The following is a 288,358-nucleotide window of genomic DNA, read 5'->3' as shown; positions in this document are numbered from 1 at the left end:
TGATGCTCACGAATTACATGAAACTTGCGGAATTTTACTCGATAGATTTTCATCAAACTATACTTCCGACGTGACTCATATCGACGATATTATTTATTTGCATACACAATACGTATATTTTCCGATTTTATAACAACGTAGATAAAATCTATTATGCTATACAGGTAATATCACTGGATAGAAAACTATGAAAAGTCGCCAATAGCTATTTTTGTCACAACATAAATATCTGTGCCCATTCAAAGGGAGACAGAGAAAGCTGGAGGGTGAAGTAATAACCGAATTGCGTTATTCGTAACATTTTATACGTATCCTACCGACTAAAAACAATTATAAATATTTTACTAATGATTGTTTTCATTATTAATAATTTACCGTCAGTTCTACACATACAAATGTACGCGTATAGGGATAATGAGCTGAAAGCAATATTGTGTACAGTGTTATATTCCTAATATTATAATAGATATTATAGGGAAGAATGATACTCATCGACATATCTGATGGTACGTGTGAAGATCTGCATGAGTCGTACACGTTGAAAGCGTATGTTTTGACTGTTGTTGTTAAGATTGAATTAATTTTACGTGGAAATTAGATGTTAGTGTAGTTAGCTGCAGCTTTAGTATATCGCCAAGTTGTATAGGAGAAATTTATTGTGTTTGTTGATTTCACTTCTTTTTTGTACTTTGTTTCCTGTGCAACCGTATTCTGTACACTTTGCGTTGTGAGAAATATATCGTAAACTTGATAATCATTTGAATCCGCTGACCTGCTGCGATATTTTTACATTATATAAACATAAATTGATCACAAATATTTTCAAAATAATCGCAAGAGCCTGCTAGTCGCAAACCAAGTTGCGAAAGCGTTTCAATTTTTATTAGTACAAGAAAAAAAAAAATTAATTGCCATTTCCGTAGAATGCGAAGCAGTTGACCGCTTTATTGTGGACTGTTATTTTTTTTTGTAAATGGTAATCGCACTGTATATTCTTCGAGCAGCATTTGTTTGATAAAGTGAGAAATTTACCTACAGCTTGATTCATATTTTTCACCGTAACTATTTTCTCTAATTAAATTCGAGCAATTAATGGAGTATTATAATCATTTTCGTAATATGCTATTTCATATGTTAGAAAAAATATTTTATTAAAACTAAACAAAGAATAGCTCAAGCCTATTTCCGCTTGTGTACGAGATTGTATCAGTGTGACCAATCGGCAGCTCTGGTATATAGTTTTTTTTAAATCGAAGATAAATAATCGGCAATGCGTGTATTTAATAATCTGTAATTTTTATAATAACTTTTTAAATATGACTCTTGAACGGCAAAATTGTCCTCTAAGAAAATTGAGTACGCGGTAAAAGACACATAATACATTATAATAAACAAAAAATATATCTTCAAGCTTGAAACAGTGCGATGGCAATGTTCTCTGTGATTGTTACATACATGCAAATCTAGGCGTACACGTTATAAATATGCTTTTTCTACTCCGCAGCTTTTACTTCACTATGAATCTATATTGTATATTGATTTGTATTATACATATATGTTATACAACATAGGTATTTTAACAAAAATGTACAGCCTGGTGACAGATGTTGCAGGTGACCTTGCCCAAAAAACTAACATGACACATAGAGTTATCGTTTATTATTACTACATAATTATACTATTATTATTATTATTATTATTATTGTTACTATTAGTATATTATGAAAAGTTTTGCGATTTTATTCACATTATCATTGTAAGTTGCGTACCTATTCTATCATGACATGCGTATATTCAATGTTGTTCCATTTATGTATATTTGTAAAGGCTTACTGTGTGAAATGGAATAAGGAAGAAAAAAAATCAAATCCAAAACGGAACTGAAAGGGGAAAAACATATCTGTTAGCGGATTGAAATGTTTAAAAGTTAGATGAGGCCGATTAGTGTCTTGAGACTGTCTTTGATACAAATCACTGTGTGTGCTACATATCACGTTACGTTATCACATAATCCTTAACATTTATTGCTACGATTAATTGTTTGTTGTAGTTGTTTATATGTATACATACTATATATATATATATATTATTTTCAATGGGTTTGAACAGTTTACATACCTACATACATAAATATGAACCATGTAGTATATAGTTGACATTGTAGAAGACTGATTCAATAAACGACGAGGGAACAGGTGAGATAAAATTTCAACGAAAATATAGATACAATTTTTCCACTATATCAAAAAGCAAAATAATTATGAATGGTGAATGGTAAAGGAACTTGAGAAAACAGGCAACCGAATTGTCTTCGTTTTTCTTCCAGGTCTAGTATCATTTTGTTAATTTTCCCCGCTCGTTTATAAGTAAGGAAAAGTATATATATTTATAAAATGAGGTATGTGTACGTATAAATATAATATCGTTTATTGTTTAGATGATTAATTTAATCTTAATTAAAGGCATTTAATTCCAGTACAAGCGTAAACTCTAGCTCATAAATCATTGTTATACTGTGAAATAATTCGATCTTAAATTATATGTACGAATACATTTGATCAATTTTATGACTTTAGTATTGGGATCCAACATATCGGAATATGCCATATGATAGCAGCACATGCATTGCTGTGAAGTAATCTTATTCAATGATAAAATTAGCTTTTCTTTGGATCTTCTGCCTTTTATTAATTAACTTGATTTGACGTAACACTGTGATCATATTTCAGCATAAACGTATCATATGGTCGCACCTTTTTCTCATTGCCACATTACTCATTGTTGGATCCCATTTGAAGCGTCTTTTTTCGCGGTGGAATGCATTGATCCAACTAGGAAACGTAATCGTAATTGTATATAATAAATACTCGATGTATTATAAGTGAATTGTCACCGAGGTTCTAAGGAAGACTTAATACAACGATATCATTGGTCAGCATTAATCAAAATCAAAATCAAAATGGGCAACACAACGCACCTATGTCGTCGAGATCGATGCATACCCCGTTCACCAAACACACACTACGGGACAGAATCAAAGTACGGATTCTCGGTTCGTCGAGATCGAACTCCGTTTTAACCAGGTCGTACAAATTTTCCGTGAAATTCTGCGGTACCTCCAGAGCCTGGAATATGATTGAAGGTAGTTTATTATTATGAAGCAGAACCTTGTACTTGCTTGCTGTGCATGAGATGGAAATATTCAACTATATTGTTATTTGAAAAAAAAAACCAACTCACTGTGGGCTGAATAAATATAAAAAAAAAAACAAGTTGAAAAGGAAGTCAATTTTTCTTTCAATGGATAAAAATCCCCCTAAATCTGTATACCGCCTTGATTTAATTTTTTTTTAATTTTATTCTGAGACGGGTAATCATAGGTAGACGTATGTCGGTGCAGTTCGGATTGTCTGATTTATCTTTCTCGTCTACGGCCAAAATTATTCTTAATGAAATATAATATACAATAATTAAGCTGTCTAATCACGTCTTATCTCGACTTTTATCTGCGTCACGGAAGATTCATTAGGCTTTAGTCTCGTGATACTAATTCGGATTGACATGACAACGATGTGCAACGTAAAGGGGTTGTGTGTTGGTCGATGAGAAACTTAGTACTTTTATAGCACCAGCTGTTACTATTACTGGGATTAGATGATGGATCAAGCTATGCAGTTTATAATTTTATTCCGCACGGGTCAAGATCAGAAGCAATGAGAATAAGATGACATCAGGCATATCCACTCGCCAATAACTTATTGAAAAATTCAACTAGTAAACGTTTAATTGACAAATCACATTGATTTACAATTTTGTATACGTGCAGTAAATTACGGGATACATGAACCTTTACACTGCCGGGATTTGAGTTGTAATTAACTTAGAAAGTCTCTTTGCATAAGACCTGGATGTGCGGTTTTTGGGTTCGCTGATAACGAATCTGGAATCAGATTTTCGAAATTCATGAAGACGGAACCAATATGGCGGAAAAAAATCTAAAAAGTCAATCCACGCATCCATGTTGGATCCATCCTGATGAATTTTGAAATTTCGAGTTCAGATTCGTGATCAGTGACTTCGAGAACCTTCAAATACCGAGTTTCATCCAAATCGCATGACTTCGGATTTTGGTCCGCCATCTTGAATTTTGAAATTTCGAGTTCAGATTCGCAACCAGCGACCTCAACGACTTTTGACCGTGAATACAAAGTTTTGAAATATTGCTCCACAGCGCCTATATTTAGCTTTTCCGGCGGCCTAAGGGTTCAATATACTCCGACACGAGTATAAATTCACACTTTTCACAAAATCCTACAAGATATTCGCACGCATTACCGATTTTACGTGCATTTGCAATTCTTATAATCATTCACCGCAGTAATGATATATTGACTTAGACGTGTACTTACATCTGAACAGTATAAATTACCTCAAACTTTTCTACAAGTCCATCCGGAATGCCGAGGTCATCCGGAACATTTATCGTCAATTCCTCGTCGCGGAATTGCAGGTTCCGCTTCTTTTCCTTAACTTTTTCCGTGTATCCGCGACTTAGTTCAAAAGTTAGATAGTCCGGTTGTTCTATACGTGACGAAATATGCTATTATGTTATACTTTTCAACGAACCGCATGACCCTCACTTACAATAACACAAAAAATTTCCCTAACTCGCGTTAAATTTGTTTGGCGACTTACCATCTTCGGGTAGCGCCTTGAAAAATTCACGCCCAGGTAATCCGACAGATCCATCTTTCAGGGAGGCTGCGATCGCGACCGCCACCCATACCGCCATCCAGATTGCTCCAAGAATCGCTTCTTTTGCCATCTGCTGTTAGTTGGTTTCGAAAAAAATAATCACTGCAAAGTGCAGGAGACGTGGAATGATTAGAGCGTGAATACGAGCCAGATAAAAAGTGCAATGAGCATAATTAATCAGACTATTTGATTCCCCATTTCTTCGACGATATATATATATATATATATATATTAAATTCCATCGAATTCCATAGACCTAACATTCGTAGGTGTGAAGTGGGTAGGTACACTTGAAAAGTTTGAATTGCCCACTGCAGTTATGTATATCTATGGGCCTGAATAATTCACTCACCTTCTTGATATCGGCACTGCACTCGGTGCGGAATCAATAGACAAGCGTCTGCCGTAAGATTCGCAATATAAAGACAGCGGATGCACAAAGCCAGGATCTTCACTGGGTCATCACGAAATCGTGTATATCGTCGCGTATCAGGTTGCGGTGCGACAAACGGCGACTGTGTACTTTACTTCCTTAATCCCGCGTCGTGACATCTCGATACATATGTGATTGATTGGGCCTTGTATGCCCATCCGGTGTACGGGTGTAGGTACGACATGTTTGGTCATTGGAAATCTGGGCAGTGTCATCACACACGAGAGACTCGTTGCAATAAATTGTCGCGCGTATCAGCAGAATGAAACTAAGAAACGGCGCTTTTTCCGAGTCGCATACAATTACCGACGACGGACACACAAAGTTATTCCAGAGAGAAACACATACGCGCGTGCCTGATGTTCAAAAATTATTATCATGAATCTGACTAAAAGTCCTGCTAATCTGCCACTCGTATCCTGCAGCCTTACACACGAAGTTTCATACGCATACCCACGCGGAAGCGAAAGAATAATACATGAAGCTTTAAAGCCACGTCAGCCGGCTAACTTTTTTCCCTCATGATCGTCGATTTTCATGTACGAAACTCACGGGTATAAAAGCCTGCAGAGCTTGCAGACTCCTGACAAACTCTATATCCGTTTAAGACTTGAGTAGAGTATTTTACGAAAAAGTACCGTGTAATTGGTCCACAGCTGATACCACGCACTATTTAATAAATGGCGCGTACTATTTTTCTCCAGTACCTAGTTCCATGGAATTAAGTTGTATGCGTATATTCTACCAAGTAGAAAACTGATTTTAAACATTGTAGCTTGAATTCTTAAATTAATATTTGGGCATTAAATAAAAATGGATTTATTTCAACGGTACATTGGATATAATCACAGTGATCCTTGACTTGGTGCAAAATGGTGAAAGGCGAATGCATGTGCGTTCGTAGACTCATACCTATCGTCGAATAATTATTTTCAGTTCGGTGAATAATAGAAATGGTATAGGAAGCATGGGGCGGGTGTGGATGACCGAGAATGGAGGTAGCGTGGTCCACCGCAACGGTTCGTTGGATATTAAACCGGGCGCTTGAATCCGCCATGAACTAGTATGAGATATTGTAGGTTCCTGGCGGCTCATCCGGCCATTCGCTGGGAGCCGGGAGCAAAGGTTGTCTAATTCTTGCTTCATCCCCAACCCTGCAGCAGCTCCTCATCCGGTACACACAGGCCAGCAAGAACAACATCGTATTTCTTCAGGGTGAGGTCAGAGGTAGTCGGGAGTAGATGCAGCAGCGTCTGCTCGTCCCAGAGTCCTAACTCCCATATAAAATGAGCGAAAAACTTTTGAGAGACGTCGAGATGGTTGGGAGAGAAGAAAACGTGGTCACATCGCGGTGCAATCGCCTATGGAATATGGAAGCCTGACGAAACCGAGCCGACTCGGTAAGGCCCAAGACACAATCGCATGCATGCATGAGGAGTTTTTTCGACAGAGCAAAGGCCGATGGTTTCGGCTCGATGGCCTAGGGTAGCAAACTCGCCTCGTGCAAAGTACCGGCGCGTCGGGTCGAAAACCCGCCGTCAAGTGACCCACGGGGAAATCAAACCAAGGAATCTTCCGCTCATTTGTACGCGCCGGATCTTCTTATGTATCAGCGGGAGAAGAAACTGGAAAAAGAAAGAATAAGATAAAGAGAGTGAGGAGCGGGGGTAAGTGTGCAACGTTCGTATCAACGTCGCAACGTGTTTTTATTATCCTTTCTTCTTCTTTTTCATACGTGGATAACGTGTATGACTATTTTTTAATTCGCATCAACCGAACTATTCACGTTGCAACCTGCAATTTGTACACGATTACTTATATACGAAGTACCTGAACGAACCAAAAGCACGTTTCCATCGCGTCAAAGTTTACAGGAAAATCCACGTACGACGGGTATTGACCGTAAATATCGAGCCTACTTCGGTTTATACCTTGGCTTGAGTCCTAAATCGCATAAAATTCTCTGCTCACGTTCGCATTCGTTTTCGTTTTCGTTCTTTGTGGTCCGTCACCGTTGACCTTAAATCCTTCCTCCAATCACCGTCTCGCAGGAAATTAAGTCGTTGCAAATCAAGTCACTGGATGAATTTACTCCAACGGCCATTGACCGCAAAGTTTTATTCTCCCTGCACCCAGCTCCGGGTCTTTCTCTTTCTCTTTGCTGAGTGAGCTCACCCCTGCAACACCGGACGTATTACCCTTGTCTGCATATAGGTGGTGAGCCTAGACAGTTCCTGCTTGTGTGCATCGGTATGCAACACGCACGGACGAGTGTAAACTGTAGTTGAAACGTTACAGGTGTAGGCGGGCAGAGTGGCTAGCTCGGCGTAAACTCGTAAATCAATGCGTCCGCCTTCTGGGTAGAAGTTATGGATACAGGTGTCTGTATATCACTTCGGGACCATTTATACCTTGTGGAACAAAAACCAGGGGGCATATACTAGTATATTGGCTCACGGCCGGGCGGCGTAAGAAAAGAGAAGCGAAAAAAGACAAAGAACAGAAAACATGGGATGGGGATAAGAGAGAAAAAAAGAAAGAACGAAAGAAACGGAGAAACGTGTACATATATATATATATATATATATATATATATATATATATATATATATATATATATATATATATATATATATATATATTATATACCTGTGTACAGGTATACAGGTATAGAAACGCGAAGCGAGAATCGTTACCGATTCACGAATCAATACCCATATTCGTTTATTTTTCCGAGATTCCAAGCCGTATAGAGATACAGAAAAATAACAGGCTAGCGCTGATATATCGTATACAGCATATAGTGATATATATATTTTCAGCTTTATCCTCGACTCGATTACTTTCTCTCTCTCTCTCTCTTTTTCCCGCGCGATACAATTTTGCCGGAAAATATTGGCCGCACGTCACAATACAACTTGATATAATACATCTTTTCATCTTTTACCGAACGAAAGCGATCGTATAGTAAACGATCTCGTGTAGATCAAAACAGTTTCAAATGTTAATTATTGAAAATTTTCGTAGGTACACGAACATTGTTACATATCTACAATTGTGATTCGTAATTATGCCCTTCGCGTTTATTTAATAACGATTATGTAGCTTCGAATTGAGTTTAGCTACATGCTCTCTAGTCGACTGCTAATGCCTGCAAATATAATTACTGCGTATACGTATATATGTATATACGTCACATCGACGCAGCAAAGTCCTTCGAAACTCTGACGTGGCACATATCAAGCACGTACCTATATACAAGATCTGCATTGGTAAGTGTGCATCGTATTGACGCGAACACAGGTACCCACCTACGTACGTAGCATATAATATACCTACAGGGAGTGTGGCGAGCGAAGAAATTGCGACAACTGATTAATCATGAGTTTAATTTCACGGATCGTCACCTCCCAGAAAAACAATGTCATTCGCGTATTAATATGATCGATTGTACGCCGCGCGTATAGCGCAGACTAATTACTTATACGTATATATATTATATACATATATAGTAATAAACAATTATGCCGGCATGACGTCGCTCTCCTCGCAGCTAATTATGCCTTGACTTTGAATATAATCCCCGGATGTAAGCGCTAAACAGTTTGAAAACAGCGAAAAACGCATCGCTGCAAGCTTCTCCCGGCGGGCACTTTTCGGTATTTATTGTCATGCAAGGTCTCGCGGTAATGAGATGACTATTCGCCGGCATCGTGGGGGCAGACTTATAGGTACTTTACTTCCCTGGGACCCTGCGGGCCTGTCGAGGGACGGTGACCCAGGGGTGGGCCTAGGGGTGGTTACCCTCTCGCCGCGTATCGACGTTTGATGGGGTTCTACGGGGCATCGAGATACGTCGACGTTGTGCCTCCTACACAAGCGTGCAGTGCCTCGTACGTAGGTACTTTTCTGCCTCTGTGTAGGATCAGCGGCGACAATGCATCGCATATGCTCACCGTATCATAGCGGAGCGCAACAAGCATGTTTATTCCCCATAGGCACGGGCCCTCCACCCCCTCTTAGATATTCATAATCCCCGTTCAATGCGCTTTGCGTGCTTTTAAGATTTCAGATCCGGGGCGCAGTGTCTAGTCCCTGAAACAGGTTTACGCCACTCACACACAATACCGGCCACCCCTGCAGTGCAACGTGCATTAATACACTTGCACCGGATCACGGATGATGATATTGCTACGTGCGAGGCGTTATTCCGAACTGCAGAGTGCCCGAGATGGTCTTCCGACCCTCTGTTACCGATCCTTCAGCAAACAGGACTCAGCGATAGATCATTGACTGCACTTCGATCGCCGAATAACAAGACGAGTTGGCAGTCCTTTTCAAACCCGTTCCTGATTCAATGATTGTTGTCAAAACCAAAATATAGTTATACTGTGTACGCGTAGTTGACCGGGTGTCGTAGTGGGTACCGTAGAAGAAGAAGAGTCAACGGCGTTACGTGGTGCAAAATTGTGTCGCCGAGGGAGCGACTCCTCGTACGGGACGCGTAAATCCTAATATTTCGGTTTCAAGTGTGATTTTATACGCACTTTGTGCGTTCCTTACGGTGTTTTGCAAATGTATCGCAACCCTACGCCCTGGGTCGTAAATATTACGGGGGTCGATATATTCGCCAGGGATTTCCCGATCCCCGGAGGCTGCCGCCCGTTTCCGTTCTCTGCTCCTCCCTCCCTCCCTTCCTGCCTTCCTCGCTCTCCAGCCTCTCTATCACCCCTTCGGCCCCTGTTCACCCCTGCCACTCACCCTCTCCTTTATTATCTTCCTTGTCCTCCTCTGTCTCTCGCTCACTCTTCCGCTCACGCACTCCGAATACATTCTTATCTACCTAAACATGTACTACATCCATGTGTATATTCAACGCATCGAGGCTCGAGCGTTCCCGAGAGCAAACGGCACACGTATATCCGCGTGTATACGAGTGTCTATATATCTACTCCTACAAATTTGCGTAGATTCGCGAACACGTCGATTTGCAAGAGTAGGTATGACAGGTATAACGTGACTCAAGTTTCCTCAGCACGTGTATGTAGGTATATAATACTCACACCTTATACGCACCTTAAATGTTCAATTTTTCTCACATGCGTTGAAAATCGTGAATTTCAGATTTCGAAACCACCAAGTCGATAATAAATAAACCATTTTTACAATGTCGGCAAGAGTGTATATAATTCATCCCTTGATGGTCAATGACACACATATATGGGCAGAAAAAGATCGCGTCACTTTTGTGTCATAACACATATGCGGGCATTTAAAAAAAAAAAAATGTTTTTACTATACACGGATTTGAGTGTAATTTGGTAAATCATCCAAAGAAATTTTTCTTGCCAAAACAAAAGTGGCACGAAAATCTCATTTTCGTCTGACTGCTAAGAAGTTAACTTTACAGTCGCTGAAGCGTCGGGGGATTTATAGTTTGTGGTACATGGAAGAAAAAGACAAAATAAAACAAAAATGAAAATACCGACTTTATTTAATCCATACATATATATATATATATATATAACATGGTTTGTCGGAAATTATTTATCCAACTGCAAGAAGCGCGGGCGGCTCTGCACTTCGCCAAGCTCGTAGGTACACATAATATTTTTCCGAAACGTGAAAATCGTTTCTCCCCACACGGCTTACCGTTAAGATGATTACGAAGTCAACGGTAACAGGATCCAGTCCATAAGATCTCGGACCGACTCCTATAGCCATCCTCAATTCTACGAGAGTGCTTCTTCCTCTCTCGCTTTCTTCCTTATATTCCTTGCTCTTATACCTATCCCACACATATATGCCAAGAACTGAACAAGGCTCGCCTTATACGTTTACGGTGGATTTTCTGGCGGATAGATCATATATGCAGTGCATTGGCCTAATCTCTCGCTGTTTTTCTTTTCTTTTTCCTCGTTGCTCTTCGCCTTATACTCAGGCTCCGTCACATTATATTGTAAGATATACGCTACGCGAATTGTATAAGTTTTTTTCTTTCGTTATATTGTAATAAATACATTTTAACCCTTAGGCCGCCGGAAAATCTAAATATAGACGCTGTGGAGCAATCTATCAAGACTATGTACTCAATGGTTTTTGAGGTTGCTGATTACGAATCTGAACTAGAAACTTCTAAATGCAATATGGCGGACCAAAATCGAAAAAGTCACTCGATTTGCATGACACTCGTTATTCGACGGTATTCGAGGTAATTGATCACGAATCTGAATTCGAAATTTCAAAATTCATCATTGTGGATCCAATATGGTTGCGTAGAGTGACTTTTTGGATTTTCCTCCGCCATATTGGATCTGCCATCTTGAATTTCGGAAATCTGATTCCAGATTCGTTATCAACGACTCCAAACACCCCACATCCAGGTTCTCATGCAAAACTACAACTTTTGCATTTTTCCCTATCATTAACCACCGGAAAGCCTAAATATAGGCTCCGCGTATGATCGAAGCTTTGTACAGGTTATATTTAAGATATTAGCACACTATTTAGCGACTTTCTGAGGAGATTAAAGCTCATCAAATCCCGGCAGTCGAAAGGTTACAGGTTAAAGTTTGCCATGAAACGAAATCATATATTATAAGAGAGGTTTGCGGTCATTATTGGCACAACAGCTTTGTGCAGAAATAAATATCAGCTAGCACGGAAGATATATGAATTAGTAAAATACAGCGAGTGATTACAACCATGATATATAAGATATTCGACAAGCATGTGGTAAGATCGTCGAACCACAATCCCAACAGCCGATTCAAAGCAGGTTAACGTTTCCCTGTATAATACTGTTACAGGTTCTCATACTTCCATACTTCCGTTACACATATAATACGAATATACGTATATGTACATACGTTATGGGTACAGTGGACTGCTCATATAGCTCTTTTCGCCGGGCATTAACTCGATCCCCTGTTATTACTCGGTGTATAAATACAAATGATTTTAATACACGTCGTAGGTACACAATACGCGTGTTTCGTAATGTTTATGTGTAGGCATAACACTCGGAGATAGTTCTGCACCCCGACGACCGACTGGGAGGCAAAACGAGCATTTGAGCAGCGTTGGGGCGACGGGACCCATTCCGGTACCTATTCCGGTGGGACCGAGCCGTAGTCGGTATCCCGATATAGATTCGGGGCCCCCCGGGTCGTCCCCGGGGCTTGTTTCCGCCGACAAAAGCGCATCTGTGCGATCCGATTCGTGACGGCCGGGCCAACCTGTTCGCAGATTGTAGGTCAGCCGGCCGGTGTTGCGTGTCGGAAATTCATTATCCGACTAATATAAACATATTGCTATCGTTGTACATCGATCTGACCAAGTAGGTACCTTGGACCCACATACATACACCCTAGACACGTGCATCATGAGACATGTGAATAACGGGCGTGATATATCCGATTCGCGTCGCATCCTGTTATCGGTAAAACGCCGATTCGAATGTATTTAACGTACATGCATACACATAGAGATATTGTAAGGGAGCGTAGATTTTTACTCGCAAAGAAAGTGTCCGCAGGTCTCCGGATCACGGTTTTCACTGAAATTTCTTCGAGTTTTTCTGTGGTGAAAATTATATGAGCAGCACCTGATGCTGCTCTATGAAACTATTGTTTTACTCTGCTTTTACGTATTATGTCCATTTGTTTATACTCGAATCTGTGAAGCAATTTCATTTCAATAATTTTGAAACTTTATTGTTCAGTCGACATCTAATATTAATATTTAAGGTTCCTTTTCTTATACGGAATTATTCCACTATCGGAAAATATCCTCATAACGTCAGAGCCTGGTTGTCGGCGCCATTTTATCAACACGTAACCTAAGTTTTTAATTTTAATGGAGGCATATCGTAATTCTTGGGCTTTCAAATCACTCATTTCACATAAATTAATTAATCATATTCAATAATATAATATCTGTTCTATTATTCAAACGCGAAAAAAGATGGTCAACGGTCAGCTGTCAGCCTGATTGCATTAGTTTGATTTTTTCCCACCAGATGTCATATTGCAAAATGAAAATCCCAATACTCAAACCTCAAGAAGCTGACAGGTGTTGTATAATTAGATGAATGTTGGTACATCACAGGCTCCATATATTTTACTAAGCAAAGCAATAAACGAATAAAATTTATGTCGAAGTACTTTTTTCTTTCATCGGGACAGAAATGATCACAGTGCAGATCCCCGCAGTTTTACATGATTGAAATTAACCACCAAAATTCATAGAGTATCTTTCAATCAATTTTTACCATTAACTAAACAAACAGTTGTATCTACGTTATTAATTCGGCTTGCGCTGCAGAAACTTTGCCATTTCCAACATAACTTATGAATGAGAAATATCCAGAGGAATTGCAAAAACAAAAAAAGAAAAACTAAAAAAAAAAAACAAGAAAATGTAAAGAACTGTGTTTCTTGGATGAAAACATCTATACGAGCACAGTAGTGTAGTATATAGCTGATGAATTCACGCAGTGCATACAAGTTGAGTGCGAGGGGGCGGTTATCGTGCCAACCGTAGGCATATATATATATATATATATATATATATATATGTATATATAAGTAATATACATAAATATAGCACACCAAGAGGCGCGATCAGGATGCTGCGTTCCTTGAAACCTCCATTTTGTCTTGACGCTGTGCGCGCGGTTGCCAGGCAACAGCCCTTACGCTCCGCTCATTTATAATTCAACAGCCAATGCGGGCCACGCAGTCGTCCGCCGCCCTCCACCCGCGCTGCTGCCCCGGAGAACGGAGCAGCCTGAAACACCGGAACGCCGAGACGCCGAGACGTCGCGACGCCACGCGCGCTGCACATCCGCTTCAGGGCTGCCCGCAGGCTCGCTTATTTCACTTGCGCATACCTCCCCCGACCTACTATTCAAAAGTCTGGAAGCCCGACCGATTCGTCAGGATCGCGATCATCCATCTCTCGGTTATTCTCAAGCAATTGTTCGGTTGTCGCGAATCTGTCCGTTACACTTGTTAATATTACTACTCGAACGAGGCACTTACGCAGCGGCATAATTATATCACACGTTATAGAATCGAAGGAAAAAGTCACGAGGTACTTTGTTTCCAATTGAGATGAACTATGAAGGCGCAAAGGTTGATGAAATCTTCGATATCTTATTGCACGGATGATTCTCACGATAAAGTTTCATCGAACATTGTAAAAAAAAAAAAAAATAAGGTCTGGATTTCTATAGAATATTTTTTAGTGTCAAACTAATACTATTTCATGTCGATCTAATACTACGCGTGTCTTCAATCCGACACTATCTGACGTTCAAGTACTGAATGGCGACCACAAGAATTGTTCTACGGTAGTCTACACCGGCCACTTCTGGTCAATTTTATACAGTGTATTCCAATCTTTTTTAATTCGTAACCCTTTTACAAGTAAAAAAAAATCTGGCAACCCCCCGCTATTCATAATAAAACTATACGTCAGTGATTTCAAAAACGACTAATTGAATTTTTTTTTGAGTTCAAACTATACCCAAGAACTACAACCCTTGCGTTTTACTTTCACCTGGCTTGCAAACAGTGGTACATAAAAACGGAAGTACCTTGTGCCTCAATTATACCTCCGAAGAAAGAATCATGATTCCGCAGTTGACTGATCCGCGACATGAGGTGAGGTAAAAAAAAAACTGAGGGTACAAAAGTTCGGAAGACGGTTAAGGTTATCCGCGATCCAGGCTACCTCGCGTATAGGTATAAGGTACCTAACAACGGTCACTGCAGTCGCATTAGTTAGGGCTAACAACGGTGGCGAACAATCAAAAGCTGATGGGCCATGATTCGCTATGATAATGAATCATGAATATGTCATGAGGCGAGTGGGATGGCATCTCGCCTCCGCCATATCTCTCTCTCTCTCTCTCTCTCTCTCTCTGTCTCTCTCTCTCCACCGCCCTTCGTGATCCTCGCGCTGCAGAATAGGTACTGCCGCGGATCTCCACCAGGATGGAGGGAACAAATGAGCGTCCCGGGGGCGGGGGAGGAGACCCGTCTCTCCGTTATCGTGCCCTGTATAATACGCCTTCGCACTTGAAGCTCGGTTTAAACTCCTTCGCGCACACATCTTGACGCGTCGAAACACATATGCAATTGCTTATTATTTGTGTGCTTATGTGCGATACATCGCAGTGATTTACCTTCTTCTCTTCTCTTTGACTCGAATCTCACATCGCGTTGAGGATGATGGTCGTTGCAACAGTTCCAACGATGATCCGTGACCAGGATTGTTTGGAGCCAGGCAACGCTGCATGCACCACAAAGGATTCTAAAAATCGTGTCAAGCTGAGCAATATTGACTGGCGCGGATGGAATTTAACTCTCTGATCGGATCGCTCTCTGATCTATGTATATATACCTACCTAGCTCCGCACATTTACTCTGCAGATTAGCAATGCTCTATGTATACCGGCTGTGCCATCAGAGTGCGGCTTGCGGGCCGATCGTCCGTCATGATCCATCGATTAATCCGACTGGCTGAACTACCGACGCATCGGTGCACATGCATCGAAATGTACACACGCCTGTAAGGCACGATGTGTACCTAATGAAGGGAAAATTATCGCAACGTAAGTTTAACTTTGCGACCGTGCAGAGCGACGTTTTTTATATCTCTATCCTCGATCCTGTAGTTACTGCAGGTTTCTATCGAACCCTGCGCACTGTTATCAATGATAGAAGCAAAATCTGCTTATACCAACTCAAAGGGAATCTTTCCGGCGGACCGTTACGTTATGCTCATATTAAATATCTCGCTCGCTTTAACGCTCTTCGTTTTGTGATATTCCGTTGTTCGCATTCAGCGTTACCAGCTACTATAATCATAATGCATTTGCGAAGGGACTCCGCTTATATATCCGTGCATCCAACTAATAGTAATCCGAGGGCCGCATTACGGTTTTAACTACGTAGAGAGATAGAGAGAGAGAGAGAGAGAGAGTAGCTATATAGACACAAGTTATGCCTGGCAACCGGCAGCTGCTGCAGTACGATCCGCATTAATGCCAAACTCCATTAAAGCTCGACTCTGATATAATTTTCAAACCAAAGAATTTTTCCCAAAAATTATCAGCAAAACTGCTTTCCTTTAATTATTTTGATGAAAATGACGAATGTTGCGAGTATAATATATGTAGCTGCTCCTTTTCAAACGCAGATCCCGGAATCCGCCGATTGGCAGGAAGGCAGATCGGAGGATCGAGCTGGCAGTCAGGCGACGATCCGCTGCAGTGACAGGTGCCGGTATGTTGCGAGGTGCATAATTGATATCGCCGAAGCTGAACCACAAGCCGAACCCTCAGCCTGCTGACGTTTGGCTCGCTGTGCCGCGGTTGACTGGCAGCCTGCTGCTGCAGTTGGGCAAAAACAGCTGATTGCCATTAGGAGAACTGATCTGCAGTGCTTACCCTCGATCTGACGAGCAGAATATACGCGGAGCTAGCGATGGCCACTAAGCTAAAAATAATCGATGCATCGATCGATCGAGTCCAAAAAAGAAGTCGAAAATGACTCGATTGGATCGAGGAAAATTCATGGATTCAGCGATTGATTAGTTTTTTGTTTTTTTTTTTGAATGATGCGTATGGATTGAAAATATCGTAAACTTCAGAAGTTCATTTGATAATTTATAGTTTCATTGAATAGAATTGACACTATAATTATATTGGAATTGGCATAATGAGAACTGGAGAACATTAAGGTATACCTACAGCTTAGAGACATCCTGTTTCCTATAGTTTATACGATCGCTGTGCCGTTTTGGATGAAAATTTGCGGTACTTTACCATTATTTTTATTATTGTATTCTGATTGTCCAGATTTCTACACTATCGGTGTCGGATCACCTGCCCTTCGACGACGCTTGTACGACGTGATACGTGCCTCACTAGATCTGGGACCGCATGTATAGTCAGCCGTTGCAGGTGTTGATACTCACGGTGGTGTTGGTAGCACTGATGCTGTGATATAAATTATAATTAGCCAAGCCTGTAATGCCCTCTGAATAAATAACGAACAAGCAACAACAGCGGCAACCACCCCCGCCCGTTTAAGTCAGTGGCTCACAACCCGTTCCCTCCCCTTCTTTTTCACTCTCGCTCTCTTTCCCCGCTGCACATACATACAATCCAGCTCCACTCTTACGTCGTTGTCACTTTTTACCCCGAAAGCTTCCTTCCTCCCTCAGGCTGCAAATTTCGTTCCGTGATATATGCATAAATTTTGCCTGAACGCATCATCGTAGGTATTGTGTTGATTAAGATTCGGTGAAACTACTCGTCCAATCATGTTATATATATACTTGTAAATATGTTTTATACTGTACGTAGCGATGCAATTTCTATTAGTTGTCATTATTTAAGTATGATTATGAGAAATATATAAACTCTACGGTTATACAGTTTCGAGTTGTCAGGATTCTCTACACACGGGGATTTTTCGCATGAAGCGAATTAATACCGAGCCGGTTTTAAGGGGGTGGAGGCCAGGGAGCTTTTGGCGTCAGCCACGCCCCCGCAACCCCGCAGTCAGATTAAAAGGGTAATAATCAAATACGGTAGGCTTTATTCTCGGGCATCCCTCGTAATTTCGTGGAAAATATATATTCCTCCCCGGCACGACGAGGCGGTAACGGTAACGGGAACGGGAACGGGAAGAGCCCGCGGGTTGCCTCCTCCCGTCTCCTCCCTGTTAAATGTAATCTGGCGTAGTGTTTGTTACTCTTCTTATACCGTTCGAAACTCTCTCTCTCTCCCTCTCTCTCAGCTCTCCCAGTTCTCTTGCTTTTCCTCTCAACTTTTGCCCCCTCATCGAGCTCCAAGCAGGTCCTTCGGGGTCCCATCGGCATCGCAAGGTGTAGAAACCTTTCTAATACATGCACACGATTCAGCAGCGTGTAGGTATACATAGAATGTACGTTATATATAGGCAGTGCAGAGTACACGGCTGTAGGTTGTGTGCTTATGTGTTTCTGCACCATGTACAGTCCTCTACATAACTATATACAGAGATATACGGGAATAACGCGTACCTCCTCTCGCCTGGCTGGTTGGCTGGCTGGATGGCTGGATGGCTGGATGGCTGGGTGCACCACGGCAAGGGGTTAACCTCCTCCATTATTCAGTCGTTCATTATATATGAATAAATTTTCGAGTAATGTCGAGATAAAGCAGCCAAGTTTTAGGTGCTCGCTACGCGTTGAATATTTAGGGGCTGCTGTCACGCAATACCGTTATGCTCATCTAGTCGCTAAGTTTCTCCGAGCAGCGCTTCTTCTCTCCTTATATACTCGCTCAGGGATACCTACACAGAGTAGGTAATAAGATATCTGACGGCTATCTGCATTCCCTTTACGAGAATCCGATTTATCCGTCTCATTCTTATTCCTATAATTATTTTCCTGCCTCCCCCGGATCTTACGGCAATTTCTATATATATTTTTTTTTTTCTTCAACATTTGTCACAAATTTTTCGCGTAGCAAATTAAAAAGAAATAAAAATTGAAAAAATTAGCTACCCTATGAATGTATACATATAGACAGCGTGCAGAATTCACCCCTCTTGCGCAGCGTTGGAAAATGCATTCGTGCAGACGTAAATCTTTACGGATTCCTTTCTATTAAACCGAGCTAATGGAATCGAGAAGGTAAGGCTCGATAAATCCGTTCTCGATACCCTTTGTAATTTGAGATGATCGGCTTGCCTCGGTCTCCCTTGGCCGCCGTCCAGCAACGGCCCATCGTCCTTGCCCTTTTTCATCCCCCTTCCCCCGATCGCAACGCGTCAGTTCTGCCAACGACGAGAAGTGCTTAGAGGTTCACGAGGAAAAGAAGAGTGACACGCGAACGGCGGAGAAGCTGGCGAATCGACCTTCCTTTGGTAGCCACGTTTCCTCGCGGAACGGGACCGGGACTCGAATCGGGATGAGCGAGGGGCGCCACGGCTCTAAGGGTGGGGAATCACCGAGCGGCACAAAGCCTGCTAATGGATGTCCACTCCTCCCCCTCCCCCCCGAAGATACGTCTACCTTTTCAACCGCCCAACCCGCCCACGTAATCCAGCGTAACCCGGCGGAGGGTGGAAGGAGGAAACGGAAGGGGATGAGGGACGGGACGGGATAGGATGGGATACAGGGGACGGAAAATTTAAGCCCAACGCGACGCTGTCGTGTACGAGAAAATTTTCGAAAGGGGCTAAATAACGCGGTACACCCACTGTTCATTAGCTTCGCGGTATTATTCGTTTGAAAAATTTATACACTGACCTATCATTCCACTTTTTGGGGTACAATTGTTACATTCATAGAGATTGTTACGCACGTGTTTGAGTTTTTCGCGATGTGGATAAATTTTGGAATAAAATCTTTTGGAATAAAAACGATTTTAGGTACCTGCTTAACTGCAGCTCACTGCATTAGCAAAGAATTTGAACTAATACAAAATTTTTGTATGTAGACACGTGGTGCATGCGTATATGGGTGTACAATACAGATGCCGTGATTTAAGAGTAAGAGTCCGGGTCGCGCGAGGATGGCTCTTCGCATGTAAGCTTTCAAGATAGCATGACTGTATGCCGATATCATGTCGTAAATAATAAATTCCCCGCTACTCCGACAAAAGTCTATTGTTGGTTCTCTCAATTGTTGCGTGTCTCTGCAGCCTTCTATCGTGTACGTATTCTACCTGTGGTGGTCGGTGGTGCGTGACGCGTAACATACGTGATGTATAAGAATGCTTCCTACAGGTAGATAAGGTGGCTCGAGGTACCCGAAGGGTATAAAACGTGAAGGTATAATTCGGAGTTTCGCAATTTAAAACAAGAACAGCAGTTTTATTTCACCGTTCTACCTCATTGAACGCGGTGACTCCAGTTCCTGTTACCTCGGTAGCAAACAAGTCTAGAAAACAATAAGGGTAGCTCGAAGGACGTGTTAATCTCGGGCTGTCATTGAGAAGACCCGAAGGACTCGACTCTAACGATACAGTAATCGATAGAAATCGGGTTGGCCGCTGTATTTTTTCTTCTTTTCTTTCCTCTTTTTTTTTATCCGAGGAAAATCAAAGCCTGGGGCACTTTACCGCGTCTATAGAGACGACAGACGACATCCGCCATCAACGAGACAACCGACGACGAGCTGGGATGCTTTGCGGGACGTCGGGAGAGGAAACGAAAGGACGAGGCGACCCGAACGAACGAGAGGAACTTCTGGACGAGGATCAGATGCCTGCAGGAATGAAACGGGATTGAGGGAGAGAGAAAGTATGCGGGGAAAAGGAAGGAAGAGTGTAAAAGCCTGGACTCGCTCTGTAACTCGCCCTACTCTAAACGTCACGCGTCACTATTTCTACCCGGGAAAGAAATGGGCTTTAATTTTTCAACAGCAGGATATCGGCCGTCCGAGCTGCGGCCAGGACGCGATTGCCAGGACGAATTCAGGCTCCTCTTCGTCACCCTCAATCGGATTGAATCGCAACCGCGTCAATTTTCGGCTCATGCTCTTATATACACCTTTTCAAAATCTCTAATAATTGTGGTAACTTTACGAGACTTTCCATATTCGTTGATCTGACGTTTCAATTGTTCTCCGATAATTATCCACTCAATTAGTCTACTTACATATACCCATTAACGTGTCTCTGGGCAACTCAGCGTTAAAGTTCAGAATGAATTAATGAAAGTGGATAAAAGTAAGCACTGAACCACGTATTTGAGTTCATCCCTGCGGATCTTTCATACGAATAACTCCAAAGCCAACTTGCAAGATTAACAAGGCAAAACCGGTAGGCTAATCGACCTCAGACCAAACAGAACGTAGAATATAATTAACAAAAATGTGGCAAAAGCTTCACTATTTATTCCAGCGGATTAACGTTCCGAACCATTCGTATCCCTATATATACCTATAATAACACGAACAGCTTTTAGAAACGAAGGCGTGAATAGAAATAGGTAGTAAAACTACAGGCACCTCTTCCACAGGGAGGGATGGACGTCAGCCATTTATCTACTTGCCATCGAAAAGGCGCTAATAAGATACAGATGAGCATTTGGTGTGGGGTAAGCGCAGCAGTCGAAAGGCCAGGTTGAGGCAACCCTCGCTGGTCCCTGAGTGACAGTAGACAACGAATAGGCTTTGTATTGTACGGCTAGAGATTATCAACCTGCCGTATAGGGCGCGACTCGATGTCTCGAATCCCGTCGACGCTGCACCGAACGTAGGCGATACACACAAACACACACACACACACACACGCGCACTCCATGGCTCGTCGAGCAGTAGTCGGGGTTTCACGGGGTTTGACGGGGGTTGCAAGCGAGCACGCACGCGGGTCGCGTCCCCGTGGGACAAGACCGGCCGGTCTTTATGCTCGATATAATACCGCTCTCAAAACATACACACTTCACTCGGCGCCGCGAAGGGTGGTAGGGGGTCGTTTCTGCCTCTCTTCGGGACTTGCCGACACACACGTGGGCATCTCCCGTGTCACGCACGCACGCAGACACGCGTAATTCTGCTTCGCGGCATACGAGACACGAGAGAGGGAAATACAGAGGCGCACAAAAGGGGCGCTCGAGAGGCGCACCTACCCCTTTTTCACCATCACGTCACAGAGACAGAGACACACGGCATTGTCCGGCATATGTTGTCGCTAATTACACGCTCATGATTTCCCCCGCGTCTCAAGTCCTCGAGCTTTATATTGTCCCGATCGGACCGATCGCCGATCAGCGACTCAAGACACCGAGAGAAACTTTGGTGGTGCGCAGCAATTGTCCAGAAATCCAAGTTCCTGGGGGAAACGATGTTTTTCACAACCTTGATCAATCCTTTCAGTCTCGGTGGGATGCTCAGCGTATCACCTAAGAAATTGACTTTTCACAGCCTTATCACAGTTTCTTCACAACTTCAAATGATCTTTTTTATATTTCGGATGAATATTAAAATATGGAATTCAAAACGATGTATAAATTTTGAATTGAGATTTGTGATCAGCGAGCCCAAAACTCCCGGAGTACTTAACATAAGATTCGGCCAGAATCATCGAATTTTCATAGTTTCTTCGATTTTACATCTGCCATACTGGATCAGACATCTTTGGTTCAAGGATCATCAAATTCTGACTTCAGATTCGTGATCAGCGCCGTTAAGAAAATATTGGATTGGAAAATGTGCGATCGACTGAAAGGGTTAACTCGCTTTTCTATGTATGGAACCCAATATGTTGCCCATTTCACTCTATGTCATATACCCAATGCTTGTATCTCGGTACTAATAAGTGGAACATTTGTGGGGATGCATCAGCTGATTGATTAGCCAATCTGGTTTTTAATCACAAGTCACGCTTTACGAGCAAAGGTAACCCGAGTGGTAATTACGGCTGATCCGAGTAAAGAGTGCGGAAAGCAAAGTGGAGCGAAGCGTTAAGAAGTTAGTCTTCGAATGGGGGGTCAAAGGAGATAATTCTCGGCGTGAACGCGCGGAGCCGAGTGCCAAGCGTCTTATCCAAGCGCTTCAGTCTTGCAGGCAGCTTGGCACCCTTGAGTCGCTCGAGCTCCTTCTATTTAGTAATCCCCGTTCGTAAGCCGCCCTGCTTGCGAGGAGTTTACAAGGAATATTTGAGTCTCCACTAAGCTGGGATTAAGTCGCGGGAAACACCTTGATTAGCGGAGACAAGCTCAGGTTTTTGATGACGTTACGTTTAACGCCGGAAATCCCTTCTGACGAACTTGCAGGGTCCGGAAAAGCCGCGAGATCCTGTCGAATGTCGATCGAAATTCGAAAAATGTGTGCTGAGAGATATCCGTCGCCGTTGCAGGTAGACGGAATATTTCAAAGATCCTAATCCATTCCAGCTGAATTTGTAGAATTAGGTAATTAGAGTAATTAGGTAAAACAAATCTTTTTTACAACTGCATCGGCTGGATGACGAAGGTGAGAATCTTCCGGCTTGACGTAATCGACGAGGAAACTTGTTTTGAGTGTAGTTTGAGAGAGTTGCGTGTAAAATATAGGCATTTTGGGGAGAATTTTAATTCGGCTTATTATTTTCGAGAAGGGCTAGGATCCCTCGGACAGTAAAGTTCTTTTTTAACGCTCGTTCGTTGGCGCAGGGCGGGCCGAGGAAAATTAATTTTTCCTTTCCTCACGGCCATATTTTATAATTATACGCGACAACCACCATCACCGTCTTCGCCCCCGCCCTCCCCAAGTTGCCGGGGTAAGTATCCTCCAGCGACAACAAAAAAGTTCATATTTTTTCAATTAAACCGAAGCGAGAAAAGGGGCTGCAGGGGTACGGAGAGCGGAGAAGCGAACCAAGGGTCTCTTCCTTCCTGCCTTCCTTCCTTTCTCTTGGGTCTTCCAAGCCCGTTAAAAAGCCCGTAAAATACCCCCTGGAAGCCCCGACGACCATGAAGTCACCGGCAAGCGACGGGCCGCGAAGTCACGGCGGCGGTGCCGGCGGCTTGTTTCCACTTAAACGTAAGACAGGAGATTACCAAGTTTCTGTTACGGCAAGGGGATTTCCTTTTTCTTCTTGCTTTTACTTTTCACTCATATTTCGCCTCTCTCCCTCCCTCCCTCCCTCCCTCCTCTTTCTTACCTACACCCCATGGCTGTAATAGAAGCACGCTCGGTGCTATACAATTCATGCCCGCAGGCTCAGGTTTGAATTGCGCGTTTAAGGGCGTTCCGGACAACTGCAAACACGGGAAAAAAATTTTAATCAGATCAACCACCAACTTCTTATGCGGCTTATGTACGTATACGTACACCTGCACGAATCGTCGTGGATGATGACGTCACAGCAAAAACTGCTTCGGTATAAGTTCGGGATCGCTGGACTTGTTTGACGGAATAACAAGCCGATCGGAGGCGCTGCGTAAACTCAGTAAATTGAGGGCCTCGGGGTTGTTGGGACAATCGGGTTCGAGACTGCACTGCCTCGTGCTCGCCGAATCGTGATTTGAAACACAATGGCCACACTATAAGCCGCCTGCCACATGCTTCGCCGTGGCCGGTGCACCGTTTGTTGTGCCTGCACACATTGGTATCTAGGTACTTGTACAAAAGCCGGGGAACTCTGGTTCCGCACGCCATAAGCCGTACTGTTCTTTGACGTCACGCGTCACGCATCGCCTGGCCCCTTCCACCGTCTCTCGTGGCCGATACGGACGAACGATCAGCGACCCTCTTTTCTCTTCAGCTAGCTACTCAATGTTTACACTCGACACCAATTAACGGGGCACGCGGGGGGCGAAGAGCGCGAGGCTATGCACACTGGCCCGGTTCGTTTCGTGTTCTCTACACGGTTTGAAAAAAAAAAATGTTCCGGCGGGTATACGAAAATTTTTCGGGTGATTTAACCATTTTTTAATGTATTACTAAATCGAAAGAACGTAGAAATTAAATTTTGATATGAAAATGACGAAAATTTGAAGGTCGAGATTACAATAATTTGTGTCGTATTTATCTACTAAACAGAAATCTATCAAATAACACAAAGATAAAGAGGAACTGCAGAGATGTTGAGTTTAGTTCAATTTTTATAATAGTGTATGTATACATTTGAAATAGCAATCCTTAGATATCATAATTTTCCTTTCCTTAATCCGAAATTTCCACCAGATTCCGCCGTAGCTTCGGCTGCCATCTTGAATTTTAAGTCAGAAAATATCCATCGTTGACAAAAAATTCTTACACGCAAAGTTGTAAACACGCAAAGTTGTAAGTAACTTACAAACTTTCCTGCAAGGTTAGTTACCGACTATTTTTTAGTAAAAAGTTGAAATTGGATGAGTTATTTGACGAAATGAAATTTCCCCATAAATTTCCACCAGATTCTGCAGTAACTTCGGCCGCCATCTTGAATTTATGGAGAAATTTGTTTTGGAAAATAACATGGTGGATATTTGTATTTAGAAAAAGAAAATTACGGCATGTAAGAGTAAGAATTGCAATATCAGGTGTTCTTTTCGCACATTGCGATTGGACGACACTAACGTGTTGTAGTTTCGCTTTATTTCGTATAATTATTTACATTCGCTGGCTGATAAAAGTTATTGTTACTTGCCCCGCACCCTGTACATTTGGCGATTGATGAGAGTTGTGGTCGAGGTCGGTTGCTCGCGATAGAATCTGCGCCTACCTGCCTACCCACCTTCCATCCATCCCATATACCGGGACCATCTCTAGAAACTAAACAGGAACTGCGCATGCGCGAAATGATTCAATTTCATTGGTCAGCGAAATTGCCCCGCGGAGTAATTTTCGTCAGCTAACCAAGGCGACCAACGTACACGAAATGTGACAAGGCTCTGAATATCTCGAGCGTAAAGTAGCGTATTGAGGTTATGTTGATATTTATTCCTACTTATCGTGAATTTTCTACGAAAAGTGTCATTCAGCAATACCGTAGTTGATATTAGAAGATATTTAATCGACACAATAAAGCCGTCAATGGAGAAACAAATATCAAAAGCTACAGAAATTGGATCAGTTATTTATTGAAAGAAGAAATCTGAAATTAAATGTGGAACGTCATCAACGAGTGGGAGTCTAGACAAACTGAGGCAGGTAAGTAAAAATATTGTTTATTTCAAACAGATTCTTTATTTACATAAAATTACAAATAAATGGATTGTTGAAACCCAGTAGAAGGTTGCTCCAGAGTAGATTTGTTACAGTGCAGTGCTCCGGAAGCCAGTAATCAGTGCCAATGAACATGAAATATTAAAATAAAATCAGTAACAAGGAATAAAAGAAATAGTGTATCTTGAAACACAAAGCTTAGGAGTGCAAAAAGTAGCAATTCGTTTTTCTGTCGCAATTTATTGAAAATTAGTGGTATTCAAAACAATTAGAAGCTCTTGTCTGATGATAATATCTTTTAATATTTTCAGGTGGGAAACAAACATCATCGAAGCGAGACTAAAGTTGTCAGGCGTTGAAGCGTGTAAGTAAATTTCTGATACTATGATATTTGCATATTACAATATTTTCACATGTATTCAATGATAAAATTCGTTTGTTCTGACAGACTTGAAGTTTCAAGTTTGGATAATAGGATGAAAATCATACCTTACCTGATGGTCAAAACGTTTTGGTGGCTAGGACCCTAGTTTCTCGATTGGTGCCACCGTTCCAACCATCGAACCTGGTTGTTCCGTTGTTCCATTAGACAACAGGTATCCGAAGGAATTTCTTCTGGTCATCGCCACCTTCTGAACATCAGTCGTGGCAAAATTGAAGAGCACGACACACTACAGATCATGGTGTTTGAATATTCCATCATTTTAGATCTATCGAGCCAATAGTAAAAAGTTTGTTATTCAACAATTGCTGCTAACTAATTTTACAGAGCAATCATTCCGTGCACCATTGTAATCCAAGCAGTATTATTGGCCCGCATTTTTTTTCAAATGTTATTTTCGGCAGTTTTGATATTTTATTTTTCACTCTCTTGGTATTCAATTCAGATGAATAGTGTTTCAAGTGTTAAATCAGATTCCAAGGATGAATTTTGATGTGTAAACTGAACCAATCTCAATCTAAAAATGTTGGATAACTTCAGTTGAAAATGTCTTTAAAATCAATATTAATCGACAGTATCATCTGACTAGCTAGTTGCAGCTATCATCCGTGCTTGAGCCTCGTTCAACCCCAGCAAGGTCTAAGGAATGCATTCACTTACTAGTACACATTACAAATGATCACTTTGTCTACAATAGGACTTACTTGCTGGCTAACTTTTTTATGATGAATCTTTATCAGGGAGTCATCCGGTAACTTATTGAAAGCTTGAAACCAGATTCAATTTTATACTCTTACAATGGTCCTTCATTGAAACTGAGAGTTTGTGAATCTCCATTTATTACAATTAATTCTGCATCCCATGTTAACACTGTTCGAAACAAAAAATCTCATCCTAAGATTGGAAATGGAATCTGCAATGCAAAAGTTATCTAGTGGCACAAGTTAAAAACAAAGAACCTTATAACGGTTTCTGCGACAGAGGGATTCCTTCCGGATATTCATGTTACTGGATGATGTTCGGAGCACTATGAACAAGATATTGTATTGGATTTAGGTTTAAGTAAATATTTTCATGGACTTCAGTGAAAATTAGATATTCATTTGTTTCAAAGGAACAAGGGGTACAATGTTGAATCCGATAAGTCAATATTTTCATATGAATGTTCTGAACATTACTCTAAAACATGATTATCCTTAAAGTTAATTACTGAGGCACATTTTGAAAATGTTGATTTTTAACTTGTGTCACAGAATGTTTCTGAGTTTTACTCTTCGGATTAGATTTCTTTAGATTAGATTTGAAATTGAAAGAAACCGTAAGATCTACAACTTCCTTTTCCAACCAACAAAAGTGGCCGATGATCTCTGCATGTGTCATGAATTGAATGGGAAGAGAAGACATCAGCTAACAGCAGAGATGCTATTATTTTGGCTGTATTTTCTGTTGAAAGAAAAAAATTTCATTGTTATTCTTAATGTATGAAGTAATGAAAATGATTTTTGTCAATGAAATTGTCCCCACCTACCTGCTTCGTTTCTTCCAAGCACCCAACATTTGAACAGATTTCTTGTTTCAATCGAATAGGACGAATTTTCAAAGAGCATCAGCATTAAATTCCGACCGTTCTTTGAACAATCAATTTTCAATAACAAATGCTTCCCAAGCCTTTCCGAGTGACTATCTCAATAACTTGAGATTCTAACCTCAAAAATGCATGTGAACTACATCGCCGACAGAAACAGAGTTTGACAGCAGGGTCTCGGGGTGGCCAGACTGCACGGACGGCGGATTTAAATTCGCGCATGCGCAGATCCTGTTTAGTTTCTAGAGATGGTCCCGGTATGTACTTCCTGTCGTGGGGCTGTATGTTCTATAGTTTATTATACATATTAGTCGATGTGGCAATTATGTAAAACGGCCAGACTCGTTTTGTCTTCTAATCATTCGCATAAATCATGCACATCGCAACAGCTGTCCTCGTGAGTATAATTTCGGAAAATGCCACTCTTACTCGTATCACAAAATGTATATCAAATTAAAAGAGCTTAGAAGTGTACATTTTCGCGCCCTTCTTGTGCCCGATGCGATTTCACATACATGAAAGCATATCTTCATCATCGCTGGAAGGACTTGGTCTTTCGCTGCTCGTAACTCCCTGCAGATTTCACTACTTTTTCTATTTCACCCTAATTAATTATTATACGCCAAAGCTCTCTCAGAGCCGGCATCAGCAAAATCGTATAATATCCTATAACTGATTGTAAATTAATTAAAAAGTGAAAGGGAAATCGTTCAGGTACGGATAGTCGTGATTATGATAGAGGAACGGAATATTCAATTCTGTTGAGTACACGAGTGACGCATGAAAATGATCGAACTCAAACAAGAATTATTAATAACATCAAGATTTATTTTTTATATATATATATATACACACACGCATATATGTATATGTATATATATATATATATATATATATATATACGTTAGCAATTATATTGTAGTTGAGAACGTACTTATTGGAACAAAGTTCGACACGAAGTACGGTATATGAAAATGAGTCATTATATGGCACATGATATGTACATTACACGGTAGATTCAAAAGTAGAGAGACAGCTCTCTATCTTTCTCTCTACTTTTCGACCGGTTATTTTCCTCGCAGGATTGATGTTATTTTGCTAATTTATTTTATTCTTTTGTATCCTTTTCTTTCTATTTTTTTCTTTTCAAAGGGTTACGCAAAACTTGGAAATCAGGTAATATTTTCAGCTGGAATTCTTAGCCTTCTTTTCATTTGCCTTTGATTCTTTACACAGAAAGTTATCTTTCTCTTTCTGAGACACATCATCGAAGCTTCTACGTAGGTATGAGATTTGTGTTTAATAGCATTTACGTGCCCCGTGGATTTCGTAACGCATCATTAATTGTATGAACTGTCTTCAAAAGCAACATGGCAAAGTTTTAACGGTTAATAACGATTTGATTTCATTTTCAAAAACGAGAGAGAAAAAAAGCGTGACTGTCCAAGTTTTGCATAGCTGTGTAATAATGTATACGTAATAGTTGTTTCGTTATACATATTATTGAAGTTTCTACATTGTCAGGCAATTCAACTATGTAATAATGCTTTATGATATGTCTTTATTATATTCTTACATCGTTTAGCACTTGGAACCTTACTTATATCTACATTTACCTGTGTATATACATACATACACTCTGATGAAATAAATATTCACTTTTAAATGTGAATGCTAAAAGATATGTTTATATAAACCGTCGAAGTAAATATGACAGCGAAATTTATGTAGATTGGAAAACGGTTCTACAGCTATTAAGGAAATTCATATTTTACCACAAGTACACATTAAAAAATTTCAAATAATCGTCAAGCCAGTAATAAAAATTATAATGATTTCCGGCAACGTATAAGTAAGGTTCTAAAATTTCACGAACAATTCATTTTGGCTTTGTCAAAATCTTATGTGAAAATTTAAATTATATAATTAATATTTATAATGAAATAATTCGTTGATGTAATTTGTCTTCTCCTCATTCTGCCGAACATCATACGTGTATAATATAATTTAACTTACGTGTTTTTCTGCGTCTGCCTGCCTGCTTCTATGGGGGTGTGAGTCGATCGTGTTACATATGAATATTAGTTCTTTCTACATGGAATGTAATGGCGTTGATTCAGAGGGAGTAGAATAGCTGGAGCCAAGAAAAAAGATTGATGGGTATATGTATACCTACAGTAGGCATTAGGCAACTATAATATGCTTATATACACAACTATGACTAGATTTTTTAACGATTTCGTCAAGACAAGATGTACATTTTTTGCAATAAAATAACAAATGATATAATAAAAACAGCGTGTGTATTATATAGTGAGTTTGAAAATTTGAAAAAAATTAAGATATCGAAGTTTATAAATTTTAAAGTGACTCACTGCGCTTACGGACGAATGAAATAAACTCCAAGCAAATTAAACCTGCGTACATGTGATTTAAATAAAAACTATACACCATACAAATGTGTCTATATGTATACACTGAGAGAAGAGAGATTAAAAGTCGTCAAATCAGCTAAACAGCAGTCATATGGGTAGCGAAATAAATATTTACTTATCTCAATCAAGATCCGTTGGTCTGACAAAACGTCTACCTGATCTATGTAGTCCAACAAAACATTTTGTTAGATCAAAAGATCGCGAATCCACAAAAATATTGATAATTATTGAATAATAATAATAATAATAATAATAATAAGAATAATATATAAATATTTATTTGCGTCAATTCAAGATCTATTGGTCTACCAAAATGTTTAGTTGAACTACTAAAATCAACTAAACATTTTGTTAAACCAAACGGATCTTGAATTGACACAAATTAATATTCATTGCGTCACCCAAGACCACGTATTTAGTTGATTCAACGACTTTTTTCCCTCAGTGTATGTATATGTATACTAAACATACTATATATGGTATATTATATTGCACTAGAAATTTTTCCCCTTTAGCTACCTCCATATATATCTATATATATATATATCTATATATATATACATATATACATATATCTATACATGTACGTATAGATAGACAAACGTTAATTACCTATCTACAAATACATATATGTAGTACGTATATGTATATATGTACGATTGCTGTATTATTTATTTATTTTTATTTTTTTGTCGACTAGAAAATACTTAATCCTAAGCGCATATATACAATTTAAAAATGACCTCTATTTTATTTCATATTTATAATATTTATAGGTATTTAATATGTACGTGCGTGTGTGTGTGTGTGTGTGTGTCTGTATTATGTATAGTTATTAATATCAATTTATTACAACAGTTTTCTCCGGCAAATATTTTCACGTCGTCGCATCTTTGATCGTACAGAGAGATATCGCTATTGCTTAATTTCATCGCCGGCATTGAATTAATCAACGTCGAGGTATTCATGCATGGCATCGAATGGCAGTTACATGCAATACCGTTCATATATGCGTAAGTAATTATTCTCAGGCATGACAATGTTATATGTGTGTTTCAACCTGCCGGACGCGAGATGCAATCGCTACGCATGAAAGCAGCGATACGAATCGTTGTTATCAGCCTGGATAATTGTTCGATGGTGAGATAGACAGAATCGAGACGAAGCGCTTCTTCTCCTCGCGTCACATTTCTAAATAGTTTCAGGCTAGATCCTAATATTTATCCGATTCCTCATGCACGTACAGCCTGTATAGGTAATCCTACGTATTAATACTGACCCCGTATACAATTTATATACATATACAGAATCTAGGTGAGTATATATATTACGTTATACTATATACTATATGTACAAATTTATGCAGAGCATCGAGATTGCAATTTTCGATTAATTATTTCTTTCGTTCTTCACCTTACTTGTTTATAGCTTTTAATTTATGTATAATGTGTGTATGCATGTGTGTGTATATTATATGTACATTGTGTTATTATATATGTATATAGGTACTTCAGATTCGAAGTGATTGACGATATTTTGTTGTTGTTCTTGTTGTGTTTTTTTTTCTTTCCGTTTTTATTTATACTTCTATAACCATATATAATTTATTGTTTTTTTATTTTATTTTTTTTTTTTCTTCTATCGGATTAATTTTCTAATAATAGTAGTAATAATAATAATAATAATAGTAATAATAATAATAATATTCTATGATAAATCTACGATGTATTGCTTCATTATGATATGATACAGTCTTTTTACTGATTGTCCAATATCACTACGTAATTTTTTATATATTTATTCATATACAACGTATATCCGTATATATATGTATATATACGTATAAACGCATCCTTATAATACAATACATACACGTAGCATGTAACGATGTATGTATGTGGGTAGGTACATACACAGTATATGTATATACGTAACTGATTATTTCCACACTACTACACTGCACCGAGCGTCATATAATTTACGTTATAATAAGTGTTACGTGTTTAATTGTTTATTATATTAGTATATTATTAATATCACTTCCAGCGCGGACTTTCCGCGCTTCGATTTTACAATAAATACATAAGTTATAATATTATGTGTTCCGATTTTTATTCCTTTATTTATTCATTTTTTTTAAATATATTTAATGATTCCGCTTTTTTATTTTCTTCTTCTTCATTTTTCGGCATAACTTCTCTTCGGTTTTAAATGACGCTATTTTTTTTGTTAAAGTTTTGTTCTTGTTTTTGTTTTTGTTCTTGTTCTTGTTGTTCTCGTCGTCTTTTTACTTGAAAATTTTATATAGTGCATTATTACGGTTTAAATTGTACTTTCCAAATGTTTAATCATTTTAAATCGTCCATCGATATTATTCGTATATATATAAATATATATATATACTTGGTATTCTTACCCATTCACCCGCCAACTTTCCGTCGTAAGCTAAAGTAACGCTGCGTAGGTAAATTGTTACGTATATTATGTAGAGTGCCAAATCGTTGCAAATGTGCGAATTTATTCTTTATACACATTATGGTTACGATCGCTCGTCATTCAGCCGTCAATAATGAGAAGCCACTGCTGTTTCGAAGTAACGAGGAAAAAATAAAGGTCCGATGAAAATTACAATATAATACCAGATCAATGAACATAAATCGTCGTTTCGTTCTTCACCACTAATCCGAAGCAAGCAATTAATTACAATGACTAGTTGTAGGCAAGAGCTTTGTATACGATAACGACTAGCAAGTATAACCGATTCTTCACGGATTCCTACCGCGGTTCGAATAAAAGTCAGAGCGACCTACGCAGCCTGAGAGGGTATAAAGTCGGGGCTACTCGAGGGTTGGGTTGGGACAGGATCGCCGTGGCCTGTGGCAAATTGACTATGGTCCCGCCGTCAGCTATCACCGAAACTCCGTGTCGCGAGTCTAGGGCCAGCCCTGGTACTCGCTCAGGGGTTCGGGCTTCGGTTCAAGGCTGGGCGGCGGGTACAGTCAGTTTTGCTGTCACAAGCCGCCCTCGGGTCAATGCTGGGCGGCGAACTTCATGCGCTTCTGCTTCTGCCGCTGGTTGCAGAACCAGACCCTAACGACGTTCTTCTTGAGGTCAAGCTTCTCCGCGATCGCGGCTATCTTCTCGCCCGAGGGGCGTGGCTGCACCGCAAAGTAAGCCTCGAGGGATCGCTTCTCGGGGGCGGCGATGCTCGTCCGTTTCCGCTTCTTCTCGCCGGCCGGAAGCACCGACGGCGCGTCCGGGTCCCGCCGCTTGTTCTTCGCCTGGGCCTCCGCCTCCTCGAGCCACGCCTGGAGGATCGGCTTCAGGGCGATCATGTTGTTGTGGGAGAGGGTCAGCGACTCGAACCTGCATATCGTCGACTGGGACAACGCCCCGACGCCCGGGAGCTTCAGGTTCGCCAACGCCTTGCCGACGTCGGCCTGCGTCACGCCAAGCTTTATACGACGCTGCTTGAACCTCTCGGCGAAGGCCTCGAGCTCCCGCGGATCGGTGTCCGCGTCCGGGTGGAGACCGGCCGCCGCCGCCGCCGCCGCTGCCGCCGCCATCGCCGGGTGGTGGTGGGGGTGGGGGACCGTGCCCCCTATGTTTGTGTGGTGGTGGTGTCCCATCATACCGTTCATCCCACCGTAGACCGAAGGCCCGTGGATTCCCCCGTGGTGACCCGACCCGCCCCCCGAGCTGTCCGACATCGGGGTCAGCGTCGTCATCGAGTTCGCCGGGTCCAGCATGTCCAGGCTCTCCATGCCCGGGTGGCTCATCTGGAACACGTCGAATCGCGAGTCAATTTTTATAACAACATTTGGAATTATATGATATAATTATGATCCTTCGATGTCGCGTGTACCTGCAATTAACTTGACATATTTAATTTATCATTGATATCGTGATCCTGGCTTACGATTAACCGATTCTACAGGAGCTTAGATTTGTTACAACGATCAATTCAATTTACTCATTGCATTTCACATTCTTTCCTGAACCATAAAATTGCTTCGAATATCGGAAAATCACATGTTACATACCTATTTTATGATTACCACAAATCGAGTGAGTATACTTTACACAGCGATTCTATATCAACTTTGTCAAACATTTCATATATCACTCAAGTTTAAATGCGAAATCTGCAATAAAGTAACATAATCGAGTAAGTAATCGAGATTACAGTACACCTAATCAATTTCGCGGTTCCTTCTGTTACATCGGCGTTGAATTCTGCGAAAAAAGAAAACTAGAGCTACCTCAAAGGGAATACGGAAGGGAAACTACCACAGTGTGTGAATGTGTTCGGCGATGGGAAAGCCGGCAGTGGTTTGGTCGAGTGTTGGTCAGCCGTCCGCCGGCTCGGCTGCGAAGGAGTAAAAGCAGACGGCGAACTCGGGCCACTTTTACTACTGCAGCCCGCAGCGTCTTCGCATTGACATGAACGGCGGTGATAAAGCCTCGCGTGGTCGGCCGGGGGTTGGAATTATCTACTTTTATTACTGCGGTTGCCGGCGTGCAGGCGATGGTCCAGTTTCCGGAAGGAAATAACGAATTGCCTGCACAGGGTGAACCAGGCGCACGTAACCTGCAGCGAGATAATCGGCGGGCTGCACGTTCGTGCAGTCGATCTGCAGGTCCGCGTCGCCTTTGATAATTCAATTTTCGATCTCCCCATTTTCGCCGTAGGCAACGGCGCTTGGGAATTCAACCTAGAGGTGGAGGACCGCCGGTGCAGCAGTCGATGGTCTTCGCCACGCGCCTACGCGATGGGGGATACAAAGTGGCGGGGTGCAGAAGGGAAAGGGCGGACATGGAATGGAAGGGAAGGGAAGGGAAGGGAGAGGTCTCGCCCTGGCTATCTATCTCCGCTCTAATCAATTTGTATTATTCTACCAGGGCTAACATCAACTGTTATTCAATCAAAAGTTAAGAGTTACCATTGTTCACTTTGACCGAGTACAGCTTGTTCACCCTGCAACACTACAATCATCCCATTTATATAATAAGTGTATACTACACGGTGCCTTGGGTAGCATATTTTTGTTACTGCTTTTCATTCTAATTTGTTTTTCCAGGTGGTTTCTAATGGTTTACCAGATTACCATGCGTTTGCTTGCTGATTATCGAATTCATGTGTGAAGTACTTTTACATTTTACATTGTATTCAATCGCGCTGTATATTATCTTGTGAAATTATAAATATCTATATGTATATAATGCATACAAGATTGCAATCCTAAGCTGAATTAATATTTTATATACCTGATGTTAGTTGTAATAAAATAAACAAGTATTACTTTTGTTTTTACCTCAACCAGTGTATGCACATAATGAATAAATACTAAAATATTGTTTACAAATTGTAACGAAGCATCAAACTATACTATACTCTCCCGAATCATTCACGCATGAAAAATCAGAATATAATCAAGTGCCTTAGCAAATTTTACTCTTTCGCTAGCGCGGGGGACACGTGGACTTTGGTCACGTGCACCGCGATTCCTCCTCGATCCGCGATGTTGATCATTACACTGCACAGTAGCGAGATACACACGGTGTAAACATATCGTGACACCACACCAACTCTTCTCCCCTGTAGGGCGCATATAGAACGGGGATCAGTTTTCCTCCCGCGTAATGGTTCGCGTTTTTATGGTGTTCAGGATACGCGGGAGCTTCGTGGCCTCGCTGCGTTACAACCACTACGCGCAATTACGCCGTGCGCGTGCGACGAAGAGCGCATATGCTCACCTATCTGTATACATATATAATATACATATAATCTAATGTACATATATGTATATGTATACGTATATACGCACGTAGAGCGTCGCGACGCCGCGGAAGGAATAAGGCAGGCAGGCAGGCACCCGCCGCCCTATCCGCTGTGTAGTACATTGACTCGCTGCGCGACCCCTTACAAATTATTTATGAGCTTGCTTCATATTTTTTCCTCGATCCGCCCCGCAAGCTGTCTTCTCAAAATCCCCGCTCAGAGTTTTTACTCCCGTTTGACCATGACATGCCGCAGGTGAAGTGTCTCCGAGACGAGACATGCAGCTTCCGAAGCCCGTCGTGTTTGCTTGCATTTTTCGTTTTCTGTTTATTTTTTTTTTTGTCCCCCACGAAGCGGGGACGTTTCAAAATTTTCTCCACCTTGTACGTAACTCGCACTCACGGCGAATTGCTGGAAGGGCTCTGCATCCGGACTCCGGGAACCCCCGCAATATTTCATCATCACGGTGACGCGCCGCCCCGCTGCGGCTGGGGTCGCAGGGTTGCCCGTCGCACTTCTGCACCAGCCCCTAGATACACGCGTGCCTTATGCAGTGGACACGGGTATACGAAACTCGTTACAAGGGCTCGTGGGCACGGGAGCTGCAGAGGAGACGAACTAATTTATTGAATTCGCCACCGTGCCGCATATAATGCACATACATACAGGGTGTCCCAGCTCCAAGTAACCAAACTGTTAGCTGGGGTTACAGAGGAGGTTAAACTGAATAAATTAACCCAAATAACACGTGGTCTCCAAAGTCGCGTTCGCGAGATACGATCGGTTAAAAAGTACCGCTAAGCGCCGGGGTTTAGGCAACCGAGTACACAGCAGGCAGCGGTTAGCGAACTTGTTGATGCGCGCTTGACTCTTAATACGAAACATAACGCTTTCAAATTCACGAATTTCAAATGAAAACACTTTTGACATTGAATTTTCACCAAATCCAACAGCGAGGACATGCGATGGAAATAGTCTTATCGTTTATCCTCGTTGAGCTGTGTACTCGGTTGCCTACATGCCGGCGCTAAGGGGGACTTTTTTAATCGGTCGTATCAAGCGAACGCGACTTCGAAGACCACATGTTTTTCGGGTTAATTTACCCACTTCGACCTCCTCTATAACCCCTATCAGTTTGGTAATTTGGAGCTGGGACACCCTGTACACTATGCGTTGTGAGTTGAAACGTATGCGAAGCGGTACGTACAAGGTAGAGTTAAACGTGCGAATTTCGCCACGGTGCCGCGGTGTTTGATCGCCATCTGCGGCTAGAAACTCGTCGAGATCAGGGCTCGTTTAAAACGGCAATTAGGTGTAAAAAAATAAAGAAAATACCATGAAAAAGACTAAAAAAACGCGTGAAAAATAAAGCGAAAAGAGGACTCGGAGAGAGCGCAACGGCGACGGGGTTTGGTATACCTGTAACACATAAATCGTACCCGTTGCTTGTCACGCGACGAGCTGAAAAGCTTGTTTGTTCCCGATTCAGTCACGCCATGGTTATTGCAGGTACTTCTCGAGTCTTTTTTATCATTTTTTCTCTTTCATATCTTGAGTTGTTCTTAAAAAAAAAACACCGCACACACAAACACAGATGTCTTACCGCCATGATTATACCTGCGCAGAACTTGACATTTTTTTACTTGGAAAATAATCCGGCAATTCAGTGTACATATTACGCGTTTAGCCAATTCCTTCACCCTGAATGATCGAATCACAAATTGTCTGATATCTTACCGCGGAATTAATCTTCGTAAATCGAATACGATGCGATTATGCATTAGTCGAGAATGTGGTGCCGAAACGGCTTACGGTCGATACGTTATACGTAGGTATAACAAGTATAACAACGTCTGGTATACGCACTTTCGAGAACAGCGTGAGCTTCTACGTTTTCAACGCGGGTATAAGGGACGCGATGTATTGACAAGGAGCAAACAGAATTAGTCGGGTTCACCGGGTGGTTCTCTTATTTGTTTGTGTTTGGAATCGCTTCTGTCTCTCTTTGTCTCTTTCTCAATCTCTTTTTCTCTCTCTCTCGCCCTCAGGCAGTTTGTTCGTTTGCTCATCAACGATTCGATCATCGAAAGAAACTTGGAAGAAATGGACTTTTCAAAGTACAGAGCAAACGTCGCAGACTAGCTATTAAAGCAGTCCAAGTGGACTGATGGTTAGTGTAAAAAACCTCGGCGTTTATCCACCCGAGGTTTCTCATCGTCGAAACAATCAACTCTTGATATTCCACCGCATCAGTCGTCGAGCGGAACGAATTCTACCTAACGCGCAAAATGCAATAGAAGTCGCGAGAATTCCGGGCGTCCATTTACGATGGGAAAAAAAGATGTGTGAATATTGAATGTGCAAAGAACAGATATGAATGAGTAGTATATGGTTCGAGAGAAAAAGAAACGAAATAAACAAACAAAAAAACAAAAAAAAAACACTCAAACTCAGAGAGTGAACCATGAATAAGCTATCCCATTATCGCTTCCTCTTTTATTCAAGTGCCTCACTTTAACCCCATGTCATTTCCCCGGTGATTTTGACGTGTGTAACATTCGAGGTTTCGACACCGGAAACCCGGTGAGGGAACGGCGAATGCCTCGAGGTAATAAAAATAAGTAGATATTATATATATATACATATACTTAGGTTTCGGACTCACAAAGAGATGTGATTGTACCTGGTGATGTGGCCGGTTGTTAGGGTGCGGGGTTGGCATGTGGGCACCGTGATGGTAGACCGCCACGGGGTCGTGCTTCAAGGGCATCGGGGTACCCGCGTTGTGCTTTCCGAGGTCAGCGGCGAGGGCTTCCGCTCGCGAGAGAAGCCCATCCTGAAGACCTCCGTTCAATCCACCGAAGATGTCACCCTGCAATTAAAAGGAAATCGGAGGTTAGTCGCGTGCAGAATATCACGTCCAATATGACGATGCGATGGTTGCAACAAGACGAGCTTTCGAAATTGGTATTGCAGGTATACGTAATTCGAATTCATCGTATAACCACGAGTGCCGGTAAATTTATGACGAACCGAAGAAGCCCGCCGCGAGGGTGCTCTTCGATCAATGTTTCACGTGAAAACCGCCACCGGTCGTGGCCTGCTTCGATTATTTATGAGCTCGGGGCTTCTTTCCGTACCTACAACAGTCTACCACTTTACGTCGTAAACTGGAACGGTCTGCAAACGGTCGTCCAATCTGCGGGCAATTGATATAGGGAGGCATGCATGCAGGTGTAACGATCCTCGAATCTTGAATCTGATGAGGCGATCAAACATGGCGGGTACACGGCTAAGAGATAACGACCTGGGGAAAAAGCAATTGAACGCAAAGGTATAGCCGTTGACATACTTGCAGCCGTGCAGGCTGCACGCGAAATTCACCCCGATGTGGAGGACTGGATTCACGGTGATGGTTTGATTTTACGCTCTTCAAATATTCATGGACACGTAATTCATGACGCGGCGCTGATAATGCGGACAGACACAGCGACTCCTGTATACCAGCCTGTAAACCTCGTCGATCCAAACTCTCTGCCACAGTTCCAGAGTACCTTCACGTATACACCAACACAAATAGCTTCGACAGCTGGCACGCAAAGTTCGAACCAGCGTTTCGTTCATCACGGTTGTTAACCATGCACGTCAAGAAATTACAGAGGTAAAAATGATAAATAATTGGCACGTAAGACGTAAGCCGAACTTACGTGACCATGGAAGAGTAAGAGCGAAGCGGTGGAATTGAGGCGCGGGGTTCGGTCATGGAGATAAATACCAGACTTAAGTGAGACTTAACGGCGTAATAAATCCACGGGAGCGGTTGTCCCGAAGACGGAGTGCCTCCCGCAGGTTTTCCTCGCTCCTGCGGGGGACGAAGGGGGCTGATCGTGAGGCGAGGGGGAGGAAAGGATCCCGAGACGCCTTTGTCCGCGTATAACGCAGGGCGAGGAGTGAACCGGCGCAACTCCTGATACAGATTGGTCTCGTTAGCCCCCGTAGTTAACACCCTGGTCTTCAGCGAACTTGTTGCTGCGGCGATCCTGCACACCCTCCATACCCGGGACTAATAGAGTCATTTTTCGAAACAGAGCGAACGCGGCTCTCAAAGACTCTCCTCAGCTGTTGCCCCCCGAAATTAGCCAATTACCTAAACCCAAATCACCGTCATCCTTCACTACACCGCGCGTAGCTCGATCTCCTCGATTTCACCGCGGAATTATACCGTCTGTAGGAAATATCCTGAGAGTCTGCTTCGTGGTTATATGTCGATAAATTTTTAAGACAGTCTCTTGGATTGGCGGATTAGTACAGGTATAGGTGGACTGTTTCTAAATTATATCGCTCGTCTATGATTCTTCGAATTCGAGTTAATTATCAAGAAGATTCGTGGATTATTAAGCAAAGTGAACACCAAGCGAGTTCCTGTATAATCCCTGTAGCTCTGCTGTATTATTCCTCCAGCTATATCCCGCTGGAACGTTTTCGATCGTGATTAATTCGTAATTGGTCGGTTATCAAGTTACGGATAACGATAAACTTCCAATATTCATAAGTCACGAACTTATTCCTACATCCACCGAAGCATAATCGCTTGTACTTTCGACATTGCACATTGTGTTGAAAAAGAAACGTTAGCGGTTCGCAACGAAATACTCGTATATCAAGAATCGAGGAGTGTCTGATCATTTTGCACCTCTGGCACGATGATCTGGGGCACACGTCACTCATTATTTACATTGGATCGTGAATTTTGTATAATCTGGACTATCCGAGTCTGAGCCGAGCAGCACAAATCAGATTTGCGTTGTTGGTCTGGTAGCTATAATAAGTGGGTCATTGCGATTGAATTCAAATTGACAATCCCTGTTTTTACTTTTTTCGGACACCGAACACTGCTCGCTTCGCTCGAGGAGCGAAAGACGCGTCTGATCGTGAGTATATGAAAGAGAAGAAAACTATCCGATGCTTAAGTCCGCGGTCTGCGGCTAAGTGACACTTGGCTCTTTTTACGGCACTCAACTTGGTCCGTACCTTATACTCCTGGCTGTGGGTATCGCGTATCTAAATAATCAATTTACCTCCCGACCATAACCGTAACCACGAGTTAGCTGCACTTTTATGTCAGGCTCGTGTCGCTGGCGTCGTTTATAGACGTCTAACGTCGAGAAACACACAAGTTACTACGGAGGATAATAATTAGGGAGAATTGGAGAGAACGGAAGATCAACGGTTCGTTTATAATCGTCTGCACGTCCTTGTTTATTTATATTTATTTACTTCCAAATTTGTCCCCGGCGAAAATGGCGGTTGTACCTGCAAGGCACACGGGGTTGGACGGGATTACGTGGGTTCCTCGAGCATGAATATGACGGGGTGGCTCGACGGCCGTTAAAAGCATCTTGGCTCTCTCTTCCCCTTTATAGCTCTCAGCCCCTGGACTGGAACCGCGTCCCGACCAATCGGAGAGAAAGCCCCCGTTTCCGCTAATCGACTCGAAATTCAGGAGCCCGCTATACTGCAGCTTCCTCACCGTCGTCAATTTTCCCCCACGTCCCGTCGTGCTTAAAGCCTTTGCGAATTATAAACCTTGAGTCGAGAGAAAATCCCGGCAGTGCGAAAAACAGAAAAAGGTCAGAGATTCCTCACCCAACGTGGTTACATTCAATTATGAATTGAAAAAAGAAAAACCGCGTCAATTATTTTTCGATACTCTATCTGACGAACCTAATGGAATTTTTCACTCAAATACCTAATTAGGTAGAAAATTCTACTTGCAGCCTTCATCGGTGCTCAGACTCGGATAACACCTGCACGAAGTTGACTCACCTGAATTAATTATTACGAAGCTGAAGCCGCGATTTATTTGCAAAAAAAAAAAAAAAAAAATTATAGGCACTTCTAAAAAAAAACTCTTCAGAGAACTAGGAAATTTTTTTTCGAGTCGTAGAACTAAATTTGTGAGAATGTTACGATAAATATACTCACGTTGTGTCGCGGTGACCAGGAATTGCACATTATCGACGCGTCCTCCAGTATTCGACTCTGAAACACACAGGAAGAAAATTCTTATTTAGCATTCTCAAGATTACTTGGGTGTAAAATTTTTTAGTTTTCAACTAAAATAGCGATACGCGTTGGAACTAGGCTTGCCTCCATTTTTAAGATTCGGCCAAAAGCTCGCGTGCTTGCGAGCTTGCGTGGACGTCGACAATATATAACCCCGAAATGCCTAGATCCACTTCTATCGGTGTAGATTAATTTATGCCGTAGTACCAACAGCGATTCTCACTTCAATCCTTTCCCTCAAGATTGTCATCTCGACGAGGTAGGAAGATACGAATCAATTACTCGTTCCATTTTCATATCCCTAATTGTGCTCCTCGCTGTGATAAAATATAAATTGTTGAACAAAAATTTGGTGATATTTAGTGGCCAATTGCCGATACAAAATTATCGTCTTTTTTACGATATTATGTTTTAATCATACCTACTTTCCACACGGGAAGTTTGCGGCTATATAGATATGCCCATGAAAGGAAAACCTCGAAACCAATCGAGTCAAGTCCATCCCATCACCGGCCTCGAAATTAATGGAACCCGAAAACAGTGGGAGAGAAAAAACTAGCAAAGTTACGGACATTTATTTTCAGCTTTGAGTAAAATCAGTTAGTAGGTGCGGTATTACGTTAGAGATGAAAATACTTCGTAGCGTAAGTAAAGTAAAGTAAAGTAAAATTCGTGGGGTTGTGAGCAAGGGAGTAAGGGAGGTTCAGTCGGCGAGTATCCTTCTTCTTCTTCTTCTTCTTCTTCTTCTTCAGTCTTGTTCTTCTTATTTTCCCCGCCAAAGTTTAACTTATAATTACGAAGATTTACCGGGGGCGACGAGTCAAAGTGTGAAATCGTGTTCAAAGTCCTCGCTCGCTCGTCGCACTCTTGGGCTTTAATAACAAATGAGCCTTGCCTGACGGAGTTGGAGACTCTGAGGCGAGTTCGGGGTCCATCCCTGCACGCGTTTTATTATGCTGCAAACCTGTGACCCGTCCTCCCCGGTCCCCTCTTCTTCCCTGACGTTGTTAGGTGCGTCAACTCTTTTATTTTATTCAGGCGCACAATTAGCCTCGTCGCAATTGGCGAGGAAGAGAGAAAAAACGTGAAAAAGTACGACAGAAAAAAAAAAAAACAAATTGCCAAACTTGAATATCTAAATGGGCGTCAATAGGATCAGGCTCACGATTCGTAAAATGCAGATGATCCGTGCATAAATTGGTTTGATATCAGCCAATATGAGGCCGAGGGCCGCCGTTGCAATGCCTACGGATCGTGGCCCGAGATATTTCGGTTCCAGGCAAATCTCATCATTATTTCAGGAGAAAAACAAAGCCGCCCGAGGAGCGAGGTAGCTGGCGACTGAGAGCCCAGAGTAAAGAGAATTTATGAAATTTCCTAATGCAATATTCCGACTCCGAGCGCTGTTGCTCCACGGGCAGCTGTATTAATGGGTGTATACAAGCATCGTCTACTTCTTACGGCCACCCTTTTCCTTCTTCTTAACTCTTTCCCGATGATTTTTATGATTTTTCTCGCAGCCCGATTGCCCAGAGATGAAAAATAGTAAAAGTAACACAATTAGTTTGAGGTGCTTGAGATTTTTATGCATTGCAATGATGATCGAACTGCAATTTTCTAGGCTTGCAGTAGGCGACCACGGTTCTCGATTTTATATATATCGGTGAAGTTTGATCAACTTTCTTCACGCGTACGAGGATCCCCTGACATCCATCCTTCACTCTAGCATGTGTATGTGTGTATATACCTGTATAGCTAGAGTTCTCTTTGAGTTTTGTCGAATTGGTTCGCACGTTTCGTCGGAGCGATCTGATTGGTCGGGGGATCGACGAAGAGGGATTGCCGGGAGGAGGCTGCGAGGGATCTGGAGGGCTGATCGAGGGGACTCGGTAACCATTACAGGCACCATATGCGAGGTAGACCGAGCGATCGAGTAGCGATCTACGAGACGACGACGAAGACGGCGGCGGCGGCGGCTTGGTAAGACTCCAAGTAAAAATCAGTGATTTCGTAACCTCACTTAAAAGACGCGAGGCTCGCTCAATAAAGCGTCCCTGATTGGCTCCGCTTTGCTCCCACACAGTCCGCCCCTGCCGCCCGCCAATCAGATCCTCGGGTTCGCCATCGATCCACGCCATCCACCCGGCCGCCATTCCCTCCTCCTCCTCCTCCTCCTCATCCTCCTACTCTTCGTCCCTTTCCACCCTCCTCGTTCCACGGCTTCGTCTCTCGCGGCTCTCACCGTTCTTCCATTTTCTTATCCTTCTGGTGGGTCCGACTCTCCGATTCTTCTCTTCTCCGAATCAACGCGACTCCTCACTTTCGGATATCGGTGTCTCGACCATCTCGCGATGTATTCAGCCGACGGTCTATTCTTGGTTGTATTAATTCTCGACTTTCGATTCAGACTCAAATTCTATGGTCATGATTTTGCACCTTAAGGAACGGGAAGACTGGGGACCAAATTCACTGGTGCATGTGTGACACGAGAGGATTTGCGGTTCACTCTCGTGATGAATAAGGCATCGTCTCTGGTCTGGCCATGGATGACATCGCAATCACTGCACTATGGTCAGACCGTCAAATTGGAAGTCCAAGCGAATCGAACAGTCATGAGAGAAGGACTCCAACCATGCAATCTCATTGTTAGATAAATATTCGTGCTACGCTGCCTGCGCACCAGAATCTCAGAATTTCAAAAGTCGTTCTTTCCCACCCAAAGAATTGATTTGCATCTCCGTTTCTGAGCCGTTTGCAGAACATTGCAATGAATCCTTGCAAGGTGCAGAGCTGCTCATACGCGGGATGTTAACTCTTCCCCAGGAGAGACGAGAAGGGTCTGCAACGTTATTCGAGAAGCAATTATCTCCGGTGTTCGGATCATCTTTACTGCAGTTCTACAGAGCGTATAAGGAGGGTCGACGGTGCTCTTCTCTCCGCAGTTTATTGGCCATATTATAGCCACAACGTGCCTACGAAGGGGTGAACGCATCCCTACCTATATTATACCTTGGTAGGTATATTTACCTCAGCGATACCTTCATGGATGTACTCATGGACTGTTCGCTGCTTCTGCCTCTCGTCGAAGTGGATCAAACCTATCATGGTCTGACAGTGTGCGCCAGGGTATCAAGCATCAGTAATGCGTAGGTGTATATGGTTCATTCTCTACCGGAGACCTTGTTGTTTGTTTCCTCCTGCGACAGAGGTGGAGGTCGGGAGGAAATGGAAAAGCTTGCGGAATTAGGTAACGGTAGGGTCCTGGGTATCCACCTGAGTGCAGAGTTATTGTGCAACGCGAGTCGAGGTGACGAATTAGTGGGTCGCGGTGGTCGTCGTGTTCCGCCTGGTTTTACCCTGTTATTTATTCACGAGTGGCTTTCATCTCCTGCACGGCGTCGACCGGACCGCGTTTGCGCCTGCGGACACCGGTCGAAATGTCACGTAACGTTGGCCGTGAAATAGCCGCGATTCAAGCCACTCTCACGCCATGCTTACTCGCGATCGTCGCACACCCCTCATGTGACGTTATGATATGTGCATGTGTAACGTCCGGATCCCATACCGAAAGTACCTACAGGACGGGATATCAGAATTTGACTTTGAGTAACGGCGGCGAAAGAGTCGCCAACGTTGCATAAAGTAAATAAAAAAGTTTGGAAAATAAGGGTGCAAATACTGCCTATGCCGCAAATATTGACAGCCTTGCTTCGGATTTACTCAATTAGGTATACGTTACCACGTGACCAACGATACTTTACATTATGTTCTGTACCTTTCGACGCGCTACCATACCTGGCAAACATCATGCATAAGTAGAGAACCGCCTTTGAAGTGATTGAAGAACCTTAAGTCCAACGTCGATAAAGTCAACATCATCACACCGCATCAGTCTATACTCGCAGGTTTTCAACTCGTCTTGGTGTAATTCTAACGTAGAAAACGACGTTGGACTGCAATAACGCGGGCAACGGTTCATTACCCTTGGCGACGAGAGGAATGAGAGACGGGCAAGGGTGGCGAGGGGGCCGTTAAAAAGTACGACGCGATTCAAGTCGATGGCAGGGGGTGTAATTGGACAAGTAGGTAATACACTTAAGGGCGGACGCCTATCGCAAATAGTGTATAACAGGTTGGTCACGCGGCGACACACGTGGCGACACGTGGCGTCGACACCCGAGTGCAATTCCCAGAGTTCATCCTTTCCCTGGTATTACAAGCGGCAGGGATGAGATCGTACTCCAGTGTAACGTCATTCACGATCAGGCATTTCGGGTCCCACAGGACATACTCGGGAAGACGTCGCGAGGGGAGAGTCAGGGACGATTCGACATTACGAAAATTGAAACGTCGATTTGTCAGAGCGATTCAGTCGCCTAATTGCGTCGAGCGGAGCATGAAGGGTTGGATTATAATTATCACATGCCGTCTTTTCTTTCACTGCAATTGTAATCTAGCTTCCATTAAGCTCGTGTCTCGGTTTCTTACTCATTTCCAACGTCTCTCGCACAACTTTGCTGCCAGTCGATTAGCGAACGCGTGTCAAACCAGAAAGCACGTGCGTCTGTTTGTCCAACGTCGGAGGACCTACCTGCTACCCCCAAAACTCCCTGAACTGGACAGGATATTTGTCCTGGCCACACGCAGGTGTTTCCGTCCACTCTACGACCAGGCTGGCCATCATCGAGATAATCGAATATCCAACCCCGACAATGAGCACTTCATTCCTTGTCAAGATACACGCGTCCGGAAACGCGTTGGAGACCACACGATGATGACACTTCCAAAGGGGTTGAGGAAACCCTCGGATCACTTCGGCATCCCTCCTTTCTTCCTTCTTCTTCGCCACGGTTTTGAGATACAGGCAACAACGTCTTGTTTCATTCTCCTTCTTCGTCAATTGCTTCGCTCCGTTCTTTAGGGGTTGTTACGACGGGGCGGAGCGTGGAACTTCTTCCTGGCGTATGCATACGTGCGATTGCTGCGCAGGCGTGTTTCTTTACTAGGTATACTAGACGGGCTTGAGGATGAAGTTGGTATGTAATATATAGCGAGCCAACGTTCGAAAGCGAACGGCGTTCTCCTCGAAGCGTGACCGAACTGTTAAACGTCGCGTTTCCAAGTTTTTCTTTTACTTCTTTCAACTTCTTCCTTGTACCATTCTTTTCCTCCTCTTCTTCTTTTTCTTCTTCCTCTTTTACACTTGCAACCCCTTCTCCTCCGGCTTACATCTATATCGTACAAACTTTCCACATCTGGTTCTCATACATATTTATCTTCGGAAAAATTTTTACATTTCATTTTACAGTGCGTTTGTAGACACTTTCCAAGTTCGGTCAAGTATGTCGACAAGGACTTCGAGATGGATAGTTTTTAAGACGATAGAAGAAATAGAAATAGATCTTTGCGCTGGTGAACAGAGATACAACTAGTTTATATCGACGAACAATCATGAAAAGAATATTCTTTTTGTGTCTCTCTAATTAGGTAAAAACTCAATTTCTATTTCATGATCGTACCGATAAGTGATGGAGAGGGGAAAGAAGGGAATGATAACAAGGGAAATAGCCCAGCGAGTAAATTAAATTGAACGATATTCATGGATCGCAGGCTGTTACGGCGTTAAAGAGAGAAGTGGGTGCACTCGCTAAGGTGTGACATACATTATACAGACACAAGACACACTGCGGACTTACAAACAAACACAGATGCGTCGAGTGCGCAGCTCGCGTGCCCCTCGTGAATTTAGAACTCGTTAAATTCCACTCGTCGCTCACCCTCCCTTCGGCTAAACTCGCTCAAGAGAGGGAAAGGGACGACGGGAAACCTGCCTGCGATGGGGCGGGTATACCAAGGTGGGGAAAACCCCACGAGTATTATTGTAATTATACACTTACGTTTATTTCCTGTCTGCCTGCCCCCTCGGCTCACGCGGCATTACGCGGCCGCCACCATCAGCGGTATGGGTTATCCGACGGAACATGGGTTCGATACCTTACCTTCTCACACAATTCCGATTACTGAAAACCGGTGTGAATTTTGATCAACTAACGACCTCAGTCGGGAAAGATTTATCCTTTCGAATAGACTCGGATCCAGGCAGGTTCTGAGATTTGTTAAGTTAAGGAGTTCATCGTAAAAGTGATAATAACTAAAGGGGGTTGTTTATTTACTCTAGCATAGTTAAATGGTGTTTTGATTAACGTTCAATCTTTGCACTTTCGAAACATATTAACTTCGTTTTTACAAGATATTTCACTTATTCATGACGGATACTCCATTCATTTCTGTCACCATTTTTCTCCGAATGTAAAGGATCGCTGTATCAATAAATCTAGATACGATTATTATTCAAAGATACGAGTTTTCAACGTCTGTAAAGTGGAACGCTGGGACGAATGAAACAATTCTCAAGAAAAAAAAGAAACCAATTTTGGAAGCAATACGAATAGACAAAGTATTTCATGGACGCAAATACGCAGAAAATTCGAGACAACTTAGCCGGTGACTCAACAAAGATCTGATAAACTTTTTATTCGATTCCATTCAAGTCTTCGCCTATCAATAATGCCCAATCCATTGCTACGTGTATCGCTACTTTTCCCAGGTATGGAAGTTCCATACTCAGGATAGATCAAGTATAGATTACTCCATACTGACCACACCGAAGTCGCCACGACGTCAGAGAGACTAAGAAGAGTCCAAAATCGTTTCTGTGCAGGATCATCGTCCACGATCTCTGGTAAATTGGACAGGAATAAAATAAACTGACGACAATGACAGTACAGTATACAGTAACATGATTGCAGCGGTAGCGATAACGAGAGCATTATTAACGACGATGCTAATAACAATAATAACAATAATAACAATAATAAAGAGAGTTAAACCACGGCGGACTCCAAGCGGAAGTAATACGACCAGCAACAACCCGCGGGATGATGGGAACCCCCTCGAAGAACATTCACTCGGGCACGAAACCGCAGGGTCGGAAGGATGAGCATGTCCTGTGCGTGTATCCCTTTTTACCTGCAGGAGCCACGCATATACAGTCAATGGCCGATGTCGTACGCACGTCCGCGGTCTCTGGATGCGTGTGTGTTTCGAGGGAATAAATTGAAGCGAGGCAAGGCGACGTGGAGTGCCGCGGCTTGTTCCACCGGGTCCGGCACACCGACCTGCGTGACCGAACCACCCTTGTCCCTTACTGCCCTGCCACTTATTAAGCGGATGTGATGGCGGTGTCGCTCCTTCCTGACAACCCCGTCCCCCGATCAATTCGTTCATAATTTCTTCCTTTTTATCTCGGTACGAATCTCTCTCGCAGCGCTGAACGCTGACAAGTAGAAAATAGTGGCACACACAGGTGTACCAACATTGATGGTATAGCAGGTATTGCGGTAACCAATCGACGTCAGAGTTTGACGCTTCGTTGAACGCCTTTCAACTCGGTGTTAAAGCTCGAACCTGCCATTATTTTCAATTTGATAAAATTAACGGTGCAGTGGAGATATATACATCCACTATATATATATATATGTAAGGTTATACCACGCGCGCGTTTCTCCGAGAAGAAGAACAATAAATAAGGGCCAAGTGAGTAGTAAATATAAATCAGGAGCGATTGGATGTAAGCGGGGAGCGTTATGTGTCCCCAGCGTCCCGTATGTGGGTGGCAGAGGAGCTCTTCCCCTCCCTTCCACCTCCTTTCCTCCTCATCCTCATCCTCCTTACTTTCCTTTCCCTTATACTTTACTCCAGTTCCTTTCCACTTTTCCCTCGATTCCCGAAGCTGCGGGATCGAGAGAGCATAACTCGCTGCACGTTTTCTTCCCACAACAGCTTGAACTTAAGTCACCTGACTTGTCTGCATGGAATCGCACTCATGTTTAAATTCGCGTTTTTCTACAAGCAAGAAAAAACTGACATTCTATAGTCGAGAAATTTCTTTTCTTTCCAAAAGTTATGGACTGCGAGCGATCGATCCAAGTTTACACCGCATTCGCGAGCCGCTTATGGCATCCTCGATCCACGTCCCAGGGTCCGATATGCTCCGCGTCTCAGGGACGTTTATCACTTTTCCGATATTTTTCAAGTATTATGTAACCGCGGCGACGAGGCTGTTTCGTATTTATATATACATACAGCCAAGGCAAGCGGGTTGTAACCAGTTGCACTGAATTATGCGAGGCTTGTGTATATATATCTTCGATAATTCGCAACTTGTCGCCAAAGACCCCGAGCAGTTTCCAAGGATCGAACCCTCCTTCCAAGACGACGTTCGCCACTTCACTCCGAGCTCCAAAAGGACATTCCAGAAATCGCACATTTTGCGCAAGGCCCCAGCATATTCCTTGCAATCTGTGGCACGTGATGCGTGACAATTCACCTGAGGGTCGCTTGACGGGGTGGAAGAAAAAGCTCACAGGTGCACCGGGGGTGCGTGAAAGTGGCTTTACGGAGGAGGAGAAGTGCTTGAGAGACAGCGGACGTGTATCGATTATGCAATCACGTGACAAGTGCCCACAATACCGCACGTATGGCCAGTCCTACCATGGGGGTAGAGAGCACCGTACACCCTGCAGTCAGTTCTGACGTTAATTATCGAGCCACGATCGCCCCGCACATATGTTTGTTCCCAGATTTTTCCACCCGCGATAGCAGCGCTGACCACCCACCCCCTCTTCCCATCCACCCTCACCATGCACGGGACATCGGAGAATCGGTGCATTATTTTCGCCCCATATGTCGTTGGCTGTCTCGCAAACGATTCACGGTTTTCGGACGATAGAATCGGTATTAGGTGCACAACGATATCGAGTCAACTCGATTGATTCGTTTCGTTTTTGGCTTTTCAGAAACGGCGAACCTACCAAATTCTCCGGCAAGTCGTTTTCGCTAAGTCATCGAGTGGATCGTCCTGGGTTGGGTCCGGGGTTCGTCCACCTGAACTCAAACAAAGCCGTCCACTGCTCGTGTGGACGGTGGGCAGAACAAAGTGGGGCTGAATCGAGTGGGATACTGTTTACTTTTCGTGGTTAATGAGTCATGACAAAGTGTGTACCAGCCCGTTACACCAGAAATCGATAATCACGCGGCCTCGGTGGCCTTGTTTCGTTTTTCCGAGTCCGATTCTCTTGCGTAACGCCACATACGTGTCTTCTTTTTCACCCTTCGTTCCGCGCGAACTTTGTTGGTCTTTGAGACGAATGCGTGGATTCTACTATGCTGATCAGGATACATTATACGACCACGTTTTTTCAATGGATGGAATTGATTCAGCCATTTGGAAACGCATCGCAGTTGCGATTTGGTCGAATCAGCTTTAGAAACTTAATGGAAATATCATCCGTTGTAATATCTTAAACCAGATTTTTAATTTTAGGAAAAACGGAACCGTTGCACTGAGAAAAGGTCTTTAACACTTCAGAACTCGCCGAGTAGCTTTTGAATCAGGATTATTGTATTGAAATAAAATTGACAAGTACGAAAAAAAAAAAAACATTTAAGATCGACGAATGAAAAGCTCGGCACTCATTTGTCACCGCATGCGGAGGGGCTCGTTCGAATAGGAAACAGGTGCCACGAAAATGCTCGTCTTTCGTGATTGCGGCCATCAATCATACCGACTTGCGACAAAATATATGTACATAAGTCTATCCATATATATATCACACTCCCTCAATCTTGGGGTCGCACAATTCAACGTGTCTCCTGGAACTGCGAGTGAAAATTGAATTGCAGCACTGATTTTCAAAATTCACACTCAGAAATATAGTAGAAAGAAAGTAACATCGTACTTTCCAAACTGTCGTACGATTATAGTTACACGGAGAGAAATAAAACGTTCAATTAAAAAAACTCCGCTTCATGGTTAACCAATATAACAATCTGTGACTTACAAGAAATTAAATAATAAACGGAAGGATTTAGTTGAGACGGTAAAACATTTAGTTCAACATTTAGTTGATTGAACGGAATCAATTTGTTTACTAAATCAAATGCAGGGATTGATTCAAGAAGATCAAATTCGGTTCCACGGATTATTATATTCTTTAAACACAACAAGATATTCAGTTAAATAACTAAATATTGTACGGAACTATCAATTTTTTCCAGACAAATTTTCTCGCATATTTGAATGACTTCTCAAAGTTTCATAAAGAAATGTGATGTTGATTAACCTGATTAGCAGAGCAATACCAACGTGGACCACGACGTGTATGTGATATAATCCGTTGAAGAAAGTTGACAAACGGACTCGGAAAGCGTGCGAATTGGTTTGAATAAATAAATGTTAGAAAAAGTTGGAAAAATGGTCGAAACTCGAAAGTGAAAGGACAAAACGGAAAAAAAGATGAAAAGAAAGAAAAAAGAAAGAAAGAAAAATGTCAACAGGCGAAGACGCGAGATGAAGCCCGAAGTCCGTGCACGATTTGATGTACCTATATAGGACATGTTCGGTATATAGGCCATTCCAGAACGAGTAATCTCATCTAGGCACTCAGCTCGCTGCGACGGTTTTTATCCTATTACGTAACATGAATAAACTAAAGACTGTGGAGACTGCTTCGCGGCAAAGTAGAGAGGAGAGGAGAGGAGAGGAGAGGAGAGAAAGATGAAGAGGGGCCAGAGAAAGGAGAGAAAGAAGCTGCTGGCGGGGTCGAATGGGATCTTGGGATGGCTGTCAAGTCCTCGCGTTGCTGCAAAGAAAGCTCGAAGCTTTTCGCCAGCCGGGAGAAAGGGGCGATTGATTCTGTTTTCGTATCTCTCGAGTGGCATATGGTGGTGGGTACCGGTAAGCCGATATGTTCCGAAAAGTGTAACCGATTCAAGACAACGACGCAAGAATGGAAAACTTTCTCTTCTCCTTATTCTTCCTCTTCGGCAAGGCGCAAAGTGGGATTTAGTGTCTAACTAATAGGATCGATAGTTAGATTGTGGCCGCCATGACGATGTCAGTATGTTCTCCTTGTTCTTTTCCTTTCTCTACGGCCATGTTTGAACCCGGTTTAAACGTACATACATGTCATGTTTCGAATAAAAAATTGAAGCCTTTATTCGGATGTAAACCTAATTCTTTACAATGAATTCTTGTTGAAGACTTGATTCTACACTCTCTCGGATGCATGATTGATTTTTGAATCGCTTTAATTTAATTCTTATTTCATGTATGCTTAACGTGAGGATGATTATTTTATTTTTTGTTCTTGATCGACCAACGACACTGAAAATGCATTATTATTGTTAGTCTAAACGTCTCGAAGAACGAAGGGACGAAAAAAAGACTTCCACGTTAGTATTCATTGTGTATAACTGCGATGTTATTAACGAGGTTACCGCGGCATAGCGAGGGACCGAAAAGAAGACTGGAAAAAAAGAAAGCGAGAGAAATTAAATGGGCGGGAGGGCGCCGAGTCAACTTTGTTGTACATTTATTCGGTTGAAAGTTTCGGTAATTCAATCTGTCGGCTGTTTAAGCTTTACGGAGCTCTGCAGCGGCCTTTAATTCCAAATTGGGGCAATTTATCGAGTGGGGGAGGGGGGCAGGCATAATTTCGAAGATCGGTACCCATCTACCTACCTCTAAGTAAAATGCTGGCATAAATTGGAATTTATATCCGCGGATGAAATTGCGGGCCGCCGCGGCGCGTTTGCGGCCTCGAAAATATGATGCTTGGTTGTTTCCCTCTTATGTATTAGTTAAATGGATGTATAATTTAAGTAGAGCTCGTATCGCACGGGCACGCGATATTCCCTACGATGCTTATTTATAGAAATAAAAGTTGAACGGTTTTCGGTTATACCCCCCCCCCCCCCCCCCCCGTTCTCCTTCAATAATAATTATACATAGGTACACAAACGCATGAATGTATATACCTTGTAACTTCAAAGGTATAGAACAACAATTCTGCATTCGTAATTCATAATTGGTTCAGTAATTTGGTAAACCGTTTGCCAAACGTTCCTATGAAACAAACTTTTCACGTATATAAGTATTTAAGTATTACTCCTAACGAAAATAACCATCTTGTTTTTCTTTTACAGGTTTGCTTCTCTTTTGCTACTCGATTTCAAAACTTGTAAAATTCCGTTTCTCTATACTTCGTTATAACCAATTCTGGGTATAAGTTATATGCATGAGATTAATCATATTTATGTATATATTTTTGCAAAACACGAGTGTGAAAAAGAAGAAGAAGTTGAACAACAAGGAGTCGTGAATTTGCACTGCGACGGTGGCAAGTTTAAAAATGGCAGACGGAACTTGTCGGATATTTGAGATTGTCGTGAGTGATTCTACGGAGAGAATCAAACCGAAGCGTGATGATTCGACGAAGGAGCTGATGATGTGGATAATTAAATTCGAGCTTGCAATTGCAAATAAGAGGCGTGAAGAAAATGTCTGTCATGATTATTTTGCAAAGGATAAAAAATGGATCCGAACCGATGAGCCGTGATTAATTATCCACTTTTTCACCGAGCGAACAACTCCTCAGACACGTGCGTTGGAATTCGAACGATTATTGTCGTCCTATAAGCGGTAGGTAATCTGAACCCCTGAAACGACGAGTCCTGATAGCCGGCGGCCTCTTTAATGGCTGCAGGCCTATAGCCGTATCCTCGATTGTTATAGAGGCGTTATAGGGGAAGTAACATAATATTTGATGAGTATCCTATTGCGATGAGGTATCAATTTTTTATCACAGCCCAGCGATAATGCCGCATCAGGTGGGTACCCTAACGATTTCATTTTCACCAGCTCCTTCCCTTTTCTCCCTTTCGATTCGAAAACACGTATGATTATGTATACATACATATCTCGGAAACTTGGCGCACTTTTACGACTCCAGTTCTCCCGTCTATGATCAAATCGGTTTTCGCAGATCCTCGAGCGAAGCAGAGTTTATGCGGTAACACGGAGAGAGACCGAGAATGAGAAAGAGAAATAGAGAGAGAGAGAGAGAGAGAGAGAGAACCAACGGCGAGGATCGCTACGGTCTGACCTATATTTCATTAATTGGCCGTGAATAATGTATCCGCAGTCTGCACGAGAGCTGGTGGCAAATTAGATACGTCGCCGTCTGCACCGTCCACTCTGATCTTTGACCGTGGAATCCCCGCTGGGTGGGCCAAATAACGGAGACGGAGGGTTTTGTCGCGTGGGCGGGAACCTCGATTGCCTTCTAATTTGAGCCGTGGATCGAAGCGCGATTCTTCGCGTCACACACTGGTACCTTGATAATAACTCGAACAGGTCGTAGGTACTTACGGTTGGATTCGGCATGCATCGTCTGGGCGGGGGTGGCATGGGTTCCGGGGCAGTTCGGTAGGGGGATGGCGAGTATCGCCCCGAAGGAAAGCATCCTGGGGCGGTGATGGGCGCCCCGTGGAGTCCCTTGCTGCCCATCATCTTGTCCGGCGAGTACATCATCGTCGGTTATTCGCGGTGTGTCTTTGTTTTCACTCAAGGTATGAAAGCCGGAGGCGAGTCGCGAGGAGCCGGGATTTCCCCCAGGAATGACCGCGGTCCTCGAACCTGATCGTTCGAATCAAATTTCATCCGTTCGTTCCAGCATTTGAGAGACTTTTCCTTCCTTCCTTTCTGCTTTTCTTTCAAACGAGCTTCTCTTCCTGGTCTCAATATTGCTCGTAACGCCTGTGAAGGACTCTCCGTCGACTGTTCAGGACTTGGTCCACCGGCCGACGGGAGGTAAGAAAACGGAACTAGGATTCAGTCTCGCCAAGCCCGCGGCGTCGCCAATTCCATTTTCACCCTCTTACCGAATTCCAAATTCGGTGGATTTTACGCGTGCTGGTCTTCCGGGCTTCGGTTCCTCAGCTTCTAACCCGACACATGTTATGTTTACCGCTTTTCACCAGGTTCACGACGTACCAGCGAGACCGTATCTTCACCGGGTTCATCGGCTCGCCTCGGTCTCTGTGTAACGCGATTATGGATACGATATTTTACCGATTATCGGTAACGACGATGATTGTACGTAAATCGGCGAGTAGTTTTGTAGGTAAACACCGATAACCATCACTGTCTCACGAGTCTCTGGCCTGTACAGTATCTCTCTTTAACACCATAACGTATTTCACGGTTGGGAGATTATGGCACCTTATACCCCTTCAGTCCGTTGGCAGAACAATAAACGCGTAGGTACTTTGTAGACTCTGCACTAATAATAATATAAGGTGTTTCGGTGGTACCCACTTCGATCAGGATCACACCTTGCGCGATTCAATATCACTGTAAACAACAACAACTGTGTAAACAATCTGCTCGCTTCAATCTCAACTCGCTTCAACCTGACGGCACAAACACCGTAACTGTCTCATCGCGCAAAGCGCCGTTATCTATCACTCCGCAATCACCAAAAGTAAAAAACGAAACAAAAATTCAGCCCCCGATCGGCTCGAGACAGGGGCTCTTTTCAGCACTCGATAAGAATTAGCAAGAGCGGAAGCAGCAGCAGCAGCAGCACTAGCAGCACTCTTTGACGCGAGGACCGGTTACGAGGACTGCGCGACATGTTCTGCAGATAGATATCGTACCCCGTAACGTTTTGCAACAAGGGATGAAACGCTCGGCGGCGGGGTTACCCGTCCGCGTACCGAATCCGGGGGTGAAACGGCGCCTCGGGGGTCGGAGGGGGGCGATCTTCCCCGCTTTGGGCGGAGCCTCATGTCGCCGCTACGCCGGCGCTTCAAAAGCTCCGATACCGGCGGCCATCTTGCGCCTGGATTGTTCGTGCTGTACCTCCGCGGTTGTGCCTCCCCCTCCTTCGCCCGGCACCCTCCGTCCTCTGCACCCTCGTCAACCCTCCACGTTACTCTCTAAAATCCAACCCCGTCTTCATCCGCGCTTCACCACCACCACCACCACCACCACCACCACCTCCATTCTTTCCGCTACTGTTACTGCTATGTATTGCCGTTTCTTTTTCTGGTTCTACTACTACTGCACCTCTTCTCTCTTTTCTTCATCCCTGAACAACCCCTTTTTTATTATACGTATATTTTGTGCACTCATATGTATATCAGAAGCCGCGTACGATGCCCTTGTACACATGCTGGCTGTGTACCAACTACGCGTATTATTTGTCAGTTTGTTTACTCGTAATTGGGTGTCAGATAATACAACTTTCTTCTCTTTTCTCTCTTTTGCACTTTGCTTCCGGTACGTATATCCGTGCATAACTTTTACACCGCGCTGTGCGCGGATATATAGGCCTGAGAGATCCAACTGAGGATAGAAGTGGGATCGTCGACGATTGGTTAGAGCCGATTTAACGAGTCAACCGAGGCTCGAGGATACGGTTTCGCAGGCGTTAAGAATTCAGATGATTGGTAAGAGACGTAGGTATCCGATGTCCCTTTCGGTCCGGAGGTCAGAAATCTCGACGTCGAAGACACCGGTTGGCATGCGTAGGTGTGAGTATGCGTGTTTACACACATTCGTGGGTTGAAAACCTGCAGACGCGACCCGGAAAAGGTCTTCGGAATAGCGGTAGAGGGCACCTCGGTTCCACGTAAGTGCGAGTCGGGTGTTTCGAAGAATTGTTGTTATTGTTGTTGTTGATTTTCTTTCTATGCCCAGGATAATTTGCCGGTGGAAAAATCGAGAGGAACGATGCGTAGAACACGGGGAAACAAAGATGGAACGACATGGCGGAGAAACGAGTGGAAAAGAAAACGTTCGATCGAATGGAAACACCTGTCAGTCGCACGCCGGAGACACTTATCCTACGACTGCGGTCGCCTCGAGAGTCCGAAAGGAAACAAGAACAAGAGAAAGGGAGAATAAACTACTCGAGTGCTATCTATGCCCATGGCAGCATTGGTGGATGAAATAGTAACGACGTTAAACTGTATTTCAATGCTGCACGCATTTCACGTTATACGTTATCTCTTCATCGGTGTGTAGACAAAGAATTTAAGATTCCTTAAGATTTTGCTTTAATTTGCAACGACGCGATGAAATTACGAAAATTTTCAGACGTTCGGTTGCTTGGCCATTTTCAACACCACGAGAAAATATCGTGAATCACAAGATTCCAACATCGTGCAAAACCATTTCCTGCCGGAGTATATATACCGTGCAGGTTAAACACATAAGACACATATACCATCCGGAATCCAATCGACTTGATTTCGTTCGGCCAAAGTCTGGCTATACTGTGTATACAGCGAAGCGACGAAGTAAAGTGATTGTCCTTGGCGGATCCGTTTGATTTTTCTCCGCCAATTTATCTCCCCCCTCCTGTCGGCTCGCCTCTCTTACTCTCGCCGTTTCGAAAAGGATGAAACTCACCCCCCACCTCCGGGTCATTCTCTTTTTCGCGGTTTCACCAGCCAGCAGACGAGCACCTGTATGTGTTGCACATCCAGGGATGGACAAGCGGAGTAGCCGTGGCGGGTGGACGTCGAGGAGGACGGTGACGGGAACTGTAATGGGAATGGGAACTGGAACTGGAACTGGAACTGGAACGGGAACGGGAGGGACGTTCCGTTTCCAAGGGACGACGTCGGAAGGTTCCCGCGGGGGCTGTGTTATCGCCTCGGCAGGATGACCAGGCCGCGCTGTATCAAATATTAAACCTACTTGCAGCGCCCCGGGTCATCCGTGGGTCGCCCTCAGGTCACCCTCAGGTCTCCCATCTACACCCGTCTGCTCGTCTGCCTCGAACCCGCGTCTGCCACTTATTCCTCCTCCGTCTCTTATCCTCCCCCTCCACCCCCGCAGACGAGGGGGTAGGTAAACCGACGAATTGCGTGGAGGAACACGCCGTCCGTCTCTATATGTATACAGGCCTGTAAGGTGCGTGCATTATACGAGTCATGGCGATTGCTTGCATCGGGGGTGAAATATATGTGTACTATATCCAAAGTACTTTTCTTTTCATCGATTCCCTTATATCTTTGTTGCTACCCATTTATCAATTAATTATTACTCCCGTCGCCACCGTCAAATTACAATATATATATATATATATATAAGAATTGTAATAGGGGTGTAAAAATCGTTGCAAGTCAATGATATTAGTTACAGTTATAAGTATTGCACGACGATAAGTTTGCCGAGTTTAGTGGATATAATACTTGGATGAATTTATATCGTGCGAGTCCTTCGAGATGGGGGTGGGGGTGGGGGTGGGGGCGAATCGCTACGCAGCCGAGCGTGCAGAGGTACCGCAGGAGCGCAATGTATAATCTAAGCCATATGCCGTAAATGCGGCGGTGGCGGGTGTATCATTAGGAAAAGCCTTATCCCAGTGCCTTACACACAGAGAGGGGGGGTGGCTACGCCGTGAACGTTGGTATTAACGAGTGTAATAATTATTAAATGAAACAAACTGCCGCGGCGGTCGGTAACGAGTAAATGAAAGTAACCCCGGAATTACCCGGCGATAATACCGCGTATTTGCAATCAGGCTAATGAGTATAATCAGTAACGGGTCGCTCCTGGAGGGAGGAACGGCGTTACACCGCCCCCTCACTGTTTTACTTCCACTTTTTCCGCACCCTCTTTCGAACAACCTCGACGTTTTGCATTCGCGGTCGAGTTCCGTCGATGCGGACAGCTCGAGGATCGACTCACGTCTCCGGTGAATACACCGGAAATCGGACGATCAGTTGTGACGATGAAATTCCACGCAGTGCGCGCTTGATCTTCCGAATCAAAAATTTCTGCCCTACGTTAGATCAGCAGGTACTACGTAAGGCCTTATTAAATTTAGATATGTTATATCTATCGCGAACCTTAACGCCTTAGTATAACCTGTTTTGCCGCTATATGTCCTAATCCTCCCATACGAGAAAGCCTATTTACGTCCTTGTGGTCCTGGGGGAGTAGGTACAGGATACAATGAGCGTAAGTGTAGGAAATTTAAAACTGTGTTCAAAAATTACTTTTCTGTAACACTTCAATCGTAAAAGTATTTCTTTTGTTTGAAGTTCCCCATTCTATTATTGCACCAACCCACTCGTGTGAGTTAATTAATATTACTGTTAAGAAAATGATTCGGAATCTTGGTAAACTATATTATTTAGATCGATTTATAAGTATTAAAATTAAATTCAATGGTTATTGAGATTCTTGCGGCCAAGTTTCTTGTAGATGCCACCCTCCCCCCTCACCACCCCTGAATGGAATCTCCAAGAAAGAAAGTAAGAAAGTAAAGAAGGATCTGTAGAGGTCCTAATAATGACGTCCTAATTTAGACCTAAACGTAGTGGAAGAAATGAAAATATCTCCGACTTTCAGGTCTGAAGTAGTAGGATCTCTTCTCAATACCAAATAATATGTCCTCCATAGGACCTTCCAAGATTAAAGGAGGCTCAAAATTTCGACTCGGATCTTTAACCATTTCATGCGATTCGACCACCGACTATACATATAATACCAGGAGAGGGTATCGTTTCTACAAGTTATGATCCTACAAGTTCGTTTCTCATACATTTAATTGTCAATTTAATTTAAATTATTTGACCACCACTTGTAGAAACGAACCTTTCGGAGCGAATCGGGAGGAACGAACTTGTAGAATCGCCATTTGTAGAAACGGACCTCTCCCAATACCGACTGTCTGATAACTGCAGACGATTATACTCTACGTTTCTCACTCACCCCGCAAATTTCCTTCAAACGATAGTAGGTGTATAGCGTCCGTGCATCGGGGTAGCAAAGCCTTCTACGTCGTGCAAAATCCGTTGTTCGATGCACCGAAAATGTACGTGGCTTTCGTTCTGTCGCCTCTGAGTGCGTACAGAGCGATTCGACGTACGCCTGCAGGGGTGGTGGAGGTCGTCTCGCTCCTTCCACCGCTCGGCGCAACCAAGTGTCCTGAATCTTTAAAGTCCCGTCAGTCATTGTAACTGCTGATGCGAGGGGCTGTCACGTCGATTAGGTGAGATGGCGTGTATATTCCATATGCCACCTGCAAGTTCGCTCTCAGTTAGCGCCCGACGTCGCTCTGCTCCTGCAGCCCCGCGCCCGATTTCACCTCGTCTGCCAAACTTTCGATCACGATGATCGGTGCAGGGCAAAAGCTCTGCTCTGGGCCGATAACACGGCGTTTCCGCATCCGGTGACGCCTGCGGCCCGGAGCTGAGCTTCTCCTCCTTTAAACTGCTCGCTAATAACTAATTCAACCAAAGCCATGCCTGCAGTTTGCCGATGAATGCCGGTCGTGGCTTTACTATACGCCTGTTATACCTCTATCCGTCGCCGGCGGGCTCTGGGGGCAACTAATCACGTTACGCTGAGGGTATACGAGCTATCGAAAATTCCCGGTCTTCGTCTATCACCCGCTTGCTCATACGTTAAACCCATGCATATACCTACTCTGTACAGCAACGTACGGGCACGTGCCATTTCGATGTTTACCAAACTGCGGGCCATGTTAGGCCAACACATATCGTAGACTTGGTACCCACCGCTTTGGGGTTAATTCCGTTTTCCGCGTCTACAACGCGTTACACACGAAAGAGCCGAGCGAAGTGTGCAGAAACAAGGACTCGGGTCAACCGATGTCTCAGGGGGCGCCTGTTAATTAAGTGAGCTTCTAAATGGGGGAAGGATCAATGAAAATTTCGTGTCAACTTTTTCATTCAGAGAATATACATTGTTACAACAAATAACGGTTTGTATTACAAAATCAATCCCGAGCATGGACACTATTAAATATGAATAATATTAAGTCATTCAATTATTTAAATATTATAGGAACCGGTTCGATGGAGCGTCCCGTATAATACATCCAACGTTTCTTTCCCCGCCAAAAGTCGAGGTTTGGATGACGTGGAGAAGTTGAATAGAAGATAGTGATTCTACTATTGAAGAAAAATCCAGATGGTGCTGCGATCGAGGGATACATAAACATAACTTACATCGTGCGTGTGACTGATTTTCGATAATGTAACGTATCCCTCGATCGCAGCGACGCTAGTGGCTTGGCACGTTAAGAGGCCCACGTCGAAACCCATAGCCGCAAGACCGTGGCTTTCGGAGGCAGCCGGAAGGCTGAATTGACCTGGATCGAGGAGGGCGTTGCATAATAAGACTAGGCCATTCCTGGTTTCTTGAATATCGTGTGACGAAGTTACTCCGATCAAAGTCCCCGAGGAGACGACGAGGCGGGCGGACTGCAGGTCGGCGCCACGTACCGACCCCTGCTGCACCATCGAGCGTAAAGAGCCAAGGAAGGAAAGAACCAAGGCAAACTCCGCTCTCCCTCTGGGGTAGCCGCTTTTGTGCAGTTTTTATCATAATACACACCTACAAGGGCGGTTCGGCCGACGCTGCCGGTGGTGGTGGTGGTGCCTCGGGGCAGCCCCAGAGTGCTCGATTCGCATGATACTCAACGTACTTCGTGTGCTGTGCACCTCCTCTATCCACCCCCGATGGAGCCTCGCTTTGCCCCCCTCGAGGAACCGAAGAAACCGAAGACGAGGCGATGGAATAAACTGGTCGCGATTTTCCCTGCATATTATATTATTACACACCCACCCTTCTCTGCAGCGCTCTTCTCAGCTGCCCCAAAAGGATCCATTCGAGTGTACATGGAGCCGAGCACGTATCACTCGGATCCAGCTTTGGACTCTTTTCACGACGACACTTCGTTCACCAAAACGTCGCACGGCGGCCGGTCAGAAACTTTTTTCCAACCTGCAGGAGCCGAAGGGTGTACACCTCGTAACCTGCACCCTAATGGTTGGAAAGTCGAGTGGGTATCTAATTTTGTAGGAGAAAATGCCGGAGTCATCGAGAGTGGTGAGGAAAGGGATGAAGTGGAGGAAGTGAAACGGCACCCCCGTCAACCCCGCTGCTTTCCTAGCTCGGCATCGCCCTCGAGGAGCGAAGGACGCTGAAGCTAAAGCCGGCAACCTCTCGAGGTACGCGGTGCGCCGTTCGCATACTTATGCCCTAGCTGTGCACATAAAGTTAGGACGGGTCGGGGGAACGAGGAAGGTGGAGCCGGTGGCCTCGCCCTGGTTCGCCCTGGCTGGTTCCTCCGCGTTCGCCGGCGTCGTTCTTTCCCGCCGCCACCGCCGCACAAGAATAAGAAACGTGGGGCATACATAAACAAGCGGAGAGGCCAGGTTGCGGGGAGCGAGGCTCGGGCTTCGGATGCAGCAATTTAAAACGTACCCCGGAATTCCTCCCAGCGGAGCCGTAGAGCGGCCCGCTGTATTGCGAATTTCCTCTTTCCACTCTACCGCCTGCGCGCGGCATCCGGCTCGAATTTCCACCGTATAAAATAGAGAACCCTCCGCCACCTGCCTTAGAGCTGGATTGAATTAGCCAGAATTTTACACGGATCGTTACCGAGTCACGCGTCATATGTACCTGCATACATGCACTTATTCAAACTGTTCACCCAGTAGCGTACAAGTTGTGCCAATGCAAGCAATGCGGTCGTGGCGGGGTCCTAACTCGAAGGGGGCCCCGGATGGGCACAAAAACAACAAAAAGAAAAATTACTTTTTCTTAAACTTTCAACGAAAAGCAGCTCCACAACTCCACAAGACTAAAAAAGTATCGTGAATCGACTATAAAACTTTTCACGTTGACGATGAATTTAACAGTATTTTATACTGGATTAAACCAAATTTCGTATTATTGTGATAAATTTAGTTTCATTACAAGTAAATGTAGGCTTTTACCGTACAATTTTTTAATTATTTACACGAAGTAAGAGATTTTCTTTCCGACAGCAGTAGGACTAGTATAGGTAGTAGTAGGGTGAGTAGTAATTCAAGATTAAAGATTGATCGCAGTTTTAGGTTAGATTCGTTGAAAATAAAAACCCAGCTTTCGGATGTCTACTGCCGATTTATCGTCCGAAGATCGACGTTTGTTTTCATGGGTAATGTCAGCACGGGGGGGGGGGGCTTAAATTCTTTCGCATCGGGGCCCGTAAAGTCTAGTTACGCAACTGTCTCCACCCTGTCTGTACGTCCAAAGCTCTAATTTCGTAGTATTCTTTCTCCGAATTTTCTAAACGAGCGAGATTGCTTCCGACAAAAACGAATCTTCAGACTTCGCCGGTGGTTGAATTAATCGCCGTCAAGTATGTATGATAGCGAAATCGCACGACACACCCGAAAAGCAATTCCTGCGCTGATATGATCCTCAGCCGTGCGCCGTGTTCAAAATTTGTCGGGGGAGGGGATGGTTCACCCGAGATTGTCGCGGGCGGTCTGACAATGCATCGCTTAATCAAATAGGTACCGATATAACAATGCTGAATTTCAAGTTGTTTCACCGCTGAGAGCGATTGGATGTTTGAACGGCGTTGTCGCCCGGGGCGAACGTGTTTGCCGAAACCCCCGGTAGGAGGCGGGGATCCGGGGGGCAGCAGCCGTACCTATTTCGGTTGGCACGACGCGGAGTCAGGGGACACCAATTGGCGGTGGCAATTCTAGTAATGTACCCGTGGGGTTGCGACGAGGCATCTTTTACTCGGCGCCTTTCAAACGCCGCCTGTCTTCAGACAAAGCTAGGTGCGCCACGTTCCTCTCTCTATAGGTATGTATTCCCTTACACGAGAATTCTTATTCCTTTCCTTATCCTCCAGCTCCTCGCCAGCTTGCAAGGTAGGAAGGTACACGTACCTACTGTAAGGATGCGATGTCCTCAGGACCACAGGAACACAGTTGCCGGACGAACGGAGAGGTGTAACTATAGAATAAGACGGAGCTGAACGAGGATGCCAAGCAAAGAATAAGGAAGAATAAGGAAGAATAAGGAAGAAGAGGAAGAAGCCGGGAACAACAGTACACAGCTCCTGCATTGTTTATTAGGGCGCCCAGTGCCTTATACCTTTGTTGTATTTCTTGGGAAAATATTGCTGCTTCGGGCGCGAACGATTGCTTTATGGTCCATTTCGTTGATTTCTCGTTCGCTGTATTTTACAAATTATATACTCCCCCCTCCCCCACTCCGCATCACGCCTTGTTCTCCCCTTTCGTCTCACCTATATCTCGGCGAATCTTTGAAAAATGGAGGATAGAAGAAAGTATTTGCGATTCTTCGTCGGTACGTGCTGTTGTGCAGCGATGCTTAGACCGGAAACAAGAGTTTACTACCTGCGTTTTACTTATTAATTCAATTACAATTGTCGATTATAAATTCTTTATAGGAATACGTAAGGTTATACAGAGGATATAATGATAATAACAAAGTATAATACATAATATACGGATCACTTGGATGAAAACTGAATTTATTTTACAAGATTGTGAAAAAAGAGGAAAAAGAAATAAAGTCGACGGAGGCTTTACACGCTGCAGGATTGCGGCTTCGTATCGGCCGATCGAGAGAAATCCCGTTAATCTAATCGGAGAGGGAATTGAGAGGGGGGTTTGGGGTTTAATTTCGGGTGGAGGGTATGTGGCCCCGGTGTTCCTTCGCTTTATGCGAGCATCGCGCGCGAAAGTATGATTTCATGAATAGTATATCGGTGAGGGAGGAAATGGAAGTGGCAATATTAACCTTGCTACTGCTGCTGCTGCTGATGCTGCCGCGCAGTAACGCTGCGTGCGTTAAAGTATCACTTAAAGGAGGCTGTGCTGCAGCAGCCCGGCAACCAAGCCCTATCAGATTTCCCGGCATTCCCCGCACTCCCTCGCTGCCGCCAGCCCCATTAATACACAATGAAAAAGACCGATAACTTAAGACTTGGACTCAGCTCGGCAGATAGCTTCGCGCTGCCATGCTCAAAGCCCAAGATTTCATTCCCTCCGATATACACGGCGAGGATTGTTGCTCGCTCTCTCCCTCTCTTCATACCTTTTTCATTCCTTATACACGCCGCGAATGGTATATCGCTGCGAAAGACTATAACTTTGATTTTTCTTTTCAATTTTCTGCGCCGACGATATTCTCGTTTATATATATATATATATATATATATATATATATATATATATATCTCTGTAGAAAACTGAAAAAGTCAGCCTTTTTATACACGATCTACGTACTACATACCTGATACTTTCACCGGTGCGCGTCTGCCGCATACTTTATTTTTAATTATTATTATCCATCCGAGCGGTTGAACAGAGGTGACGAGGAGGGACGCTGCATGGGTAGGAGACGAAATTGAGAATCATGTTCCACCAGCGAGGGTGTCTACTTATTTCGGCGACCAGGAAATCGTGAGACTTAAGATTTTTTTTTTTTCATAGGAACAAAATAAGGATTTTTTCAAGAATAAATATTTTCACGATCCACAACTACATTATGAAAATATTTTTAACTTGACATTAATACCTCGTTTTTTTTTTGATTTTTTTTCGGGGGGGGGGGGGGTTTATTTGTCATCATAAATATTGCTGCGACAATGCTGCTGCGAGAAACATATGAAATGCTTGTATTATTTTATAATAAAAAAATAAAAACAGAGTAACAAACAATTCTGTTTTTCAATGTATTCTTTTTTTTTGGATGGTATCATCAGTAATATTTCATCATATTTCATGTGTTTTTAAGGGTCTTGTTGTATGAATTATGAAGGAGATGGAATAAAAATTTTACATTTACTCAAAAAGTTTGCTCTTACTACAGACGACAAAAAAAAAAAATACGTTTCGTTACACGAAAATATTTACAATTAGTATCTATTTAAAGTTGGTTTTTTTCAACAAACTGGAAAAAAAACGTAGAAATCTTAACAGCCAAATATGGCTTTCTACGTAGTAAGGGGTTAAGAATTTTTTCAGATCGTCAGGCACCCTGGTGCTCCTCGTATACGTGACTCGGTTAAACTACCACCGCATTTGACGCTAAGGGTTGGTTTTTCCTTCAATTTTTCTTCCGACCCTCTGAGGATGTACAACTACTCGGTGTAGGACTCGCCGCATGCCCAGTGCGTGGAATCGGCGGATGGTGCAGTGCAGACTGCTCGGAAGGGTGGAGGAGAAAACTGCTCGACAACTCTCGCGAACTCGCGGACTCCGAGGCCTGTCTGTATTCTATCATACCGAATAAACCAGCTGTCTATTTCCCGATCCAACCCTCAGATCCATCAATTATTCAACTCCTTCCTAGGTAGTTGTGCGGCACCGCAACAAAGTTCAACTTTATACGGCAAACTACCCTCCCGACTCGACCCCCCCCCCCCCCCCCCCCCCCCGCTCCGTCACTTGGTCGAGCCATCTTCCTTGCTGCGCTGCCCGATGTCCAGCCCCATATTATACGCGGGCTTCGATGGCCTTTTCAATATAACCTCGTGCAGCACGCTGCATTGCACTCCTAGCCCTGTTCTTCTCCTGTTTCTTTATATCCTTGTATAATGTAGATACACCTTTACTTTTATATTTCGGGCACGAAGAGCGAAAGCTTTTGCCCGAGTGATAGATCGGTCGGTGCAGCAGCTTGTATCACGGATCTTGTCGTCAAAAGTTTGCCGATATGTGTGGGATGGGATACAAAACGTCCCCGTAGAAATAAATCGGGGAATTTGTGTGGGCGTCGTGGCTGCTTTTCTTTTCTCTCTCACTCCCTCTCTCTCTCCCTTATTCCGAGGGGGTGGCTGGCCTCGATTTTAATCTTTCATCAGTACGAAAGGAGTAGTCGAAGCTTTCGTATTCCTTCAGTCTGTTCACACCTTGGCGCCCTGGGACTTAACTTTAAAAACTGAGATCTAAATAATGTACGATGGCGGCAACAGCGGTCGGTAAAACAGTTATAAAAACAGCCGTAACTACGTTAGAATCAATTATTTAAGATGCAGAACTCCGTAAAGAGAGGGGGGTTGGGTTTGTCGTAAAAGGAGCTCGAGGAGCGAAGTGTCGCTGGGATGGGTCAGCAAGGTTCTTCCCCGGCTCCCTAAGACCGGGATCAGAGGCCCCGCTTGGTCAGAGGCGAAGGGAAGAGGAGGAGGGAACCGGTTGTAAAAGACCGCAGTTAAAACTTGCCTGAATTATCAAAGGGATGACCAGAAATTTCTTTTTCGGGATATATGATACTTGCAAACTTTCTTGCTTCACATTGTTCATCGTCATTTCGAGTTTATGCGATACTTCAAGGAACGGAATGGCCGATGTAAGGGAAACGGGATCTCACTCCAGGTACAATTTGGCATTTTGAGGCGTCTGCATGTCATCTCAATCGATATACTTCAACTTCTTATACATTTGTAATCATTTTTCTCACACTCCGATTCATTTGGTCCTTCTTCTTTCACGATCCTCGGCTGACGTCATTTCTGTCCCGCTCTCCGGCTGTGCCTTATACCCTTTGTTGATCGACTTAATTGAGTATTCGGACTCTCTGAAGTACTCGAACGCGGAACAAGCACTCGACAAGGCTGCTCGCGAACTCTCATAAGGATTATCCTCGGCTCGAGTTTAAAATTTCGCCTGCTGCATGGTTCCCATTGTAAAGTGACGAATCGCGCGCCCCATGTTCCAGCATCTCGTCCACGGATCGTCACCGTCGTTATCCGAACTCCGTTGACAAGCTCGCAGTTTTCGCAGATTCCGATTGTGCTTGAAATAAAAGTTCATTAATTAACGCGCTTATACGAATGACAAAATTTGGCGTGGAATTGAAGTTGAAAAAGAAACTATCCCGTTATAAAATACGGATTATCAAAAGCATACCTACTTTACATATTTTACGTTTATCTACCACTAATCGTAACTTTTTGGTATACGAATACAGCTAGACTGAATATAATTAACGTCCTTGGGTCGCGAGCCATGCTTCTCCAATAATAAGTTTGTCATCGAAAAGACCAGAAAATGTCTGTTACCGAAACAGAAATGGAAGTAAACAACAGAAAAATAAAGTTTTTAAATCAGTCAAATAATAAGAAGGAACCGGAATTTTAGTTACCGAACCGCGGAATTTCAAATAATTTTACTGCGGCTCGAATAGTTCTTAATTCTAGCACCGACAGCGCTAAAATCCGGATCCTCTGGTGGCGCCACGTTGAGTGTTAACCAGCAAACTATAGAATCCTTCTTATTTCTGGGCTGGAATTTCATGAGCTGCAAAACGTATCGCAACAGCAGCATTTCCCACCATCCAAGCATTCTGATTGGTTGATCAGCCCAACCTAACCTTAATGAACTAATCAGAATGCTTGGATGGTGGGAAATGCTGCAACACGTTTCGAGTTTCGATTCTCGTCATCTCGCAAGCTGTGTGTACAAGCCGACAAACGTCAAACGTGAAAAAAAGCAGAGAAGTGCAACAAGAAGTGAATGATATAAATGTGAAGTCGTAAAGACATGATAATTGGACTCTGCACGCGTGAGAGAAATTGGAGAAACATGATACCCTAGCCTTGTAAAACGCCTTTGAGTCAATCAAAGCCCTACGGCGTGCGAAATAACGCTGTTCCGAATCTTTGACATAACCTAAAAACCACAACCAGCAGTCATGCAGAAAGAACCGAAGCCGGGTGCGCTGAAATCTAACAGCGCAAAGAAGTGAGTTGCGATTGTTAATAATCACTTTCGCATTAGTTTTAATCAGCTCGAGAAAATTCTCTCAGAAGTGAAAGAGACTGTTATGAATAATATGTCGTTTGTTTACAATGAAATCCATGTCTCGGGCCATGCGTACCAAGAATACAGTGTTTGCAGCATTTCCGAATTCAAATCACATTTGCCACTCGGCAAATTTCCTTTTTTCAGAACACGAAATCCTGGCACACCTGAGAATCGCTCGCGGAACTCATCGCACGATGTCACGATTTCAGCGTTGAATCGCACAACGAATTTCCGACACAGAACTACTATGTCTTCTAATGATATAATGATTCCCCCAGGTAAATAAAGGGAAGCTTTCGCAAGAAGTTTTTTCAACTGTTTCGTCTGACTCCTCAAGCCGTTGATTAATTATTTTCTGCTCTAGGTCTGGTGACGAAAAGACGCACAGGGGCCGCGGCCAGACTCAACATGACTTTAGCCCAGCCTCCGTCACAGGTTCCTATGAAAGCGGAGCCCGAATATCCTGAAAATGAGCTAAGTCTTCTCTACGATAAGTACCTGCGAGCTACAGCGGCTGAGATTCTAGTTAAGAAGAAAATTGCTGAAAAGGAACATGCGATGACTGATCAGATGGTTGCCGTTTCAAGCGAGAGACAGATTGCCAAGGAAAAGGCGGAGGCGGCCAAACTCAGGGAAAGTGAATTGAGAAGCGCAAATGTAATGCAAGGCAGAATTGACGCCCAGATGGCGGATATTACCGCGTGCTTTGGTAGGAAAAAGAAACACGAATAGCGTGATATTCAAATTTATCGGTAGGAGAGAATAAACCTTGTCCTGCAATTTAAAAAAACGTAATTTATCAATCCACAGATGACCTTCGCAAAAATAAGGTGAAGGAAAAATTATTGGACCTAAAAACGCTGCTCGAACCGTTAGACGAACTGCAATGCCAAGGTATTGTCATTCCCAACAATCCAGAGGACAGCTGGGAGTTTTTTAAGAGCCTGGAAGACATTGGCGAGGTATTGAAGTGCATGAGGGAGTCAAACGGCAACAAGGAATCCACATACCGAGATCTTGCGGACGGATTAAAGAGCTTGACCGACAAACATGCGGAAATCGAATGCGTGAAAAAAAAGTACAATGGCTATATACGATACGTTTAAAAAAGCTTATACGAAAATTGCATAACGGATATTCACATTCATTGTTCGGTTTCAGATTCGACGAGACTCTCTGCGGACTCCAAGTTCTCGTTCTAAAGGAAGCCTCTGCATCTCTTGCTGACAGCGATGCCGACGTTTCCTGCAACGTTCTAGCTGACTGACATTAAAAGTTGATTTCTACCTGTCTCAGTGCGTGTTCATACCGATGAAAATTATTCAAATATAGCTATTAAGAATTTAATATTATATATTTTGTACAAATTCTCCTTTTATAATAAATTATGTCCAGTATTTTCTCCGTCGAATTTCTTCTATCGCAATTATCATACACCTTGTGCATATCTAGAGTTAAAAACTGATTTAAAATGGGCCATGATACGTCTGTATAACATCTTGTTGCTCTTGTATTGAAATACATTGAAATAAAAAAAAATAAAAATACAAAATGGTGGTCGACGTTCGGATATATCCTTAACGAAATCAAGATTGAATATAATTAGTGATGAAACGAACACGTTTTTCCCACCGGTTTCATTCGTATAGTAATTCAAAAGGAAGTATTACACACGAAATTCGCCGTGCGAATCAATCGACACTCTAATCGAGTCTCCCGCCCGCTGCTTCAACGGTGAAAAGAAGAATACCGCAGCGATAGAATGACGAAAAAGGATAGAAATCGCCATTTTGGTGGATTTTGCCGGGTTGGCGAGGATCGCGGGCGCCATCCGGGTCCCGCGGATTTCGCGAAAAACACATTATATTTTGCGCAGGCTCACCGTCTCGCCATATTTAATTTTTCGTTAATTTTTGCAAACATTTGGTAAGAATAAACTCGATATAGTGGCAAAAAGATGTCAGGAAAAAAATCGTTGGTTTTGAAAAAAAAAAATTTTCAAAAAATGAGCCATTTTTTTCGCAATTCTCACATTATTTTTAAACATTTTTACTGCGTGGAATTTTATTCTGCGCATGGAAAGCAATTTTGCCCAATCATAAATAGGGCTATTGTGGGGGGATAGAGTATGTTAGTGCATTTCATACATTTGAGTGTAATGGTAACCAGATAGAAGCAGCGAGAGGCTACCGGCCGTCAGCACGTAAATATACAATATATATATTATATTAAGCCTAATTTTGCAATAGAACATCTCCGCGTGATCTACATCCTTCTGCATGTCTCAATTTACTCTCGTCTTTTATCGCTTGCACCAAATTCTCATCCTCTCTCCCCGCGCTCCGCTAATGTTGGGGTTGAAATTTTCACCCCTGACGTCACTAGCCCTATACCTCGTCAACCATCCCTCACCATACACATAATCCGACCCTGCATCCCCTGCCTATATTCCTCCTCTCCTCTCCTCTCCTCTCCTTTCCTCTCTCCTCTCCTCTCGCCCAGCATCCCTCATCTCAGCCCTCTGCCGCCACCTCTCTGCCCTACCAACCCCGGCAGCCCGAGACCGCAGACACAAAAACAATAACAAATCGATTCGAGAGGATGGTCGGGGATTTCGGTGTTGGGTTTTGGGTCGGGACCTCGCTGAGGGCGGAAGGGAGGCGAATCAGGGCGGGAAGGGGATGAAGCTGGCTAATTAAGCTCTGGCTCTGTAGTTTTTCCCTGTCAAATTATTCCTTCCCTTTGCTTTTTGTGCTCTAAAAAATTTTTTCAAAATCTTTCATTTTTCACAAGTTTGTATACACAGTCTCGTACGACAACAGCTTACATCAGAATCGATAATAAATTGCAGGAAAAAACAAAAATATCGTCATCGACTTGTCACAGAAGCTTATAATTAATATCGATTTCGTATCAATTATTGTACAAATTTCTCCAGCCATTGTAATTGTTCAAACGATTCAACAATTTCTACGAGAAACTCATTAATTTCCAAAAAACGAAACTACGGCATAAACTATACGCCGAAAAATCGACTAAACATAGCATGAATGTCCCCCGAATTAACAAAACGTTAAAATTGAACCATTCGAAGATGGAATATGGGATCTGGAGTCTGCACGCCGCGGGGGGACTGTGGGGCGATCCGCGGCTCGCCCGAAGACACCCGATCCTGGGTCCAGGGGGTCCTGGAACACCCGGGGCAGCCTTCGCCTTGAACACGCTGCGGCGTCCGACGGACGGGATCGCGATGCCCGTCGCCGCGAACAGCCCCGCTTATCGAGCCATGGAACTGGTGACCAGGACCCTTTCGACGACGGAGCCGATGCAGGCCGGGGCGGCTCGGGAACCACGAGACAACGAATCGAACATCGAAGGACGAAGCGACCGGGAGGACGACGAAAACTCCAGTCAGGTGGGTATCGGAGCCCGACTATAATTCCGGGGGATAAATCGGACGGAATTACCGATCGAGTTACGATTCGGGAAAAACCGTTTGAGAAAAAATCTAAAGCCAACTTATATACGTATAGTGAACGCGAAATGAACAACATTTCTGCGGTCCTAAAAAACATATCAACCGGATCAAGACACCGGAGTGTTATGCCGAATCGTTTTAAATCCGATTTCAAAAACTTTTCACAAATCGTTGATTTGTTTCATTCAAATTTGCTGAGAATCACCGTCGTAGACATGAGTAACATTAATGTAGATTTTTGAGACGGATTCCTTCCGTTGTTCCAACTTTTGTTCAACCGATCCAGCCGATTCATTTTTTAGGAGCGCGCGGGGGGGGGGGGGGGGGGGGTGAAGCTTGGACGGTTTAAAATCAAACGCATTTTTGAGTTTTTTTATTTTTGAAGAAAATGAAACCATTTAGAGCAATTAAAACTTAAGGGCTTTATTGTTTACAGGTCCTAGAACATTTTAGAATTTTGTCATTGAAATTAAGAACAAAATGGCTGTAATCGATAAATAAGTTTTAAGGATAATATCAAAATTTCAAGTCGAAAACGTCATCGTTCGCTATTAATACACGCTGTACTGCCATTTTGTTATTAATTTCAATGAAAGAATTCCAAAATGTTCGTGAAACTCTAAACAATATATAAAGCCCTTGAACTCGAATGCCTCTAAGTACTTTCGTTTTCTGTAAAACAAAACTCCTAAAAATCGGTATGATCTTAGACCTCCCCCACCGCCCCCCCACCCCTAATCGTAAGCCTCGATGGTGGTCTTTTTCCGCACGAGTGTACCCAGATAAAAACAGAAAGTAGGTATAATCACTGCAACGCAGTTAGTGGAAATCGTTGAGGATTGACGAGCAGTAACTGTTTTAAAACCAGACGGCCGTGCCACGGGTCATAGGAACTACGGAAGACCCGGGCGAGGAAAGCGACGCAGGAAGTGTGAGCAGCGGTAACGACGAATCTCGGCACTCGGCGAACAACAATCTCCACCCGAAGCTTCCGAACGGGCTGCCGTGTCTTCTCCTTGACAAGGTTCGTCCGACTCCCAGATTCCTTGCAGCATCCTTGCTGATCACTTGTCACTCGATCGATCGGTTTCAGGAAGAGGGTGTTCCGCCGGTCCTGAACAGCTGGGTACTCGGGGCTTACACGGCCATGCTGGGCCGCCTTTCGGCGGCGACGGCTGCTCTGGAGGGTTCCGAGGTACCACCGATACCTTCCGAGAGCGGATCGGACAGCGATTCGTCGTCCTGCACCGAGAAGTAAGCCGTCAAAGTTGCTTCTCGAGCCTTAAATTCGCAAAAGGAGTGTTACATAGTCCGTTATGGAGTATTGAAAGGGTTCCTTGTCGTTCAAAGATTCGTTAAGCAACCACACCTGAAGGCTGTTGATATGATGATTGAATGACGATTGATGCTGGAAGCGTGGGTTCTTGGTACTAGGACTAAATAACACGGAAATAATGATTCATGAGAAAGATAATTCATATTTCATTTTTATATTGTTATATACACGTGTGTGTCTAGCTTACTTTTTTTTATTTTCTTCAAAGTTACGTCTGTAATGAATTCCTTCCTGCCCAAAGCACCACATTTCGGTATCGAATAGTAATTAATGTTTCTCTCAAGGTGTTTATTTAAAAAACCTGATTCCAAGATAATTTGACGAATGCAATTGAATCTTAGTTTTGAAAACGAGTCTCTACAAAAAGTACGTTTTTGATTGAGTCACGGCTTCAAAAAGATAAATGTTCAAATAAGAAGTCTGCGAGAAGCAGGAGGTCGCACATGGCACTGTATGTAGATACTTTTAATCCATGTTCAAACCCAAGCAAACGTGACGAACATGAAAAGCATGAGATTACAGCTCAGAGATAAAAGTGGCAGTCCAGGTATCCGCCGGACGTAAGACGAGCATCCTTTCCTTTCCTTCTCCAGGTCTCGAGAGGTGACGAGAGCGGGTCGCGGCTACTCCTGCGGCTCGTGCGAAACGGTTTCGGACACGCGGCCAGCCCTTAGAAAGCACATAGCCGATTGTCACCCGGCGATATCGGCCCTGACCGGAGAGTCTCGGAGGTGTCCGGCGACCGGATGCGACTTCGCGAGCGGAAGTCGATGCGAGATGGAAACCCACGTGGCGGCGCACGTGGCCCAAGGCATGTCGCCGACCGGGAAGAAGCGCTCGCTGGCCCTTCAGCGCGTCAGGTACAGGTACTTGAGGTTTCTACGAAGCTTTGGAAGCTCCCGGACAGCCCGGAACTCACGGTTACCGCAACTCGCGGTCTTTCACTCCAGGTACGAGAGGGAGGAGTATCGCTGCTCGATGTGCTCCTACGCCTGCACCATAGAGAAGGCCTTCCAGAAGCACCTCAGGGCTCATGCCAAGGGTGCGGCACCCGAGACAAGGGTCAGCTGTCCCGTCTGCGGGGCCGATCGGACCTCGGAAGTCGACCTCAGCCGGCACATGCGGAGGCACCGTGACGATCGGTACTTCTGCTGCGATATATGCATCTTCAGGACGGTGCAGCTGAAAAAGGTGAAGTCAATGCTTTCGCTTCGTGTCTTCTTCTTCTTCTTCTTCTGCTTCTAGTCCAGTAAAAGTGGGTCTGAATGAAAAATACTTGGGATATGGCTGCGATTTTGTGTGCAGGGGTTTTCGACCTTCAGGAACACAAATCTGAAGTGATTTTTGAGCTGCATAGCCGCGGTTTTGAGAAAACAGTAAATTTGAGATGTTTGCTTTTTACTCAATGAATGCTATCGTTAGATGAAAAATGACTGGACCATCGTGTAGGGCGGAAGATTGTACATCGAATTATGTCTTCGTATGTCGGAAACAGAGTCGAATTAACAAACTGAAAAAAAAAAAAAATTATTTCACCAAATTCCCAGGTGCCGTCGATAAGTAGAATTCCTTCTTTCTCAATTTGTTAATGCAACTCCGTTTCCGACACAAGAGGACATGATCCGATGTAAAATCTTCCGCTCTAGACAATGGACGAAGTATTTTTATCTATCGTTAGCAGTTTTTGAGAAAAACACAAAAAAAAAATCCTCAAATTTTGCTATTTTCTTGAAAAGTCGGCTAGATAGCTCAAAAATTACTTCAGATTCGAGTTCCTGAGCGTCGAGGAAAACCACTACACACAAAGCCATATCCTAAAATAGTTTTAATTCAGACCATTCTCCTTCTTCTTCTTCTTCCTCTTACGTAACTCTCTCTCTCTATCTCGCTGCTCCTTCCAGTTAATTCAGCACCGAAGGATGCACACCGGGGAGAAGCCGCACCTTTGTCCACACTGCGCTTACCGGAGTGCCAGACGCGACAACTTGAGAAGCCACGTGCGTCGCGTCCACAAGAAGGAAAACCTCTACTGCGACACCTTCAGTCCCCGTGGCATGTTGCAGATTTCGCCAATCGGTCAGACACTCAGGAGTCCAGCCTCGTCACCGGCCTCCAACGCTGGAAGTGCAAATTAGAGAGAAAATCTCGTGCACATCTCGGCGAAGTGATCCTTCGGCTTAAATTTTCAAGCCGTGAAAATCTGTCGCCGCCTTTTTTCACGGGGTTCCTTGGCTGTCTCATACTATTTCACACCAAAGAATATTCGGGATAATCGATTCACGTGTGGGACACGTCTTATCTATATTCATAACTTTATATGTATATTCTCACAGAGAGTTAGTTGGAGAAAAAGAAGGTGGAGAGCAGATACGAATAACACAATCACACAAAAAACGTGTCTTTACCGACGGAGTGAACCACCGTATCTACAGGTTTTTGGACACGCTGAATCCGAATCCGGTCTTAAAATTGCTCCATTCTCTCCAAATTTTGAGTATATAATCCTGCCTGAAAGATTCGTTTATCGATCTCGAACACTTCGAGATTTGTCGATGCACAAGTAGGGTGGAAACTCCATATATAACTCAAAATCTAAGGTTGATGGGGCAATTCTGAGCCCAGATTCGCAAAAATGCATGTGTAATCGTCGTATCTATAATATGTTCAAACTTTTCATGCCTGCTGGTAAGGTTTTTTTTTTTATCTATCACTTAGAAACTGGCTCGATTCAAGTACCTACCGAGTCGGGCCCTAAATAGGTGCTATTTTATCGAGATAAGACGAGGAGAATGATAGAAACAACTGAATGAAGTGAATCGACGCGGTAATTACAACAAGTGGCTTGTACCTACAATCGTGCACACATTAAATTAAGCTCAAGGTATTCGCGACGCGAGATTGCGAGAATTCTTTCAAATATACGGAGGCCGTTTTTTTATTGTGATTCATTTGCCAACCGAGTTAGTATTCAATACTATATACACAAAAAAAAAGTCTGGCGGAGTTTACGCGTGCAAGTTATATATTCGGGTGAATATAATTGTTCTATAACTCGTATTATACATATATAGTTGAGAGAAGTGAATTATGAATATAAATGAATATAAATATAGATATAAATACAATTTTACACGTCCTAACTTCGTCAATAAGCATTTTAACTATTAGCACGTGTCACTAGTAAACTAAACAACTTTAAATTATCGTTAAAATTCTTATTATACAATATTGTGCAATAATTACGAGGCGTAGATTATTTACAGTCAATCTATAAAAATTGACCAGAGACGTGTCGTCGATTCTTAAGAAAAAAAAAATAATTTCTGGGTGCCAAAACCGTGACAGTTTTAACTTAATTTTTTTTTTTTTTTTTCAAGATACGATATTTGAGAATTCTCACTAAAATTTCTCTTCTCAACTTTTTTTTTTTATAGCTTTTATATTTTTTTCTGTCCCAATTTACAGTACAAACGCTATAATCTATTACAAATTACGAATACCTGCGAATGCCTGAATAACACGTTATTAAAACTTACATCGAATCAATTTGAAAGATCACATAATTAAACTTGATCAATATGTAAAAAAGCGATAAAATTACTTCATAAATCGCGTCTCTGGTCCGTGGGAATGAAAGGTGAGAACGATTTTTCCCAATGTGTTGATAGATTTGAATTAGCAAGTGCATGCAACCGTCGATAATTTAACGTAAGCAAAAAAAAAAGAAAAAACGAACAAATGGATGAGAGAAAGAGAGAGAGAAACGATAAAAGGAAATAAAACGAGAAAGAGAAAATATATAGGAATAAGAAAAAAGCAAATTGATAAGTATAAAAACGAAACTGAATAACCCTTGAAATTTCTGCTAAGAGAGGAAATTTTTCAAACTAAATTCTAAGTAAAACTAAATATTTGTAAAGAATTTTTTATTCGCCTCCGGATCGTGTGATGCTATATTCGTTATGCGATCGGACGATATTATTTATTATATTATATATTATTATACATACATATATTAGTCATTATTGTATGAAAGCTGCGAGATGGTGCTAGACGTCGTAGATTGGATAAGAGGGAGACTGAAATCTAAACAAATAAAATTACGAAATAACAAGAGTCACGAGGGACGGAATAAAAATGAAAATTCGAAAACGAAAACGAAAGAAAATTTATTGGAAAGAATTTAGGCGGCAGAAATACTGAAAATGGTGGTAACAAAGACTGAGACTTAGAACTGATAATATGCCAGGGTTTTATGCGTTTATAAAAAAAAAAAAAAACCAAAATGAAAAAAAATTAAATTAAATTAAAAATTAAATAACGTCGATGGAACTGACTTATAATAGCAATAATTATAAGTCGAAAAGTATCAATACTGCTAAAAATTATATGCAGTAATTGTCGAATTTTCACCTCCGATTAAAATTGCAGGCGTTACGGAATGAAAATGACGGTGATGACAATCGTATTTAGAAAATGGCAGGATTCAGGATTCACCATCTGACAAATGCTCGCTGACATCGAGGTTGATTCCAATTCGTTTAAAATATTCTATTCTTCCCGATTCTCATTCCGGCGTCGATCGGAGAAATTCTGAAAAATTCGGCATATTTAAAAATTTATCAAATGGATGAATATTTTTTGAAAAAATATACATATATGCTTCTCGGAGCATATATTATATTCGAAATTACTAGACTAAATCACGTTATACGTATTATATCAAAAAAGATATTATACATCGACCCAATTCGAAGAGACTGATTCGCGCGTAAATTGTATAGAAAGTAAAACAAAAAAATTGGCGATATATGAATTATACAAATTATTATTATTATTATTATTATTATAATTATACTAGTTGAAAATAAAAAAAAATAAAATAAAGAAAAAAAATCATGAAAACCCTGGCAATATAAGGAAAGGTGCTATTTTTCAAATTCTTTCAATTCTCTGTATATTAAATATATTAATTAAATATAAATATATACATCTAACTAAGTAAAATATTAGCTAATACGCAACAGAATCACGTATATATATATATATACAATATGTATATGTATATACGTTGATGTGTGTCAATTTTTAATGTGTTTAATATACTTTCATCTGCATGCCCACATCTGTCTAATTTATATATACGAACACGGTGCTGCGATTTTACTGACAATTATATTATTAAACTTGTAATATGTGCATTTAGATGTGTATTTAAAATATGCATCACACCTCTGAAGCGGTTTTTATCGTCTGGCAATATACGTCAGCAAATTATTTATGTATGTATATAATATAATAACTAGTGTAGATTCGACGTTGTCTTAATGTATGTAACATATATTTATTATTAATATTATTATTGTTACTATTTTTGTTATTGTTGTTGTTTGATGTTGTTATTATTTGTTTTAGATTTGTTCATCCATTTGTACAAACTTAAATATTTGGAACATACGATTGCGTGATTAATGGTGCGCGCCAGTATACTTATTAAAAATAGACCGTTCCACGCCAAATCGAACGGTTTGTAAAATGCTAATTTTTGATTTCATCAATTTTTTGACATTGTTTAAGTACCCCTTAAAAAAGCCTTTCTGGTAAGTTTTTAGATTTTTTTTATTACTTGTTGAAAGAAAATATCAAATTTTGAAATTATAAAAATCAAATATCAAGCTCAAAAATCTTAATTAAAAACACTTTGAATATTTTTTTCTGTAAAAGCTATCTAAGCACAAAGATTTAAAAAAGAAAGCTTCAATTCGAACCATTATTAAGAAAGTTACGAACAAAAAACTGAAGAAAGATTGATTTTCTTTTTTTTTTTTAATTTGATATTTTTTTTCACAAGCAATCAAAAAAATCTTAAAATTTACCAGAAAGCCTCTTTTGAGGGGTACTGAAAAAGATGAAAAAAATTTGAGGAAATCCAAGATCTAAATTTTTTCAAGCTGTTCGATTTAGCGTGGAAGACCCCGTATATACACATATATTTAAACGAAATTGCGTGCGTGCCAATGTAACGTTTTAAGATAATTAAATTTCATTGAAGTGTATTTTTCAGGATTTCGAGAGATAATTTCTTTGCTCGTAAATGGTAACGATAAATTCACACGAATTGTTATAATTAAACTCGTACCGAAAATTGAAGAAAAATTGAACAAAAAAAAAAAAAAAAAAAAACAAACAGAAAAAAGAAGAGAAAAGCTAATCAACGAAGACACGTTTTAACCTGCATGTATGTACTTCAATTGTTAGTACGAAATTAACACTTGTTAAAGATCTTTCAATTGTTGAAACTTACTTACAATTAACCGCAATGCGTAAGCGCCTCCCACTAAATTAATATGAATGCACGGCTCGCGCACGCACGTGGAAATTATAGACATTCTGTATGTTAGTGTATTTTTATTACATTAATTGTCGCTAATGTGAAATTTTTATTTCAGAATTTAGGTGATATTGTATCATCGAATCTTACGCTCGCTTTGTTTTCAATTCTTAGTCACAAGCAAAAGTCGTTATTGTATTATTATACTCTTGAATCCTTCGAAGAAAATCGCTGGACAGTTATTTCTCACCGTAAATTGTTAGAATTTAAAGTTTATAGAAAAAGAGAGAGTGCGAGAAAGACAGGAACAAACAAACAGGATGTCAGGCAGAGATAAGATTCTTGTGTGCTCAGCAAAGATCGAGAGGAAAGCGAATTCGTAGGATATACAAACGTATAGTACGTAGTTCAATTTATACCTTCGTTATAAAATTCTAATCACGCACGAATGTTCTGCGAAAATTTTAAATCAACTTTTATTTCCGCGTCAAATATCCCGTTAACGTGTAATTCGTTTGATAAAGTAAATTTCGCGCGTTTAATTATTATAATTATACGTTTCCATAGCCGCAGTTTTCTTCAACGGATGTAATAATAATTTTAACAACAATAACAACAAAAATGATAACATTAATAATAACAATAATAACAATAATGTCTTAAAATTAATATACAATCTAAATGTGATAATATATTTACTGTTGAATTATGTAATAACAATTACCATATAATATACATTGAACCTAGTTATAAGGTGTACACGTGATTGTGTTACAAGATCGATCAAATCGGTCAATACAAAAATACCGAGCAATTTTAAAATTCGTGTCCACTTGCATATTTAATTAAGGTTAACGTTGTTGTCCCTCCAGGCTCGAGGATCGATTTGCACGGACGACGCGAGTATAAATATATTATAAATAAACGAGAGCTAGTATAATTTCCGAACGTTTTTTGCAACCCGTAGCAAAGAATTTCCGAGCACCATTCTAAGTGCATCTTTGTAATAATATCATTCCAAATCCATACATAACTATAGATATTTAAAAGTCGTAAAATTTTCTGAAAACGCGTCGTTCTTTCGCGTCGAGCCACCGGGTCGTTTTTAACAAATCGCTCATCGAATCCAGAAACTGCGTATAATTAGATATAAAACGTGTAGAATTCGCCTTTAAGCGAGACAAGAAAAAGTCAGTGCGACGATAGTTTGCCGTCGTTGTTTTTTTTTTTTTTTTTTTTTTTCATTTAAATTAAATGTGTAACAAATTATGCGTAACACGTATTATGATATAATATTATACACGAGTAAAATGAATCGACATGTGGAATAGTTTTAAACATAATATATATATTTGTGTATTTCGATAATCGTTCAACAATTAGACTCATTAGTTAATTAATTAATTAATTAATTAATTGATTAATTAATTACCGTCTGTGACGACTGCAATATAAATATAATATAACACATTGTATAATAATTATTCAAATGAATAATTATAAAATACACAATCACTTACTGTAATAGTTATGTAGAATAATATAAATTGTCGCAATTATAGTTATCATATTATTTAATACGTTACGTTTCGAAGTCGAACAGAATAAAAATTAAATATACGAAAAAGGATTAAAAAAAATAAAGACAATTGTCGCGTTGTGATTTAAGTATATACATACATACATGTATGTCTATTAGGGTGGCGCAAAAAAACCGACTATTTTTTTTTTTTTGAGTCTCGTGTGACAAAGTGTTAGTTTTTGATGTTTTAAGAGCCCACTCCAAAGGACAGTTCAAAAAAAAAATTTTAAGAGGTCGCTCCACATTTTTTAAAACGTCAGAAAACGTCAAAAATCGATTATTTAAAAAAAAATTTCTTCTTCGTTACGATATAATTTTATAGACAAAAAAGAAATAAGTTTCCGAAAGTTTCAGTTCAAAATCTGAATTTTAAAAGGTCGTTCATAATTGTTTTTCAATTTTTTGGTGCATTTCTTTAGATCTTTTCCAGCGACCTTTTAATATTCATATTAAAATTTCATGAATTTTTTCTCTTTAATTTAGTAAGAAAGAATCGATAACAATACACCACGACATGAATTAAAAATCAAACAAAATACTGAAAATATAATTTCTTTAATTTAATTCTTTGACGATTTTTGACATTTTAAAAAAATTGGAGCGACCTCTTAGAATTTTTTTTTTTTGAGCTGTCCTTTGAAGTGGGCTCTTGAAACATCAAAAACTAACATTTTGTCACACGAGACTCAAAAAAAAAAGAATGGTCGGTTTTTTTGCGCCACCCTAATATATATATATGCTATACTATACATATACGCATATATACACATATGTATCTGTGCTGTACAAGGTACATATAACAAGTACGTGTAATTATACATACATCGAAGACGCAGATCTGTCCACTCGGCTATTACTATTAATATACATATAATATATGAATAGTATACGTAATAATTCAACGACTGCAAACTGCATATTTTTTCACACATAATACATATTTTTCTATATTTTAAAGCACTCGATTCGACCAACAGATTTAATAACAACTGAAGATATTATCAGAACAACATGACGTAAAAAAAACAATTTGTTCGAACGAAAAATTTCACTTCGGGTCATTGTGCATGGATTATAAAAACGGCTGTCGCGGTTAGATAATCCTCAACTGATCTTGCGTCTTCGATTTATATGCGAACGAGTTTCTTCGCTTATTAAATATGTATCGTTCCGTCGGCGAGTCGCATTCGTTTTCATTTTACTGATGCATCGATTGAGAATAATTAGTTTTAATTTTAACTGTCGTAACGTTAGTATTAACTGAAAAAGTCCGAAAAGTTTTATTGTACGAATTTTGTTACCGCAGAGTTTGTTTCTCGATAAATGACGTGATTCGATTGGGGTAATGAATTCGGGCCGGTGACACAAATTTTTCATAAAATATATCTAGAATATATAAAGAAAATTGGCAAATGGAATTATATCGTTCTATTGAACTGATTACAAATTGGCGTAATTTTCACCATTCATACACATAATAAATAACATTCGTAACATTTGCGGATGTTCACTTTGCCCCGCCTTCAGACATGCCCCCACGAATCATATTTATATTCATACAACAAATAACGATAAATCGTTATTTCATTTACATGTCGATCGTATTTGAATGAAAATAAAGTTAATTGAATACAAAGCGAATGTCTTGATTCTTCCACCCTTTCCACACATTCTACGGATTAACAATATGAAATTTTTTTTTTAAATACATTTATTGGAAAATGAATTTGAAATTACACCCCGAAAAAGAATTTTGGTTTTAAATTTTCGCAAAATTCGCGAGAACAAAGGACGTAAAACTCTTTTTCAAACCTTTACATTCCACTGTATACGCTTAATCACCGCGACACGTTGTTGTTTGTACTGCAGAACAACGATCGCTTACTGCGAATAACGGACCAAGGACAGCTGTGGTGCTAAATTTGACCAAAAAATTCTCAACGTATGAATGCATGTGCACAATGCTTACGAAAGAAGAAAATTATATTGACTGTCGCGAGTCGATTCGAAGAATGTATGAATCTCTGTACAAGCATGATAATATTATTACATCGAACACATCGTAAAGAGAAAAAAGGGTATAAAGTAAATTGGCAGCGAAGCGGGTTGATGCTGATTAATTGAAGGGTTATACCCTAACTAATCAGTCAACTAACAACAGACAGTAAACGCCGCAGCAAGAACAATGGTCCGCGGTATGAGCCTCACACTGTTGTGAGTAAAGTTGAGTAAAGCGCAGTAAGTATACGAGTATAATAACAGATTGCGCAGAGTGCAGCGCATAAAGAATTCCGACATGCTGCTGCTGCTGCTGCTGCTGCTACGGCAGCCACGACCAAAGACGGGTGTCAAAAGATCTTCGCCGTCGTTGACCGTTCCAGAAATCCCGGTTTCCACCACGTCCCTTACTCCGAGGATCGAGGAAGATCGAAGGATCGAAGTTCCGGACCTTTCACCTCGGTTCGACGGTTCAACTCGTTTATTTTTTTTTAAACCACCCGGTACAGGACATTAACAGTGTCCCAATAAATACTCTCTGGATTTCTATTTTCTATTTGGATATCCTCTTGTCTCTTGAGTGGTTGCAGACCTTTAGGAACCTCCGCACTTTCCTCCTGCCAGGGATTCTCACAGAAACGAGTCTCCGACTATTGGGTTATAGATGGAATCCGATTCGGGAAACGACACCCGGTACACAGCGGCTGATCGGGCAGAGTCGACAACCTTGCGACTCGAGCGACCCTGGGCTGTGGGGACTGTCTGCAGGTCTGCGCTTGAGCGATGACGATGCTTGCCGATTCCAGTGTGTTGGTACTCGTGCCCGGGAGCGTCGTCGTTTGGTTCGGGCGGCTTCGGCTCGCGTCGTTTTTCTTTTCTCCAGGCGACGAGCAGATCGCTGCACTCGTACCAGTGACAAAAGCCCCACCGAAGGCGGCGTTTCGAGGCCCAATCGTCCACTGAAATTCAGGTCCGGGTATTCTCGCTGCGAAATTGTCAGCGACAAGCGATTGCTCCAGTGGTTTTCGCCGTCGTTGTTACGGTGTCGTCGAAATCGTGATTGGGTTGCAGCAAAAGGAGTGCTCGCGAAAGGCGATAAGGACGTCCGGTCCTCGCGCAATCTTATCTGTCAACCCGTGAAACCCTACCCGTAACAAAATCGCCGCTGTCTACATGAGAGTATAAAACTTGGAAAAACCTTTCGGTTAATTCAAAGAAGAAAACTGTCCCGGTATAGTTATAAAATCTGAACCCGGACACGCCGTTGCATCCTCAATAGACGTCCCCGCATCTTTGCGTTTGGTCGGTGATCTTGACCCCTGAGAGAAGGAGGAAGAAGCCGAGGATCTTGCCATATCTGACATAGGAAATAGCAGCATCACAAAGTGCCTACGATTCGAACATCGGATTCCCCGAATTGAACCGATCATCTGGGCTTACAATGAATCACCGTTCAACAGTTGTCTCACTTACCACATGAGTGTCACGAGAAGATTGATGAATCCAAGGAATGGATCGTCTCTGAAACCCATAGCGCCCAACAACCGGTGTGTGGTGTAGATACGCACAAGCATCATAGAGAAGAACATTCAGAGCGTGACTTGGGATCAGCTGAGTCGGGTGACTCGTGCGGTTATAAATGAGTATACCAACGTACACGCATGCAACAGGCTATATTATACTTAGGTATTTATACTAGCATTAATACGTGCAGATTGGAGAGTGATGTGATCTACACGCACGTCACACACGCATGGGCATCTGCTTTTACGTCTGGTTGGCTGAATGTGTGCAAAGGCAAGCATTTTATCACCGCTGTAGAGTAAGTGACTCATTCCCTCACTCACTCACTCGTTGCCTGTACGTGTGTCTTTCTCCCTCTATTTTTTTCTCTCTCTCTTACTCACTCTGGACGGAGTAGGTAACGTTGGAACAATAATATTCCTGCTATAAATATAAAACGACAGGTCGTTCATCGCCACGGAACACTATCGAGTCTGTTACGCCATAATTGGTATCATAAATGATTAATCTTTGGACTACGAGATAGCAGGAACCTTGCAAACTTTAGAGAAGAGTCGCTCTGTTCGATTCTGTGCAAAATATAAAATCACACGAGCATCAGCAACCATTCGTTCCGATGTAACATTGGCTGGAAGAGACTTCGAACGAACCGTTAAATGAATTATCCACAATTTGTAAGATGAACCACGTAATAACAGCGCGAAGAGGCATGAGACGCGATGTGCGCGGATGATTTAAAACTAGCTCATGCCTATGCAAATAAGCGGGCAACACCTAATCATCTTCGGTTCAAACACCGTGTGGACACTGCACTTAGAGGATCATGGATTTTCGCACGCCAGGTTAAAGCATCGAGGAGCAATTGAATCAGGAGCCTTGATCGAGACACCGAAGAGCGTTCTTTGACCACCAAGTTCGATATAGCAGTGAATGAGTAAAATGGAGGCAAAACCAGTGCCGAAACCTCGCTCGACCTTGACCGTCGAGGGCAAGGGCACGCGACCTGTGCCGGTACCGGCGCCTAGAAATCTGCAATCTATCGCCGTGCGGTCAACGCCGAGGTCAACGAGCTCGAGCGAGTCGAGTACCTCGGAGAAAAGCGAGGAGGGCACGAAGTCCTGCACGACTCCCGAGGGCAGGAGCTCAGGGCCCGAGTTCTTCCGAAGCCTAAGCAACTCGTCGAGGAATTTCAAGGACGAGATATCGGAGAAGATGACGTCCAAGAGCAAGGCGGTGATATCGAGCACTCGGAACGCCAGCCTAAGACTCGAGAAATCGGTGAAGAATTTGCTGACGCGTCGTCTGGCCTCCATGAACAATGAAGACGGACTCGGGGGCGAGGTGCCGAACGATATCGTCGACGCAACGAACCGGAAGCTCAAAGACACCATCGGCGGACGTCAGGACCGATGCGTTTCGATGCCAACCGAAGACATCTTCAACGGTATCTCGTTCTACAGCCCGCTCGGGACGACCCTGAAGAGCGTGCGGAACGTCGAGGACTTGTCGACGGCCAGGTACAGTCCACCACCGCCAATTTACCCGCCCCCACCGCTTCCGGAAGAGTCGATCTACGATGAGCTACAGTCGGTTACTTCCGGGCACAGTAGCAGGTACGACACTCTCAGTTCGACCGTCTCGGCGGTTCGAGATCTTGACCTCACCGACTCCTTCGACCTTCTTAGCTTCGCTCGAAGCCACGGAAGCGACTCTGACCTTAGTATGAACAACGGTGAGACGAATTTGTCGGAGAAAATCGCTCCCGATGGACCCAAGCGGTTGTCCAGGTCCGATTCGTGGACCTTTTACGACGCCACTCCGAGCGCCAAGCCCGGCGTTGACCTCGAGGCGATGTCGAGCCTCGACGAAGGCGTCAACGAACCCCCGATACAGGAACCAGTTCTCAACAACCCGCGCGTTAGCTCGGTCTCGATACCGAATTCAATGTACGAGAACTGGCTGCCGCCAAAGCTGGACTCCGACCCAATCGTGGTTGAGTCCGGACGGGAGCCGAGCAAGTCGCTGCTCTTCGAGTTCGACCCGCTGGCTCAAGCCGACGAGAACGTCTACAGCAACTACGAGAACAACGACCTGATGCTGCTGGAAGCTCTCCTCGCGACAAGCGAGTCGCCGAGTAGCGCTGGGAGCCTCGCCGACCTCCAGGAGCAGGAGGAAGAGGTGGAGGACGAAGCCTACCACGAGGTAATCCAGCCCAAGGACGAGGGAGTCGAGCATTCCACGGCGACAGGACCGCCGCCGGAGCCTCCAAGACGGTACGACTCTCTACCGAAGAACGAGTACGACGAGGTCGAGATGATCGAAGTCCCGATGAAGAATCCAGCCCTGCTGCCGAAGCTCTCTCAGCTGCGTAAGAAGCAGCCGGCGGTACCACCGAGGAAACCTTCGATCAAGATTCACGTGCAGAGGGAAGTCAGCGGGGTCAACGAGGCCGCGACGTGTCCCGAAGAGACGCCTCCACCGAGTCCCCAGGTCGCCGAGGAGAACAGGACCTCAATGATGAGGAAACTCCAGAGGAAACTGAGGCACGACTCAGTCGCCAGCATCAGGCCGAACGTGATGAGCTTCGTGCGGGGCAGCAAGCTCCTCTCCAGGAACCGCGAAGCCACGAAGGAACCCGCGATCGGGAGCAAACTGGAGCGTCCACCCTACACGGGGCACAAGTCGACACCGCAAAGAGGGATCGTCTACAGACCCGGCATGGGTATCGAGAGGGCGAAGGACTTAGTGCCCCGGGCCGCCGTGCTGCAGGACAACAAGCTGTCCTTTTACGCCGACAAGAGCATGACCACCCTGAAGGAAAGCGTCCTCCTCGAGACCATTCACAGCGTGCATCTGCTCCAGGATGTCAAGTAAGTCAAGTACCATCTCTACGAACGCCTCGTCGTCGGCGTCAATCAGAAGACCAACTGTAAGGCTTGTTCGTTCTATCCTCACAATTAGTTCATCCGCCCCCCCCCCCCCCCCTTCCTTTGTTGGGGGGGAACCATAATTCGACAGGTCCCCACGCTGGCCGTGGGAGAGCGACGAAATTTAGACGCGATTTGTCGCCCGATCCGTTCGGGGAACTGAATTAAACTGGAAGACTCCAAACAGTACCTACCAAGTCGTGAGGTTCCTTCGTTGCGGTTTAACCCTAGAATGGTACACTTACTTTTTTACCACCTGGCTATACACTGGGGCACAAACGTACCCCAAGCGTTCGCTTACGATTATCATTGTTATAAATGGGGAAATTTTTTCTTTTTATTTTCTTCGTTTTGAACTAGGAAAACGATGGTACCATTTAAAATTTTTGGAAAATTCAACAAGTGGGTGCAGAACTTGACCTGAACTTGGATTAATTCCGAACGATTCTTACTTTGGCGGATGATTTGACATCATCTTGGGGTACAAACGTACCGCAGTGTACTATTTTAGGGTTAACACCCCAGCGTTCTGATTTGTGACGACGCATTCAAAGAATTATAATATCACTCTGAAATGAACGGCGATGAAACCGATTCGTAGAACTGTTTTAAAGCTGTGAATACTCGGAAGTTTGCCGTATCGAACACTTGGCAAGAGATAGATAAAACGGTTGAAATTATTGCTCATTAAAAGCATCTTGCATGGAGACTAATTTCTTGCATCAGGGCGTTGCAGATGACCTCGATCTGCGCTCTACATCATCTATTCAAATTCAGTCCTCAATTTTTTCCGAATTCTGTTAGCCTACAAGAGGACTCTGAATTTTCTTCAGATTTTTTGTATCAAAGGGTTCAGAGTTATTATTTTTTCTCTAATCACCCCTTTTAAGAAATGATATAATTTTTGAGAGTACGTAGCGCAAAAATGTGAGGTCTGACAATAAATTTCATTAAAATAAAATACCGACAAATGCTAATCTTTGAAAATGATCTTAAATGTTACATTTTTAAGGGTTACCAGAGTAATTCCTAAGTTCATACAACGTTTCAGATCGTTTTCAAATATTATCAGGGAATTCTCAACGTTTCTAGACGACACCAGAACATTTTAAAGAGTTGACGTAGTATTCTAGAAGGTCAAAGATCGTTCTAGGATATTTTCAAATGTTACCGGTTAATGTAAATGAAAATAATCTTTTCTTAGTCATTCGAGTCGGGTTATTCATTCTTCCACAGAATATTATCGAGTCTCGAATCTCAATGACTCTCCTGACTCGACTTGAAATCGTTTTCACTCTTTAACGAAAAGTCACGGCATAATGTCCCGGGTCTTGAAATGTTTGTAACAAATGTATCTTTTGAAGTAAAAGAATCCACCAAATCAATCTTAACGTACTTGACGAAAACTGAATTCCTTTACTTCAGGAGGAGAAAAATCACCATTCGGAAGATCGTAGATTTTTTTCTCCATTTTTTAAATCAAATTTCGAACCAAACTGAGTATAAATTTTATTTTAATCAAATTTGTTATCAGATTTCATGTGATATGTTCTCCTAGAAAAATTTCCTTATTTTTTGAAAGAGGCTATTTTTAAAAAAAATCGCAAATCGAAACCGATGGATTTAAAAGATCTAAAAAAAAATTCAGATTCTTCTGGAAAAAATTTATTAATTATTACATTCAAAGAGTTCGTTCGAATATCTCAACAAAATCGGTACGGTAAAGTCTGTTTCGCAAATCTATGTGCAGATGTCAGCGGCAAGTTTCGTTTGTGCAGAGTCGACAAGAAATTCGAAAGTTACAAATCAGTTTCACCGTTACGCAAAAAAGCGTCAACCACGAATGAAATTGAAAGTACGCGGGGGTCTCGCTTGACTTTTTCCAGGGTAGTCGACGGGGAGGCTGTTCACTGCGTGGCTATCAGCGGGGAGGGTAGACCTGGCGTCCACGTGTTCTACGTCAAGGGTGTAACGGAACGAAGAATTTGGGCCCAACGCATTCTGGAGGCTCTGACGCCAGTCTTTCCCGTTAGGTACAGTTCCGAACTAACGAGGGTAGGCTGGGCCTATGTCAAGGTAAGCCTCTCTCTTTCTCTCCCCTCTTAAGTAACGAAAAGTAAGGTAACGAAACTCGAAACGTCTTTAAAAGTAAGATCCTACGCGAAATCTGAGAACTCGGTGTAATAGTAATGCTCGCGGAGGTAGGTACCTACGTACCGAGCGATCATTTTTCAAGGAAATCTACTTTCTAGAGATCACGCGAGATGCAGAGAATCTCGCAGCTGCAGATTCGAGGTTCTCAAATCAGTGCCGATTAGCAAAGTTGTGTAAATGCAGTGAACTGCACGTCGTTCGAATCCACGATTCAAAACTAAAAGTCAAATTTCTCCGCAGGAAGGTGTTACCGGAACGTGGTTTCCTGCTTGGCTGCTGCTGCAACGGAGAAGCCTCTTCTACACGCGGTCAATGGAGCCCGTTGCCTTTGAACATTTGGACCTGCGCAAGGCCCGTTGCATAGGTAAAGCTTTCTTTCAATACACACGAAGTTCGAAGTCCGACTCGATTCTGAGTCTCCGTACTTTTTGTCTCGTCTCTACGAGCGAACTCTGGAACGAGATAAAAACTGCGCTCTCACGAACGGACCAGCGCCGGTTTGTTACCACGCGAAGTTCATCGCCGCACGGCAGGAGGCAGGACAAAAAGTAATAGTCACGGCCGAAGAACGCCGTTCAGAACCCCGTTACTTAGACAAATCGCGAATCTAGATACAATGAAAATTGACGAATAACCGAGCAATTATACTGCAAAAGTTTCCGTCAAGTTGACAGGTCTCACAGGTCTACTATGTATAAGCTTAAATCCCGACAGTCAACGAATGAGATAAAGAAACAGCGTTTGAACGGTACAATCAATCGCGCGGAGTCGATGAACTCACGATTATCGTCAGACGGACAGAAAAATACGTTCCCACAGACGTTGAACTAATGTTGAATTTAAAGAACAAACTCAATTCGGCGGTGCAAATGTCACCAAGATCGAATAGTCACCTCCTTACAATATCAAGGCATTCAAATATTTTTACTTCTTATCCTTTTACCTCGGCAGTCCTTAGAGAACACGAGGGACCGATCCCTGGGGGTGGAAGCGTTCCAGTCGTGGTTGTTGACGCCGGTGGAAAAAGTGCCCTACATATTGCAGCGCCAGGATCGCGAGAAGGTCCCGTCTGGAAACACGCCCTCTATCAGGCGGCGACGAGCTGCGGCCCCGACATTGAGCAACAGCAGCTGACGCAGGACAACGTCCCGGTCATCCTGGAGAAGTGTATAAATTTCATTTACACCCACGGTGAGAATTTAGCATCTAAAAATTGAAATTATTGTCGGGAAGTGGAGTGAACGAAGTAGATCGAGTCCGCGCTGGATTCAGGTACCCAACATGTGGTAATCGTGAATGTAGCTATTTAGCTTGCACAGAAACTGTACAGGTAGTTAGTTGAATGTAACGTCCCGTGTACTGTCGTGACGTAATTCGTCATTGGTTTCCCGGAAGCGTGTGACCACTCTCTGACTCACGTTAGTGCATGGGACGCAACTTGATTAACAAAGGTTGCCCCACTCGGCTCTTCCACGTCTCGCTTTCCAGCTGCAGGACCGATGAAGGTTTGATGCAAAGGTCGATTGGAGTCTGTTTGGGGTGACCATAACCCGTTCATTTTACGCGTATTTTTTACATGAGCCTTGAGCCTACCATTGGAATGAGATTTTTTTCCTACTCCAAGTGTGCAACCATGCAGGTTGTGTCTGAGCCCGATGTATTCTGATCCGCAGGTATCATGTCCGAGGGTATTTATCGACGCAGTGGATCCAGTAGCGCTGTTGCCCGCCTCTTGGAAGCATTCCGCAAAGATGCGTGGGTGACGCAAATCACGAAGGTCGACTATTCCGAGCACGACGTCGCGACGGTGCTCAGACGATTCCTGAGGGATTTACCTGAGCCCCTTTTGCCCGCCGCTAGTCATGATTCTCTTTGCCGAATCGTTGGTGAGTTCAGAATCGTCACTGTTGTTGGAATGAGGTGGAGTTTCTAGACCTCTGATTGTGAGACTGCGATCGACATAAGTAACGGAAAATTTTACCCTCGTCAGTCTTATCACAAGGGGATTGTCACTGCAGTGACGATACGACTTTGATATGTATAGCACAATGTTAACCTAGCGAACCGTGAAACACAGGCGTGGAAATGGTGTCAATTATTTTTTCTCACTCCCAGGCTTGTAAGCTAACTTTCTCGCATCAGTGCCAGTAAAATTTTATATCGCTGTTACACCTTTACTTCGTCAGCATTTAGCAACGTGTAATATGGAAGCTGTCGACTATGCAAATTGCCAGACGCTGGGGTAAAAAATTTGAAGTTGAACAAAGCGTAGTAAGAAAATATTGCAAAGGAACAAAAAAATTAGAAAAAGATTGCTAATGCCCTTGTGAAAATTTCGTCCCACTTTCCGGTACACTAATACGATGAGTCTACGCAGCTACAATCGGTTGAATGTCGTTCAACTACAATCAACAATGTACGCTGAGTCTGTTCGTGTAAGTATTCCTTTATTCGTAAACCACGACAATGAGCATTCTGTCCGAATTGGTCTCCAGCCGTTGGGAGAAAGAGCGTTCTCTTTCCCATAGTCAGTTTTAAATTTCTCATATACGGATCTCACCAGGGTGAGACTCTGAGTGTTTGGTGAATCACCCAGAGGATAAAAGAAAAAGTAAGAGGTCAATGCAAGTAAAAATGATCGGTTAACGAACTGTTCGTCTGAAACGTCGAGAGGGACGCCCACGGCAGTGACCTGGGCCTGTTCGTTCAGTTCTACGCAGCGACATGGCGTCCATAACAGCTGAGTTGAACGTTCCTTTGACGTGTAATAACTGCGCAGCAAATTAAAACCGACGGCATTAGCATGCATTAGGAAAGCGCAGCGCGGCGTGCGGGGACCCGATAACAATTCAATAAACGCTTCCTGCAATTACCACCAATTGCTTTTTATTTTATTATATGCGCATATACTTGGACCGATTACCCGTCTCCAGGTCAAATTATTATGCATTGTGGATTTCATCGTCTTCGAACGCGTTTCGACATTACTCGATACACTCTGCAGGGTACAGACGTTTGTAATTGTTTTTAAGACATGAAAAACACTGACGAGCGGGTGGCGAACTACAGAAGCAAACTCGAGAGGTTGAGCACCGTGGCGGGAGCGACGCTCCGGAGGATACTGGCCCATCTTCACTGCCTGAGCCAGCAGAGCGCGAGGAACCGAATGACCGTGACGAACCTGTCGGCAGTCTGGGGTCCCACCTTGATGCACGCCGGAGAGACGAAGAACGACGATTGGAACCGGTCCGAGACGAGAGTGGTCGGAGACCTGATCGAGCTCTACCCAAAGCTCTACCAACTCTCCGCGGCGGACTTGGCCAGAGAGGCGAAGATCCTGGAGGTTCTGGAGCGGCACCACGTGTCCAACAATCGTCCGAGGGCAGCGCCCTCGGGGGACCTCAAGATCTGGATCTACGTGATCGCTAGGGACGGGGAATGCGTCAACGTCACGGTAGGTCGAGAGTTCAACGGCCACGTATTTCACCCTAATCATGCATACTCGACCGTTGCAGCTTGGTCCGCACAAAACTGCGTTCGACGTGTGCAGAGAACTGGCGGACAAGACGGGCCATCAACCCCACGAGCTCTGCCTCGAGGAATCGGCCCTTGGTGGCGACCTCGAACGTCCGCTGCATCACAACGAGAGCGTGCTCGAGACCGTGGCAAGGTGGGGGTACTGGGACGTCGACGACAGAAAGGACAACGTCCTGGTCCTCAAGAGAGACAGAATCTACAAAGACATTGTTCCCTTGGTTCGTATTTCGTACATTTCAATCTACACTCTCGGTGCCTTGAGAACAACGATAATCTCTGCGCGATGGTTTATCTTTCATTGGGGTCAATTTAACTGATGCTGATCGCCATTCAACGGCTCCGGTTTTAGCCGGTGCGTTAGAATGCCTCCGGGGCACTAGACTTTCTGCTATAGGGGATCGAAAGTGGGTGAAATATTCAAGTTGCGCCGGTATGTTCCGCTCGCATGTTGCCGGATGTCTTTCTGTGAAATTAGTAACGGGGCCGGCTAGTAACAACTGCATCGTAGCAGCAACAAAACCGCGAGACACGCGGGCACCGTGAGTCATAATTCATGTATAATACGTATTGGAATCGTGCGGCCAAAACAGGATGTCGACCAATTAGGTTCTGGGCTATGTACATACGCTTATCCGTTTACACACACGGGAACCGCACACACTCATACATCACAACCGCGTATTGGTTACGTTTTTCCTCATATAGACCGTTTGTGGTGTTGCAGGTGAACCCGCCGATGACGATATCCGGAGAGCTCAAGTTCGCTGATAACAAGACTAAGAATTTCAAAAACTACTTGTTCGAGTTCAACCAAGCCAAGCTGTGCTGCTACAAGGACAAAATGTGCGCAACGAAACTCCACGAGTGGAGAATCGAGGACATCGTTTGGTACCTGGGTCACGAATCGAAGCGTAATCCGCAGATGGGGTAAGCAGAACAACACTTCGTAAGCAATTATGCGGGAGCGTTTATTAATATCTGGTGTGACCCAGAAAAATATACTTGAATATCGTTCATCACGGTGTCCAGTGGTCGTGGAAACGTCCTCGAACTTTGCTTGTCCTTTAATAGTCCTGAAAACTATCCTGGAAATATTCTATTTCTAATGTCCTTAAACTCGTAACGCATTTTTTACCGGAAACCATGTTCACAGAACTCGAGAGCAATTTTTAGAAAGTGACTTAAAATTTTGCTTCATTTCTCTCTTCACCCAGGTGGTCCATCACGTTTATCATGAAGAACGGAAAGCCCAACAGGTGAGATATCATTTGGTAATAGCACCGGAATGATTTGGAGAATAAAACATGCTCGATGAACAAAAACTGAAATCCTGTAATAATTTCAGGTGCAAGGAGACTCCCTTCTTCGGTTACACCGTTGCTGGAGCGTTGAAGGGCGAAGAGTACCGTTGGTTGGCAGCAATGTTATTCGGGGAGTATCAGCTGAACCTTCGCCCATCCTCGGTCAACCTCATGGACCCTTGATCCAGCTCCTTCAAGATGTTCCTCGTCATAGGTATACGTATAATCAAGGTTCGCCTGCTGCCTTAGCTTCAATCCCAGAGCTTCCTTAGTGCCTTACAAATCTTGCCCTCGCAGCGATGAGTATGGAACCAATTAAAATTACGATCAACCTGAAATTATTATCACTATAGGATCATACAATCGACTGACATATTACGAACGCGTGTAGTTTCATAACGCCTCGTGGGAAACTTATCTATTCCATATTACTTTTATATTTTAATTTGTATATAGTCATTTTTGATACATACGTGATATCGCGGAATGTTTTGAACCTCCTCGTATGTAGCTTGTCGAATGATTTTGTTACCCACAGGCTACAATATTTTAAATGTATTTGTAATTACGTTAATTTGTTTTTAAATTTAGATGTATATTTGACATATTTAATAGCGAGGAAAATGCACTGCATTTAAAGATTGTTGAAATTTTTTATCGGTTCGGGTTTTTTCCCTTTTTTTTCCTTCTTTTTTTATCGGTACTAGATTGGTGCTATACGTATAACGGTTAAACAGTTCTTCTCTACATATAATACACTATGTATAATGGTAATGAATAAGTCTGATGGAAAGTGTTAATTGTTCGATTTAACACCAAAGAAAAAAGCGTTATACAGTTGCGGAGTGGCCAGCAGAGATTTCGAAAGAGATATTTGAATTGCTGATCAGTGATTAAAAAAACAAAAAGAAAAATCCAAATAACGTGTAAATGCATAATTGTATATTATGTATATACATGCATAACGTACAGGATAAGGAAACGACTGAGGAAAAGAAAATGTTGAATTTCTGTTCGTCCCGGTCTGTTCTCTTTTTCTTTAATGTATACGAAGAAAAAAATGATATGAAATATTGTTGTCAATTGTGTTTGATTAATTTTTTATAAATATGAGGAATAAAATATTGCTTTATACTATACTATATGTATATATTTGTATTTATAAGTTTAACGTAATTATGATTTAAAAAAAAAAAAAAAAAAAAAAAAAAAAAAAACTTACTAGTATACGAATACTTATATCGCCGAGTATCGATATTTTTTTATTTTTGTCTCGTTTAAATAATAAAGTATTTTCTATATGTATATATATATATAATTACATTAAACATATTATTGAGCTGCCTTTCAATCTTGCGCATTCAACGAAGCGTTAGAATAACTACCCATTCACATACACACCTGAAAAATAAACGTGTATGAATTATTTATACACGTATACCGCGCACGTAACTGCAGAGATTCGAAGCGATAGACAGAATTTAAAAATAAGAATGTGGAATAACGACCAAAACAATAAAAGCTCCTTAACTTTATTCGAGAGATATTGCTTATGTGGAAACCAGCCTAATACCTATAATGAGCATTTACGGAAACACCTGAATCTATTCAAAACTTCAAAACTATACCTAACACCTACACATGTAATTAGGTACACTACCACGGGATAAAAGTAGAACATAATTAACACGAAATAGCATTAACTTTAGACGTAATTTATATCAGTATTTGGTCCATCGGTATAAGGTATAATGCGTGGAGTAGTTCAACCCCCTTACCCCCTTCAAGAAAGAAAAAATAACTCTGACTTGAACGTCAGATTCAAGTTAATTCATTTGAAAATCAATTCGCAAGGAGCGAATTGTTCTAAAACTGGTAAAAAAAAATCTTAAAATATGAGGTACAGACGTTCGTTTCCCAAAATCATGTTACATCGATTCAATTTTATCCCACCCCGTATCGAAGTATATAAATAAAAAATACACGACCGTATGTCCTGGAAAATGCAACTCCATTATAAGTAGAGTCAATGTGCGAACCATCACGATCAAAGTTCGTCTTCTCTTTTTCACATCGTTCGCTTTCATACGTCGCGAAGAGTATTGCGACAGAGACATGCGATGACAAAGAGTGAATGAATGAAAAAAATTCACGCACTAGTCTCTCTCAGTCATCGTCCGTTTAAATTCGGATTGTAAATCGGTCTGGTAAGGTTGTGGCCCGGCACAGGGCCGGTTCTGACTTGGGTGTACTTGTTCCCTTTATCCCTGGAGTCCGTCGTCGTGTTCCAATGAAGGTAGCAGTACCACCCAGCGATAATGGCGCCGAGACCATTGCAAGTTGCCGAAAATATTAAAAGTATCGCCAGGATGCTCTCAACCTCTGGACAGCTGAGGTCGGCGTACCGAAGAATCGGTTCAGGAGTGACGGTGAAATTGCCCCGAGGACGACACGAGCATGTGTCGTTTAGGTCTCGAGGAGTGCAATCGGTACGGGCCAAACGGACGAGATGCATGGAGGAAGAGACGCAGGCGACGATGCCCGCCAGAGTCGCAAGCCCCGACAGAAAGACGCTGAGGACCTGAAATCGGTGAGATGAGGGTGAGTTTCCAGGTATAAAGCAATCTAAATCAAATCAGATCAGGTCATCTAAAGTCAAACTTAATTTTAGAAGTTTCTTTTCTTTTAGTAAGAAAACGAAATTACGTAGAGCAGTTTGAGTTTGAGAGTTTTATTATTTGTAGTTTTAAGAACATTTTGGAATTTTTTTCATTGAAATTAATAATACATTGGCAGCAGAACGCGTATAAGTAAAACTATGTTTTTGGATTCGAGCTCGTAGTCAAAATGTGAAGTTTTAAAGATTGTGTCAAAATTTCAACTCAATTGGATAAAAATTGCCCGAAAGATCTGCGATACCGGATTGAAAACCGAGTCGTTCGCTCTTTCACGCGCCATACTGTCATTTCGTTAATAATTTCAATGAAAAAATTCCAAAATGTGTTTGAAACTACGACTAATAAAGCCCGCAAACTCAAATTGCTCCCAAGTGTTTAAATTTTCTGTGAAAAAAAAAAATGCTCATAAAACCAGGTACGATTTTAGACCGTCTAAACTGTAATCCTCTTCAGTTCATCCTACCTTCGCTGAGGATATGCAAAATCCACGACTCGAACCGGTATACTCGTTTTTGAAACAGCACAGCAGCAGGGATCCGAAGCATCCGGAGAGCAGGAGCTGTGGTTGATTTACAGACGGATATTTGTTACTCGGTTTACTTTACTCGGCACGGCAGACATTCATACTCACGGGGATTCCACTCCAGTAGGGGATATCGGTTATCGGCAGGTTTGGCGCCCACACCAGGAACCAGAGCGCCAATGACGTCACTGCTATACCAAGGATCAGTTGAATTGCAGCCAGACACCTGGCGAGCACCCGGTGCAACAGCAGCGGTGCCTGGGATCTGCGTGGAGCTGTGACGAGGAGGGTTGGATTAATGCAATTCGCGACTACGTCGTCGTTCAAAGGGCGGTAAAACGCGCGGGAAATTCGGGCGAATCAAGTTCGAGGTAAAGTCGTAAAGTTTCGAAACCACATTTCTATATACCGTCTATTTCACATCACGATATGGTATCCATGACCTTTCGCATCTTGAGATTAGCTAGCGATTATCACTTCATACTTTTGGACCGCGAATCGAGGATCACGTCTTCGGGTCAAGGATGACAGATTATAGAATCCGATCAACGTATAATCGTTGGTCCCTTTCTCGAGAGTTTCTAATTTAATTCAATACTGTGAAATCGTGAAATGGCTCGAGATCAGGCCTTGCGGTCTGTGAGCTACAGAATCTGGTCGATCCGTCCTTGCCTTGTACGGATGGAAGGACCCAGTTTCTCGCAGCAACTTCTCGGCGGTCCGACGAGTTACTCGGCTTACAAATACGGGTACGAAGTACCGTCCATTAACCGTCGGGTTAAACACACCGAGTTGACGACGTCGTCCACCTGCAGGCTGTGTTAACCACACGACGACGAGGATAGAAAAGTTCCGCTTCGATTGCAGATATAATATACCTGCAGGAAGTTTTGTATACAGGTAAGTTACGGAGTATACCCGAACCCTCGGTCAAGAGGAGGGTGAATTCGGTGGAGTTCCATTGTCCTCGAACAATGGAAATTTCCACCCAAGGAGGAGAGCAAAGAGCACGCGATGTCGCAGCAAAGGTCGCACGAAAACAGTTTCTTGAAATAATACTTTAATTCCATGACGCGTCTGCACCCGCTGATCAGCTCAGGTGCTGCTTCCTATGACGAGATCGATGCTACGAGAGATGAAAACGAGGTCTAATCATCGTCGCAGGATTCCACTACCATTCTATTGTTCCTTTTGCGTGCTGAGTGTCGATTAATATCGGATATAACAATGCAATACAATAGGGATCAGGAAAATTCAGGAGTGCAATATCTATTGTGTCTAATCATGAAGAGATTGATATATGGTCTACAGGTCAAACAATTGCGGTCACCTGCGATGATCAATACTTAAGATCCTGCACCACCGCCAAGGCGCAATAGACTCAAAATCTTCCGGAAAATACACATCAGGAAGGCAAAAACCTTTTGGCGAATAAATACTAAATTTTTAACAATGCAAGGAACTCTCTCAAATACCTTGTCTCGAAAAAATATTACAGCGTTGTTAAAAATACGTTTGAAAAAAACGGAAGCCTAATTCGTTCCCTCGGCTCTCTGGGAGGTGCTCGAAAGACTGATGACACGGAAATTGAAATGGAAAGCAAGTGTGCTACGGTGCCAGCTTAAGGCGGTGCTTAAAATATATACCTAACATGCATTCAGTACCAGCAATTACAAACACATGCAAACAGAAGCACGCGTTCTGTTCCGGTTCGTTTTTCTCGACATATCTAGATCCGTTCTCCGTTTTTTTTTTTTAAAAGAGTTTAAAACGGATACCGAGATATATATATATATAAATATATTTATCTCCATCAATTATTCGAAATCATATTTTTAGGTACACAGGTATTGTGGATATTTTCAAATTGATTCAACGTTCAACATCGAGAGTTGATTATCGGCAAGAAACTAGTTGGCAAATAATATCGTGAAAGTATAATATGCTAGCTAAGGCAAGTCGGTTTTAGGTGAAGAAAGTTGTCGCTTCTGATCAGCCAGTCAACACGCAACGGCTAATTATACCGACGTAAACATTCAACGACGACCTAATTAGTGCGTGAGTCTTTATCAACGCCGCTTGCGCACGCGCCACGTGACTAACGCTAATAGTTAAACAACGACTAACACCCGTAGCCTTCGAGGCTAACGACGCCTTGGCGGAGAAGTTTAAGTGACGAATAAATAGAGTAATTTCGGTATTACAACAATGCGTCAGTCATAGGATATCCGTAAGAGTAAATAAAAAAAAATATCGTCATTAGCTCTGGCTGCATATCTACCAGACTAATTATTAAATAACTTTATCAATGGTGCAAGAGATCTGATGAAGCATCCACTAACTGACAATGAATACAGACGTAGAAGCAAAAGTAGCCGGTCACACCTGGCTGGGTTACGCGATCAGTCTTTGAAAATTGGAGCAAACTGTGCGAACCGAACTGTATGGAGTACCTAACGATTTGTCGTCCCGTTTCGTTTCACATCGATTCCCTAATTGCTCGACTGGCTTCAGTTCCCGAATGTAATTAGCCGCTCGGTTAACGCCTATTCTGCATTCTATTGGTCATCCACCGTAAACTAATTGCAGTCGACACAAACAGAAATGGCGAGATGAGCAATTTTCACGGCTTCCTGTGCACAAAATATTACAGTTTTGGTGAAAAAAAAGCGACAAATTTTCTCTACCTATATGTATACTATAGTTGAGAGTCAAAGCAATACGAGTTGTCGTCGTCGGTTTCGTCTACCTGATTCAGGTAACCCAATATGTAGGATTAGCGTTTTCCTTCGATCCGAGGAATGCACGGTATGTATATTGCTATTATGAGCGTTGTTGCATCCTCTGGATCGTTGTTGTTGTTGTTGTTTACAACTAATCCTAGGCGTGTACCCCAACTCATCATGCAGTGTTTGCCTTTCGAAATGACGTGCATGGATGGCCTGAAGACTGGCTCTAATTAATGCCTGGTAAAATGCGATGACAAATCACACTCATACCTGAGAAAGTACGAATCAAGAAACTACGAAAGTCCCAACGTCCTATTATCCTTCCCAGAAGGACTCTACGTCCTTAGCAAATACCCCCCGCCGATACGCCGCTCTGCGGACAATAATCGCTTGACTCATCGAGTCCAGCCGAGACCAAAACGTGGATCTTCGTTCCCCGGAAGTGAAAAACCTCCCTAACGATCCTCATGGATTTTCCGATTATTCCTAAAAGCGAAAACTGCACACCCCGGCAATCCCACTCACCGTTTCCGGTCCTGTTCATCACGATCATCCGGCTATGCCTGAGGGAGTTCCGGGTGGGTGTGTGCCGGCCGGCGATCTGCGACGTGGTCAGGTTGACCGGGACGGTAGTCGACAGGCAAGTCGCCATTGAAGGTGCACGCCCGAGCTGAGGATCCCCCTTTTCCTTTTCGAGGCGGAAGATCTTCCCGATATGCCCCGTCGATACGGCACCTGCATAGTGATCGAGATTTGCGATTTATATGTACATACGTAGCTGTGGAGGTAGGAGGGGTTCCCGATAGTCGCGGACAGAGCTTGATATTACCGATTACTTTTGGACTCTGGATCCTCGCCACGTTTCCGGCGCTGACCGCACTGCTCACGCGGCTGTTCCGCGACATCGGCAATGATCCTTCGTCTCGTGCAACCTGATTCAAATTCCCCGCGCTGACGGCCGACGAAACGCACGGCGGCATCGCTGGTACGTCCTATAAATCGGGAAACGATTTTCATTTTAACAAGGTATTTAGGTGGGGATATAGATCTCGGTGTTTTTCGTTTTAATCTGTGACGCGTGTTATTTTTCATTTTGTGAATTCGAACTGCTCGGTATATAGAGAAAGTCGAAAACAACGGTCGTCTAGTCTTTGAATTGAACGTTATTGTCGTTGGCGCGGAACTCCACCGACACTCTCGACGCTTTTAATGAAATTCGTAATTCTCAAAGAACATTAAATATTTTTTCCGAAAATGAATCACGTTCCGAAGTTTTAGACTTGAACAAACATGCTTCGTATTACTTTAGCTGTCACTGCGTGTTTGAAAAATTTAACTCTCGAATAGAGGATGACATAGTAATAATTTCAACAGGTTTCTTCAAAACCAAAAAGAAAAATAATAAAAATAGTCAGTGAATCTGTACACATCTGACACTTTAAAAAACACGTTTGGATCTTTCGTTACAATTGTGAATAAAAATTGCGATTTTTTCTTTGCAAGTTTACATCTCATACCTGTCCATCAAATGTCACCCATCTTCATTTCCTTTGTAATATTTAAATCAAGAATAGCACGATTTCCAAAATGTCCTCATCAACTTCGCACAACTGAGCGCAATATACCGCAAATAATGGATCGGCTCACCTTGAAATTGTCGTAGAAACTGACTGGTCGACTGCGCGTGACAAACTGACCCCCGTCTCCGTGTCCGTTGGCGGAGTCGAGGGCATCCCCCATCGGCACTGAAGCACCCCGAAGGGGCTGCTGCGCACGCATATCCGATGTCATTCTGTGCAGCCGGCGTCGAGCGCTTCAAGCTTCCTGCTTCCGGTGCGGTTCAACGGCTATTTTTATTTTCGGAAGGCGTCGAGGAGATGGCTGATGTTGCCTCTCGGTTAACAACTAACCATAGCCATGCACATAGGTATTCCGAAAATCTGACAACGAGAGAACCGCGCTAAAAACCATTGGAATTATTTCCGGTACTGCCCGGCTTGTACCGGTGCGGAATCCTGGCCTGCTGCTGCATCTTCGCAATCTTCGTCATCTTTCTTTGGCGCTCCTGATCCCCATCATCCGCTACTGCCCTCTTCTTCGCTGGTTACCTCGGACTTGAGATCGGTGCAAAGTTGTTGGACTGTTGAACATAATCGGTGTTAATGGTCGATTTTTTATTCCATAAATTGTTTTCTTCATTTCGGTTAGAAGATGCAACTCGCTGCAGGGACATTTTCATTATTGATATAAATTCGTGGCGCGTTTTGCACCCGCTGGGCTTTGGAGAGATGGATTGGATCGGGACGAGTGATGGATGCTGGCAATTATAAACGGAAGCTTTCTCGTATATTGCTGCTTTCCTATACCAAACAAAGCCGACCGGTCGACTCGAGTCAGGTTGATCCATGTTCGTAGGTGCGACACACGCGTCGAATAGTCGCATCCAGCACCGACGGTGACGTATCTACTTGCCACGTGCCCGGGCCACGTGCTCGAACAATCCGTCACCCGGAATCCCAGAAATACTTTAGGGAGTGAGGCGAGAGGTGAATATGGGTCTTCCTCCGCTGTCTGCTTCCATTTTCGAGGAAGAGACGCGAGTTTGTTTTTCTATACTGCATGCGCATTTTTTTGCATCGTGTAGAACGAAGAGGAGCGCGCGTTGCGCACTTAGCCGCTGGATTCTCCGACCTTAATTGAGAAACGAGCTACTTCCAGCGCCAACGCGAAACGCTTCCGGACAATTAGCGCTGCAGGTGCGCTAAGCGCTGTATGTAGAGCTTGAAAATCTGCGCATTCAAACAGTGTGTGGAGTCTGAGAAGAACACCGATTGCTCCACTTATACATCGCAATACGTGTAATTTGCATTCGTTGGTCTTAACGTAACACTATGTTCAAACTTCACAGTCAATAAAGCACGTGGCTAAGTGTTGCCTAAGGATGAATATAAGGCTGTTGCAATTAACTCCATAAAGAAAACTTAGAACAACGTTAAATATGAATATATTTTCAGCGAATGTGTAACAGGTCAGGACGTATATGTATATTAGGGTGGTGCAAAAAACCGACGATTTTTTTTTTTTTTGAGTCTCGTGTGACAAAATGTTAGTTTTTGATGTTTTCAGAGCCCACTCCAAAGGACAGTTCAAAAAAAAATTTTTAAGAGGTCGCTCCACATTTTTTAAAACGTCAGAAATCGTCAAAAATAGATTTTTTTTTTTTTTATTTTTTTTTTTTCTCGTTACGGTATAATTTTATAGACAAAAAAAAATAAGTTTCCGAAAGTTTCAGTTCAAAATTTGAATTTTGAAAGGTCGCTCATAATTTTTTTTCAATTTTTTGGTGCATTACTTTAGATCTTTTCGAGCGAACTTTTAATATTCATATCGAAATTTCATAAATTTTTTTTCTTCAACTTAGTAAGAAAGAATCGATAACAATACACCACGACATGAATTAAAAATCAAACAAAATACTGAAAATATAATTTTTTTAATTTAATTTTTTGACGATTTTTGACATTTAAAAAAATTTGGAGCGACCTCTTCAAATTTTTTTTTGAGCTGTCCTTTGGAGTGGGCTCTTAAAACATCAAAAACTAACATTTTGTCACGCGAGACTCAAAAAAAAAACAGTCCGTTTTTTTGCGCCACCCTAATGTATATATATAAATATATCTACTTCAATGGATATTATGGGAATTGGCAGATTGTCAACGAAACGGTCTCTTCAAATAAATTCGAAAAGTCGCAAATGACGCTGTTCAAGTCGCACGCGCTATCACTGATTTCTAACCGTCATTTTCTGCGAGTCCCGTGTTTATTTGTTTTCCTTTTTTCTTTTTAAATTTCCTTCAATTATAACGCAGACGTAAGGTTATAAAAGAAGTGATAAATATAAACCCGTCCCGCGTGACAGACGCATCTAGTGTAACCAAACTCCGTTTGTTCAAAGAGTTATTTTCTCTTTCCGTCTTTCACCTTCTTTTATTCATTTATTTCGAACCAAGACGCGTTCATCCTTTATTCATTTTGTTCCTAAAAGTAAACGGTACGTATTGTCTACACTAAACGTGTTATGGTGTATACACCTACACCTACACACACTGCACGGTTCAGAATACTCGTCTGCTGGTATAATCTAGCACGGTTTGGAATATTGTCACTTCCACATGTACCTATATGCATATATTTATTTCCGTACACCCGTTTAAACCCGGGTGGGTATGCTATACCCACGCTCATTACGTCGCCGGCTGCATTCCGATTCAACGCAGCACGCGCTCCGAAACGCGCCTCGCTTCTTCATCCGTACACATTGGCTTCTATATATATACTTACATAGGTATATCCGTGAGACTATTATAGGTACGTAAGGATAAATTTACACGTCACGGAACTCTGACGAATCGCATGCGGTAACGCGGTTTAGTAAAAAATCATATTTCCATACATGTATGAGTGAAAACAAAAACCTGTTACAACTATTAGTCCAGACAATGTGTGTATAATAATTTATTTTATACCTAGAACTTTTTTTTAACGTACTCAATACTGTCGAAAGCACTGTGCATTAAGTGCATCCACGCAGTATTTTAAACGTTGTTTGTACACTTGGTCAAAATTGTTTTAGTGTGTAATTAGCTGCGAACACTTCGACTGCGCGTGATGATGCAGTTTTAATCACAATTCGTCGCAGATGCGCGATAGAAAATGTGAGAAAAGGAGCTGCTGCAACACTTTGAAATGAAAAGTTGAAACTGAAAGTTGATTGCTCCTCGGAAGCCGAGCCGTTGAAATTCGTCGCGGCTTCGAAGGCGCGCCGACGACTGAACGTTCCGCGGTTGCCGGTAACTACGGAGGACTGAGGACCGAGGAAAGAGTAGAGAGGAAAGAGGACGGAGGACCGAGGAAAGAGGAGCGAGCTAACGGGCCCCTCCAAACGCCTTCCAACTACCACAATGTCGCGTCCAGTGCACCCACACGAGTTCCACTACCAACATGCCCCGCATTGCTGATCATGCAAGGAACTTGGAAAGAATCTCGTCGAAGAAGAGCTTCAACGGTGTTCCGTTTACTTGAATTTTTATCGCAGATTAGAGAGGACTGGGGCTTGAGTCAAAATATTAGTCATTGAAACTCGCTGCCGAGTTCGTTAGGTGCAACAGCGCCACCTGGATCCGTCAAAAAAGAACCTCTTCGTGTCTCACCTCGCGTTTTTAGATCCAATTTTCGGACCTTTCCATACTGAATACTTCAATTTTTATGGATAGACCAGGCACTCGGCGACTGATAGAGGAATTCGGTTCTTCGGTTTTGTCGAAAAATCAAATTACCGGATTTTTTAACTCATTCCAAGTCCCACGATTGAAAGTTTGGAATTACACGACAAGATCATTTGCTACTGCTGTAAAGGATTGTTGAAATTCCGTGGCTTTTGAGAACGTCAATTCTTTGCCACTCGGCATTTCGGGCTACAATAAACGGATGTTTGAAGGTATTCTTCAAATGTCATTCGAATACAACCGTTAAGACGAAACTATCACCTGAACAATTTCCTTACGCAAGTATGCGAGGCGCATAAATTATCTCGAACATCACCTGTCTGTCTATATGCTCAACTCGGCACACACTCTACGCACGCCTACACCTACGCACCTAGGTACACAAACGTCGAGGATACAGCACTCGGCGAGCGTCATTCACGTACAATCGGTATCCAACGCATAGCGCCCACCGGAGGCTACTGGACGTGCTGAGCTGACTGGTCCACCTTGAGCAGCCTCACCTTCCATTCTTTAATATCTTATTTGTGTTCCAATCTAGGCGAGATCAAGTGGCTCTGAATCGTCACGGAAGAGCAATCGCCGCCACGCTGCAGGGTGTTCATTCATCGAATCGAATAGCCGCTCCGTGTAGCCCATTATGATTCGTTTCGGACAATTTTTTCCTCTCTCTTTCTTTTTTCTTCTCGAACAGCCGACCTGAGTCACCCTGAGCAGGATTACCTTTCTCAGCACCGCAAATCGCGTGGGTTTTTCTCAACACATCAATTGACAGACATCATCATATTCAGGTTTTCGCTCGGTTTATTTATGCTCACAACTTCGCGCCCGTCTCACAAGTAATTGATGTATGTGTGATGCGTCAGACCTCATCGTGAAAGCGTAAATATATGTATATATCTCTTGGTCTCTGCACCGCGCGCGTGTTCCTGCATTTTAATCGAACTCATTTAAAAGTCGATCCCCCACCTATGCCCACGGGGCAATAAACGCTTAGCGCTGCGCTTGTGAATAAAGCTGGGAACCGAGAAGCCACGCGTTTCGATCCTTCTCAGCATCGCATACGCGGCATGCCTACACGCTGAGAACTCCTACGGGAGGCCCTCCAAAACCAAAAAGATAATGACGAGATGCAGAAACTATGCGTCGTCTATCCCTCCACGTGATGGTATTCAAAACCTCCCTATAATTTCAGTCAACCCTCTGATCCTGCCTATCGTTTTCTAGAATTGAACAGATCGTTTCGCGTCATGTCACACCAAGAGATCCAACTTTTTGGATGTCTTGAAAAAAAATTTACAACTGATCCTCAGACAGTAAGGAATTCCTCAAGATGCGCCCGCTTCTGTAGCGCTTCTCGCTGCAGCCTATCTGCGGTTGAAAAGTCGCAGTCTGGCGCCGAGTTTCCAACGCGCGATTACGGCTGAGTAGCTCTCAAAGCTTGCCGGAGTTATGGAAGGCTTTAAAAGCCGCCGAGGACGGGGTTTCCTCGAGGCGTAATAGCTAGGGGATATCGTATTAATTTTTTCATCTTCTTTTCTTCTATTTTTAAGCGCATACCGTAAGGTGCATGGATACGCAGCTTGCGAGCACTCTGGCTTATCGGGAAAAAATCTCGCTGCGTGTATACAAACATTGCAACTGTTTGGCTTACGTAACGCGAACATGACTTGTATGGTCAATGCACATCGTTTTATGGCGGTTACAACAATTATCCTCGGAAAATGTGTAATAATGAGGATGTGCAATTCATGACTCGTTAAGAAATTTGAATACCTCGACCGCTGCATCATTGCCAGCTGATCTGTGACACGCTCGTATATATTATCGTAATAGTATGCACAAATGTGTTTAAACTTGTTCGTAACTTGGTCATTTCATGGTCGAACTATGTAGTTATCTCTGCTTACGGTAGAGAGCCCTTGGCACAGCCCTGTAATCTAGCATGCCGCACTCGGAGCGGACTGTTTATATTCTCATCACGACAACACGAGCACTTGAGATATCAAGCTGCAGGGATCTTTTGTTAGGTACATACATAGTGAAAAGAATTGGGGGAGAAGAATAACGAAAGTATATAAGAAAAAAATAGTGAAATAAAAGAATGCATGCACCAAGTCGACACGTAACAACGAAATTCTATACATATAAGCTCTGTGTTACGTAACCTGAGAGAAAAAACGTATCTTTGACTTACACAAAGCGAAATCCGAGCACTGCAGTAACTAGTATGTTTATGAAAACGTGTGCAGCATGGTTTGTACTGCGCAGTGCATGCGCGGTCACCTTTCAATATGCTGTATTACTGTCATTATGTATTGTTGCATGTATGGATACGTTACGACAGTCTTATACTCTATGGTTGCTTCTCCTGTATGCTTGAGAAAGAGCATGCCTACAGCAAACACTGTCACCGTAATTATCCAAAGATTTCATAATTTCGTAATACATTAGAATTGTTGTAATGGTCTTAAGTTCCGAAGATACACTGAATATTTGACATTTTTTCAGCGTGAACACATTACTTCTAATGAAATAAACTAAGGCCGATACTCGAACAAGAATTGCATACTTGCGAGTTACTGGCGAACCGTGCAATAAGTCGTAAATGCGATCGAACATTCGTGAAAAGGATGTGTATGCTTTAAATGCAAGAACATGCGATAATGAGAAAGGTGAAAGGAAAAAACGGTAAAGCGTTAGGAATGGTGGCGTGGCGGTTGGCGATCCTCTTCTAGGTAAACTCACTGAATGTCGTGACTCGATTCTGAATTGATCTCATCCAATAATATTTTTGCTATTTTGAAACAGCAACATAATAAATCAATTCATGCAGACTTGATGAGAAACTTATTTTTCCGCCATGCTACGCTATGGATTGAGAAAAGATAGACAGCAATTTTGAAAACATGCGACTCACTCATGCCGCTCATGCCATCATGACGATCATCTCTTCTCCCCGCGTAGCAATTACATCGTCCTCGACTCAGCCTCTGCTACAGTGTAATCAGATCGACAGCATTACGGTTTTTACAGATGATCACTACGTCAGGTGTAATTCACTGTAATGCAAAACGGAAATTACATTTTTTACAATTTCAGTACAACAGTATTTCTGAATCCGCCTGTCTTTTTGCAACTAAAGTTACATTTAAGTAAGACTTGGTTGCCTACGCTCAGGCACCTGTTTTAATTCGAATACGCCAGTGCGCAGGCAATTAGAGATACATAAACGTAGAACAAGCCTGCTCGACATCAGGCGTCTTAAATTTGCACAAATTCTCTGCTGCGTGCATAGATACGAAATATGACTCTCATCGATGGTCGCCGATCAAGATATGACAAACGGATTAACAACGTGACAACATTGTTTTTAACTGAGATTCTTTGTTGTGTGTATCGATATTTACTGAGAGATAGCATAATACACAAAGAAAAAGGTTAAATTACCTGGAGGCGTCCACGATCGGCACTATAGTAACGTCCTTCGAAATCCGCCTGCATCGTATTATTCTAATAAGACAATCGTATCACACGCGCACTCTGATATCTGTTTCAAAAATCGAACGAAACTGTTTTAAATACCGCACGCACTTGATTCGCAGTTACTTATTTCTGTCGAAAGAGACTGTTTCAGATGGCCAAGCCGTAGCCGAACGAATACGATGCAAATCAAACCGGCGAATTTTCTTCGCCCGATAACGATGCCCGTACACGTTATCAATACCGCCGCGTGCCACATCACAAATGTACACTCATATTTCCGTCCGTTCGCCGTGTTTTCTCAGCTGATAGAACGAATTGGCAACAATAATACGCGATTATTTACACCGTGAGAGGATTCGGTCGTGAACGGGGAAAGAAACAAAATGGCGGCTCGATCTTCCTTCAATTGTTATTCTATGACGTCACGACACACACCAATATATGGTAAATCTATCGTAAACAAATGCTGCTAAAGTTAAAGTTAAAGTTGACAGAACAAATAATAAATGTATATTCCGAAAGCTACAACCAAGAATTGTTATTTCATTATTATATGAATATGCTTAAATTTCTACCCATGCAGCCAAAAACAGCACCAGTCCTATTGACCCGGATTATGACTTGGAATCGTCTAGACATTCTGTAGTTGCAATCATCTTGAACAATTTCAAGCCCGAGAGGGTCTTTCGATAAATTTTTATCTCCGGGATGTCAAACGTTGATGCACTGGACGACTTAAAAAGCTTTGGAAACGTTTTAACGACCCGTTGACGCTACATCTCATCTGCGTGTTCAGTTGTTAGAACGCGAAATGTCTTCTGTTAACTGATTTTTACACTTATTGAACGAGAGCTCATACTCAAAATTATCGAATCGTCAAAGATAGAGTGAATCACTTAATTCCATCGGATTTTATAGAGCATACACAACTAAGGCATAGGTATTTTAACATCAATTTAGCCGAGACAAAGTTGCATAGTGTTCGAAGGAATCCGAAGGTGACTTCAATTTCGGGGCCTAATCTATAGTACGAAATTTAGCCATCTGTGGCGTCCCAATCGATCCTGGACCATTGGCTGATGTGAAAAATAGACGTTGAGGAACGATTCACGAAGCTTCGATACAACAATTCCCTACCATTACCATTGCCACCGTGAGAAAATCCGTAGATACAGCTGATACAGGGCACTGCCATTACCCCCGAAATAATATCCACGGCCCGCTACCTTTAGCAGCGTGTAGTCAACGCTTAAATAATAATAAAACGGAAATAAACGTGGGAACAATTCGAACGCAATAAATTGATGAATTATAAACAGTCAACGGTTTGCCCAACAAAGCTAAGCCGACAGATCAATTTTCTAGTAGTAGACAGCGGAATCGTGTTGCTCTAAACGACTTCGAAGTCGAACAAAGTCGAACGTACGATATGTGCGGTCGGACAGCGTGGTAAGTTGTTAACAAGTTCTGCTGCGCCAGCTCGGCTAATTGAAATAATTGGCATAATTTGAGCGCGTGAGACGCTGTTCGAGAGAGCTGGTGTTTCAGCGTAGACGATGTCAACACCGCTCGACATGTTTCTCATTCTGTTTCAGCACCTTGGAACCGGAGGCGATGTGCAAGGCCTGTCAGTACAAAGATTCGGCGGGAAAACACGCCTCGGCTCGCTGGCAAGCCGAAGAAACCGGAGATGGACGGGGCTATTGTTCCTCGTATAATCTCGCCCCGACGGACGTAATTCCGTGCGTCGTTGCCGGGCGGCATTTCAGAGCCGAGGAGGAACGAGTCCTGCATCCTATGGTGTGGGGAATGATACCTCGCTGGCACAAGGTCAAATTTCCATACACACACGCACGGCCCTAGCTGCCTGCTGGGAAACTTCTGTATCTATATTCAAGTTTTCTTTTTTCTTTTATTCGCTTTGTTTTGCAGGGTGACTACAGGAAGCACGGTATGTCAACCCACAACGCTCGCTTCGAAGGTTTGTCCGCGTCCAAGTTGTATTCTCATCCTTTGTCACTTGGTCAACGATGCGTGATAGTATGCGATGGTTATTACGAATGGAAAACGACCAAGCAGACTAGCAAAGGCAGTAAGCAACCGTATTTCATTTACGCAAAACAGGATGAAGGTGTCAAAATTGAAGATCGTCAAACTTGGAACAAAGAATGGTCCCAAGATGATGGCTGGAATGGGATCAAGTTATTAAAAATCGCTGGGATATTTGACACATGGTTGTCTGCAGAGGTATTGAATATTGTTACAAGTTTATGAAACCCTACTAACGACAATGAAGTCAATCTGGACCCTTTCAATAATATCCAAGCTATTACAGAAAAACAGGTCTTATTAATCAACAAAAACTTGTTATAGAACAAAAAAATATACAGTTGTTCGATGATAACTACCAGTGCCAACGAAATACTATCATGGCTACATCACCGTATTCCTATGTTTTTGGAAAGCGATGAAGAAGTGGCTGTATGTTTTTCTAATCGTAATGAGATAATGGAAGAATAAAATAGAAAGATAAGCTTGCTGCACGTTAAAGTTAATTATTTACATCCAGGATTGGCTGGACTACGAAAATGTTCCGTTGAGAGATGCGTTGAAGAAGTTACACGGACCTACAACAGACTCTCTCAAATGGCACCCAGTTGATCCAATGGTGAATAACTCACGATTCAAGAGCATCTCTTGTTACCAGCCAATCGTCATTGAGTAAGTAATAAATTTTAAGTTGTCTAGAAATATGTAGTAATTTACAAATTCATTTCCTTCTTTCTAATATTATTTTACAATTTTATTTTATCCAGGGAGAAGAAAGAGAAAGTTCTTCAATCCGGTCTCATGACTTCTTGGCTGAAAACTGGAAGTATGAAAAGTGTGAAAAATAAATCCGAGATTGACGCCTTCGATGATAAGTCAGATATCAAACGGTTAAAATCAGAATAATTATTTTCAACCGAAACTAACAATATGTATACTCTTTTTTTTATTATTATTAATATTTTTATATTTATTATTATTTTATATATTTAAAGTAGAGCGGTTTCAAATCGGAAAAGAGTAAATACGCTCCTATATCGCAAAAAAAAAAAAAAAAAAAAATATCTCAGGAAAACAGAATTCGTTACCATTGCCATAGGTAGTAAGTAAGTAAAAGTACAAATATTAGTTATTCGAGCTGTGTACAATTAATTGATAATAGGATAATCGTTGGATGGTGATAACCAGGCGACGTTGACAGAGAATCGCTCTGCTCTGTCTTGGATTGTACTTATTTTTCCTATTCCAATAAATTATGAGATTTAATCTGTTTCATTTATCACATTTCTGAAAAGGAAAGAATCAAAAAAAAAGGTCAGCATTAAAAAATTAGCCAATCGGCTTCTCGCTTACGGATAACCGTCTCAACATTCAAATCTCCCGCTCTCGTTCCACTCGGTCGACATTGCGAGATGGCGTTGAATTCGGCGGCGAGTCTCTATTAAGTCTATGATTGTGAGGCACCCGCTGTCCTCGAGATGTCAGCACCGGTCGATGTGCGAAGCCCAACGTTTTGCGTTGGCAGGGGTCGGCCTGGGTCTGGTGGACCTGAGTGCCGTGTGTTCCGTCTGAATTTAACTGCAAAAAATCCGCTTTTCATATGGCTTGTCGAGCGTAATTATTTTCAGAAAGCAGCATTAAATTGGGAGTGATTTGTCGCGCTCATAGAAACAGGAAGAAAACTGCGCCAGACAAAATGACCAGTGAAACGAGTGGGACGAGCAACGTAGAGACGGAATATCTGGAGATCAACTCGAAAGAGGCCTGGCCAGTTCTCTATCAGGTAGCCAACAAAAAATATCTCATTCTTCTCCACCGCTTTATCTTCTTTTTAGATTAATTGAAAATCATAACCCTCGCCGTTCGGCCCCTCATTATTATCCCTCAAAGTCAACGCACCTACATAAGTATCTAGCGTCAACTCCTCGCCGCTGTTTAGCCACACGATGTTTTTTTCCTTTTGTCCCTTACTTCATTACCCGAGAATTCCGCTATTATCTACTATTACCGGAATTCCGCTTCTAGCACACACGTAGCAACAATCTCCTGCCTACGTCCGTACGACAAAGCTCCTTGTCTGACTGGTCGATACGTTGTTGCATGCAGCCTGATTACTCCTTACTCCAAGTCAACCTACTTGCGCTCATTATTTTACAGATAGGTTCACCTCGCTAATGCTCTATATGTTTACAATGGGAATTCTTCTTCGTCGTGCTTTCCCCATTGTCTCTAAATCTTCTCACGTATTCATTTATTGATCAACTATGTATTCGCCTTTGCATTTTACATATTTTACCTTCCAAGTATCATCCGTCTACCGCTATGATTCACAGCACATTCGCAACGAGTGCGGGAACTATGCCTACACCTGTAACGAGTCGAAGAAACCACAAAATAGAATATTCAACCGATATAGAGATGTCGCACCTTACGACCATACTAGGATTATTCTTAAGAAAGGTCCTTGTGACTACATCAATGCTAACCTCGTGCGGGTGAGTGTCTTGTCATCATTAGAACATTTCCGTTGTATTATTATTTTATTATGTTACTTTTTAGTCGATCCAGTCACACCTCGTTATCATTACATTGTACTTTCATGCAGATGGATCGCGCGCATAGGCAATACATTCTGACCCAAGGTCCCTTGGCCAATACGTCAGGACACTTCTGGCTGATGGTATGGGAGCAAAATTCTAAGGCTGTACTCATGCTAAACAAGGTCATTGAGAAGAATCTAGTTAAATGTCATCAGTATTGGCCGTTGGAAGGATCTTCTAACCATATAATGATGTTCCCAGACGTTGGACTTAAAGTAGAATACCTTAGCAAAACTGACGCGTCACATTACACGACCAGAATATTAAGGTACTAGGCAATCTGGATCTATAAAAACGATAAAACGTATTCTTTAACGATAACTCTATCTCCAACCTTTCTCACTTGCTGTAATATTAACAAAGTTTATTCGCTGTGAAACTACACTACTTAAGTTTTGATTTTCAATCCTTCGGATGAATTATTCTGTGTTTATTTTCCCAACAGACTGACAGACGTGGAATCAAAGGAAAGTAGAGATATTATGCATTTCCATTATACAATGTGGCCGGATTTTGGCGTTCCTCAAAGCCCTACGGCCTTTTTGCAATTCCTTGCTGATGTCAGGCAGTCTGGTGCTCTGGACCAAAACGTTGGCCCCCCTGTGATTCATTGCTCTGCGGGGATTGGGAGGTCTGGAACATTCTGTTTGGTTGACTCTTGCTTGGTATTGGTAAGCCAAATTTGTCTTTTTTTCATTTCAAACAGTTGGTTAAGTGCAGATCGAAATTTAATTACCCATATCGTAAAAAAAAATAATCGTACCGCAAGTTTAACTCAAAGTGACAGATTATTCCTGTGCTCATTAGATAGAAGAAAATGGTCTGAACTCTGTCAACGTCCGAGATGTTCTGCTAGAGATGAGACGGTATAGAATGGGCCTTATCCAAACCCCCGATCAATTGCGCTTCTCTTACGAGGCAATAATAGAAGGAGCTAAGCAGCTGCCGTCCAACAACGTGGTAACTAATACCAATTCACGGTAGCACATTGCTATTAGTTATTTGTATGGTTTATTGAGCGGGTCAATAAATTCATACTGATTTTCATCCTCGTTAATCTTTGCTTTGTACTATATGTACTTAATTGGCTATTCTCTGACTTGTTCGTAGCGACTCTAATTCATTTTCATAATTGTTCCATTCATTTGCTCTTATCACGCTCTAGAATTTTCAAGTCTGTTGCAAAGTTACCAACACTTTATGACTGCCAGATAAGAAATGTCAACAAGATAACATATTTGAGCACAAAACTCTCAGGAAATGAATTTCACATCATAATTAATACGGCAATATGTAGTTGACGACTGCTTACTGTTTGGAGAAAAATTTCCAGATATAAAATCACTCATCGAACAATTACTCATAAAATTTTCCACCAATTTACATTGCAAATGACTGCTGAATATCTTACTCCACTAATAGCACTGTACTACTGTGGCGCTTTCAATTATGCTAAAAATACTGAATAGTCCGTTCTTTTCAGAATATCAACACTAATGAGGTACGAAATAACTCATACAACCCAGTGGACGACATCTGTAATTCCGTACTCGAAGAGGAGGAAGAGGACGAGGAGGAAGATGAAGAAGACGATACGCCTCCACAGCCTCCACCAAGAGGAGAGTCGCTAATGAAGTCTGAATGGATTCCCAGTCCGAATAGTGACAACGGTACTTTGTTCAAACTCTATGCTGCATAACTTTCATCATCTTATACAGAATACTTACTGTGATCGTGAGCTGAAATCCAACATAAAGTGTTTGTTCTGTTTCCTAATACATCCTCTTTTTTCAATCAGCAGATATGAGCAGTCCACCAGACAAACCACTGCCAAGCGAACCTCCGAGCTACGCGGAGCCCAGCACGAGCCCTCCGCCAGCAATCATTGGTGTTGTCACAAACAATTTGCACGACCAGAATAGCGACGACGTCGCTCTACCCGGAGAGCCACATAGCGATGGGGATATTACGTTCAAAGCATCCAGCCCACCATCCAGTCCAGATACGTATGTATTTTATTGTTCCGATTACTGCTTTGTGACAGTTATAATATGGAATCAAATATCGCTGCCTGGCAATTATCTTGAAATGCTTAATTTCCCCGAAAAAAATTTCTCTGTGTACAGAAAGAACGAGTTGCGGCAGCGTAATTTGGCAAAGAAGGAGAAATTGGCCGCTCAGGTACGAGAGATGAAGCGGCGGCAGAAGGAAACGGAAGAATGGCAGCAACTCAAGAGGTCACTATTTAAGCCCCTTTCAATAGGCATAGGTGCTGCGATTGTTGGTGGGGGTGTTATCGCGTTTTGTGGTTACTTATACCTTCGCGGATAGGTAGAGAATAGGATTTAAATTTAAACGATACACATACGCGCAACTGGAGTTATTAGTCCTCGGTGTAAATTGAAACCCAAGTGTGTTTCGGGGGCAGTTACTTCTCTCTGATCCAAGTATAATATTCAGTCCTGTAAACCAACGACGGATTCAATGACGCGGTGAGTTTCTGCGATATTTTTATCAAACCTAATGCTGCTCAAGAGCTTTGTCACCACGCATTTATCTGGTCATCGCGTACTACTTCCGTGTGTTATATTAAACGTGTCGATGCGACGACGGGGAATTATTTATTCAATATTTATACATGCACACATATTAGGCTCCATTTGTATCAAACTATAAAAACCACCTGCAGCTTGCCTAGTTATTTTGCTGTAAAAAAATCACCATTCACCTGGGTTTCAGTTCTTTTTACTATTCTAATTGATTGAGCCTTACTTTTTTTTGCTGCATCTTTTCTCAAACGTGCTATACTATCATGGTGTAACAGTTGTGGTTCGTTAAATTATCAACCTAGTATACGTAGTGATGTTGAATGTTGTTTTTGATTTAGATAAATCTTGTCATTCGCGATGGCTCCTATTTACGAATCATTGCATTATACCTAATAGTTGAATGGAACGACCAGTTTTTACTGACATCAAAATAATTTCATTCACTTTCTCGGAGTGAATATTTTCTAACTTGGTATTATGAATGTGATGAGAGGAAATTTTTTATGCCGGTATATTAATTATCTTAACGTGAGTTTCAATTATGATCCGCCGTTCTACCGTACTATGGTACTCAACAAATTTGCTCATTTACTGTTGAGAATACGAAGCAGCTTGGTCATGTATACATGGGGCCAAGCCATTGATCTTGAATAAGCCATTTGGCATCTCGTTGGTGGTGAAACACGTATAATCAGCTATTGAGATAGGTATTCTAATCAGACTTTATACATACGGAAAGTAACTGACTCTGAAACACGAACATCATAAGAAGGTCGCGAAAGACTGATAAACTCTGTAAAATTGTATGAAACCTTTCTATTTGTATTTTTATATTGTGATTCCCCCGAGTTTCTGCAGGATATTAATTATGAAAGAATCCGTCATGATGATCCATCAATGAATTAGTTTTTCTAAGAATCATTGAAACTCCATACTTCTTCATCGGGTCCACTATGCAGCGAATATTACTTAACTAAATCCTCAGGATATATTGATTCAAGGCAGCGCGCGCACTATATACCAAAAGAAATGACTTGATACGCTGACCTAATATACACCATTACATAAAGAAGAGATGCTTTTATATAAAAAAGATGCTGCGACATGCAATGTATCACTGAAGGTAAAAAAAGAAAAAGAAAAAAGAAATTAATTTTCGCGTCCCCTAGCAATAAAAGCACTTAGAAATTGGCGAAATACAAGTTTCTGGCTCAGTCATCGAAAGTAATTTGGAATATTGAACTGCTGTTAAATTAATGACTGATCTTCAACAGTTGTATGTTGACCATTGAAACGAATTAAAATGAATGTAAGTATTTAAGTAGTCGAAATTGAAAATTTCTTTTTGTGGTTATCGTCGTCATTCAGGGTAACAAAACCGCTCGGTCGATTGATTGCCTAAAAATTGACGAGCTGTTGTTAATTGATACTAACTATATTCGTAAATCTATGCGTGCGATTTCCCGATAAATTTTCTCTTGGTATGCAACTCATACAAAACCAGGAGAACGAAAGAACATAGAAATTCAAAAAAAAGCAAACAATGAAATTTATAGACTTAATTAAATCGCAGAGAAGTAGTTTAATATACGCCATGAACAGTAAACTTCTAATACGAATTTCGGTATAGATTAGGCGTTATTATGCACAACTTGTCACATGGAGCAGAGATTGAAACAAAATATATGAATCGGAAAAGCTACAGTGATATGATACACGGTAACTTGATATTTTGTCAAGAATTAATAGGAGGGGGGCTGCTTCTTATGCTGATTATTTCTTACAAGTTATATACCTACCGAAGTTCAACTACGATAATGATTTAAGCTGTTTGATACAAGTAGCGACTGAACATTCCTGAAACTAAAAATTTATACTTTAAAATACCAATCAGTCCCAATTAAACAGGCTTGTCCAAGCTATCTATAGTAATGTACGGGAGAATAAACTAAACCTCGTTAATTTTGAGCTGTGAATACGAATAATATTATAACGATTACTGATAAGTAATAACTACATTACTGTTTGAACACGTTTATAATTATCAATTTAGGTACGAAATTTTGATTTCATGATGTGCGAGATTTGATTTCACTTGATTTTTTTAATTTTCTTCTCTCACTGTGGAGAAGCCAGATTAAACTATACGATGCCTTCCACTAGCCGAGTGGATCGACGACTGCAGAGTTATCTCTCAATGAAATTTACTTGTATCCTGATATATTTTTATCCGTGTCAAATGAGAGAACTCGTGCAACCTTAGCAATCCAGGCAATTAATCTTGTTACACGATAAAAAAAAAGGTCGAAGCAAATTGCAACATTTTATGAACTGATGATCGATCCGCGCAATTTTTGCTTTTGCATTTCTCAATAGAAATTTACTTATACATACAATTAAAAATATAATTTTAGAAGGAACCAAAGTTCGTAAACATGGACTCCGTTATCCCATTATATGTATATGTAATATATATACACATTTTCAGACAAATCTTAATTATGTAAATAGAATACGCTCGTACGCGAAACTGAAACATATTTCAATTATTATACTGAAAAAGAGAAAACGAAAAAAAAACTACAAACCAACATAAAAGGGCCTAATTTTGTAGTACATATACATATATATGCGCGGTGAAAAATTAAGCATACGCGTTTCACCTGAGAAAAAAGGCTATGTTACATCATAGTTTACACTATATTCTCTTTGATAATCTTTGCCTCTTTCTTTTCGCAGATAATTGCTATATTATGTACCTACTAAAATTTTATCGCCAAGAGTGTTAACTCAGAATAGCTGTGTTTCTTAACTGTGCTATTAACTGCTATTTCTATGTGTTGAGCGTCGCTCTATTTTTCTAATTCCCAATTGAAGTATTTATGCTATTTGGCATAGTATGATTCCATTTTTTACTTTAAAATTTATTTCCAAATAACTTAGTTGGCTGCTTTTTAATACATATATGTATACATTTTTTTTTTCCTTCTCCTAAAATTGAAGCAAAAAAAGTAATCGAAAACAAAATTTCCAATCGATGCAAATCATTACGGATAATCGGTCGTCCTTCTCTTGTATAAATTGTCAGAAACCTTAAGCATCAAATTACCCACATTCTTCGTACATTCATTTCACTGGCGCAAAGCATCCTCGCATTAAGAGGAAATGAGAAAAGAAAACAAAGTACATCATAAAGTAGAGCAATTTTTATTTTGTCTATAAATATTAATAAAATAGTGAAATAATTGAATGAATAAATTTAATTGAAAAAACAAAAAAAAAAAAAAAAACAAAAAAAAAACTAAGAAAAATGAAAATAAAGAGAAAAAAAAACACAAAATGAAGACTTACGATTTTACAATTATGGATAAAATAGAACTATATACATATTTCTACTCCTACCATTGTTATTATTATTACTATTACCACTATAATGTTATTACTGTGATCATCATTAATAACATCGGTATGGTTATTATTATTATTGTTTCTATTGGCGATATTATTATTATTATTATCATCATCATTGTTCCCATCGTATCACGATATTGTACGTACGTGTATGTATATACATATATATATATATATACACACACATGTATATATATACATACGTACGATCATTCAGGTACAAAATGCAATTCTACTAAAATGAACCTTGAACACGAAACAATTAGTGAAACTTAGCAAAGTGCCTATACATTTACGTATGCATACCTGTGTAAGTGTATACATTACTTGTATGATGAATAGTTCTTACGTGAGCTGGTGGAACTCAGACTGCAACGTTGAACGGAAAAATAATTCGATAATACATTTAGACAGGATAGAGGATAGCTGTATTACAAGAACATTCAAAAAAAAAAAAAGAAAAAGAAAAAAAAAATTATACGCATTATATACATTAAAGAAAAAGAGAACAATCTTTGATAACCGACAATACTAACTGTTAAAATAAAATTGGCACTCGAGTAGACAGATTTATCTATACAATTTTTTATTATTATTATTATTATTATTCTTCTTATTATTTTTTTCTACCGTCACTGTATCGCGAAACTGTTAAAATGAGATAGTAATTAGACTCGTGATACGGGAAACAGTTTTTATTCCCCTTTTTTTTTCCTCTTCAAATTTTCAACCATGACAATATATTGTATTATACAGCGGAGACTGAAACTAACACTTCGTCATTACCGGTGTATCGATATCTATGTTATTCCTGTTGTTGTTATCATTGCCCTAGAAGAGAATAGTTCTACTTCCTGACCTGGCAAAGTTGTAATTTCAAACTTGTACCTACAATCGTGTGTTATTGTTGGTAGCAGTACTGTAAAGTATTAGAATATTAGCAAGCGATTTTCCCAGGGAAGATTAAACGTAATTTACGAAAATTTTCATACTTCCACGGTATGAATATTAACGATACAGACGTGATAAATATTTATTTCAATATATATATATATATATATTGTATATATATATATATACACACACACACACACACACATGTATAATTAAAGAAAACTGAACGTCTATTTTATAATGATAATATAGAAACGTGTGTAGCTCATCAATTATTATTATTTTTTTTTTTTTAACCTTTCATTTTTCTGTAATTTCTATTCGCCGTTTCAATCTCTGATACCACATATGCGTACACACATTCTAATATTATCACTAAAGCTGTCGAAAAATTTAGTGAAATTGATAATGATTGATAAGAAATATAGTTATATACATTAAATGCATATACAATATATGTGTATACGTAATACTATACGTGTGATGAATTATTATTATTATTATTATTCTCTGAATATTCATTCTGTTGTTAAATATAAGGTAACATATAGTATACGGTTTTGCATCTACCCGAATCTTCTCACGGAGCCTGTGATCTTCAATCTAATGATTTCTTTCAGATCAAAACAAAGCGATACCGTCGAACTGACAGAGAGCGTACACGAGGAAGCTGAATCTTCAAACTAAGGCATCAATCTTTTAAGTTAATATTAAAAATAGGAAGAGACTTGTGTTCTTTTTTCTAACAATTTTTTTTTTAATCTTTTTTTTTCGTTATTATTATTAATATTATTTTTCTATTTTTAATTAACGTCCTCTCCCTTTCCTCTGAAAAGAAAAACCAAACAAGAACGGACAAAAAATATACATATATATTTGAAAACAAATGGATGAAAACAATATTTATTTAATTAGCATAAAACCTTGGTATAGATGGTAATAAATCATTTAATTTGAACGATACAAACTACTTGAATGATCCAAAGATGTATCATGTATGTACACCAATACGGTCCCTATATTTCAAACTACTTATACTTATAATTCTCGCATGGCGTACGTCACGACATCGCTAATCGAGAAAATTACCAAATCACTGCATCCCGAGTGAAAAAACTCCTATTTTCTCGATTGTTTGAACAAGTTTATTACGCCTGAGCGATCGTTGATATTTGTTTCATCTGTTCTGATATACGACTGGCATTTACGCGGCAACATGTCTCTAAATTGTAATGTTTTTTTTTTTTTTTTTTTGCTTTTCGGTTTATTCATTCTTCTCTTTTTTTCGCAAGCTGCAACTTCACTGTTCAACGCAAGGCGAGCAGTAGCAACGAATTTCACTCGTAACGTTGACGTTGACACGTCTTGCGACACAGATTACGTATGGAAAATTTATATCCCATATACAATAAGTCGTTCGATAATCCATCCATATGTGTTTGATATTACGAAAGTCTTGTCGCGAAAACGGTAAACTGAGTGAATTGTGGCATGGTGAAGGCAGCCTCGGCAAAAGACAGGCTTTTATGGATAATTGTCCTCGTCGCGATATTGAATTGCATTTCTGGTTATCCTGCGGAAGCTGGGAATAATGATTCGTTACTCGCCACGGAAGAATCGAAAGATCCCCGAGTGACGCACCGGAAGAGATCCGCCCCCGAGGATCCTTCGACGATAAAACTAACGTCAATCCGCACTCCAAATGACACCGCGGGCGAAAATTTATCGCGGCGTGATGAAGCCAATCAAGTATACGATTTCAATACAACTACAACGGAATCTGTTGCTCACATTTCGCCAGTATACAGAATCACATATACCGATCATACCGATTCTGGATCAACCTTAAATTCGCGTGGAAAATTAGACGGAGAGGAAACGCTGCAGGGTATTGTTGAAAGTCATCCGACAATTAGTGCAACCGATCGGACCACGCAGATTTTCGGCGAATTTAACTATACCGATTATCGGCTGGCTCCAGAAGTCAGTCATACAACCGTGAAGAACCAGGCCTCGTTGACTGCTATTAAGGAACATGAAGCGATTCGAAATTCCCCGGCAAGACTAACGTTGATGGATTTGAATGGACCAGCTATCGCAGACGGCCTGGAGAACGAATACCGAACGAATTTGGAACACGTTCGGGTTAAACGACGATCTGCCGATTCTCTCGCGGTTCACGGAGAAGATTTTGGCGTCAAGGAGCCTCTTCGTCGGGACGTGGCTGTCCGGTCTGCCGGAAAGAATAGAGTTGATGACGAAGTTCCAGTATCAAAATCGTACCGGCAGGCCGATATTCAAAGTGCAGAAGGACACGGTGGCAGTACCGAATTCCTTGGGTCCTTTTCGAAATTTGAAAATCCCTTGAAATCCCGGAGGAGTCTGACCGGACACTCTGGACGGCGGGAAAGAAGATCCATTGCCGTTTCCGGGGGCCGGACAGCGAAGAGAGGGGGGTCGGGCCGAAAGGGAAAGCACCGGAAGAAGTCCAAGAAGAAGCAAAAAAAGCACCGGAAGAGGCCCGACAAACGAAGCAACTCTGCTTCGGCAGGCCATAAAAAAGGTGGAACTTCCGCTCTGGTTGCTGACGGACTGCAAGTCGAGTCGCACGTCGAGAAGAGAGATTCCGGGGAAGCTAGGTCGGAGAGAGACGTGAGAAAGAGGGAGGTCGACGGAGAGGACAGTGTTCGTGGGAAGGAAGCTTTGCGAGTTGAACGGGACGAGGTGAGCAGCGACGAGGGAGGGAAAGTTTCAAACCGTACGTTAAACTTATGTCGGTTAGGTGGCGGCGAAGAGGCGAAATATTTCGACGACGTTCGCGAGTTCGATGATGAAGCGGAGCGTGAAACCCGCGCGTCGGGATCTGCACGTTCGGTCGAAAAAATCCGGAAGGAAAAAGCGACGAGGTCCGTTGAGCAGATCAAGAAACTGGTCGACAAGCTAATCGACAAGGTTGGGGAGCTGGAGACGAACCTGCAAATCGGAGAAGGAGGTAAGAAGAGGAAGGTCGATGCCGGTTTGCAGGGGAATTTTACGGCACCGGAAATTCGGAGTCCTGATGAGGCTGCGGGTTCGCAAAATTATTTGAGTAAAGACCGCGGTAATTCAGCGGCACGTGTCGACAAAATGACGGACGCAATCCGGTCAAAGTTAAACGCTAAACTTATGGCGCTGAGCGGTGCGAGGGAAAAAAGTTCGGGGGAAATTTATAATACTAGGGAAGAAAAAAGATCGACTGAAATAGTTGGCCGGAGTGAAGGAGTCGAAAAGAGCAGGGATAAACGTAAGTCGCACAGAAAATGGGACAGATGGACGGATTGGAGCAGCTGCAGCGTAACCTGCGGAAAAGGAAGACAAATTCGATGGAGACACTGCGTCTACGAATGCATGACAGCGGAAACTGAAATGGAGGAGAAATCGTGCCAGCTACCTTCCTGCGGTCCGGGGAAATTCTTGGGAATATTTTAACTCGGATATTGTGGCTGTGGGATGATGACGCATCGGGTCGAATCGAGATCGTGATTGAAAAAAAAACCGCTGGCTGGAGCCGCGTCGCTGTGCAGGGCGCGTTTCATATGTAGTTTACATTATAATTTACGGTAGACAATTTTATACGTGTATAATCCAAGGCCTAGAAGTGACAGCAAGGAAAAGTTTTTATCATATTATGTATGTCATAATGAGAGAAAAAATAGTAGGAGGAGGATAAATGAATACTCGTTGTGTATGTATAACTTCTTTTAGAAAGTATAAAATTATACATCTCGAACAGAGATGTATTTACGCATGGTATACTGCAGTTTTATAACGTTACATTAAAATGCATCGCACTTTCATGCACTCCTATTTTCGTCAAGATACGATGCAAAAAAATTCCAAATGATTTGAAAAAATGAGACGCGTTACGCGTTAAATGGCTCCGGCCGATAAAAAAGCTACCTGATCCGGAAACTGCTGGTCACGAAACTCTGCTCTTTAAATTCTTCCGTCAGCGAACGATTCGTTGAAAATTGAATTCACGCGCCACTGCGCGGCCATTCGAATTTCAAATATTCGAAATCGATTGGCGCCCCGCCGAGAGTTATGACGTCATCACGAAAAAACGGGTATTCACAGTGACTTCCAAGTCGGCCAGCAGAGGTCAGGAAGGAGTTTCTCGTTAGCGACGTTAGCTCTGAAGTGAATCACTGAATCACTCGGGCATAGAAATTCGAATTAAATAGAAGCAGGCTGCTGGTAGCCAGTAGTAAAATATCCATCTATGCGTATATGCGTGTGCCGCAATGTGCGAATGACATATTAGGGAGATTCGTTGTTACGACAAACAATAATATTACGTGTTGGGGCTGGAGGAGGTGCGTTTAATGAAACCTTCTTTCTATCACGTATTCATCACGTAACCGTCAGTTAATTAATCCGTACATAAACATACCTGCCATCTCGAATGGATACAGAAACTCCAAGATCTCGGCGGGAATTATCGTAGAAGTCTTCGCAGAAAACGTTCGTGAACGTTAATAAAGGGAAGAAAAAAAGAAAACATATCGCAGTGCCTCTCTGATCGCGTGACGACTGATTCGACTCAATCTTCGGCAAGTAAGTTGCTTTCATTTGTGCTCACCAACCACCTCGATGCGGTTCACGTGTTGATGGTAACTGCACAATCAATTTTCACGGGGGATCCAGTGACTCCCCCGTAATATTATCGTTCTAAAATGAAAATGCGCGAGACGAAGTGTCAGACAAACCGACACCGATTCTCCGTCATATCGCGTCTTGTGAGCGTGGAATTTGAAACGATGACGGATTCCCCCTCTCGTTGATTAACCTCGTTCCTGCAATCCGCTCCCGCTGCCAGCTAGCACCAACCTTCTATCAACAATCATCAACAATATCGGCTGTCTGTCGCCTGTCCAACGCCAGCACACTTTCAAAACATACAAACATAACCTACAAAGTACGCGGGATGGGTAACTGCCTATGCAAGGATACTCAGGACGAGTTGGAACCTTACAGTAATCGTATTCACAATGTGCAAATTGGAAACATCGCCGTACCAATTGCCAACGACACAATCGCCGCCGGCGACACAGCAACCGCATCGCCCACATTCAGGTTCCCAGCATCTGCAAACGTCGACAGACTTGTGCTGGAAACCCTGGGAGTCATCGGTTCGCTCGTCGACAAGTTAGTACCAATCCTTAATCTCGTGTTCTCTTGATATTTAAAGCATGCTCTGACTCTGATGATATTTCTATTCATCAGTGAGCAAGAACCTCCTCCGGCGATGCTGAAGCTGCACGCCATTGCAGACAAGGAAGACGGGTGGATTCAGGTCGTCAGTTCCATGGTGAACGTCATACCAATGAGCGATCCACTGGGACCCTCTGTGATCACTTTGTTACTGGACGACTGTCCTCTACCTTCAAAGGTGAAATGCTCAATGACTTATATTCAAGCTGTCATCATGTTATTCATGTTTTTTTTCTTTCTTTTCATCCGCCAACTCATATTCTAGCTTTAATGACAGAATCTGGTTTTGCCAAATGAGCAAGTAATGAAGTGAGTCACTGGACCTTGCGGAAACTGGTAGATGATTGGTTGTTATTTAATCTTGCCTTCATGGAAATTAGTATTATAATATACGTTTACACGTACCTGCCACTTTGAGATAACTCAATCTAAGATATAAAGATCTCATGACCGACAGAACGTCATTAAGCTGATACATATTTATCTCAGATATAGAACATAATGTAGCAGCTGACAATGAGTATATCGTTCTCTTAATTCTTGAAAGATTTTACCACCTGGTAGTATATCACGTTTCCTTTTTTCTATACACTGAAACTGGAAAGGAAGTCTCTTTATCCTTATCTACATTTCAATATTAATCAGGCTTTGGTGTTCTGTGTTTCAGTCTATTTCGAATGAATATACCTGTATATACACTTTCAGCCAGGATCAGTGGTCCAGGATTGTTCTCATTGATTATGAATCATATCAGCACACTCTCTTATTTCTTTGTATCCACTTGTGTTTCTTCAAAGGTTTTAATTTTTTCCTTACGTTTCATTTGTAGGTACTTCCATAAACTTTTCAATCAACCGACAAACACGATTTGCCTACTTATAAATTATCGATTCTTTGGTTACAGGATTCAGTGCTGAGATTATCGCAGATGTTTCAACTGTCGCAGAAGTTTGGGAACAAAGTTCAAACTAGTGCAACGCAACAGCGCAACATATGCGTTGTGCTTGGTTGTATAGCAGAAAAATTGGCAGGACCAAGTAGTATAGCAATATTATCGGACGCCACGTTAGGCTACCTCGTGTCAAATTTGGTAAGTCATATCGACTCTCTAAGATCTGTTGGAATAAACACTCAAGTTCACATTCATCTCATTTCAGAGAAAAGATGTCGACCCGTACGTAGTACTCTTTTCGTTAATCGGATTAGAAAAATTTGCCCAAACTAGTAAGTAACACACGCTACTTCCGGTTCTAATAATCTGACATCATTGTCTAATGTTAGTTGATATCTCGGTGAGAACAGAATTTATTTAATTTTGTCGTTTTGAAAAATTTTTTAGGTGAAAATAAAATTACAATAAAAAAAAGATTGCTAGCTGAAAAAGGAAATCCGTTGTTGGAGCTTGAAAAATGGGTCGATTCAACCCATTATGTACAACGGCAAGTGGGCTTCTGTGCTCGTTGGTGCTTAGATAATCTATGTGAGTATAATCACTGGGGTTTTCACCACTTGGTAATAATTATTGATTGAAAGTTGAGCTACCAATCTTTCTCGTTAACGTTAACACCATTATGACATTTTGTAATACACTACAGTTTTAATGGAGGGCAGGAAGTACTCCCATGACACGGTTGACACCACAGGCATAAACGTGATGTTAAACACGAAGGATGTAAGCGAGTACCTGAAGATTTCCCCAAACGGTTTGGAGGTACGTGTGATGTTTGTCAAAAGATAGTTATCCTCGTTCTTTTTCCATTGATACTTGATTAAGAACTCAACATTTTTCACAAATACATTTCAGGCACGCTGCGATGCATACTCTTTCGAGAGTGTCCGATGCACCCATCAAGTCCACTCTGGCATTTGGTACTATGAAACTTTGATCATTACACCAGGTGTTATGCAGATCGGATGGGCAACCAAGGACAGCACGTTTCTTAACCATGTAAGTTACGAGATTGTAGAAAATATTCTAAAGACACATTTTTCGCTGTTTTCTGTTTCTTTTCCTGTTTAAGAATCTAGGTTTATTCAGCATTTTATTCTGAATACTTTACAGGAAGGATACGGTATAGGCGACGACGAATTTTCCTTAGCCTATGACGGTTGCCGGAGATTAATTTGGCACAATGCTAGGAGCGAGGCACAGCACGACAGGCCATGCTGGAAAGCTGGTGACATTTTAGGCTGTTTGTTGGACTTGGTCAAGATGGAGATTATTTTTTCAATAAACGGCTTCCCTCTCAAGCCCTGTACTCAAGTTTTTAAAACAGCAAAGTGCGTATCATCGTTCTTGGTACAACAAATCCGTACATTTACTTGAGTATTCCTAAATTTAACAAGGTTTTCACCAATTGACATATTTTAATCGTTATTAGGTCTGGATTTTTTGCCGCGGCTAGCTTTATGTCGTTCCAACAGTGCCTGTTCAATTTTGGCAATGTACCTTTCAAGTTTCCGCCAACAGACAGAAAATATCAAAAATTCAATGATCACGCAAACCTGACTGCCGAGGACAAAGTCGTTTTACCCCGACACATTTATTTGGATCAGTTGAGGAAATTAAGCGTGAGAGAAGACTCGTGCACTTTGTGCTTTGATCAAAAAGCCACCGTCAGGTTACTGCCCTGTGATCATAGGTGACGATTCCTTTCTTTCTTCTATGTGTCTTTCTCGTTCACATTAATAACTGTTGTTCGTTTTCTCACAGTCTGAATGTTTATTCTTCCAGGGGATTCTGCCAAACCTGTTCGAGACAATTGATCGAGTGTCCGATGTGTAGAGCAACGATAAAGGAGGTTGTTCCCGACAACACATGACACCCGTGAAACGATAATTAGCATTTACAAATTAACAATTACTTCCGTTTGTTTTTCTCTTGTAATATAAGTGATACAAAAATACGCAAAGGACTCGCCCCGCAGGATAATCATTCGCGTTAAGCCGTGTATTAAATACATGAAGCATTGTATTATTTCATGCATTTTACATTAGTCGCGTTTCGCGGCTTACAGTATTTCCGCAGGAGAGAAGGACTGAGAATTCTATTATCGGTGAAACCAGGTAGACAGATACATGTGTGGACGTCTACGAAGAAAGAAAAGAAGCCAGGGAAAACTAGCATATCTTTACAAGAAACTTGCTGTAATTCATGTATTAACTTTCAACAGTTCCTAAACTACTGTTAAATATTACAGTGGAAAATTTAATTTTCGCATGCAAGGAGTTCATTCTTGGGGTTTATAGTATTACGCGATAGGATCCAAAGTTTCAATCGATAGTCCTTCTCTTCTCAATCGTACGCATTACATATGTACTTACATTAAAATTTAGTGATATGTAAATGCAGAGAAAATTCACGCTATCGTTGTTATATCTTCGAACACACGACGTCCTACCGATCGATCGTCTCTTTCGTCTCTCGAGAAAGATAATCATGTGATTTCTCAAGTATAAATACCTATATTTTTAAGCTTCCGAAAAGTTTGTATAAAAACAAAAAATATATATACATGTATATATATATATATACACACAGAATGAATTATATTTAATAAATAAGTACAGATTATTATACGGATACGTATTGTATTCTTGGGAGGATACAAGAAGAAAGCAAAGAAAAAAAAAAAAAAAAAAAAATACCGTTGAAAACTGAAATTAACTTCTTATTACAATGACGATTCCTCCCACGCATTCAATGACACGCTTCGAAATTGGACAAATTTTTCTATTTTATACTCGTAAGTGGATCTTTTGGAGGGGAAAGAAAATTGAGGTAAAAAGTAAGGATAATAAATTATTTAAAGGGTCGAAATATTTGAAGAAAACGAAATTACTACGATAATGACAGTCCGTTTAATTTTTGTTAAAAACCGCGCGGTGCGCGATGAATTCGAATTGGAGCGAAGCAAGTGACGATTGCGGCGATTGCGGTGATTGCGGCAGGCATTGGCGCGGGCGCAATCAAACGTGAAATATCGATCGTTTCGATAGGGTCGGGGCCGGCAGAAAGAGAGGCGAAGGGTGAGCGAGCGAAAGCGAAGTCGCGTGAAGTCGCGTAAGCATATCGAAAACTCGCATCTCGATTCAGCCAATTGCGTGCGTTCAAGCGCAGTAGTTTGTTACAACATGGCGGGTGAGTGAGGTGCCTTTGGATGGGACGAGGTTCTCCGAAAACATGAACGATATGTCCATAACCCGTGGTGTTTGTGGGTTTCAGATATATCCTATCTCCAGAATGAAGACCTCGGAGACACGGACGAGAGTGAGTAGACAAACATTACGCAATAATAGCGATTTAAGCTAGGCGGTTAACAGACTCGGACGGCATGCCAGTTCTTCCTGCCTCCCGTGGCTGTGCCCGTGGCTGCGACGACGACGATGCGATTAGTAGTGATAGACGAAGGGGCCGCTGTCCGCCACTCGGTTCCCCTATTTTTCCATCCTCGGTAATTCCGCCCTCCTTTGAGGTTAGAGTACGCGACGTTTGACCCGAGCGACGACGAGTGTCATCCTCCTCCTCCTCCTCCTCCTCGTCGTTGTCGTTGTCGTCGTCGTCGTCGCTCGTTTCTCGGTCTGTGACGATGCGATGTTATGTTGCCGCGGCAGCTCACGGCCACGGCGACGTCGACGAGGATCATCGAGTGATTTTCTCACACGCTCACGTCGCTCATGGCGAAATAAAAATCCTACGGTCTACCGGCGGGGCGGATCAACGCGTTGACGGCGACGGGGCGGGGGCAGAGGGGGCGGCAGGGTTGTGCGGGGGAGGGTGAAGGAATCGGTAGCGTTTTATCAAGCAGGTAGCGCTACAGGCGTCTGTCTCTCTTCTCCTACGATCGCTGCTTCTTCTTCCTCTTCTCCAAAGACTATTTCTAGGAATGAGATAGACCCCCATGTGGCCTCGTCCTCGTACTACCGCCTTTTAACGCAAAGAACCTTCGTCGGCAGCGCCTCTCGCCCTCGTCGTCCTCGTCGTCGTCGTCGGACAGGAGGAAATGATAACGATTCACCTTTTCATCTCTCTGGTCTGATTACCGTTATTAACCGCGTCGTCTCTTCCCCCCTCCAACGTGCAAACTCCTGGTCGATCCGCAATGTCCAAAATTTCGTCTCGCTTCGCTGCACGGCTAATTCTTTGTTATTTACACTCATGCGTGTGCGTGTGTGTGTATGTGTCTGCACACGTACACATGTAAACATATATCATATACATATACATATATCGGAGTTATTATACTTGGCGAAACGCCCCCCACATTCGTCGGCAAGCTTCTTCTTCTTCTTCTTCTTTATACCTACGTACTTAGGTAGATGCCAGTAGCGTCCTGGTCTATTCTCTCCATCCGGACTTGAACTTGTCGAATACGTATACCTGTACGATGCATGCATATACCCTACCTGTGTAACCCGTAACGTACTCGTGTGTGTGCGTGTGTGTATGTATGCACGTGTGCTTTCCACGAAGTGATAACAACCAACGAAATAACTTCTCGGGTCGTTAAACTCCCGACTGACTCGGTGCAGCTAGTTCGTCGTATATAACAAAATAGTCGTTATTATAATAACAATACAGTATGGCGACAGTAATCCAATGATTATATGTATATCGGTAATCGCAGCTGGGAATTATGATTATGATTATTATTATTATTATTATTATATACCTTATAAATCATCGAAATCGTCCGATATACAACAACAATAACGCACGTGGAAATCTTGGCGAGTTATGCATTTTGCTAAAATTTATCCTGAGCTTCTTTCATTCTTACTACTCTCGTCATTTAGCTCGATTGTTGGTTTAGAGATTCGTCGAAAGTCGAATCCTCGGTGCAATGCTGTAGCTTGTGTAAACGTGAGAACGTTGGGAACAACGAACCTGCGTAGCCCCGAATTCCTCCCCTCCTCTTTCTCTCTTTCTCTCTTTCTCTCTTTCTGGCCCCGTCCGAAGCTGCCATCTCGTGTCGAAAATGACAAAGCACGAATTAGCCGTTCGAATGCCAATTACGATTTTCTCTAACTCCGCACAAATTCACGAGCATCACTATATAGGTACCGGTACGCATATTCACTAATAAATAATATAACTCGTCTACCTACGATTAAACTACGTTTTTCGGGTCCTTCGACACTCCGACCTACATAATATCTCGACGCATCTCTTGCGGTGTTCTCGACGACGACGACGACGCACTACGTCTTCGGTCTCGTATTTCCCTCATTCCTTATCTTCCGTCTCGTAGTCGTTGAATGCTCTCTTCTCACTCTTCCTTTTGTTTCCCGCATCGTGAATCGGCATTTTCGAAAATAGAACAAACCGCTACGAAATACGTACCGCAGAGACCGTTTCCTTAGGCTCGATGCGACACGAGTGGTCTGGACGTAGCTATTATAACGATGATGATGATGATGCTAATAATAACAACAACAACAACAACAAAATGTGCCGAAAATTTCGCCGAATCATTGGTCCTCTAATTCTTATGTTTGCACATATGTGTAAAATATTTTTTCTTTTGCACCGATATATCTAATAACACGTAACATTATTTAAATCGCGGTGATTTTTCTTTTTCTTTTCCCTTTTTACTCCGATCTTATAATATTACATCACGCGATCCATACTTTTCCTATATACGCACAACAGATTACACGTATAGAACTGATTATTTTTTTTCCTTATTCCGCGTCTGGTGATTGTATGTGTGTATGTATATTATGTGTGCGTGTATCAAGTTCGATAACGAGTCACTATATGTATACACACACACACACATATATATATATACACGCATGTATACAACGATTCTCACGTCTCAACAATCTGCACGCACCGCCCGAGCTGCAGAGACTGTATATAACCAACACGTAACATGAGATCACGTATGAGATATAATTTTCAATGGTAAATTAATCGCGTGTACAGGTATATATATATATATATACCTATATATATATATGTATGTATAAAACAAAAAAGTTTGGAATGAAAAATTCCGTTGGAAGTTTATATATATATACGGTCTATCGTAAAGAAAATGTGTGAATGAATCTAAACGGTGCCTATATAGGTACAATTAAGTATCGACCGATTGAATTTTCCCGCCATATATTATAGAACACAAAGTAGGTATACATGCATGGCATACATACGTACATACATGTATAAGGTGTAATGTATGCGTAATCGATCATCCGAAATCCAAAATGGTCTCCGTTTGGTTAGCGGCGCAAATACAAACGGCGCGTGTGGCATTATCACTGAAGAGGAGAGACGACTTCGGGCTCTCAGGGCCGATAAAACTGTCTCGGCAATGAGAAAGAGAGAGAGAGAGAGAAAGAGAGAGAGGAGAGAGAGAGAAACGCGGCCCGACGCGACTGTCTGAAGCTTACATTACGCCAAGTTCAGCTCTTATGCGAGGCGGTTCGTGTCGCACATTTTTCTACCTCGTCGTATAATATAACGACGAGGTTATCGCGAAGGTGGAAATTCGTCGCGATTTCGTATCGGTATTACTTATATATGTATATATATATTATATATGTACTTGTTATATCGGTTAGCGTGTTGTCCGAATTTTGTACTCTTGCATTACATGTGCTTTGAAATCGTCGACGCATTGCTTTGCAGACGGTCTTTGGTCTCGTCGGGTTTGAAAAACGCTTTGCGCGCTCTGCTCGCTGGCCAAGACCGCACAGAGAACTTTGGCTGCGCATGGCGGCGTGTTTTAGTCTTGGGTGGGTACCGCGGCGCTCGCTTTATCTGACATTCCGGAGGTCGGTTATCAAGTTGGCTTACTTATTAACAAGCGCCGCCGCCGCCGCCGCCGCCGCCGCCGCCGCCGCGACGACGACGACGATGACGACGACGACGTTTCGGGAACGAGGATTCGAAAGAACCGTACGTTGGGTATCTACTCTTGTGTGCAGTCGAATTATGCCCGCAACTTCGTATTGCGATCGTCTCACGTCGACGTCGAATTCGTATTTTTAAGAAGATGATCTATATGTATAATCGATTTCGAAGTGGTAATATGTATCTCTAAATATCAAAGTCCACGTATCTCGAACATGAAAAACGACTTACCAGCATTATTCTATACCCGATTCTGAACAAAAATATTCTAAAACATTTTCATTCGGCGCAGAAATAAAGACTTCATATACTTATGGGTTCTATGAAATCGTTATAGTCAATTGGTAGGATTCATGGGTTTTTGTTCAGAATTGGGTATAGAATGGGGCTGTTGAGCCCTTTTTTGTTGCATTTCAGACATAAGAACTTCCGTATTTAGAAATATATATGTCAACTTCGCAATCGATCAGGGTAGCCCCTTAAACGGACGTGTTTCTTTAAGTCTCGTCTATAGGAATATTACGAATACACTTACAAAAACAAACAAAAAAACTCGCATTCATTCCAAACAATTTTTACCCATCTCCTATATACATATATATATATGCGAAAATGCGAAATCTTCGGCATTTCCCGACAAAGTTTTCGCAAAAAATGTATAACTATTAAAGATGAGAATTAAAAAAGACTGTCAGTGCAATTGTTTTTACAAAAATAAATAAAATTATCAATAAAAAAAAAAAAAAATATCTCCGATATTTTGCAAAAATATTTTTTATTCATTTATTCCATTTTTTTTTTTTTCGAAAACATAATTATTCTTGTGCAGCCGTTTTTAATTCTTCTCATCGTTTATTTTGGAAGTAAATATTTTATTGTTGAAATTTTTTTCCACGACGATTATCTTAATTTTGATTAAACAACCGTAAATATATCTTAGAAAAGAAAGAAAAATGTATATGAAATTATTTATTTACATTCGTGAAAATATCGACGTATTAAAATCTCAAACTTTTTACCCGCGTTGCCTGCATATCGTCCATAATGCATTCCACCCGCAGTATAATGATCTGCAAAATTGTTGCTACGGGAGACTGAAAATTTGATTTTTTATGCAAACTCTATAGACACACGTGCCTATACAAGAATCTGACGCAGTGGCAAAAATTATTGTATATTTAACCATATAACCGTACAAAATAGTTGACGTCAATTTGCGAAATTGGCTTGCAGACTTATACGTAAATTAATATACAATGTATAATAGTTTTAAATTTAAAATTAAAAAATTCTTCAATCTATAACTACATATAAATTCACTAACTATTAATTTAAATAACCGATAAATTTCTTGCATTTGCAAATCGAATGAACGCTGAATTCTGCACTATGCACTGCAGGTTCCGTATATACCTATCCGAATGAATTTTTAACACTGCAGAATCGTTTCGCACGCGGATAATACCCTGTTGCTAAAATTTATATATACATACATACCTCTACATGATCCGCGCGATCATCCCGCGGACCCCGTATTAATGGCCGACGTTGCAGACTGTATGCTCTGAGAGCAAGCCTGACTCGCAAATGAATTTTTCGCGCCCTGCAATTCGCATGCAGAATAACGCTCGCATCGGAGCTACGTAATAATGCAGCTAATTATGCAGACTTTTTCACTATCGGGTTAACATAATTTTCATCTGTCGGTAAGACCCTGCACGTCGTAATATTGTATACATATTTTGTGCGTGTGTGTGTGAAATCGATCAAATAATAATCATCGCGAATATTTAAGCTGCGTAGGTACGTGAAATAGAATTATCGTTATCTATTACGCACTTGCAGTTTCGTCAAATTAGTTCCCATTTTTATTTCTTGATTTCATTGCGAATTTCTATAACTCATTTGAACAGTCAATTAATTTGCGCCGTTGGTATAAACATTTTTAAACTATATACAGGTGTTATATATATAAATTAATTTTATACGATAACTTCATAAGCCGATATTTTCAAATCATGCGAGTCAAATGACGCTTTAAAGCGTCGGTTTTATACGAATTTTGGTGGGTTATTCTGAAATTTTTAAAGCATCGCTTATCAGCGGGAGAAAAAATTTTATTATCGTAATTGCTTATTATTTTTGTATAACTCGAGGCTTCGAAGGTTTTCATATTTCGTTCGGTACTGAACAGGGGGGGAACAAACAAAAAAAAAAAAAAGAAACGAAACGAATTCCTTACAAACGAATTGAAATCCAGGTTCATGCTACTGGAAAATCGCGGGTAAAAATATCGAATTTTCATAGACGAAAAAATCTTATTCGCAGAATTTAAAAATTCGGAAAGCTTGAGTATAGAAAATCGAAAGTATTAAAAATCAAAATACTGAAAGACAGAATATAGAAAAGTCATGAGGCTGAAGTTAGTCACGTTAACGTAAAGAAACTTTTTCGGGAAAAATTAGTGTTTCAAGTAGTCAGGTTTTGAAAATATCAACACATTTTTCTGAATTTCAAATATTCCTGCAACTGTAAAATAACGATTTAACAAAACGTTAATCATTGCGATAACGATACCAACTTCAGTCTCATGAAAAGTCAAAACACAGAATACACAAAATCGAGAAACTCTATACGGAGTCTCTATATTATCGAAAGAAATTCTGACGATTCTATGTTCCAATCTCTCCGATCTTTCGCTCCTGAATCCTCGTAAGTACTTTAAACATTTCGAAACTCTAGAGTAAAAATCAAGTCACCGTCTCTTCAAAAACTCGATATTCTATCCCTTCGTTTTTTTTTTTTTCATTTATAAAATCGCGCTGTAAAATAGCTGCGCAGTTAGAGACGAGCTGAATTATGCACCCCGGATGCAAGTGCAGTGCAGTGCAACAGCAGCAGCAGCAGCAGCGTCGTCGAAGGCAGCAGGGTTAATGGCACAGCGGGAAACAGGCGGCGAGGAGTTCCTGGAATCAGGGTAGTCCTAGAAAACGGGTTTCCGGTTCGTCCTGCCCGAGGCGAGGCCAACATGCGGCGTGAAACCCGCGCCCTGGGAAAAAAACCTAAACTTTTCTCCTAAATAAAAAATTCACCCTGCCTCGCCCTCCTCGCCCTTCTCGCCTCCCCTTCCCCGCCTCCCTCTCAGTGCGCAGGATCAGGATCGCCAGCTTCCCGGATGCCTGCGGGACGCCTACCTGTTAGGTTTTACAACGCGAAGGTTGTTTCTGTATTTTCTTATTCCGTGTGCATTGCCTGCGATTAGATTTTTTTGCACGTGACGCGATTCGCGAATCTCGTGGATTTGTCGGTTTGTCTGTCTCTATATCGTTGCCCAAATAATTACAATCTGCCACACGAATCAAAATGTCACGAGATAAGAACGCGGATAATCATAAGTAATAATCGATTTTTTATTAAGTCGATCATTTTTCAAAACTACATTCTTTTTCCCAACGATCGCGGATTTTCGTTTTTGCAATATCAATTTATCCGATTTCAGTATCAGTTAAACACCTATTTTATATAACAAGTGAAAGAGATGAATGAATATTTTCACCTGAAATAAAAAAATATTTCGAACGGAGTTATAGAAATTATCAACAAAAACTTTTCCACCGTTAAGACTACGTAATGAAATTTATGAAATTTTAGTTTCATGTGTACAGTTTCTAAAGAAAAGAAAAAACAAACACAAAAAGCACGAAACGATCCATTAATCGATTAACTTTTACCGATTCAATCGAGTCGTGTTCGATTATTTTTAACTTAACGAACACTTGCTGACCAGGTTCGACGAGTTGAATCCTTAAACGGACTTGAGAAACGGAAAAACGGATTTGCTCGAACAGAACTCGGTTATTAGGGAAGTTGGACTGCCAAAAACGCAAACTTTTTGTTCAAATCCAAATTTTTTCTAAAAAAAATTTATATATATATATAACCTTGGAATGAAATAAGATTCGACATCATGGAATGAAATCAAAGTAATCTAATGAATTTTTTCACTCGCTGACTTTGATTCTCTCTAGTTTACTCGGTTGTTGTTGTTGTCGATGTTTTTGTTTTTTTATTTTTAGTTTACCCAAACTGCACACTTGACGTATCCTTAAAATGAGCGAAATTATCTCAGGATAAAAACTGCCGAAAGCAGGAATGTCAACACTTGTTATAAAAATAATTGAACAGTTTATTTGACAACGTAACATTTGGGTGTTAATTTTTTGGTGAAATTTCAATTTCAATTTCATTTTAATCAATGAGTAAAAATTTATTTAAACTTCAATCGAGACATATTAAAACTTGAAACTCTCGTACGCGTATCCTTATTTTATTCGCACGATCTGTAGTGTATTTTCTGGTATCATTTATTATGAAGTAGTTGAAGTATGTAAAAAAGGAAAAGTTTTATCTATCCATTACCGTTTTCCCGGACGTCCTTCTCTTGCAGCTGCAGCCAACGCAGGATCTTGATAATCCTGACGACAGCCAATCCCATATGTCGACTGATTTCGGGAAAGGTTGCGAAAGATACGCGGAACAATATCTAATAACAAGCTACGGTTCTTTTGAAAAATAATTTTGCATTTTTCGATGATATAAGAAAAAAAGAGAAAAAAGGATAAAATAAACAATCGGAAGATTAAGAAATAGGCTAGAAAAGTAGGCGAATTTTGAAAATTTTTATCTAAAAAAACTGTTTGCTCGATTTCGTCAGTTATTTTTTTTTTTTTTTTTTTCTCATTTCAAAATTTATACGTTCAGGTATATTCAGTAATTTTTTCTTTTTTACTTTGGACAGTCGGTTGATATAAAATAAAAAATTCCAACGGAATCTTGAAGCGTAATTTTTTTTTTTTTTTGTTTTTTCTTCTATTATTAAGGAAACGGTGAACGTTTCGACTTTAACGTTCGTTTTTCGGCCTGAATTTAACACATTTTTTGGACTATGAAAAAATAGATCATTGAATTAAAAAAAAGTCATACGCAACGAATGTAGAAAAATATTTTGTCCAAGTTTGGTAAAAATTGTTTCGAGACAATCGAGTTTAAAGTTTGGCGAATCGGCCGCAATTTGTATTATTCTTCATACTTGAAATTTTGAGAAACGCGAATAAAAAGAATGTAGACTTTTGAAATATTTTACTCGGATGTGCTTCCTTAGAGTTAATGTGACGGACGCGGCTAATCGAACGAATGTAAATTTTTTATTCGACGTTTATTATACTCGCGCAATTTTCCATCGGCATAGACATTTTGCGCAATTGATCCTCGTGAATATTTGGATTAATACAGTCATCCTGTTTTTGCTTTCGTCCTGTGACGCGGCTGGTGAGTGGAAACGATGAATCAGTTTTCCGGAGAAAATTTCACTGCCTAAACGTGACGATTCACTTTGCGCGTTACGATGCGTGAACTTGAATCATAGAAATTGTTCATCCCTGCCGATGACTCTGCGCGTTCTTAGAGTCATCTGTGAAATATTTATTAACGTAGGTATATATATATATATATATATATTTGAATGACCGCGATCCTGCGATATTTAATTATCTCTAACACGGAATGACAAGTTCTTAGAAAAATGCCGAATACACGCATCATTTCTTCTCAGATTTATGATTATGACTAAATGATTCAACATCCTGCTCGATGTCTCATCAAGGACGATGATAAACAAGGACATGCATAGTTCGCAGGTCGATTGTTAATGATTTTTGCAATCCGGAATCGCTGATGCGAGTCATCTGCAATAAAGTGTGAATCGTTTCTACACGTATGATTCAGAAACTGAATCGTGACTCGAAATTAGTCTGTCATTCTGACGTGGCCGGAAGAATTTCAAAATTTTTTTTCTCACGTACTCTCGATCATTCGAATTAAATTCAATTTGTCACGCACCATTCCGGAAATTCTTCAAATTATACGCAACACATCCGGGATATTAAAATACAAACTCATATATTAATATAATCTGCATGACGATAATTCGGGGAAAAATAATTACTTAAAAATCTTCTTAAACACGATATTTTTCAGATTGAATCATCGCTATTAAAAACGATTATATATTAAATACATTCGGGCTATATTTGAATTGAAATAATTTCAAAGAATCACGATCATCGATTTACGTTGATCCGATCGATAAATAATATAAACTTTCTTTATTTATCGATCAAATATTATAACGCGATAAAATTGTTTCATCAAAAATAATTATAAAAAAAAAAAAAAAAAAAAAAATATGCGATCTGCATTTAATGTGCACGGACCATACCTGCGGTATTACAGTGTTAAGGTAGCGCACGACGTACGTACATCGACGAACACGCTGTACACGTGCTGATATATGTATATATATATATATATTCAAACACGCGGTCAATCCAAGCCGCCATTATACGCCACGGTATTTGAGAGCGGCGGCCATTTTCCGATTGCAAACTATAATACATGTGTATACATACCTATATAATAGACGCTGCATACATTCATAATAACTTACGCGCGTATCTTAATGCCCGCCTGCGTGTGTATAAATTATATACTCGGGCTGTTTCCGCGAGAGCGCGCGCGCGCGCTCGTGTCACGTGCGCATACATGTAAGACGAAAAATTGCGCAAGATCGTATTTCCTCATTTTCATTTTTCAATTTTTTATTAATTCATTTTTTTTTTTTTTTTTTTTTTTTTTTTCCAACACCTTTCGACAAATCTCATTTTCATCGTTCAATCTCTCTGTATGTTACGGATGATTTTCTTATTTCTACCTCATTTTCCCTCGTATGTTTGTCTCTCTTCTATGTACTCCGTATCTCGTTTAAATAAGTATGACGGGTGGGAGAAATTTTTTTTTTTTTTACTAAATTACACAATTTTTTGTCTCAACCCTTTCGGTCACAAAATTCAGTTTTGTTTTTTCTTTTCTTGTTTTTTTTTCTTTTTGTCGGCACAGAAATGCAATTATGCGTTTCTCGTGTATTATTCATCTGATGTCAAATCTATTGTATTTATTTTCTTCAAATTTCGAGTAAGAAATTTTTTTCGAAATGGTTGAGAAAAAAAAAAACAAAAAACAAAAAACAAAATGTGCTATCAAAGTTTAAGCTCTTAATAATAATATTAACTGGTGCATCGTCGCGATTTTTTTTCTATTTCCCATTCAAATAACACGGGGATAATTGTTTTTTTTTTTTTTTTTTTTTTTTTTCAACTTTGAAACTTTATAACTCGTCGACGCATTAGCGTACTGATAAAACCAGAACGTATTTTTGTAGTGAATTAAACGCTTTACAAAAAAGGTCTCTTATGATAAATATACTCGTTCAAAAGTCCTTAAAAGTTCTTAGATAACTTTTCTCAAAAGTGTTTATATATTTGTCATAAAATAATGACGGACCATTTTCTTTTTTTCTTCTCTTTTAGAACGTTCAATTCAATTCCCCAACAAAACATACATTCCGGTCTCTATCGTGACACTGACATTGACGTTGACGAGTTGTGAGATTCCGAAGTTTTCGAAAAAAAAATATATATATATTTTCCCACTTTATTCAAATGCGGAAATAGAAATTCGCGACGTATGCAACTCTCCTGTAACATTAAGAGGTACAAACTTTGACTGAATTTTTTTTTTTTTATTTATCTCGTCATTCGGAACAACACTTTTTACTCGGATAATCGTCAGAAAACCAAAACGAAACAAAAATAAATTTAAAAAAAAAAAAGGAAAGGAAATAAAAAAAAAATTCACACAGGGTCCATTTTTTTTTTTCTTCTTCTTCTTCTTCTTCTTCATACAGTCTGTCTAATGCCGCGATACGCGCAGTACATATAGGTGATTTTTTTTTTTTTTTTTTTTTAATTTATTTATCTTTTAACCACTAGGTATCGGCCTTACAGGCCATGCCCCATACATATAGGTGGTGTACCTGATTGTGAGCCTACCAGTGGCACTCCCTGGTGTCCGAAGAGCGCGTTAGCGGCGGCTGCTCGATTATTACGTAGCATTCCTCGGATTCCTTCTCACTCCCTCCCCCTTACCCTCCTCCCCCCTCCTCATCCTCTACCACCGTCGTATCCCCACTCCGATAGGTTCCCCTGACGTCCTCTCCTCCCATCCATCCATCCATCCATCCATCCATCCGTACGATCCTACGTAACACACACACACACACACACAGATCACACATGCATACGTGCGTATTACGTCGTATTTAAGCACTTTATGCACACCGATCGCGACGGACTTATAGGTACTATAGAGGCCTGCAGGCTGCAATGCTTCCTGCACTTTATATATATATGATGCTCGTCCGATTTTATCAACGAGCCACGCGCGTTTAAATACCAGAGAATCTTTCTATATATGCATATGTTACAGCTACATACCTACTCAATAATTATAATAATTGTTGCAGCGCGGAGAACGGCGCGGGGTGGGGTGGGGGGGGGGGGGGGGGGCGACGATGCAGAAAATTTGTTTTTCTTTTAATTTTTTTCCGAAATTTCTTTCTCAACGAACGAATATCGCACAACACCGCGCAAGATTTGCAAAAATTCTGTCTGTCTTGTATTATAAATTGCATATATGTTACAGATATGCGACAACTTAAATTTCGTCCAAAATCTTACAATTTTTTCTCATCTGTTCATTCGGTCAATTATTTAATTTTTTACATACCCTTTAGGGTTTGATCCGTGTATTATTTTCTCTTAAATTTCATTATTACGCCGCGTAGATGCAATTTTTTCGAACGAAGATGAAAAGGAAATGATAAAATTATAAAGGTATCGTACGGGTATATACTATACACGAATTGAAAAATAAAAAAAAAAAAAAAAAAAACAAATTGTGGAATTATTTTGTAAATCATTTGAAGCCGATTTGGGGTGCGTGCCGGTTGAAATTCGAAAATTATTTTTTTTTTTTTTTGTTGAGTATCACCCTAGCGTGCGTGTGTGCGTTTATACACATGCGTAGGTATTATGATCGCTGATATAAAAGAGAGAGAAAAAGAGAGATGCGGTTCTCGGGTGTAAAAGGTGCAAGTAACTCGTTTGTCCGCGTGCACGTCACCACGTGTGATTCACGTGAATTAACCAAACTCCTCGCTGCTCGCGGTGGGTACTTGTAACGTCGTCGTCGTATAGACGATGGCGAGGCGAGGGGGGAGGGGAGGGGGAGGTTTCACACTGACATTCCGCCTCGTCAACGACGCGATATATAGGTAATATAGGTATACGAGTATTATACGAATTACGATTTGTGCCGCAAACGTATAATACATAATAATAGCAACTATTATACCACCTTATACTCTGTGTGTCTGTGTGTGTACGCATACATCATCATACATGCCGGCGCTGCAATTTGACGACTGATATTAAGCAAGTCACAATTTTCAACATGCCTAGAACGAGTGTAAGGTATGCGACCGTGTGCTACATTTATTACGTGTGTGTACACGTGTATGTATGTATGTATATGTTTATATGTATCAATAATAAGGCGACGTACAGTTAGTATGTAGGCATGTATGTACATACTACGTACGTGATATGTTATTATAAGTTATGCGTTGCGTCAAGTGGCGTGTCAGCCGCGGTAGCCCTGCATGCCATGCCATGCCATGCCATGCCATGCGCCTTTCTTATCCTTTTTCTACTTTCACGATCAGTTATGTTGCACGTATGCGTATGTGCGTGCGTGCGTGCGTGTCGTCGTAGCAGACGGTGCACGCACACCTTCGCGTCCCGTCACGTCGCGTCGCGCAGCCGCCGCGCGTTACTTATACCCATTCATTCATAAACGACTCCAGCTACGAGGAACGTGACTAATGACCAATGACTAATGGCTAATGATCAATGAGTTACGTTGTAAATCGCCTAGATACATCTCCTCTCCTCTCCTCTTCTCTCCTTACAATACCGCACTCTATATCCAAGCATAACATATCATCTATCTATCTATCTATTTATCTGTAAGGCAAGTCGCCTCTTTGTCTCTCTCGTTCTATTCTACATTATCTCTCCCTTCTCTCTCTCTCTCTCTCCTCTATTTATGCACACACGGTTGCACGATGCACAGGATGTACAACCTTTCGATTCCGACTATAATAGATATCATCGAGATAACCAACATCCCTTATAAACTAAAGAATCATAGGCGTAGGTATACATATACCTATATATAAGGTTATACGTTGCTATAAGCTAGGTATGCTGCACGTATGTACAATGTACATGTATGTACATGTATACATCGTGACGGTTCATGCGTTGTATTTTATATAGCTGTGTAAGATACATCCGGGGTGTTTACGTATATATAGGTATAATATATCCGTTTAACTCGCGTCTCGCCGTATCGATGAAACTCTTGCCTTAGGTATGCATGCATATATATATATATATATATATATATGTGTGTAACTACATACCTATACCTACACACAACGAACCTAGGTATTCAGGTATAAGTAGACGTACCGCATAGATTATACCTGCGCTGAGCGCACAGGTTCAAAAACTTGTAGGTTGTAAGTAATACCTTATACCTACACGCCACGGAGAATCGAGCCGCGGTAGTGTTGTAGGATGAGGTATATATATATATATTTATATATATGTATATATAAGAAATACATACATACATACATATACGTACACACCGCACGTCGATGACGCGAGGCTCTAAGGCTGCGGGTGGCCATCTTGCCTTACTCGAGAGACGACGACATCGATTACGGAACTTTTTCATCTGTCCCTCTCCCTCCCCCTCCCCCCCTTATGCCGGATTAATGTACAATCTTCTATTACACGTCCACCGTCCGTATAATATTATTTCATTTCACTTTATTTCGTTTCATTCCATTTCAATTTAACGTATATAACATAAATAATATGCATATATATGTATACTAGACTGTATCGAAAAAATTGACTTTTTTTTTTTTTTTTTTTTTTATGGTATACTGAAAATATTGTTCAAGACGACGAAAAAGAAATACCATAAAAATTTCAGATTTTAATATTGATATTTAGAGGTGCCTCGTCGCGATTTTATACTTTCCATAAGAATAACATGGCAAAAGTGGTTCTTGCTCTTTGCGATTTTTATAACTAGATAACGACGCGTTGTACAGAAAATTCATAAACATGTTTTTTTAGGAAATTGAACGTTTTCAAAAGTTATTTGAGGTCAAACGTCAACTTGACAAAAACTTGTTGATGTTTGACCTCAAATAAATTTTGAAAGAATAGATTTATCGTAAAATGACAAGAGACCTTTTTTGTAGAACGTTCAATTTCCTACAAAAACATAATTTATGAATTTTCTGTACGACGCGTCGTTATCTAGTTATAAAAATCGCAAGGAGCAAGAACCATTTTTGCCATGTTATTCTTATGGAAAGTATAAAATCGCGACGAGGCACCTCTAAGTATCAATATTAAAATCTGAAATTTTTATGGTATTTCTTTTTCGTCATCTTAAACAATATTTTCAGTATACCATTTAAAAAAAAAAAAAAATAGTCAATTTTTTTGATACAGTCTAGTATACACACACACACACGCACACACGCGTTATTTAGATTCGTGCAGAGTAAATTCATCGGCGTGCATACGAGCGACCTCATCCTCGCGTTCTCTTCCGCGTTCCGTTTGTGCACTTGACCTTGAAACCCCTTCCCTCCCTCCCTCCCTCCCTCCCTTCCTCCCTGGCTCGCGCTACGAACGCGGATGCAGCGAGTCGGCGAAGAAATGCGCGACGGTTTATATGATAATTTAATAATTCGCGGATTAAGGGAGGAAAAAAAAAGGTAAATCGGTGTATATATATATATATATATATATACGTATATATCGGTCGGGAAACTGCGATGACGGAGAGAAAGATGAAGAAAAACAACAACGAAAAAGAAAAAGCGTATATATATAAACCGTTTTCTTTATTTATTTATTTATTTATTTTTTCTATCGTCGTAAGTCGTTTCTCTCCAGTAATAGGTACATACATGCAACTCATAACTGTTAAGTATTATAATCGCACTGGATTGATTAACGCCTGTCGCATAAAAATAACGTGTACCTAATGGAAAACGTAATAATTTGTATAGAAGAGGACGATTATTATATGTATATATACGAAGCGGGTATATAGAAATATTACCGGATACCTAGGTGTGATAGTACCTAATGATGATGATAATAACAGCAACAACAACAACAATAACAACAATAATCGTAATTATAATGAGAATATTAATAAAAGTGATGAATTAAAATCTGGATAAAAATCATATGAAATTAATAAGAACTCGCAGGCAGGTAGCGCGTTTGTATATATATATATACACATAGATACATGCATAGATATATACACACCTTGATCAACGGCGCCGTATATATTATAATACCTACGTGACGTATGATCGTAATGTGAGGAATTTCCGGAAGTCAATGACCGGGCTGAAAAATTGGGTTAATTTCTGCGTTCACTCGGCTCTCTCGCTCTCCCTCTCCTCGTCCCTGCTCCCGTGGGTTACTAATCCCCTCACCGAGTACTTTTTCCCTCCCTTCTCCTCCCCGTCTCTCCTCTCTCTCTCTCTCTCTCTCTCTCTCTCTCTCTCTCTCTCTCTCTCTCCATCTCTCTCTACTTCACTTCACTCCACTCCACTCCACTCTTTTCCGCTTTTCTCTCCTACGTTTCGTCCTCGATGCCATAACACGTTACGTGTGTTAGGGGAGGGTGGGGCAAAGTGGGCACCTTGAAATTTTTTAAATACCTAACAAGGAATAAAATTAAACACGTCAACTTTTTTTTTTTTTTTTTTATTAAATTATTAAAATTTATATATGAGACTGTCCACTTCAATTCAGCTAGCCTCTAATCTACAACAACATTTTTGATTTATTTCGTGATTTTTTTTCCTCTCGTTTTCCTCCGTTCTGAAACGTTTTTCTGAATTTTTTCAGATTTTCTCAGAACAACCGTTTCCGAGTTACGATTTTTTTTTTTTTTTTTTTTAACCGACAACAAGAACGAACACTTTTTAAAATCAAAATTTGATTTGAATTCAAATTTTTCTCATTCTTACAGCTCAAAAATATAGTGTAACATTAGTACAACTATGGATGGATAATGGATAAAAGTCGTGCAGGTTTTAGCCTTTTGATTAGGTGAGAAAAATGTGAGAAAAATTTTCGCGACATTCTATAGCGTGCGGGAGACTGTTCAACGTTAGTCTTACAATTTTTTTTGCACATTCTCTCAGATTCTGAAAAATGGTCGACTTTTTTCGTCCGTGTGAGAAAAAAAAAGAAAGTAAAAAAAAAACAAAAAAAAATCGCAACACTCGGAAAAGGTTGTTCCGAAAAATCTGAAAAAAAATTCAGAAAAATGTTTCAGAGCAAGGAGAACATCAGAAAAAATCGCGATCCAAATGAAAAATGATGCGGTTTGGAGGCTGGCTGAATTGACGTGGACATCCCCCCCCCCCCCCCCCCCCCCCCCTCATGTACTAGAAGAGATTCGAAATTATTCAACAGTAACTGTGTGCACGAACATACATGTAACCTTAGATTTTACACAAGTATTGCGAATATTGTATGTGTACCTAATAAGAACTTAGGAAATGACGATGGCGATGAGGATGACGATAACAAAGTGCAGTTGCCCTTTGATAATGATAATAATGATAATGATAATGGTAATGATAATTATATCGATAAGTGGGTGAGAGGCGAGGCGTGCCGACGACCTTATGTGCATCCACCACACTGTCTCCTATGCATGCTTAGGTTAGGTATTATATATATACGAGACACACTGCGCATAGATGCAGTGTTCGCGGTGCAACTGTGTGCTTTGATGCACGGTATATATGTATATACATATATATATATATGTTATGTAATATACAGGAAGCAGCCAAGGGCCAGTAAGTTTTGATAACACGCGTCGCCTTGACGTTGTCTTCTTTCTTTTCTTCCTTCCTTACTTCCTTACTTCCTTACTTACTTACTTGCTTACTTGCTTGCTTACTACGGCTTTATTCATTCGGAAACTGCATACGTATCTTTAAGAACTTCTCAATCCTCTCTCTCTCGCTCTCTCTTTCTTTCTTTCTTTCTTTCTTTCTCTCACAGACAGATAACATTCACAGCCAGTTTCTGATTTGATTTTTTCATTTCACACCTTTTGTACGTATACATTTATCTTAATTTAAATCTACCTGTTATCTCTAATTTTAATTTTGTTTGCATCTCATCTCCGATAGTCTTAAGACCTTACGATATGCGTCCATAAGCAGCGCCAAAAATGCGCTATACAAGAAGAAGAAGAAGAAGAAGAAGAAGAAAAAAAAAAGAGAAACAAAATTTTTCAGTAGGGATAACGATAGAAATTTATAAGAATAAATAGTACACATTGTTTCTTGGTATTTAAAAGTTATTAAAAAAAAAATAAATAAAAAAAAATTATTTCACTTTATTTTTACAAAAATTACTATATATAAAAAAAAAAAAATCACCCGATTCACAACACTAAGAAAAAAAAGTTACTTCACGATCGGCATCATATCTTCAGTAAATTTTGATCGATCTGCAAAATTTAAACAAAATTCTTGCATGTGGAATAAAATTGTATAGTTACAGCTAGTATGTCGAACCGGGGATCGCCTCACAACAAGCTGTGCTCTGGTCAAATATAAAATATTCTTGTTCTTATGACTATTGTATTTTTCATTTATTGTTTACATGACGAAAAAAAAAGCAAACAACGTCTTCACAAATAATCGGACACCCTCGCCTAGCAAAAATCGTGCATCTATTATCGTTATATATATATATATAGAAGCAATTAATTTTCTCAAATATCTCCTCATTCGGCGTAATAATTATCTTTTCTGATCCCAATTAATCCCCCCCTCCCCCCCCCCCCCCGACATTTACTCGGAAAAAAATTATCATTCAAATCATCGCCGCTGACGAAAGTTTCCAATCTTGCAATTTTAATGCGGGACGAATTGCATTTTTTTTTTTTTTTTAACCCCATGCAGGATCCTGATTGCGAGCCACTATAGCCCCCCCACCCGCCTGGTTACGGACTCCGGTGCTCCAGCCATACTATATATACGTATACATACTCGTGTATAGAGGCATAGAGAGGCAGGATCGGTAGCGCGGGCTGCGCCTGACGGCGATTAAGCGAGCTGCCGCCCTTTGACCTCCGGCCTATGACCGTCTGGAGTCCACCGCCGCGTGCATTCCTTGCCGCTTTGTCGCCCTCTATTTTTAACGCATCGTTCTTAACAAAGTTCCCACCGTTCTTAATTTGGAGCAGCCTCGTTTCATCTCGATCTCCACCCTGCTACTATACCGCTGTTACTCTTTTATCATTGTTATTGTTGTTGTTATTTATATGTAGGTATAGTACATTGCCACGGTGTGATTAATTAATGTATATACACGTTATGTGTAATGTATAATAATATGCATTTCTACCGGTGTTTTTTTTTTTTTATTGTTGATATCGTACGTAGCTCAATTTCACGCATAGATTAATATTGATCCTTTCGTTCGAGAGAATGATAAATTTACGGCAATTATTGTGAATTTTTTAATCACTAAAACTAATCTTATTGCTCGAGGGTTAGACAATGTGTATAGAATGTTTATTTATTACTTTGTCATTTTATAGAACAATTAAGGATTAAACATTGGTATACGAACAAAAAATTGAACTGTGATTCGGACGGGGTCAATTAACTGGTACATATATCTTTTTTTTTTTTTTAAAGTTTGGTTAAATTTTTTGTAAATTAAAAGTATAGGTTTTTACGACGCGAAGGGGTGTGTAACGACTCGTACAACGTCTGTGTGCTTAGAGGGTAGAAATCTCGGAATCGTTCCTCGTTCGCGTGACGAGGCTTCTCCTCGAATCTCGTCAATGAAAATTCTTCCTTGTCCAGCCCGAGTGCAGTAACCCCTCCTCTCCTCTCCTCTCCTCTCCTCTCCTTCTACCTCACTCGACGGAGCAACAAGCCAAGCTTTTTACGCCTGTGTGCGCGCCACCCAGCGACTGCAACAATAACCTTTGTCCTCGCTGCAGCTCGTAGCTCGTAGCTCGTAGCTCGCTCATTTCCCTCCCTCTTTTTCATTCTCACTTTTTCTACACGCGCGGCGCGGCCGGTGCATTGAGGAAGCCACGTTTATTCATAAATAAGCCTCTCGCCATACGGTGACGTAGGTACTAAACTTAGCCTTCCCGCCTTCCCGCCTTCCCGCCTTCCATCCATCCATCCATCCATCCATCCCTTCATCCACGCCGGCGCTATATATGCGCTGCACCTTCCGTAGATCCTCAACGTACGACGACATTGTTGCAACCACTTGAACGTTCCATGTTGTTTAATATCGATTCACGATTACACGCAAGAATTATCTATTAGGTATATTATACACATATATACTTATATATGGATATATTGTTTCATTTCCGTGAATCATAAATTGTACGAATGTTATGCTCGATATATTTCCCGTCATATGTTAACTGCGATATCTATTTTATTGCAGAATCGGATAGGAAAGAAAAGTGAGAAAGCATTAATTGATAATTATATAAGCATATAGGTATACCTACACCTGGGCTTCTTTTCATTCATCCTTCTTTCCGTTATACCATATATTGTCAATATCGTCGATAACGGAATATGTATGTATATATGTGTGTACAATATGTATATATTATACGTATACGTTAGGAAACGTAAAACAACAACACACACGTGGATAAGGAAACGCGTGCTCGATGGATGCTCGACGAAGCTCGGATCGTCGTCGTTTAATAAATTGTCGCAAGCCTTCGGCTTCTCCTCTCTCTCTCTCTCTCTCTCTCTCTCTCTCTCTCTCTCTCTCTCTCTCTCCCTCTCTCTCCCTCTTCCTCTCTCTCGACTATATCTCGACGTCACCGTGCCGCACGACTATAGAACGTAGAACACCGTAAACACAGGTATACACGTACGCACACGTCGTATACTCCGCTGCAGTCTCTCTGTGTACACACGGTCGGCGTCGTCGACGGAATCAATGAATGACTCCGAGCTCTGAGCGGAGAGAGAGAGAGAGAGAGAGAGAGAGAGAGAGAGAGAGAGAGAGAGAGAGAGAGAGAGAGAGAGTGAGTGAGTGAGTGAGTGAGCGCGGCGATGGTATGCAGCGGGTATTAAAGAGGTGACTGTACTATCGTAAACCCCGCACATCCGAGAGAGAGAGAGAGAGAGAGAGAGAGATGAAAGAAGGTGCAGAGAAAGAGATAAGGAAGGAAAAAAGAAAAAAAGTCAACCACGCGCACGCGCAGGGATTGATTTACACGTAATCTGTATGTACAGTAGACGTATTCCTGTGCAGTAGTAAGTATCCTCCTCCTCGTTCTCCTCCTCCTCCTCCTCCTAACATACCTACAGTATATGCTCAGGTATACTTAACTGATACTGATATGTGAATACATAATGTGTATCATGCAACGCCTGTAGGTAAAACAATAACAACAACAACAATAATAATAATAATAATAATATCAATCGCCGCACCCTCCTCACCCACTCACGCCGCTCATACATTGCACGTGTGTAGGTACCTAAGTGTGTGCATAAACGTATAAATACTATACTCCGATACGCGAGTCCTTATCTATATCCTCCTCCTCCCCGACGTATAGTTTTTGTTTCTTCTCCGGTGTAACAACCCGCGACGCGCGCAGCAACCCTCCTCCTCCTCCTCCTCCTCCTCCTTTTCCTCCCTTTCTCGGATCTCGATTCGTACAAATCTATGTACCCTACGGTATATATATACGTATCTACGTACGTACGTACAACGTTTAGCCATTCTAAGGCGCGCGCGCGCGACCCCCACACCTGCGACTAAATCCCCTCCCCCCCTCCTGCAGCAGCCTGACTGCGAGCGCACCGTTTATCGATCGCGGGCGTCGACGTCGACGCCGAACGGTGGCGCCCTCCTACCCACCCCACCCCCCCACCCCCCGCCCGTCTTCTCCCTCTGACGCGCTTCCGCCGCGAGATGAACCCCCACCACCACCACCACCACCACCACCACCTCTACTACCCCCCTCGTTTTCGTCGATTCGCGCGCCGACACCGCCGCACCTATCATCAGCCCTGCAGCCTAGTGTATTTCTCTCGGCGTCGAGAGGCTAGCCGCGAATCTCTCCCTCTCTGTCTCTCTCACTCACAAAACCAAGTGTATTCTCATCTCGTCGGGCCGCGGCGATGCGACGTTTCGCCTTCAGTTGTGTTCCACGGTGTATGTATAACGCGTGATAATAATACGTACCTACGTACGTCAACCCTCCTGCAGCCTTCAACGCCGTTACAGACTGAATTAGTGTTTCTCGTGTCCGCTCGAAGCTGCTGCTGCTGCTTCTGCTGCACCGGCTCTCCCCTCCCTCTCCCCCTCGTCATTGTCGTCGTCGTCGTCGTCGTCTATTACACGACGTCCGACGCCACCGTCATACCAGTGCGTTACGTTACGCGATCGCGGTATGTCCGCCGCGTGGGGCGAACCTCGGATCGACCCTTCGCCCCCTTCCCTTCTCCTCCCCTACCCTCATCCCCCTCATCCCCCTCATCCCCCTCATCTTCCTCCGTCATCCCGGGGTTCGTCGACTCCGCTACACCTTACGTCGTCATTTTATAACACGGTGTCGGGATCACGCTGGATATTCGCGTCTTCTTCAAGTATCGCGGGTTAATATACGCACGGAACACACCCTAACCTAACCTAATCTAACCTAACGCAACCCCGAGACTCGGAGACGATACGAAAGTGCGGCGAGTGCCTCGAGTGATGGTTTTTACACGGTACAACTTCCTGCTGCTGCTTCTGCTGCTTCTGCTTCTTCTTCTACTTTCTTTTCATATCTTAATGTCTTTGCGTAAAAGAATTATTCGGGCTGATCGGAACAATATTGTTAGATTGATATTAATTACTGATAGTGGTTAAACGATTGTCGCGCATATGGAATTAATAATAATATCTGATGATTGAATAATAATTATACATCAGCTATAGTAGGAAGAGTCGCATTTACCGATCGCTGTCGCAATGGAGAGGCGCAGAAGTTGGAAAATGAAGGAACGCTGAGGATGAAGAAGAAGAAGAAGAAGAAGAAGCAGGAAGACAGGGAGGCGAATGACCTATAGACACGGTTCGTCGGTGACTGTTTGTACATGGAAGAATTGTTTACGTCGTCGATGAAGCTTTATAACAATTCGTGGCCTATAATTTATATATAATTTTAGTGCACGGAAGTAAAGAATTAAACTAAATTTGAATCGATCCGTCCTACGATATCCGTAAGATTAATACATCGTAATACAATCGCTGTGCATCGAGTTTTTTATTTGCTTTTTTTTTTTTTTTTTTTTTAACCACTTTTATTTATTTATTTAGTTATTGTTTGTCTTCCAATATCACTTCACGATTCACGGGATCTGTAAACGATGTTTTCAAACGTTATGCTTACAGTCAGCCGGAATTTGTGAACGTGAGAGTATTTGGGTCGATGACGTAAAGATATATATATATATTTTTTTTTTTCAATTTCACTTGGCCTCGCGCGTTATAAAAATAATATACAGATTTTTCTCGGCCTCGTGCGGCACGACAAAAGTTTTTTAAAATATCCGGAAGTAAAAGTAACAATCGTGTAATTGGTAAAATTTCGTTGCAGTGATTGGAATTTATTTATTTTTCTTTTTTTTTTTTTAAACGTATATAATACAGAGTGTCTTTTGCAGTGTCGTTTTATTTTTGTAAAAAATCGTTGTTAATTCAACGCCTACACGCTGAGAAATAATTCAAGATTTATAGTGAACGGATCAAAAGATTGTAATAACAGAAAAAAAAATAAGGTACAAAAATATGAACGAGACTGATGTTAAAAGCATGTAATATGTTGTAAACACGACGTACATGCAGTGATTTTTTTTTTTTCTCTCTTTCTCTCTCTCTTTCTCTCTCTCCTTTCCTCGACATAATGTGGATACGTGAAGAAATCTTCGAGATCTTCAGACGCCGAATAGGTGAGCGTGGGAAAAATTCCTCCTTTCACTCTATCGATGTAATATCCCTTAATCCTACCGAATGTCATAAAATAGCCAGAGCGATAAATTATTAATAGATTAATAATAATAACAATAACCGAGCCATCCGACAGCAGAAAACCATATACAAGATCGTCGTCACAACCCCTTTCGTGAAACTTGCCTAAAATCCAAAATAAACAAAAACTATGTGTATATATATATATATATAAATATATGTATTTTCTATTCTCCTAAAAACACATCACACAACTATAATTATTTCACTTTTTTCTTCCGCTATACTATATGCATTATCAACTGCACTGCTATACAATTTTCAGTATGTATAGTAGATGTAAACGTGGTTTACACGTACATACGTGTGAAACAGTTGCATAAAAATTATTGAAATTGAGAAAATTTGGTCGGAAATTCTGTACACCTTGAAGTATTAATTATATATATATCAGACGAATGTAACTTATCGTTTTTAATTACGGAGTAATTTATATATCTCTTCCATGATATGTGTAGTAAAATGAAATTGTTTGAAATGGAAAATTTTTTTGGATTAAAAGTGATAGTTTTTTTTTTTTTTTTTTTCTTCGGAGGGTTTTTTTTTGGGGGGGGGGGGGGGGGGGATCTCTCTGAAAAATCGTAAACCAAGTGCATATTATACGCACGATGCACTCGTGATTTTGAACTGTGTTGAGTTGCCTCGAGATGCAGGAAGAAGGAAGGATCAAGGCTCTCGCTCCCTGTACAAGCCTTCGCCCTAATGGTTTGTTATTGATCTTATACCTCCGCGCCTTCCTTCCTTCCTTCCTGGCCCTTCCTGGTTCTTCCTGGTTCTTCCTGGTCCTGGTCACAATTATTGCCCCTTCAGTCAAAGTAAAGCTAATTTCTTTGCGCGCGTGTGATAGTTTTTTTTTTTTTTTTTTTTTCTTCTTGTTTTCGATCCTGCAATCGAATCTCCGCCTTTTTCGGTAAATTTTTATGTAAAAAATAATTTATAATAATCAATCTTCGAAGTAGCGCCCGAGCATCGTTAGGGGGAAGATCATCTTGTCGTGTAGCGAGGTTTCTTGTCTCTTTTTCTTTATTCACCTTTTTTTTTGCAATGTATAATCATTTTATATTGATCTTTGATTAAAATTTTTTCGTATATCCACTCGCAATGTATATTTATTTATGTCGAATGATTCTTCTTCAAATCACCTGCACCGTATAATGTATTATAACAATGTTCGTGATCGCTCTGTCGGAGTTCAGTGTAAAAAGTTGAAAGAAATAAAAAAAAAAAAAAAAACAACAACAAGAAAAAAAAACCGATCATTTTGGAATTTTGGAAACGTTGAAATCCCTAGTTTTCAATTCATTTATTTATATTCTTATACCTCACTTTATTGTTGATGTTATATTATACCTATAACAGGTTAAGGTGAAACATATCGTTTCATGTTTTAAAAAAATTTCATACCTACAGAAAAATGTCCCGACGGAGGGGGGGATTTTTCAAGGGTAAATCGGATCGTGATTGGTAAGAAAGAAATGACAGGCACGAAGTAAATACTCACAATCAGATCCGTTTCTATGGCTTTGGTAGGTGAAAATGACGATCGATCATGATCATCTTGTTCAGCCGTCGATAGCTCCAATTATGGGTTGAAAGTAGCCTGCCGAGACTTTTCGCTTCACCGCGTCTCGCCAGTTTAGTTCGTCGATCATCGTTCGATATACACCGATACCTACATTCACGTCGTTATCGTTATCGTTATCGCTTCCCCGTTATCGTTGCCAGGTATACCTATACATATGCAACAACGCTACGAGGCGTTAGTTAACCCAGAAATCTTATTCCTTATTTTTCACTTGCACTTTGATGTATACATGTGTAGATACAATATATGTATACCTTATTGTTAGATATATATGCAAGTAATAATATAGATGTAGTGGATCAAATCATTCATATATATATACATATATATAGGTATAATGTATATATTTAGAGCATATTTTAAATCAACGTTTAATTGTGGGCGATTGTTTATCCGATTCTTTGTTGTTGTTGTTGTTTTTTTTTTTTTTTCAAAATTATAGTCGTTGAAAATTATATATAGGTATACATTTGAGTGACGTCGGGAAACGGGAATAAACTTTAAACGTGCAGATCACAATTTATTGGTGGTCAGGGAAAATTCTAGGGGAATTTTTTTTATCATCCTCTTTCGATCGTAGCTACAGCTCTTCAGTGTGAAGAAATTTCTCTTGTCTATATTGCGTAAAAAGATTATTAGAGCGAGAGAGAGAGAGAGGGAGAGAGGGAGAGAAAGAGGTTTGTAATTGAAATTACACTCGAGGGAATTGCCCGCAATCTCGCAATTAGGCCAACGCTCTTCAATGAGTCCGTAATGATTGGGTTTCTTGTTTTTTCGGTAAAGAAGATTTTACTTCCTCGAATTTGAACGAGTTTAATTTTGTTTGTTTGTTGTTTTTCTTTCTTTCTTTCTTACTTCTTCGTTTCAAATTTAAAGTTCATCATATATATATATATATATATATATACATGCATGTATATAGCTTATGAGAATCCTTTTCACTGAATACCCCTGTCCAGATTTGACTGAACGTAATCCGGTGCGATGATGGTAACACGAGCAAATAGAAAGAAAGCAGTCGCTACTCGGGAGGAGAGAGCAACGCGAATATGTGTAGAGAAGAGAGCGGATAGATAGAACGCGAGGAGATAGGGAGAGAGAGAGAGAGAGAGAGTGAGTGAGAGAGAGACAGCGGCGGGGGTTGATGGGGGGTGAAATGGGGTGGGTTTACTATACGGTCCCAGTCCGGGATCAATACTCTTGCGTCTTGCGATCATTCATCTTGCCACGCCCCTACGCTCTCTCCCACGCGTACCTTCTCTCTCTCTCTCTCTCTCTCTTTCTCTCTCTCCCTCTCTTTGGGGGCTGCGCCTTTGCCGGCACCACAACTTCATCCCCCGTGTTCCCCAACACACCCTGCAGGCACCGCGTCGCGTACTCGCCGATCCTACTCATCCTCTTCCTCCTCCCCACCCCCAATCTCTGATACTCGAATCTCGTTCTGGTATTGCAATCGTGACGTAATTGGAATACTGCAATGGTTTAATGTTACTGGTCGAATGTTGATAATTTTCATTTCTTTCAGTTGATGGAATATTAAGAAAATTTAGAAAGTTGTTGTTGAGACTCGTGGAGAGGGAATGAATTTTTTTTTTTTTTTTTCTGCTCAGGATTCGTTGTATTATGAAAAAAAATCTCTACATTTTTATCATATTTAGTAGTTAGTCGTGTTATCGTTGTTGTACGATTAAGTAATAATCTTTAGCTTAGAATAAACCGTTTTTGTGTTGAAAAAAAAAAAAAAAAAAATGCGGATTTTTGGAGTTATTTGAAATTGAGTAAACTGTAAAAAAAAGAAAGACGCAGCGATAGTTTTAAATCTTGGTTACTACTTGAAAGACTCTTAACTTCTTTTAAAAATAAGAACATTGTGATTTTTTTTACACGATGTTTCGTCTCGATAATCTTTAACCTAACTTCAATATCTTACATTTTTTTCTTAATTAATGCTTAATTTCAATGGATTCTTTGACCGAGGTTTCACTTTCCGATTTTGTCGTTTATTTATTCAGGCATAATTTATTGAGCAACAGTTTTGCTTCGTTATTTTCTCAACCTTGGCCCTGATTCACTATATACTATATATATATACTATATATACTATACTTCGGAACTTTGAGACTTTGGAGTAGCACTTCGGGTACCGTACCTAAGTACCCGAGGCTTTCAACGTCATCCTCGTCGTCGACGAGAGGGACGATATTATATTATATTACATACTCGATAAAATGGCGCTGATTAAATTTTAGGGAAAAGTTAATCCCTCGTTGTTACACCGCATCCCTAATTAATAACGATCGTGCATACGAGCTAATAGCTTTTCTACCTATACATACCTACCCCAAATACGTAAAAACTTTCTTTAACCAACGCGCTGCCGTCATCTGATCTGCAATTTTGTTATATATATATATATATATATATATATATATATCTATATACTCGTACAAATATTTAAATAGTATTTTGTGCAAAGTAACGTAAATCGAAGGAATAAGTTTTTACACTTCTATACCTTTGCAGCTGTCGCAGACAAGGACGACGAGGAGATCGGCAGCCAGGCTGAAGACGGCGACGGCGACGAGGGTATCGGCGTCGATGGCGACGAGGGTGGAAGCGGCGAGCAGCTTTCCGCCCTGGCGAAGCTTCAGCAGCAGGCAGCATCCCCGACAGTCTTCAATCGGTGAGTTCAACATTCCTGTTTAGATATACGTATAGGTATATACCCACGCGTCTTGTGGAAATTGTGAATTTTTTGCAACTTACGGAAGCGCCGAATTTTTTCACTCGCGCAGCTTTACAAGGCACGTCGGTTTGGTGTTTCTCTCTGATTGTTTTTTTTTTTTTTTTTTTTTTTTTTTTTATGTGTGGGAAAACTTCAGTGTTGGTTTCATTCGAATCCATCAACTGCATCAAGAAATCCAGCTCGTTGGGTGCCCGTCTTTGGGGGTAGTTTTCAACCCCTCTAAATTGTTTTTACGTAGATAAAAAACAGCAAGTGTCTCTTAGTTTTCAATGTTCTACGTCATATATGAGTCTCTGATTTAAATGATCTTCCTTGTTAGTGTGAAGAAATCAAAATTTGGCAAAACGTACAGGGTTCGGAGGGTCCGGAAGCGCAAAAATGAGAATATTTCGAATGATCCAAGATTTTTAGTACCGTGAATTTTACCACTTTGATCTTTCTTCGTTTTTGGATTTTCGATACTCTTGCTTCCGGAATCTTGGTCGTACCGATATTCGGTTTTTTTTTTTTTTTTTTTTTTTTTTCTTCACGTTTTATACCCATTCGTTGAGTGTAATGAGTATATTTTAATTTTTCCAATTTTACACCATCGAAATTTTATTTTTCCAAATTTATCTCCGTCTCGGAACTTTACTTTTCGAAACTTTGTTTCATCGTTAGTTGGTTATTTTGGAAGTTTCGAAACGTCGGCTTTCCGACCATACGAAATTTTGTTGTTTCGTAAAAGTTTCATTTCTTTACTTTCAAGTTTTCTCGAACAAAATAAAATTGGAATTAAACGCTTTCCGAACTCTAACCCCCCCCCCCCCCCCCCCCCCCCAGATCTCGTGGCGATTACCCTCTTATTACTATAACAAAGTTATACTTCCCCTTCCATCATCGTCGTCATCATAGTCGCTGAAAAATGTAGATCAAGTTGTTCTTCAAGAGATTGATCGATCGGCTTTCATTGTCAGTCTCTATCGGATCCCAGGATCGTCGTCGTCCTCCGAGGTGTAACAATAAATATATGTATATACGTACATACGCATGTGTCATGTATACCTATATGAATATCCATGGAGAGGGTTTTTCTCTCGTCGATTTGCGGCGCAGCTGCGACGCCGCGCGTGTATCGGAGGATCGGGTCGAGGGCCAGAGATTTATCCCGTGTTTAGGAATAGAATCGAAGGCTGCAGACGGGAAGAAGCAGAGTCGGAGTATATTTGGCTTTGCGAGGGGTCCTGCTTGCCTGCTTGCCTGACGGACTGCCTGCTACCCACACGGGGAGTCGTCGTCGTCGTCGTCGTCGTCGTCGTCGTCGTCAGAGGACAGGACCGAAATGTCTTTATATTTGTGGCGTCTCGACGCGTCGTCGAGACTACGACGACTGCACAGCGTCTTAACGATAATATCTCACTGTTGTGAGGATGAAGTTGTTGGTTACGTTACCCTAACGATGATAAAAGCTTAAGTGAAATCGCTGCTTCGTGTCTTTGTCACTTTTTAGAAATTTACTTCATCATATTATACACTAAGTACCTTAACTTCACCTAAATACACTAATTTTGCAAAAGCCAACTCCCTGAAAGTGAATATATAGAGAATCTCTGGAAAACTGGGAAAACTCGGTGGGGGGGGGGTGGGGGGGGGGGGGGGGGGAGGAGGTCAAGGAACAACGAAAATGAGAACGAAATTTTTCAGTCTGTCGGACAAAAAACAAACAACTCGTCGTTTTTGTTGAAAGTACTTGCAGGTGAGTATCGATCTTGAGAAGAAGATAAATTTCGTTCGAAATTTTTTTTTCATCGTATTTCAATTCGTAAATTCTATGCTTATATTACTTGATATCAAACCTTGTTACGTTTTTTTTTTTTTTTTTCACTTTTCTTTTGTCTTTTTCTTAGGAAAAATCACAGGCTGTTATTTGTAAATCGATAGACAGAGACGGTATTAATAGATATTGATTTGGAGAATATTTGGAAGAAATTTTGGTCAATATTTCTTGAAAGTTTATTGAAAAAATCTTATTTTTTTAGACTGAAATATCACCTGGAATAATCGGGGAATTTCCAAAAAGTTTTTAATCGATTATTAGTTTCGGTTAGTCTCGCAAAAATATTCGGAGTATCATTTCAGAGGTACAGAAATATTATGTAGCTGCAACACGTTTGCTCGTTGTTAGGTTTCGTCACTTCGTCGTCCCGATTTTTCGATATTATAATACGAATTTCAATTCATTTGTGATGGAATTTGATCAAGAGTAATTATTATTATTGTTTTCATCGTATTGAGGAGGTCGAGGAGGAGGAGGAAAGGAAGAAAGAAAACAAAAACTACTTCTCTTTCCTAACCAGATTGAAATTTATTCAATTTCTTTTATATACGATAGTTTTCTCATAACTAAAAAGAAAAATTAAATAAATAAATAAATAAATGAATAAAAATAGGCCAACCATCGAATTCGATCTGATGACCAAATCCGTAGATTCGATTTTGTCTTCTTTCTTTCTTTCTCTGTTAATATGACCTAATTCAACTAGATTAATCTCCGTAAGCACGTGTTCACTCGTTCTCTTATTGCAATTATTTCTCACATTGTTTTGACTGGACTGTACCTACCTACACACCTGATACACTCTTAATCTTCTCCTTCTTCTCTTCTCTTCTCTTTTCTTTTCAATATCGGGCACATGTCAAGAATCTGTTGTGTCTATGTCTAAGATTGAAACAACTCTGATCTCCTTGATATCTGGGCTTGCGAAAATAATAAAAATGTAAAAAAAAAAAAAAAAACACAAATAAATTTTTAAAAAAATCGTCTAGACGATGGTGCAGCCTCGATCGACTTATATATATATATATATATATATGTGTGTATATATATATATATATATCGTTATGCGTCATTCCCAATTCCAGGCCTTCCTCACCGAAAGTCATTATACCTATATATATATATATAAACGTGATTTGGGTCACTTTTTTTTCTTCATTCTTTCCTTTGTTGTTTTTTTTTTGTTTTTTTTTGTGTTTTTCTTCACTTTTGCCGAAAGGTCACATTGCTGTGTATCATGGGGACGCGCACAAAAGACAACAACAAAATAACAAATGATTATCCTTATATTATACCATTGAAATTACATTGAGATAAAAAAATAAATTAATAATTTCATTTTCCTAAATTTTCTCTCTCTCTCTCTTTCTCTCTCTCTCTATATATATATATATATATATACGTATGTATTTTGGTTCAACACGTAAACTGCACGAGTTTCTTCCGGTGTGTTAGAATTTTGTAGAGAAATGCGGCAGAGTACAAGGTACGCTATATATATATATATATATATATATAAATAAAGACACGCAAACACATTTTCTGTATACAAGAAGTCCGGCCAGACGAGGACGCGCTGGCGGAGGGTTAACGCGGCCAAATATACGCGGTGTGTCAGCGTCGCGGCGCGCGGCGTCGCGACGATTCGTCCCTACCGTTCGTCTCTCGATGAGGTCAACGTCATTTGTTCCTCCGCGTGTTTAACGCCTGCACTACCGATTATTACCTGCTGCCCGTTGTTGCTCCGATGTCTTGTCTTATCGCATCTAATTATATTGTTTCGAATAAATTTCGATTTTTTCACTCGTCATATCGTCACGTTTACTCGTCGCGATGAATTTTTATTTTTCACACTTTCTTTTCTTTTTCCAGTTTTTTTCACATGTAGGCTAAGGTTTGAAAAACGAAATCACGATATTTTATGAAGTGGAAGAAGAAAAATTTGGAATAATATATTAAACATATATATTAGGGGTGAAAAAATTATAAACTTGGACAATTTTTTCAATCACGCAACGGGTGTACGGTCGTTATAAATTTTTCTCTTGCTTTGTTACCACAGTCTCGAGTTTCTGAGCTCTTCGTATTGGGTTGTTTCAGAGAAAAATAAGTTACGATTTTTCAACTATGATGCCCTGTGAAAAGTTTATTCCGGCTAGAAGAAAGATTCTGTCGAAAGATAAAGAGTTCTACGTTACCTATTTGGAAGATCGCGTTGAGTTGATTTTTCATTTTCATAAATTTTTTTTTTTTGTTTATATAGTAAATCACGGTATGAATTTACGTCACAAAAAATAACCACACTTGTAATATCAATTTTGCGATCGATACAGTTTGAGAATTTAATCTCATAAAATATACTTATAATTTAATATATATCAACTTTTAATTTATCTAGTATAATAAGAATCCCGTTTTTTACATCGTTGTGTTATGGATCGTGATATTTTTTGTTGTTGTTAAATATAAATGTTACGGTGCCCCTATCTTCGTGAATTCAAAAATGTCTACAAAGAGAGAGAAAAAGAAAAAAGAAAGTTCAAACTTTTCACAACAGAACACCTTTCTTTTAACTCAAAAAAACTTTTCAGGTATTATATCACTGTGTAAAAATGGTGAATTATTTTTTTTTCTGAAACACCCTAAGTCGTACATACACACACACATATATATATATATATATATATATATGTATATAAATATAAATATAAATATAAATAAGTTTTGGTCGAGGAGTGAATACATGCAGGGCTAAATTTAATTCGCGATCGGCCGAGCCGTCTAGATTGCGTCTAGACAAGCCGAGCCGAATCGTGGGCGCCGCAGCGATGTCCCATCAGCGTCTGTCACTTGCGCTCTATTTTCACTCTGTTTCAGCTCTATTTCAGTCAGACCGAGATTTCTCGTGTAACCCTTTTTTTTTTCTCTCTTTTCTTTCTTTCTTAACACACATAATATCTATACACCGGCACATATTACGCACGTGTTTTATATATATATATATATATATATATATATATATATATACAGTAATTCTCTATACGATTATTGATTGTTGTTATTATGATTATTATTATTATTGTTGTTGTTGTTGTTGTTATTCAATGTTTGCACTTGTTGCACTTGATTATATATCAATACGTAGAAAAGTATTTATACTTTTCGTTCTTTTATCTGCGTTAAAGATGAACATTGTTCCGGGTACGCAGAAAAAGTGAAATTTTATAAATAGTTTGGAAAAAAAAACAAAACTATTCGTGTGTTTCAGTTTGTTGGATTATTTTTATATCTGGTCATTTGTTCGATGGATTTTCTTTGTTGGCTATTTAATGCCGATACAAGAATGATAAGTTGAAGCGAAGTTTGAACTAAGATGAAAATTTTTAGTTAAAAATAAACAAATTTTAGATTATTTATCATAATTATATGCAGGGTTTCGAATTATTTTTCATTTCTTCTCTCAATAATGTGAAACTAATCTCACGTAAGTCAGCGAATGTCGTTCTTACCGAACGTACGATAACGTCGTATGGATTTCTTCTTTTTTTTCTATATAAATTTGTAGAATAACGTGAGCAAAAAATTCAATGTCGATCTAATTATATGGAACTTATCGAATATATTGCTAGAAAACTTGGAAATGGGAGAGAATTGGGAAAGTTCTGTGCGCCTAATAGGCTAATAAAGAAACGAATTAAGCGCTATAATTGGTTCGCGCAATCCTAAGACCTTCAATATATATATATATATATATATATATATATATATATATATATATATATATATTGTATACACATTGGGGTGGGTCAAAAAAACTATTGACCATTTTTTTTTTTTTTTTTTTGACGTTAGTCACCGTGAAAATATCGTTCAAGATGAAGAAAAAAAAATTCTGTAGAACTTTGAGCTCTTAATATTAATACAAAGAGATGCCCATTTGCGATTTTCCATTTCCCGTTTGAACAACACGGGAATTGTTTTTTTTTTTTTATTATTATTATTCTATAATTTTAGTACTCCGCAATGAATCGGCATATCGTAAATAGGAATAAATATTTTCGTAGGAAATTGAATACGATCTACGAAAAAGGTCTGCTACGATTTTTTTTTTTTGTAAATCTAATATTTCGAAAGTTATTTAAGATTAAATATTAGTTGTGTCGAATTTCACGGATATTTTTCATTTCCACTAAGAAATATAGAATATTGAAAAATTGAAGAAATATAACATTTCTTAAAGTTCGCGTGTTATCTTCTTTACCGAAACATCGAAATTTTCTCGAAATTTCCGGTTACCTAAGAAGACACAAGTTTTTAACGTAAACTGTTGTACGAAATTTATATATGTTTTTATTTTTTTTATCAACTTTTGAACCAATAGATTTACGAAAAAATCGCGTGAGACCTTTTTTTTTTTTAGATCGTTCAATTTCCAGCGTATCATATGTACGGCTCTTTACGTAACGCCAGTTCGTTGTTGAATGATAAAATTCCAAATTAAAAGAGGGGAAAAAAAAATCAAAAAAAAAACAAATTCTCCTTTGTTATTTAAAGAGAAAATGGAAAATCGCAGATAGGAACCTCTCAATATCAAAATATCAAAATCTCAAACTTTTTGAGGATTTTTTTTCGTCATCTTGAACGATATTTTCACAAACGAAGAAAAAACAAGCAGTAATTTTTTTTTTTTTTTTTTTTTTTTTTTTGGGCCCACCCTGATTCACATATGCATGAAATAAGACGAGCTGCCTGCGTATGTGTTCGATATACACATGCATTATAGTTGGTTTGCTTATCCCAGCAGGGATCTGTCATTATCTTGGCAGGCGCCGATGAACGGAATACCTACGAGGGCACGCGCCGCTTCCTCCTCCTCCTCCTCCTCTTTCTCCTCCTCTTCATCCTCCTTATCCTCCTCCTCCTCCTCCTACTCATCCTTCTACTTCTTCTTCCGTTGCCGCCGGTTCTCCCGATCGTCGAACCGCTGCAGTTCTTCTTATTGTTGGCCGACCATCTGCCCTCATCCCCAAGAGTGCCGTTTCTTTTACTGTCACGATGATGCAGACGACGACGATGATGATGATGATGATTTAATTTTTATTCATCATTTATTTTCTCATCACGCACGCACGCACGCACGCATGCACGCTTACGTCAATTATCAGCGCCCTCTGAATATCTATGTATCTCGTATTAGATCGATAAGCCTCGGCATGATTTTCAAAAATGAAGAAACAAACTTACAAGCACTCTTATATATATATTTATACTCCTGGAAAGAACTTTTCCATACGTTATTAGACTCTTTGAATTTCGTTTATCCATTTACTCATCTATATATGTATATACATTAGACTGTATAAAAAAAATCGACTATTTTTGTTTTTGAAAAATATACTGAAAATATTGTTAGCTCTTAATTTTAATTTCAAGATGTGCCTCATCGCGATTTTCTACTTTCCATAAGAATAACGTGGCAAAAATGGTTCTTGCTCCTTGCGATTTTTATAACTAGATAACGACGCGTCGTACAGAAAATTCATAAATTATGTTTTTGTAGGAAATTGAACGTTCTACAAAAAAGGTCTCTTGTCATTTTACGATAAATCTATTCTTTCAAAAGTTATTTGAGGTCCTTTGGTTGGCTACGAGATCTTCTTTGGGAAAATATTAGCTCACGTGGTCGGCGACACTTACTCGATCTCATTCTTATTGTTATATATATAGGTATAGGGTGTCGATGGTTAGCCGATAACGCGTATATATATATATATATATATATATATATCACATATACACACATCTATGCATGGATACAATTGTACCTGTATGCAGTAGACGCCGGCTGCATTACGATGCACCGCGTTCCGCGTCCTGCCTTCTCTCTCCTGCCTCTCCTGCAGGTAAAATGCAGGCTACACCTGGCCTCCCCTCTCCTCTTCTCTCCTCTCTCGTCCTCCCCTATATCCTACACGGTGGTAGGTACTAAACTTCTTTATGTACCCCCATTGCATATACAGGCGTGCGGCGTTCTCTTTATTATATGTTATATGAAAGTATGCGTGTCTATATGCATATATACATATATGTATACATGTATACCTGCTTATACATGTTTCATCGAATTCGAGCAAGCTTATACTCTCTCTACGTGAAACCAACCACCATCACCATCATCGTTACCACTACCAACGGTCGCGGGGCACACGCGTCGGTTCGGCTGGCTACTCTCTTGACGCTTTATCTCTCACCTGCCCCCAGTCCCATCATCCCCCTTGGTGAACACGCGTTACCACCATAGACACGTCCTTGTAACCCGTTTCAACGTCGCAGACACGATCCTCCTTGCGATAGAGAAGGAGAGAGAGAGAGAAAGGTAGCTAATTAGATGTTTTAATTAGTTACTACACGGAGAGATGGAGAGATGATAAATTGCAACGCGACTTATTTTCATCTAGAGGCTGGGGTCTGGTTTTTTTTTCTACCCTCTTGCTTTTTTCGATATAAGAAAGAAATACTTTTCTTTTTGAATTCCTGTTCAATGGTTGTATGTTTATAATTATATCTTTGGGTATGTATATACATATACAAGTGATGACATCGAGTTGTTACTTTTATCCTGGGATAAAAACTACGTATAACTTAAAAGCTTCGTCGTTTACTTAACTAACCTGCGTGACTTTTCGGATTTTTTAATTTCTCCGTATATGTGTAGGAAGTAAAGACGATATTTGAGGAAAGAGATTCCTTGTACGTATGTACATGCATATACATCTCTCGATATGCACGTACCTACCGAATTCGACAAAAGCTACGTACAGCATATATATATATATATGGTGTAAAACGCGAGGGTTTTTCATCGATTTTTCCCACCTTTTTCACCGAGCTGTATGCATCTGCCAAACGCGTATGTCGTTTTTCCTTAACAGTTTTCGGATCTGTTTCTTGATTCTGACGGGAATCGGCGAACCGCGAGAAAAGCCTTGTTTCTTCGATAACGGAGCAGAGTAGAAACCTTTATATATTTATATGTATATGTGTGTGTATGCATATACACTTGGACAAAGTGATGGGTAACTATTTCTATGTCCTGCTTTACATCTTATGCCGATTTAACCAACGATTTTATACTTTTTCCACATCGAGTCGTTGCAGAAGACACAGCGAGAGACAGCTTTCGACAGCGGCAGCTGCAGCCGTACGATTTTACTGGAAAATACAAAGTACCTAACCACCGGGATACGTATTGACGTTGAACATCAGGATTTAGAAAATATCCAGAGATACTCCGTGTTTTACGCAATATTGATAGACGAGAATTAAGGATCGATAGGAAATTGACACGAGATTGAGGGAAAAAAGAATACAAATTCCCAAGTAGACTTTGTGCAGCGTATAATATTACATTACAGATATCGTAGAGGTAAATAAGTGCTTAGTTAGAAACTTGGTAATAATACAAAGTGAATAAGAAAAAGGGAAGAAGGAAGATAAAAAAAAAAAGAAACAAACGCTAAAATTAGTGTTCTAATAATTGTAGATAAATTTGATTTTTGCCCCCCCCCCCCCCCCCCCCCCCCGTGAAAATAACAACGTGAAACTTAGAGACTAGAAAGAAAAGGAACGAATCGTTTCTGAAGTTCTATGAGAATTGAAGGTGCTATGTGCTGCTGTTGTATTATATTTTAGGTACGATGCAGTTTTTAATACCTATACATCGGAAAAGTCAAGAGTAAGATGATGAAAATTCTGAGTGACGTGTATCGTGAAAGCTGGACTATATAGTAGACAGAAAGAGACGTGGGGGGGGGGGGGGGGGGGGGGGATGAAATGGGGCGGTGGTAGAAGCTGTAAGGCTCGTGCCATTGCCTCCTGGCCGTCGACAGCTGCCATCCCCTGCCCTCGCTAAGCGACCGTCGACTCCCCGATTCACATCGAGCGAGTTTTGAAATTCGAACGCTGGTATATAATAAGGGAAGAAGTAGAAGAAGAAGAAGAAGAAAAAAAAAGAAGGAAAATAATTCTCTATGCATGTGTTTCTGTGTGTATTATGTGTGTGGATGCAGCGCGTGTCCGAAGCTTTGCTCACCACGTTCGATAGATCCTAAGATTTACCCTCGGGGTCTTTAATGCAACCTGCACCTGGAAAAATAGTTGCTGGTTCCAACGTTGAGATTTAAATGCGATACCTGATGGTTTTGTATGATCTGTTGAACTGAGCTAAGATTTGTCAAATTTTATATTAATCTTGTAAATGTTTTTTTTTTTTTTTTTTTATGTGAATAATTAATCGTCTTATCTTGATCCTTTATGGCTATGCATTCTGCGCGGAAGTGCAGGTATCGTGTTATGTATTTGATTGGTGATGCTTTAATATTGCTTGAATTGTAGTTTTGTCTGAAATCAGAATTTACGTATACACCTGACAGAGTGGCCGAATATTATTCGAGACTAAGATGTTCTAAAAGTAGATTTTTATATATTTCAATACTCGTACGAAGTAACAAAGATAACTTGAAATTGTAAAGAAACTGCGATAAGGCGAGGAAATTGACATTTTTATGGTAAAACGTTCAGCATCACATCACTGCGACAAACTGTAGGGAAAAAATTATTTAAATTAACGGTCATACAAAACATTTATTCGAAATGGTTTCGAACCGGAAGTTCATAGTATATGCAAAATCCAAACTGCGTGTGGTGTTTTAATTCGTCGTTTCGGTGATTTAGTATTTATTACTACTAGATTCAATGAACGTTTTATCTCCCGTAGCGTCAATATTGTCAACTAATTAACCCTCCTTAATGTCGTCTGCCTTCGGAACTCAATGTATCACCTAACCAAGATAAATTTTCGCGAGTATGCGTAACACCTGGCGCGCGTCTTCATCTCACCTTAAACATCCCTTATGTAGGTACTTATAATACCTACGCGAAGCAAGATGCCTGCGGCAAACCTTCGTCGCCACCTGCGCTCCCTTCTTGTATTGTCCAACCTACAATGTTGGGTATAGAGAGGCGATGGACTTGCGCAATTAAAGCGTATAAAAATCCTGCTGCTGCTGCTGCTGTTGAAGGCTGCAGGCTGCGTCGGTGCAGCAGGCAAGGTGTGCTTAATTCCTCGGAATAACCTCCTCCTTAGTAGGTATAAGGTATAAGGTATAGAGGCACGCGCGCGCGGGTTCCTCGCATCTGTCCGATCCTCAGGGAAAGTCGGGATCCCCATACCCTATACCCGTTTCCCCCATTATCTATCATCGTCTATGGGTTCATCGTATATAGCTTCTTCAGCTTCGGTTCTCCTTTTCGTTCACCCCAAAAAATCCTAAGACGACATCTGTTCTCTCGGGGTTTCCTTGCTTCCAGGTAAGGAGGAGGAAGGAAAATTGGTGCGTTTCTTTTCCGCCCCCCTCCACTCGACCGTATTCTTCTATTTTTCCAACGCGTTCAATATTATGTATGCCTGCAAGGATGTAAAACGCACTCCTCCTCGCCTCTTATTCTCTGCATCCTGCGCGCTGCAGGCCCCCAGGTGCATGCAGGAGCGAATGATCCTGACACATGGGTATACCTACCAGTCAGTCAGATGTAGGTTCTATATATATACCTACCTACCTACCTACCTATATTATAACGGAGAATGAGACACGCCGGTGAAATGTATTAGGGAAAAGAGAAACGAGGAGAGACAGAAGGCGATGCGGATGCATCTGCTCGGGTCGGACGTACCTCGTGCAACACGCTTTATATATGTGTATACACGCCTATATACATGTGCAGGACTTTGCTTCCTTAAATTTCGTCCTATGCTCAACGTGGCACAAGCCAAGTGATTTCTTTCATTCCTCATTATAACGTCGTTACGTTACGGAGGGAAAGAATTTTTTGAGTCAAGTGATATTTGCTTGATTCAACAAAATCATGGTTTTCTTGGTCTGATAAGATTTAATTGAAATCAACTATTAAACATTGAATTGCGAGAGATAAGTATTTACTTCGCTGATTAGTTGATTCAATGACTTTTTTCTATCAATGATACGAATATAACTAATAGGTTATACCTATGGTGTATTCGAAATGGCTTTGAATCGGGGGGTTTTGTCTAGGAGTCGGTATAGAGTTTTCCCCCCTTCCTCGTCCTTTTAGGTATACATATGTACATAGGAATATAGTACAGGTAGCATGCAGCCTGCGGGAATAACGGCGATGAATTTATGTTCGTATATAACTTGAGTCAACCCTCCAGGTTTAGCCTTGTGATCCCGCCACTGCGCCCCCTAAGCAGGGAAAATTCCCGGCCGATTTTCCAGGTGCACATTTCACGTTTCTATTGAATTAGGATGAGGTATAGGTGCATAATATAACGTTCGAGCGTCACACACAGAGGTGGAATAGAAAAACAAGAAACCGTGTTGAATTCTCGGTCTTCTCACCGCGGTTTCATCGTCTTATATACCATAGATTTGTCATCAAACGAATCCATCCATCCATCCATCCATCCATCCATGGCATCGTCGATTCAACTGCAGCTGACAAGTTCGGCTCGGGCACGCGTCTCGAGGCGAGAATACCTATAATGAGAGATTTTTCGAGGCGTTTTACGGGGCACCGTGCCTGCCTGCTTGCCTGCCTGCATATGCCTTATGCCGTCGTGCTGTGAGAGAGAGAGAGAGAGAGAGAGAGAGAGAGAGAGAGAGAAAGAAAGAAAGAGGCACAGCTTCGAAAACCGCCAGGTGCTGCGCCGCGTCGCCGCTTCGGGGGCCGAGGCTATTGTCCTCCGGAAATCGACGCGTCTTCCATAAGGCTGCCGAGGAGGAGACGCACCGTTCGCCACCTTTCTCTCTCTCTCTCTCTCTCTCTCTCTCTCTCTCTCTCTCTCTCTCTCTCTCTCTCTCTCTCTCTCTCTCTCTCTCTCTCTCCTCTTCACTTCCTCGACGAGCCAAGCTTTGTCCGCGTTAATTCAGGCCCTCCGACAATTACCAAATCCCCGAACTTTAGCGGCATCGACTTTGTTATAGATTGGTTATAGGTATCAAAATAATTTCCCTGTGTATATATATATATATATGTGTAATGTATAATGAGATTTTTGTAAAACTTAATTTTGATGAATTACTACGATAATCACTTTTCATATTTAACCATAAGACACGATCTGAATACACCGTGTATGAGAGGTTTTGCTGGTTCTTACATTTCGATTAAATCGAATATTCTACTCCCGACTAATCAAGTATAATCGATCATCTTTCGAATTCGATTATTTTTACTAACAATCGCGTTTTGTTTTTTTTTTTTTTTTGTATTTTCGTTCGCCTACAATGAACGAGACAATTAAATATCAATTTATACGATTTAAGACTATCAATTATTTTCATCGTCTTACCTACCAAGTATCTATTGGATATAACAAGTAAAAGATGAATGAATATTTTCACACGATATTAAAAAATATTTTCAACAAAACTAAACAAATTATAAAAAAAAAAAAAAACTTCTCCGCGCTAGTAAGACTACGTGCTGAAATTAACGAAATTTTGGTTTCATATGCAACGTTTCAAAAACAAATAAAAAAAAAAAAGTACGAACCGATCGATCAATCGATTAAGTTTCACCGATTCAACCGTGTCGTGTTCAATTATTTTTTTCGTACTTGATTAATCGATGCGTCGATTATATATATATATATATAATAGCTCAGTGGCCACCGCTGCTCATCGTCAGTGAGTGCGTGCCGTGGCTGACCACCCCTGCAGCACCGCGGCGGTCCGAGCATAATAACGCATAGTAGAGAGAGTGTGTACCGCGCGTAACGTAACGTAACGTAACGTAACGTAACGTGGCGTAGCGTAGCGCAACGTGGATCGCAGAGCGAGCGGGCTCGAGTATTTCGCGTCGGAGCGGACGGCGCAGGTGACGCACCAGGTGGATGGCGGCAAAGACGAACACGAGGGCGGGAACGGCGCGTGCTGCCGACGTGGATTCATTCCTGGAGCGCACCCACCTACCCACCTTCCCACCTTTCTACCTTCCTACCTTTCTACCTTCTCGCCTCATTTCGGACAGCGCGCGCCGCTCTCGACGTCGACGCTAATCGGCTCCTTTCTTTTTCTCTCTCTCTCTCTCTTCTTCCTTCTGCCTCTCCGCCTCCTGCACCGCGATTCTTCCACCGTGCAGAGATCGTCCACCCCGGTCAGGACCACGGCTGACATATGCCGCCGTTTTGCTTTTTCTTTTGCCACGATGCAGTGTGATGCAGGAGCGACGAGAGAAATTAAGGGGCTGCTTGTCAACCAGTCTTTACCGACCGAGTAAAAAGCCAGTTATTCTTAATATTGTCAAATCATATATCGGAGAGAATCCCGCGGTCAGAACAATTCTTTTCTATACGTTCGATTCCCCGCAAACGTATTCGGAAAAAGTTTTTCCTTTTTTCTGTTAACTTGAACATGAAGCAGGCAAATTTTGTTTCTGCGACGTAGAATAAAAACCAGTTTCTTATCATTTTTACTCGGCATTTCACGTATGTATCGGTTGACTGCGGTATTTTCACATCAATGATACGTATAGGCTTTCGGAAATATTGAAATATAAGTGACATTCAACTCGGTCGGTAAAGACTGGACTAGAGCATCCTCTTAAGCTTGCTGACCTGCGGTATTCAAGATTTAAACAAACTCATGTATTTTTAATAAATATAATATCATATATGCAGGAAGGTTGATATCGATTCAAAGTCATATCACTGATGATAAAATTACCGCGAAGAATAGATCGCAGGATACAGGATCGTGAGTAAAATTTATACAAGTATACAGTTTTCTTCTTTTTTTTTCAATCCGCCTTCCGTTATTGCTTATTACATTCACTTTCTCTCTCGTGTCTCTACTCCTCCCAGGTTCGTTCGCCCGAGGTCGGAAGGGAACCCGAAGGGTGCGTGCGTCACGATGCGTCGCGGCGCTCGGGCGTCTGCGTCAGTTTTGGCCCATCGACCCGCCGTCATCCGGGTTCTCTCTTCCCGGCTAGGCTGCGTAGGCGGCGTGACTATCCTCCTTCCCCTCATCCCGCGCCCACCACCCACCCCTCTTCGCTCCGACGCTTTTCCAAATTCTTTTCCCTTTCCTTTCACTTTTCACCTCTTGTTTAATATTATTATTTCCCTGGCATGTATGTGTACCGGAAAAATGAAGGAAGACGAAATTTTAAGGGGGGGGGGGGGGGGGATCTAATTTTCTGTCGTTTCGTTCTACCCTTGTCGAGATATTGATATTATTTTTGTCAATTTCCTTGGATATTTGTTCACCTAATTTAATGAAATATCCATACTAATGTATCTTTGGTCGATTGCGTCGACTTTTCGGGAGTAACAATTTTCCCGATATTATCCAGACTTGTCGTCGTCTTCGTCTTCGTCATCGTCGTCCATCCATAGGTAATCCATAATTCTACGTCACGACCTCTTCGTCGTGGATAATTCAAAGCTAATATACGAAGAGTTGAAATGAAGACAGGAATTTTCTGGTCAACCAAGAATCAACGAATTTTTATCTTTTTTTTTTTTTCTTTTCCAATCAAATATCTTGCACAATGAAGATAATATTAAATATCCGCAGTGTCTGATGATCGGTTTTAGTTATATTATATATTATATACATTGAAACGCGCCCAAATTTGGTCTGTTTAATGCTGCTATTGATTGTTCTTACGCGCGTACAATGATAATAATAATGATAATAATAATGATAGCAGCAACAACGATACTAATAATAATACTAAGCGTCCGCAGTATACGTGAATAATAAATGTATATTATATATATATATATATATATATATATATCTACGTATGTATATACACTAGTCATTGGTTTCGTCGAACCGAGAGAAGGCGAAGCGAGCAAGCGAGTGAACGAGGGTTTTGTGAATGAACATTGTTATCATTGCCCTTGGTCACGACCCCTCGGCTTGATAGGAAATCATATACACAGCATGGTCAGCCAGGCGATATCGTTCGCTCTGTCTCTTTCATAATATATTATATTAACACTTGTTCTATACACCCTGAGCGAAGTTTATACCTACTTCATCGGTGCGTTTTGTTTAATTCTTCCTTGTACGAAAAGATAAACGCAAGAAAAAAAAAAAAAAAACGATAAACGAAGAAAACTAGTTCGGAAAATTTCGAAAGTAAATTTTTAACGATTAAAATTTCTGTGGGATTGGGATATATATATATATCATCCCAGCATTCTTTCTCCTGCAGTTATATCACCGAAGGGAATCAAGAGATCGATGAAGAATCAAAAATCTTTCCGACTATTCCAAAACAAGGTGCACAAACTTGACCGTCAACAGATTCGAACTTCGATGTGACGCGAAGATGAAAAATGTCCACTGATATCACATTTGTCGCGTGACGCGCGTGTCGTTCTACAGTGACGTGCGTTACGCGTCTTTAAACATCGCCGTTTCGTTCCTTACTTCGGTTCAATGTCGCCGCTAACCAGTCAACAACAATGCGTAACCGCTAAAAATACTTCTTGATGGTCGTCATTTAATTATATATATATATATATATATATATATAAATATATACACGTGTGTGGGTGTCTATGTGTATATACATGTATATATATTATATTTATATACGTGTATATGTATATATACAAGTTATATTTTAGTTACACTTTTTAAGAGTTTCGGGTAAATTGTACGTTTCAATTTTCAACACAATAATCGCAGGTTAGACATATAATGGTTAAAGAAAGGAATCTTGTAGAAAATGAAACTTCTTATGATCCTTAAGTCAGACTTTATCAACACTTGAATTTCGTATGATTGCTGTTTTTTGGTGAACAAATTTTAACTCGTTTCGAATACGATGCTTCTGCTGTACTCCACACCTAACGAACCACTTCAGCACCTTAAGGGGGTGTCCTGCTAGATTTTGACGTTGACGTATACGTCTCGAAATATCAAATTCGAAAATGGTCGCAACAACCTCCGTCTATATACACTATTCTTAACGAAAACATTCCAATAAATTTTTATTCTAACGCAGAAATAAAAAAATGGCACCTGTTCTACGAATTGATGGTTATAGTGTGTATATATGCGAGAATTGCAGTAATGCAACGTTATTAATAAGAGTTAAGTCCGTTGGTTCAATCTATTGCTTCCATAATACTTATCATCATTCGATGTAAATTCTGTGCAATTCATTTTCTTCCGGCTTGCTGCACCTTTTCGACTTTGCCGTTAAAAGCTTAGCTGTAACTTGACTTGAAAGAATGCCGCGTGCAATACCTACTTGTTGCTGAAACACAGACGAACGTGGAACTTTGACTATAAATACGCGTTTCTACTATAGATATTATAGTATCGCTATCGCTGCTTTATACCATTTTTCCACACCGTAATTGCGGACGGCAACGATGCGAATAACCGACTTTCCGCATCGTCAACGTCACAATGTAACACGTAACGTATGGCATGTAGGTATTACACAACGTAAACGAACCCAGCGTCGTCTTTTTCAACTAGAAACGCAGCGCTCTATTTCTTTTTCTAGGTCAGGAACCGAGCTGGCATTAAACGCGGTGCGTATGGTCTGCCTGCTTTTTCTGATAGACGTTTATTTCGTTGCACCTGTGCATCCCTGCGATCAAGACTTATGCGCATTAAACCGAATTATAGTATACAAATGCTGTTTAAATTGAGGAGGAATTCCGTTGAAATTTTTAAACGAACAATCAGCTCTGACTAAAAAGATTTCTATATAAGTTGTGAAAGCAATTTTCCTCGAAATTTTTTGAATTCTATTCTTTTTTCCCCCAGAATTTTTACTTGTAATATGGTAACTTGTAGTGCAGCACGGCTACTTTGCATTATCGTATATGTATAATTTACCCGTCTATAAATAATCACGATATTGCATATGGCATTAATTTTCATTACTTCGTGATCACTCTTTTCTGGATTCACGTGTGCTGGTGGATATTGATTTTCAAGGTTACTGCAGCTGATTATTGTAACAATTTTAACCTATATCTATATCTATATTTAACTATATCGAACCCTGCAGTTTTACATTTGTTGTATTTACCTTTCTCTTCGATTCCTACCTCCAACGTTCCCGCATTCGAGAAAACCTCTGCGGCATGTTTTTCGTACAGTCTTATGCAACATGTTTAACCTTCGGCCCTGCGTTCAGGGCATAACCATCCTATGCACCTTACCTTGGTTCAGCTGTAACTTAGGTACATACATTCGTCCACACACATAGATCGGTATAATATGTATATATATATATACTCGAAACTGTGGGTGTACGGGCACAATGAGGTGTGGTGCACACTTCGATCGCACACCGACGAGAGGAGGAGAAGAGAAGGAGGAGGAAGAGAAGAAAAGCGAACAAGTCCACTGTAAGTAAAGTGGACTAAATAAATACGCGCTCTCTTCCTTTCCTTCCTTTCTTTCTTTCTTTCTTTCTTTCTCTTTTCCTCTTTTTACCCGTTCGTTAACCGTACGAAAGCGGATGTGACGACACGCGCGCGCGTTATACTCGTCGCGATATATTAACCCCCGTTTTCTTTCTCTCTGCCTCCCCCCCCCCCCCCCCCGAGTCCTCTCTCTTTTTTCGTGGCACAGTTCGTTCCGTGCGTAAGTTCGTACGTATTTTAGTATAGAGAGCGAGGTTTTTAGTTTGGCGAAAGAACGCGAGGCGGCGCTGACGCTGGTGTTCTATTGGTCGGCTCGTGCCGAGAAACAGTGTGGATACAACCAGTATAGCGTGGCGGAGAAGGCGTTGCGGCGGCGCGCGCAGTGTCTAGCGAATAACCGCGCCGCGTGCCTCCGGGAGGCTCGAGAGAGACTAGAGTGAAATTCGTCGCTCGAATATTTTCCTTAAATTATTCTTATTCTTCTGCTTCTTCATCTTGTTGTTGTTGGTTTGTTGGTTGGTTGGTTGGTGCGAGTTGCTGACGTGATACCCTCGAGTCTGGTGTCTCGATACATGCACAAAAAATAAATATAAAATAGAGGGAAAACAATAATAACAATAATAATAATAACCATAAGGAAAATGCGGCCCTGTCTTAACTTCCCAAGTCTCGCCGCGGATATAAGTTTCGTATTTTTGTTTCCAGTGCGACGTCGCGAAATCATTCGAGAACTATCTTGAACAAAAAAAGATATACGTATATCTTTATGATTAAACGAAAAATATTAGATTACAATTCGTAATAATAATATAAAAGCGTAACGCGGTGTTAAACGCGACTATGACAAGTTTTATCATCCGGTATAAACGACGACGGAGAATTACAGGTTTTGTTCTATAATAATAATAATAATAATAATAATAATAATACCACCACGGGAAGTGTGCTTTATTGCGTATAACTTGGGAAAGAAGGAGTAGGGAAAAAAGGTAAAAAAAAAAAAAAAAAAAAAGAAAGAAACTGTACGAAACAAAAATTAAAAAAGAAAAAGTAAAGTAAATAAATTCTTCAATATGCTTGTACATACATATTATATAAACTGAGTGTACGGCGGTGAAGTGGCTTTAAAAACGTAGGAGTTGTTGCATCGAATTTAAAGGTAGAAAAAGAGAGAAAAAGACACATACTTCTTTTCTTTTTTCTTTTTTTGAAAAAGTCAAATAATACGTATCGCTTTGCGCGTGCGTGTATGTGTGCAGTGTGTACGTGTGTGTCAATATAGGTATTCAGCTTGAGGCTGACAATATATATAAAAAAAAAAAAAGCGAACAAGAAGAGAGAGAGAGAGAGAGAGAGAGAGAGAGAGAGAGAGAGAGAGAGAGAGAGAAAGAGAGAGAGAAGCATGCAGCGGTGTTGTATAAGAATCGTCATCGACGACGTTCGATCGTAGTAGTGGTGTGCCTGTGCCTGTGCCTGTGTAGGTATGCGTGTCACACGTACGCACACCTTATGCCGCTCACCTACGTGCAATGAGCGAAAAGCCAGCGCGCTACTATCGTGTGTATACTATAAACTGCGTCTCTTGATCTGCGCGAACAGTTCTCTGCGCAACGGCGCTAACGTCAAGTCGAGCATCAGCGTACCGTTTCGCCTACCCCCTCCTCCTCATCCCCCCTTATCATCCTCCTTCCGCGACTACTCGCGATTCGCGTATAACACGGAACGTACGTGTATGTATATCGCGAACTGGCGGGCGGGTATATCTAACTCGATTCTTGGCAAATTCATAAACTTCACACGTGTATAGGTATAACAATATAATAATTATTGTATACGTATAGGTATATAATACAGGTATAAGGTGTGGTGTAGAGCACGAGATGTGTGGCGGTACGATGATTTTATATATATATATATATATATATATATACGTATGCATGCATGCTTGAATGTATGTATATTAACATGTATACTTACATTATACCAATATGCGTTTACCCAGCTGTAATATTCTCTCCCCCGCAAATATCATTTTATATGTAACGCATTGATCATCATTCTCGTCGTGGATCTTATTTATTTATTTATTTATTTATCTCTTTGTATTGTATTATTATTATTGTTTTTACTACGATGCGTAAACTTTTTTATTGGCAAAATTTCGTCACGAGAGAGATAGATAGATAGATAGATAGATAGAAGCATTTATTCGAGAAGAATTGAAAGTGAGAAAGAGAATACGAGATGAGCGAGTAAAAGAATTAAATGATCATACTTTAAGAATGGTAGGTATATAATACCTACCGGAAATGCAATATAAACTTGGAACGAGCTGTGAATGCGGGCATACATATAGATATAATCTGCATACTATATATATACTGCACGTATATTTATATATAATAGACGGTGATACGTGTGGAAAATCGAAATTACTGAGGGAGTAGAAGGTGGTGGAGAAACGGGGCAGGGGGGAGGGGGGGAGAAGCTCTGGCTAGCGAGAGAATCGAGAATCGAGAATCGAGAATCGAGAATCGAGAATTGATACTCGAGAAACCGATGTATAACAGTCGGACGAATATCGCACGCCGAACGATACATGTAGACAACAGTAATTTTTTTCTTTTCTTTTGTCAAACGAGTACATGTATAAAAAGAAGATGACTGCGAATAAAAAAGATAGCCGGAGGAGGGGGGGGGGGGGAGGGGGAGGATAAAGAAGCGAAAAGAAAAACAACGAATAAAGAAAAAAAACTTGTAGAGAATTTACAAAAACTAAAGAAATAATGCGAACATGTATTGGGGAAAAAAAAAAGATTTTCTTATCTTCTTTCTATTCCTCAATATGGTAGAAGAAAAAACAAAAAAATTGGAGAACCGCGCGCCGCATACCGAGTGACGTATGTGCCGACGACGCACGGATTTGCGCAGTTCCGAAGCGCCAGGCGACAGCTTCAAAGCGTGCGACCCGCTCGCTCGTTCTCTCCTTCTCCTCCTCCTCTTTCTCCTTCTTCTTCTTCTTCTTCTTCTTCTTCTCTTTCCCCTTCCCCTTCTCCGCTGACGCCGCCACCACCGTCTCCACGTCGTTTTGTCCGTCGTATTAAATAAAACGTGTCTCGATTCCACCGCGAGGTTCCGATCACCGATCATTGTATTATGTATATCACACGTTATATTACACCTATAAACATTCGCAATGTGCAGAAACGTGGTGCAAGTGCAGTGACCTTTGCATGAGCGTGCGTGTGTGTGTATACATTATTGTTATTATTATTATTATGTAACGTGAATAAGTGATTGGGTTTCTAGTAACAATCCTCGGTGTATTAATGTGTGTAGATCAGCGTGTCACGTTCGATTTGGTCAATATTTTGCAAATAACTGTAATAAACGAGATATAATAATGATAGTAATCGCAAATTGTTCCGGTAATAATATATCCAAGTTACGAGTCTTTATAAATGTTGATTGTTGTACATGCGGCATATCGTCTAATAGGCGTGATATTGTTGTACCTACACGTACATCTTGATTGTTTTATAACTTGAGTATATTAATATTTTTCCGTAGCGTTTCCTCACGTACGTAGACGTATGTGTCTATGCTGATGTGTTTTGTTATCGTATAACATTCCCAGGCATAACGTAATACAGTATACATATATATTATATATATATATATGTATACCGTTATTGTGAGTTACATAAATTACGGAAGGAGATGAAAATCAGTTCGGGATAATCGACGTGCAGTTAATTATGCTTGTATACTGTAATAACGTTTACATTGTTATTTATCGTCGTATCACCTGTGCATGTATATCCGGCAAAAATGCAGTGTACGTATATTCATTCGTTCGTTCGTTCGTTCGTTCGTTCGTTCGTTCGTTCATTCATTCATTCATTCATTCATTCATACATGGACATAGAGCCATCTACACGAGCGGGTGTCGCATCCATGCCTCCTTGTACCCTATCGTTCTATACCACGCGGAACTCTGTATTACGTCAGATTGCGAGATTCTAACTACGGAAATATACACGCCGTTCTAGGTTTGTGTGTGTGTGTGCGCGCATTAATACAGATGTATGTAGAAATTCCACGGTTGGCGTTGCGTGCGTTTGACTGTATAATAAAAACTGTTTAGTGTTCGTATTTATACATGTGTGTGTATATATATATATATATATGTTGATGTAATAAAAGCGTACAACATTCATGCCGGGTATTATATGTTTGTACAATATTGGATCTATAGCTATGATCATATTATATAGACGATTTAGACTCTGCGCTAAACTTGCCCCTTGTAATACTTACGGTGTATTATACGTCATCCGTATATGCATATATAGATTATATATTATACATACATACACGCATGGATGTGGGTATAAAAATTGAATCGCGTAGGATAGGAGCAACAACGAAAGGAAAGGGATAACAAAAAGGATAAGCGATAAGCTTGAGTTATGTTATATTATAGGTATGTATACATGTTAATATGTATTGCGACAAATATTTTCTCCGACGAGCAATAACCGATAACATATTATTGTTGTATACGATACTATCATTAAGTATAAAAATCCATCTCACATATATAAATATATATATATATGTGCCGAAATCTACCGCTGTGATCTTGGAATTACGAGGCAAAGTATACAAAAAAAAATCAATGCATTGACGGTAAATATTTGTTAACTTTGAGAATTTGTTGGTTAGTTTCTCGGATAGAGGGTGGAAGATAGAAAGAGAGAGAGAGAGAGAGGTAGAGAGGGATATGGGAGAGAAATAAAAGAAAAAAAAAAAAAAAGAAACTGGGAGAATCGGTGGCAAAGAAAACTACCATATATACTTTGTAGGTTAATTTCTTTTTTCATTTTTTTTCTTCTCTCTCTCCCCTTCTTTTGTACATTCAAAAATAGCTCGTTATACATATATGTATATATATATATATCGGGTTTAGTGTTATAATAATGATAATAATTTCTGACACATGTACGCGCGCGTGTATAAAACGACGTCTAGTATAGGTATACGAGATAATATGTAGGTATGTGAGAGACGCGCCGCGTGGGTAGAGCGCGAAACAAACGAATGGCGCGTGGCGCGGCGGTGAGACCAAAATGGCGGCCTTAAAGAAAATACATGAGAACACCGCCGTCGTCGTTGTCGTTGTCGTTTTCGTTTTCGTCGTCTCGCAGGCACAGCGACATCGTTTATTGCGATGAGATGATGATCCAGTCGTACCAATCCTTACGTGCGTACGCATGTGTGTAGATCAATATTTAGGTATATCTATATGTGCATATATATACATATATAAATATATATACATATGTAAAATCGTAATGAAAAATGATGAAAATTATGGGGGGGGGGGGGGGGGAACAAAAATAGAAAATGTCAGTAAAAAGATGAAAATGAAAAACTTGACATTCGCGATTATTCGAAAGTTTATACCTATTATTGAAATTGTTTAATTAAACCCGCGCGGTTAATCGGGAGCGAGAAATATAATATATTATATATTATACAAAATTATTAATTTCAATGCCGTTTTAGAATCTATACCTTAAAATTTTCTTTAGTAATGCAATTTAATGTATAATATTATAATATCTACAGTGCTGTGAAAAAAAAACAACAAAAAAAAACTGCATCTTAAAGTAATTATAAACAGTAAAAATTGAAGAAAAAAGAAAAACATGAAATTAAAGTTTGCCGACGACGATTTTGATAAACTGAGTGCATTGTGTGATATAGTTCATCGCTTGTACCGGCAAACTGGTATCATCTGCAAGAAAATGGATGATAGAGAACGGTTTAACGATCATCGGTGCAAAATAATAATCACGGTAAGAATTGCGTCAAGTTTATTTCTTCATCATAAGACGTTAAAAATTTAATATAAACAATGTTCGGTTCTTCTGTTTTTTTTTTTAATTTCTTGTCTTCTCTCTAGCGAGAATCGCCTATATAATTATACCACATCGTACAGTGAAAATTCTTTTCGACTTTCTTACCTCCTCCCAACGTTACATATATATATATATAATTTTTTTTTCTCAATTCATTCTCCAAGATACGTCTGTACCTAGTCATGTACGATAATCAATTACCTTTGTAGACTTTCTTCGACGATAAACTTTTTTTTTTCCTTTCCTTTCTGCATTGTCTGTTTGTCTTTTTTGTTGTTACATTTTCTCTCCGATTAATCTTAAACCTAAAAGATTTGTAAAATTTAAAAGAATTAATTCGTACAATTTGTTTTGCGATAGTTTAACATCATTTGCCGTGTAAAAACATCGACGAAAATTTCACGTTACATTTCTTTTAACTTTAAAAGTTATTCGATAATATTATTTGCAATATTCGCATTGGTAATGAGGAAAGATTGAATTTGAATCTATAAACCAACTAATCATATTATACCGAGTTGCATCCGCTATTTTGTCTACCTATTACAGTATCACATGTCTCTGCATGTATTTACATACGTGTATATGTCTGTTGCATGTTGCACACCCTGTGCACGAACAGAACAATATGCGCAGGTTGGAAAGTGGTCGACTTTTTTGGTGGTGGGGATAGCCAGCTTATGAGAGGCCAAGTTCATAGTTCGCTGTTTGTCCGCATAGGTCGCTGCCTGCTCGGTACCCTTGCGAGACGGAAACGGATGGATAATTTAAAGAAAGAAAGCTAAAAGTAAAAAAAAATAAAAAAAACAAGAATACAAATCTCCCATTCATAATTGGCCCTTTTTCCTAGCTTGCGTATCAGTGATGAAAAGTTTGTTCGGTTATAAGGTAAAACAATATGTTATTGTTAAGTTGCACGGTCAAATGAAAAAAAAAAAAAATCTATGGTCCTTTTGCATTATCGCGAACTATGCGCGCCAATATTTGAATAATATAATTCATGTATCAATCAAAATGTATAAATGCCTTGGCCATTTGGCAAATGCGACATCGATTTGATACGAATTATGTGTGACAACGACCACTGGCTGGTCATGCAGCTGATGTGAGATAATTGGATGTATTGTTACTAAATTCGTACGGAATCAAAGTCGTAATTTTTTTTTTTTCTTTTATGGTACGAAAACAAGCCAAGCACCGGAAGGTTCAAGGCATTTGTAAATTTTGTTGTACAGTAAGCGGTACACTCTTCCAATTCATCGGAGTTTCCGGACCATAAGGTTGAAGTTAGTAACTTTAGTTTACTCCTTCAAAGTCGGTGTCTAAAATTGTAGAACAGTAGAACAACGATTTTTCCCCATGATGTATAAATTACTTATATACGACCGTCATGCAGAGCGAATTGCTAACGAACGAACAGTGTAACGCGCATGCGCTGAAAATTGCAGACCGAGATCAACGGTTTTGAGGTTACACACGTACATCGCGGCGACCTGTAATCTGAATTCACGAACGTTTGTCGTCCTGACCAATCAACGCTACTTCAGCTCTCGAATTTTCAACGCATGCGCATCGAACCATTCATTCGTTACGAATCCACTCTGTAGGTACATAGTATATACAGCCTCGTGTCGCGCCTTTCCCTCGTTCATTGATAAAATAGAGAGGACTTTAAGTCGTACGGGAGGAGGGCTTTGGAAAAGCTGCTGTTGCGTATATACAACCTGAGTACCTACGTACCTACGTACCTACGTCACTTTCGGATCTCTCTGTCTATCTATGCATGCATGTATGTAACCGTTGGCGACGCGAGAAGGGGGGGGGGGGGGGTGGGGGGGGGGGGGAGGGCCTGCTGCAGACATAGCAGGCTGTTTGTGGTGCAGCAGCAGCAGCAGCAGCAACGAGGCGTTGTCGTCGTCGTCGTCTATGTTTGTTCAACTCGACTAATAATGCAGTATGCAAGAGAGAGGAGGAGGAAGAGCTAGGAGGCTCATGTAGAAGCCTCGACGACGATAGCCCACGGCACGGCTTACTATCAATGGACGCACTGACACTGCAGACAAGAAGACGAAAAACGGGGATAACGATAATGCCGCACGCAATGATAAAGATATGTGATATGCATGGGTGGATTTATGTATGTGTGTGTGTGTGTGTGTACACTCTCATACGACCACCCTAACGACATTAACTCGCTGGGTATTTTATATGCTTACGCTATACTATAAATGAGCACGCTGAGTTTAACGTATTTGTGCAACACACGTGACACACACACACGGACAACTTTGTTAAACGTTAGATATACACGGATGTCGGATTTTTGACGCAATCCTCCCGCGGCAAACGTCATTGAAATGTTTTATAGCTTTTCTCCCCCTTTTTATTCTTAGTCTTTTCTCTTTCTCTCTCTCTCTCTCTCTCTCTCTCTCTCTTTCTCATCCTCCTCTTTCTTTTCGTATTTGTTTCGATGTATACATATATACGGACACACACTCGTATCTATCTTCTTTCTGCTTCTTTAATCTCAATTTCTATTTTCATTTTTGTTGTTGTTTTCTTTTCATTCTGTCTCGCGTAATTCTCGTTTATTCAACCCGCCGTGAGGATAACTTGCGTATAATAATAATAATAATAATAATAATAATAATAATAATAATAATAATAATATGTACGTGTATAGTAATTCTTGAAAATATATTATCCAATAATTCGGCTGTAAGGATTGTAAACTAATATTATTGATTTCCGATATGTATAATAATATATATCTCTCTTTGTCAAAAAAGAAAATGAGAAATAAGAAGACCGCGTGCGCAAGTTTCTTTTCCATATACACGTATTGGCCGTTTATAAATATCATATGCAATGAGCGGAATTTTTTTTTTTTTTTTTTTACTTGTTTTTTTACGAATTGTATTTTATCCGTGGGTATACGTATTACGTGTAAAATGTATCGCAATTATTTATTGTACATCCGGAAACGAATTACAGGCGTGTTATAATAGGTGTGCAGGGTTATCGGTGGTTATTATATATTATGAAAGTTTACACGACGGTGTAATAATAATGTAATCCGGCTAATCTTACCCATATATATATATATATATATATATATATATATATATATAGGCGGTGAGGCGCGATGTCTGTGAATGAATGAAAAATAGAGAAAGAAAGAAAGAAAGGTATGAGAGGCATGAGAGAGAGAGAAATGGGCGTGTGCTATGTCTAATGTCGGAAACTGGACAGTAATAGAGATTGATAGCTGGACGATGTGGACGAAATCGATGTTTACGATATTAAAAGTAGGTAGGTAGGTAGGTAGGTACCTAAATTATATTACGAGGTTCGAGAGTTATTACAAACATTGTAAAGCATATTACAATATGTTATGTCTGTGCAGTGTGTTAACATTCAAGAACGAAAGATTAGAAATATGTATATTTCAACAGCAACGAAATACCTAATTGTTTTTCTAAATCGTGCATTATATTATAGGTGCCTACCTATAAATACGTGCAAGGGATGATTACGTCGCGATGTGTAAATTATAAAGAATAAAAAAGAAAAGAAAAAGAAGAAGCAACAGCAGCAGCAACAGCTCTCGAGGGCCGGGGGGGGGGGGGGGGGGGGGAGGATGAATTTTTATATATTATTAACTTTTATATGTACCTATAACCTCTCTCTCTCTCTATATATATACATATATACATATATAGTGTATCTAGGTAGGTAGGTAGGTAGGTAGGTACCTTAGGTATACGATGTAAAGGTATATAACATCTGGCCGAGTGTCGCGTTTCTCAACGTGTCGATCGTCTCGGGGCCGAATCTTTTATACTTGTATGCAGATGGTTGTTTATTCCTCGATGCGGCTGAAAATGATTATTTTTCTTTTTTCTTTTTTTTTTCACGACTACGTCGTCAGCCATCATCAACACGCTTGCCACATGTCGAAGCGAGTCTCCTGATCCTCGCTCGCGTTTCTATTCTTTACACACCTCATCATCGTACCTACGGCACCGCCGCGTTGCACAAAAAGCGTTTACGCTTCGATTCTTGTCTATTTTCACTTATATACTCTCTTCGTCTAGGTCTGGATTTATCTTTTTTTTTTTTTTTTTTTTTTTTACTTTATTTCTCACACACGTTGGCGATGGTCAAGTTTTACGGACAGATTTATCAAAATGCGATGAAATTACATTATACAGGGATCTTTAATTTTGTCATGGAAAAAAAAAAAAAAAAAAAACTGAAAATATTTAAGTTTTTTCCTATCATCGGAATTAGAAATCAATTTTTGACGTTAAGTAGTTTACTTTTTTTTGCTCGTTGAGAAAATATATATATTTACTTGAACTTGAACTTTTTTTTGTAGGTACGTTATATTTTTATTCCATTCGAATATAGAATGCTGAACGATTTTTGATTTAGTGACGTATATCTATACTAGAAATGGGAAAATTTCGGGGAAAGGTAGGTTTTAGGTTCTGGAAAATCTGGAAATGTGGTCGAAGTTTTTTTTCTTTTCTTTTTTTGTAGCCATTTCAACTCATTGAAAAGGCACTCAAGACACGAGTTAATATTAAAATTAAGAGCGGATTTCACGTTTTAAAATAATTTTTTAATATTTCGAATCAATTTAAGGTGTGAGAGTCTTCCTTTTTTTTTTTTTTTTTTTTTTTTAACAATATCAAGGGCCACCCTGATGTATAAATTTATCTATAAATTAAATGAAATTTCTCGTATTCTTGGCGATATATTATACCCGAGTCCTGACGGTTTTTAATACCTAATGCGTGCGTCCTGCGACGATCGGTCGATCACGCGTGCCTGGCACCATCCCTCGACCCTCGGTCACCAATCGTTATCCACCCTCGTGCGGATTGATTCTCACGCAGCGTGTATTTAAACAAAACCGTGCGACTTCGATGCATGTCTCTTATTTTTCCATACCTAACAACGAACTTTTCAAAGTCGTTTGATTTTTTTTTTTTTATTTCTTTATCGCATTTACAGGTTTTGCAATTCGTCTATATTGTCCGGTGATCTTATGACGGGAATTGCTTTTTTTTTTTTTTTTTTTTTTTTTACAACAAACAGCAGCATCGACGCTCACAAAAATGTCGCATTTTCATATTGTTTTTTTTTCTTTCTTCTTTTCTTTTCTTTCTTTTTCTCTCTTTTTTTCATATCATTGACACAAAAATTTGTAACCCGAGACGGGATCAGTTATTTTCACGGCAGCACTGGGTGTTATTATTTAATTAACCGCACGAGGGTGAGTCGGAATTTATTGTATAAATTTAAGGATTTCGAGAAGAGCGGGTAAATCGCGCCGGGCTGCAATAAACGACAGGCCGCATCGCCCGTAACAGAGAGTTGCTGGGATCGGCGGCCGTATCAATGGCGGATCGCGCATTTCGTCTCTTCGCTATCTGCTGCAGGCATCGTGTGTGTATACCTATACCTATACCTATACCTATACCTATACCTATACCTACAAGCTCGGACGAAGCTCTTGAAGCTAGCAGCAAGAGTTAGCAGGCGAACGTGTGGAAATTATTTTTTTTTTTCGTTTTGTTTTTATTTATTTTTTTTATTTTTTTTATTTATTTATTTTTTATTTATTTTTTTGTTGTTTTGCGTTTTTTAGAAAAATACACGAAACGCGGTACAGTTTTGTATTAGTAATTATTGTACAAAAAGAAATTCTACACATTCGAAAGTATTTCATAGAATTTTTCTTACTCGGACTTCACTAGGTATCGCAGACATTGTATACCTTATTCGAACGAAGGTTTAGAACGTTTGACTGATGCTTGTTTTGGATCCTATAATATAGCTTCGGACTCGTTGAAATCGATTGTATTGAAGTTAGTAATGTTATCGTAACGGTTTATGCTAAAAAAAAAAATGGAAAAATTTGATCGTTTTTTTGTTGTTTTTTTTTCTTTGTCAAGAACGTGGTTTTTTCAACATGCGATATTTTTATACACGAGAATTTTAGTTGCCGAATATATGTGGAATCGAATTCGTAATTTTTTCACGTCTATATTCGTGCATTACGTTATGTATTTTTTTTTTCCTACTGAATTGTTGTTTTCAATCTTTATTTTCATTGTTATATAGGCAGAGAGATAGATTTTCTTAAATCTTTTACACCATCTTCGTCAATAAGTTTTATTTTCTTGATTTATTTATTTATTTTTCTGCGACATTTGCAGGAATTTTGTTAAAGTTACTCCGCGGAAACGATTGTAATTATACTGGAATTTCTCTGTCAAGTAATTGGTTACGGAGGATATTTTTGGGTAAAAAAGACGGCGAGAGATTCGATAATATAATTGATTAAAGTAAATATATGTATACTTAAAACATATATCGTTTTTCTCACAAATGAATAATCGAATGAACAAACTGTTGGATCTCCAACTTTTATAATATATCTACGCCTTAAACGCAACGTGCATGAATTTCGTTGAGAATTTTCGGAGCACTTGAAATACCCAAAGTCAGGGTAAAGAAGCGTAAGAAACCCCACGTGACAATGCCATGTGGGGTAAGTGTTACATAAACATATAACACATACCTTATAACTATTATTTCGTCGGTGTGAAAATTGGAATGTAATTTTGCGACAGCTGCGTAGGCAACGAGATTCGTAATGGACGAAATTTTAAGACTAAAAGAAAAAAAAGAAAAAAAAAACAAAAAAAATTAATCAAAATTGTAACCGCGCATCAGCGTACTTCCACCAAAGCTCATAGGTAGATACTGAAACGAAGGTTCTGCGTCATGACGGCTATCATCTCACTGGTTTACTATTTTACGTATATATACATGTAACTGCAAAGTCAATACTATAAATCGGCGATAACGAGGTTAGGAATACTTGGTTGAGGGAGGGGGAGGGGGAGGGAAGTCGTCGGGGTCCTTTTCCCCTCCGGGGAAGAAAGTAAAGGCGGAGTCGTCGCAGCTCGTCGTCAGCCGAGGTAGGGTGCGAATCGGGAAGATCGGCGTCATCCCTGCCCTGCTGCTATTGCTGCTGCTCCAGGGAGAGATGAAGCCGACGTGAAATTGCTCGACAAAATGAAATTTCACTACGCCGGAGGCGTGTCTGGACAATCGAGCATCCAAGTGGCCAAAACCAATCTGCAGACTAGCTCGTCAACCAATTTATGTACATTGATTACTTTACTTGCGGCAAATTAAACGCAAGTTCGCTATACATATAGGTTTTTACCTATTATACGATCATGCAGAGAGAGACTATAGATCATTCGATGATCGTTTGCGAATCGTCAGATCCCGCTTTTAGTGTAGGTCAATGGTAGTATAGGTACTCTGGCTGAATGTCATTTCACTGCATTTTATTGACGTGGTGAAAGAACTCGTGCAAGTGATGGTAAAATATTCTAGAAGTTATGAAGCCGGCTTGAAATTCCAAATTTTTGCAAATCAATGGCCTCGAATATATGGTTCGAAACACCCGACGATGATCAAAGTTCCGAAAATGCGAAGATAAGAAAATACCGAATGATCCATGATTTTTAGTCAAATTTTATCACTTTGATCTTACTTTGTTTTGGATTTACCATATTTTTATGTTCCGAATTTTGGTCATTCTGATTTTCGGGTTTTCTGATGTTTTTTTTTTCTTCTTTTTTTTTTTTTTTTTCTACACTTACTCGTTTAGTAAAGTATGTCGTGCGAGTATATTTTAATTTTCCGATTTTTAATCCATCGAAACTTTATTGTTTTGCAATTTTTGCTTAGTCGTAACTTGAATTTTCCGAACTTTGAGTCGTCGGCTTTCCGATCATTCGAAACTTCGTTGTTTCGTAATAAAATAAGTTTGATTTCTTTACTTCAAGTTTCCTCACCAAATAATTCTCAATTAGGCACTTTCGAAACTTTTCAAATTTGGAACTTTCAAAACCGTCTCAACTTGTTAAGGATATTTCTGCTATATTTCGCATGATTGACAATTTTTTGTATATATTCTCATAAATTCTTCCACACCGATTTCTGTGGACAAAAATCGTGCGAATTTTTCAGAGACGTGAGAATCCAAAACAAAAAAAAAAAAATTTCCTACAAATTATAGTTACGGAAATTAGTCGGAATGTCAAAAAACAAAACAAAAAAAATCACGGCAATTCAAAATCGTGAGAAATTCTTATTCTTCAGAAAACTGATACCTACATGACCGTCATTCAATTCGAGTGACATTTCTAATTTAGAAAATTTAAGCGTTGCGGCTGGAATACCGTGGAAGCCATAACTAATCTGGACAGAAGGCCGTAATTTTCTTTACCGCGGTTCTTCCCGAGGGAATTTCGATTACACGGGATCACTTGAGTACACACTTGACCTCCTCTGCACGGTCAATTCCGTGATGCGTGCATCTGTAATATATACGGCGTCGGTTTATTCAGGATCTCAACTTTCCTCCACCGGACGTTTCGAAACTCGCAATAGAAGCAGGAATTTGGATCAACCGATTCCTTTCCGCAAACTGAGTCACATCTAAATCCCACGTTGTTGCCGCACGGATTTAATCCTCCGCGGAAGGAAGAGATTTAACAAGGAAGTCCGGTCAGCTTCTTCCTGATTCAAGGACCTCGTTTTCTCGAGAAGAAGACGAAGAAGACGAAGTTCTGGTAATTTGGGAAATGGAATCTTTGAATACCGAATGAAATCACTCTCCTGCGTGAGTCGAGCCTGCGATTGATTTTTCAGTCATAAAAAATTCCCTCGATCTTGTTTTTTTTTTTTTTTTTTTTTTTTTCTCTAGAACATTGCGTAATCGTATAAATTTTTTCCAACGTATTTTGGTTTCTTTTCATATTTTACTGCTAAGTGTTCCGCGGTGGAAGTTACGTGCTGTGGCACACTCCATAAGTGTAATGTCCAATTTACAATTGTAAATTTGCTCGTGTGTAAGCCGATCGTGTCCCGTTTTACACTTCTTCTCTGAATTGGAAAGAAAGTAATAAAAAAAAGGTGGATTTAAGCTGGGAATAATTAGACTTGGACGTTATTAGCAGGGGAGCGAAGCGAGGCTTTACGTTATTGGGATTGTCACTTTGCAATGCTTTATTTGGTTGAAAAAAATCCGCACATTATTGATTACGTTTCATTAATTTATGTGACATGAGAAAATTGTAAGCCAAAGAATTACGATTCGTCTCTATTAAAATAAAACACACTTAGGTTATGTGGTGATAAAATGGCGCCGACGACCAGGCTCTGACGTCATGAAGATATTTTCCAATAGTTATAAATAATTTCAACGAAATCTCACCGTAGGAATTAAGAATCATAGTACAGCGACTGCGACAATTAAGTATAATGCCAATGCACAAGAGACTGAAAGTATGATGTATATATATAAATATAGAAAGGTTTATAATCCACGCATCGCACAAAACACACACACGCATTACACGTTATGCAAACGGTGCTACAGGTGAACGGATGAAACGATAAAAGAGCATATATATCAGAGATCATATTATCAAAATAATGATAATAATTCAAAAGTGGCGTTGTAAGTGACGTTTGTGTGTAATATAGAGGATTATCTCTTCATAGGACGATGATGATAATAATAATAATAATGATGATGATTGTGATACCTGCAAGGTACATATGCACGGTTTAACTAGGAAAAGCTGCGCCTCGACGAAGATCCTTGCCGAGGAGGACGATGACAAGGACAACGTCAAGCGGAGTGGCGTAAGAGCGGCAAGGCGAAGCTGATTGTGAGAGTATAAGGATGGCGCGGAGATGACGGCGGGATCTCTCGAGAGAGGGAGAGAGGGAGGGAGGGAGGGAGGTTTGCCGTTGTCCCTGATGGTGGGGGGGACGCTGAGGTATGCGGGAAACGCTTTCCCTGGTTCCCACGCCGCCGCGGTCTCTTCCCCCACCCCCGCCGCCGCCGCTCGATGTTGGATCTCGTATCTCGGGTGTGGAGGGAAGGCGGGGCGGGGGGTGGGGGGTGATGGGGGGGGGGTCGAGGATGCCGCGGTCCCCGTTGCGAGCTCCCGCGCTGCTCCCGCTCCCGCTCCTGCTCCTGCTCCTGCACAAGACGCTGCCGCTTCTGCCCCGTGGACCGCCCGAGAGATGCTGCCTTGCACGCCGCCGCCTTCTCTCGCGGGTATCGCGGTGGAAAGGAGACGAAGGAATTAAGAGTGGAAATATGAGAGTGTGAGAGAGAGAGAGAGAGAGAGAGAGAGAGAGAGAGAGAGAGAGAGAGAGAGCGAGGCAGCCTCGAGGAAGGCGGGGGGGGGGGGGGGGGGGGAGGCTGATCGGTGCAGGGAGACGACGCGCAAACGAGAATAGGGACGACGGATTATATTATATTTATGGGTAGTGTGTGTTTGTGTTCGCGCGTGTGTCTGTGTGTGTACGCACGCAGGAATCTTCGGCAAGAGGATCAGACCACCCTTGAACTTGTGATATTCTTTTTTTTATTTTTTTTTTATTTATTTATTTCTTTTTTTTTTTTTTTTTGTTCTTGTTCGTTTATATAACATTAATCCGCAGCCTCATCATCAGTTTTATACCCTTCGTGAATTGTTATATGTGTATGAACCCTATATATACCCTATACCGGTGTTATTTTTCTTATCGTTATTGTCTTTTCTATTATTATTATTATTGTTGTTGTTGTTATTATTGTTGTTATTATTATTATTATACGTATCGTACGGATGTAATTCTTTGTCGGTGTATTTATACACGCGTTTCTTGCCGAAAAAAGTTAAAGAAAAAGAAGAAGAAGAAGAAGAATGTGAGACTGATCGATATGCGAAGATACGAGCATTAATGTAATACATTTCTATACCCATATATAATAGGTATATTGGTAATGCGAGTTAGAATTGGCAGGATTTGAATAATGTGATGGAAGGGCGAGGGGGGAGGGGGGGAGGAGGTCTATGATAAAATTAACCGTAAGAACGAAGTTTTATTGAAAATGAACGGGAATTCAATTTACTCCTTGGATACCTCGGATCCACGTTTCCGAATGATTACGCTTATGACGATGACGACGATGATGACGATGATTGCAATGCGATGCGATGCTGCTGCGGGGGGGTTTGATGCAGCGACGAGGACGACGAGGACGACGAGGACGACGACGACCCCGACTATATACTCGACGGATCCCCCGCGTTGTTTCAACGCCGCCGGTGGCTCGTTCGCTTCGTTCCATCGCCGTTCCATCGTTCTTTCGTTCTCTGGGGGCTAACTTCACACGGCTCCGGCATAATACATGCGTGCATACATGGATACATGCATACCTACGTAGATTCGGTCCTCGTCGTCCTCGTCGTCCTCGTCGTCGTCGTCGTCGTCGTCTCGGTCAAAGTAGTATAGACACACCTTGGCTGATGGTCATTGGCTCAGCTCATCTCGACGGACGCGCTGTGTTCCACATAAATATATAACGCACACGTACACGTATGTGCGTGTAGGTATATCTACCTGTGTAGGTAGATATACCTGCGTACCTATGTAGGTATATGTAGAATACTCTTGTATAGTAGGCACACACAACCTCGAGCGGGTAGCGTCCGTCCACCTCTCTCGAGAACGCGGGGTTAAAGACGGAGAAAGAGAAATAAGGCGAGGAATAAAGGGACGAGGGAATATGTATATACCTATACCTACACCTATACCTACACCTATACGTAGGTATAACCTACACGGTGCAGGGGCCGCGGCCGCATTCCACGAGTGTCCTCTTCCCTTCCCTTCCCTTCTCTTCCCTTCCCTTTCCTTTCCTTTCCTTTCCTTTCCTTTCCTTTCCTTCCCTCCCTTCCCGTCCTCCCTCGTCCCGTCTGCCTTCCTCGGAGGACTCGAGGCTAGGAGGCGAGGGAAAAGGGCAGGAGGTGTCCCTTCCGTCAGATAGCGGCGCCACCGGCACCGCGCCTTCCTCCTCCTCCTCCTCCTCCTCCTCCTCCTCCTCCTCCTTTTCCTCATCTTCTTCTTCTTCTTCTTCTTATCGAGTCCTGCAGATCTTCGTACTCATCGAATTATTACAGGTACTCGTCTCAGCTGTGCGGATGCGCAGTGAGAGATGATCGTACAAGAGTTCCTAGTTTCATTTGCACTTTTTTTAAACCCCGATCTTATTACATGTATTGATAGTGTGAATATTCATTCCTGAAGAAGCTTTCAGCCATCATTTCGAATCTGAAGTGTGGGGATTGTGTAAAAATTTTCTATGCCATTCCGGAGAGACGGTATTCATTTGTAAGTCTCTTGGGGGTATAAAAATATAGGTAGTTCGGATTTTCTTCGGACATTAAACAAGTTATCGGGACGACGAGACGTTCGTCACTCTGTTTCGTTTGAAATTTTTAGTTTCAGTTTTAGACTTTAATGAAGATAGTCAACAGTAGACTAAATTTCATCCGAATCGGTTTATCCGTTTTTTGAGTTTGACTGTTGGACAAGAAAATAAAGAAACAAAAATTGTATTTTTGCAAATAGCCAGTTGTAACAATTTGAAGGTTAACCAATTTCGTTGAAAACCGTATACAGTTTTTAATTAAGAAAGTATCGAATCAACTGAAGCCAAATTCGTATACCAAATCATCGCAAATTGAAAATATTAATTTGCGCAAAATCGGAGGTTAGTTGAAAAAAAAAAAAAAAAAAATTCGAATCAGCCGTGATTTTCTACGTACAACGTATCCATCGAGAAAATTTCTATAAGATCTTAATGTGAAAACGGTATTATATATTTCATTTTCAACATCATTATTATATAAAGAAAAAAATTTTCACCTCTTCGCGCGAAAATACCTGACACAGGCACAAAGAAACGGTGGCGGTGTGAAGGGGAGGAGGCTGTGAAATAAAAAATAAAAAATAATAGAAATTTAACGAAAAAATGATCCGAAAACGTTTTAGATACATATATATATATATATATATATATATACACGTTATGTGTCCTCTCAGTCAGTTCGAAAAAGGTGCATGACCGGCACGGGACAGGTATAAAGGTGTGTATATATAGATAATATACATATATATAAGTACAGTGCAGCCTTTGGCCCCTGCAGACGAATTTTTATCATTCCTGGCTGGTCGGGTTTGGTGGTTGTTTGTTTGTTTTTTCGTCTTTTTTTTTTTTTTATTTCTTTTTGTTTAGGTTGCTTGTTTGTGTTTTTTTCTTCTCTGTTCTTCTGTTTTTTTCTCTCCGTCCTTCTTCTTCTTCTTCTTCTTCTTCTTCATCTCCTTATTCCGTCCCGTCCCTCTCGCTCGGTGGTTTTTTGTTTTTCTTTCTTTTTTTTTCTCCTCCCCCCCCCCCCCCCCCCCCCCCTCTTTGTTTCTTGGCCGATTCGTATTGACCGCATTTTTGCGCCACGGACAGACGATGCACCGCAATGCGTACGAGAGTGAGTGCCGGACTAAGGCCTCGGTCCACCCATGCGTCTACAGTACGGTGTAGGTGTGTAGGTGTGTAGGTATTTAGGTGTGTAGGTGTACGTTTGTTTGTGTTTGCAGCAGTTGCAGTGCAGCGACTTGTCAGAGACGCGCTCTGATGCTGCCGCACGCATACGCGCAAACATTTTGTTTACTTCGCTCCCTGCAGTTCTTTGAAACGAGCGGCACAAGCTCCTCTCTTTCTCTCTCTCTTTTCATCTCATCTCATCTCATCTCATCTCATCATCCCCGCAACGCCTTATACCTGCCTACCTGCCTCCCTCCCACCTTCCCTCCATTCCTCCATTCGTTCGGCCAACACCCTCGCACATGCATATACACACGTCGTTCGTTGCATGTGCATCGGGCGTCTCTCTCTCTCTTCGTATCCCTTGTTCTCATCGTCATTCTCGTCCTACGATTCGGCTTGCTTGTGTGCACGTGTGTAGGTACATACATGATACATGTGTAAACGCGACTCGGAGGCTTGCGGTTTTCCTTACGCGCGAATACCAACTCCTCCTCTTATTATCATCATTCTTATTCTTATTCTTATTCTTATTCTTATTCTTCGTCTCTTGGCCTCCTCATCCTCCTTCCATCCGTTAACTCCGCAACTTTGCGCGGTCACTACCCCGTGAGAAACGACAGAGAGATTTTCCCGCTCATTTTTATTATACCTGTTGGCACGTTGTTGTCCTATTGGGCACTCGAACTACTTACTACTGGAGGATTAAATTCTATCAAGAGATAGAGATATTCACTCTATTGCTTTTATACAGTGATATGTATACGGTAATAATAATATTCTAGCTTCGATCTACGATTATACAAATTTCAAAATATTCGAATCGTTATTTTCCTATTTCGTTATTAAACGCGACTCGTAAACGTGACGGAAATGTTTTTTTCGAATCGTTATAGTCGCGCGAGGAAAACAAAAAAACCAAAATAAATGAAATTTTTTTAAAATACGAGAAAACGAAAAAATTGTACCGACGACAAAACTTTTCACGTTGATTATATATAACGGATTGATTAATTAATTATGCATCTCGTCCGATTGATCGCGTTTCGTTCGAATCAATTTTTTCCCTATATACACGTGATTTATGATTCGCGATTCAATGATACTGTACGCCCCGTGGAATGTATTCAAACTCCCGCGAATTCCGGCTACAAAATGGCGGCCTACTAAACAACCTCCGCACGAGGCGGTGAACGGTGAATAGGTAACGATTTACACCGATAATTATTTGCAACGATCGATATTATCAAACGCGCTACGCTCTCAACGCTCTTCAATATTAAAGAAATTTTTAGTCAACGAAAAAAAAAAATAAAGTGTAAGAAAAAATATCGTGATTTTTTTTTTTTCAATTTTGCGCAAAGCATCTCAACCGCTATAAAATCACGTCAATCGATTAATTCTTAACTGTGAGAAAATTCATTTTTTGCCAACTAAAAAGGTACTTTTAAAGTCGAATTACCTATACATGTATTACATATTGTTATTATTTATACCTACTTATAATGATTACAAAATATATTTGCTCAGGTTGAAAATCAATTGATTGACATGAGTTTATAACGTCTGAATCGCTCAACTGAAAAACAAAAAAAAAAACACAACAACCCACAATATTTTGGAAAATGGAAAATTGCTTTGATTAACCAAGTAGGTAAATATTAAACGTTAATCGTCTAAAAATTATAAAAAAGCCTCTTATTTCTCATTCCTCTACAACTATTTGAACGTGTGATTTTAAAAAGAAGAAAATTGGTCGATTTTTTTTTTCGTTTCTTTTCTTTTTTTGACCAGTCTACTACGTGTTTAAATACGACTCGGTATGGCGCGCGGTCACACGGGGACAAAACGAGGAGGAAGGATATACACTGCATCAGCGGCAGAACTCGTGCCCTCGACTGCGGTGCATTTCGGAGGAGGATAAGACGGAGGGAGAGCGAGAGAGAGAGCGAGAGAGAATTTCTTCGGCGCAACAACAACGGCAAAGACCTCTTCTTCGTCTTCTTCTTCTTCTTCTTCTTCTTGTTCATCTTCTTCGGTGGTGTGCAGGCGGGAAAGAGAAGAGCTTCCCCCCCCCCCCCCCCCCCCCCCCCAAAGATATATAGCAAGGAGGGAACAAATGAGGTCCTTCCGAGAAACGGGCCACCGACTCGACGCGCCCGGAGCGCCCGAAACGCGAGAGGGTGAGAAACACCCCGGAGGGCGACGACGGCTACCGAAACCGCCTAAACTCCGTCTATAACCGATGCGGGGTAAAATACTCATACATTTGTGTATATACATATAAATATATATATATATATATATATATATATGGGTGTGTGTGTGTGTATCTGTTGTATGTGCAGTATATACCTACATGTACCTACGAGTTTAATATGCGATACGCGTCGAGCGGGTTTCACAAATTTTGCAAACGAAGGATTAATCGCGAAAATAATACCTCATACACGTATGTATACCGGAGGTACACAAATTAATTGACGCGATCTAAACGAAAGTTTTCTGAATGAATAATTTCGTTCGAAAAACATTTTATCTATAGGTACCAAAAATTGAAAAGATTCTATTTTTAAAAAGTATCATTTTTCAAACATTTCGTTTGAGAAAAGTGATATTTTTTTCATGGGATAGAGTAGTCAGGAGACCGAAAAATATTGATTTTTCAAGAATTTTTTTTTAGAAGAACTTTTAATTTATTAAAGTGAAAATTTGTACACACATTATGATAAGTTTTAACTGTATTTTAACATTTTTAGTAGTCAAAATAATTATTTTGAAAGCTACTATTAAGCTGATCTTAGGGAGAAAGTCTAAAAATAAAAAGACGTCTTACGGTGAGCACGATATCTCTGTACGGAATAATGTATTATAAATGATAAAACAAAAAAACATTTCGTTAACATAACGTATTATCTCGTAACTGATCGAAGGAATAAGGAAAATAATAACATTTGACAAAATGGCGGTGTCTTAAAAAAAAAACAAAAAAATCGATTCTCGACAAAAACTTGGACCTTAAATTGTTTATGAAATGGAACATACTTATCTGTAAGGAAAAAAAAACCTTCGATAAGTTACCAGAAAATATACTTAAAAAAGCTTGTGTTAAAATTTGAGACTGATCGGTTTGATCCGTTTCCGAGAAATCTTGCTCAACGATTTAAAAAAAAAAAAACTGTTTTGAAGAAAAACGCGTTTAAAGTTTCAAAAGCACTCTACACGTAATAAAGAGAAAAAAGAAAAATTTCAACTTAGGTATACATCGAATTGTCAATATTTGCCGGATTGACAAGAAAATTTTCCATTTCGTGTACCTACTTGAATACTTATATATGTAGGTACATATATAACGAAAATAAAATCGATTTTTTGAAAATTTTCACCATAAATTCTGTTATACTTGGACATATATATTTATATATATATATATATATATATTATATATCTAATCTACATTGCTGCTTAGTTTATATAATTATCATTTAGAGTTTAGCTGCAGTCGTTTTTCGGATCACAGCAGCGCGCATCCCTTTGGCAAGGGCGCGCTGGACCCGCTGGCGCCAACCAAGACATCCCCCCTCTCCTCTCTCTCCTCTCCTCTCTCTCCTCTCCTCTCTCCTCTCTACTCTCCACCTATCCTCGTCGCAAGCCGCGTTCCTTCCTCCCTGCAGGAGGACGTTGGTTCCTCGGCGAGCCTCGAGTTCTCCGTCACGTGACCGTCTGCATTCTGTGAGCTTTCTGTGAATGACTTGGTCCGTGTTTCGTCGCGGACCAATCAGACGCGACGCGAAGATAAAAGTATATATCTATAGCATAGAGAGAGGCAGGCGAGCGAGCCTTGCTCTATCGCTCGCTATTAAGTATAGCCTTTATAGCTTATTGTTGGCTTTCCTCGCTTTTCCTTAATTCGGCTTATTTCCTTCAGTTACACTCACTGCAGAATTAATTAATCAGGCTGCAGGTAGTCTCAAAAGAACAAACTCTTTTTAGATTCAATTTTTTTTTTTTTTTTTTTTACGGGGTGTCCGGTGTTCGTGAAATTTATGGAATCAGAGAATTTTCAGGTAATTTAATGGCGAGTGGAAAAAAGCTAACTAATTTTCATCGTTCATATAGGTTTATAAATATTTAACCATTTAGTGAGAAAGAAGAAATTTTTCTTTCAACTTTCCAAGCACTTATTTCTTAAAAATTTGCCTCACGATTAACTGTGCTCTAGTCTAATATAAAATATTCTTGTTTGTATAAATATTGTATTTTTCATTTATAGTTTACACGAGAGAAGAAACAAACTATGGATAAATAATGATGCAGGTCGAATAAAATTTTTCGGTTCATCTAAATATTTTTTAGCGAATTACTGCGGGTGAAAGAAAAAAAGGAAAAATTCATACAATTTAAACGTTGATGTGACGATTTGAATTGCGAAGATTTGTTTCATATTCGTGACCAAAACTGTAACAAATAAGATAAATTTAAAGTGGATCTGATGGGTAATTTCAACGTTTAGTTCAATTTTTCTTACTATTTTATGTACGATTTTTACTTGCTGCTGCTGCGCATCGAGCGACGAGGTTTCAAGCTTCTTATATTTCGTCCTCCACCGTCCACGTTCAATGCTATATAACGGCAAGTATTACCGTCAAGATGGCGCGTTGGCAAAAATTCAATACACATTGAAATTCGCGAGGCGAACCTTATTAGTTACACTTTCGTGTAGGAATTGATAACGTATTAAAAAATACGTAAATTATATCGTCCGAAATTAAATTTTTAACCTGATTAATAAATATTATGAAAAGTAAATTTATGCCACGACGACGCAGTTTATAAACTTTTGACGTAAGGCAACTTGCGTCCATTTCAGTTTTGTTATTGGGAAAATTTTCGCGTTAACGATACATTAGAATGAAAATTGTATAATCTTTATAAATATATTAGATATAATTACACGTTTCTCGTCGTCGTCGTCGTCGTCGTCGTCGTCGTCGACGCTTTTTGTTTCAATTTTTAACATTTGATTGAAATTTAAGGCGATAAATAGTAGAAGCTCGAGTTGTTAGGCGCGGCCGAAAATGCGCCGTGCGAAGAACTGTGCGCAAAATGGCGGCCAGCCAAGCACTTGAAACGTTGATATAAAATTCCACGAATAGCTGCATGCCGCAGAATATTCGTTGTATATATGGAAGATTAAGCGTGAGTTTTATTTATTTCTTAACATTGATTTGTTTATTTATATTCTTCTTTTGTTTTTAATATTTACACTTTACAGTTCTCTGAACTTTGATTAAAAAAAAAAAAAAAAGAGTTTTTTTTAAATTCTTTTTCCTTTTCTGGTAGTTTTTGTTTTTCTTCCCACTCGCTTCGGGACTCGAAAATTCTCAGGCTTTCGTGTATTTTGGAAATTCAATAGGTTATAGTCAGTTTCCTAAAATCGTCGACTATATAGGTATACATGGATGGGAAAACTAAAGAGAGAGAGAGAGAGAGAGAGAGAAAAAAAAAAGAGAAGCTCAGGTATAAAAGTTGTTCTTGGAACGAAAATGTACCGCGTCGCATGCGATGTTACATACCTATACCTATATAGGATGACAATGGCGGAAATGAGAGGAAGGAAAAATCTTCTTCTTGGAAAATGTGTAAAGAGGCTGCGAAAATGCCGGCGCTTCCAATAAGATCCCGAAACCCAACGACTTATGGTCCTCCATAGGTGCGTCTATGCGTCTATGCGTCTATACATATATACATGTATGCCGTTCCTGCAAGAGAGAGAGAGAGAGAGAGAGAGAGAGAGACTTTAAGGAGAGCACGCGGGGCTGCATAGAAGTGCGTTTCTTTTTCCCTCATAGAGCCCCCCGAGAGAATTGGTCTAGCAATAAATAATCTTCACATATTTTAGGATCGGGGGATCGTCGAGGGTGTCGAGCCTTCCCAGAAACTGAGCCGCTGTGTGCAGGTTTCAGAGTTTCTGGGTGGCGCTTAGCGTGTGAACGGGGAACAAAATCAAAGAACTAAAGTGAGACGGGCCGCGCGGCGAGGTTTGGAGGGAAAACAAAAAGGGGAGGGAGAAGAGAAAAAATTAAAGGAGAGAAAGAGAAAAGCGTAGAGGGTGAATCTGGGTCGCAACTGCACTGCAGTGCTCGTATTTCAAGGGGTTCGGGACTCGCGCTTTGAGACCATAATGCGAGAGATTAGCGTTTCTGTTTTTCTTCTCCCCCTCTCCTCTTCTCGACCTGTCATTCATACGTGTCCCTCGTTTCCGACACCTCCCGCAACCCTGACTGACCTGCGGCAGTGGTAGATATAGCGGCGACATTTAACAGCCGGATAAATAATCGTCTTGATACGGAAAACTCGACTTCCGCTTAAGCCTTACACATACCTAATATCTGTATAGCTATACTGGATACGCCCGTAGCGATGGCCACTGCTTGAGCTTATAAATGTAAGTCATGCATTCGTTAATCGAATATCAAAAAATAAATAAATAAATAAATAATTGAACGCGAAACGATTGAATCGGTTGAAATTATAACGGATTAATCGATTGTTTCGTTGATTTTTTTTTTTTTTTTTTTTTTTTTTTATTCTTCAATACTTCTTATTTTGATAGCAAAATTTCCTGAATTTCAATACGTAGTCTTAATGGCGGAAAAGATTTTTTTTTTTTTTTTTTTTCTCATGATTTATAGTCTGATTGATTATATTTTTCAATTTCAGGTGATAATATTCATTCATCTTTCACCTTTGATATAAAGTGAAAGAAAGAAAGAAAAAAAAAAAAAAAAGAGATAATTCAGAAACCGTCAAATTTGAAATACTAAGACGTCACATCGTTCCTTATCCGTCAATGATTGAGGATTTAAAGAAAAATTCAAGTTTTGAGCCAATTTTTAATTAATTTATCCGTGATTTATCAAAATTAGAGATTTTTTTTAATGACACAATATTTTCATCGAAACAAAAATAAAATAAATAATACATAAAAATTTGCCGATACCTGAACTCTTTCCGTTCAAATCCTTTTCTTTTCTTTTCATTTCTTTTTTTTTTCTTACATCACGTTTCACCAGCTCAATTCAATTCGATTAACCTCGGCTGTGTATGCGTTTGCACTTTTTATTCGCTAATAATTTTTTTAGGAGTTTTATTTTCACTGGACTTTAGGTACCTACACCTGATACTTATTGTTTTGAAAGAAAAAAAAAAAAAAACCCACATATTTATCGAATTGGTAAGAGTTGACCGTTTTTTGAATGGCTGCAGGTGTTTCGTGACTTGATAAAAACAACAACAACAACAATAATAATAATAATAATAATTAATAACGTCGCGCATCTTGAGAAAAATTGCACAATTATACATTTTGTACGCCTTGTATATATGTATATATTATATGTATATATCATTCAATTATTTTATATATTCCGTCATGACGCTGCATGCATATACCCAGCTATATACGATGTAGAAGACCTTATGCAGGCGATTTCTAAACGAAGAAATTTCTTTCCTTGTACATCTATAGGGTATACGATCTTATCTTGAACTGATCGTAAATTTTGGTTGTCGAGTTATGGGAAAAGCCTCGGGTCCCGCTGGCCATGCCGCAGCGGCAACTGACTCTTTCTCTCTCTCTCTCCTCTCTCTTTTTCCTCTTTATCTCTCCGCTCTTTCCAGTCTGGCATAACGCCGTACTTTACTGCTACTATCCCCCCGATCCCTGAGGAAAGAACGGGGCGTGTGAACAAAATTTGAACGGTATTTTGAAGGAGAAAATCCAACAGAGCTATATATTTCTCTCGCAAAGGATTATCTCTAGGACCTGTCGACTAATCCTGATCCTCGGACTTTAACATCCCCCGCTTAATTTATCACAACACCCTCTTACCTCTACCACCTACCCACCTTATTAGGTATACCTATATACCTCGCCCCACGTGACAGAGAACAATACCTCATTCGCTTCTGCGATTTTTAAACAACCTGATGTTCGTCGTTTATTACAAAATACTTCTTTTTTTTTTTTTTTCTTTCCTTTTCTTTGTACTTTTCTTTGGAAAAGTGTCAATAATCATTATTATGGAAATGAAAATTTACGCGAGAATCGCGATCTTTGAAGATCATTTATTTTCTTGTCATTCTCTTTCGCTTTGTGCTTCTTTGTATATCGTAAATTATTTATACAGTAGGATAATATATTATAAGTATATACGGTAGGTATATAGAAGAGATTTGCAGATTTATCATGGCGTCGAGATTCTGGAGAGTGGGGCAGGGGGGTGGGGGGCTACTTTGGGTCTTTTCTGAGAAACTGGCGCGCGGGGCTTATATTATACACGTATATATACAAGAGAAGAGAGGGCGCCGCGCGGCTTGAGAAAAGGTCCCGAAAAGAGGCGGGAAAAAAACGTAAAGCAAAGTAAAGTGAAGCAGAAAAAGATGCGGGGAGGGAGAGAAAAAAAGGACGAAGCATCCTGGGAAATATTAAGAGACTCGCTTTTCGTTATCTATGTTATATCTGTACGTCTATATATTCATATATACCTAATATTTATAACTGTCAGGTGTAAGGTTAATGGAAAAATATTTAACGTAGATTTTTTTTTTACACACTTTGTTTGGCGATTAGTTATTTTATACGGGCAACAGAAATTTTTTTTGCTTTCTGCTTCTTTTTTATTCCGAGTCGAATCAGCGTCAATCGTCGTGCAGATTTACGAGTTAAGAAAATTTCTGTAACTTGTTTTGTAAATGTTGGTAAAAATTTTTTGTAGATTTAAGTACAAAAACAAAATACTGGCTATGTGTTTCGCTTAGGAAATGTAGAATATACATTTTTTTTGTTCCGTTTTATCGATTAGATACTTTTTTTTTTTTTTGCTTCCTCTTCAAACAGGACTTCAATTACAGATGCTAATCGCGTATTACTGCAGGATTAACAAGACGAGGGATCGATCGATGATCGTTCGCGAAGAAGATCGCGTCGTTTTAAGCAGCGGCATTTTCTTCTTCACACGCGGTGCGGCTATTAATTAAAGAAAGTGTTGCGACAGACTTGCAGGTTTAGGTTATATGTACAGGTGGTTCATAACAGCCTCTCCGTCTCCCATTTCATACTTTCTTTTTTCTCTCTTTCTCTCTTTCTCTCCATCTCTCTCTCACTTCACGTCGCTTCTTACTTCGTATCCACTTCGTCTATCTACCGAGGTTGCAATGTCGAGGGAGAAAGATAAGCACCGATCAGTTTCCGGTTCGCATTATCATCTTCCGGGTCCGATCGTCTTCTGTTTCGATATTGACGGAAGGCGGGAATAATTTTATCAAGGCTTAGATTCCGATGGGTTGCTGCATTTCATGGGGATGAGGATGAGGATGAGGGATTTGCCGGAATTACCGCTGTACCTTGCATCAGACTACCGGCTGTGTATGAGCTATACATACACAGGCATACATAGGCATAGAACACATCAGCGGAATGTCGCGATTGCACAACGTTACACGGGGCTAGAGAAGAATGTGAACGACCCACATGTCGGATCTGGGTCAAGCTAGTCACAGACGGGCTGCTGTGTGCATGCATGCCCATCAGACACCATTACCGATATACCTATACCTATACCTATGCCTATACCTATCGATGATCTCGTCTTGTAGCACTGTTCTAGGTACCTATATACGTATGAAACATGCATGGTCATATTTGATATTTGATATTTCCCATGGAATTCGCTTCTTATATATATATATATATATATATATATACGCGTAGAAAAAGAAGAAGAAAATGCTTGTAACGCATAGTTACATGTATATACCTGCACAGAAACAGAGAAATGGAATAAAGCGCTTTTTTTCTTCTTTTTTTCATTTACCATACAATCGATTTTACTCGATTGAGAGCAGGTTCAACACAACAATCCGATTAATATAAATGTTGTAAGTTTATCGGCATCGATCCGCATTCATCTCTACGTTACTGTATAATAATAATAATAATAATAATAATAATAATAATAATAATGAAAACAACAACAACAACATGCATTACGCACCCCATCGTCACACAAGGGTAAAAAATTATTATATAACTATTTTATACGCGGTGTGACGTATAGTAGGTGTTATAAGGTGTGTATATATATATATATATATACGGTGTTACGGCGAAGGGATGGAAGGGCGGGGGGGGGGGGGGGGGGGGGTAGCTCGGGTTGTGAGGGCAAGGCACTTGAGCGGCGTTGTTCTCAGTCACCTCGGTACATAGATAATTACGACATTAACGGAGATAACGCCGAGGCGGCGAGGTATTCCAGGTACAGCTCTCGGCTAATTAATATACAACTGCACCGGGCGCGTATATACGCCGCCTCCTCGTCTCTACGCCCTGCGCGTGCGAGAGAGAGAGAAAGAGAGAGAGAGAGAGGGAGAGAGGAGAGAAGGAGCGAACGGACTGAGACTGAGGCTGCGGCTGAAAAGACGGAAACAAATATTTGACTCGGGCTACTTTGGACTCCGCGCGAGAGCGAGGAGAGAGGAGAGAGAGAAAGAGAAATAGGGAGAGAGAGAGAGAGAGAGAGAGGAGAGAGTAGGTCCCGTACGGCGCAGCCCAAAATCGGGAATGTGTATTTCCTCTCTCTCTCTTCCCTCTCTCGAAACGTCTCGAGGTGTATACGTGGGCACAGGTGCCCCATTGATAGGGTCGGCCCTGACTGAGCAGACATTCCACGGGCCCCAGGTAGCATTAAAGGAATGCAGATGGGATGAATGAGGTAGACCACGCCGCGCGCATCGCCGATGGACAGACGGGCAACCCAGAGAGAGAGAGCGAGAGAGAGGAGAGGAGAAGGGGGAGAGTCAGTCCTCGGGATCGGTGAGGTGCATTCCACGTTACCACGATAATTAACGGCTATATTCTCTCTCTCTCGCTCCGTACCTCGTGCGGCTCGTTCACTCGCCTTAATACTTGATGCGCCGTGTATGATAGATAGATAGATAGATAGATAGATAGATAGATAGATGCTATATCTATACACGTGTTTATAAAACCATATGCACTTATTTTTCGCGACTGTGTAGTTTTTTTTTTTTTTTTTTTCTCTCTTTTTTTCTTTCTTTTGCTCGCGTGGAAATTTTTCACAGCAATTGATGATACGTTATAGGTATACTATACGTATAGGTACGTGCATGTAATACTTATACTATATGTACATATGAAAATTTTGTAAAATAAAGAGAGAGAAGAAACAAAAAGTCACCTGAATTCATCGTTTTTTTGGGTATATATGAATGTAACGTCATGTACCTATATATCTACCCCCCCCCCCCCCCCCCCCCCCCAGTTATATGTAATCGTTGCACGCTTCATACAGAAATTCTAAAATTCGTTGCTAAATTCTGTAACATTAATATATATCGTTCACGTAACTGTGAGGCCGTAAATTTTACCGTTTTCGTTCAAAGGAATTTTTCTGAATTTGTTCGTTTGTTTGTTTTATTTTTTTTCTTATTTCTTTCTTTTTTTTTCAGTTTTAATCCGTAAATTTTTTATTTCAACAGATTTTTAAATTGTCTGTAATACGTAGGTATATATGTTGTTGATTATATTGCAGCAATTTGTCATTATGCATATTTTCTTACAATTATATCTGACATTTGTCTTTCATTTTCTTTTCCAGGTGAGTGTCCCGCACAATCCAATCTCAGTATACATATATAGACGTATGTATAATTGTATGGTCAGATTCATCGATGATGTGTTCTGTGAACGCTTAGGCGGTGAGTTGAATTATTACTATTGTTATTACAGGCCTACGTATACGTACGGATGACAATACTGATTAACATAAAATTGTAACGAATAACGAATGAATTACTTATTATCGGGAGGGGAAAAAAAAAAAAAATAATAAAATAACAACAACAACAACTTCGTAATACTAGTAATATTATTTCCGTACAAATAATCACGTTAACGTCGTTCTATGTAATAGATAGGTATTGACTGACTTTTATATGTAATTTTCGTCCGAACGAAGCTATTTTCTGTACATAACTATGCATCTGTATATATATATATATAGATATATACACACATATAATATATATAGTATATATATATATATATCAAGTCAGACACGACGGGAGCTTATCGATTATGTAGTTGTAATCTGTATATCCGTTGCACCAGGCCGGAAAGGAAGTGTTTGTTTACAGACGATTTAATGGTTATCGCTTTCCGAAACCCGGCCCTTTATGGGGTCGGTCATCCGCCGCCACCGTGCAATGTCCGTACACTATAGGTATACAGTATACACCATTCGTTACTACTATCCGAGGTATACCTATACAGGTATTAGATCGACGTACGTTACCTATGTAATATCTATGCAGGATAACGTTACAACATATGGTAACGATCTATTAGCTCATCTCTACATATTATCATAATCTGATTTGTCATCATGTGTGGCTAGACATTTTTTTTTTTTTTTTCTACAATATTGAAATCGTACGAAACGAGGAATGAAAAGTTTTTTATCGATCGCTCACATATATATATATATATATATATATATATAAAATAGTAATATAAGGATCAATTACACATTCAAACATTCGGTTTTTTTTTTTTTTTTTTTTTTAAATTTTCTTTCCTTTCTTTCGAATTCTTGTTTTTCGAAACGTATGCGGTATATGTATACTAGAGTGTTTAAAGAACAAAAACAAAAAAAAAAAAACAAATTTCAATTTTACAACGGGTCACACCTGAAATAGTTATTGTTTATAGGTAAAAACAAAACTTCTCGAAAAAGATTGACTTCAACGTCGGTTGAGCGGAAGATCGGGCGCATTTGATTTTTCACCCCCCCCCCCCCCCCCCCCCCTTTAATTTTTTCGCCAGAATTTTTGTTTCTGCCTAAAATAATTATCTCAGAAGTGTAGCCCGTTGGAAAATCGACAATTTTTTTCTTTTTTTTCTTTTCTGATACACCCTAACGTACACATATACGTATAATGTATATCGATACGGTAGCAGAGATTACAGATATTACTAGGGTACGTATAAATCATCGCGTGTTTGAAGTAAAAATCTTGTAACTATACGAGGAGAAGAAGAAGAAGAAGAAGAAGAAGAGGCGAAGGAGGAGGAGGAAGAGGAGAAAAATGAAATGAAATGAATTATGAGAAAAAAATATGTAGCGTATCGATAAAACATTCTGCGAGAGGTAATTTCTTTACCGATAATATTATTACTGCATCGCGTAACAACCGGTGCACGGCGGCGCACGCGGAGGGCACGCACGCACGCACCGAGGAGCGAAAGCTGATTGTGAGAGTCAAGTCAGTCTAGGTAGCGGTCGGTCGGTGGTGCAAAGTCGAAAGAATCTCATTCATAGACTCCTGCCTGGCTGGCTGGCGAGCCATGCGCCGCAGAACCGAGGAAAGGAGATGAGACGAGACGAGACGAGATGAGATGAGATGAGATGAGATGAGATGAGAGGAGATGAGCGGCTGGAGATGCTGGCTCGGTGCTAGGTGGAAGCGGTAGGAAACAGCTCTCATCGGCTCAACGCGTAGCGCAAGAGGGCGAAAATCGGATCTCGTCCCTCCGGCGGCCTCGTCTTCGAGACCCTTCGAGGTCCTTCGAGGTCCCTCGAGGTCCTTCGAGGCTCGTCGAGGTTCTTTGAGGCCGGGGCGCCAGGTAAGGACCGAAGGGTATACGAGCCGATGAAATCCTTGCTCTGCATCCTGCGCTTCTTTCTCCAGCGCCGATCCCGCGAGTCGTGTGCATTGTGTGTGTGAGTGTTTGTGCGTGAGTGTGTGATAGAAGGTGCGAAGGGACGGGCGTGTCCGAGAGGAGCCTGCAGCGGAAATTTTTATTTCTTTCTCCCTCCAGCTAGCTCTCAGGCTTTTTTAATGTTTGAACCTACTTACGTTTCGATTTACACCTTATTTTGAATTTTTTCATTTATTTATTTATTTTTTTTTTTGTCGTCTAATTTGCTTCATCGCTGTTTTCGTATTAAATGTTGTTTTATTTTATTTTATTATGGGATTTGTTGTATTTTACCATGATTGTTTACGTATTATTTTACCGTAACGTATGATCTGTCCAAGAATTTTCTAGAAAATTATTCAGTTGTTTGTATTTCTCTCTCTCTCTCTCTCTCTTTGTTTTTTTTTATCTTCTATCTTTCCTCCGCAATTGCATTATAATTTTCGAAAAAATCACGGACATACATGTATATATATATAATTCATATATTATAGAACTTTACTTTTCTCCGCACGGTTGTTGGCCAATTAAACTCTTTCTCTGTGGGTTTTACCTCGCATTCAGACGCTGTTCGTAGGTATATCTGCTCACCTACGCACACACACATATGCACACGTACACGGAAACGTTTCGCTATCAGAACCTGCCTCGAGTGATTGCGGCGACCGCGAAGAGAGACCTTCCGGTCAGTCGAATGGGAGCTACTCGTTCATTTTAATATCCGAGTTCAAACTCTCCGGGACTCAACGGGATTTCAATCAGACCGCAAAACCACATCCGTGCTCTGCCTTGTATCGTTATTATTAATTATTGTTGCTGTTATTAAGAAGACGAAGGAAAAATAAATAAAATCAACGCACTACCGGCGTAGGCAGGATTTATACATATATATATATATATATATATATACATACATATACATGTATAATCTGAGCGTTACGGCCACGCTAATTGTCACACTTCCGGGTAAATTTGATTCTTTTTTTTTTTTAACATTTATTAGTAATTTAAAACTTACATAAATTAAAAATAAAAGAAGAATATTAAAAATCTTTCATCGTCGTAAATTTTTATTTTTATTTTTTTCAACGATTTTAACTCCTTCAAAGGACCTGACGAGTGAAAAAAAAAAAAAAAAAAAAAGGAAATCGAAAGCGCTCGATTGTTTTATTTTTCATTTTATTTATTTATTTATTTATTTATTTATACTCTTCTTCTCCTTATTTCCCCAACTTCTCGAGGGAGGTTATAAAATTAGAAAAGTGAAAAATAAAATTACATATATATATACATACATATATATAATAATACACACGTGTATAATATATGTCGAAAATTCCGCGCGGTTATAACTTACGACGGAATTTCAAGGTGGTGCAAGCGTAGGGTAAGAGGGGCGGCAAAGAGATTCCTCGAGAGGAAGAGAGAGAGGGAGGTAATTACCGGTCTGATGGATGACGGGCGAGGCCCTATAGGGCACCGCGATTCCCTTAAAAAACCAAGACCCCTTCAACCCCCTCCCCGCCCCCCGCCCTTTCCCTCCGCGTAATTCTCGCCGAAATCCAGCTCGGTCGGCTTGACGATAGATCGGGAATTTCGATGATAAGATTTTCTATGGAGACGTTTGTCGTGTGTATATGTATACAAAATGTATATATAGGTATACTGTGTATAATACTTGTATTAAGGACTCTTAAGTAATTGGTTCAGGGTGTTTTATCCCGCGAGATTTAAGGATCGAAGCTACTATATAGGTGTAATATAGTAGGTATAAGGAAGTAATTTAATAAGCGATAAGGTGGAATATTTTTGGTATTTATTTATTTATTTATTTATTTATTTATTTATTCATTCATTTACGAGAGATAGAACAGTATAGAGGAGATAGAGAGAAAAAGATGAAGATGAAAAGGGATCGTCGAATCGTAGACAGAGTTTTATAGATAATATTCTATTCTGGGAGTAACCCCTTCAACAGCATCACACGTGCGGAGCACATCTTATCGAGGTAAAGGGAACGAGGAGAGAAGGAACTAAACGGAGAAACGAAAAGAAATTACCTACGATCGTTCGTTCGTTCGTTCGTTCGTTCGCGGCTTTCGTTTGTGTTCATCTCCCGACAAGGGGTCCCCCCCTCTCACCCTGACACCCCCTCCCTCGCCACCGAGAGTTATTCGAGCCTGTGTGCGGCGGCAGCTTCTCTTTCTCTTCTCTTTCTCTTTCTCTCTCTCTCAATCTCTCGTTGTTTTCACGTGCAGCTTCGTCGTTTCGGTGTTGCGTTGCGTTGCGTTGCGTAGTGTGCCTTCTCGCATGTATACATATACGTACGTACCTACCAACGTATGAATGTATGCATGCATGCACGTATATTACACATAACGGAGGCATCGGCTGGCTGCTGCATGGCTGCGTTTTACCTGCCGCAGGTCCACAGGCCAGTGGTCTCTCTCGGGGGGCACTGGCCACGCTCGATCCGAGCTTCTCTCTGCCTCTCCTCTCCTCTCCTCTCCTCTCCTCTCTTCTCCTTGCCGGTGCATTCCGTCAGCGGGGGGAATTCCTCCCGAAATTCCTTCACGCACGAACCAACCTGCGCTACTCCTCTCCTCTCTCGCTCTTTGCCTCCTCATCCTCCTCTTCCTCCCCTCGTATTTTCGTCTCTGGTCAGTGCATGTTTCTTCTCTCTTTCTTTCTCTATTTCGTTACTCACTTACTTACTTCCTTCCTTTCTTCCTTCCTTCCTTCCTTCCTTCTCTCTCTCGCTCTCTCATTCTTCGCGTTGCATTCTCGCGTTTATCGATAAAACTTACGGCTATGATACGTCAGATGACAAGCTATGTATTCGACTGATGCTGTACCCTGCATATTGCACATGATACAGTATAATAGCCCTGTGCAGGCTTTGGATTGTTGTTAATTTGATTTTTTCATTATTTATTCTCGACGTAAAATTATGTACATTGAGATTCGTGAATTCGTGAAAACTTCGTTCTTACATTCTTCACATGTATAGATATGTTTGATACAGAAATTTTGTATAACGTAATATATACATAATACATATATACATGTCGCGTGAAAATTTTTTTCTTTTTTTTTTTTTTTTTTTACTTTCATTACGCTTTTCGACTCGGTTCAGGGTATAAACTATAAACAACGTACGATAATACACAAGGCAATAATTGAAGGGGGGAGGGGGGAGGGGGGAGGGGGGGGGGGATTATTAGACGGTAGAATATCTGTGGCAACGTGTAAGAGGGACGTATATATAATACATGTATATTATTAATGCGCTTCACATTTACACGTGCATTTATGCAACACACGTTTACACCCAGCTATAGTATAAATAGGTATAGATATAATATAATGTACGTACGAAGGTTGTAAGCCAAGTTCGATGGTCTCGCCACGTTGAATCTGATAATTGAATCGCGGCTGATATCGGAGATTGAATTTTCGACCGGTGGAATTTTGTACCTGAAATACCGGGCCCACGGAGTTCAGCCCCCCACCCCCCACCACCACCACCACCACCACCTCTTCCTCCCTGTCTCCTACTTCTCTGCTGCGCGGTATTAACAGACGGTTGGAATGTCCGTTCCCTCTACATGTATTTCTATACCTATACCATACAATATGTACCTACCTTTATCTATTATGCATGTATATGTAGGTATATTTACGTACCCCCCCGCGTGGTCTCGTACGTAATGTTGTACATAATTTGTGCAATGTTTCGATGTAGGTACGCAATACCGTAAAAATATGATCTGTAAAAAATTCGTTTTATTACGAAATTCGCGTCTTTCGATTACAAACAATGACAATAATAACAACGACAACAACAATAATAATGATGATCATAATTATCATTATTATTGTTATTATTGTAATACGAATATTGGGTATGAATCTAAATATTATACTTAATCTTGAATATATATATATATAAAAAAAAAAAAAAAAAAAACGCACGGATCGAAGAAACGAGTAGAAATTATATTAGCGATAAAACACGATGGAACAATTAAAATTTGAACGAAACTTTTGAATAGAGTGCGTGAAGTACGTTATACTTGTATATGTTATAATGTAGAATTGTGGAAGGACTTTGTGAAACTGAGACTGAGAAAAAAAAAATAATAATAAAAATAAAAACAACCAAACAAATAAGTAAAAAATAATTATTTTTCGCGAAATTAAAAATTAACTATCATTTCTATAATCTAGGATAAAAATTCGAAGAATTAGGTATACGAGTAGAAGAGATTATAAGGCAAGGGGAGTAAGAGAGCAAAGTATCGGCGTTACGGGTCCCCAAAGTCTAGGAACACGCTTGTTCGCTCTCTACATACATACATACATACATACATACGTACATAAATAGTTCGTTCTTTAGTTTCTTGGTTCGTCGCACAATAGCAACACACAAACACACGAGCGATGGCGCGCGCCTCCCGTTCTTTCGCGGTTACAACAGTATGCAGCACATAAACACACAAGGGCGATGAGCCGAAGAGGGTTGTTGGTGGGGGGAGGGGGCTCCACACAAGGTGCTACGTTCACATCGTTCTCCTGCATGCCCAATTATCATATTGGGTCTGTTGGCCCGAGAATATGTGTAGTGTCGTGTGTGTGTGTGTGTGTGTGTAAGGAGGTTGAAGGGCTATCCTCGTCCTTGTCGCACCCGCGCTGACCGACCACCCGCCAGCATAATGCATCCTAAACGGCGGCGCCTCAAAGATCGACGCGCCTGACTCGCGCGCGTTTTGCCCTTCTCGAAATTCTTCAAAATAAATTAGATTCCGAATGGCGGGGACCTCGGGCCCGACGAACTCAACCCCACCAACCTCCTCTTTACTTCTGACTCTCTATATCCCTTTCCCTCCCTCTCTCTCTCTCTCTCTCTCTCTCTCTCTCTTGCATCCATTGCTTATTATATACATTCTATACACGCGTGTAGTATCTTATTCACTTTAATTCCTGGTGTATAAACATCTTATAGAATAGCGGTGAAGTATGCGCAGACGTGCACTTCTACATGGTATTATACGTATATTATATATATGCAGTTAGACGTCATAGGCATGCGGTCGGTATGCGGTATACCTAATGTGCAAGCTTGCACGTTCTGTGCACTGGATGATTCCGTGATGGCCTAAGTAGGTGCTCGTATATTCCTGCAGCGGGTATATCTACGTGTATCTACAATATGAAAATGTATCGGTAGACGTTTTAACTATATGTATAAGAGTATTTCCTATGCACACTGTGAAAACGATGGGGGGGGGGGGGGGGGGAGAGAATCCATCTATACGGTAATATTTTTTATTTGTTTTTTCATACTTCCTCTTTGGCAATTGCACAGATTGTCAAAGTACGAGAAAGTTACCGACATTTGAATTGCTTGTAAATACAGTATGATTAGTGTTGAAATTTTTCTTCTTTTCTTTCTTTTCTTTTAATTTATGATCATTTTTAATAATATATATCAATTTTCGCATGTGGCAGCCACGTAAGTATAATCTCAAATAACTGCACGGACCGTATAATGCCATACGTTCGAGGTGTAGGCGTCACCTGAGGGTGACGGCACGTGATCAATAGAATTGATTAATCACTCCCCCCCCCCCCCCCCCCCCCCCGCTTACTCTCACTGCAACTTGCATATAAATCTACAACCTACAGAGGTAAACGCCGAATTCGAAAAAGTGTAATTTAGACTACAGTTAGCTTGATTTTTTTAATCTTTTTAGTTTACGATTAGTTGGTCTTTCGTTTTGCAGAAACGGAGGATGAAAAATCGTGGAATTGTGTTGAATAAATTGTATGAAATTAAAAGTTTTATCTCTCGCAATGTCCTTCTTACGATTACAACGACGTTACTTCGTCAAATTAATTATTTTCAAAATCTAACCTTACTTTCAAAACCCCCTTTCGAATTTCGATGCACCAACGAGCGGCGGGGTTGAATTAATTCGTGGCGAAACTTAAAAGTCAACCACGAATCCGAACGTAAAAAATATCGAAAACTCAAAACGGAGAAAGATGTGAAATTTGACCAAGTCAGAAATTTACGGAACTGACAATTTTGATTTTGCATTTTCACAATTTCCGAACTTTGGCTTCCTAAAGTTTCATTTCTTTACTTCAAGTTTCCAAGTTTCGCCACCAAAACATTTTCAAGTTCTCGCTTTCGCATCTCTTCAAATTCGGCGCCATTTTCACCCCGCACCACCAACTCCTATACCTATCGAAGAAAAATGTAATATTTTCTGTCGGCGCTCGCTGACGCACTCCAGGCTCATGCACTTGGGATGCATGCCTACGGAGGCACGGCGGTGACCCCAAAGAGAATAGCCCGCCCTGAGGGCAACGTGCCGCTCTCCACGTCCCGCAATCGGAAGCTTCAGGGCCTGCAACCTTGAAATGGTCGCTCAGCGTTTCCTAGAAGTGCCTGCATGCATGCCGGCCGCCGCGGTTCCCTCGGGGTGCTGGTGGTGGTGGTGGTGGTGGTGGTGGCATTGATCGACTATATCTATGCCACGCATACACGCATACACGCATACACGGCAGCGCCCGTCATGCCATAGGCATTAGCTTTGGGTATATCCAACGCAGTCGAGTGTTAGGTTAGGTTTACCTACGACGCAGAGCCGCAGAGTCGCTTGCGGACAAAAGCGCCTCCGTGTGTCGGAGAAACCCGGCGCTAGGCTCCGAGGGTTAACCGCCCCTCTGATACTATCTCTGCATGCCCTTCTCTTTTTCCTTTCTTAGCTTTCCCGCCCTCGTCTCGCTTCTTTGCCGAAGAGAACCGCCGCGGCGTATCCCGTCCACAACCTCAAACTCAAGCTCAACCTCCTCTCTTCGTCCTCTTCATCTTCCTCCTCCTCCTCCTCTGCTTCTCACTCTCAAAACTACAACGCCATTGACTAGTTGTTAGCGGGCGATTAGAGCGTTACTCGAGCGCGAACAAAACGAGACGAAATTCAATCGATTATCCTTCCAGCCAATTTAAATTCTACATTCGCAAATTGCCCAATTCGATCGCGCCAGACTCGGTCAATGCTTTTTTACTTCTTGTTTCTTTTTCTTATTTTCTTATTTAATTTTTTTTTTTTTTTTTTTTTCCGCAATTCAAGACTGAATATCTACAGTCCGGTTCGCCTTTGCCCATTCATAAGTACACATATTACAGAAGTTGAAAAACAAAGAAAACTTGCATGGCTAAAGTATATTAAATACATAAACATAGTAGGTTTGAAAACTTGTTGTATTATACATATGTACATATAACGAGAAGAGACAAAGAATTTGGAAATAAGTACAAGAGATTATAAAGTGAAGAGAAAAACGATTAAAATATGTAGAAACGAACGACGTGCATGAATGAAAGTTTTATACCTTTACGTACCGGTATCATAAGGTAGGTAAAGAGCGGCGGGGGTGGGGGGAAATAATAATGATAATAACAATTAAAAAAAAAAAAAAAAACCTTGCACCTCGTACACCTCACTTTGTACGTATATTAAACGGTATATATATACATATACCGTCGCGAAGCATGGGAGGTGGATAGACACAGAGAGAGAGACAGAGAGAGAGAGAAGCCCACACAAGCCACGCCGGATACTCCCCGCTTCCGGTCCCACACACATTCGAACCTCTGTGACATTTCGAGCCGTGTATTGGTGCATGTTCGTGATGCACGACGCCTGACGTCACGCCGCCCTCTCCTGCCTCCTCCCACGGTTAGACGGTCCCCGAACCTACCCAGTCGAGTCATTCACACCCGATACCGCTGAGCCGCTGCACCGCTTGCAGCTCGCCCTCATTCTACTCCTCCTACCCTTCTCACCGCCAAATATCATTCTCATCAACTTATATATATACAAACTTCCCTTTCTTATCGTTGGAGTCTTTGCATAACGCAATCTTGTCAAAAATAATTTATCAACTTCTATCTTCGTAATATCTTATTTGTTTGTTTGTTTGTTTGTTTTTTCCATTTCATTTCATTTCATTTCCTACCATGATTTTTATTGTTATTATTATTATTATAGATTTTCTCTGTCCAATTCAACCGTGAGAATAATGAATGTTATATACATATATATGTGTATATTTTTTTTTTTTATTCTCTTCGAGGTATATAAAGAAAACAATCTCGAAAAGATCCCAAGGTGCAGACTGTGAGTACAAGTGCAAGTGCAGGTTGACTAAATTGACTCGCGAAATAATTCGTTGCAGGCATATAAGCTTCGACTAATATACATATGTGTAAGTATAACGTAGGGCAAAATAACACTCGGCATATCTCTTCTGCGTGTGTTCTTATACGTCTGGATGTAGGTAGTGCACCACAACTACCGGGGTGCGCACGAACTACGGTATCACGCATGCATGCAAGCAAGCAAGCAAGCAAGCAAGCAAACGCGAACCTTTATGAATGTGGCGCTCCTCGGCTGAGCCGCGAGGCGGCGTCGGCTACGGCGGGGGGAAAAGAGATGGAAAAGAGTGACGGGAGGGAGGAGGGCGAGATACTACTGTATACCTAGTACCCACCACCACCACCACCACCACCAACCACAACACAACCACAACCGCAAGCACCACCGTCATACGTCGCGAGTACTACAATGCGTAGTTGTGTGGTAGTGTAACGTACAACAAGAGCAGCAGCAGCAGCAGCAGCAACGACGAGGCGTCCTCGTCCCCGTCGTCGTCGTCGTCGTCGTCGTCGTCCATTATTCTACTACATACTACGGTTACCTCTACACTAACGTGTGCAGCGTGCATACAATCGCGTGGCGTGCAGCGGCACGGGTGGCGTCAGTCTGCTTGCCTTCTTGCCGAGTTCAACTCAGGGGCAAACCGCGAGGGGAATACCCTGCCCTCCCCCTTCCCCTCCCCCCTTCCTCCACCGCCACCACCACCACGCCGTCGCGCCCGTATTTTCCCTCTGATAATTATTACGTTCACGCGACGACGACGACGACGCGACGATGACTACGACGACTACGATATTCATTGATATTTTCACGGAGCTACGCCGCACGGCCCTTGTTTTTCTTCACTTATGTATTATGGTTCTGAATGATTTCGTTGTTTTTTTCTTCTCTTTTCCTTCTTTCTTCCTTTCTTTTCTTTCTTTCTTTCTTTCTTTCTTTCTTTCTTTCTTTCTTTCTTTCTTGTTGATACATTCCCGGTCGTCAAGTCTTTTCGAAAAACATCGCGCTACTCGTTCGCATCCATGCTTCGGCTCTTGAGATTCAGCTGTTATCAGCATGGACCGCGATATTTTTAGTTCTAAATTTATTCTCGATTCTCATGATGGCTGCCGTCGACTTGTTCCGTTTAATACCGTGTACCCTGTACCATGTGTATCATGCTCACGTCTTTCGTTTCTGGATCGTCATCTGTACTATATAATACCTATCTATATACTTTTGGTTTGTCGATTGAAATTTTGACCATCCATGTACAGCTTCGTTGAATTTTCTTGTATCGCAGTTTAGTGCCGTATAAGTGAACGGGAATCTAAATTATTCAGGATTAAAATTATTAAGTATTTTATTCTATTGTTATAGAAATACGACAGGATTTTCAAAATCGTGCAAAACTGTCGTCTCTTGTCAATTAACGTGTTTTAACGTTTAACGTATATAGCGAAGGAAACCTGTATCGATCCGTACATGTTTATTAAACACTTTCATCTGGGAGGAAAAAATTGGACGAAAAATATGTGAATTTTATTTCCACGAAGCGGGGCTTATCGATAAGGAAAAGAAAAAAGTACACATAACCGGTTACCAAGCAATCTTATCATTTCGACGTTGCATATTATATGCAAAGAATATAAGAAATGGGTTATACAGGTTGGTTTTCAGGATTTTTCTACCCTCTTCAAATTTCAATCTTACATCTCCTAAGGATTGTTTTAATTTTTTACCACTCGACGCAACAGTGTCATTTGAAAATTAGTAATTCTTACGATACGATTTTCACCTCCGCGAAACATTCTCAGCAAACTCGCGAGTAAATTTCTCAGCGATGTTTGTAAATGCAAAAAAATCAAAGGAAAGAAAAAAACCAGAAAAGATCCCACCACCCCTGCGATTTATAGATCAAGTTCCCCGACCCCGAGGGAGCCCGCGCGTCGCTAGTGTCGGCCCTGAATCCCTGGTATACGGCATCCGCTGGAATGCACGCGACCGAGGAGGTCTCTTTGGGATCGGCGGGGCTGGGGGCAAGTCTCGTCTCTGCATACACACACACACGTACACGCGTGTGTCCCGCGTCTCTGTAACGTGCGTGCCGAGAGGATACACGCCGCACACTCACGCACGCACGCAGGCGCGCTCATACACGAGTGCGGGAACCGTTAATGAAACTTGCAGTTCTCAGAGGCACGCTGTGCGGTGTCGCATGCAGTCAGCCGCGCGCAGCCTCAGTGACGACGCCGACGTCGTGCCCGGAGGGTGGAAGTGGACATCCGTACCTTCTCCTTCACCGGCAAATCCGGGCCAAGGAACCGACGGTCCTCCCGGAATTCGTGAGAAAGAGATGCACTATCTCGAAACACGCATGTCGGTGACACGGGATACCGACCCTGACCGCGTGGAACTTTTCGTGCAGCTAGTAAAAATAAATGAGAACGAGAGTACATCTTTTGAGATGCTGGACAAAAGGAAGAAGAAGAAGAAAATGAAAAAGAAAAAAAAAAAATCGAAACGAGACGTTATTTTTCTTCCAACAATCGGGTGATCCTTTCAATGATTTTATTCACGTGACGCGTATCGTTTAAAGAATACGCAGGTATAGCGTAAATGTTGCGGGGGAAATTAAATAGAAAATTGTACAAAAAATAGATAATAAGAAGAAGAAAAGGAAATGCCGAGGAATCCAAGTAAATACGGAAGAAACCTCGGAAGAAACGCAGATTCGAAAAGTATCCATGTTCTGCCGATATGGACGGGCTCGTTGTCGGGAAAGGATCACACAGAGTCGTTGAACGGTGAAAAATTTCCAGCGTTCGTCGGACGGGGCAATCTCATCTGGCAGCAGACAACGGTCTCGCTACGGCGGCGGCGTTTAGCGCGAATCGCTTAATTTCGCCGGACGTACGTACCGAAGGAGAGAAGCGAAACGAAGGGAAGAGAAGAGAAGAGAAAAGAAGGAAGGGGGGTTAGCTTCGCGGCCGTCTGTCCGGCGCTCGGGTAGCCGATGCAGGCAGGTCTGCCGTTGGCGGCGGCGTTTCTGAGAAATAACGGGTCTGCTTTATCCCCCGTCCCCGTTCCCGCCCCCTCGGTCGTCTCTCTTTCCTCTCTCGATCTCTCCTGCAACGCGTCTTCGCGCCTCTCTTCTCCGCCACTGCGTGCGTGCGTGCGTGCGTGCGTGCGTGCGTCAGATCCGTGGACGGACGGAGGAAGGAACGATGGAACGCTAAGGAACATGGAGAAACGAGGGAACGAAGGAACGGACAAATGAACGAACGGAACGGGACGGACTGGCGAGCGCGAGCGAAGCAAACGAGCCGAAGCCTTCTAGTATCCGACTCGCTCGCCAGAGTGTGTTGGTGTTGAGCGTGCCGCGCCACCGATCCGTCTCAGTGTGGGACGGGCCGCGTCGCCGCGCAGTTCTTCCCCTCCTCGTTGACTGAGAGTGTCCGTGATACAGGTTCGTGGTTGTTGCGACGACAAGGTTTCTTCGACTCTCTGACGAACGACGACGACAACGACGACAACGACGAGGACGAGGACGAGGTCAAGAGAGTTTGGCCGTAGTTTTTCTCGACTCCGCGTTGATTCTCGTTATCATTCCCGGATCTACCCCGCCTCACTCTCTTTCTCTCTCTTTCCCCCCTCCCTCGCTCCTCGTCTTCCTTCCCCTCCATACTAACGTGCCTGCCTACCTCTTTCCCTGCTCTTCGCGCGGTTGACAAGAGTGCGCGCGTTGTGCGTTATTAAATACCGTTTTTCGAATACACACGTAGTCGCGGAACGGCTTCGTACGGTACGGCACGACACGACACGACACGACACGACACGGCACGGCGCGATTATACGCAGTTGATGTGTGTATTTATATGTACAGACGTATACGCACGCAGGCACATACACACAGACACATACACACACGCGCGCGCGCGCGCAAGCGAATATGTACGGACTACGTGCTACGTATGTAAGGTGTTATAAAGAGTTTTGTGTTCCGTTCAGTGAGCGCCTTCTCGCAATAAGCGAGCTGTTCCGTGGTACAACGATGGCGGACAGCTGCTCTTCCGCCAATCGACTCGAAAATTTTCGTGCGTCAAGCGGAGTTAGTAGATATACGTATAGAAGTGGTTCACTTGTATCCGTGGTATTTTACGGTGAATGTGCGCCGACGAATGTGAGGCTCTTCGCCGATGCGATGCCTGACGGGTGACGGGATCAGGACGTGATTTGTCGCTAATCCGAGTTAAGGGAGACAGAGAGAGAGAGAGAGAGAGGGAGAAAGGAATGAAAACGACGAGTGATCGATCCAAGGTGCGGAATCAAGAGCAGCGTGTAATATATATATGTATGTATATATATATATGTATATATATTGATGAATGTGTGGAACACGTGGGTCGACGACGAGGACGACGAACGCCGCCATCGTAGCGGTACGTAAACGAAGCTGCCGGAAGGAGAGCCGGAAGTTCAAGCGCGTTCCAGGCTACTTTCGACACCACCGGCAACAACGCCAGACGGTCTCCTTTCATTTCCGTAATTTTTTTTCTTTTTCAAAAGTTTCTCCCCCGCCACACTCTGTGGGGCTTTTTTATTTATTTATTTTTTTTTTCATCTTTTTGCCGAGACGTCGATCAACGAACGATTGGTCACTACTACTGATCCGGTTGAAAATACGCTAGCGGTGTAAAAAAAAAAAAAAAAAAAAAAAAAATGCAAGAGAAACTAGAACAACCTTGATACTAATAATAATAATGATAAGTATTTTTATTATTTCATTCGAAATCGTGAATAAGAGTGACCAAGTTGTATGAACTGCGGGATTAAATCGGATTCGGGAATAAATTAATAGGAATTTACAAATAATAATATCTCGTGCGATCGGATCAGAATGTTTAAAAAAAAAAAAAAAAGAAGCGCGGACGACGCTTCTCGTCATCTTTGTCGATAATTCTCTGACCTACAGTGTGTATAACATTCCTTCCTTAAATGTCAGGCTGGTGTTTGTTCTTTTTCATTGTTTTCCTTGTTTACCCGGGGACGCGGACGACGACGTAGTAGTAGAAGGCGGGGTGGCGGATGTAAGGAGCAAAAAAATTCTCTCACACACACACACACCCATTTATATATATATGTATGTATTTATACTGACCAACCGTGATATGCATACACACACACCTAATCCAACGAATGGACTTACACATTATATTGTGTGTGTGTGTGTGTGTGTTTACATCCTGCCCACGAGGAGGAATAACAATTGTTGCGAATAGAATTTGCCAAGGGAATCAAGTTGACCGTCGTCGTAACGGTCCGAAACAAGTTGCTCCCGCAAGTGTTGAGATTCTCGTACAGACTGTACAACGACACCAAGTCCGTCCCCTTCCTGTTCCTCTTTTTTTTTCCCCTTTTTTTCGTTTTTTTTTCTCTTGTTTTCACTCTACGAAGGATTTATCGTCGGTAATTCTTCTTTTTTTTTTTCCCCCTTTTTCACCGAGAATCCGAGACGTGGCATGATTTCATCTCTGATGAAGACGAGAGAGTGAGAAAGCGAGGGTGGGGGAAGGAGGGGATCGCGAGCATCAACTGCAAAACTTTATTCATGTATAAGAAATGCAAAACAAGATCGACGAATGCGAATTAGGAACGGTGCTGAGGGGGGGGGGGGGGGGGGGGGGGGGGTAAAAAATAAGAATTCGCGTATGCAGCACAGTAGTTTCGTTCATTCGAAGAGTAAGAGACAGAGAGGGAGAGTGAAGGATAAAGAAGGAAAAGTGCAGGAAAAGAAGAGGAAAAAGTCGGCGAGCGCGTTCACCCTCCCAGTCAGCGGCTGGTGGTGGACGCACGGCACTTCCGGTCTACGGCAGGAAGCGCTCCGCACACGTGTCCTGGTTCGTGTTGTTCTCTCCTAACTTCTACTCGCTTCACTTCTCCTCCACCTCTTTCTCCTCCTCCTCCTCCCTCTTACTTCTTCTCGCGATCCGTTTCCACTTCTACAACGCGACTTTTTCCTCCCGCCATTCCGTAAGCCGCCACCCTCCGTGTGTGTACCCGGCATTACCACAGACGCCGTTCTCTTCTTTCCTTCCTTACTTACTTCCTTTCTTTCTTTCTTCCTTCCTTCCTTCCTTCCTTGCTACTCAACCCAACCCTAACCTAAGTCTCTACTTTGGCATAGTCGGTGGTCTGAAAAAGATCGTCCACGTTCCGAATAACCGGCGAAATGTTACTCGTTTGCCTATAATGTTACTTATGCTGGAAGATGAGGCATTTCGATCAATGATAATATGAATCACGCGTTATTATCGTATAATTATAAACGGCTGCAGTAGTGGCATTAGGAGAGAGAGAGAGAGAGGCGTGTGTGGGTAAACACTGTATATATATACATACATACATTATTACATGCGGCGAAAGAATTTGAATTATACGAAGAAGTGTCTTTACAGTGTGCATCGTTCGTCGTTCGTGTTTGTGTGCGTTGAATACTATATATATATATATATATATATATATATGTATGCAACACACTGCACAGGTGATGAAAATGATCTGGGATTAACTGTCATTCCTAATAATAATAACAACAACACCAGCAATAATAATAATAATAATAATGGAATTGACAAAAAACCGACCGGACAGAAGAAAATCACACGTACGAGAGAAGGAAGAAGTAAAAAGGAGGAAAGAAAGAAAAAAAAAATTAACCACAAAAGTAAGAAGAAATCTTTCTTTTAATTAAAATCCAAACGATTATACATGTCTTACATGGCATGTGTATTACGTACACGCACGTGCTTTATAACTTGGAGTGAATGTTGAACTTTGAGCGTACGACGTTCTAAATTCTCATTGGCGATGCCGAAATAATATAAACTCTGACTATACCGTCGTGACTACAACCGCGATTTCGTCGTCCGGCGATAGATAAGATGGTAAACAATTTCAGAATCATTGTTTGTTTGCTCGATTTAATCGGGAAGACTAACGTCATCATCGCCGCCACCACCACCACCACCATCTCAAAGCGCAGCTCATCGTCGATTCAGATGTTGCTGCTGCTGCTGCTGCTGCTGCTTCACCGCCACGTGGTACGTACACACTCATTCAACACTCGCGTACACGCGATTATATTATACTTACACTTCAAACGGCGCAATATAAATTCAACTACAAATGCTTCTTGGTATGTGTACCTGTAACGCTGTACGATCGATTGATAACGGGATCATGTTAGCCCGAATGTGTGTTTTTTTTTTTTATTTTTGTTTTTTTTATCGTTTTCCATTTTATCCTTTCTATTGTCATAAATCGTTGAATTATTCCTTCGATGTGTTATTACTCACTGCAGTTAATTGTGGATATTTTCTGCCCAAGGAAAAAGTTATGTAATACCCCCCCCCCTGACCCCCCTGACCCTCGGGCACACTGAGCAATAAAATGTACGTACATGTGTGTGCGTGTTTGCGTGTGCGTGCGCGCGCGTTTAATGTATGTACACGATACACGTGATACACACGCCTATGAATGGAATTTCGATGGTGCATTCATATATTTCTCACAGCGTGAGTCGTCGTCTCGCGTGCATTGACGCGCCTCTGTGGCTCCGTATCTTCTACCTACTAACAAGTATTACCTACCGGGGGTCGCCTGACTCTCTCGCTGCCATGCTCTCAGGGTTTCTCAACTTGCCCGAATATTATTATGTTTTTGATACATAATAATACGCACGAGATAAGTAAAGAGAACAAAAACAAATACGAAACGAAGAAAACCGTAAATCGATGATTGAAAATTTTTGCGTCGAGTTAAACACACTCGTTTCGTTTCATCCCATCTTACGGCCGTTTTTTTTTCTTTCCTTATTTATTGTATTCGAAAAAGAAAAAAAAGAAAAAATGAAAAAGTAACGGACACACATATATATATATATATATATATATGGGGAAAATAAATCCGTAGACGATTGATTATTTAATGTATTGTACTTGTGGGTAATTTTTTTACGCTCATTTTCGTTGGGTATAATCGTAATAAGGGGAGAGGGAGAGGGAGAGGGAAAGATTTAAAACATATACTTCGAGTTTGCGGTACTTGTACACCTCGTCGCTTAACGGTACTCACCTACCTACCTATATATATATATCTATCTACTTACCGTGTGCCGATACAATTTTTTTTTTTGTTTCACGCCGACATTCTTGCGGCTTTATCTTTTCGCATCTCTCTCTTTGTCTACTGCAGCATTTTGTTTCATTTTTCTGTCAATTGTCGTAAAAACGTTACATCGGTTTTTGAAGGATCTAAACTCCGGTACCATTTTCATTTGATACATTGAGCACAAAATCTATTACACCACCTACATGCATACAATGTGTAATTTATTTTGAAATTCTTGGATCTTGATACAATCGTTTCATTGACTAACGCATTACATTACCTCTGTACCGAAAAAATATCTCGAGTCGTGTTTAATAGTAAATAAAGTGGGGTGAAAATTGATGCGTTATTATTTTATCATGATTCGTGTTATTCTTTCTTCTTTAATTGAGGCTTGCTTAATCTATCATGGTAGTGTATGAAGAACAAAAATCTTTTAAATTTCGAAAAAAAAAAACCCGATCAATTATAGTAATTGGATCGTAGGTGAACGTAACCGGTAACGACGCCACCGTCGGTCGCCGTCACCGTCTTGGAGTAGTAGGTATAGAATAAGGAGGCGGCGTCGGCGTCGGCGTCGGCGGCGGCGAAGAACTCTCCGAGACTTTAAGTTCATCGCTCCCGCGGATGTGCAAACATAACGCCGAGCTCCTCGCCGCCGTCGTCGCCGACGCCGACGCGTGCACGCAACCGCCTCGCCGACTCCTCGCTGTTGCTTTTGCTTTTGCTTTTGCTTTTGCTTTTGCTTTTGCTGATGTCGGCCCTTCGAAGCGAGCTATGAAGTGAACCGGGGAACAACCGGGGAACCAGAGACCCAGCAGGACCGGAGGGAATTGGAAACCGGCGTCGTCTACCTGTAGTCGAAACGCAAGGTCCATTCGAGTTAAATGATGCAGGTATAACCCTGCATGGCGTGCGATCGACGGTTCAATTCTTTGTCCATCCTCATCCGACGACATCGTCATCGTCGTTATTCCTATTAATACTATTATCACTTAGCGCGGAATATACGACGAACATTTTACTTTTTTTACGTGTAATAATTATAATATCACTTGTATAAGGTAGAATGAGAAACAAAAAAAAAAAAAAAATGAAGACGAAAAAAAAAGTGGCAGGTGGTGTGTATAATAATAAATCACACACGTGTGGTGCGTAATTAAATAATTGTAAGTGTAACGGACAGGTTAGCTGTCTTGGCGTTTTACATCTGATCCTCCTCCCCCTCCTCCTCCTTGCCCCCTCCGCGTGTATTCACGTGTATTACCTGCGCATAGGTATAACATGGGCGTCTTCTCGCACGTACGTCACCGCAAACCGACCGACCAACCGGCGACGTCGACAGTGTTTTACGACTTCCTTGTAGTACATTATATACCTGCAAGTATATATATATATGTATGTATACAATATGTATGCATATAATATCTGTGCGTTTGTATAAACGCGCGTCATTCGAGGTCACTGTATATCATGTGATTGGAAGAGGAGTAGGGTCTGGATGTGTGTGTGTGTATTACACATATTATATAGATATATACTACGTTATTTGTATATATATATATATATATATATAGGAATGCGGTGAGAGAGAGAGAGAACAAACCTCCTCAACTCACTCGCCATTCTGCCACTACTCATATACTGTACGTATCATGTGCGGACATGTATATCTATATACCGAGCCTGAGCGTCGGGTCCGACTACTAAGTGTAGCATCATCGACGAGGAGGAAATGATTACAGATTTATTAGGATTTTATAGCGTTTCCACAAAACCTCTGTATGAAGCTGTGTGTATGCGTACAAATCTATATCTTATTTAATGCCTCGTCTTTTTCATCCTCACTCGATTCGCACGCGTCTCATTCGCCGTTTATGTATACGTACATGTTGGTCTCCCGTACGCAAGAGAAGTGTAGATACGTACAAGAGGAAAGGGGTCCTGTGTGGGTCACGTGCGTCGACGTCTGCCTGCTTGCGGCTCCGGCGGCGGCGGCCTGCAGTGGCTCTGTTTACACCGGGTACAGCGCAGCGAGGCCTTCTCTTCTCTCTTTTTTTTTTTTTCTCTCCTCGAGGAGCACCATTTAGTGCAGTGGGCGGCGGCGGCGACGGTGTGGTGGTGGTGGTGGTGGTGCCGTTGCTGTTGCTGCTGCTGCTGCTGCTGCTCTCTTCGCGTACGGTGATGATAGAGCCTCTGATACAGCACTACTAACAGCAGCAGTAGCAGCAGCAGCAACAGCACCAGACGTAGTGAGAGAGAAGGAAAGAGAGAAAGAAGAGACCGCAGACGCCATGACAGTGCGGAATGCATGAGAACTAACTCGGAGGAGCTAACGCCGCTGTATCCCCTCCCACCCCCTCCTATTCATTCTTTTCTTTTCTCATTCTCGTCCTCCTCCTCCTCGTCCTCCACCGCTTCTACCCCTTTCGTCTTGTTTTTCCCGACAATCTTATTATATATATATATATATATGTATATTACCTATATGTATATATATTATTTATTTCTATTTTTTCTGAACGCATTGAACCTTATCTAACTTCATCTTACGTATAGACGGGGTACAGATGCGTATAATAATATTATATGGTGTTTTACACGTTACACGCTGCATATATAATTTTTAATCTTTACACACTAGCGCCGATATGTATCTCTTCTCAGTATACATATATTATACACGTATATGTATAGGTGTACGCATTGTCTTATCGTCTCTTCGTCAGCAGCCGTGTTGTACCCTGACTATGACTATGACTGTGACGACAACCACGATTACGATGAGGATGATGCGGCAGGGAGGGGGGGGGAGGGGGAGGGGGAGGGAGATACGGATGCCCGGTTGTCTGTGTACACGCACGTGCGTCCGGTGCGTGCCGCGATTTTTCTCGTCTATAGTAACGACAAGTGCAAATAAATATATTGTAGATTAATTGCTGTGACGTGACATACCTATAACCATGTATGTACGCATCTACTATCGCGTTTTCGAACTCTGCTGGTCTTTTCTCTCTCTTTCTACCTCTTATCTTATTTCTTTTATTCGCATGTCCCAGTTGAGGATTCATTCAATGAAATCTAAATGCACCGTACTTGTGTGCTGCGTTGATAATATAGTATAATCATTTTTTTTACCCTTCTCTCTCTCTCTCTCCCTCTTCGTCTTTTCGAATCGATTCCAGTCATTTCTTATCCCCCCCTTCCCCAATCATTCACGTTTCATGTGTCTATTCACATATACATACGAGTTTTCCTTAGCCGGGCAGGGCTACACACGTTCAATCGGTGCAATCGTATAAATGATATTTAATATAGTAATTAAAATGCATCGTGTATAATGTGATGTTTCATAATGATTGTGAAACCTTTTGTAAAGAAAAACGATCCTCGGGAAGATTAGTTGGATCGTCATCACTAGCTGTTATATATTTTTTTTTTTTTTTTTTTTTTTCTCAATTACTATTATTATTTGTAGCCCGAAAAAAAATATTTTTTCTGTTTCATCGAGAAACTTACATTTTCCTTTTTTCATACTGTTATTTCTCTTTGATCATTGGCGTCCCTCCCCCCTCCCTGTACGTCGTAGGAGCCTCTCGCCGTCATCACCGTCCTTCGTCTTCGTCTTCGTCTGACCGCGGATAGAAATTCCCTCGTTTTCTCCAGACAGTAAACAACACCACCGTGTACCTACCGGCTGCAGCAGTCGTTCGGTGTGTAGTAACCACTGGCTCGCCGACACGGTGCACCGACCATTTACACGCATACCCACACACACACACACACACACACACACACGCACGCATGTCTGTATACCTGTAGTACCTACTGAGGAGATTTTTCGAATCCCTCTGAGGTCAGTGGCGTTATCGTTATTGTTATTATTGTTGGCGGTGCTGTCATTACCTGTAGGTACACTCTAACCGAAGTTGGAGGAAATATTTGTATCGTTATTGTCGTACCTACTCGTAATTTTTAAGGACACGAGTCTTTGTATATTTTTTTTGTATTCTTTCTACATATATATATCAAACTGTGAAAATTGCAATGAATATACATATATTACGAGGGGACAGGCAAGGGTGCAGGAAACTAGTTCATGGGGTTAATTGGAGTAGGTTGAGGAGAGAGAGAGAGAGAGAGAGAGAGACATTGACGTGCAGTTCAATCAACAATGTAGGATCGAATCAGCAACGTAAGAATTCTATCAGCCGAATTCCGAATGTGGAGATTTAGAACAGATGAGAGAGTGTATAATAGATAGATAATTGATTTCGATGAGGTTACTATTGTACCTTCAGCAACGTTAACGCAAGGATAACTCGTGATTTGCTGGCAAAGCTGTTGCGATTCCCCCCTCCCCCTTTTTTTTATTTTTTTTTATTTCTCTGATGAAACGACTAACAACGTTTGAAAATAACGAATTGGATCGATTATCTAATAGCTCGAGGAGCTGCTTTGTCAACGGTCGATAATGTAATTCGGGTTTCTTGGTTTTTCCAAGTATATACTTGGAAAACTTTCACTTCCGACAACTTATGATTACTCTATGGGTGTAGAAGAAGTGGGGAGTATCGCACTTGTATATATCGTCTCCGATGAGATAGATTGATGAATGAATCGATCGGATGTTCTACAGTTAGAGGATATGGTTGTCGAGTAGTCGAAGTACCTGCTAAAACGAAAAATAACAAAAAAAAAAACTAATGATAAAACGTCGTTCTACGTTCTCGATATTTATCATCAGATCTCGTCTCGTTAGGTTGTTCTTTGACTCGTTGAAACAGAGATACTATTTTTTTTTTTTTTTTTTTTCTTGACGTCTGTTGAACTCTATATTAAATAACTGCTTCCTTCGATCGATTATCGAATCGAGATGCACTTGTGCCTCTTACAGTTACAGTTTATATCACTAGTATACAAATGGCAAGCAATCAAAATCTTTCGAAACTATAAATTGTTATTTTTATATCATTTTACTCTTGGTGTAAATATTTGAGGGACAAGAGACGAGCCTGTCCCAGGATACGGAGAACGCGGCAGGGCGAACGAGTCCGTCACCAAGAGTCACTGTGCGGTACAGTGGAAGTGAAGAGATAAAGACGAAGAGAAGAGAAAGAGAGAGAGAGAGAGAGAAAGAGAGAGAGTCATTCATAATTCCTCGTTGTTTGATCTTGCATCTTTCTCGGCGGCGTCGTCGTCGCCGTCGTCGCCGCCGCCGTCAGGCAGGGGTTACGCGAGGTTAAAGTGAGAAAGACGGCAACGGGGTCAGCGGCCGATCGCTGCAGCTATGCGCTCGTGTTCGTAGCTATGCATACATATTTTATCATGTGTATAGGCTCGGTCGGTCGGTCGGTCGGTCGACGCGGATATCCATACACGCGTCGACTCCGCTCCACCATATGTGCGCGACGCATCCTTAACTGTATTGTATATTATATATATATATATATATATACATATATACATACATATGCACATGTACGTCGCGTACCTATATATGTATACATGTAATGCATGTAAAGGGTGTTCCGAAATTAGTCGTTACCTTCCCGCTGCTGCAACAGCATCGCAAATGTGCAGTCCAATAAACGTATTTTGATTGTCTTTTTAACACAGCTTTGAAAGAGATTTTGTCATTTTTCATTACGATGTGATTTATATTTATGCATTATTTCTGCAATTTGTGTTTATGCATAATATTGCATCTTAGTTTATATATCTATACTGCAGGTTTTCGTATCGATGCTCGAGTCTTGATGTTTCGGACGTATTTCCTTTGGGGGATAGTCAGCGGATATGGAAAATTAAAAAGAGAAAGATTCTTGTTGCGGATACGGATTGTAGGTGTGAGGCCTAACGTGTAGCGAGTAGACACCCCCCCCCCCCCCCCCCCCCCCACCCCCGATTTAGCGTCTACCCCTCAGACTTTTTTGATGGTTATACATCTGCACGTACATAATGTAGACCTAAATACCTATACCGCGTCTGTTTAGTGGACTGAATTAGTAGTTGCGAGCTTGCCAGCTTTCCTCTAAGGCGCTTACAAAGAACCGTTAATAAGTAGCTATACATATATGCATAAATGTAATGCAGGTACAATACAATACAATGTGTAGTATGCGAAAACTGCAAGTAGGTGACGGTCATTCTCGCTATACTTATACTCGTACGTATCAGGTATGTTTCTAATGTATAATTTTTATGGGTATACCTACGTGGGGGATTTTTTTCTTTTCATCTTTTACGTTATCCCTGTTCGAGTTTTTTTTCTATCTTATTTTCTATTTTCGCGGAACTCGCCCCTGAACAAAACCTGCGAAACGTGTACGTTCAAACGAAAGCTGTTTTCAAACGCGATGTTTTAGGACTCGCATAAACAATGACGATTAATCAATCCACCGGCGAGAATCGGTGATTAACCAAAAATTGAAATCACTGAAAATTTCGTAATACCCGCGCTCGCTCGCTCGCTCGCATGTGCATCGGTGGTTATCCGAAAGAACGAAGTGTGCAAAAACCTCCGTTCTGTGTACCTTCGGTACGTCTGTGACGGACAACATTTACGCGGGGAAACATACAGTGAGTGCAGTTTGCGGTCGGTCAATGCGGACATACAGACAGACAGACAGACAGGCAGGCAAGCAGGGTGCACAGTGACAAGGCCGAGATCATATTCCCATCGCCGTTGTTGTCGTCGTGTCGCGGCCTGCGTTTGTTTTGGGGCCGGTGTGGCGGGCAGGGGGGGGGGGGGGGGCAGGCAGGCAGGCAGGCAGCAACAGCAGCAGCGGCAGCAACGAGTGAGGCGACTACACGATACGGCACGACGACCGATTCCACACGCTCGTTGCAGCAGCAGCAACAGCAGCAACAGCAGCAGCAGCAGCAGCAGCACGTCGCAGGCAGACCGCGGGTCACGTGGTGACGACGGGACGACCAGTTCGCGTTGTTGTTACGCTCGGCATATCGTGTGGCAGCGGCAGCGGCGGCGGCGACGGCGGGAACGGCGATGGGGATTGGGACGGTGGCTGCTGGGGTGGGGAAACTACTCTGCGAGGGACGTGGTGGTGGTGTTGGCGGGGCTGGGGTTGAGGGGGAAGGGGGAGGGGGGCAGTGGCGATGTCCTCACGAAGGTCACGGCCGGGAATGCGGTTCTCGTCGGTCGCGCCAAAGTAGCGTATAGTAGCGACGATCTTGGTCTGTCTCTGTGCTTTTGCTAGGGCTTTTCATGATTTTGCCGTAATTCTTCGTTGCGCATTTTCGAACCTCACGATTACTTGTACACAACGTGTAATATATTGGTTTATATACTTATACGTAACTGATTTGATGTATATATAGATATATAATGACACACTGTTGCGCATTCACTATACATAGGCAGTTGCATAGATTTTCTTCATTACATGTGTCTTTTTTTTTTCTCTATCCAAAGCACTTTAATTTACTTCAGTTGAAATTGATGTTTAATACATACGCGCGGTTTTTTACACCTTTGACATATCGCGGTGTAAATTTATTTCAGATCTCTACAAAGTGGGAGGAAGTAAGGGTGGGACCACGTTCAAGTTATATACGTATGACGTATGTATGTGTACATATATATATTTACAAGCATACACGCTCAACTCAAAGATTATACACATGTGTGTACATATATATATATATGATGATGAGACAAGGGAGAGAAAGGCAAGCTGGCTGGCGCTGCTGCTGTACCAGCGACAACGTTGTGTTGTACACACGGTCGGTTCGGCGAACTCTCCGTGTCCCTGACCCACCCCAATGGCTGGGGATGCACCGGTCGTCGAGGGAGACAGGGAGGGAGGGAGAGAGAGAGAGAGAGATGAAAGGAGCGAGAAAGAGGGAGGGGGGCGCGCAGCGTCGCTGCATGCAGTTTGGTTGGGTCTCTTCGTTCGTTCGTACGAATCAATACGACATTTTGCCTCATGCGCCAACCCTGCTCCACTCCGTATGGCGCCACCACCTTTCTAGTGCACAGTTTTTCCTGTTGCTAGAACGAAACCGAACGTTTCGAATGTTACCGCGAAACCGCGTCGAGGAATTATTATTATTACTCAGTTCTAAAAATATTTTTCACCTTTGTATTAGTGGCAATTGTTGTTTATTCTTTTTTTCTTCTTCTTCTTTTTCTGATTCTTCTTCTTGGGTATTGTTTTTTAGGTAACTTTCGATCTCGTTACACGTGTCGTATAAATATACCTACCCTGTAATATATAACGTGGGTATATTAATAGGCACGGCACACACTGATGCGGTAGAGGAGATAAAAATTGTTGCGTAATTTATTACAGGTGATAAAATTCTCTCTCTCTCTCTCTCTCTCTTTCCTCATGACGGATGATTGTGACGTAGGCAACTGTTATAGATAGGTGTACGGAAAAGCTTGCGCATCGTCGTGCAATCGTGTAACTTTTACTGCAAGTTTACGCAATAGTTGAAAAATAAATTCTTCTCTCGATCGTATCGCAAGGAGGTCCTCGTTTGCGTCTGTCTCTGTCTCCAGTTTTCGCGAAAAACTGCGTTGCCCCTCCCCCCTCCCCCCTCCCCCCTCCCCCCTCCCCCCTCCCCCCTCCCCCCTCGCTAACCTTCTCTCTGGCTTCCCGTGCAGCGGGAATAGACGAAGTAAACGACGAGAGAAAGAGAGTGAAAGATATAAAGATGTTATATAGACGGGGAGGAAAAGCTGTTGTATCGTCGTAATTTTGCGAAGAGGCCGCATTATTTCCGCGGCAAGAAGCGGCGGCGGAGCGCAAGTAAAATACAACAGCAGAGAGTAGAGAAATCAGTCTTGTGGAAAGCGGTGCTTCGCTCGGATCGCCACGAGGTATTTTGCGGTGTGGCGTGCTGCGTAGTGACGACGACGACGACGACGGGCGTCGTCGTGGTGGGGGTCTTCATTCACCACCGCCGCCGCGACGCCAAAAGACCGACGAACGCAACGGACGTAGCCCACTCCGTACGACGATGCGGCTTGACGACGCGCAGGCGCGTTTTAACCCCCCCCCCCCTCCCACCACACTCGCGGAAATCGCCTCGTCGACGCCACTAACCGTGGCCGTGGCATCCGCTGCCTCTATACTATAACTACTCGCGTACACGCCGTTGTACACCCCCACCACCTTCCCAGCGTCATCCCCTCCACCCTTCCCCCGACAACCAAACTCACGATACGGAATCGTAGTACACGCTACTCTTGCTTGTACTCCTCGTTGCCGATCGCGTAGGTACGTATCTCCCTCCATCTGCAGGTATATACAGGTGTATGTATATAATTATATATATAAATATATATATATATATATATATATATATATATGCGTGTACGTGCATGCATGCATGCATGCTTATGCATGTGTATATTGATTCTATACGGAGAGACGAAAAGATCAGATTTTACTCAAAACTGCGGGGAAATGGAGTGGCACGCAGGGTTTTTTTTTATTTAAAAAACTTTTTTTTTTTTTTTGTCAAATACAAAACTTACTTCAGAATCAGTGAACCGATCACTACTGTGCGCAGAGTAAAATCTGCTACATTTATAGTAAAGAATTTAGTTGACGTGCATGGGTACTTTATTTATTTGTTTATTTTATTTATTTATTTTTTTTTTTATCAAATTCTCCGAAGTGTCCCTATTTTTCTGCAGTTTTGAGTAAAATCTTCTATGTTTTTTATCGCACCGTGTGAACGGGAAAAGGCCTCGCGACGAAACGACGACGATTGATCACTCAACGATTTATTGCTAATGCCGGAAGTGATCATATACTTAGAGATTTTAGGCGGTATTGCTTACGGGTAATTGTTAGCCTGTGAGTCGATATTCATTATTCATACAAGCAAGTTGAACTGCGACGGTTATTTATCAAAATTTTGAATTGATAGCGGATGGAAAAATTGGAGCGAGGCGAGACGAGACACTTTCAACGAAAGAATTTCGCAGTTTTCTAACATTTCGGAGTAGAATATTAAATCGGAGCATTGTGGCAAACCAGTATACGTGATATTAACAAAGTCTTTCCAAAAAAAAAAAAAAAAAAAAAATATGATTTCTTAATTTACGCATAATATAATCATGTATATACATATATTGTATGCATATATATTATTGAGTCAAAGATGACGATGTTTTTTCAAAGACACAGAAACTTTTGAGCAATTCTTGCTGCGTATCGCATCTCTCTCTCTCTCTTTCTCTTTCCTTCCGTTTCTCATCTTTTTTCCTTTCGGCAGTTTTCTCGCTTGCACGCGCGGGCGTTTCCTCCCATGCTGCCATGCCGCACCGTAAAACCACGAGGGGATTTTCTGCTCTTTGTGTTGACGAGGATAGACGTCGTGTGTTCCATTTATATACCCACCCAATATGCGCCCGAACACGCATACGCCAGGGTGCACAATCACCCTGCCCCCCTATCTCTCTCTCTCTCTCTTTTTTTCTCTCACTCTTACTCTCTCTCTCTCACTCTCCTTGGCCGCTGCATGGCGAGGGGAAAAGCGGTCGACGAATTTACGCGCACCTGCTCGCCTGCCCGCTCGTTATAAGTCCGTTCGACCTCCATGCGGACTATAATATACGGCATGCGGGGGTATTTTGCTGATACGCTCCTCACGACTCGCGTTACAGACAAACGGTCTGTTTGTTAAATTGCAACAAAGTAATTTCTCGATTTTATATATACATATATGTATATGAATATAAATGAACGAAGGCAGGAAACGAAACGAAACGAAACGAAGCCTTAATTAACTTGCATTGAAAATACATTCATCGATTAATTATATAAACAATTTAATCGGAGATAAACGCTTTCGATAATGTTTTAAACGAATTTTCTTATTCTACGATTCCACGCCGATCGTGTTCGTATAAAGTATCAATCATTGCATTCGTCGGATGATGGACCGGTTAGGAATTGCAATTATACGTGTACTCTACAGCTTCTAGGAACTAGAACTATAGATATATATCTGTATACGCATTGACTGGAAAGAAAGAGAGACAGAGAGAGAAATAGAGAAAGAGAGTAAATGCACTTTGACGCTATTATACATATACATATATGTGTCGAAGAGAGGTTAGCTTTGGCGCGTCGCGATGCAGCAGCAGCAGCAGCAGCAGCAGCAGCATCAGCATCAGCATCAACAGCGTCGTTGCATTCCCCTGCGGTGCATTGACTCGTGCATGTTTCTCCTCCTCCCTCTCCCCCTCTCCCCCTCTCGCCCCCCTCCGCCTCCTTCTATCCCGGCACAACAACAACATTCCTTCTTCATCTCCCTGCGGAGTCCCTTATACCTATTAATGGTATTATGGAGACGTTACTTACTATATAATCACAATGCCGGCAAATGTCAACCAAATACCGAGTTTACTGTAAGTAGGTATGAGTCGCGTGATGCATTTCGCGAATTATTATATATATATATATATATATATTGATATTGATATTGATACTGATATGTTGTCACAAGATATTGTGGTAATAAGTTTGTTTTTATTTTAATTTTCTTTCTTTCTGATTTCCTTCGTATTTTTCCATTCATTTTTCACCGTGAAATTTCGCCAACTTTTGCGCTATTGTAATTTAATAGTATGGTTTAATCGTACAGTCGCAATGGTGTTTGTAAATTTGCAAGTTTTCGTTGATGTTCGTCGTATCAAATGTGTAATTCTTCGGTATTTGGGTTGTGCGGATATTTTTTTTAATCGCTTACTTGCCCGATAAGATACGGAAAATTCATTTTCACCACGCGTCTCTATTCCTAAGGTGTCCGTTTGTATATATATGTATACCTGTATCAGTGAGCGGTAAACTATGTACATGACGTTTACGATCATTTAACGAATCGTAAATGTTAGTTTGGAATGGAAAGGAGAAAAAAAGATATCAAAACGAACACGGAAAATAAGAAGAGAATCGTATAATTTTTCCTCTAAAAGTCAACCGTGTTTGTATTATTATCGTTTCATCGAGGGGGGGATCGCTTATATGTTTACAGTCATATACCTGCGTATATATCTACGCTTAATAACTAATCATAATCATTTGAATGCTTGAATTACTAAGTGTCAAATTTTCTTTAGTAACGACTTAGTCGCGTTGCTGTCTCATTATACATTTAACGTGACGTTTACGTACGGCTATATATCAATGGAAATTTAACGCCCTTCTACGCATATCGAATATGCATCTATGATGCTTGGCATGTGGTGTTAAATACGGTGCTTTTGATGCTTTTTTAAATAATTTCTAAAATCAACCCATCACTTGTCACGTTTTTATTATGTATATCTTATGCGGTGCGTACAATGTAACAGATTATATTACAGACGTAGAAACGGAGGAATTAATTTAAAAACTATTGTAATACACTTGCAACTTTTTATGGTTTCTTGGTAGCGGGAAATTGGCGAAAATTATACAATGTTAATACAGCGTAGTTGAATTTTACTTTTCGCAGTCTTACTTCGTCTTTGAACTTTCAATTTACAAATCTGTTCATCGTGTATATAATCAACATGATTATACCTACTTTGTTTTTTATAAATTATTAATATAATGCGCTTAACGATCTCTTTGAACCGATAAATAATTGTTAGCGGCTTTATGTCTTTGTATATATAATACATCCGAAAGTCGAGGCATAAAGTAACTAACTAAGTCATTTTGCATTCGCTTGATTCAGTGACGCGTGCGAATCGCCTATATAGGTTTGTCTAACGCACAGATGCGCGTAGATGCGGTGCGTATGTATAATAGAATGCATTCCCAGTCTATTCTATTGTCAAACGCCTCGCGAGGGGCGATTTCAGGTAGGATCATCCCGACCGGGGTGACCGACATACGATGTAATTCCCGGGTTTCCCGTTTCCCACGAGTGCCTGTTTTACTTCCTAACGATGAGGTGATTTTGCACAGCTTTCGTTCCTTCGGGGTTGCCCAAAGTCTACCTGGAAAAACGTGGGAAACTCTTGGAAAAGTTGGGGATTTTCGACCATGTTTTAAACTTTGAAAATATTACAATCATTGCGAAATGCACTGTGAAGGTACGCATGGATTATACAGAACAGATTCGATTAGAAAAACTTCAAGATGTGAGTAAAAGTGGAAAGATTTGCTAAATTGTCAAAATTACAATCGCCAAGACAGCGTAATCGTTATATTACTTTTGACTGACACGAGAGGATAAAGTCGGGAAATTTTAGAAACTCAAATTATCGGTTACCTTAATTCTTGAAAAAAATAACAATAAATAAACAAATGAATGAAACTGATCATTATTCATTCTGTTCCTGTTATACGCGCAAATTTTTCTCTACGTACTTATAGTTTTCATCTTTTTCATCCTGGAAGAATATTTAAATTGTTATTACAAGCTGATAATATTTTATAATTTTATATTGTAAAAAAAGAAAGAAAGAATTAGGAATACGTACACACTATGTGTATAATTATACATACAATGTACCTACTCAAACGTATCGCAGTTAGATGATCTTGCGACGTGTAAAAATTCGTGAGTTGTTATATCATATAAATATTTAACGAATCACAATAAAAACCAAAGTAATATAATACCAAGATAGATCCGCAGCGTGATTAGCGAACCTCTAATTAAACCGCGTATGTATCTAATTGCTGCTGTCGCAGGACTCGCAAGTAGGTACCTAAGATGCCAAGCTGATGACGATGATCGCAGGCTTATATATCGTCGTCCTTACAGAACGCCGTCGCCTTTTTCCCTCGTTATCTTTACTTTTTCTTTTCCTCTTCCTCGTCCTTTTCTTCCCCTTTGACTCCTCCTCCTCCTCCTCAATCGGGATAGAGTATAATATAAGGTATAGCTCGCGCACGCGTCCCGGAACGCACCTGGTCCTGCGGTATTTTCTTCTCCCCCCCACGTTTCTTTTATCTTTTTTACATATTTTTTTTCTATTCTATTCTCCTTCCTTCAATTTCTACTGCCGCCGCCGCCGTCGCCGTTGATCGTGAGCACCGGTAGAACCTCGAGGGGAAATTCCGGGGTCCCGTGCAGGACGGGGGGATCCTCCTCGTAGTCCGACCCGGAAGGGAGGTCAAAAACCCTTGGGAAACCCCCGGCTCAGGTATATCGACTTCGGCACGTACACGCATACATGCAATCACATCAACAACATATACTTGAAGGCAGATACGGTAGGAGGTTGTAGGTTGTAGGTAGAGTTATTGTTGGACGTCCCAACCACTCGGATTAGGTTCCGAGTTCACTCGCTGATGAGGGTTATTTCGGATACCTACGTAGGAAACTCTCTGTCCCTCCATCCATCCATCCATCCATCCATTATCCCGCTTGCACATAATTCCAGGATTAAACTAAACAGATTATCGTATATATATATATATATATATGTATATATTCCTTTCTCACCTTCGTTTAATACTATGTATAAATATATATATGTATAAACACCATGTAATATGTAAAAATACATGAATCGATAGTAACGACTGCATTCAAGGATATATTATATATATATATATATATATATATATATATATATATATATTTATACCTAATAATCGTACTTCTGCAGAGATATTTTCGTGTAAATACATTTTGATTCGCCAATCGTCAGGGTTGTCATTAATTTTTATCGTCGCGTCGGTATCAATTGGAAAGCGTTAGAAAGCGACAACCCTTAAGGTCGACACGTACTCTATAATTATAACGTTACGTTACAAGAGGCTGACTTTAGTAGGTATACTTACTAAGGGTTAAAGTAACTTAACATCAGGGAAAAATTAGTTTTTTTTTTTTTTTTTTTTTTTTTTTTGCAATCTTGGAAAATGGCTGTCAAGGAGTTGTCTTCAGGTATAAAAAATTTGACTATAGTTTGTTTCTTGATGTTTACTAAATTATACATACCTATAGATAATACGAAAGTTGCGGATATCAACGATTTTTTCTAAACATGCGTTCACCTTGTCACGGTTACGTTAATATAACTTCAACGTTATTATGTTACATGGGTAAAAATTCGATCGAGTATATCGTTAATTGTATACATACATATAAGTTTTTAACAAGGCGATGATGATCCTTGAAATCTCTGGCCGAGTGTGGCAGACAAAATAAACGAAGAAACGACGCCATTACGTCGCAGTTATATACTTACCTAGCAATGTTATCGAAACGATTCGAACGCTGAGGGAAAATCGTTACGCTACGTGATTTTAGAATTGTTTGAAATTGTGCAAACCGTTATGAAACGAAACATGAAATTCGTTGTAACAGGAAAACAAACAAAAAAAAAAAAAAAAAAAAAAAAAAAAAAAAAAAAAAAAAAAAAAAACAATTAACAACAATAAATAAGAAATTAGGAATTTTTTTCTTCTACCCCAACGTTTCGTCGCGATAACGTTTTTAAACCTGATAAACACTAACTTGAATCTCGTTCACATACATAGACTTTGAGTGATATTAAATAGGGGAGTAAAGAGGAATACAGGGCAGATCATGTAGGTATGTGTCCGCGAACCTTGAACGTTGAACCGGAACGACGTTCCCATGGTGGGATTTCAACGAACGGGACGGTATATACGGGGGGACGACGACGACGACGACGACGACGACGACGACGACGAACAGACTCAACTCCCATAACTGCAGTCCTTGCATTTACATTAGCCCGCGGGATTCTTACTCGGGTCTTCTTCGCACGATCTTCGTCCTTACCTGCCGATCCGGTGCATCGACGAGATGGATACCTACGCGGTTGTTTCGGGTCAACCGAGGGTCGCGAAATCGAAAGGTACCTTACCTACCTGGATATGGATACCTAATGCAACCCTCGATGGGTGCAGGGTTATTCGTCTTAGTCTTGGCAATTCTTTCTCTAAGTGATTTGTATTTATTTGGAACGAGTTTCGGTTTTTTTTTTTATCAAATATTACGCGCCAATGACCAGCGACGCAACAAGTGACGGGTGAAAGAAACGATACTTTGAACATAGACGCGTTAAATTTTGCATAAAAAAGAAAACTTGTTTAAGTTTTGATTGCAACAAGAAAAAAAAAAGAAAGGAAACAATAGTCAGCCATTGGGAAACCATTATTGAACATTACTGCATATCTGCGATTGTGGTATTAATTTATTAAAAGTGAAACATGGAGTGTTTATCGCATTGACAAAATGGCGGCTACTTGGAACTTTGAACCAAGAAAAAAATGCATAATATTTTCACGCATCTCTTGTATCACTGATTCTGGCGTTGGATTCTAAAGTACTTTCAGGTATATTATATATATCTAATAGTTTAATATGATTTAAGTAATATTATTACGGAAATGTGACTGATAGGCAAGAAAATTGTTTGTCTTCTTTATTTGTTCGATTTCGAAAATCGTGTTGCAAACTTTTTGGCATATGATTAATTAAAATTATCCAACTTAAGTAAAACGAATTTTAATCCGTATATACACAACATAATTTAGATCTGATCTATAAAGTTCGTTGAAGATTACGTTTCTTGCTTCATTTATGCGACGTCAAAATGGCCGACATCCCGATAATGTACGCCGTTAAGGTGCATGTATCCAATTCTTACCTATTCGCAAGACACTCGATATGCTGCATTTCCGGCAAACCGATCGGCCTGGGATCAGGATAGAAATTGCGAGAAAGTATAATACTTTCACGCTATATATAGCTTAATCGAACGAATTCCAATGCATCGTAATTGTTTAATAATCATATTTTGTTTAATAGTATTAAATTGATAGTTTTTCGTACATTTCGAATCAAGTTAGGTACAGATAATATGCCGCAATTATAATTCAACTATTGTACGCATAAATTAGCGCGCAAATTTTTCGTCTATTTAAGATCGTTTGTTTAGAAAAAAAATTTTCTCACCCTTAGGTATTTGATCAGATTGTATTTTTTTCAAAATATTTCAATTCGATGCGAGAATAAATAACGAAACATAATAAAAGAATCGAAGTTTACAAATTTTCACCCGCAATACGAAATATCGTAAAAAATTTCAACCTCCACGAAAAATTAACTGCTCCGCGTCAGTTTGAAAAAATGATAGGATTTTCGAATCGTTGATCACTTTTTCGATAATAAATTATACAAAAGACTTTTCAAAGTTATTAATTTTTATATCGTTATTAAAAGTAACAACCTTCTATAGGTACGCGTGAAAATGTAAACTTTGCGATGATATTTTCTGTTTTCTTTTTCTTTTTGCCTCAAGGATTCAATTTTTTTTTCTTTAAGTCAAATTTCGTTTTCTTTTATTTTTTTTTTCTGTTTAGCACAAGGCGGGCTATTATTCGTAGCTCTGAAATTCTGTTTTGTCAATTATTAATATACATTCGATATACTTTATTCATATACAATTCTCGTTGCAAATACGATCTATTGATCAGATTATGAAGGTTATATAAGGGTAAGGAGGACTATCTCCGTGTATAGGTATATATATATATATATATATAGAGTGTCCGTAAAATACAGTGAAATTAGAATGGCGTTGTCGGTGGAAAAAGTTTCACATTTAAAAAGTCTTATATTGCTTATTTAGCGCCGTTCTACGGTTACCTGTTGAGCCAATTTGTCGCTTTTTGGCCGACAATTTTTCGGCTTAAAATCCATAATCAAAAATTCTACTCCACAACAGTTCCCTCGTTAAAATTTAAATTCAAAGAAATCTGCAAAAAAAAAAAACTTGTAATCATCATCGTCATCCATCTAATCTCCGTCCGAAAAACTTCCTCACCGCGTGTTTTCACAATTACCTATATTCTCACGTATTGCATAAATTCCACGCTATTAGTTACATATATTAAAATTGCACTGCGAATTCGATCGCGCTCGCCAATTATAAATTTATAAACATTATTTATATACATATACATACATATATATATATATATCTACGCGCGTGTGTGTGTGTATTATGAAAATTGAAGAAATCGGCAGGTCTCTATAGACCTCGGCGTCGGCGTCGGCGTCGGCGTCGGCGTCGGCGTCGGCGTCGGCGGCCATGCTTGCGCGGTCGCGGTGGGCGTTGACGGACGGTGACGGGCGTGCCGGCGCCCCCGCTGTCCTCGGCACCGAGGTTCGCCAACGACTCTGGAGAACGCTATCCCTACCATCCTCGGCCGGCTAATGCGCCAAGAATGTCTCTATCGCAGTGGTGGGAGGTATACCGCGGGCTCGAGATGCTGGAGGGCGGAATTTTTTGGCCGGGGGGAGGGGGTGCACGTATATATTATTATACACGTATAATACGCACGTCTCCCTCCCTCCCGGGCTTCTTCGTCGATAATAGGCGTTTATGCAGGGATCTGCAGAGAAATAATTTCAATTTATATATATTGAGGAATTTTTTTTTCTTTTCTTTTTCTTTTTCTTTTTCTTTTCTTTTTTTTTTTTTTTCTCTCCTTTCAATCAGGCGGTTTTAGCCTGATTTTGAAATTTTTTATTTTCTTTCCGTGTATATTATCAGTTGATAATAAAGATGAAGAAAAACAACAAAAGAAAAAAAATGGAACAGTTTTATTAAATAGAGTTTGATTTTTGTATAAATATAGATATATATTTATATAGAAATTTTACTGAATGATGTTTTGAATTTTAAGAAAATAGTAACCATTTGCTTAGATGTTTGTTGTTTAAATAAATTGAATTGTAAACGATTGAATTGAGTTGCGTATTTAAATTTACTTTTAATCGTATAAATTCAAAGGCGAAACTCAAGATTGTTTAATTTTTTAGATACCTACTTTATATAACAAATGTTTGAGAAAGTTGGCAATTTTTCGTGATAAATCTTTAAAGTCGCCCAACTAACGCCATTTGTAAGGTCAATTTTTTGTTGAAAAAATTGAAACTTTTATATACTAATTCCCTGTGCACGTGTGTTGCTTTTTTACCTAACGTATCGTTCTACGCCGGTTAAATTTGTTCAAATAATATTTCAAGATAAGATAAAGATTCGAGTTGCTGCAGATCGCGTAATGCCTAATAATAATAATGATGCAATATTTGGACAATTATGTAATACAATAATTCGTAACTATATATCGTCCTTTTCTGCTGCTGTTTAAATCCGACTGACGTGTAAATGATTATAATTATAATTTGCGAATGCTAATTTATAATATAAATAATTCGCAAGATTTCGATGTAACGATCATTGCACATTACATATATATATGTAGGCGTTTATATATATATATATATATATATATACGTTTACGTAGGCATCTGTGGTATACAATTTTCCTTCTATAATTCAAGTAACTACCTCGCTATATACATATATATGTATATGTATATGTATATGTATATAGGTTGTACGCAACTTTTTACGAAGGGTTCCCCGTTAAACGAGCTTGCCGCTTCCGGTTCGTTAGACGAGATACTTAACTTTGTACTTCCGGTCTTGTGTACGGTTACAGTACTTGAAACCGCCGCCAGGGCGGCGCCCCTAGGCGGGTGCTTCGCGCCGAGTCGGTGACTCGGAAATATAATTTATATAACCGTTGCGAATCTAAGTGTTTTTCATTTTATATATATTTATATATATTTATTTATTTCTTTACTTTTTATTATCTTGAATTCAGTTTTTATTGTTTATTTATTTATGTATATATCTTTGACGCAGGCTCGTGCGCATGAATTATAGGCAAATTGTGATGCGTAAAATGTTTATTTATTATTGTTTAACTATTTTTAACAAAGAATGAAATGTCGCATAATTTGTTTTTTAGTAACGTCGAGCGAATCTGCTTTTTTGTTACAGGCAAATGGTCGGACGAGTACTTGTCGATATATTCAGAAACGCAGTCGATACCGGGATTCAATTACCAATCGAAGAGATGATGATTCCCATCGGACAAATCGCCGTCGATCCAGGTACGGGATTTCAAGTTTTTACTATAATATTTTTCTTTTTCTTTAAGCATTTGTTTATTTTATTTTTTTTTTTGTCCACATATTCATCGGCGTCGATGTTGCATTTTGTCGTTTTATCATTTTACTCGTTGACGCGTATAAATAATTTACATTATTTATTATTATAATATCGCGCGAAAGACCCGCCCGCATGCATACTTTGCGGTTATTCAATACCCGACATCGATGCTTCTTTTGCGTATAATGTGACACGAATGTGTATATATATATGTATATATGTATAATACAGTATATAAACTGTACGAAATACGTGGTGTCGCGTATATATATAGTAAAACGTACTTTGGCTCAATATTGTACATACATATAGTACACAGTATGTATGGCATAAGTGCGCGCGAAGCAAAGGAAGTATAGAATCCGTTAAAGTTTCACTTGAAAAAAGAGGAGAAAAAAAAAAAAATATATATATATATATATATATATATATATATATATATATATACATATACGATTATGTAGGAAAAAAAAAGGTTGCAATTTACCACAAATCAATATGAACATGTATAGTATACCGACCTACCTATTACCTAATTACATGGAGTCGCGGTATCGATATCGGCCAAGGTATATATATACGTACATACTATACATGTCAGCCATAATACAAGGCTATATATATATTATTTACAAGGTATTTTTTCATACGCCGAAAAAAGTAGAGGGAAAAAGATTCTCGTCGTTTGTACCTACGTAGAATTGTGTTTTGAAAATCCGGATGCGGTTATCGTTGTCGGTTGTAATAATAACGATCTATCGATGATCGGATATATACAATATGTATAGGCAGTGTAATTGGTGAAATTGCAACTCTACAGATCCGTGGGTTGAATAATATAACTGCAGTTGTTGTTGCTGCTGCGGTTCCTTCCGCGTTCAGCTGCAAACTCGACGCTTCTTCTTTTGCATTGTCGCTCTTAGAAGCTGTGTATACATATAACGCAGCGCCGGCCGCTAAGGACAGTCAGTTCCTCCTCCTTTCCCTATTGCACTCCGGATGTTGTTACAGCGGTGGCAAGGAAGGGAATAAGACATCCGGAGTATAAAAACGTTCTGAATTATAACTTTCCGGCCTGCAGCACGCCTTCGTGTATTACACTGTATACGTATGTATACACGTAAATGCACACTCAACTTTATATGTGTGTGTGTGTGTGTGTGTATATATATATATGCGTATTCTACGATCTTAAATCATCATTTCATATATATATATATATATATTATACACAATCATTAATGTATTGTTGCACAGTGTATGGAACGATTGATAACTAAAACCGTTTGGCCAATTGTTCCTAAGCTGAAGTTCGCTCATGTATAATGTTTATTCTATTCAATATTGTGTAAAAAACATAAAAAACAAAAAAAAAAAAAAGACTGAATATCATTAGATTAGAACGATATATCCTTTGATCCGTATAGTATTGGGACGAAAACTATTTGTAGTTTAAATACTATCTATAAATAACATTCTATATATTATTTATAATATTCCTAATTAAAACGCAGAAAATTGATGGACATGTGGTGGCGCCGGCGATTTGCCCCATTAATAATAATCGCATATATGTAAGACGCCCGGCTTCTTTTCGACATCCCGAATCCGCAGGACCTCCAGGACTAACCAACTGGCTATATAACGCGTGTATAACTTGTCGGGAGGATCGAGAGTAGAGTAAAGTAGAGGGTAGGGAAGAGGGAGGAGGGAGGGAGGGAGGTGACGACAGGCTGCGCTATACTTCCGGTCGCGCACGTGCCACACCGGATGTCCAACGTGGGGTTTCGGGAGCGGCAGCCGAGCTGAAGGAGGGGGGCAGCCATAATCTTATATACATACGTATATTGCCTGCTATGCCTCTTCTGCACGCATTCGTTAGATGAAAATTTATGAAACTTAAGTCTAAAGAAAATGATTAACGTATAGTTTGAAATTTTTTTTTTCTTTATTGCGAATATGATGTTTAATGTTGCAATTTTATTCGATGATGCGAAAGGAATTATTTTGATCAATTTTAAGCTTGACAATTCTTTTCTTCTTATAATAACGTTCGTTCCGTTTGACATTAGATTTGGTATAATCAATTTTTTTTTTTTTTCTCTCTCTCTTTCTTTTCCTTTCATCTTTCTATTTCTTTGTTTTCTCAACTCCGAAAGTGATTTCCAAGCTATACAAATCGCGTTCGTATGTTATTATACACACGTTATATCGGGACGTTTAAAGATTTTTGCAGCTCTTAATCTCTTTTGCAGCATCGCGTATATATGAGACGAGTTATTACCTACAACGAGTTCCGGGGAACGGAATTACTATTAAGCTATATTTCGCGTCTGCTTCGTAACTCTGATCGCGTCGTTGTCCGCAAACTAGCTAATTCTACTAACCCGTGTCTAATACTAAACACACGTATTGTAATAGGAAGGTGGCGTTGAGCTTCCTAGTTCTCGAAATAGAGCCTCGCTTACCATAATATGTTGGGACGTTCGTTCGGGTTATACGTTCGCGTAACAAACATTCGTTGTGTGTAAAATACGTACGTTATACACAGAGAACGATTCTGTCATCGATACTTTTGTTGTTACATGTATTGTATATACATGATGCGTACAGCTTCTAACTTCTGCGTCGATCTGTTATTTCTAAAAACTAGTTCAATTTTGAAAAAAGTGGGCATTTGTGGATATAGACACACACGCGGTATTGAAAAATTTTTAAGACCGCGTCGTCGTCGTCGTCGTCGTCTTGAAATCTGACGTCGTGCAATGACGCTCGAATTACTTGCTAGTCGAAAGAGCTATTAGAACAGAGACTCGAGGGGCACCCGCTGCGTGCAATGCAATGTTGGGGTGTCTTCTTCTCGGGTCGAAGGGGGGCTGATGCAGCGACAGCTTACGAAGGGTGCCAGGGGTGCCAGGACAGCAAAAACATCGCGAGCACGTGCGACGGAACGATGTCGGGGGAGGAATTAGGAGATGAAGAATTTTCGTCGGGGGGTCGCGTAGTTACACTCGTTACTAAAATAGTCTCCGGCACCTTTGGCTCACTTCGCTCCGCAGCCCTTATGTGTGTGTGTATATATATATATATATATATATATATTAGGCACGGGCCCCCGTCTTTAACGCCTCGAAGCACGCGTCCCCCGTCCCGCCCCCTCGAATCCTTGAGATTTGTCTAAAAATATATGATTCCTCCGCCTGCATGTTTCTCCTTGCGAGATGGATCCCCCTCTGTTTCACATCCTCGCGTGTCGGATCCGTGTCTCTTCACCCCTCCGACCCACACTCACCCCCACCCTCATCGGCAGCTTGACTTCGCCACGTGCTACTCGTCCGGAATTTTTATAAATAATCTCTCTGCGGCTCGAGTCGGCGAGATCGCCGAAGGAAAAACCCGCTTTATACCTTATACGGCTGATGCAGCTTACTCATGTCGTCTCGAAGATGATTCGTCTGCTATATATATATATATGCATTCTTGAGAAGCCTGGGGTGGTATTAACTCACGGTTACTCGAATTTTAAGGGATGTCGGATTTTTCAGATTTTTTTAAAGTATGTATTCACATCGTGTGGCAAGTATTTAATTATTTCTTTTTTTTTTTTTTTTTTTTTTCTTTTAACTTTTTTTCTCCCACAATGTGAGAGAGATGCAAGCGATTATCAAACTTTGCCAAACGATGTTACAATTTATTTCGATGGGATGTATAGGAGCATCGAAACTTGATGGTTAAATCGACGTTAAACATGAGGCTGAAGTTAGGGACGTTAACGCAAAAATCGTTATTGTGCAATTTTAGAATAACTTTCAAGGAGTCGTTTTTTCAAAATCAGAATATGTTTTGTTTGTCATGGTGTTTACTAAATTTCAGACATTCCTGAAGGTTCGAAGTAACGATTTTTTTCCAAACAAATATCGACACCGTAACGTTACCAACTTCATACTCATCGTTAAACGTTAAACCGAGCGAGAATGCAGCTGCGAGTTGTATATTAAATATATGATGTACTTTTGTCTGGTTCATCAACTTTTCGTAATTCAGACCACAATCCGAGAGTTTGAAACTACTTCGTTTGAACAAATATAAGATCTGTTCACTTCCTCGTGCTTCCGGATGGATGCAGAATTAAGTGGAGCGAAACAATATTTTGTAGAAATTTGTTGGAAAGTTTTACGCACGATTGCGTGAGCAACGAATGTTGTTTTATGTCTCTATTTATTTCTATACACATTATTACAGTATATTTATTAAATTGCGAAGCTTGAATAAAAGTGTGGCAGTTGCCTTTCGTAAAGAATAGTCAACGAAACTGACATATATACCGTAAAAAGTAACTGTTTCCGAAGATATTTCAAAATTTTTCGGTTTTAGTTTGCAACTCGGCAAACTATAAAATCGATCGATTGATCGATCAGGTCGTATTGATGGTGAAATTTGTAGAAACAAATCAGCAATTCCTTAGACTCCGCGAGATGATACCTTTGATTATTATTCGTAAGTTTTTCGCGCGATTATACGTCGAAATATGGGCTTCAAGGCTGGTAGACGTGTATCTTACAACCCTAACCTAACCTAACCTAACCTAACCTATAACATAACCTATCGCAACCTGCGAGGGAAGAGGCGGCGGGTATTTTAAGCCCTCGCAGAGGTGCCCTGCTGGCGCAGTTGCAACGTGGAAGCGGGAGAAGAGCAAGAATTGAGATAACGCGCCCGCTCGCTGCGCTGATTGATAGCTCGTGGCTGCGCTGCGCTGCGCTGCGCTCCCGCCGTTTTCTTGGTCCTTCCTAGATCCGGCGCGCCAACCACGTGTCCTGCGATACCTACTCCGGGCCCCTTCTTCTCGCAACCTCATCTCCTCTCCTCTCTCCTCGTCTAGCTATGGTGGGGAGGGGGGGGGGGGGGGGGGGGCAGACTTCCTCCCGCCAAGGAACCGCTGCATCGCATCGGGGAAAGGTGCTGCGCTTATCCCGACGAGGATCGTCATGACGAGGATGCTGGTGATGATGATGATGCTGCTGCTGCTGCTGGTGGTGCTTCCGTTACGGATATGCACTCTACTTCGGCGGCTTCAGTCGCGCCCACGCGCTCGTCGCGAACGCATCGCAATGCGCTAGTTCTCTGTGCGCGCGTTTAAATTTTTTTCTTTTATTTATCTGGTGTTTGGGGTATAGAATATCTATACTGTACTGAGATAATCTTTATTTATTTCTTACATTTGTTATATACCTACCGTTTCTCTCGCGTATAAAGTACGTAATCGTGCAGTGGTTTTCAATGTCTGTCTATTTATATAGTTCGCGGGTTTACCCGCTCCTTTGAAATAAGAAGATAATTATTTGGTTGTTTTGATCTTTGCCTCATCGATGCAATGCGGTAATATAGATATATATATATACACACGTATATAAGATAACATTTGTATATTGTTCGGGGCATGTCAGGCGACAAGTCATTCGATAAACCGGTGTACGATATTTAGTATCGCTTACTGTTTATGCACCATCTGCAATCAATTCATTGCAGCTTCTGTATCTTAATATGTACATACATACATATATACATTGATTTTATCGTGTTTACTGTTATTTCGTCAAGGCATACAATATAGGAAATAAAATTTTCAATTGAATTGAATTCAATTTCAACTTGAAACTTTCGTGTAACAGATTTTGCAATCGCCTACTTCGTCTCACGTCCTTCACACTTATTATGACGCACATGCGTGCAGAGATTTATATTATAATGCCTAAACTATTACAGTTTCGAAGCCTAACACCGTTCATATAGGCGTGGCGTAGGCTAGGTGGGGAAGAAAAATGTAACAGTTCGGTATGCGTCCTATGCCTATCCCTAAGCCAAAACTAGAGTCACAGCTACGGTATACATAGGTGTCGTATATAAGCAGGGGTGCAAACGGGGCGGTCGCGTCGTCTGTCCCCCCGACGAACACCGCGAACACCGGGCCGAAGGGTATTTTGAAAAACTGTGCCGAGCAGATGTGCCTCCCGCCTGCGGGGTGTACCTACCTATCTACACACACACACACACACACACACCTATATTATACGCATAAAGCCAAGACCAACGCATCCTGGCCGAGGTGCTCTGCTGTTGCAACGGTGCAAAGGTGTCGGTTTTCCGAACGATCGTTGCACGCTGCAGGAAATTGACCGCTCGGGCTCGATGAAGGTCCTTCGCAGCTGCGACAAAGCAACCCGATTGTACGTGTGTTAACCCTTAGAGGACCGGTGTCTGACAAATTTGGAAAAAAAATTTTTTTTAGTTTTTTGTATGGAAAAGTGATCGAAAATTTCAGAACATTGGACAGAGTTGAATTTTTGTGGGTCGATGACTTTACGCTAATAAGTGGCGCATGCCGGTCCTTTAAGGGTTAAATCGCCGATCTTAGTCTTACGTTAGCGACGATCAACGATCACCTTGATTAATTGTTATTTAGCGCAGGCTGCATATAACGTGTAACGGAGAGTGGCACGTGGGACGCGATATACGTGCAGGATTTCGTATAGGTGCCGAGGTATAACGATGAGACGATTTTATGCCTTGATGAACTCGAGCAACGGTGTCCCAGGATGGGATCGGCATACGGTATTAGCTTTCGATAATGTGTAATTAATTTTCCTCCTGCACGCGCTGCTCGTGCAGACGACCTTTGAGTGTCGTAGACGCCCCCCCCCCCCCCCCCCCCCCCATGGATAATGTGTCATACCTATATACACCTACGCGACACCTACTATAATTTTTCTTCATTCATTTCTGTGCAGAAGCCTCGGTGAGGTCGGAACTCGTGGAGCAGGTGCCCCACGTCGCGATGATATGCGAGGAGGCTCCCAACCGGTTTCGGCACGTACTTCCTCAACATCTACTGGGAATTGTCATCAAGTACCTCCGAGACGACGACAACCAGGTTCGCTTATTTCCAAATCGATTTCAGTTACACGACGTTACGTTAGGGTTTATCGCGTTTTCGCCATCGTATCTATCGTATCGTATCGTATCGGCACGTCACGAGGGTAAATATTTGACACATTTGTTCAATTTGTACATATCGAGACGTTCGATTCGTACATATTCATGATATTTGTATATGTGTACGTACATACATACGTCGACGTTGTCGTCGTCGTTGTCTAATGTCTCTTTGAATTATTCTGACTATTATGTATATACACGTGATGATATTAGTTAATTGCGGAACGCTCGCTTCCCATTGGAATTTAAACTTTGGCATGTCGAGATTGGGTCTGAATTCCTACTCACCGAATACATATATACATACATTCAACAGGTGGGCACCTTGTAGTTCGATTATATATGTATACCTATTTCCAATTAGGTGTATGAAAAATGGGCAATAATCTTTAAAAGATCTTTATAAAGACGCGGAGTCGGTCAACGCTGGTGCAACGGGATGAGGATTGAGGATTATTACTATGCAAATTAGAGTCTCTTAATTATTAGCTTCTTCTCGAGACGGTTATTAATTCGGAACACTGCGGACGAGCACGGGCATGAGGTTCAATATCCTACTCGTACGATACTCTACCCATCTCCCTACCTCTCTACCTCTCCTCCTCCTCCTCTCTCTCTCTCTTTCTCTTTCTTTCTCATTCCATCTCTAACTCTCGTACCTGTTCACAGCTTGTATATAAAAAATATTACATACGCACATGTACCTTATTTCTTTATTTGGAATGCGTTCGCGCGTCCGGTAATACATGTATGTACAAATATATGCAGGGAACAGCGATCGGCTAATACAGTTTCGAGAAATACTTGTGAAAAGCCATTGAAATAACCGCGGTGACGAGACTCATCGACGAATATGAATCTGGTCACGTGTTTTTTTACAAAAGACTTGAGGAAATATTGAAATTATAAGGAATTCGACCACCCAGCGTACGACGCCATGTTCAATTTGCCAGATTTCAAATTCACCGATCGTGTACAAACGACTAATGAAAGAAACCTTTTGATAATTTTAATATTGTTGTTTATCAGGTTAGGAAAACTGCGCAGGCCGCTCTTTTGGTACTCATGGAACGAGGACTGTTGGAGAAAGAACCGATTGAGGAGCTCATTTGTCCAGTTGTTTTGGAGCTTTCGTTCGTCAACGATCCATCGGTAGAAATTCACACGGGAGCGATAGCCGTAAGTGTCGATTCCCCGTTATATTATTATTATTATTATTATTATTATTGTTGTGCAACTAAGAATATGGGTGTAGAATTGTTTGAACTCTGGTTCTTTACGTAACTATCTACAATAATACCGAATACACGGTATATTTTTTATGTAAAACCCCCCACACCCACCCACCCACCCACCCCACGGCGCTACGCCCATCGAAGCTGCCTAACACGGCGAATTCTGCATGAAAGACATGGGTAGTGAGATGTTCATCTCGCACCTGCGTCTCACTACCTTGTCTTTCATGTGGCGTTTGCCCCATACGATCAATCGACTTTCTTTTCGTAGATGAAAAATTATTTAATAAAATACATGATTTGTTGGACGATCTTTGTTGCACGGTAAAATGTTGATCACCGATATTACGCTCTTCTTGTCTTGACATATCTATATATGCATATGTATGTATGTATGTATGTATGTATGTATGTATATTTATATATATATATGTATATTATTTTTCCCTCGATTTTTAAAATCAGATTGTTGAATGTTCCAGTGCACAAGCGCGCAGTTATATGCAGATGCAGAAAGTATAGAGAATGTGCAACAGTATTGCCGTTACTGGTAACTATAGGTGATGATTGCTCTGTGATGATGATATTTGATGTTGATGTTCAACTTTCAAGCAGTGTGGTTCGACAGAGAGAGAGAGAAAGATAGTGAGAGCGAGAGACAGGGAGAGAAAGAAAGAGAGAAAGAGAGAGTGACAGAGATAGATAGATAGAGAGAGAGAAAGAGGGGGAAACAGAGAGGGAGAGAAATCGAAAGAAAAGAGAGTGCAAGAGAAAGAGAGAGAGGGAGTGCGAGAGAGAGAGAGAGAGAGAGAGAGTGCGAGAGAGGTTGTTCTAGGAAAAGCCCGGCATGCTTTTACCATCAAAGTTGGTTTGTCATAGAGATCGACTATCACAGCCAGCTTTGATGAGCAAAATTGTGTCCGATTTCACCTATTGCTGCAGATTTTTGCCGCACGAGAGGAAGTGAAGGTTCATTACGTGTGTGTTATTTATAAAGACAAACACGCAAACACTTTTTTGTGGTCCGATACATCAAATTGGTTGTGGAATGTTTTAACTCATATCACAGCCACTTTGATGAGCTTGGCCCACAAAATCAGTCGTCAATCAAACTACTAATTATTAATAATATATTCATTCGTCAATATGTATACTGTTATCAGACTAGGATATTATTAATTTGTTGAATTTCAATTATTTTGATTACAATCTTACACATCGCACTACGAACGGATGCCTCAAAGTTGGATTACTCGGTCAAAGGAAGATTAAAATGATAAAAATTGGTCCAATTTTCTTCAAGGATGTTCTTTACGGTGCCTGCTTATTGTGAACAGTGATCCAATCGTCAAAATGGTTGTGACGTGTTGTTAAAGATTCATATCACAGCCATTTTTGACGAGTTGGATTGCCCTTCTTATCGTCGTTAAACGTAAAATACATACAATATATAAATTCATACGTATGTATATGTATGTATAAGTTTATACACCTACGTTGAAGATGATGGATATTATATCCTAAGCTCGTCGGAGTGTTCGTGCTGCTCACAAAGTGGCTGTTGTATGCTAATTATCAGAGGTCATATCACAGCCAGCTTTGATGAGCGGTGCGACACTGAACACTCTTCTATTGAGATACAAATTCGGCAAATACCGACGTTGAAGAAACCAGGACTTTACTCCATTCAGAACGCTCTTCTGGCCTGGCTCATTGTTCCTCCCATCAGAGTGGTTGTGATGTGACCTTATGACAATCATATCACAGCCAGCTTTGATGAGCGGAACGGTACGGTCGTGAAATTTCAACGTGGGACACTATCGGGTGATAAAGACAAAACGTAAGAGCAGTGAGTGAGAGATAAAGTAGAAACAGTGTGGCAGAAAGTGTAATGCAATGTTATGGTCCTGCACCCAGTATCGGTCATAGAGAATTGATACTCTTATTTTATAGTGTGTAAATTATTGTTTGATAATATTTTCTGTATATCATGTTTGCTTTGCAAATTGAATTCCACGCATACTCAAAGCCCTGTTTTGTTTTTTCAATCTCCAGCTCATGTGCAAGATGGCTCCACTCGTCGGAAGAGAACTTACGGAGAGATTGTTCCTCGACAGATTCGCAAAGCTATGCTCAGACGATATCTTCTACGTAAGAAAAGTCTGCGCTGCTAATCTAGCTGATTTTTGTGCAGCTGTTAGCAAAGAGTCCATCGAGACCATACTGGTTAGTGTAGTGGTAGATACTTTCTTCAGCCGATATCGGTCATCCATATTTAATAAGAAATTCTCACCTTTGTTCTCTAATCTCTAACTATCACATTTTTTTGTCTTTCAGCTTCCAAGGTTCATAGATTTATGCACGGACGAAGTGTGGGGGGTCAGAAAAGCATGCGCTGAAGTTATAATGTCCGTTTCGTGCTGCGTGTCTCTCCATCATCGACAGCATACCTTGGCGCCTGTGTTCGCTACCCTGCTCGGCGATGTGTCAAAGTGGGTCCGAATGTCTGCGTTTCAGACGCTTGGGCCATTCATCTCTACTTTTGCCCAACAATTTACAGCATTGGCATACAACCAGTACGGCGAGGTTGTTTTTACCAATCAACAAGGCATGGAGCTAAGATACAACAAGTATGTGGTATTTACATTTCGCTGAAATCAATATATTCAAAATGAAAGTTACGACATATCGTGAAAAATATAATCAATTTAAACAGATATCTGCGAGCGTATCGCGAAATTTCCTAAGAATAGATCTTTTTTTTTCCCTATAGATTATCGTACTCAAATCCTCGCACGTTAAACTTCTGCGAAACCTCTTCATTTGGTTGTTTGAGCAGGAAGTACGAAGAGTACAACGATAAATTTGAAGTTGAATTTTCACCTGTGAGTATGGTGGGATCACGAAATCGGGATAAGGATGAGGACGGCTTTAAGCCCTCATCGGAAAGTACTAACATAGAAGATTCCGGATCTGGTGACGACACGGACAAATTCAACCCGTTTCTATTCTATTACATTTCCCCGGATATGCCGTTGGATTTGGAACTTGTCGAGGCAGGCAGACCAAGGAATTCAGAGGAGGGAAACGTAAAGGAAGAAGCCCCTAGTTTGGAGAAAGAAACGAAAAATCAGTCTATTTCCAATGACAGTGTAAACAATTCGGAGGACAGTGTGAGTGGGTCTGTAAGCGTAGAAAATAGCTCGCAATTGCTAAACGATACAATAGATGTGTTCGACGCTTACGAGGAACGCAAAACTACCACCCCGAACGCGAACGGCGACTCAGGTAACAAGTACAACGCGGCGGGTGACAACTACCAGTGCGTGGTGCCGCAAGTTCTCATCGATTACTTCGTTTCTATGACCGAAACGACGCAGGTTGTCCAGACTGACTCGGAAATACTGCAGCACTGTGCCTTCAGTTTCCCGGCCGTTGCCCTCACCCTGGAAAAACATAACTGGCCACTTTTGAAGGATGCCTATCTCTCACTGGCAAGCGCCCTCCCATGGAAAGTCAGGCTCACCTTGGCGTCCAGTATTCACGAGATTGCGTTAATACTCGGTGAGGATTTGGCCGCGAGAGACTTGGTACCAATCTATGACGGGTTCATTAAAGACTTGGACGAAGTTAGGATAGGGGCGCTTAAACACTTGGCCACGTTTCTTAAGGTTCTCAGACCCGCCGAGAGATGCCAATACTTACCGAGACTCAACGATTTTTTGGTCACCGATACCGAATGGAACTGGAGATTCAGGGAGGAGCTCGCTAACCAGCTACTCGAAGCCGTCACTCTGTTCAATCCGTACGATGTTTCCAAGTACATTGCACCTCTCTCACTTCATCTACTTGTGGATAAAGTCGCAGCGGTTCGGACGGTCGCCTTAGCCTTGGTAAGATTTAAGTAATATACCATAATTTTAGTTGAGTATGAACCTCAGCTCGTATATCACAGGAGGTAATATAATCTAAGGTAAAAAGAATCAGTACAACCTTATAACATTCTCTTTCACGATTTCGTTAGGTAACTCAGATAATTTCCCACTTGTCGGTCGACGAAGCTCTTGTCACGGCACTGGTGCAGGAACTTGGCCACATGTTACCGCGTTCGGTGAAATGGACGCGCAGGCAAACGTACGGAATTTTGTGCTCTCAGTTGATAACAAACGGCGCAATTACCGCCGATAGGTTTTCCAAGGAGATGCTACCTCATCTGATCGATTTATCGTGGGACAATGTACCAAACGTCCGACTAGCGGTCGCTAGAACGTTGGCAAAAAACGTTGCTACCCGAGGACGTGAGTAGTGATAAATATTTCATTGCAATTTAGTAAAGCTAGCTATTTATCTAATAATGGGGAGTAAAATGGCAATCGAAAAATTTGTTTCTCTTTTAATTTGCAGCCGAATGGCAGGGCGGACCGGAACAAGCGGAGGCTGTGAAAACGAAATTGAAACACTTGCGACAAGACGTTGACCGCGATGTTCGCGAACATGCTATTCTAATCAGGACGCAATAGCACTTGGACAAGGGGTCGAACCCCAACCTCAGATGGGCAGTGCATTTACCTCGACTTATCGCGTAGCATCCGGCGCATCTACCTGCGATTCGATTCGGTCTCTGTGATTTTTTTAATGTTGAATGAATGTACGCCAAAGCAGCAAAGCTATACCTGTCCGATTATGAATGCGAGATACATGTTTTATTTTATTTTTATTTTTAACTTTAAACTGTTTTTTCCATTTGTTTTCCTTCTCCGTCTGTCCTTAAATTTGTTGTTTTCAAATAAATCGTCAATTTCGATGCTAAGGTATCTACCAATACCGAGCTGTTGTAAAACTCGATGAAACAAAAGTAGCATAGATAGAAAGGTGTATAAAAAGTCATTTGCGTTAGAATACTTGATAACGAACCGGATTTCCTTCACTTCTGACTTCCGACAATTTTTTCTTTCTTGCAGTCACTCATTCTTTTGCGAGCGTTAAAACTCGTATCGTTTCACTTCTTCCTGAAGTACCGAAAATACGTTGAAATGACGAATTTATCCAAACATTAGTTAATTTTATTGTTACTTGTTTTCGTGACACTGTTACGCAATCCTCTCGTAACGAAATAATGAGTAAAAGAAAAAAAAAAAGAAACCAAAACACGAAAATATGCGATTCTTACGAAAATATGTTGTGGACCGGCAATATATCTAGTATATGTCAAGCGTATGGAGTCCGGGTGAAAGCTTAGGCTTAGTAAACCTACTTAAGAAGATTGAACGAAGACGTAACTCTAAGCTCAAGTTTTAATTACCTACTACTATTTTATTATTACAAATAATTATACCATCTAGTGAACATAAAACACGTAATACGTAATAATTCGAGTTACTGGTGAACTTGATATTCTGTGAGATAGGGTAAGGTATCGACTTCAACAATACAAATCCTCGTAAATGGTAAAATAAAAGAACTAAACATACAAACTCGGATTAAAAGAAAACAATAAATAATTTTCAAGATATTCAAGCATGAATCATTGTGACCGTCATAGATAAAATTTATAAGATTATCAAGTCATTAAGGTGTCGGGCGAGGATTTCTTACTATCAATAATGTGTCTATCAAATAATCCGAGTTACTAGTTGCTTTTGATGAATCAATACATGCACATAAACGACGAAAACAATCATCACGCACTCTTATAAATAATTACCTTCTCTTTCCTTTGTTCCGTGTTATCGCCATTGCGCATCTATGAGAAAGTGCAACTAGTAAGCGAACAAATTTGTGGCATTAATGATCTTAAATTTTTGACACTTAGTTAGGAAACTTGAGGTCTTATGTAAAACGGCTGATATTAGTAATATCCTAGGTAATCCGTAGGCATCGCAAGAACGAAAGAAAAAAATGATAAACAATTCCGTAGGTAAAACGAATTTTTGAAAATATTTTTATTCTAGTTATAGCAAATTATTACCATCGAAATATACAACAGGATCCGACCGTGAATAAAAAATAACAGTCCTTATAAAATTTGTAATAATAGTAAGTTATCTGGAAATGTCAAGTTTTGTATGTATCTCAGACGGTGGTTCACTGGTTCTACTATACCGATTCATGTAATGTTATTGATTGATATCCTAGCCGTAATAATAATAATAATAATAACAATAATGATAGCAGTAATAACGATAATAATTTAGAATATACAGTACAGGGAGGCACTGAAAATGGCTGTATAAATAATGTACAATAAAGTGGTAAGGAATGAAAGAAACGAAACACCGATACGTAGTTCATATAAATATTATAATGCCATCACTTTGAAATTTTTGTACGTGGAACAAACCAACCGAGATCACTATGTGTACCCCCCTAATATAGGTATGTATAGATATATTATAAACTAAGAGATATCGTCAATCTAATAATAAATAATAATATGATACAATAATTGATAGAAATCGACTGATGATGAATGGTGATTATGAGCGCCAATGATTGTCATATAACGGTGATTGACAATCAGTGGGAAATGAATTCAATTTACGAAAACGTGGAACAACTGACAAGTATTTTTCATTTCAGCAACACTTGTTTATCAATGTGAATGTTACGAAAAGTGTTTTTTTTTTTTTAAACATTGTGTATAATATATTATTATGTATTTGATAATGAATACAACTAGAAGAAAAAGTAATGATAACAATAAACCTTAATCAATTTGTTACAAATATCGTGTGCTGTTTTTACTTTTTTTTTTAATGCATAGGATAGATACATAACCACCAGACATAAATATCGGATAGTGTACGATTTTCAATCTAAACTACTTTGTTGATTTATGATAGAAAATTGATGCCATAATCGTAACCACTTTTTCATATCTGCTTGTTGACATTTTGGATGTATTTAATTTTCGCCCTTTCAGGATTTCGGGATTTAGAATTATTACCCAATTACATGCATTTTTTTCGCTTTTTTTTTAATAATCTATTTGCCGTGAAAATTTGAATAATGCCGAAGGGGGTGCGCCTGCAAAGCGGCAACTGAATGTACGTAAATCGGATTTCATCGTGTTACCGATGGATGCCGCTTGCCCTGCATTCACTAATCGCGGAACGCAGTCTATGCGTAGCGCGCTCTGTTTGCAAGTAATTTGGGATCCTTAAGCTCGTTGCTGATACATTTGCCTACCACATAAATGTTTCATTTTTTTATAATAATTACGGTATCTGAAGTTGAGAAAGAAATCAGATGTATGTACATACAATCCGTAAATAGATAAGTCCACAACAACTGGATACGGTAACTGGCGAGGATAGTTTATAGGTTATGTTTTCGAATGTAGAACGCGTGAAAAGAACCCTGATTTGTGGCCCACCAGAATTGACGGAAACCTTTATGTTTGAGGTACTAAGATCACAGTTATCATTTTATAGATCAACTCATAAAACGACAAGATTAATAGAAATATTCGTAACCCAGGGCGCAGCGCATTGGGCGAAACAAGGAAGCCGCGTTATTTACGTGACTCAGAATCCCATCGAGTCTCTGCCGCCAAAATATCACGATGGCCCTAAACCATGTGTTGATACATTCCAATTAATCAAATTCATGTAAGTTTACATTGAAATATAAACGGCGGATTCGATTGTATATAACGAGCTTGGACGTTTTCAGGTACCTGCCGGATCATAAGAGCTTGATGGAGCTTCTGGTCGAGTTGGACACATTCGCTTCCTTACCGTCAGCGCTGCTTATCGACAAGCTAGATAACTACACCGAGCCTACGACTGCCCAGGGTGACTACGATGTTCTTCTCGCCAAAACGTGTTCCTTCATTATCGACGCGATGAACGCGTGTTCCCGTATTCTTGGGAAGAATGTTCACGTCTGCGCGTCTATCCGACCAGAAGCAGTCGGCAAAGTACATTTCGTCTATTTTGATAACGTCTGGAAATTTTCTATCGACGACAACCCCGCCGACCCGGTTATAACTTTGCAAAAAGCATTTTGCACGAACGGTGACCAGTCGTTCAAATTTCGCAACCTGGACGACCGGACTGTTGTTCTCAAACAAGTTTTAAGACTAGTTGACGATCATTGAAGAGCGGGACTCTAAATTAATAGTAAAGGCGGTTCGGATTAAAGCTACAGATTTTGTTTTCATTTGTTTTTTCACATTACACTTTAGCATTCCACGAAAATGAATCCAGTAATGTGATTACAGTCAATTTAGTGGAATTTTAGTCCACATATCTAATGAATCATTCAACAGTTTCCTCTGAAACTCGCAGAAAAAGTTTCTTTAACGTACCGGCACTTCTGAGTAGGCATAAATATTAAATTGCAAGAAGGTTGCATTGCAATGACCCAATTTTACTGAAAAATTGATGGCCCTGATTCTATTTTGAACGATTGATATGTTTATGAGCGTGTAATATATTTCACTCGAACGCTTCTGAGAAATTTACATCGTTTCATCGGTGAGTTTCTATCTTTCTGTTTATTGCAACTTTTCTCATAACTTTGAATTTTAAGTAATCATTTCGCAGTTGCGGTACGTGGGTAAATTATTACCAAACGCGGTAAATGGAATTGCAAACGCAACAGGAAATTCAGGGATTAAAATGTCGTATTTTTGTAACGAAAAAGAAACGTTGAAGTACAAATGATAAATGCATTATTGGATGGTTTTAAATTGGAGAAATAAATGAATTTCTCACATATTTATCTTCTTATTAACTTATACACCGCACCTAACGAAGTCGGCTGGAGGAAAAAATATTTGTTTCGCTAGAATTACAACGCGATAATCGGATGACACGACGAACAGATATGGAATGGGTAATTCCGCTCGTTATGAAGTCGAGGGTCGCTGACTTATATGTTTGTGTTAGACGCTTAAAAATTAATTTAAGCTTATCTTCGCATCCAGGCACTATTGCCGATTCGCCATTCGGCGATAAAATTATTAATTTGATATGACTTATTTGATACCACGCATATATGTATAGGAACACAATATAACACATACATAATTATTACGTATATACAGTGCTGGCGTGAAGAGAGTCAGAGTTGGGAATAACCAAGCAGGTAGCAACCATGAAAATACATACAAAAAATAAATCGAGAAATTTCTTCGACTACTTCCGCGTTCGCAATCAAGTACGTATGCATATTATTATGCGATATGTATATTACGAGATGGTATTAGAAGGATTCAATTAATGTCCATCATCGCTCCTTGAGGGTGAAACGCATGCGGTACGACCTTCCATCCCTCTCTCCGTTTTCCTTTTCACTCGAGATAGGCCTTTATTGTGGTTGCGCGACGTATAACATAGCCGACGAATGCGTTTCGAGCGGATCAGAGCGGCGCGAGGAACGCGGTAGAGAGTCAAGTGCATCAACGCGGGCTGGATGGATGGCGTCCCATTGTCTGGTTCTCTCGGGTTCTCGCGCGACGGCAGACCTGTTCGGTATAAGTCTCGTCTCCCCTGATTTCACCCTGGTTCTCCTGACTCGCCTGCGAACGAGGGCGATCCCCGAGCTCTAGTGTTCAGGTTGCGCCGACTACCGAAGCCGGCGAAGACCGCGGATGCATAGGTCCATTGCATTTGAAACTCCGACGAGAACGGTTTTGCGATTTGCGAGCTCATTGCACTTTTCACGGGCAGTAAAGTCGAGTGATTCCGAATGTTGGCGGTAATTTAAGGTCTGCAAGACTTGCCTATCTCTTCGGATTAAGGGAGTCGGCTTAGGGAGTCTATACGTTTAATTTCAAGATTGCGTTAGCAGATGGTACGTATTCAAAGCTTGCAGTGGTATGACGTTCATTGTGCAAGAGTTTGAAAGCGGAACGATTTATTTTTCAGCCTAGGGACATCGGGTCCGTTCGAATTGTACGAAAGCTACTCGAACACCGGGTGACTTCCACTGGAGAGTGCAGCAGCGGGAGATCGAGAGAGCGGGGGCCTTAGGGCCCGGCGAGACCCCCGCATACCTGAGCGAACAGGTGTGCCAGAGGCTGGCGGAGCGGCTATAGAAGACTCGAGCCTGTTAACTTTAAGTTTGTTCAGTTTGTCGACGCCCAGATCAGGGACGCAGCTGGGATGGAGATCACCTTCTAGCATCGTTGCACCTGGTCCTCGAGCACATAATGCCTTGCACCAATCGCTCGATCACGCCCCCGACCATAATACACTGAAATCATGCACGACACTAAACGTTGGAATAGTTTTGCGACAAAATTATATAAGTGTACGTAAATTCGATGCACGATCTTGAATCGACATTCATGCGTCTAAATTTAATCTTCACCATAATGTACACGTATGTGTATATACATAGATACATATATTCTGAAAACAAGATATATGTGTATATATTATGTATCTTGTTTCCAGAAAAGAAAAGTTAATAAGAAGTTCTACCGGACTTGAGAGGCTGACTACTATATACTAACATAAGAGGCCCGAAAGAGACCGGCGAAAGCTCGCCCTCCGTTTGATTCTCCTGATCGATTTCGTGCGAATAGTTACATTCCAGAGACCTTGGAACCGTGGCACGCTGGAACCAGTTTCGAAGCAGTTCGTAAATCGTCCAGGATTAGGGACAGACGGATTTTTTTACCGATTCCCCCGGTGCCGCGCGTCCGTTCAAGTAGGTATAATACAAAATCTGCTTCAAGCAAGATAAGTTACATTTGTATCTCTGTATCTTTCGCGGGCCGCATACGTATAACACGTACCGTGTATGTCGTAAATGTGATATGAGTACGTAAATAGAATTTTACAAAACAAGAGGAGGGGAAGTTCCGAGAGCGCGCCGTTTCAAGTGTACGAAAACTACATACAGTTTTTTTTTTTTTTTTTTTTTTCATATACTTTGACAGAATTTTAGACGCTCGATATCTTATTTTCGTTTTTTTGCATTAGGTATACACGTTGAGTACATCAAAATTTTTCAATACAGATGGCATAAGTTGCAATACGAGACATCACTTCTCTCTGGCTTATCGTCTTTTTTTCACAAGCCTTCTACTTGGAACATGCGATATGAACGATCAGTGGTACAAACATATTATACAAATATACTTCAAGTGCAGTGGTAACGGAAAGAAGAAGCAAAAACTATGTTAAAAAAAAAGGAAAAATCACAATAAATTTCTTATTTGATGCAAATACTAAAATCAGTACGAGTCCTCATAATTTTCATTCGCGCGCAACAAGCGCGCGAAGCAACAAAAACGCGGCGATGAATTAACACGGAATCCTGCCAGACTTTGTGCGCACAATCTGGTCCATTGTCCGAGCTGCAATCGTAAATTTTTATCTTCGGAGAGTCCTCGTCTCGGTCCCATTCGCCTCTTCGATCTGTATGGGCGATAGGCAGAAGTATGCGGGATCGCAGGGGAGGATTGCGTCGGTAAGAAGCGAGGCGCAAGGGCCGAAAGAAGACTAACCGCAGTGCAGGAGAAGAGCAAGCCTACAACCGAGCCTGTCTCCGCCGTCTCGACGTACTGCGCTACCAGCAAGTGGCTACCAAGTGGCTGGCAAGTGGCTAGCAAGTGGCTCGCAAGACTCGCCACCACCACCACCGCCACCATCATCATCATCAGAAGCAGCGGCAGCAGCAGCAGCAGTAGAATTGGAGCCAGTTGCTTCCTAGCGGTTGCGCCGACTGGACACGCCGTGCGATCGCCAAACCGTTGCCGATCCATTAGGTCTCGTGCTGCACCAGTCGATTAGCGTGAATTTGCCAAGGTCTCGAGGTGACCCGCACCTCCTTCTGCAGGGGTGCAGAGCCACAGGTCAGAAACGGCGTTAGCCGAAGCCATGCACGATGCCATCTGCGTCGATTTACGGTGCATCGGTTATACCACTTGTGCAGTAGAGAGTTGAATTGTAACACTTGCTCGGAATTACCTGTACTGTTTGTGAATATAGACGGGCTCGGAGGTTCGGACCAAATGAAATTTGAACAATAAGAGGAGCGGGGTAAAATCACTGTGTTCCCATAAGTGAAAGCCCCATTGCAAGTAGAAGGAAGAGGAGGAGAATCGCGGTTATTGTCAACTGGCTGCAGACCCGTCAGCTATCAAGAGATCCAGGATAACACCGGAGGCGGCGGAGCCCGAGGGGAGTGAGGAGGGCGGAAGGAGGCGGGTAACACCCCACCGGGTCACGATGATCCCTCGAAGACGACCATCCGCGTGTGTCCTGCCCTTCTTCAATCTACTTCTTCTCGTCAACGCATCCGTATCTATTCCCACCGCTAAGGTACGGGAGAACACCAGGTGCTGCTGGTATTGCTGCTGCATTCGTTGTTCGTTCTCGTTCCAACTTGAAATTATTCACAATTTTGCATCGCAGCTCTATTAATATCTTTGTTATCGTACTATTTCTTATACCCCTGTAATCTCTTTGCGGACTCGCAGCTCCACTTCGGCGTAATTTTATCGCACACTCTCATTCGTGAATCTGCTGTCATCACTCTTGTATACGCGCGTCAAGGAATCTTCTATACACGAGCGAGTTAACACTACAGGCTGTTAAAATCATTTCAACGGAGTTTCGTACTTCTCAAACGTATACTTAGTGCTTCTTCTGTACAAGTTTTCATCTGCGGCATTTCGAATGCCTGCGCTGATTTATCAAATCGATATATCACTATCGACGATGAAAATTCCGATCATTTTTACAACTGTAGGTGCAACGGTGGAAGATGTATGAATAATATAATAAGTTGTCGTTCGAGAATTCGCGTTTTCGTAATTACTCTGCACCAATACGGTAATCACGCGTAAATGAATTTAAATTTTAAAGGTTCCCGCTAGTGTATAAAAAAAAAATGGATAAAAAAGGAATAACTTAGCGAGCACATCGTATACAATTGAAATGACTCAATTCGTTAAATCATTTTTGTCCCCGCATTAGTCTCGGAATCACAAGTAGAGTGAGGAAACGGAATGATAGCTCGTCCGCAGCGAGCTTGATATGGTTCAATAAAAAGGTATTAAATTCCGTATAATTAATGCCCCCGTCCCATGCATGAGTTATGGGCCAATGGTCTACCGCGATTTGTGCTCGAAGTAATTGCTCGATTCATGTAGGTACAGCTACTAAGCGGGTAATTACGAATCAATTACGGCGTTGCTTCAATCATGATGGGCAGTGATTGATTATCACCGGGAAAGTCGTTCCACTCTATCGAGTTGCAGGAAATGCTTTTATGTACGAGCGGAAATACCGATGATTCCGAAAACCTGACTCATCCCGTTTGATTCGCCGATTTTCTTTGAAACCATCTCGCCTCTCGCTTCGCGTAACTTTCTTGAAGCGAACTCGAACAGAACTGGACATTATATATATACTCATTGAAGAACTTGTTTCCTATAAGTTATAATAATTACCGAAGGGCAGTTTTACCTTTCGTAAAACTATTTGTGTATAAATTATTCATTCATTGGTCATACTTCGCAAGGTGAAGTAAATTGAATGTATACTCACACATGCACTATATATTATATATGTATACAACACATACGCGGGGATTCGATATTCTCGGCAGTCAATAACAATGTTGTTCAGTTTCGCGTTTACGTTGATCGCGGCAGTTTCCTTATTTACCCAAAGTTGACAAGAGGGAATATATTATTTTTTTAACACCGCGGAGAAGGTCATCTCAATGGAATCTTGAGCAAATTTATTCTGTCCTATCTGTAAATCCGGCAGCAAATACACAAACGACAGTAGCTAGAAAGATACTCAAGGCAATGAAACTTCGTAGATAACGAGAGAACGTATAAGCCGTAACTCGTTCGCGCTCTAGAGCGCGCTCCTCGTTTCACATTTGGAAAATATCTTGCTTAATTAATACTTTCTGCACCGTCAGCTCGTGATCCCTTAATCTGATTGAAGTAATGATGTCGATTAAAAAATTACACAACTGTCGTGAAAAACGAGAAAACCAGCTCACGGAATTAATCATATGTGCAATGTGTAATGTTCCAAGGGTGCAGGCGGCATCCGTTGATCGGTTTCGAACACGTGGATGAAAGGCTGCAGGGGCGGATGGGGGGCCTCGTCATCGGCTACTTTCATTTCTGATTTTTCCCCTCAAGTGAGAACTCTCAAATTAGTCAGTTAAAATGCTTGAATACACGTTTCTGTGCCTGCCTTTCAGTCGATGCACTGCATATATTGTGTGCCAACCTACCTGCATGCCTGCGGCGTGCCTGTCTGCCTACCTACCTACCTGCCTGTCTGCCCTCCCGCCTACCTGCCTCCTTTGCTCACCTCCGTGAAACACCCACAAATTTATAATCGATATACCTATAGGGTGTATGCTGGCAAAGAATAAGCGGCTGCTTTTGCACTCCACCCCCTTTACACTACTAGGCCGTTGTCGTGTGTCAATTAGAAGTATAATAACGAAACTCTGTCCCTCCAACTATGCAACTAAAAAAATGCGAAACGCACCACTCGCAATAAGTATATGTATATGACACGATAAAGATTTTTGCAGCCGATGAAAATCAGCATTTGGACCCGCGTGGTGTTTGAGAAATAGTTACGTTGGAAACAATCTCTGCACTTGCAGATACTGACAATGAAACGGCTCGAGGATCTGGTGTAAAAAGGCACACAAATGAGTACGGTAAAAAGTTGTTTGGAAGGTGGTGAGCGTGTGTCGAAGTAGAGCCGGAGGTGCACCTGCGGATCGTCCCGTTTAAAATGTATAATCACGTCCTTGCGGTCTCTGATCGATTTGTTCTGATTGTTTTCCCCGCGGCGTGAGATCAAGTTTTTTCAACTGCCTTCAAGGAAGAGCGAGACGAATAGAGTGCACTGTGACCGAATATCCGAGGATGGAGATTTTTTAAATGCAGGCACGTGCCTGCCCGTGGAGTTTAGCTCGGGTACGGTACGTAAAAGTTGACCCAAGACGGATCCTATCGTACCTTGTACCGTTAGAAAGATCAAATACCTCCGTAATCGGAAATATGTATAAACTTATGGGTGGAGGTCGCGCCCTGCGGACAGGTGAGCTAAACATATAAAACAGTTGTGCGTAGGTATACGTCGTTGTGGAATAATTATAATCTTATAATTGAGGTTGGCAAATGGAAAATTGGATCGATTACAACTAGGAGGTATATAATTTTGTTTTTACGGTATGGGCATTGAAAAGTCCACTTTTTGTGGCAGTTTTCGTTCCGTAAAGTGACGCTTTATACGGCAACGAACAAAGTTGCGGAATAAAGTCTTTATTCCGCAGTTTTGATGCGCAGTTCGAAGTGCGCATCCCAAACTGCCGAATAAAGTAGCTTCGTCGAATAGATCGCGACATAACCTCACTCTTCGTTTTACTTTTCAATGCCCAAACCGTAAAAAATATTGTATGTGGCATGCCCGTAAACCGTTTTTTGGCTCGGATAATTTCAGAACTCGCTTGCGGCTCGCTTCCGGCTCGCCTTCAGCTCGTCCTGAAATCTTTATCCTTGCCAAAAAAGAAACAGGCGGTTTACGGGAATGCCACATAAATAGCTAATACATGGGTAGAGACACTTGCAGAACAGTACATGAATGCCAATTCAAATTTTATTCGTACAGTAAAATTGCAGTTCTAGTTTACTTTAGTATTTTTTTCGCTAAGAAAACAATATATTCCTTATAATTAATCCACCACTTTTTATTCAAGTTCAGTTTATGGATATACGTTTCACGAACTTTTGAAATCCTCTGATTTCACCTCGAATTTCCAATAACGGTTCTGCACAGCTTATTATGGGGTCGGCGCGACTCCTCGTCTAGATCGACCGGGATATATTTGAACTGTGAGAAATGCAGATGCATAGGTATACAAGCACATTATAATCGGCGTAATAATTATACGGACGAGATATATGTATAACTATGTCTACAATATGGGAATATGTATGCATAATGTGGTTACAGCTTATACGCATGTTATCCGTGTACGTATGTATGCATACATCCCATTATTTCACAAATATATGTATATCCTCTATGCCGCTATAATCAGCACGTCATTAGCACACCTTTGCGTTTAGAAACGACGAGTCTTGTATACCCATCATAATATATTACTAGCGTATGAATCGAACGATGGGCCAAATAGACACACAGCCGCGTTACGTAATTTTCTTTTCAAACTCTTTATTTGTCAGTTATACCTTCAAGACACACTGCATAGAGTTTTGCGGGGCTGCCCGAGGCTCCGTTTAACCCAATAATTGGCGCGTATTGCAGCCTCGATCGATTTGAAATATTCCTCGCACTTTGAATCATAGGCAATTCAAGTAACGGACTCCGTTCGTGTATAGTGATTCTGTAACACTACGTAACAGTATCGACAATTGATTGTATAGTATGTATGTACATCGTAAGCTCGCTCGTAAAAGTTGCATCAAGGGACTCTACTCGGTAAAAGATACTCGCGCAAAGTGCGTCGCAACGGTCTTCAAAGTTGCAGTTTACGCTCGAGTCATTATCCCCCTCCTTATTTTACCATCGACTTTCGTCCCTATTATACTACACAGACGGATACCTAGCTACCATGCTCCGAGTATTCGAATTTGCCGCAGTTACAAGCATAGTCTAGGACTATGAGAAAGACTTATTTAACGGGGACCCCAGGGTAAAGAGACTGAAAAATTTGCCCCGAGGAGGTCGGAACGCGTCGCCCGGAGGAAGGACGCGAGGAGCGCGCGATATCGTCGCCGCCTCCAAGATCCAAGAATGCGCCCGTCTAGAGGAACCTGTTTCGGGAGTCGGGACAGCGTATAAAATACACAGACGCGTATCCAATGTTGGTACCGCGTTACGCACGTGTGTGTGTGTGTGTGTGTATTTCGTGTACGGGGCGTGTACGGGATATAATCCACACATAATTTCGACGTTACGTATGTAGGTACGTAGATATTATTACAATACGCACTTGAGCGTACAATACCGACGTTACATACGTAGGAACCTACTTGTGCGTGTTGCGATATATGTAGGTGCCTGTCCTATCCAGTCTCCTGAATAATGCATCTCACGTGGGCCTAATACCGTGACATACAGGACAGTATGTGCTTATACTGTCTACTGTCGTACGTACTTTGCCAGATCGATTCATTTCTCAACAATCGAAATATACGGGTCTCGTATATACGAAGAAAGAGGCATTCTCAGGATTTCTCATCTCGATCGTGGGATATATTGATGGCTTCGTTTATTGTTGAAAAATTTGGACCTCACGACTGCAGCTTACGAAATGATAGACCGCAGTTATTGTACGTATAAATTAATTGCCGAAGTTATACGTCACTCTGGCCCCTGATGTTTCTATCGGCTATTTGACGTTATATATGAATATATACGAAACGACTATACATGTGTGTGGTTATATGCATACATATGCGATGATCTCGAGACGGAAGATGAGCGTGTCTAACTACTTGTACAACACCGTCTGTATAACAAATATCATATACCAATACGTTCAAAACCTCACACAAAGAGGCCACTGTGACTCGGGAGTTGGGCTTGTAATATTATTATTATTGTTGTTCTCATTATTATTATTAATATTCCTATAATTACAATCGTCATTATTATTATATTAATGTATCTCGTCGTCTGGCAGCCGTCGCGTCGTGTTCTCGCGGTAGGCGCCACCAAATCACTTCGCGTTAATACACTATCTTAAGACTACATCTATTCGCGGGCATCTCTAGAAAAACGCTGTCTCGTATATCCCAATACGGTTTTTGTATCGTATATGCATTGAAATATGTGTATACCTAAGCATCCGCGCCGTTCATTTTCACAAATATTTATTAATTTATTAGATAGAGGAGTAATCTGTGAAAGAGAAATAAAAAATTATCGAACCTGAAATGAATCAGAACCATAATTAAAGCGGGGGTTCCTTAAGCCTTAAAGAAACGGAAAACGAAAATACGTTATAGATTGCGTTCCGAAATTAGCTGGCAGCGTTAAAAAACTCCCTAGGACGAAGGCTGAGCTATTCACGAACTCGGCACCACGAAAGAGATAGAAGATTGTTGACAGTATTGGGGGCTAATTTTGGAACGCACCCTTGTACATACAATTAGCTGCTTTTGTCCAATCGCCGATTAGCATACTTATACACATAGGTATATGTGTAACAATTATATGGCGCTACCGTATTGCGAACGACGGTGGCGCCAAGCGATCGCGATCGCAATCAGTTCGCCAGGCGCGTATTTACGGTACGTAAATATAAATAATTTGCATTCGCGCCGCGGACACGCGTAGTTGTCAGGCATTCCGTCCTTACGTGGAGCTCGTCAGACGTGAAGTCTCGAAGACACCCGCGTGTCGTAGATGCGGTAGGTATGCGACTAGACGACCAACCGATCAGATAGACCAATGCAATGTACGGTAAGGCACGCGCGTTATGCTCCATGTTGCACTGTCTTATCTAACCGCATCGCTGTGCCAAGGAGCAGCTATGCCAGGAGAGACACGGAGTGTTAACAAAGAATCTCTTTATCTTGCTGTATAATTGTTAGCTAATTGTACCAACCATTATTTTTATCCCAAGAATAATTTTAATGGATTTTTCACGAGCCTGGCGTGTCCGCTTCATTAGGCTCGCGATTATACCAAAACTCCGTAATATAATGACCTGATAATTCGGGCTCAAGCGTATAGTCACCTCGACGCAAATGCAATGTCAATATGGCCGCCGTTGACACGCTTGCTATTTTATTTCGACGATAGAATCCTTTCCAACACTCGTTAGTTTTTGTGCGCTGTTTCACGCCCAACAACACAACGGCAAGAAGAATGTTGCGTTAATAGTTTTAGTTAGGAATATCCATTACTTTAATATTTCAAATGGTAAGTGCCATGCGTGCATGCGTGGTCGTCTTCATGTACATTTATTACGTGCAACGAAAACTAAAACTACCACTCGCAATCGGATCGATTGCAGGGAATTTATCGTCGAAGTATAATGATCCTCATATTTCTGTCATGAGAAATTGCTTAGAATTCACGGTCTTCTCTCGAGGTGTTTCAACCCAAGCGTACATAACATGATACGCGTCCACCTTTCTCATCCTCGTATAATATATCCTCCCTCTTATCTCTCAATCAGGCGTCCAGGCTCCTGATATTTTTACTCGGCTTGGAACTCGCGGGCTGCAGCAACAGTGTGAAATCAAAGCGTTGAATCTTACATTCGTCGTCCAAGAGATCCGTAATCCAACGACTCCCAGCTATAATTACATATCGAGGATTGTGCAAGGACGTTGACGCGATTGCTCGAGAGTAAAACGCACATCTTGATCCTCTTGATACACGGCTTGAAGACAAATGTGATATTTTAAATGAAAACAGGATTCGATTCCCATCGTCTGCTAGATCTTTAGCCATTTCGCCAGCATAACGGGCGATTCGAAATGCCGAATACCGATGAATTCGAGCTCTTCATTACCGCGAATTAACGATGTTGATATAACAGGAATAGATCGCGAGAAAAGGCGAAATTGTATACGCGTCGTAGTAGTTCGAAAATGTAACGAGACTGCAGAGCTGCAAGCTAAAAGAAGCCCAAGTGAGTTATATCCCAAATTGAGAAAGACCAGAATCGAGATTCCCCCTCGGAAATACACAATATGATTCCATCGTAAATATACATACATACTTGAACCACGTGTTCAAGAACTGTTCTTTTCTTTGAATCGGTCTTCGTGTATACACAATGCAGGAACCCCGTGGCGGAGTCTCGTACAGCATCCCAGTTTAATCCTCGCTCGATAAAAACCGACAAAATGTTTATTTTCTCTCCAGCTTCTCCTAAGAGAAGTTCTCAAAATCATAACGCCGCCCGATAGAGCCAAGCTTCCAGGAAAAACAGCCTTTAAATCTTGATCAATTTGGTTTACGCGATGTTTAGACAATTTCGCCAAGTTTGTTAATCCTAAGTCCCACCGCTCGTTGGAACCTCATTTTTTTAACCATGTACTTGATTAATCGATTAAACATGTATGCCATGCATTCGGGAAGCACCGCGCCTCTTCCCGAACTTCACACTTCATTACGTTATACAGTCTAGCTGTCCCTAGCCACCGTCTCGAAAACGCTCAACGACGATCGGCACTATGTTTCGAAATTAATCACGATACACAATAAACAATTATACAACTACGTGTGAGAATCTCGCTGTTCGCACTTCGTTATTTTATCAGACATTCATTCGCATTATTTATCGCAATGGTTATTAATCTCTTTTTCTATATAACAATGGAGCAGTCCAGTGGTAACAGGATGAAGCCGCATCGTGTAAATTATACGGTATAATGGATGTCCGCTTTCACAGCGAACTCGAATGCTGATTCAATTTGGAATTGTGAATATTTCTGTAACGATTGCTATACCATACTAGCTACGTATATCAGGTGAAATACTTGTTATAATGTTTGTCACATCAACGTGAGGCTGTGTGTCCAGTCATATTAGATACTCTACAAAATCCGTGTAGGTATGTATGAACCATACGCGAAGAGATATCGTTTATTTTCACATAAACCGTGAATCAAATCGGTTTACGCGATATTTATCACGCCCATCTAATAACCACCTGACCACTGGCTGCTGGGGAATATATTTCATATACTTCGACGCGGCGCCGAGGGCATATATAGAGCAATGACTAGACGCGGTCGGGGAACTGACGTGTAATAATGTACGTCTGCATCTGCATTGGAGTTTACAGAGAAATTCTACTCAACAACAACCGTATCTGACGGTTTTTCTCGTGTGATTTACCGCATCTTAAGAACTTTAAGTACTGTCCTGCTCATATTCGTCACTGCACGATTTCGTATACATGACGAACTGTGAGATGCGTGATCCGTTGGCGCCACTAGCTCCACAGGTCCTTAATCTCTGCCTAATTTCTAATTTACTCCCAGCTGAGCCTGGCTCAATTTCGTAACTTTTTTTCTCTTCGGTTTTTTTTGCACCAAAAACGAGTATATCAACCGGCCGGGTATGCCGCAGGTTCACGATCGGTATGCCGGTATGCTTGGCATGCAAAGAGAGACCTTCCAAGTCCCCTCCTCTTCTTCTCTTGTAGGTGTATTATATACACTCGAAAGTTTTTTTTCGCCGCACGGGCATCGTGATTCGGCACTGAAACGCATGTCTATGTGGCTACCGTTACATCTCGATACTTTTGACATCATTGAGATGTGAAGTCCTCGTTTAAGGTTCGATATTAATGCGTTATCGGAATTTATTATTCGCCGTAGGTGTAACACCACGCAGACATGTTTGTAGGTAATAAGGAAAATCGACGAAAAAACACTAGTTTCCGATTTCATTTTACGCCCGCGGTAATTGCCAGCGAAGATTATCCAATGCTATGACCAAAGCATAAATGATATAAAAAGCAACACCGAAGCTTTCATTCTTGCGGTTAGCTGCATTTACTTCGCTGTTGGGATACCGGGAATAGTATATAATATGTACTATACTTATAATATATCACTGGTATACCTGATTATTATAGTATGTAGTACGGTTTGCCCGTTAGCTCGCGTTGAAGATAACCGACCCGCAGGTAATCGAGATCGTTGCATCGTGTACATACATGCACATACGCGTGATACACCGCGTATTGCGTATTTGCACCATCTTTAAATATAACTTTGAACTCGTTAAAAGGACGAACACCTGGACATGCATATAAGGAAGAAGCTGGCAAAGTGATCCCCCTGTCCAGTCGAGTGGCATTTAAAAAAATGTCCGTGACGCTTGAAAAGTATATTTTAAGCCAAGCACAAGAAATTGCGTTTTCGGAGTTCGTCTCACGTTGTTAACCCCTTAAGGGGTTCATTGTGACCACCTCTCCCTCACACCTATGTGATATCAGCGTTATACAAACTTGTAATACTCAGACAAGGTAATTCCTGCGTGATTTCAAGTTTTTCATGTTAGAAAACATTATTTTCCTTCTGTAAGTTGTAACCGTGATTATAACTATCGATTTTCAGTCCTGTATTCGCTTGTACCTACTTATCAGCAGCTAATTGAAAGACCTTTACACAGAGGAGTATTAAATCTACCAATCCTGAAGAAAAAGTACATATTATGTATTACTGAATTGCAGGAGGATTGCAAACGGAGAGTGGCTGAATGCACGATGAGCGAACGAGCCGGTGTCGCAGTCTGCGGTAGTGACGGTGTGACTTATCCAGATCAGTGTAAATTCATTTCGAAGCAGTGCGAGGGAGCATCTCTACTCATTAAACACTCGGGACCCTGCAATCCAGGTTGGTATTCGGTACATCCAATTTCACAGCTCGAATACAAAATTTCTAACACTTTGCCGAAACCGAAACGGTGACCAAACTATTCTTGCCATCGCTTTCTTCGACGTGAGATAGCAATGGATAAACGGCAAGCTCTTGCGTCCATCTTACAGCCGAATCATAATCGCAAGCGTGACTTAAAACGGCGGCCATGTTGATTATTTCATCAGAGACGCAGCCCTGCTTCGCGGCGCGGATTTCGGCGCGGCCCGGGGCTCGGCCACAGTGCCGTCCCGACGGGACTTATGCCCCGGTCCAGTGTCACGAAGAAACCGGCTATTGCTGGTGCGTCACCGCCCAAGGTCGGCCGATTCCAGACACCTCCGTCAAGTACGATCGGCCCCGCTGTCCAAGGGCCGGATCGGCGTCGACCCGCTCGGCGCAGCGTCGACGCTCTCCAGCCGCCTCGAAGACGCACAGGCAGTTCAATAACAGGCATCGGAACACCTGCGACAGGTCGGAGAAACTCAAGTTCAACAACAACCTGATCGACAATTTTAAAATCGAGTACAGGAGAACGAACATTTCGGCGGACGGTGAGTTCAATCGCCAGCAATATTAAGATGCGCCTACAAAGAAGTGCACAGAAGACATAATTAATCCACTTATGTTGGACTTATAGGTGACAAAAACGTGGAGCGAGTATTGTCCTGGAAGTTTATGACGCTCGATAAGAACGCCGACGGTTTCTTAGACCGAGACGAGTATCGGGAACTGCGACGGCTCGCGAGGAAGGCGGTTCGCCCGAGAAAATGCGCCAGGACCTTTGCAAGGACTTGCGATTTGAACCGGGACGTGAAGCTCTCTCGGCAGGAATGGAGCGCCTGCTTGGCTCTCGACTTTACAAGTAAGTTTGACGCATGCTCTCCTGTTCATCTTTTCCAAATTGTCTGTAGTTTATATTTTTATATTCAACGATTATCATATAGTAGTGGTAATGGTACCAATGCAATCTTCTCCTTGCGCTTTACACTTTTAAATATAATTAATAATTCCTCAGCTTTGACTCACTAATGTATATATATACGCTTGGATAATGTGCTTTATTAATTCGTCCATCGCTTGCGGTTTTGTTTATTTCGTTTTTTCTTTTTGCCAAATAAATTTCCCCGATGATGATTAGCACGTAAAATTTAAGATTGATCACGCTGTTCTTACTTCCACGTCACTGAGATCGTCCGTTAACGTAGATTTTCAACAATACGCCGGGTCGTCACGTTCGTGAACATATAAATTATTCCTATATTTATCACGAATTATAGTATGATGAGCCTGCATTGCAGCGACGACGGAGTGCTCGTACAGGATGTCGTCTTGGCACGGTTTAAGTTGGCGTTCGTGAATCTTGCCGGAAGTTTGCCCACACGGCGCGGTTCGGACGGAGTATGACGAAGTATTTGAACCAATTGACCTCGCCTGTATCACGTCCATGTGACACTGACAGTCGTGCTCGTTGCACATTCAGCTCTTCGAGCGGGGATGGCGGGAGCACAACATTGAAACCGCAGTAACCTCACCGCGATCCTTCGCTCTAAACTTCTTTGTCGCGCACCTACGCTGGTAATAAAACACTATTTGCGGACGCTAATGTCACGCCCTTATGAAATCACCGTTAAATTACCACGTACATACCATTTTCTTCATTACATATATTCACTCCCATTTGCTTTTGACGGGAAAAAAATCATTCGATGAAAATTTCACCATTTTCTGCGATCATCTTCTGATATGATTGGTTCTATCATCAATTTCTATTTCATATACTCCGGATGCAGTATGTTCAATTATAATCGTTATATTTGACGTGTCTTCAAATCTTAATTTAATATATGAAATGACGACGAAATATCGGACTGAACGATATTCGCTATAATATAGGTCTCTTGTTTAAGTCGTGTCTCTCTTTCTCTCTCTCTCTCTCTCTCTCTCTCTCTCTCTCTCTCTCTCGAGGCAGTCTTGAATCATCTAACCGACCAGACGAATCACTGCGTGTGTTATCTCCTTCGAAGAGTGCATCGTTTTCGGTTCATCAACTGCAGACCATGAAAGCGAAACTGATCAAGTTATTGAAAATTGAATCAGCTGTGAAGATAACATTAATTTCTGAAATGTCGAATCGACCGATTGAATTGAAAGATTCGACGAAAGCCTGATGCCATTGCCTTTTCTTTCCTTCGATTTCCTCGTCCTGCTGCAGCTCGTGCTTTACTTTGGGTCTTACATCTATTAACTTTTCGTGCAATAGGTACGTATAACTTTACACCGCCGATATTTAGCAAGCGTTGAGTTGACAGTTTCATGCTTGGACGTGCACGTAATGCCAGCTTTAGTATAGTATAATCTTACTCAATGCAGTCACACCTACTACTATACGTATGTATGCACTTGTAAAGTATATGTATACATATACTTTATGTACCTGTAGTGTATACAGATCTAACTTTTACGTTTTTACTCACAATTATAGTACTTTAGTGCTGTCTGCAGTATATACCACATCTGATGTGTAGATACGGTAGTTTCGTCGTACGGGGGAGACTTCTCTCGGAAAATTAAACTATGAGTAAAATACCTCAGAGCTAAATTACCATGTATGGAAAATTGGCTAAAAATCCGATACGCTTTTGTTGGCGATCTGGACGTACCCTGTTATATGTATATTCAAACTTTATGACCCATTAACGCGCCTATTGATAGCTTGAATGCCCTCTAAACCCGATCATAGAAGTTGAAATGATTCGACTACGTCTGCGTCGAGCATGCATATAGTAGCCTAGATACAGATGTATAGATGATTGTTGTTGCTGTTGTTTTTGTTGTTGTTGTCGTCGTTGTTGCTGCTGCTGCTGCTGCTGTCGATAATGTATTTGATTTTGAGTACTATAATACGCTGTAATAACTATATCCCTATTTAAAATGCTGCTGATTATTGCAATATGTGAATGACATACACAATTATATAGGTAAGCCAGTCGGCTGAGTGACATCATTATTATCATTTAGTACGTTTGTTCTTGTCGCTGAACCCAGGCGCAGATGAGCGCGCCGAGGTCCCTGAGGCCCAGAGGACTCGCGCTACTGATCAAGGTAAATTCTCAATTCCCTGTAACAATATTGACGTTGTTATCCCCTTTAATGCCAATCTCCAAACCCAAGTAGTAAGCCTGAAAACTGACGCAGCGCAGTGTGTACCTACCTTACATGTATAAGCCAGAGAGTTCTAGATACCAAACGCATATGAGTCATATACCGACGAATTTTCAACGAGAAATAATAAACCGTAAGTTTTTCTAACAGCGAAACGATCCGTGCGCCTCAGACAGGCAGCCGGAGTCACACCTCGACTCTAGGTTGGGCACCGTTTCTCGCCGCCCCATTATCACGATGAATAACTGAATTTGATCACAATCATACTCTTAGTTGTCTCATTGTTACCTTAGTTCCTTGTCAGAATTTAATTTTTCATCCTTCCAGTTGTAGACGCTTAGATTGGCCGTGGCGGGATGCGGTGCTCAACCTAAACATGAGCTGTACCTTCGGTTGCCTGCCTCAGGCGCACGGATCGTTTCGCTGTTACAAAGACTCACGGTGCATTTAATATTATATCTATCGTGTGCTTTGCTGCAGCTTCATGTGCGAATTAATGCAAAGCATTTAAGTTAAATAATCATTTTCAAAATCATCATTTGCAACTGCGCATCACTCTGCCGTGTTACACCTTGAACCTTTGATAGTTAAGGGGTGGATACTACATGCAGTCATGAGTCAGAGTTCATGTACAAGTTGTCATATGCACCCCATTATAAGTTTCTCATTACACATCCAAGCCCCTAGATTATTGTTAGGGTAAATATTGTTTCCACGAGTAATTTATAATACCTACCGTTATGAAACAAAATTTCCGCACTACCCCCGTCCCGAGCTTCATAATGATCAACGCGTCACCACCCGTAGGTATTAGGCACATTTCGCCTGTTGTATAATTGTAAGAAAATTTTTCATACGCATATACAAACGGTATCTGGTAATTGTTCACATAGGTATACATATACTAAAATTTATTAAACTCTGTTTTCTTCACGAGTTATCCGTATACATATAACGTAATACTCATAATGCTTGAATACCATAATTTATTGCATGTACGCTTCATCACGATACGTTATATCTGCACACACGTATGAACGTATTTGTGTAGATACCTATGAAATTTCATTGGGTGGTGACGGCTTGACGTGTGTACACTGTAACACTAAATTGCACCAAATCCCATACTGAACTAACTACAGATATGTATGTATGTATGTACACAATGATCGTTTGAGACGCATTAAACTCGAATGACTATACTATCAATTGTATTTATCGTAAATTTTATTTACACTGTACAGTGTATCTCATGCATAAAGTATGTTTATCTTTGCAAAAAATTTACTGCCGAGCTAGTCCGGCAGCAGTATAATACGCTGCCAGATTTAATACTTCGGTTTGATTTTCGTGTAAGAAATCACTAATCCAGAGCATTTCGTGTTCGTCAGCTTTAATGGGCAATCCAGGAACCAATCGACCCATATTTACTGACGAAACTGTCGATCCGACAGACGAAACGGAAGGTAAGATAATGTAAAAAATTAACGAATTAATATTTTTCTAGCATATGCAGCATATCTTTTAAGTGATTTTATACTTCTTGATTGGCAGTGAACGATTGCATCTCCGATAGAAATTCAGTACTGGAAGATCAGAAGCAGATCGCAGAATCAAAGTTCTACGTCCCGCAGTGTACGCCCGACGGACGATACAGTAAAGTGCAATGTTACTCTGGTTACTGCTGGTGCGTATATCAAGACACGGGTAAACCGATTCCTGGCACGTCCGTTAAAGATGCAAGTCCGAACTGCAATCCGGTGCCGGAACCGAACAGGCCAATGAAAGGTAGTCAATATGTCACCCTGATTTATTCATCACCCAACATGTCGAACTATTCTTCATTCTATTTTCGGATCTAATGTAACAACATGAATCAGCCTAACAGATGGGACAAAGTTTTTGCTGACTACTTTTCCTGGCGCCATATTGTCTCAATTCGAAAATCTTAGAACCTATATCACATTGTGTGTTAAAACTACAGGATGTCCTGAAGTGAAGAAGCAAGCATTTCTCCGAGATCTGATGGACTTGATGCAGAAGAAAATGAAAGCTTCGAGCACCGAGTCAGACGAGACGACTCTGAAGTGGCAGACGTCGAACGAAGAGCGTGTTGCGACTTGGCACTTCGTTATGCTGGACAGAAACAAGAATAAGGTGAGTTGGGTGTAATTAAAGACGTGTGCTTGTCTACGATTGAAGACTCTTTAAACTTGTAGGTACTGGAGAGAAAAGAGTGGAAAAGCTTCCGTACAATGGTCGCGAACAACAAGCAATTACGAAGATGTGGCAAGAAGCTACCAAGGTATTGCGACGTGAATAACGACAGGAAAATCAGCATGACGGAGTGGTTGAACTGTCTTAACGCCCTACGAGTTATGCCAGGTACTGGGATCTAGTACAGTTTTAATTACAGCTTAGATTCGGCTCGTAACTTGGATTCTATGTATAATGAATAAACAATTCGTACTTCATTTTAGCAGACAGTCCGGCGAATACGCATACGGAAAGACCGATGAGAAAGGGTCCGAATCCGCTCGACAAGATCTTGATCGCCGATTAGAGGAAAGAGCTTGTGTTACTGAATGTTAAACACCTCGTCACGCGTCGCTTTATAGAAATCTCCAGTTTCGATTTTGATTTTCGTTTTTTGTTTTTTTTCCTTTCTTTTTAATGCCATGTTTTTTGTTTGTGTGGGTGCATATCATAATATATATGATTGTAAGGTATGCGGGATTAATAATCCGTACACCGATAAATATTGTGCACTCCACGATTGAAATTATTTTTATTTTTATATTATATATATATATGAAGATCTATACGCATATACATATATCCAGTGATGCATAATGAGTTTAGCTTATAATACGTGTATTAAACGTACAGGTATATACATATGTGTGTATGGTTTATTCTCATACTTATACATTATATTATATATTGTAATATTTATCAATAGCTGAAACGAGATGGAGATTTTTTTTTGTAATTTTTTTTATCTTCATTTTCATCGATTTTTCTTCTTCAAATTTTGACCAAGCATGAAGCCTGTAGAATATAATAGTAATACGGTATAAAAGTATTAAAGAGTATAAAGAGAGAAAAAGAGAGAGAGAGTTAGCTAAAATGTAAATATGTAGGATTTATACATACCCATATTTGCAACTACATTTATAAGTATGGTGCAACACAAGACGACCTATAACTGCTAGTTATGTTTAATATGTAACAGGGACAATGGAATATTACATGCAGATTGGAACGACCGTTACATTATTATGTATCGAGTTCGGTCATCTGAGTAAACAATCGATCAATTAATCACAGCGCGATTAGAGCGAGGTTGTTCTTTTAACGACCTGACGTAGTTCCTTGCATAGTGCCAATCACGAGAATATAGTTATAGCCAATCTGTATACTAACACAAAGACACATACATTGGCGCGAAATAGATCGCACAGAAAGTGATATCTTAAATCTATATAATCTGGCATACAATTACGTACCGCTAAATTCTATTCGGCAAATAAGGGTACATGATTCCGAGATAGTCGGATTTAATTGATCGAATCGTTTTTCTCGTATCTTTTGATCTATATCTAAACGATCAACCAATTACCTCCCAGCTTCACACAGCTTAGCTATGTCCATTGGTTGGATCTAATACTCGTATTTTGACTTTTTCAATTGCATTACCCTTGCATTGCATTTCAAAAACTGTAATACTAGACGAGTCATTCAATATCTCCAATAACATGTGTATTTTTAGTAATATATATTCTTATAATGTATAAAATAGCTGTTTGAGACCAGAGCCGGTTTCTTTTTTTTTTTTTTTTCGTTTACTGTTGTATCATTTTAATTGTAATTTTTCCTCAGTCCGACAATGCCTGATTTTATAATAGTTAAGTAGATACTATTCGATATATTCCAATGTTTGATATTATACATAAATCTAGCCACCGACACCTCTTACCGCAGAATATAGATGAAAACTGCGCAGAATCGCTTTCTGTTCGATTATATTTATAAGGAGTGCAATAAACAATAAATTTACGTACGTTGTCGTGTACACTTGTTCTAAAGTAAACAGAAATCGTATCTCCGAACAATCTAATAATGATAACCAACATCATCTTATCAAAAAATATATTTTATGAATTTGCCCGGAACGGACAATTCAAACAAAACCGCACCACTCAAAAAGATTTTGCATCAGGTAATTATCCTTCGTGTGGGAACTGCATACAGTGAGTAGTAGCAGCAAGTTTATTCGAAAATCGGGAACGAGTCGAAAAATATAGGTGGAGGACAGAGGAAATTGAATGAGCATGATTGAATTGATATAGAAAATGTATATTTACGCATATTATTACACGTGTTGACTTAAAAAAAATTACTTATAACAGTCTAATTTATATGAACTGGGCCAGAAAAATCACTACTGGTCCGACACTCTCGAAATTCAATCGCTCGTTTCAGTCATACAGCAACGCTTCTTGAAAGCGTTAGCTAAATTCTATCTATCTATACATAGGTATAATGTATCTGTGTAACAGCGTCTGTTGGGCCTATGTACATTCTAGAATACGCGGTCCTGATAACCACTGTCCGCCATACTCGAACTTGGCTTGGCAGGACCTCCAGGTACTGGGTGATGCGGATGACGCATGTGACCCGGTCGTCGCGGTGGTGCTAAATACTCGAACATACTCTGAGTGTGCTGAGCCAACATTTTGCTGAGATCACAGGGCATCGGGTCGGTCCAGAAAAAATCGTGATTCAGTGCCGAATCAGAGTCGTACCTTTTGCTGGGATCGAGAATTAATAGCTTGTCTAAAAGGTCGCAAGCAAAGGGGTCCTTGACATACGGCTTTAGTCTTTCCTTCACCTGGTGTACAAGAATTTTTCATTTATCGATTCAAGTGGAATTCTGCTAACAATGAAAATCAATTAATAAATTCATGTTTCAATTCTTTTGGAAAATTCGTATACCTTTCTTTTTTGTCCTTTGGGTAATTCCATCTTGTTAAATAACTCTAAATTTTCAACTCCGGGCCATACTTCGGTCGTCACAGACCCACATAGTTGAGAAATAAGCGTGAGCTGTTGCTGTTCAGTGTTTCCTTGCATAATTGGTGACCTGGATTTCGTAAGAGTTTGACAGTATGAATGTGTTTCCATTAAAAATAAACTGAAAGGAAACACAGCGAAAAAATTATTTCAAATCCTAAATAATTTACCTAGTCCACATTTCCGCCATAATACAACCTGCCCCCCATAGATCTACCGGCGGACCATAATTTCTGTCTCCCAGTAATAGCTCTGGTGGTCTGTACCAGAGGGTTACAACACGGTTTGTGTAACGATTTACTTGACCGTTTTTGTTGGCACTAAAGGCACGCGCCAGTCCAAAATCTGCGAGTTTCAATATACCGTTTTTTGTTATAAGAACATTGGCAGCCTTCATATCTCTGTGTAAGATCTGTGAACGTAGAAAATGTAATTAAGAGTTTTGGCAGATATAAATGGTTTTCAGAGAAACATTGGACGAACCTAACTCACCTTGTTACTATGAATGTAGTACAGACCATTGAGTAGTTGTTGCATGACTTTCTTTATTTCACCCAAGCTAAACTTGACGTTTACATTGGATAACAGACCTGCTAGATCGTGCTCGCAGAAATCGAACACCAGGTAGAATGTCGATCGATAACGGTTGTATTGAGCCGCTGTAACAACAGGAGATCATAACGAGGCGCTGAGTATTCTGTGGTTTTCTCACAACCAATGCAACTCGATTCTGATGAGCATACCTCGAGTTCTGCATATTTCAATTAAATTAACCACATTTTCATGCTTCAGTAACTGCAGTATCCTTATTTCTCTCAGTGCTGTGATGGGAAACTGCAATGATAACATATTAGGTAAATAGTTTTGAGATTGCATTGGAATATTGCTTATGACTAACACTCGCAGTGATGGGAAACTACAATGATACCATTTTGGGTGAATGGTTTTGAGGTTAAAATGGAATATTGCTGATGACTAACACTCGCAGTGCAATAACCGTGGTAAAGGGTATTGAGTCCTGGGTTTGGGAACCCAATATAAATTGGAAATTATTCATATTGTTCACGGGTGGAATGATGAGTAAAAAAGCAAATGTATGTATAACAGAACGAAGTCAAGGCTACTAGATAAATAATGTGGCCTGACGGAAAATTCTAATAGTTACCCCTTCTTTCTCGTTGTCCATGAGAACTTTCTTCATTGCAACGAATTTTTTATTACAGTTCTTTTCCCTCGCTTTGAACACTTCTCTGTAAAAAAATAAATGAAGATTCAATCAAACATAACCTTGAAGTGAAAGTTATTAATACATGTATTGATCACGTACCCGAAAGTACCCTGGCCGATTTTAGCAACTTTTTCATACTTCGATGATTCGTCGCAGTGCGGAAAGTCGAATTCTTCAATGTACTTCTCCTTTTCCTTTGTATTCATAGCGCGATCAAGTATTTCACTTACTTTAATTAATCAGGTCACTGCGCTATGACAAACTATTGAAAGCAAAACCGCACAGCTATTAGAACGACCACTGATGGAACGACCTGCGTATCGATTATCGATACTCGCAGAAATACGTCGACTATCGTGTTTCGCGCATAGAATACATAGATTCATAGAGATAGACTGCGCGGTGTTGCAGCAAGCTGAAGCCGTAATGAGCGAACCCAAAAAGGATTTCCTTGAGCGAACCCACATGACAATCCGCCATGTTAACTTGTTGGATTTAGACCAGCGTAAAATGACGCGATGGCAGAATGCCGTTCGTCAAAACCCACGTGGTTAGGTCAATCAATTTATCTCAATTACAATTGTGTTCCAAGAATTAAAAAATCTAGAATTGTTAATTGCCAGTGTAAAAAATTTGGAAAAATGAAGAAGCAAGATACAGTAGCTGATGACAAGCTCAAACTGCGTGCAATTGATTCCTCTCGCAAAATTAGGCCGACAAAGTGCATCAAAAAATGACTTTAACTATTTTTCTAACTCGGCTCATTCACAACTGAGAAAATTCAGAGGACTTGTCCTGGCATTTTTGCGA

The 288,358-nt window shown here is 41.0% G+C and overlaps 14 protein-coding genes across 32 annotated transcripts in view; 10 read left to right on the top strand and 4 right to left on the bottom strand.

Annotated features, from left to right (window-relative positions):
- Nucleotides 1-2,193, top strand: part of LOC124403989 (ras-specific guanine nucleotide-releasing factor RalGPS2) — a 7,419-nt gene extending 5,226 nt beyond the window's left edge. For all 8 annotated transcript variants that reach the window (XM_046877771.1, XM_046877772.1, XM_046877774.1 and 5 more), the window contains one exon: nt 1-2,193. This exon is cut by the window's left edge and continues 200 nt beyond it. The gene's annotated coding sequence lies outside the window, so the exon portion shown is untranslated.
- Nucleotides 2,194-2,405: 212 nt separating this feature from the next.
- Nucleotides 2,406-5,269, bottom strand: LOC124403991. The gene is made up of 4 exons (XM_046877781.1): nt 5,108-5,269; nt 4,696-4,857; nt 4,430-4,581; nt 2,406-3,125 (listed from the first exon to the last, which is right to left on the bottom strand). Exons 2-4 carry the CDS (start codon nt 4,823-4,825, stop codon nt 2,955-2,957), a joined length of 453 nt encoding a protein of 150 aa, XP_046733737.1. The 5' UTR covers nt 4,826-4,857; nt 5,108-5,269; the 3' UTR covers nt 2,406-2,954.
- Nucleotides 5,270-33,114: 27,845 nt separating this feature from the next.
- LOC124403990 (inhibitory POU protein) lies at nt 33,115-55,730 on the bottom strand. 2 transcript variants are annotated; one of them, XM_046877779.1, is made up of 4 exons: nt 55,412-55,730; nt 42,058-42,114; nt 38,738-38,944; nt 33,115-34,069 (listed from the first exon to the last, which is right to left on the bottom strand). In XM_046877779.1, exons 1-4 carry the CDS (start codon nt 55,571-55,573, stop codon nt 33,320-33,322), a joined length of 1,176 nt encoding a protein of 391 aa, XP_046733735.1. In that variant the 5' UTR covers nt 55,574-55,730; the 3' UTR covers nt 33,115-33,319. The 2 variants fall into 2 exon arrangements, with proteins under 2 accessions (XP_046733735.1, XP_046733736.1); XM_046877780.1 differs by having other exon boundaries at nt 38,756-38,944.
- A 13,571-nt stretch (nt 55,731-69,301) lies between these two features.
- Nucleotides 69,302-71,041, top strand: LOC124416817. The gene is made up of 5 exons (XM_046898169.1): nt 69,302-69,591; nt 69,799-69,932; nt 70,019-70,363; nt 70,465-70,732; nt 70,816-71,041. Exons 1-5 carry the CDS (start codon nt 69,542-69,544, stop codon nt 70,919-70,921), a joined length of 903 nt encoding a protein of 300 aa, XP_046754125.1. The 5' UTR covers nt 69,302-69,541; the 3' UTR covers nt 70,922-71,041.
- A 773-nt stretch (nt 71,042-71,814) lies between these two features.
- On the top strand, nt 71,815-77,032 carry LOC124404255 (RE1-silencing transcription factor-like). Its single transcript, XM_046878237.1, has 8 exons — nt 71,815-71,857; nt 72,749-73,069; nt 74,001-74,156; nt 74,226-74,386; nt 75,062-75,328; nt 75,419-75,659; nt 76,370-76,594; nt 76,802-77,032. The coding sequence occupies exons 2-8, from the start codon at nt 72,749-72,751 to the stop codon at nt 77,030-77,032; spliced, it is 1,602 nt and encodes a 533-aa protein (XP_046734193.1). The 5' UTR covers nt 71,815-71,857.
- An 8,316-nt stretch (nt 77,033-85,348) lies between these two features.
- LOC124404031 (arf-GAP with Rho-GAP domain, ANK repeat and PH domain-containing protein 1) lies at nt 85,349-96,748 on the top strand. The gene is made up of 10 exons (XM_046877836.1): nt 85,349-88,773; nt 90,717-90,906; nt 91,225-91,348; nt 91,936-92,175; nt 92,658-92,870; nt 94,017-94,438; nt 94,500-94,739; nt 95,246-95,448; nt 95,736-95,777; nt 95,867-96,748. Exons 1-10 carry the CDS (start codon nt 86,834-86,836, stop codon nt 96,003-96,005), a joined length of 3,753 nt encoding a protein of 1,250 aa, XP_046733792.1. The 5' UTR covers nt 85,349-86,833; the 3' UTR covers nt 96,006-96,748.
- A 921-nt stretch (nt 96,749-97,669) lies between these two features.
- LOC124404168 lies at nt 97,670-103,848 on the bottom strand. The gene is made up of 6 exons (XM_046878098.1): nt 103,400-103,848; nt 102,582-102,744; nt 102,278-102,487; nt 99,132-99,298; nt 98,964-99,059; nt 97,670-98,403 (listed from the first exon to the last, which is right to left on the bottom strand). The coding sequence occupies exons 1-6, from the start codon at nt 103,541-103,543 to the stop codon at nt 97,993-97,995; spliced, it is 1,191 nt and encodes a 396-aa protein (XP_046734054.1). The 5' UTR covers nt 103,544-103,848; the 3' UTR covers nt 97,670-97,992.
- A 7,991-nt stretch (nt 103,849-111,839) lies between these two features.
- On the top strand, nt 111,840-113,483 carry LOC124404082 (abasic site processing protein HMCES). Its single transcript, XM_046877930.1, has 6 exons — nt 111,840-111,972; nt 112,119-112,353; nt 112,456-112,770; nt 112,897-113,004; nt 113,093-113,244; nt 113,340-113,483. The coding sequence occupies exons 1-6, from the start codon at nt 111,953-111,955 to the stop codon at nt 113,476-113,478; spliced, it is 969 nt and encodes a 322-aa protein (XP_046733886.1). The 5' UTR covers nt 111,840-111,952; the 3' UTR covers nt 113,479-113,483.
- Nucleotides 113,484-114,077: 594 nt separating this feature from the next.
- LOC124404626 (tyrosine-protein phosphatase non-receptor type 2-like) lies at nt 114,078-122,814 on the top strand. Of its 5 annotated transcripts, XM_046878954.1 has the most exons (10): nt 114,079-114,355; nt 114,598-114,660; nt 114,906-115,067; nt 115,178-115,440; nt 115,618-115,843; nt 115,980-116,132; nt 116,656-116,842; nt 116,971-117,178; nt 117,299-117,409; nt 122,647-122,814. In XM_046878954.1, exons 1-10 carry the CDS (start codon nt 114,269-114,271, stop codon nt 122,711-122,713), a joined length of 1,527 nt encoding a protein of 508 aa, XP_046734910.1. In that variant the 5' UTR covers nt 114,079-114,268; the 3' UTR covers nt 122,714-122,814. The 5 variants fall into 5 exon arrangements, with proteins under 5 accessions (XP_046734907.1, XP_046734908.1, XP_046734906.1 ...); XM_046878951.1 differs by lacking the exon at nt 122,647-122,814 and having other exon boundaries at nt 114,078-114,355; nt 115,980-116,129; nt 117,299-119,246; XM_046878952.1 differs by lacking the exon at nt 122,647-122,814 and having other exon boundaries at nt 114,078-114,355; nt 116,974-117,178; nt 117,299-119,246.
- A 3,371-nt stretch (nt 122,815-126,185) lies between these two features.
- Nucleotides 126,186-130,887, top strand: LOC124404625 (RING finger and SPRY domain-containing protein 1-like). Its single transcript, XM_046878949.1, has 10 exons — nt 126,186-127,213; nt 127,292-127,457; nt 128,184-128,369; nt 128,437-128,503; nt 128,619-128,759; nt 128,875-128,990; nt 129,084-129,227; nt 129,342-129,559; nt 129,661-129,921; nt 130,014-130,887. The coding sequence occupies exons 1-10, from the start codon at nt 126,993-126,995 to the stop codon at nt 130,099-130,101; spliced, it is 1,608 nt and encodes a 535-aa protein (XP_046734905.1). The 5' UTR covers nt 126,186-126,992; the 3' UTR covers nt 130,102-130,887.
- A 24,302-nt stretch (nt 130,888-155,189) lies between these two features.
- Nucleotides 155,190-262,339, top strand: LOC124404623 (serine/threonine-protein phosphatase 4 regulatory subunit 1-like). 3 transcript variants are annotated; one of them, XM_046878946.1, is made up of 10 exons: nt 155,190-155,250; nt 159,438-159,597; nt 247,315-247,427; nt 254,274-254,416; nt 255,511-255,660; nt 257,772-257,942; nt 258,054-258,346; nt 258,490-259,609; nt 259,741-260,014; nt 260,121-262,339. In XM_046878946.1, the coding sequence occupies exons 1-10, from the start codon at nt 155,205-155,207 to the stop codon at nt 260,234-260,236; spliced, it is 2,586 nt and encodes an 861-aa protein (XP_046734902.1). In that variant the 5' UTR covers nt 155,190-155,204; the 3' UTR covers nt 260,237-262,339. The 3 variants fall into 3 exon arrangements, with proteins under 3 accessions (XP_046734902.1, XP_046734903.1, XP_046734904.1); XM_046878947.1 differs by lacking the exons at nt 155,190-155,250; nt 159,438-159,597 and adding an exon at nt 183,643-183,787; XM_046878948.1 differs by lacking the exons at nt 155,190-155,250; nt 159,438-159,597 and adding an exon at nt 226,102-226,429.
- A 554-nt stretch (nt 262,340-262,893) lies between these two features.
- Nucleotides 262,894-264,036, top strand: LOC124404627. The gene is made up of 3 exons (XM_046878956.1): nt 262,894-263,120; nt 263,196-263,326; nt 263,391-264,036. Exons 1-3 carry the CDS (start codon nt 263,043-263,045, stop codon nt 263,815-263,817), a joined length of 636 nt encoding a protein of 211 aa, XP_046734912.1. The 5' UTR covers nt 262,894-263,042; the 3' UTR covers nt 263,818-264,036.
- A 3,333-nt stretch (nt 264,037-267,369) lies between these two features.
- On the top strand, nt 267,370-284,347 carry LOC124404069 (SPARC-related modular calcium-binding protein 2). 4 transcript variants are annotated; one of them, XM_046877895.1, is made up of 10 exons: nt 267,370-267,997; nt 277,896-278,058; nt 278,268-278,633; nt 278,720-278,944; nt 281,101-281,184; nt 282,636-282,710; nt 282,799-283,032; nt 283,229-283,401; nt 283,464-283,629; nt 283,728-284,347. In XM_046877895.1, the coding sequence occupies exons 1-10, from the start codon at nt 267,905-267,907 to the stop codon at nt 283,805-283,807; spliced, it is 1,659 nt and encodes a 552-aa protein (XP_046733851.1). In that variant the 5' UTR covers nt 267,370-267,904; the 3' UTR covers nt 283,808-284,347. The 4 variants fall into 4 exon arrangements, with proteins under 4 accessions (XP_046733851.1, XP_046733852.1, XP_046733850.1 ...); XM_046877896.1 differs by having other exon boundaries at nt 267,371-267,997; nt 281,128-281,184; nt 283,725-284,347; XM_046877894.1 differs by having other exon boundaries at nt 267,371-267,997; nt 283,725-284,347.
- Nucleotides 271,733-287,795, bottom strand: LOC124404070 (cyclin-dependent kinase 9). 2 transcript variants are annotated; one of them, XR_006928978.1, is made up of 8 exons: nt 287,648-287,795; nt 287,486-287,570; nt 287,064-287,154; nt 286,813-286,979; nt 286,491-286,732; nt 286,243-286,390; nt 285,655-286,138; nt 271,733-271,746 (listed from the first exon to the last, which is right to left on the bottom strand). XR_006928978.1 is itself a non-coding variant. In XM_046877898.1 (7 exons), exons 1-7 carry the CDS (start codon nt 287,752-287,754, stop codon nt 285,830-285,832), a joined length of 1,149 nt encoding a protein of 382 aa, XP_046733854.1. In that variant the 5' UTR covers nt 287,755-287,795; the 3' UTR covers nt 285,607-285,829. The 2 variants fall into 2 exon arrangements, 1 of the variants encoding a protein (XP_046733854.1); XM_046877898.1 differs by lacking the exon at nt 271,733-271,746 and having other exon boundaries at nt 285,607-286,138.
- Between the last annotated feature and the right edge of the window lie 563 nt (nt 287,796-288,358).

This window comes from Diprion similis, chromosome 3, assembly GCF_021155765.1.
Source record: "Diprion similis isolate iyDipSimi1 chromosome 3, iyDipSimi1.1, whole genome shotgun sequence".
NCBI classification, from domain to species: domain Eukaryota; kingdom Metazoa; phylum Arthropoda; class Insecta; order Hymenoptera; family Diprionidae; genus Diprion; species Diprion similis.
The sequence above is the reverse complement of the archived record's forward strand: the minus strand, read 5'-3'. Positions and strand labels throughout refer to the sequence as shown.

Coding starts and splice junctions, on each gene's coding strand:
- LOC124404069 (XM_046877894.1), top strand. CDS start 267,905: ATGATCCCTCGAAGACGACCATCCGCGTGTGTCCTGCCCTTCTTCAAT. Junction 267,998..277,895: donor TATCTATTCCCACCGCTAAG/GTACGGGAGAAC, acceptor ACTGAATTGCAG/GAGGATTGCAAACGGAGAGT. Junction 281,185..282,635: donor GACTCGCGCTACTGATCAAG/GTAAATTCTCAA, acceptor CGTGTTCGTCAG/CTTTAATGGGCAATCCAGGA.
- LOC124404626 (XM_046878950.1), top strand. CDS start 114,269: ATGACCAGTGAAACGAGTGGGACGAGCAACGTAGAGACGGAATATCTG. Junction 114,356..114,597: donor CCTGGCCAGTTCTCTATCAG/GTAGCCAACAAA, acceptor TTCCGCTTCTAG/CACACACGTAGCAACAATCT. Junction 116,133..116,655: donor AGCTGCCGTCCAACAACGTG/GTAACTAATACC, acceptor CGTTCTTTTCAG/AATATCAACACTAATGAGGT.
- LOC124404255 (XM_046878237.1), top strand. CDS start 72,749: ATGGAATATGGGATCTGGAGTCTGCACGCCGCGGGGGGACTGTGGGGC. Junction 74,157..74,225: donor CGTGTCTTCTCCTTGACAAG/GTTCGTCCGACT, acceptor GATCGGTTTCAG/GAAGAGGGTGTTCCGCCGGT. Junction 75,660..76,369: donor GGACGGTGCAGCTGAAAAAG/GTGAAGTCAATG, acceptor TGCTCCTTCCAG/TTAATTCAGCACCGAAGGAT.
- LOC124416817 (XM_046898169.1), top strand. CDS start 69,542: ATGCAGAAAGAACCGAAGCCGGGTGCGCTGAAATCTAACAGCGCAAAG. Junction 69,933..70,018: donor TGATATAATGATTCCCCCAG/GTAAATAAAGGG, acceptor TTTCTGCTCTAG/GTCTGGTGACGAAAAGACGC. Junction 70,733..70,815: donor ATCGAATGCGTGAAAAAAAA/GTACAATGGCTA, acceptor GTTCGGTTTCAG/ATTCGACGAGACTCTCTGCG.
- LOC124403990 (XM_046877779.1), bottom strand. CDS start 55,573: ATGATGTACTCGCCGGACAAGATGATGGGCAGCAAGGGACTCCACGGG. Junction 42,115..55,411: donor GATGCATGCCGAATCCAACC/GTAAGTACCTAC, acceptor TGTGTGTTTCAG/AGTCGAATACTGGAGGACGC. Junction 38,945..42,057: donor CCTGGTCACCGCGACACAAC/GTGAGTATATTT, acceptor TTTTAATTGCAG/GGTGACATCTTCGGTGGATT.
- LOC124404082 (XM_046877930.1), top strand. CDS start 111,953: ATGTGCGGTCGGACAGCGTG. Junction 112,354..112,455: donor TGATACCTCGCTGGCACAAG/GTCAAATTTCCA, acceptor TTTGTTTTGCAG/GGTGACTACAGGAAGCACGG. Junction 112,771..112,896: donor ACACATGGTTGTCTGCAGAG/GTATTGAATATT, acceptor AACTTGTTATAG/AACAAAAAAATATACAGTTG.
- LOC124404625 (XM_046878949.1), top strand. CDS start 126,993: ATGGGTAACTGCCTATGCAAGGATACTCAGGACGAGTTGGAACCTTAC. Junction 128,991..129,083: donor TTTCCCCAAACGGTTTGGAG/GTACGTGTGATG, acceptor AATACATTTCAG/GCACGCTGCGATGCATACTC. Junction 129,560..129,660: donor CAAGTTTTTAAAACAGCAAA/GTGCGTATCATC, acceptor AATCGTTATTAG/GTCTGGATTTTTTGCCGCGG.
- LOC124403991 (XM_046877781.1), bottom strand. CDS start 4,825: ATGGCAAAAGAAGCGATTCTTGGAGCAATCTGGATGGCGGTATGGGTG. Junction 4,582..4,695: donor CAAGGCGCTACCCGAAGATG/GTAAGTCGCCAA, acceptor CGTCACGTATAG/AACAACCGGACTATCTAACT. Junction 3,126..4,429: donor GACTTGTAGAAAAGTTTGAG/GTAATTTATACT, acceptor ATCATATTCCAG/GCTCTGGAGGTACCGCAGAA.
- LOC124404070 (XM_046877898.1), bottom strand. CDS start 287,754: ATGAATACAAAGGAAAAGGAGAAGTACATTGAAGAATTCGACTTTCCG. Junction 287,155..287,485: donor TGGACAACGAGAAAGAAGGG/GTAACTATTAGA, acceptor TTATCATTGCAG/TTTCCCATCACAGCACTGAG. Junction 286,733..286,812: donor ACTACATTCATAGTAACAAG/GTGAGTTAGGTT, acceptor CTACGTTCACAG/ATCTTACACAGAGATATGAA.
- LOC124404627 (XM_046878956.1), top strand. CDS start 263,043: ATGTTTTCGAATGTAGAACGCGTGAAAAGAACCCTGATTTGTGGCCCA. Junction 263,121..263,195: donor CGGAAACCTTTATGTTTGAG/GTACTAAGATCA, acceptor TTCGTAACCCAG/GGCGCAGCGCATTGGGCGAA. Junction 263,327..263,390: donor TTCCAATTAATCAAATTCAT/GTAAGTTTACAT, acceptor GGACGTTTTCAG/GTACCTGCCGGATCATAAGA.
- LOC124404031 (XM_046877836.1), top strand. CDS start 86,834: ATGAGTAAAATGGAGGCAAAACCAGTGCCGAAACCTCGCTCGACCTTG. Junction 94,439..94,499: donor GGGAATGCGTCAACGTCACG/GTAGGTCGAGAG, acceptor CGACCGTTGCAG/CTTGGTCCGCACAAAACTGC. Junction 95,778..95,866: donor AAGAACGGAAAGCCCAACAG/GTGAGATATCAT, acceptor TAATAATTTCAG/GTGCAAGGAGACTCCCTTCT.
- LOC124404623 (XM_046878946.1), top strand. CDS start 155,205: ATGTGGATACGTGAAGAAATCTTCGAGATCTTCAGACGCCGAATAG. Junction 247,428..254,273: donor ACAAATCGCCGTCGATCCAG/GTACGGGATTTC, acceptor ATTTCTGTGCAG/AAGCCTCGGTGAGGTCGGAA. Junction 260,015..260,120: donor AAACGTTGCTACCCGAGGAC/GTGAGTAGTGAT, acceptor TTTAATTTGCAG/CCGAATGGCAGGGCGGACCG.
- LOC124404168 (XM_046878098.1), bottom strand. CDS start 103,543: ATGACATCGGATATGCGTGCGCAGCAGCCCCTTCGGGGTGCTTCAGTG. Junction 102,745..103,399: donor GTTTCTACGACAATTTCAAG/GTGAGCCGATCC, acceptor CCCGATTTATAG/GACGTACCAGCGATGCCGCC. Junction 99,299..102,277: donor GATGAACAGGACCGGAAACG/GTGAGTGGGATT, acceptor TCCTCGTCACAG/CTCCACGCAGATCCCAGGCA.